The 243,793-nt window shown below is 44.4% G+C and overlaps 3 protein-coding genes across 11 annotated transcripts; 1 reads left to right on the plus strand and 2 right to left on the minus strand.

Annotated features, from left to right (window-relative positions):
- Positions 1-2,561: 2,561 nt before the first annotated feature.
- On the minus strand, positions 2,562-101,405 carry LOC137432268 (ras association domain-containing protein 8). Of its 6 annotated transcripts, none has more exons than XM_068124057.2 (6): positions 101,221-101,405; positions 77,555-77,674; positions 12,031-12,277; positions 8,874-9,802; positions 8,482-8,611; positions 2,562-3,204 (listed from the first exon to the last, which is right to left on the minus strand). In XM_068124057.2, exons 3-6 carry the CDS (start codon positions 12,131-12,133, stop codon positions 3,101-3,103), a joined length of 1,266 nt encoding a protein of 421 aa, XP_067980158.1. In that variant the 5' UTR covers positions 12,134-12,277; positions 77,555-77,674; positions 101,221-101,405; the 3' UTR covers positions 2,562-3,100. The 6 variants fall into 6 exon arrangements, with proteins under 6 accessions (XP_067980158.1, XP_067980155.1, XP_067980159.1 ...); XM_068124054.2 differs by having other exon boundaries at positions 77,536-77,674; XM_068124058.2 differs by lacking the exon at positions 77,555-77,674 and adding an exon at positions 95,933-95,993.
- Positions 101,406-110,061: 8,656 nt separating this feature from the next.
- On the minus strand, positions 110,062-185,897 carry LRRC56 (leucine rich repeat containing 56). 3 transcript variants are annotated; one of them, XM_068124051.2, is made up of 12 exons: positions 185,777-185,897; positions 179,105-179,270; positions 160,022-160,109; positions 146,589-146,649; positions 131,207-131,303; positions 128,536-128,736; positions 127,698-127,881; positions 121,502-121,705; positions 120,305-120,369; positions 111,926-112,053; positions 111,654-111,826; positions 110,062-111,550 (listed from the first exon to the last, which is right to left on the minus strand). In XM_068124051.2, exons 2-12 carry the CDS (start codon positions 179,258-179,260, stop codon positions 111,165-111,167), a joined length of 1,743 nt encoding a protein of 580 aa, XP_067980152.2. In that variant the 5' UTR covers positions 179,261-179,270; positions 185,777-185,897; the 3' UTR covers positions 110,062-111,164. The 3 variants fall into 3 exon arrangements, with proteins under 3 accessions (XP_067980152.2, XP_067980151.2, XP_067980153.2); XM_068124050.2 differs by having other exon boundaries at positions 185,633-185,880; XM_068124052.2 differs by lacking the exons at positions 146,589-146,649; positions 179,105-179,270; positions 185,777-185,897 and having other exon boundaries at positions 160,022-160,051.
- Positions 185,898-186,054: 157 nt separating this feature from the next.
- HRAS (HRas proto-oncogene, GTPase) lies at positions 186,055-237,270 on the plus strand. 2 transcript variants are annotated; one of them, XM_068124048.2, is made up of 7 exons: positions 186,072-186,414; positions 188,182-188,280; positions 198,399-198,511; positions 216,647-216,825; positions 230,168-230,327; positions 233,365-233,488; positions 235,490-237,270. In XM_068124048.2, the coding sequence occupies exons 3-6, from the start codon at positions 198,401-198,403 to the stop codon at positions 233,482-233,484; spliced, it is 570 nt and encodes a 189-aa protein (XP_067980149.1). In that variant the 5' UTR covers positions 186,072-186,414; positions 188,182-188,280; positions 198,399-198,400; the 3' UTR covers positions 233,485-233,488; positions 235,490-237,270. The 2 variants fall into 2 exon arrangements, with proteins under 2 accessions (XP_067980147.1, XP_067980149.1); XM_068124046.2 differs by lacking the exon at positions 188,182-188,280 and having other exon boundaries at positions 186,055-186,414.
- The last annotated feature ends 6,523 nt before the right edge of the window (positions 237,271-243,793 follow it).

The following is a 243,793-nucleotide window of genomic DNA, read 5'->3' on the forward strand; positions in this document are numbered from 1 at the left end:
TGGTGGTTATTATGAGTGGTGGTTATTAACGAGTGGTGGTTTTTAAAGGGTGCTGGTTATTAAAGAGTGGTGGTTATTCATGAGTGTTTGGTTATTCGTGATTGTTGGGTATTAACGTGTGGTGGTTATTCGTGATTGTTGGGTATTAACGTGTGGTGGTTATTCGTGATTGTTGGGTATTAACGTGTGGTGGTTATTCGTGATTGTTGGGTATTAACGTGTGGTGGTTATTCGTGATTGTTGGGTATTAACGTGTGGTAGTTATTCGTGATTGTTGGGTATTAACGTGTGGTGGTTATTCGTGATTGTTGGGTATTAACGTGTGGTGGTTATTCGTGATTGTTGGGTATAACGTGTGCTGGTTATTCGTGATTGTTGGGTATTAACGTGTGGTGGTTATTCGTGATTGTTGGGTATTAACGTGTGGTGGTTATTCGTGATTGTTGGGTATTAACGTGTGGTGGTTATTCGTGATTGTTGGGTATTAACGTGTGGTGGTTATTCGTGATTGTTGGGTATTAACGTGTGCTGGTTATTCGTGATTGTTGGGTATTAACGTGTGGTGGTTATTCGTGATTGTTGGGTATTAACGTGTGCTGGTTATTCGTGATTGTTGGGTATTAACGTGTGGTGGTTATTCGTGATTGTTGGGTATTAACGTGTGGTGGTTATTCGTGATTGTTGGGTATTAACGTGTGCTGGTTATTCGTGATTGTTGGGTATTAACGTGTGGTGGTTATTCGTGATTGTTGGGTATTAACGTGTGGTGGTTATTCGTGATTGTTGGGTATTAACGTGTGGTGGTTATTCGTGATTGTTGGGTATTAACGTGTGGTGGTTATTCGTGATTGTTGGGTATTAACGTGTGGTGGTTATTCGTGATTGTTGGGTATTAACGTGTGGTGGTTATTCGTGATTGTTGGGTATTAACGTGTGGTGGTTATTCGTGATTGTTGGGTATTAACGTGTGGTGGTTATTCGTGATTGTTGGGTATTAACGTGTGGTGGTTATTCGTGATTGTTGGGTATTAACGTGTGGTGGTTATTACCCTGCGCTCGCGAAGCGAAATGCGGGGTTAAGCATTCAAGTGCGTACGTGTACCATACGTGTCTGCGTTTTAAAAATTCATTTTCTTGGCAACCGTTGGTCCGATTGACACGAAATTTTACCATAGAAGCGCCTCCTCCTGGAGGTCACGTCATAGGTCACGTGGTACGGACGCCATCTGGGAAAAACTTTACACCTCTATCTCCCAAACCGCTCAATGGAAAAAATTGAAACATAGCTGTCAAGTACTCACCATGGGGAATAAGATATGTTGATGTTGATGGTGATGTCATCAGTGCCTTAATTATGACATCATAATTCGACAAGTACAACGCTTGATCTAATCGGTATGAATAAAACAAAAATTCCTCCAACTGTTAGACCGATGGACACGAAATTTTCAGAATATGTGCGGCTCCTGTGGATTTAAAAAAAAAACGATAATTATAACGTCATAGGTCACGTGGTACAGACGCCATCTTGGAAAAAATCGAAAAAAGTTGCACCTCTATCTCCGAAACCGCTCCATGGAAAAAATTGAAACATGGCTCAGTCAAGTACTCCCCTTGGGGAATAAGATGTGTTAATGATGTCATCAGTGCCTTTGTTATGACGTCATAATTCGACAAGTACAACACTTATCCGATCATTATGAATTTTTTTTCTCAGCAACTGTTGGTCTGATGGGCACGAAATTTTCACCATAGGAACGCCTCCTCATGTAGAATATTTTAATGATAATCATGATGTCATAGGTCATGTGGTACAGGCGCCATCTTGGAAAAAACAAAAAATCTGTGGTGGTTATTCATGAGTGAATAACCTCCAAAACCGCTGCATGGAAAAAAATTTAAACATGGCTCATTGTGAAGAACTCCATATAGGGAATAGGTGTTAACGATGACGTCATAATTCGACAGGGACAACGCTTGGTCTGATCAGTTTGAAATGTATTGAGTGTGATCTATGCAACACTTATATTAGAGAATATAAATTTATGATGTCATTGCTCACGTGGTCTGGCAACCATATTGGATCAAAGAAAAAAAATGTTCAAAAAATAGAAGAGTTGGCTCGCAACAAGTTGACTGCGCAGGGTAAGTATTCTATGAATACCATCTAGTTACTGGTTAGCGATTTGCTTCCAAATTGACCAAATGTGAAAGTTTTAGTTCTATAGTTTAGCGATTGTAGTTAAAGTTAAGAAGTTGGTGAATTAAAACTAATGGATGACATAGAATCAATGCACAAGATAATATTTGTTTGGTTGTTTTTATTGCCAAACCCCCAAAGGGTAGACCAAGACCCTGGGGTGGGGATGGGGGCGTGGCAGGGATGGGGGCGTGGTTTACACAAAATATTTACAGGAATGGAGGGGAAAAAAATTCATGACAATTGATAAGACGAATCACCATAAAGACGAAGTACTATTGAGGTAATTACATGAAGGATAAAGGAGGTGTACTTTGTACCGGGATGGGTGAAGGTTGTGGGGGGGGGGGGGGGAGGGGGGGGAGAGGCAAAAGGGGAATGAGAAAGGAATGTAGACATGATACACACAAAGGCACTGTCCATCTCAATATGAGTTGTACAAAACTAAATGCATCTCATTCATGCCCCCCTTCAGTCCCATCGCCCCCCCCCCCCCCCTCCCAAAGACTACACTAACTGAAGAGCAAAACATTTCACCATCTAGAATCAGAAAGACATCGTTGGTCAAAAACGTGCAGCCAAAGGTCGAGGTCACGTGCAGTGTTAAAAGAGGGTGTTTGGAGCCATGGTTACACCCGAACGTTTATTTGCGTAGAAAGGAGAAAATAAATGATGTGCGTTCAGCATTATGACGTCATGACCACCAAGATCATTATGCCCACCAAGATCGGAAGAGTTCACACGGAGCCGTCCAGTGGTGGACCATCCACAAAACACCGCACGGTGTGGCTCGATGGTCGGTGTTTCGTGGATCCACCGTCCCATTGCGGGTCGGCCATCGTGCGGTCCACGGAGAGAGAGACCGAGGGTGTGATTCGGGACGCGTTGGAACCGCGCGTTTCACACGAACACGCTCTCCTGGTTCAGGGCAGACAGCAGGGGCCGGTGCTGCACATGTGCAGAGATGGGTACACGAGTGGAGGTCGGAGAGGAGGCCGCTTCACCTTCAGGGGTAGTGCACAAGGTCACACTTTTCAAACACACCATTTGACTTTAACCACTGACGGACATAGATCATCATTTTTTTCGTCTACCAAAGGTGTTGTCCACCTTCAACAGACAATTTTTGTTTTGCACATTTCAATTAAACTCTATGTTCAAAAAGAGCAACATGTTGATTTTAAACTCTTCCACATTAACTTTTTTGTTTTGTTTTCTGTGGACAAAAATTTTGCTTGTTTTCTGTGGACAAACCCCATTCCTTATGATTCTCTCTTGCATTCATATTCTCTCTCTCATTCTCTCTCTCTCTCTCTCTCTCTCTCTCTCTCTCTTTCTCTTTCTCTTTCTTTCTCTCTCTCTCTTTCTCTCTTTCTCTCTCGCTCATTCTCTCTTCCTCATTCTCTGTCTCCCTCTTTCTCCCTCTTTCTCGCTCTCTCTTTCTCTCTTTCTCTCTTTCTCTCTCGCTCATTCTCTCTTCCTCATTCTCTGTCTCCCTCTTTCTCCCTCTTTCTCGCTCTCTCTCTCTCTCTCTTTCTCTCTTTCTCTCTCGCTCATTCTCTCTTCCTCATTCTCTGTCTCCCTCTTTCTCCCTCTTTCTCGCTCTCTCTTTCTCTCTTTCTCTCTTGCTCATTCTCTCTTCCTCATTCTCTGTCTCCCTCTTTCTCCCTCTTTCTCCCTCTTTCTCGCTCTCTCTCTCTCTCTCTCTCTCGCTCATTCTCTCTTCCTCATTCTCTGTCTCCCTCTTTCTCCCTCTTTCTCGCTCTCTCTTTCTCTCTTTCTCTCTCGCTCATTCTCTCTTCCTCATTCTCTGTCTCCCTCTTTCTCCCTCTTTCTCACTCTCTCTCTCTCTCTCTCTCTTTCTCTCTCGCTCATTCTCTCTTCCTCATTCTCTGTCTCCCTCTTTCTCCCTCTTTCTCGCGCTCTCTCTCTCTCTCTTTCTCTCTTTCTCTCTCGCTCATTCTCTCTGTCTCCCTCTTTCTCCCTCTTTCTCGCTCTCTCTTTCTCTCGTATTCCCTCTCTGTCTCTCCTTTGTTCCGATGAAGGTTTAAAGGCCAAAACGCACTTCCCTTGGCAGTTAGGTTAGCTTCTAAAAAGTCAGCTTCTCCTAAAAAGTTAGCTTCTCCGAAATGGTTTGCACAAATTCACCAAACCTGGTGGTTCACCACATGGCGAACTACCAAGGTTGGTTTTCACAACAAACATGATCACCACATGGCAAGAAGGTGCAAGAGCAAAATCCTCCCTATGGCAGGGTCAATAGGTCAAATACCGAAAAATGCAATTACTGGCACATTTTCAAACATTTAAAAAAAAATAAAGCTTTGTATATACAGTACTAGCTGAATGCACCTGGCGTTGCCCGGGTTCTTTTTGAATGAATTTAATCTTCTGTACATCGGTCTGACGCGAGCTCAGTATCAGTTAGTGCTCAACGATTCCTTGTTCTTTCTTCTGTCGGGCCCCGCGAGAGAGAATTTTGAAGGCATGTGTTGCAATCGGTCAGATATTCCTATTAAGTGCATAAGTTGTACTTCAAGAGAATTTTGAAAGAAGAAGAAGATTTATTTGCGAAATGGGCCCAGCCTGGCCGAGTTGGCCTCGACCGGCCTCGCCACCTAGCCTAGAACCTTCCCGGGGCCCGTCCCGACATTTTTTGTTTCAGAGGTTTCCTCCTATCTTTCACCGTTCAGGAGATTAGCACGTGCAGACAAACAAACAAACAAACAAAAACTTTATTTTATATATACGACCAACAGTACCCGCCCTGCGGGTGGGGCTTCAATTGGGAGGCCCAAATGAAAAGGTAAAATATCAGAAATTGAAGGCTTTTTTTATTTTAAACGATTCATATAAACATCCATTGAATCATATCACACGCAAATCATCAAAATCTAAACAGTGCATGGCTAAACAGTACATGGACGATCACGTACCACGTACGTCTCGCATCTCGCTCACTCTCATGTTGTCCTGATAATGATCCTTCCACAGGTTCACCTACAGAAACCTTGTTACGACTTTTACTTGCTCTAGACAGTCAAGTTCGCTCATCTTTTCGGCGCACCGGCACGACCCGAGAACGGCCCTTGCAGGGCTGATCCGAGGATCTCATCAAACCGTCCGATCGGTAGTAGCGACGGGCGGTGTGTACAAAGGGCAGGGACTTAATCAACGCGAGCTGATGACTCGCGCTTACTGGGAATTCCTCGTTCGTGGGACACTGTCTCAAGCCGTAGTCCCCATCACGGATGGGGCTCAGCGGTTTACCCGAGCATGACGGCGTAGGGCAAGGTACACGCTGGCCCGTCCAGTGTAGCGCGCGTGCGGCTCCGGACATCGAAGGGCATTAAACGTTCATTAAACATTAAACGTTCATTAAAGGATTACGAAACGAAAAACATTACGAAATTACGTTCACACCGTCACGTCAAACACTACCGTGAACACATACATCGTCACAACATCGTCACAATGAGAACATCGTCACAATGAGAACATCGTCACAATGAACATTATGCGAACGCGAATGTTATGCATGAGTCCAAACCTGAAAATGCTGGAGACCAAAGCTGAAATTGGGAAAACTAAATAGCCTATTTTACTCCTGGAGATCCCAGGATTACCCACCCAAAATATCTTTGCGATCGGTTCAGCAGTTTTTACGGTACCTTCGAACAGACAGACGGACATTTGGTGAATTATAGTAAGATAGTGTGTCCTTGCAGTGTCCATATGTTTTATACCTCTCCCACCTCCCCCCAAGCCCTCTCCCTCCCACAGTTCTCTCGATGTCCCTGCTCTCAAATGTTGTGTTTGTATCCTTCCCCCTCTCTCCCCATCTTGTCTACTGCTCTCCTTATTTTGTGTTTCATGTGTCGGTTTGACTTTTTGTGTGATTAATGTTAGCTCTTTCACAAGCCTCGATCTTGTATACAAAAAATAAATAAAATAAAAATAGAAGATAATCAACATGAGGGCACGCATTAAATATGTAATTATCTTTTTCCGGGGGTTAAAACGATAAAATGTTGGGTCAATCCCGATGGAATTTTTGCCCTTTAACCTTGCTTTAGATGGGAAGCGTAGGGATTTGTGATGGCGTGCCATCGACTTCGCTCTAGTTACCTGCCAAAGGTGCTTCAACTAAGTACTGAGTTAAGGGTCTGAATACTTACGTCAATGTGATACTTCAGTTTTTCCTTTTCAATAAATTATCAAAACTTTCTAAAATCCTGTTTTCTTTTTGTCATTATGGGGTATTTAGTGTAGATTGATGAGGGGAAAAAGGAATTTAAACGATTTCAGCACAAGGCTGCAACATAACAAAATGTGAAAAAAGTGAAGGGGTCTGAATACTTTCTGAATGCACTGTATAGCACGATATCTCAAGAAGTTGTGGATGGACGGATTTGGACGAAACTTGGGGGACAAGTTAAGTGTGTGACAAGGAAGAAATGATTTGATTTTCCAGAATAATCTGGATACGAGAATTTGACTGCTTTTAAAAGCTTTGTGAACCATTTTAGGTAGCAATCCTTACCTCGCACACACGATATACCTTATTTACGGTGACATCATCTACGTGAGTACCAGTTCACTGGTAATTCCCTGTTTGTCGTTAAAGGCGGCAAAAAGGGTTGGCGTCAGGAAGGGCATCCGGCCGTAAAACATTGCTTCAAAAAGGGGACCGAAAAACAACAACAACCATGGTCCCCGAAAAAGGCCAACCCCCGCTTGCGGGGAAAAATGGCCTCTAAAGGTGGTTTTTTTACGGTGCTATAACACCGCTGTTTCCAGGGGTTCCTGCACAGGCGCACTGAACATTCTGGAGTGGAATACGTCATTTTGAAAATCATGCATTGAGGATGGAGCCAAATACAATATATCGAATGATGTTTCAAAAAGTTGTGGACGGGTTATGACAAAACTTGGTGGATGGGTTGGGTATGTAAAGAGAACAAGCCGATTCGATTTTGGTTGAGATCCAGATGCAGATCTGAATGCAGAAAACTTTGAGATATCGTGCTACATATTGTATTTGGCCCCATCTCTCATTCATAAAGAATCACTTAAACAACACCAAAAGTCTAACAGTGGCGTAGCCGGGCTTGTAAAATATTATAAACCACAAACACACATGATTAGCTTTTTAAACAGTCGCTAATGCTGTTTATAACATTAAACAAAGAAATTTGGAGGAATCCCGACATCCATGAGGTACGTTTTACTTGCAGAACTGAGCGAAGATCTACTGTAATCGATATACCCCACAAGGGTTGGAGATGTGCTCATTTATCAAGCAGCTAGCTCGTGCCTGCTAAGCCAGGCATTCCTTGAGGGTTTTGAATAGATTGCTTGATCGAATGCTTAAACCAAATGGCGATCTCTCCACAAGAAACTTGGTAAATGAACACACACCCAATGTTCTTGTGACCCGACCATAGAGAGACTGTAATTATATATATACCCCAAAGAGGAATGACCTTTCCTGCCGCTGCCGTAGTGAGCGTGTGTTTATGCCGTAATGACATCATCTACGTGATGATGTAGCATAACAGCCGGACAAAAAACTGCCGCTACTTTAATATATATATAAAATATATATATATTTAACCTCCAGTAACGTTGCAGTCACTACAAAGCCATTAGTGTTACGATTAAATTTACTATAATAATAATAACGTTACGTTATTATTACGAAAATTATATTATTTTTTTTAAACCGAGGTGAATTCCTTACTTCCGCGGTTACACCGCTTCAATCCATCAACTTTCCATTCACGACATTGGGATTAAAGTGTTATTGTTATATCTACTATAATATTAGTATTACTACGAAAACGATACGACTGAAACGATACCACTGTATTAAGAAACCTGCGTTTAATTTGTCCGAAGCGGAAGGTGAGTCATAACGCCTAAGGCCTATACGTACCGTTTTGTTGGAAGCGCCGTAATGCTGATGCTTTCGATATTTGATGATCATTTTAAAAATTGGTTTGTTTGTGTTTCACACTGAATGAAAAACGTTGAGGTAGAGCATGGCGATTGTGATATATGACAGGTTCGACGATATGTTCGGCATGAACGGCATATAAATCAAAATGGTGGTGTGTGGAGAGTCAGCCATTGTACGCCGTAATGAGATCAGACGTAATCACATCACCCTGTCATGTGACCAGATTCTCAGCTCTGATTGGTATATGTTTGAAGGGACATACATACATATGGATGGACAAACAAAGGCTTTCCCAACGTTTTACGAAGAGATGACTTACTTGCGGATCTTGTGGTCTCATCCCCCGAGGGCAGCAGTGCTGTTACGCGGCTGCCCGTTTGCTCGATAAAGTGTTGGAGGTAGAGTTGTCGCAGATCTCTGTTAAGATTCTCAAGCTCTCCTTCCTTCACCTATGCCAACAAGATGAAGGTAGAAATGAAAGTTTAAAATGTGAATTCCAAGAGTTTGTCTGTCCTCCTGGTTGGGGGGGGGGGGGGGGGGGGTGGGGGGAGGGATAGGTTTTATGCTTCAGGACTGCAGCTGAAACGCTCGAGGTCAGGTAAAGGTAATTGTTCGGTGAAGCTTCCCCACAACATTGAAACACTGAAACATGTCTCAAAGTAATCGTGAGTGGAGGACGAGTTTATGAATGGGCAGTGGTGATAGGCTCACCTTGAGGTTGTGGCTCACATCATCAACACTTTTTTCAAGCTGCGCCAAACTTCCAGCCACCTGCTGCCCCTCTTCCTCTTGCTTGTTGAGATTGGCCCGAAGCTGCGCCAAAGTCATGTCGGGTTCCCTGGCGTCCCCGCGTCTCTGTCCATTGACCAAATCTCGAACTTTGACTTCTTGGGCTTTGGCGGCACTTTCACATTGTTCCTGCAAACGACGAGCAATTGCGTTTTGCTGTTCCAGCAACTCTTTCAGACTCTGCGTCTCATCAGAAAGCAGCGCAAGCGTCCGTCGCATCTCTTCCTCCTTCTGGAGACCTTCCTCAACCTCGGCCTGCAGCTCCGTGCCGCTCAATATCTCTTGCTCGTTTTGCGCAATTTGCGCTTCGAGCTGTGCCACAATGTCATGCTCACCGTCACCTTTCCCTCCCTCCTCCTGCTCCTCATCCGACTCTTCAGTAACCTCATCGAGGGTCTCGAGAGGTGTTGTTGACAAAGCCGTGAGTCTCGAGTCCAGGGCGTGCAGCCGCTGCTTCTGGAGCTTAATGATTCGTTTGAGTTCCTCAATATCCGTAACTCCCTTGCCCGTTCCTCCATGCACATTTCCAGTGCCATTGAAAAGGTCCGTAATGCCCCGGACGCCTCCTGTGAATGTAAGCGATTTGCGCTTGGGTTCTTTGCGTCGTAGCTGCTCCCTGCTCACAGTCCGTTGCTTCGCCAAGGAAGGCAAACTATGATGTGAGGAAGGCCGAATCGCGGGCTCCTCGGGCACGTTCTCGTCCCGGGTTGGTCCGGTGCACCGTAGGATGAAGCAGACGTCTCCAGAATGTTGGCCCCACTTTGCAAGCGCCAGCAAAGGTGCCTCCATTGGTGACAAATTGCGCTCTGTGTTGCGCCATTGCTCAATAAGGGTGTAGCGACCCGTCCGTCCTGGACATGGGAACAGAGATAAAAAGTTTGGGTTAACTTTTCCATACGACATTTGGTATTGCTAAGTTCGCCATAAAAAGACTGTTTGGGCCTTTTTTGTTCCCTCCATTGCCAAATTTGCATATCCAATCACATGATCTTTATTTCCCCCCAAATTCATGTTCCCTCCAAATTTGCATATCCAATAGTTTTACCGACGCGTTTTTTTGTTATCGGCATTTCTTTTAATAAACCCTTTTGTTATTTTTGTACATTTCTAAATCCGTGTTTGTTTGAGTTATTTTCTGCAGGTTCGGGGATTGCTGGCGGGACCACAGGTAAGCAGTTCAGCTTCCTCTTCTTCTTTTTTCCTCCCGTGTATATATATATAATCCGCTATTTGAACTGAACACCCAGGAGTAACGCTCGATTGCCATCCGTGTTACCCTACGGTATTCACCAAGGGTAGTCACACGACAATGACACATGATGCTCGTTTTGTATGAAAACTATTCCAAGTGGGATAAATAACGGTATTCAACAAAAGGTATTCTGCCATAGCTTGAATAAAACTTAAGTGATATTGCTTATATTTTGATATGCCCCAATTCTTTCTAGTCTTATTATGGTGCTCTGTTTGAAGGAAGACCCAAGTGCTTCTCACAACAAGGATTACACTGGGTGGTTTGCCGTTGCCTTCCTTGCGGTAGTTTGAAATTTATTCATTCAGGCAACTTATAGGTGAGTGTGCATACCTCTCGGGTCTATCTCTAGGCCATCCTGCCAGTCCTGATAGATGCCATACAGATGGTGACAAACAGTGACATGGCTGCAGACTTTTCTCCATCAGTGTCTCAAAAACTTCCACTAGGGGGCGGCCCATGCACAGAGGGAGTGTGTACTGAATAGCACTCAAAATGACTGTTGTTCATTTGGTAATGCTTTGTGTATAATTCCAACTATTAGTTCACTGTGCACAGCACTTCGCCTTCGATGGGTGAGAACTTCCATAACCAATGTATTCCGATTCTGATGTACCATACTCTGTCGCCGAAGCAGTTTATCGGCAAGGGTTACAATGGGTGGTTTGCCATTGCCTTCCCAGCAGTAGTTAGGGCAGGAATTTGTAATTTGTCCATGGTGCCGGCGATGGACACCGTGGGATCGTTAGCGTCCACCAACATCCGAGGGACGGCACACATATTGACCGCACACACCTTGAACCTATATGCATAAGAAGATCAAAAAAGAAAAAGTCTTTGCATAAACAGCTTGGAGAAATCCAACTGTAGACCTTTACAAGGCTAAAAGGTTTTTCACCAAGGTTAAGTTAACACTTCGAAGTTGTGTCCTTTGGCAAACACTGTAAATGCATCGAGAACTCTTTCACCTTCAAAATGAAACACCTTATTTGCAGCTGTGAGATTAGGAGCTAAAATAAGGTTTATTACTCATTTTGTTCGCACATTAGAGCAGGACTACAACCTGGGGGATGAACGTGGGAGATTCACCTGCCAGAGGCACCACAGTGCAAGTTCGTTTTGGAATTAAACCCAGAAATGTAATCGCTCACTTGGGAGGGATAGCAAAGACACCATAGACTATAAATCACAATGTGAGTTTGTGAGTTTGTCTGTCCCCCTCTCATAAGGGTAGGTTTTAAAGGCCAATCTTTTAACATGAATGTGTGTTCACTATGGTCTATTTTTGAGGATAAAACAAACTCGAAAAACATTTTCCATAACAGAGTAATTATGTTTCTTCTATTGGAATTGTAGATGGAGGCTTGCAAACCGAGCCTCAAGGGTGGCGTACAGAAACGTTTTTTTTAAACAACAATAAATACAAGGCGCGAGGAGGTGAAATTCGCTGCACATGATGTGCAACACGTAAAGGGTAAAACGAGTGTTTGTTTACATCTGTTTGATGTCTTAAAAATAAAGCGGATACAAGCACACCTGACGCTAGGCCGAGGCTTCAGAATTTGGCATGCTCACAAGGCTGCACTGTCGAATAAACTGTTCCAACCCGTCACTTTTTACAGGCTTTTTACTCGTCGTAGAATATGACCGGCTCAAGCTAAGTAGTCAGGGCTATCTATACATTAATTCATCATGAAAAAATTGCTGAAAACTCCCCTTCCCACAACTACTCTACCAACCCATAAACAATCGATGGTAAAATAAACAGTAAAGTTGTACAATAGTTTACAAAAGGACCAATATGTGAGTGATGCACGATGCACCCACCAAGAGCTTGGGCTAAAGCGATGACCACATCTTGGCACGTGGTGGTTTCCGTCACTCCGCACACCACCCTCTGCACGCCTTCGACCCACACTTTCAGCTCCATGGTCTACTCTTCCCCTTCTCGTTGCGGTCCTTCGAGGTCAGGCCCGACTCTGGGAGCCGACGGGTCCGGTGCGGAGGCCTAGCCGACACCGGGCAACCTCCGAGTTTCCGCTGCCAGCTGCTTCTATCGGACTTGCTCGAGGTCCTGTGAAATCAAATTGGATATTCAAAACTTCTTATGAACACCAACAATGGCAAAATGTACTTAACACGGTGAATGTATTGTTATTATTATGGTTGTCAGAACTGGCAATTCCATACTCTGGAACTTCTCCGATCTTATTCTTCATACTAAGTGGAAATTACAAAACACACCAATAAAGCCAGTGACCAATGTCAAAGGAAAATCTAAACAAGACAATGACACAAACTTGACAATTTCACCTTCATTCCTCTTTTCTCCCGCCTCTGGAACAAACTCCCTCACTCTCTTCAATCCCACTCCTTCCTCCAGGTCTTTAAAACAACTGTTCACCACCATCTCTTATCTTCCCCCATCCAAAACCTTGATCATTTCTACCCCTGTTAATTCACCCCAGATCCACTTTTTTGAAATACCGACTTCTTTCCTGGAAGTCCTCGCTGTGTCCACGTGTTTTTTTTTTTGTTTTTTTTTACCTCCTCCCCTTCCCATGCCAACTCCCCCCAAGCCCACTCACTCCCACAGATCTCCCAATGTCCCTGCTCTCCATCTTGTTCTCCCGCTCCCTTTATCATATGTTTTATGTTTGTCTTTTTTGTGACCAATGTTAGCTCTTCCACGAGCCTCGATCTTGCATACAAAAAAAAACAAAAAAAAAAAAACAAAGTTTGCATCACCTGACTTCCCCTAGGTTATTGATGCGAAAACGAGCATGAGCGTAGACCATTTTACCACCCCCAGTCTTTGATTACCCACGGTCTAGCTAAAAACTGCCTGTGTGGCCCTGCATTGTAGTCATTCCCATGGCTCTGCAGATTCCGAGGGTTGGTTCAGCAACTTTCCTGCTCTGCATTCCAACCTCATCAATGCCCCAACCCAACAAAGAGGCTATGACTCTTCTTTTTTCAAATCAAAAGTACAACTCGGCCTAGTCACACAAACCAGTTGGTCACACCCATCATCTATGAGAGTTCAGATCCGTCACAGTCTGTGACGCTGCGGGTTCTCACAGCATCGTCACTCCAAACAAGCCAACAATGGAATCTTCGAACAATGAATCCACGTGCACTGCCCAATCTTTCCAGACGTTAAGAGTTGACACCCAAGTGTTCCGACGTCAAACCACAATTTTTTCCCTAAAAGTGGAGTTCAAAGCACAGAATCTTTAAAACTTTGGGAAAGCCTGCACTCAGCTTTCCCCAGACTCCATTGGAATATCCAACGCTCTGGACACTGACAGCTCCTGGGAATGCCTCCTCGATCGCCTGCCCGGCTTTCACCAAGTCTATTCCACCTGCAGTATTCTGTCCCTTATGCCACACTTTGATGAATGAGTCTTATCGAAGCTTTTTCCTTTCACAGCCATGACAGTTCCCTCCTCCGGTCTCAGCTCTGCTAAGCTCTGAACAAACTTGTATCTGTCCTGAGACAAGGCATGCCTTACCGCAAAATAAGCTGAGCTTTTATTTATTAACTTAGTGGCAAATGATGAAGAATGTCTCATGTGGTTTCCCCCTCATCCTAACATGCTTACTCAGATGCAAATGCTCCATAACCACCGACCTCCCAGACTTGGAGGGTATGCGCCAACCATGACACCACACCGAGTCTGGTCTTAGTAATTAGCATTGTGATTATTAATTGTTTCTTTTTTTATTCGGTTTCTTTGTTTACCCACATGGCATCGTGTTGCACCAAACAAGGATCACATGTGCATTACAAAATTTGGAAATTGGGACCGGAATTGGGAAAGACAGCTGTTCGCCACCATCTCAGATCATCCCCCATCCAAAACCATGATACTTTATACCCTCATTAACTCCACCACCTCCTCTAGCGCACCTCCTTCCTCCAAATTACCACTTTTTACTTCCTGAGAGTTTCCTTCTGTATCCATCTTGTCCACCTCATGCATCCTACGCATGATGGGATTTTTTATTTTTGCAAAAACTTTTTTTAGTTCTTGGTTTTTCAACTTTTTTTTCTCTAAAAAGTTGAGGCTCATGGAGGAGTATTTGCTCAATAAATATGATTCACTCATCCTTTTATTTAGAATGTATATGTCCACCACTGTCAAAAAGCCTACACGTATGCAGCCATTGGGCCTCGGAGGCCCCACGAATGTATTCGTGTAAAGTTTTTAAATTTTCATATTTTTGTCACTGAATTATTTGTAACCAAGTTATAGGAGCATATAATGAGGCTCATATCAAGAAAATAATGATATAACATAGTAGTACAACAACATTTATGTGAGGCCTCGAAGCCCCAGGCCCGCATTCGTGTCAGATTTTCGGGTTATAAGTGAAGAATGAAGATTTTCCCACGAGGCTGAATGCATTTTTTTTTTATGTCACTGAATTTTGTGTAACAACATGAAAGTCTGTGAAAATGAGGCTCATTCCAAAAAAAAAAAAAATTGCACAGCATAGTTTTTGCAACAAAAAAAAACCTTGTGGGCCTCCGAGGCCCAACCACTGCATCCAAGGGTTAACTTCTCCAGCTGATCCTTCTTGGCTCCTTCACTAAATGTTCCTTTGTCAACCTCCATGTTTGACCATGGTGTTTGTTGAAACTTTTGTGAGCTTGACATGTCCATCTCGGCCATTTCCCATCATCAATGAAGATTACCAAAACTACCTTAGATGTGAGGGATCTCTCGGTCACTCCTAAGAGATTCGAGCAGAACTAACCGGGGCTAATAAACAACAACACCAACCAAAGTTACCCTGATACTGATAGAGACAACAAAGCAGAACCCATAAATACAGATCAGTAAGTTTCCTACTTGCCATACTCAGTCAAACTTAAAGGCACAACGTTTCCAACTCCCTCTCATCGTACGATTTTATTCCTGGCCATTTTCCAGTGGACCTACCCTTTTGACTTAACCAAGGAAGGATGACTGAACATCAAGTAAGAGATCTCTTGTCATTTTCCAAGTGTTCGACATGGTCTGCCACAAGTTTGTTCATCTTTCCCCTTCACTCATGGCTGACCTTTTTGAGTGCAGTCACCCTTGAGTGCGTGTACCTTTTCCCACGACTTGGCTTTTGGTAGCATTCTTGCGTCCATTTCTATTTCAGGATAAAATTGAATGACACTCCCCTGCTCTACTCTCTCCATCCATTTCATGACCGAACAGTTTTCACCAAGTCAGACGTAAGCGGTTGACCTCAAAAATAAACTAGAACGCCACTCAGTAGAGCGCATACTCCCGCCGTGGGTCAAGTTGGAATAGTACGATTTCACAAAAGTTTGAGGGAGTAGTTCAGTGACAACACAAGACAAGACAACACAAGACAAGACAACACAAGACAACACAAGACAAGACAAGCCAGACACTGCACAGATATATATTTAGAATATATAGAAGATAATGTTAAAAAAAACAAGGCAATTTCACTTACATTTTCGGATTCAGCGTTCAATTCTATATAAGTGAGTGTATTTTGAGGCATGTGTGACTTCAAATAAAATTGTAAGCCAGGAAAACGTTCGTTTCATTCCTTAGGGATACAACATGTAAAACTGGCCCAAACGTCAAAACAAAACTCGCTCATTTTAAGTCGTACAAGCTAATGCGACCACTCATTCTTCTGGGAAGAATCCCGTGCACATGCTTGTCACACTTATAACTCACCTAAGTCTTTATAAGTTCATCAAATACTGACACCGCGATTGACATTCGCTGAGGTAAATGTTGATATCTCTTCTGAGGTTTAAAAAAAAAAAAAAACAGTTTTAAAGCATTATACGTATCAAACGATACATTTTATAAAACGGCGAAACCGAATACACTCTTTGGTGGTTTTAAAATGACAGAATATGTCTTTATTAGAAAAGGGAAAAAAAAGAACCTTGAAGACGACGCTGCTAACAAAATACACCGCTCTAACGCATAACCACGAGTTTAAACTACATTTATAACAAATATGAAAACTATTTTCATATCACAATGTTAAATATAGAATATATAGAAGATAATGTAAAAAAAAAAAGAAAAAGAGCCCTATCTTCCAATGGTAAACAATCCTTCAAAAAATTCCTGGATCCGGAATAATATCCTGAGCTTCACCAAAAACTAATCAATTCTTCCTTATCCCAAGGACAATCATCCCAACAACTTTCATCCAAATTCGTTCAGAACTTTTCCAGATATCTTGTTCACAAACACACGAACGCACACACACACACACGGACACGATCGAATGCATTACTCCTTGGCGGGAGTAACTAGAACAGAATACCTCCACCTGGTGAACAGTTTACGTTTTGTATCCCACTGATAGGCCAGATATGGATTCGGACCTGAACCAAAATCTAATCGGCTCGTTATTGTCACCTCACCAACTCGTCCACCAAGTTTAGTCATAACTTGTCCATAACTTTTTTAAGTATCATGTTATGTATCACTTTTCGCCCGATCTTTTGATGGCGATAAATCACTTAAAAACTAAATAATTGTGGCATCCAAATCCATATTCAGATCTTCACCAAAATCGAATCGATTAGTCCTTGTCAGACACTCAGCCTGTCCACCAAGTTTCGTCCAAATCCGTCCATAACCTTTTGAGATATCCTGCTATGTATCGTTTTTTGGCCATATCATTCAATGGTGAAGAATCACTGAAAAAATTATACTAGCTGGACTCAGATCTTCACCAAAATCTAACCATTTCGTCCGTGTCACATACACTACCTCTATGCCAAATTTCGTTTGAATCCGTGCAAAACTTTTTGAGATACACTACATGACTCAAAGCATGTGGACGCCCGAACATCACGCATCTCATTCCAAAATCATGAGGAATCAATTTTTTTTGGCTTTTAAAATTATCAGCAATATGATAATATAATCTATGCATCTGAAAAATGGGAGCCAATTACGACTCGTTTTGAGGATTGGATTGGATCGATGTTATGAAATATACAAGTTTGAGATACGAGTGAGGCTGCCATATTCTGAACAAGTTGTAAGGGATTGAGAGACAAAAGGCAAATAAGCCTATTAACGGCAGGTTTCAGTAATCTGTGTGCGACCTTAAGAGAGGATGAACCGGAGTTGCACCTGTTCATCGACTTAAGCAGTTCTAAGGTGTATCGCTTGCTAACATATCGTTATTTTTTTTTGCCATTATCTCTTAATGGTGAAGAATCGGTTAAAAATTCTCAGATCAAGATCTGGATCTTCAACAAAATCCAATCATTTCGTCTGTGTCACACACCCAACCTTTCCACCAAATTTCGGACGAATCCGTTCATGACTTTTTGAGATATCCTGTTCACAAACAAACAACAAGGCATCAGGTGGCAGCCTGACAGGCAGGATGAAAATTGAGAAAATCAATAATTGGGTAATTATGTAATTAAAATAAATAAATAATGATGATAAAATAATTAATTTCTTAATCAATTGGCTAATAGCATACCAAAACCATCACTGTTTCATCCGAATATGTAATTTTTTGAAGATTAAGCAATATTGAATGATCGAAAAATTACATCATTAATCGATTAATTGATTAATCAATAAATCAAAAATACCCTTTACAGCCAAATAACTTGGTCATTGTCGTGTCCAAATATCAGCTTTCCAGCTCAAAAAGGTGCCTGAGATATTATGCAGATGAGAAAGAAAATAAATAAGTACTTAATAAATCGATAATAATTAAGTAATTAAGCAATTGATTGACATATATAGTCAGCCTCCCTTTTGTCGTTTGGAATCCTCTGGTAAAGTTTGACGAAGACAGCTGAAAGCGTTCGCGAGTTATTGCACTCACAGACAAACAAACGAGACAGACCGACATATGATTGAAAATAAATTGAAAATTTTCGTCATAAACAGAGATGTAAACATAACCTCCATCCACCTTCGGTGGTGGAGGTAAAGATAATCCCGCAGTAACATGATGATCAACTGTCAAAAGCAGCTGGTAGGTCCAGAAGTATTATGGCTGCAGCAGAATGTTGGTCTGCATTGTACAGAATATGTGTGAGCGACCTTCAGTGCTCTACAACTGCTTGAAACCACAGACGAGCGAAGTTCTAAAAGAATGCTCGTCTAAATATTCCAGAAGTAGATTGGCAAGAGCACGTTTGAAATGAGATATAAAAGACACTGGAGGTTAGATAAATCCAAACCCTTTCCAAAACATAAATCCAAATCTGTGTCTTTCTCTCCTGACAAGGTGGAGAAGTTTCTGTCAAACCTCGACTCTGATTCTGCAACTGGACAAGACGGCATAAGCCCATGGGTCCTAAAATCTTGCTCTGCCGCTCTATCTCACTCTCTCTCTCTCCTTTCTCTTCACCCTCTCTTTTGCTCAAGGTCATCTGCCAGCATCTTGGAAATCAGCAAACATTACCGCTTTACACAAAAAAGGTTCAAAATCAGATCCTTGCAACGACAGACCAATCAGCCTGCTCCCAATAATCAGCAAAGTCATGGAATCCATCATTGCTTCGGATATCAAATCCTTCCTCTTCTCCAATGGCTTGATCTCCGATCATCAATTTGGTTTCAGACCTGGTCAATCTACTCTGGACATGCTGCTGTCTCAACAATGGATGGAGGTCCTCAATGCCAAACAAGAAATCAGAGCCGTCTCCCTTGACCTATCATGTGCCTTCGATACGGTCTGGCACCCAGCTCTGCTCACCAAACTCTCCTCCCATGGTATCCATGGAAATCTCCACGCATGGTTTGCGGACTTCCTCTCTGGTCGTAGTCAACGTGTGGCCCTGAATGGATTTCTCTCACCTCCCCTTCCTGTTCAGGCTGGAGTTCCCCAAGGCAGTGTTCTGGGCCCTGTGCTTTTTCTGGTCTTCATCAATGATCTCTCCGACTCTCTGGAAAATCCTCTCTATCTCTATGCTGATGACTCCACTCTCTGCCGCTCCATTCCTCATCCCTCAGATCGGCAGTCTGCAGTCTCCTCACCCTCTGCAGACCTGGACAAAATCATAGACTGGTCAAACAAGTGGAACATGTCTTTCAATCCTGACAAATCTCACACTCTTACGATGTCTCCCCGAAAACGTTGACTGGACAACCCTCCCATCTACTTTCTCAACAATCCACTCCAATAAGGTCTGTCACTCAAGCTTTTGGGTCTCACTATCTGCCATGATCTTTCCTGGGAAAACCACATTTCCAAGTTGGCCTTCAAAGCCAGTCGCCGACTGGGCATCTTCCGTCGTGCGAATTCCTTCCTTGGCACACCTGAGCTCCTCACCACATACAAGGCTTTCATCCGCAGCTCAATGGAATACTGTTCTCCCCTCTGGGCTGGTGCACCTGCCTCACACCTAGCCCGTCTTCACGCTGTTGAAACCAAAGCTTTCAGAATCATTGGAATCTCCCGCGATGAAGCTATCTCTGAGGGCCTTTCACTCACTCACCACAGGCAGGTTCGTGGTCTTTTTGTCTTCGACTGACTCCTATCCAGTCTCGCTCCCCCAGCTCTATCTGTGCTCTGTCCCCCAAATATTCCTTCAGGTCGCACAAGATCTGCCAGCAACCCTCTTCTGGTGAAATTGCCAAAATCAAGACTCTCTATTCACCTTCACCCTTTCATTCCTCTTTACTCCCACCTCTCGAACAAATTCCCTCACTTTCTTTAATCCCACTCCTCCCTCCAGGTCTTTAAAACAGCTGTTCACCACCATCTCTTATCTTCCCCCATCCAAAACCTTGATCTTTTCTACCCCCGTTAATTCACCACAGATCCACTTTTTTGAAATACTGACTTCTTTCCTGGAAGTCCTAGCAGTGCCTATGTGTTTTATACCTCTTCCCCCTCCCCCTTCCCATGCCCACTACCCCCAAGCCCTCTCCCTCCCACAGATCTCCCGTTGTCCCTGTTCTCTACTGTTGTGTTTTTATGCTTCCCTCTCTCTCCCCATCTTGTCTCCCGCTCCCCTTATTGTATGTTTTGTGTGTCCGTTTTTTTTACTTTTATTTTTTGTGATTGATGTTCGCTCTTAAACGAGACTCGATCTTGTATACAAAAAACAAACAAACTCTGGACCTCCTGCTGAGAAACATCATCCATGACCAGTGCGGAGATGACCACGTCTCTTCAAAACCATAACAATTGACAGGGGAAGAATATTTTATACTCCTGCTTTGCATTTCCGAGCACGATACTTCCCACGAAATGCGATTTTATCTGAATCTCGATATTCCCAACACTGAGATAAGATTCCATTGGTCGAGATAAGATTCCAGTATATAATTGAACTGAAATAAAGGCCATGGAACAAACAAAAAACTTTTTTCAGGAAGTTTACCGCTGTTGACGCAGTGTCTTTTACACCACGTTGTTTTTACTACGTTGCATTAGTTATTCGTGCCTCTTGTTTGTGTCCTTTTCTGACGTCCTCAAAAGCAAGATTCCTGTTTGAAATGATTTTTTATTTTCTTTGACTGCCAGACAGACAGACAAGACAGAGTATAAAAATTATCTTACTCCTCTCTGCTCATGCGTGCTCAGCACAAGATTTTGTACAATTTGCCGAATTCAGAGCCAAAGTACTGCTAAACTGCAGTTTCGAGTTCCGATTTGTTACCTGCAGTGATCAAAAAAAATTCAATTGGAATCAAGTACTTCCCCAATCATAAACTGACATCCGGGAAGAAACGTCCCCCAAGGTCTTGTGTGTTTGTCGAGTTCTGTGTTGTCTGCAGTCTCTGACCGAACGCGAGTTTCTGATTTTTGTGCGGAACAGCCAATCCAAGAGTCTTATTACTATCTGTATAAAAAGTAAAGGATTCCCTTTTGTTGCATTTTGAATGGAGTTTCTTACTCGGCCTAGTCCTGTTTGACATCCCCCCCCTTCCTCCTTACATGTCCTCGGATCATGATGGAGATTGTATAGCCTAGTCAAAAAATCTGAAAATGTGCCTTTATAGAATGATTGAGGCATTTTTGAGTAAAAGCAAGCAAACCACTTTTTCTGGGGTAGTTTTTCATGCTGAATATGAATCTGTTGTTTGCCAAGCCCAAAAATGCGTAATTAGGTCACTAATCAAGGTCAAAGGTCAATGAGTGCAAAATTCAAAATTTTTGAAAAAATGCTTTATTTTACATCCCCTATCTGTACATTTCAATTATTTTACAATATTTTGTCTAGTAAGGTTGCTAAAGCTTTTCAAAATCTTATTTTTAAAGGAAAACGTGAGGACACATCTATGCTCATTTGCCTTTATCTCTGTAAGGGGCGACAATTAGTTTTTGCGTAATTTGCTTGCAGTTTAACCTCTAAATGCACAATGGGGCAGAGTTTTTATGCTCCTATTGATGGTCTAGAGATAGATTTTATAAAGACAGAATCTAAATGTCACCGGTAAACAACATAGGTCAAAGGTCAATGAGTGCGAAAGTCTTGCAATGACGTAACAGTTACTTGCACTTGAAACCATCCCTTTCACTCAACAGTGAAAGTGGCTTCATCTTTCTGACCCCAATGCATTTGCCATGTTTGTCAAATCATTTCCATTCAGACAGAGCAGGGTGTTCTTCAATAGACCCTTAATGATGAAGAATGAATCTAATAGCCTAGCATAAGCCATCTAGTTCGTACCCTAGGCATCAGGCATTAAACATTTCAGGAGTACAGGTAAGGGTCTTTTTAAGATTGTTAAAAAATGAAATATAAAATCAAATGAAAGTAAAGGAATGCATTCTTCTTTGGTGAGATACATGTACATACAAATGTGTAATGTATGCTTGACATCTCACATCATAGGCAGGCCTACATACATGTACATTTACCTAACAGTAGCAAAAAGACAGGCAGGGCATGGGCATTGACGATGAGTGCCTAATGCATCTACCACTAATGAATTAGTGATATCGGTTAGATGTTTTGTCTTGAAGAAGCTTTACTTTGTGTCTTTGAGAATAAGATTAAAACCCGGGCCAACACTGCCTGCGCTTATTCGATCATTTAAGGGCTGTTGCAGTATATCATACAACGTTGTAGTTTTCATGGTCAGAACATGCGTGCCTGGTGCTTAGTTTGGTTTCTGTTTCTCCCCTCAGGCCAACCATGGAACCTATTGCCAGCCTCAAGCGACAGCGTGAGGATGTGTCGTTTGAACTTTGTATCATTTGTCAGGGAACTAGCCAGGTCAAAGATACGATTTTCAACCAGACAAACCAGGGTATTGCTGCCATCAGAGAGGCGACCGAGCTCCGATGCAAACTTAGACACTATGAATTTCGATCAGCCGTGGACAGGCTTTCGACTCTCTTTGCAGAGCCTCCAGAAAGTCTCCCCAAACTTAAATGGCATAAGCTATGTTACTCTGCATACACACACAAGGGGAAAATAAATGCTAAGCTAGCCAAGGAACAATCGAAAAACGAAAAAGATCCTGAAAGAAAGAGTGTTTCGGCTGAAGCATGTCCGTTTTTACGCAGTAGTACTACTAAGATGAACTGGACATTGTGTATGTTCTGCCAGAACTTTGACAAGAAGCAGAAGACAAGTCGTGTCACAACCTTCAAAATGAGTAATTAAATTACGGAAAAAGCTAAATTTGTACATAACATCTTAGTCCGTACTGCAAATGAGAATGATTTAATCTCAGCTGAGGCATGTTACCATGTTAACTGTCTTAGTAAATTCTTTACGGATGTCAAAAGGGCGGAAACTGAAAGCAAATCAGCAGACATGGCGATATCATGGTTGTGTCAAGAGCTGCGTCACTCTGCTGAGAAAGGGCACGTATTTGAACTATCTGCAGTGTTCGAGAGGTACAAAGAGTTAGCCAGTGAGTGCGACGGCACAATTCCTACATCGTATCTTAGTAGACTGGGGACTTTTAAAGAAACTTTGTCGAATTGCATTGGGGACATTTATGAATTTCTTGTGCTAAGAAATTTGGCGCCTTCAGAGAAACAAACTTTGCTTCTTCCACGACATTTCAGTCACATACCTCTTTCAGAAATGGTGTGCGGTCAGAACAGTGCAGACTATATTCCCATATTTAGACAACAGGATGATCATTTTCTGTCTTTAGTGCACGTTGCTCTGCAACTCCGCAGTGATATCATGTCACATCCTGCATTCGAAGGTTGCGATGTAAGCGAAAAAGCAGAGTTGGCAAGTGTACCACAATCTGTACTCATGTTTGTGAATATCTTGCTTGGAGGCCAAAGTAGTGTCGATGCTGAGTTTGACGAAAGTGAGATGTCTGAAACTGGTTGGGTGAAGAAGACAAGGGTCCTTAGCATTGGACAAGACATGGTCTATGGTGTATGTGGAGACAAGAAGGCACCGCCTAAACACGTTGGAATGGGTATGACGCTGCACCAGTCAACTCGATCAAAGAAATTAGTTGAGCTATTCCATAATGCTGGGCACATAATCAGCTATAACCGGGTTCTTAGGTATGACACTGCCATGGCTGAAAACACTCTGAAAGCGTTTGATCAAGAAACTGGGGCAGTTGTTACCAGCAACCTGGTTTCAGGACGATTTGTGCATTTTTCTGGCGACAATATTGACATCAATGACTCTACCCTAGATGGCAAAAATACATTTCACGCTACTCAGTTAGCTGCCTGGCAGAGGGGGCCATCTGCTGAAAGCGGTCTTGGAGACATCAAACCATCCAATACGTCAACGTTGGATATACCAACAGCAGTTGAAAAGATCCATGAGGTATACATCAACAAGGATACCCTCATTCCCGAGTTTGGTGAGGTTGAAACAGGATGGTTTCTTAGGGAGAAAGATACTGGCAGTGCTCTTCAAGACAGTGAACATCGGGACATGGCATTCTTAGCATCTCGCCAAGGAGAAAGCGAAAGATATTCCTGGACCACGTTCAACCAGTTGCACAGCACTAAGGAGGAACCACCCAAAACTACCATTGGCTATATGCCAATCATACTAGCCCCAGCTCATGAACATTCCACTTTGAACACCATGGTGCGCAGGGCACTACATGTCGCAAGGGCCCTGAATAACCGCTACGCTGTGATAACAGTTGATCAGGGGTTGTATCCCCAACTGATGGAGCTGAAATGGTCAGTGCCCGACTTCAGAGATACCCTAATTCCAAGACTAGGTGGGTTACATATCACTATGAATTTTTTGAAAGTGCTAGGGCAACATACAGAAGATTCTGGTATACATGAGCTGTGGGTTGAAAGTGGTTTACTTGGGCCAAATTCGGCTGACAAGGTTAAAGACGGAAAATCTTACGCAAAAGCAATGAGGGCACACAAATTAACTTGGCAAGCGCTATGGCTAATCTTGATTCCGCAATTCAAAAACAATCTGCAGAGTCAAGATCCCAAAACATGCCAAACACTGGAGAATTCACTAGCTAACAAAGAGTTTGACACTTTACTGGACATAGTGGGTTCTGAGACCTTTCGGCAATATCTCGCAGTCTTCGTTGAAAATCGACAGACAGATCCAAACTTCAAGTTCTGGTGGGAATACCTAAGGATGGTGACTATACTGCTTGCATTCGTTCGGGCACAGAGAGAAGGGTTGTGGACGCTACACTTGGAATCGTTCCGAGAAATGTTGCCATTCTTCTTCCGATACGATCACGTGAATTACGCAAGATGGGGCTGTGTTTACCTGTCACAGATGCATCAGCTCCCACCAGAAGTGGAGGAGGAGTTCCTTCTTGGCAACTTTGTTGTGAAAGGGTCGGACCAAAGATTCAACCAAGTAGATCCAGATCATAGCCTGGAATGGCTTAATGGTGTAGGGAGCTTAATGGTGTTAACTAATTGGCATTCCCCTGGATGGCTCCTCCTTCCAGCCAATCAGTCTGACAGACTGCAATTGATTCAGGATTAATTAAGAATACATGTGATAATGATCAACTGCCTGCACTCCAAACATGTTTGCCATGAAGTGCATTTTGCGCCTTGTGCCATGTAAGTGCACTTTGCGCCTTGTGACCGTTAGCCTTAATTAAGTGGCTAATTAGTCAAATATTGACATTTAGTGTAGAAAACAATCTTGCTATTATATAGGACTCAGGTAAACCACTTCACTGATGGTATTTAAGGCAACAATTCAAGTGAATTAAAACAGTATGTCAAAAAACGAAAAGTTGCTTCATTACGGATATATTCACAAAAATCTGATTTTTTCCCTTCACAATTCCCTTTACTTTCATAATTGTGAAAAGCTGTAGTAACCTTACCAGACAAAATACTGTAAAATAATTGAAATGTACAGATATGTGATGTAAAATAAAACATTTTTTCAAAAATTTTGAATTTTGCACTCATTGACCTTTGACCTTGATTAGTGACCTAATTACGCATTTTTGGGCTTGGCAAACAACAGATTCGTATTCAGCACGAAAAACTACCCCAGAAAAAGTGGTTTGCTTGCTTTTACTCAAAAATGCCTCATGAATTCACGTTTCCCAGAAATTTGACTAGTCTAGTACATAAATCACATGTATGACATGAAATAATTGTACTTCAACATTAATTCCGGGGACATTTGAATATGGGAAACGGTTGACATGGGAACACCAAACAGGCCAACAGCCTACGTCATGCTTTCAAGGTGATGGTTCATCAACATCATGGCCTACCCTTTTTTGTATCGAAAGTCAAGGTTCGTGGAAGAGCTAGAACAAAGAACGGATAAGTAAGTAACAGAACAAAAGGACACACATGAACAGCATTGTTGAGGGACAAAATAGAGGGAGATCTGGACAAATAAGGAATGAGGGGTACGTTAGGACACATTGTGTGGAGAAGATGGATACAGAAGCAAACTCTAAGGAGGAAAAAAAATGTAAATTTTGAAGGATGTGGCCTTGGGGAGTTTACGGATGTAGAAAAGATCATGGTTTTGGATTGGGGAAGACCTGAGATGGTGGTGAACAGCTGTCTTGAAGACCTGGAGGGAAGAATGAGATTGAAGAGAATGTGGAAGTTGGTTCCACAATTTGGAAAAAGAGGAACAAATGAGTGGAGGTGAGCATTGATCCTGGATTTGGGTAGTTTCACCAGAATGGGGTTGATGATGGACCCTGCGGAAACCTGGGAGGGACAAATCACGGAAGGAGCAGCAGGAGCAAGACCACAAGGAAGTGGCAGAACACTTTCCAAACTGGTCGTCCTATTATTATGTCGCACAAGAGCCTCGCTCCAAATGGGAAAAATGATGCACCAGTTAATAGTGCAAGTTAACAACCCATTTTCATCGAGAGCTAAAGATAAAGGGTATCGTTCGTTGTTTTTCAGCAATAATCTGAAGAACCAATTTGACAGGACTCGTAAAATTCATAAATGCAGCGTTTTTATTTGCAAGTTAATTTCCGCAATGTACACACTAAAACCGCTTTATTCCGCACTATAGCTCCGATAAAATAGTGCTCCACTTACCAGAAAAAACAAACTCATCAAAACATCTAAAATCTAACGAATGCCTTTTGCATGATCGAGCTGTTTGTGTATTGCTCTCCATATTGTGGGCACGTTGGGAATGTTTTCGTTGGTATCACCTGATGCTTGTTGAACAAGTGAGTTGACAATAACTAATCATTTTTAAAACTTCCTTCACCACTCCTCCCTCATATTGCTCTCACTTTCCTGATCGGTATCGGTATCGGAACTCCAACATCTCAATGACTTCCAGGTTTGCACGATGACTTGTTCCGGTTCTCGAAAGTGAAACCCCTTTGCTGCCCTCTCCCCCATGTAGAATTTGACATTGGGTGTACACAGGTCTGCTACTCTCCCAGGGACTCCGACCCTCAGGTCAATATGGGGTCTTGATTGACTCCCCATGCAGAATTTGTCAACACTGGGTGTACACAGGTCTACTTCTCTCCCAGGGTCTCCCACACTCAGATAAATACGGTCTCTTTATCGTACGAGAAGTGCAGGACATCAACAGTTGGCCTTGTTGGAGTGGAAGCCTTAAGAGGTTTAGTTAATTGATATTTGTATAAAATATTTTCATTCACATGTTTGGCTTGATGATAAAATACGCTGCAAGGTAAAAGACCAAAAAAAAAGAAGCAATAGTGAATCAGGACCTGACAAGGTACCTTTACATCACCAAAAGTGATTCTTGAAGGTGTCTGCACCACCAAAACCACCAGATTAAAAGACGACCAGGCCCAGAGACCTTGCTTATTGTTCAATTTGCAACGTCATAATTAAAAATCATTAGAAAAAAACAAATAGTCACCCAGGAAAGCGTTTGGTATTCACCAGGATGCCCGCATTACCAAATGTGACAAGTGGCCGGAGGAAACTGTTCAGGAATGCGAAATCAAATTTTAATCAACCCATCTGCACAGTCCAGTACTGTGGTTTGACAAGTTCCAAAAGGCTCAGCTGCCTCTTCTCGGTTTTTGCCATTTCCGTCATGGTGTGCCAAGCACGCACAGCGATGGAGCCTCTCGGTGCATATTCGACCCATGATGCGGTTGTTCGCTTTCACAAAAGCACAGGCGTGTAACCCACAAAGCACTGAGTTCAGATCCTTGTCTGGGTCACGTCATGTGGTTCAACAAAAAACAAACCGAAATTAAAAAGAAACAATGAATAATCACTGTTATAACAAGACCAGACTCGGTGGTGCAATGGTTGGAGTGTGCGCTCCAAGTCTGGGAGGTCGGTGGTTCAAACCCTGATGAGGAACACCAAAGACAAAAATGGTGCGTGCTGGTTCTTTGCTTGAAACTCATCATGTAAGAGGACAGAGAATGGACAATCAACGTTGGGAAGGCAATGGCAATCCACCTAGTATAACTCTTGCCAAGAAACTGCTTTGGTAGCAGCAACGCTCTGTAAACGGTATAGTACGTCCTGATAATAAGAGTTTAATGCTCACCTACCTCACCTTAATCCTCTTCATCATCTCAATGGACCTGAGAAATGCTTCCGCCTTGGGTTTAGAAGTATGAGCGAAAAATAAATTGTCCATTTGTGTAAAGAGGACATCATCGTACCCTATAAAATAGGACAATGTCCATGTCTGTTCCTTATGGAATCCAAAATGGCTTGGCTCACATCCACCAGATTTGTCATTAGCTCTTGCAGTAGTCAAGGTCAGGTCATGCACATGAAATAAATCTGTCCACGCAACTTAAAAAAACTCTTTTCACCTGTACACGTGCAATTTGAACCACTGACCTCTGCCGGAGTAAAGGGATATTGTGGGTGAGGAAACGATGTCAATGATGTAAACAAATCTTCTTGCTCCTAGAGGACATCGAGGAGTCTCACAAAATATCGACATTATCTCATGATCGGAATAAAGACTACGACTGTACATTCATAAACAATGGTCCAGTGGTTGATGATGGTGCGAGTCGTCGCTTTCAACAAAACTCTTCCCTTCGTTGGCGTACTCATTTAGGTAGTTTCACCAGTAACCCCTTTCTGGTGAAACTACCTAAATCCAGAATCACTGCTCACCTCCAGCCTCAGCCTAAAGAGGCTTCCCCCACAAGGCAGTGGGGATCCGTTACCCTGGAAAAGGGACCCATACCAGGTACTGCCAGTCTGAGCCAGCTGAGCCCGGGACTCACAAAGAGCAAGGACGTTACTCCCTGAAGTAGCTGAAAAACAGCTACCCTGCTACCCTAACCACTAATGGCAAAGTTAACCACCATGGAACAGTACCCGGGATCAAAGGCCACCATGAACCAACATCCGAGACAACCACAGCAACACCTGTGTTTACATGGTTATGTACCTCAGCAGATAGAGGTCAGATTAGAAAATAGCACAAATACGCTCGTTTCATCAACTTTATCCTGATCAATATTAAATAAGGTAATTGTATGTGTGTGTATATGTTTGTATATCTGAAGATAATAGAAAAATAACACAGCTGGCCCGATCTCCCCCAAAGTTTTCACATGCCTTATTGGTACTTAGGGTAAACCATTCTCACCCCAACCCCTAGACGACTTGCCAGTGCTCCCAGAGGGAGCAGAAATTTCTGGCTAATTCCAAATTCTTGCTCAAACCTTTAAGGGACACAGTTACCACCTCCTTTATGATCTTGAACCCTCTTCTCTCTGCGTACCCTGTCCCCCAGGTTTCTGCACGGCGCACGCGGTCCGGCAGTAACCCCTTTCTGGTGAAACTACCTAAATCCAGAATCACTGCTCACCTCCAGTCATTCGTTCCTCTTTTTCCCATCTGTGGAACCAACTTCCACACTCTGTTCAATCTCACTCTTCCCTCCAGGTCTTCAAGAGAGCAGTTCACCACCATCTCAGGTCACCACCACATCCACAACAATTATCTTTTCTACCTCCGTTAAGCCTCTCCAAGCCCACCTATTTCCAAGTTTCCAGGTTATCCTCTCCGACATCCCTTATTTCTCCAAGTCTCCCTCTATTTTGTCTCGGTCAGTGTTCCCCCTCTCTTTCTACTGTTCCTTTTGTCCTGTTATGTTCTGGTCCATTCTATGTTCTCGTTCCTCCACTAGCCTCGACTTTGTTTAAAAAGGCCAAAAAAAAGAAAAGAAACACAGCAGCCATGAGCTACACGTCCTTGGACAGGGCCAGCCTGTACCAAGCACTCCAGGGATTCAAAAGCATCAAAAACACTGCTAAGACCAATAAATTGCCTTGCACCAAATTTGGAGAAACCTTTCTAAGCTCTGAGTCGACTTCCAATCCTGTTCCATCGGTTTCAGAGCAGGGCGTTTGAAAATGGCACTGCATTTTGCGGCAACAATTGCTGTTCAGATGTATAAACAAGGAGAGGAGTGCACATGGTGGGAAGGAATTCGGTTCAATAATGCTCATGCCTGGGGGGGTGGGGGGGCGGAAACAAAGCAAACAAGTTGCGAGGTCCTCATGCTGTGCCAGGAAGCGCAATCTCATTTTGCACAAGTCTTGTGACCCAGCAACAGTTCGCCAGCATTCAAGGTCACAGGTTCCATTGGGCGACACTAGGTGAGAAGTCTGTGGTGGACTCAAAGGACATTTTTGTAACTGTTTATCACAACCAAGGGAAGTGGGAAGTGCCAAAGGAAGAGAATTCAGTGCTCAATCTGTGGACGCACCATTGCCAGGCTCACGAATCAAAAAGTTTTCAAATCCACAAACACTGCCCATTGATGTGTCGTTATTACAAACACGTTTTCTGTGGCAATGGAGAAACCAAAATACCCTTAAACCACAAATTGTTACTTTATAGGAGAAAAAGAGGATGGAGTTTGTCCTCTCACAAATCAACATCAGAACCGCTTTCTCCAGAACTCGCTTCCTTTAGTTTTGTTTTTATTCCACTTTCATCAATTGACACGGATCATGCACCATGATCAGTTATCGTATGAAAACTGCAATATGACATACACAAACACACACACACACACACACACAAACACACATACACACAAACACACACAAACACAAACAAACAAACACAAACAAACACATACACACACACACACACACACACACACACACACAAACACACAAAAACAAACAAACACACACACACAAACACACACACACACAAACACACACACACAAACACACAAACACAAACAAACAAACACAAACAAACACATACACACACACACACACACACACACACACACACACACACACACACACACAAACACACAAAAACAAACAAACACACACACACAAACACACACACACAAACACACACACACAAACAAACAAACACAAACAAACAAACACACACACACACAAACACACACACACAAACAAACAAACACAAACAAACAAACACACACACAAACACACACACACAAACACACACACAAAAACATACTTACACACACACGCACACATAAATCTAACATCATGATCATGATATTTTCTTCCCCCGTTAACCCCTTCCACGTTTACAGTATTTACTCCGTGCACGCGAAGCGAAAAGTGGGGATAAGCAATTGGGTCACTTCAATTTTTCACGACCTGAGTAGGAGAATGATCTATTCATCCTCGTTTTCTCATTGGAGTTGCTTGACTTGTGACAACATATGGTTATAATGAAGACTACTTCAGTTTTGTGCTTATTTGCCTTCAATGCAACTTTGTCACTTTCTTGCTTTATTTAATTCAGGTGTTATTTCTTCCAATTAATTTGCATTTTCTGATATGACAATAATATTGATTCCAAATTTTAGGTGGTTTAGTCTTTCCCTATTTGTATTAACTAGCGGGTATTCCTGTCCAGGAAATAACGGCACTTCCCTCAAGCGGGCGGAAGTACCCTTCTCGGCCCACCTTTGTTGGGCAATGTGCTGCGGCACATTCTTGAAAATGCACTTCATAATTTTTGTCATTTAAATTATTTTTGTTATTGATCAAAACATCATAGGATAAGGGAGAAATATTTGTAATACCGGATACCACCAAAGATGGCGCTATTCCCACCACATGTCAATTTTGGAGTTTCTATGACATCCATGGTTGCTCCATTATTGTAAGATACCTTTGTTGTCCCAATCTAGTTTGTAAATAATTTCTTCCTGAGCCGTATTCAGCAGTTCAGAGCATCAACAATTTGTTTGTTTTTAACAGGATCTAAGACTCGTGGTGGAGCTGCCTCTCACACATGGACATAAACACGACTGTTGGATGAGACAAACATGGCCACTGAGCTTGGGGGAAGTGCCGTCACTTCCTGGTGCCCTCTGGGTACCAGCGACATCACAACAATGGCGGCGCCTTTCTCACCGCACTCAACGAGGCATTTCCTAAGGAGGAATTTCCTCTTCCACATGGACATATACACAACTGTTAGACGAGACAAACATGGCCGCTGAGCTTGGGGGAAGTGCCGTCACTTCCTGGTGCCCTCTGGGTACCAGCGACATCATAACAATGGCGGCGCCTTTCTCACCGCACTCAACGAGGCATTTCCTAAGGAGGAATTTCCTCTTCCACATGGACATATACACAACTGTTAGACGAGACAAACATGGCCGCTGAGCTTGGGGGAAGTGCCGTCACTTCCTGGTGCCCTCTGGGTACCAGCGACATCATAACAATGGCGGCGCCTTTCTCACCGCACTCAACAAGGCATTTCCTAAGGAGGAATTTCCTCTTCCACATGGACATATACACAACTGTTAGACGAGACAAACATGGCCGCTGAGCTTGGGGGAAGTGCCGTCACTTCCTAGTGCCCTCTGGGTACCAGCGACATCACAACAATGGCGGCGCCTTTCTCACCGCACTCAACGAGGCATTTCCTAAGGAGGAATTTCCTCTTCCACATGGACATATACACAACTGTTAGACGAGACAAACATGGCCGCTGAGCTTGGGGGAAGTGCCGTCACTTCCTGGTGCCCTCTGGGTACCAGCGACATCACAACAATGGCGGCGCCTTTCTCACCCACCGCACTCAACGAGGCATTTCCAAAGGAGGAATTTCCTCTTCCACATGGACATATACACAACTGTTAGACGAGACAAACATGGCCGCTGAGCTTGGGGGAAGTGCCGTCACTTCCTGGTGCCCTCTGGGTACCAGCGACATCACAACAATGGCGGCGCCTTTCTCACCGCACTCAACGAGGCATTTCCTAAGGAGGAATTTCCTCTTCCACATGGACATATACACAACTGTTAGACGAGACAAACATGGCCGCTGAGCTTGGGGGAAGTGCCGTCACTTCCTGGTGCCCTCTGGGTACCAGCGACATCACAACAATGGCGGCGCCTTTCTCACCGCACTCAACGAGGCATTTCCTAAGGAGGAATTTCCTCTTCCACATGGACATATACACAACTGTTAGACGAGACAAACATGGCCGCTGAGCTTGGGGGAAGTGCCGTCACTTCCTGGTGCCCTCTGGGTACCAGCGACATCACAACAATGGCGGCGCCTTTCTCACCGCACTCAACGAGGCATTTCCTAAGGAGGAATTTCCTCTTCCACATGGATGCCAACTGCTTCGTTGCTTGACGTTCAGCATTTTAAAAGGACAAGAGCACGGGTAATCACCACGACTCCCCTTCCATTTAAAATGAGATACCTTTCTTGTGGAGTCGAGATATATAGTTGTGCCCTTGTTATAGATGTTGTTTGTGGTGTTTACGGAGGTTTCCTTAATTTATTGTTGGACTTGAGCCTGTACTCCAGCTCAGGTATTTCGATCCTGTCAAAACATGTTTCAGTCTATGAAATGCCAAGTAAAGGGCACCGATATATTTTCCAAGCTTTCTCAATCAATTGCCCGATTGCATGGGGATCATTTGCGGTGGAACAGCCACTTCTGAATCCCGCTCGTTATGTAAGGTTGGTTGAGGTCTTGGGTTGCAGTCAGTCGGTGCATAAGTCCTTTGGTAAAGAGGTTCAAAATATTGGAAAGCAGACTAATTAGGCTAGGTAACTTCCAATATCAGGAATGCTTTCCCTTTTTGTGAATGAAAACAATGACTGCATTGCACCAATTATCTGGAATTCTTCTCTCCATGATGCATTCTGTGAAAAGTTCAGCCAGCTGTCTCCTCACAGCTTACCCTCCATCTTTGAGAACGTCAATTAAAGCTTCATCCTCTCCTGGGGATTTCATCCCTTTTCATCTTCGCAGCGATTTTTCCACTTCATTTATTTAACCCAACTGGAAGTTCTGAAAAATGTACGCTTGTTATCAAAGGTTGTGGCACCTTTGCTCTGCTGATGAATACACACACAGATGTATATTGTTACAGAAATTACTTGGGTGTCAATGAGGGGTTAATTATTCAAAAACGTTATATCCTAAGTCATGAGTGTCAGCATAAGTGTTTGTAAACCCCAATTAGCATCGACCAGAATCGGATGTCTGGTTAGATTCGCCGTCACCCTTTATCCTCGTGTCTGCCTCCATTTTCCCCATCTCCCATCAGGGTAGACAGCATCTCACAGGTCAGAGTACCAAGTCATTGGTCACGCTACTACCAGGGATCGAGCTACAGCACGGGATCATCAGAGAATGAGCAACAACAACAACAACATGCATTTTAAGGCCATTTTCCCTGCTAGAGTGGCCTTCCTTCCTCAATACATGACCAAACCATCTCAACCTGTTCCTCTTCACAGCATCAATCACAGGCAATATTCCCATCATCTTTCGCAATGCATCATTTGTCTTCCTCTCTCTCAACGATACTCCGCACATCCATCGAACCATTCGCATTTCCACCCTTTCCAGCCTTCGTTGCTGCTCTACATTCATTACCCATGTCTCGCTCCCATCATCAGAATCAGAATCAGAGAATGAGCGCAAATCAAAAATCAAGGGGTGAAGCATCCTGGGTGAAACAGCAAAGAACTAGAACGCCACTCAGTAGGGAGCATACCTCCGTCAGGTGAACAGTTCACGTTTTGTATCCGAGAGTAGACCAGAACATCGCAATACGGAATCACATTTAATCAAAATCATCCGTCCACAACCTTTTGAGATCTCCTGCTATGTATCGTTTTTGGCCCTATCTCCCGATGGTGAAGAATCACTTTAAAAATTCTACTAGCCGGATCCGGATCTGGATCTTCACCCAAATGGAATCCATTCTTCCTTGTCAGACACCCAACCTCTCCACCAAGTTTCAACCAAATCCATCTATAACTTTTTGAGATATCCTGCTATATGTTGGTTTTAGCCCCATCACTCAATGGTGAAGAATCATGTAAAAATTAAATAATTCTCATATCCGAATCCATATTCAGATCTTGACCAAAATCAAATCAATTCTTCCTCGTCAGACACCCAACATGTCCACCAAGTTTCAACCAAATCCATCTATAACCTTTTGAGATATCCTGCTATATGTTGGTTTTAGTCCGATCACTCAATGGTGAAGAATCACGTAAAAATTAAATAATTCTCATATCCGAATCCATATTCAGATCTTGACCAAAATCAAATGGATTCTTACTTGTCAGACACCCAACATGTCCACCAAGTTTCGTCCAAATCCGTCCATAACCTTTTCAGATATCCTGCCATGTATCGGATTTGGCCCTAGAATCACTTTAAAAATTCTAGTATCCGGATCCGGATCCGGATCTTCACCAAAATCTAATCATTTCGTCCTTGTCACATACGATACATCTCAGCCAAATTTCGTCCGAATCCGTCCACAACGTTTTGAGATATCTTGTTCAAAAACAGACGGACAAACAGATGGACAGACAGGGGTGAAAACATAACCTCCATCCACATTCGTTGGCGGAGGTGAAAATGTAGGATTGTGGTGCCACAGATGATTAGCAGACCGTTAAGTAAAAGAAGGGACAAGGGGCTTCAGGGGACCTTGCAGACAAACAAGGAGCATCCCAGATGCCACCAACAATGAAAAGGTGACCTTGGGAGGGCTTTCCGGAATCTCTTGCTCGGTGCGGCTCCAGTCATGAACTAGCAGGAAGGGGACCCACATTATGGCTCCGATGATGAGGCAGCCTCCTTCTGGGTTCTGTTTTCCCACCTTCTGGTGGCAAGCTTGTGGGAACACCGACTCCAACGGTACCCTCTAGTGGGCAATGCCGAACCAGAAACGCAAATACCAGGAAGGCAGAAAGAGCCGAACAACCAACAAGCCCCCATCTGGTAGCCGCCCCAAGAACTTTCAACAGAACCAATGTTCCACAGTAGGCTCCTAAGAGACAGGTGGTGGTACCTTGCGGAGCAGCTGAGAGCAGCCCACCACCTATAAACTATACAAATGATAATGCAACGGATAAGGTCATGCCGTTATTTTCAGAGGCAAACTCGTGTCAGGAGGCTGCAAGGCCTACGCGAGACAGCAAACCAGAAAACAATTTGACCATGATGGAATTCAGACAAATGCAATGAACATTTGGCCGGACAGAAAAGCACCATCCACGTCTCACTGCATTTGTAACCGTGAGGCGTTTTACGCACGAATGTTTCGTCACAATAGCACGCAAGTCGAAGCCTTTTGGCTGTGCCGTTTGTTCACTCAGGACCGATACTTTGTATGTGTCAGAGACAAAAATAACCAACCAAACACACAAAAGGCCACTGTAAACATTTCCACAGAACACGGCGGCCATTTATTGTATAACATTCCTCAATGCCATGGTCCTGTCAATCGAACTGAGGAAATGCAATCGCTAGTGCAGGGTCCTGACGGGCACTGTGAGTGCATGATGTCCACATCACGACTCCTCAATGTTCAACTTCTGGAGGTGCAGGCCATGTGAAGTGTGCCAATGAAATTGCAGCATTGCAATGAAATGATTCACTACAATTTCATCTCGGAGAGAGAAAGAGAGAGGCAGGGAGAGAGTGATAGAAATATATAAAGAGAGAGAGGGGGAGAGGGAGAGAGGCAGGGAGAGAGTGATAGAAATATATAAAGAGAGAGAGGGAGAGAGGGAGAGAGGCAGGGAGAGAGTGATATAAATATATAAAGAGAGAAAGAGAGAGGCAGGGAGAGAGTGATAGAAATATATAAAGAGAGAGAGGGGGAGAGAAAGAGAGAGGCAGGGAGAGAGTGATAGAAATATATAAAGAGAGAGAGGGGGAGAGAGGGAGAGGCAGGGAGAGAGTGACAGAAATATATAAAGAGAGAGAGGGGGAGAGAAAGAGAGAGGCAGGGAGAGAGTGACAGAAATATATAAAGAGAGAGAGGGGGAGAGAGGGAGAGAGTGATAGAAATATATAAAGAGAGAGAGGGGGAGAGAGGGAGAGAGTGATAGAAATATATAAAGAGAGAGAGGGGGAGAGAGAGAAAGAGGCAGGGAGAGAGTGACAGAAATATATAAAGAGAGAGAGGGGGAGAGAGGGAGAGAGTGATAGAAATATATAAAGAGAGAGAGGGGGAGAGAGGGAGAGAGTGATAGAAATATATAAAGAGAGAGAGGGGGAGAGAGGGAGAGAGGGGGAGAGAGTGATAGAAATATATAAAGAGAGAGAGGGGGAGAGAGGGAGAGAGTGATAGAAATATATAAAGAGAGAGAGGGGGAGAGAGGGAGAGAGGGGGAGAGAGTGATAGAAATATATAAAGAGAGAGAGGGGGAGAGAGGGAGAGAGGGGGAGAGAGTGATAGAAATATATAAAGAGAGAGAGGGGGAGAGAGGGAGAGAGTGATAGAAATATATAAAGAGAGAGAGGGGGAGAGAGGGAGAGAGGGGGAGAGAGTGATAGAAATATATAAAGAGAGAGAGGGGGAGAGAGGGAGAGAGGGGGAGAGAGTGATAGAAATATATAAAGAGAGAGAGGGGGAGAGAGGGAGAGAGTGATAGAAATATATAAAGAGAGAGAGGGGGAGAGAGGGAGAGAGTGATAGAAATATATAAAGAGAGAGAGGGGGAGAGAGGGAGAGAGGGGGAGAGAGTGATAGAAATATATAAAGAGAGAGAGGGGGAGAGAGGGAGAGAGTGATAGAAATATATAAAGAGAGAGAGGGGGAGAGAGGGAGAGAGGGGGAGAGAGTGATAGAAATATATAAAGAGAGAGAGGGGGAGAGAGGGAGAGAGGGGGAGAGAGTGATAGAAATATATAAAGAGAGAGAGGGGGAGAGAGGGAGAGAGTGATAGAAATATATAAAGAGAGAGAGGGGGAGAGAGGGAGAGAGGGGGAGAGAGTGATAGAAATATATAAAGAGAGAGAGGGGGAGAGAGGGAGAGAGGGGGAGAGAGTGATAGAAATATATAAAGAGAGAGAGGGGGAGAGAGGGAGAGAGGGGGAGAGAGTGATAGAAATATATAAAGAGAGAGAGGGGGAGAGAGGGAGAGAGTGATAGAAATATATAAAGAGAGAGAGGGGGAGAGAGGGAGAGAGGGGGAGAGAGTGATAGAAATATATAAAGAGAGAGAGGGGGAGAGAGGGAGAGAGTGATAGAAATATATAAAGAGAGAGAGGGGGAGAGAGGGAGAGAGTGACAGAAATATATAAAGAGAGAGAGGGGGAGAGAGGGAGAGAGTGATAGAAATATATAAAGAGAGAGAGGGGGAGAGAGGGAGAGAGTGATAGAAATATATAAAGAGAGAGAGGGGGAGAGAGGGAGAGAGGGGGAGAGAGTGACAGAAATATATAAAGAGAGAGAGGGGGAGAGAGGGAGAGAGGCAGGGAGAGAGTGATAGAAATATATACAGAGAGAGAGGGGAGAGAGGGAGAGAGGCAGGGAGAGAGTGATAGAAATATATACAGAGAGAGAGGGGAAGAGAGGGAGAGAGGCAGGGAGAGAGTGATAGAAATATATACAGAGAGAGAGGGGAAGAGAGGGAGAGAGGCAGGGAGAGAGTGATAGAAATATATACAGAGAGAGAGGGGAAGAGAGGGAGAGAGGCAGGGAGAGAGTGATAGAAATATATACAGAGAGAGAGGGGAAGAGAGGGAGAGAGTGATAGAAATATATAAAGAGAGAGAGGGGGAGAGAGGGAGAGAGGCAGGGAGAGAGTGATAGAAATATATACAGAGAGAGAGGGGAAGAGAGGGAGAGAGGCAGGGAGAGAGTGATAGAAATATATACAGAGAGAGAGGGGAAGAGAGGGAGAGAGGCAGGGAGAGAGTGATAGAAATATATACAGAGAGAGAGGGGAAGAGAGGGAGAGAGGCAGGGAGAGAGTGATAGAAATATATAAAGAGAGAGAGAGGGGGAGAGAGGGAGAGAGGGGGAGAGAGGGAGAGAGGGAGAGAGGGGGAGAGAGGGAGAGAGTGAAAGAAATATATAAAGAGAGAGAGAGGGGGAGAGAGGGAGAGAGGGGGAGAGAGGGAGAGAGGGAGAGAGGGGGAGAGGGGAGAGGGGGAGAGGGGGAGAGGGGGAGAGGGGAGAGAGGGAGAGAGGGAGAGAGTGATAGAAATATATAAAGAGAGAGAGGGGGGGAGAGGGGGAGAGGGGGAGAGGGGGAGAGGGGAGAGGGGGAGAGGGGGAGAGGAGAGAGGGGGAGAGAGGGAGAGAGTGAAAGAATATATAAAGAGAGAGAGAGGGGGAGAGAGGGAGAGAGTGATAGAAATATATAAAGAGAGAGAGAGGGGGAGAGGGGGAGAGGGGGAGAGGGGGAGAGGGGGAGAGGGGGAGAGAGGGAGAGAGGGAGAGAGTGAAAGAAATATATAAAGAGAGAGAGAGGGGGAGAGAGGGAGAGAGGGGGAGAGAGGGAGAGAGGGAGAGAGGGGGAGAGAGGGAGAGAGTGATAGAAATATATAAAGAGAGAGAGAGGGGGAGAGGGGGAGAGGGGGAGAGGGGGAGAGGGGGAGAGGGGGAGAGGGAGAGAGGGGGAGAGAGGGAGAGAGTGAAAGAAATATATAAAGAGAGAGAGAGAGAGACTGACTGTTTCTTCCTTTTATTACAAGAGTACAAAAAATCAGTTATGTTCAGTCACAAAGAAACAAAACACAATAAAATGGTCTCAAGGAAAGGTTATTTTCAAATCATCATCATCAAGTGTGCATATGACATCATTAAAAACCCACTTTTCTTTAAAACATGTTAAATTCTTGTTCATTTTAAAAAACCGGTACTCTAGCTTTAGTCTTGCATTTACAAGAGCCTTAAGGGTGAGCAGAGGGAGAGAGGGAGAGAGGCAGGGAGAGAGTGATAGAAATATATAAAGAGAGAGAGGGGGAGAGAGAGAGAGAGAGAGAGAGAGAGAGAGAGGGGAAGAGAGAGGGGGGGAGGGTTGATTTAGAGAGACTGGGAGAGAGCTAGAGAGACAGAGAGATAGAGAGAGAGGAAGAGAGAGGGGGGGGGGGGGGGTTGATTTAGAGAGACTGGGAGAGAGTGAGAGAGAGAGAGAGAGGAAGAGAGAGGGGGGGGGGTTGATTTAGAGAGACTGGGAGAGAGCTAGAGAGACAGAGAGATAGAGAGAGAGGAAGAGAGAGGGGGGGGGGGTTGATTTAGAGAGACTGGGAGAGAGCTAGAGAGGCAGAGAGATAGAGAGAGAGGAAGAGAGAGGGGGGGGGGTTGATTTAGAGAGACTGGGAGAGAGTGAGAGAGAGAGAGAGAGAGAGGAAGAGAGGAAGAGAGAGGGGGGGGGGGTTGATTTAGAGAGACTGGGAGAGAGCTAGAGAGAGAGAGAGATAGAGAGAGAGGAAGAGAGAGGGGGGGGTTGATTTAGAGAGACGGGGAGAGAGAGAGAGAGGAAGAGAGAGAGAGGGGGGGTTGATTTAGAGAGACGGGGAGAGAGAGTGAGAGAGAGAGAGAGAGGGGGGGGGGTTGATTTAGAGAGACGGGGAGAGAGAGAGAGAGGAAGAGAGAGAGAGGGGGGGTTGATTTAGAGAGACGGGGAGAGAGAGAGAGAGGAAGAGAGAGGGGGGGGGTTGATTTAGAGAGACGGGGAGAGTGAGAGAGAGAGAGAGAGAGAGAGAGAGAGGAAGAGAGAGGGGGGGGGGGGGTTGATTTAGAGAGACGGGGAGAGAGAGGCTGTTGATCCAAATTACTGTGTACAAATAAATCCTACAAGAACTGAGGCCGAAGGTCAAACAGTCACTCAATTGTCCTCATGTGGGAACTCGGATATTTTGTTTCTTCGCGCAACGATGACGATAATGGTGCGTGGTGCGGCTTTTGGTTCTCGGTGGTTTTACAGAAACCCCAGGAATTCAGAATTGGGCAAATTGCCTCAAAAGACCTTTCATTGGATAGGAAGAAGGTTCAGGTAAACAAAACATTAAATACAAATTGGTCTCCAACTTTATTGGCAGAACTCATAAATAAACAATAAAATGGTCGACAATCCCCTCTGAAACCGGTCTGCACCGATTCCCAATGTTTTTTTCCAAACCGATTCCCATAAAACTATCTGCACAGGCCAAGCATCAAACAGGTACTGAAAAACCTGTTTTACCTGTGATCCTTCGTCACACATTGATAAAAAAAATGTTTTATTGAAAACGCGCAGAACATCCTCTGATAAACAGTTGGCTTCATCCTGGGAGTGCAAATGTTCATGTCCATGTTCAAAATCCGCTTTTTATTGCGCCCATAATAAGAGAAACGTCGTTTTGCAATAAACTGAAGTGTAACCGGTGTTGGATATTACAAGGATACATCACATGGCTCACACACCTGAAAAGTAAAGGGGTGATCGATGTGGTGGTGCCGGAGATGGTGTGATGCTATAATGAGGAAATAAAAAAATGAGAAAGCGAAGACGAGTGAGGGTAAGCAAGAATGAAAGAAAGAAAGGGGTTAAGGAAGTAGGGAAAAAATGGGGAAGAAGGTGATAGCAGGAAAGGGAGATGTAAGGATCATGCTGCTAAATTTGCGTACGTAATAAAAAGATGGCCCCCATTGACAGGTGACAAACTGATTCTATGTGGGAACCACACAATTCACAAAACTGGCTGCAGTTGGGAAGATCCATGTTTAAAACTGAAGGCCCAACAAACATGAATAATTGCTCAGCAGGCAAGGCTTGGGTCTGACGTTTCGACCATCGAGTGGTCTTCATCTGGGACCAAATATAGAACAATGGTCCGAACATCAGCTTTACCAGGAGCTCAGTCTTGCCTGCTGGACAGCTATATACCAGGTGACGAGGCCTTCGGTTGAAAGTGTTCCAGAACGCAATGGACTAGTATCATAAATTATAAGTTGGATCGAAGCAAGGAATGTTGTACGGTCTGATTATTCATACAGGATGTGTAAATGTTGAGGGTAGAACAGGGGCCTCGAGGCATCGTTGTGGGAGAAACCCCCTCTAGCAAAAAAAATAAAAATAAAATGAAGGCCTCAACCCCACCACAAGCAAATGTCATATCAGTCAGCAAGTGGGTATGGCTCGCCATTGACGCCATCGTATGGAAGTTGCCATCAAATGACTCAGAAGCATGCGTAATGTGGCACGCCATGAAACGGGGAGGATGAAGGAAGGAGCACGAGATGTACAAAACTCAAATGGCGAAACCCTTTTTGGGAAGGAAGAGGGCATAACACATTGGCCAAAGCATTGGAGATAGACATCTCTTTGCACCGGCCTACACAGACCTCAAGCTCATCCAGGGAGGCTGGGAACTGCATCTCGCCCAAGTTCTGTGGTTGATGGTGCGATAACGCAGGGCGTGATGGTAACCCAGACAGATCCAGTCCAGGCTAAGAATTCCTCTGGGGTTGAAACAAAAACAAATCTGCAACGTCAAAGAAAACAGCTCGCTGCGCCCCGGAGCAAATCAGGACTTTGTCTCCATTCTACGTACGACTTGGATTCCTCTTTCCCCGCCATAAGAAAACAATGAAACAACATGTGCAGAGATCGCATCGACACACGAGGATCATTTAAAGTCGGACCAGATGTAACGTGCGAGCAGTTGTCAATTTCTATTTTTCAGAGAAGTGCAACCAGCCAGACCGGTTGGCAGGAAGAAAGCTTCAGGGTTCATTACCCACCACAACCGGTTCTCTCAAGCCACCCAGGCAAGGCACCAACAACGTGAAACCAATGTTGTCCAGTTTGGTGAGCAATTAGTTAATTCATGGCATTCCTACAACTAGATATCACAACACATCAAATCATCAATACGCAAGCTCTTGGATTGACTTTACACATCTCGCCATTAACAGCCTCGTGTACACCGCCTCCACCTCGGGGTCCCTCCATACCGACTCCATCCCCTTAATACATTAAATGTCACCATTGTCTTGATATCATCAGAACAGTCATTGTTGCCAAGAATATTTTTTCAAAGAACAGGGATCTAATTTGATTTTATATCCGGAATAAAAAGAGTCAATAGTCCAATAAAGGAGAAAACATCCAACAATGATCACGTCATCTCTGGGTAAAAAATATAACTAGCAAGTTTGGGTTTGTTTCGTGTCATGGTTACAAAGAAATGTCACTTTTAAAATTATTTGTGCGTCATATCACAGGAAAAACGAGAACGGCACACGGAGGAGAGCAAACCCCCACCATGGTGAACTGTTTACGTTTTGTATCCCACTGATAGGTCGGAACTGGATTCGGACCAAAACCAAAATCTAATCCGCTTGTTCTCGTCACCAAATCAGCTCACCAACCCAGTTTTGTCAAACTTTTCCTCGTCACCAAATCAGCTCATCAACCAAGTTCTGTCAAACTTTTCCTCGTCACCAAACCAACTCATCAACCAAGTTTTGTCAAACTTCTCCTCGTCACCAAATCAGCTCATCAACCAAGTCCTGTCAAACTCCTCCTCGTCACCAAACCAACTCATCAACCAAGTTTTGTCAAACTTCTCCTCGTCACCAAACCAACTCATCAACCAAGTTTTGTCAAACTTCTCCTCGTCACCAAATCAGCTCATCAACCAAGTTCTGTCAAACTCCTCCTCGTCACCAAACCAACTCATCCACCAAGTTTTGTCAAACTTCGCCTTGTCACCAAACCAACTCATCCACCAAGTTTTGTCAAACTCCTCCTCGTCACCAAACCAACTCATCCACCAAGTTTTATCAAACTTCTCCTCGTCACCAAACCAACTCATCCACCAAGTTTTGTCAAACTTCTTGTCACCAAACCAACTCATCCACCAAGTTTTGTCAAACTTCACCTTGTCAACAAACCAACTCATCAACCAAGTTCTGTCAAACTCCTCCTCGTCACCAGACCAACTCATCCACCAAGTTTTGTCAAACTTCGCCTTGTCACCAAACCAACTCATCCACCAAGTTTTGTCAAACTTCTCCTTGTCACCAAACCAACTCATCAACCAAGTTTTGTCAAACTTTTCCTCGTCACCAAACCAACTCATCAACCAACTTCTTCTGTCAAACTCCTCTTTGTCACCAAACCAACTCATCAACCAAGTTTTGTCAAACTTCTCCTTGTCACCAAACCAACTCATCCACCAAGTTTTGTCAAACTTTTCCTCGTCACCAAACCAACTCATCAACCAACTTCTGTCAAACTCCTCCTTGTCACCAAACCAACTCATCCACCAAGTTTTGTCAAACTTCTCCTTGTCACCAAACCAACTCATCCACCAAGTTTTGTCAAACTTCTCCTTGTCACCAAACCAACTCATCAACCAAGTTTTGTCAAACTTCTCCTCGTCACCAAACCAACTCATCAACCAGGTTTTGTCAAACTTCTCCTTGTCTCCAAACCAACTGATCCACCAAGTTTTATCAAACTTCTCCTCATCATCAAAAAACCAACTCATCAACCAAGTTTTGTCAAACTCCTCCTTGTCACCAAACCAACTCATCAACCAGGTTTTGTCAAACTTCTAGTCACCAAACCATATAATCAACCAAGTTTTGTCAAACTTTTCCTCGTCACCAAACCAACTCATCAACCAAGTTTTGTCAAACTTGTCCTCGTCACCAAACCAACTCATCAACCAAGTTTTGTCAAACTTGACCTCGTCACCAAACCAACTCATCAACCAAGTTTTGTCAAACTTTTCCTTGTCACCAAACCAACTCATCAACCAAGTTTTGTCAAACTTCTCCTTGTCACCAAACCAACTCATCAACCAAGTTTTGTCAAACTTCTCCTTGTCACCAAACCAACTCATCCACCAAGTTTTGTCAAACTTCTCCTTGTCACCAAACCAACTCATCCACCAAGTTTTATCAAACTTCTCCTTGTCACCAAACCAACTCATCCACCAAGTTTTGTCAAACTTTTCCTTGTCACCAAACCAACTCATCAACCAAGTTTTGTCAAACTTCTCCTTGTCACCAAACCAACTCATCCACCAAGTTTTGTCAAACTTCTCCTTGTCACCAAACCAACTCATCCACCAAGTTTTGTCAAACTTCTCCTTGTCACCAAACCAACTCATCCACCAAGTTTTATCAAACTTCTCCTTGTCACCAAACCAACTCATCCACCAAGTTTTGTCAAACTTTTCCTTGTCACCAAACCAACTCATCAACCAAGTTTTGTCAAACTTCTCCTTGTCACCAAACCAACTCATCAACCAAGTTTTGTCAAACTTCTCCTTGTCACCAAACCAACTCATCAACCAAGTTTTGTCAAACTTCTCCTTGTCACCAAACCAACTCATCCACCAAGTTTTGTCAAACTTCTCCTTGTCACCAAACCAACTCATCCACCAAGTTTTATCAAACTTCTCCTTGTCACCAAACCAACTCATCCACCAAGTTTTGTCAAACTTCTTGTCACCAAACCAACTCATCCACCAAGTTTTATCAAACTTCTCCTTGTCACCAAACCAACTCATCCACCAAGTTTTGTCAAACTTTTCCTTGTCACCAAACCAACTCATCAACCAAGTTTTGTCAAACTTCTCCTTGTCACCAAACCAACTCATCAACCAAGTTTTGTCAAACTTCTCCTTGTCACCAAACCAACTCATCCACCAACTTTTGTCAAACTTCTCCTTGTCTCCAAACCAACTCATCCACCAAGTTTTATCAAACTTCTCCTCATCACCAAACCAACTCATCAACCAAGTTTTGTCAAACTCCTCCTTGTCACCAAACCAACTCATCCACCAAGTTTTGTCAAACTTCTCCTTGTCACCAAACCAACTCATCAACCAAGTTTTGTCAAACTTTTCCTTGTCACCAAACCAACTCATCCACCAAGTTTTGTCAAACTTCTCCTTGTCACCAAACCAACTCATCCACCAAGTTTTGTCAAACTTCTCCTTGTCACCAAACCAACTCATCCACCAAGTTTTATCAAACTTCTCCTTGTCACCAAACCAACTCATCCACCAAGTTTTGTCAAACTTCTCCTTGTCACCAAACCAACTCATCCACCAAGTTTTGTCAAACTTCTCCCTGTCACCAAACCAACTCATCAACCAAATTTTGTCAAACCTCTCCTTGCCACCAAACCAACTCATCCACCAAGTTTTGTCAAACTTCTCCTCCTCACCAAACCAACTCATCCACCAAGTTTTGTCAAACTTCTCCTTGTCACCAAACCAACTCATCCACCAAGTTTTGTCAAACTTCTCCTTGTCACCAAACCAAGTCATCCACCAAGTTTTATCAAACTTCTCCTTGTCACCAAACCAACTCATCCACCAAGTTTTGTCAAACTTCTCCCTGTCACCAAACCAACTCATCAACCAAATTTTGTCAAACCTCTCCTTGTCACCAAACCAACTCATCCACCAAGTTTTGTCAAACTTCTCCTCCTCACCAAACCAACTCATCCACCAAGTTTTGTCAAACTCCTTGTCACCAAACCAACTCATCCACCAAGTTTTGTCAAACTTTTCCTTTTCACCAAACCAACTCATCAACCAAGTTTTGTCAAACTTTTCCTTGTCACCAAACCAACTCATCAACCAAGTTTTGTCAAACTTTTCCTTGTCACCAAACCAAATCATGAACCAAGTTTTGTCAAACTTGTTATTGTCACCAAACCAACTCATCCACCAAGTTCTGACAAACTTGTTCTTGTCACCAAACCAACTCATCCACCAAGTTCTGACAAATTTGTTATTGTCACCAAACCAACTCATCCACCAAGTTCTGACAAACTTGTTCTTGTCACCAAACCAACTCATCAACCAAGTTTTGTCAAACTTCTCGTCACCAAACCATATAATCAACAAAGTTTTGTCAAACTTTTCCTCGTCACCAAACCAACTCATCAACCAAGTTTTGTCAAACTTCTCCTCGTCACCAAACCAACTCATCAACCAAGTTTTGTCAAATATTTCCTTGTTACCAAACCAACTCATCAACCAAGTTTTGTCAAACTTCTCCTTATCACCAAACCAACTCATCAACCAAGTTTTGTCAAACTTTTCCTTGTCACCAAACCAACTCATCAACCAAGTTTTGTCAAACTTCTCCTCGTCACCAAACCAACTCAACCAAGTTTTGTCAAACTTTACCTTGTCACCAAACCAACTCATCAACCAAGTTTTGTCAAACTTCTCCTTGTCACCAAACCAACTCATCAACCAAGTTTTGTCAAACTTTTTCTTGTCACCAAACCAACTCATCAACCAAGTTTTGTCAAACTTTTCCTTGTCACCAAACCAACTTATCAACCAAGTTTTGTCAAACTTGTCCTCGTCACCAAACCAACTCATCAACCAAGTTTTGCCAACTTCTTGTCACCAAACCAACTCATCAACCAAGTTTTGTCAAACTTGTCCTCGTCACCAAACCAACTCATCAACCAAGTTTTGTCAAACTACACCTCGTCACCAAACCAAATCATCAACCAAGTTTTGTCAAACTTTTCCTTGTCACCAAACCAACTCATCCACCAAGTTTTGTCAAACTTGTCCTCGTCACCAAACCAACTCATCAACCAAGTTTTGTCAAACTACACCTCGTCACCAAACCAAATCATCAACCAAGTTTTGTCAAACTTCTCCTTGTCACCAAACCAAATCATCAACCAAGTTTTGTCAAACTTGTCCTCGTCACCAAACCAAATCATCAACCAAGTTTTGTCAAACTTCTCCTTGTCACCAAACCAACTCATCCACCAAGTTTTGTCAAACTTGTCCTCGTCACCAAACCAACTCATCAACCAAGTTTTGTCAAACTTCTCCTTGTCACCAAACCAACTCATCCACCAAGTTTTGTCAAACTTCTCCTTGTCACCAAACCAACTCATCAACCAAGTTTTGTCAAACTTTTCCTCGTCACCAAACCAACTCATCAACCAAGTTTTGTCAAACTTTTCCTTGTCACCAAACCAACTCATCAACCAAGTTTTGTCAAACTTCTCCTTATCACCAAACCAACTCATCAACCAAGTTTTGCCAACTTCTTGTCACCAAACCAACTCATCAACCAAGTTTTGTCAAACTTGTCCTCGTCACCAAACCAACTCATCAACCAAGTTTTGTCAAACTACACCTCGTCACCAAACCAAATCATCAACCAAGTTTTGTCAAACTTTTCCTTGTCACCAAACCAACTCATCCACCAAGTTTTGTCAAACTTGTCCTCGTCACCAAACCAACTCATCAACCAAGTTTTGTCAAACTACACCTCGTCACCAAACCAAATCATCAACCAAGTTTTGTCAAACTTCTCCTTGTCACCAAACCAAATCATCAACCAAGTTTTGTCAAACTTGTCCTCGTCACCAAACCAAATCATCAACCAAGTTTTGTCAAACTTCTCCTTGTCACCAAACCAACTCATCAACCAAGTTTTGTCAAACTTCTCCTTGTCACCAAACCAACTCATCCACCAACTTTTGTCAAACTTCTCCTTGTCTCCAAACCAACTCATCCACCAAGTTTTATCAAACTTCTCCTCATCACCAAACCAACTCATCAACCAAGTTTTGTCAAACTCCTCCTTGTCACCAAACCAACTCATCAACCAAGTTTTGTCAAACTTTTCCTTGTCACCAAACCAACTCATCCACCAAGTTTTGTCAAACTTCTCCTTGTCACCAAACCAACTCATCAACCAAGTTTTGTCAAACTTTTCCTTGTCACCAAACCAACTCATCCACCAAGTTTTGTCAAACTTCTCCTTGTCACCAAACCAACTCATCCACCAAGTTTTGTCAAACTTCTCCTTGTCACCAAACCAACTCATCCACCAAGTTTTATCAAACTTCTCCTTGTCACCAAACCAACTCATCCACCAAGTTTTGTCAAACTTCTCCTTGTCACCAAACCAACTCATCCACCAAGTTTTGTCAAACTTCTCCCTGTCACCAAACCAACTCATCAACCAAATTTTGTCAAACCTCTCCTTGCCACCAAACCAACTCATCCACCAAGTTTTGTCAAACTTCTCCTCCTCACCAAACCAACTCATCCACCAAGTTTTGTCAAACTTCTCCTTGTCACCAAACCAACTCATCCACCAAGTTTTGTCAAACTTCTCCTTGTCACCAAACCAAGTCATCCACCAAGTTTTATCAAACTTCTCCTTGTCACCAAACCAACTCATCCACCAAGTTTTGTCAAACTTCTCCCTGTCACCAAACCAACTCATCAACCAAATTTTGTCAAACCTCTCCTTGTCACCAAACCAACTCATCCACCAAGTTTTGTCAAACTTCTCCTCCTCACCAAACCAACTCATCCACCAAGTTTTGTCAAACTCCTTGTCACCAAACCAACTCATCCACCAAGTTTTGTCAAACTTTTCCTTTTCACCAAACCAACTCATCAACCAAGTTTTGTCAAACTTTTCCTTGTCACCAAACCAACTCATCAACCAAGTTTTGTCAAACTTTTCCTTGTCACCAAACCAAATCATGAACCAAGTTTTGTCAAACTTGTTATTGTCACCAAACCAACTCATCCACCAAGTTCTGACAAACTTGTTCTTGTCACCAAACCAACTCATCCACCAAGTTCTGACAAATTTGTTATTGTCACCAAACCAACTCATCCACCAAGTTCTGACAAACTTGTTCTTGTCACCAAACCAACTCATCAACCAAGTTTTGTCAAACTTCTCGTCACCAAACCATATAATCAACAAAGTTTTGTCAAACTTTTCCTCGTCACCAAACCAACTCATCAACCAAGTTTTGTCAAACTTCTCCTCGTCACCAAACCAACTCATCAACCAAGTTTTGTCAAATATTTCCTTGTTACCAAACCAACTCATCAACCAAGTTTTGTCAAACTTCTCCTTATCACCAAACCAACTCATCAACCAAGTTTTGTCAAACTTTTCCTTGTCACCAAACCAACTCATCAACCAAGTTTTGTCAAACTTCTCCTCGTCACCAAACCAACTCAACCAAGTTTTGTCAAACTTTACCTTGTCACCAAACCAACTCATCAACCAAGTTTTGTCAAACTTCTCCTTGTCACCAAACCAACTCATCAACCAAGTTTTGTCAAACTTTTTCTTGTCACCAAACCAACTCATCAACCAAGTTTTGTCAAACTTTTCCTTGTCACCAAACCAACTTATCAACCAAGTTTTGTCAAACTTGTCCTCGTCACCAAACCAACTCATCAACCAAGTTTTGCCAACTTCTTGTCACCAAACCAACTCATCAACCAAGTTTTGTCAAACTTGTCCTCGTCACCAAACCAACTCATCAACCAAGTTTTGTCAAACTACACCTCGTCACCAAACCAAATCATCAACCAAGTTTTGTCAAACTTTTCCTTGTCACCAAACCAACTCATCCACCAAGTTTTGTCAAACTTGTCCTCGTCACCAAACCAACTCATCAACCAAGTTTTGTCAAACTACACCTCGTCACCAAACCAAATCATCAACCAAGTTTTGTCAAACTTCTCCTTGTCACCAAACCAAATCATCAACCAAGTTTTGTCAAACTTGTCCTCGTCACCAAACCAAATCATCAACCAAGTTTTGTCAAACTTCTCCTTGTCACCAAACCAACTCATCCACCAAGTTTTGTCAAACTTGTCCTCGTCACCAAACCAACTCATCAACCAAGTTTTGTCAAACTTCTCCTTGTCACCAAACCAACTCATCCACCAAGTTTTGTCAAACTTCTCCTTGTCACCAAACCAACTCATCAACCAAGTTTTGTCAAACTTTTCCTCGTCACCAAACCAACTCATCAACCAAGTTTTGTCAAACTTTTCCTTGTCACCAAACCAACTCATCAACCAAGTTTTGTCAAACTTCTCCTTATCACCAAACCAACTCATCAACCAAGTTTTGTCAAACTTCTCCATGTCACCAAACCACCTCATCAACCAAGTTTTGTCAAATATTTCCTTGTCACCAAACCAACTCATCAACCAAGTTTTGTCAAACCTTTCCTTGTCACCAAACCAACTCATCAACCAAGTTTTGTGAAACTTCTCCTTGTCACCAAACCAACTCATCAACCAAGTTTTGTCAAAATTTTCCTCGTCACCAAACCAACTCATCAACCAAGTTTTGTCAAACTTCTCCTTGTCACCAAACCAACTCATCAACCAAGTTTTGTCAAACTTTTCCTTGTCACCAAACCAACTCATCAACCAAGTTTTGTCAAACTTCTCCTTGTCACCAAACCAAATCATCAACCATGTTTTGTCAAACTTTTCCTTGTCACCAAACCAACCCATCAACCAAATTTTGTCAAACTTTTCCTTGTCACCAAACCAACCCATCAACCAAGTTTTGTCAAACTTCTCCTTGTCACCAAACCAACTCATCAACCAAGTTTTGTCAAATATTTCCTTGTCACCAAACCAACTCATCAACCAAGTTTTGTCAAACTTCTCCTTATCACCAAACCAACTCATCAAACAAGTTTTGTCAAACTTTTTCTTGTCACCAAACCAACTCATCAACCAAGTTTTGTCAAACTTGTCCTCGTCACCAAACCAAATCATCAACCAAGTTTTGTCAAACTTGTCCTCGTCACCAAACCAACTCATCAACCAAGTTTTGTCAAACTTCTCCTCATCACCAAACCAAATCATCAACCAAGTTTTGTCAAACTTGTCCTCATCACCAAACCAAATCATCAACCAAGTTTTGTCAAACTTCTCCTCGTCACCAAACCAACTCATCAACCAAGTTTTGTCAAACTTCTCCTCATCACCAAACCAAATCATCAACCAAGTTTTGTCAAACTTGTCCTCGTCACCAAACCAACTCATCAACCAAGTTTTGTCAAACTTGTCCTCGTCACCAAACCAAATCATCAACCAAGTTTTGTCAAACTTGTCCTCATCACCAAACCAACTCATCAACCAAGTTTTGTCAAACTTCTCCTTGTCACCAAACCAACTCATCCACCAAGTTTTGTCAAACTTCTCCTTGTCACCAAACCAACTCATCAACCAAGTTTTGTCAAACTTCACCTTGTCACCAAACCAACTCATCCACCAAGTTTTGTCAAACTTCTCCTTGTCACCAAACCAACTCATCAACCAGGTTTTGTCAAACTTCTCCTTGTCACCAAACCAACTCATCAACCAAGTTTTGTCAAATATTTCCTCGTCACCAAACCAACTCATCAACCAAGTTTTGTCAAATATTTCCTTGTCACCAAACCAACTCATCAACCAAGTTTTGTCAAACTTTTTCTTGTCACCAAACCAACTCATCAACCAAGTTTTGTCAAACTTCTCCTCGTCACCAAACCAAATCATCAACCAAGTTTTGTCAAACTTGTCCTCGTCACCAAACCAACTCATCAACCAAGTTTTGTCAAACTTGTCCTCGTCACCAAACCAACTCATCAACCAAGTTTTGTCAAACTACACCTCGTCACCAAACCAACTCATCAACCAAGTTTTGTCAAACTACACCTCGTCACCAAACCAAATCATCAACCAAGTTTTGTCAAACTTGTCCTCGTCACCAAATCAAATCATCAACCAAGTTTTGTCAAACTTGTCCTCGTCACCAAACCAACTCATCAACCAAGTTTTGTCAAACTTCTCCTTGTCACCAAACCAACTCATCCAACAAGTTTTGTCAAACTTCTCCTTGTCACCAAACCAACTCATCCACCAAGTTTTGTCAAACTTCTCCTTGCAACCAAACCAATTCATCAACCAGGTTTTGTCAAACTTCTCCTTATCACCAAACCAACTCATCAACCAAGTTTTGTCAAATTTTTCTTGTCACCAAACCAATTCATCAACCAGGTTTTGTCAAACTTCTCCTTGTCGCCAAACCAACTCATCCACCAAGTTTTGTCAAACTTCTCCTCGTCACCAAACCAAATCATCAACCAAGTTTTGTCAAACTTGTCCTCGTCACCAAACCAACTCATCAACCAAGTTTTGTCAAACTTGTCCTTGTCACCAAACCAACTCATCAACCAAGTTTTGTCAAACTACACCTCGTCACCAAACCAAATCATCAACCAAGTTTTGTCAAACTTGTCCTCATCACCAAACCAAATCATCAACCAAGTTTTGTCAAACTTCTCCTTGTCACCAAACCAACTCATTCACCAAGTTTTGTCAAACTTCTCCTTGTCACCAAACCAACTCATCCACCAAGTTTTGTCAAACTTCTCCTTGTCACCAAACCAACTCATCAACCAAGTTTTGACAAACTTCTCCTCGTCACCAAACCAACTCATCCACCAAGTTTTGTCAAACTTCTCCTTGTCACCAAACCAACTCATCCACCAAGTTTTGTCAAACTTGTCCTCGTCACCAAACCAAATCATCAACCAAGTTTTGTCAAACTTGTCCTCGTCACCAAACCAACCCATCAACCAAGTTTTGTCAAACATTGTCCTCGTCACCAAACCAACCCATCAACCAAGTTTTGTCAAACTTTTCCTTGTCACCAAACCAACCCATCAACCAAGTTTTGTCAAACTTTTCCTTGTCACCAAACCAACTCATCAACCACGTTTTCTCAAACTTTTCCTTGTCACCAAACCAACTCATCAACCAAGTTTTGTCAAACTTCTCCTTGTCACCAAACCAACTCATCAACCAAGTTTTGTCAAACTTTTCCTTGTCACCAAACCAACTCATCAGCCAAGTTTTGTCAAACTTCTCCTCGTCACCAAACCAACTCATCAACCAAGTTTTGTCAAATATTTCCTTGTTACCAAACCAACTCATCAACCAAGTTTTGTCAAACTTCTCCTTATCACCAAACCAACTCATCAATCAAGTTTTGTCAAATATTTCCTTGTTACCAAACCAACTCATCAACCAAGTTTTGTCAAACTTGTCCTCGTCACCAAACCAACTCATCAACCAAGTTTTGTCAAACTTCTCCTTATCACCAAACCAACTCATCAATCAAGTTTTGTCAAATATTTCCTTGTTACCAAACCAACTCATCAACCAAGTTTTGTCAAACTTGTCCTTGTCACCAAACCAACTCATCAACCAAGTTTTGTTAAACTTCTCTTTGTCACCAAACCAACTCATCAACCAAGTTTTGTCAAACTTGTCCTTGTCACCAAACCAAATCATCAACCAAGTTTTGTCAAACTTATCCTCGTCACCAAACCAACTCATCAACCAAGTTTTGTCAAACTTCTCCTCGTCACCAAACCAACTCATCAACCAAGTTTTGTCAAACTTTTCCTTGTCACCAAACCAACTCATCAACCAAGTTTTGTCAAATATTTCCTTGTTACCAAACCAACTCATCAACCAAGTTTTGTCAAACTTCTCCTTGTCAACAAACCAAATCATCAACCAAGTTTTGTCAAACTTGTCCTTGTCACCAAACCAACTCATCAACCAAGTTTTGTCAAACTTCTCCTCGTCACCAAACCAACTCATCAACCAAGTTTTGTCAAATATTTCCTTGTTACCAAACCAACTCATCAACCAAGTTTTGTCAAACTTTTCCTCGTCACCAAACCAACCCATCAACCAAGTTTTGTCAAACTTTTCCTTGTCACCAAACCAAATCATCAACCAAGTTTTGTCAAACTTTTCCTTGTCACCAAACCAACTCATCAACCAAGTTTTGTCAAACTTGTCCTCGTCACCAAACCAACTCATCAACCAAGTTTTGTCAAACTTCTCCTTGTCACCAAACCAACTCATCCACCAAGTTTTGTCAAAACTTTCCCAGAACATTTTAAAATATGCTCACATACAACCAGACAGACAGACAGACAGTGGTGAAAACCTAACCTCCGTCCACCTTTGGTGACGGATGTAACAAACCAGGTAAATGACAAGATAGCACAGGCTTACAAGAGGTCACAATCGCATTGCATTACATGTTAATATGATCTTGCTGTGTTACATGTTCATATAAAGGTTTTTTAGAATCTAGGAAATTGTCAAGCTATAATGGAGGTGTGTTTGGAAAAGGGTGAGAGGAGAGAATGTGGTTAAATGGAATGAAACCGGTTTCGGTTTAGTCAGAGATGTACATAAATTCTGGAAATTAATAAATAATTCAGCATAAACAGCTCATCGCTTCCAAATGCACACATTGTGTCAAGAGTACGAGTTGAGCAATATTCTCTGCAAGGTTTGTACTGTACGTCATGTATGTCTGGGTTGTCACTATAATAACAAGTATAAGAGAACTACACCACATCGGGCTCACAGGAAGGCCTAGAGGTACTTGCATCAAGGCAGTCTTGCATCTAAGCAGTTTAGCCTGGGTTTGAATCCTGAACCAGCTATAAACTGTCATCCTGGTGTTTCACAGGCAGGGTGAATCATCAATGTGTGTGCCGTCCCTCGGATGGATGTTAAACGAGCGTCCATCTGCCAGTATTAGTTGGTGGCCGTTAAGGATCCCACGGTGTCCTTCGTGAAGAGCAGGCGAGCATATCTCCGGCAAACAGAACAAATTCCAAATTCCTGGTCTAACAAGCAGAGGGCACTGCGTCAGCAGCACAGCAACACCCTCGGCCAATGATGCTACCCTGCAGCTTTGTGCTGCTGCAAACGAAGAAGAAGAAGCACCATCTCCGATATATTAATGAGAACCGAATAATAATTAGTGATTTAAAAAGTACCGCAAAATGAACAACCATTAAACAAAAAAACAAAAAAACAAAATTAAGCAAGTGGTTCCAAAGAGCTGTAGCAGAGAAGTGAATGAGCAGTTATCGGATCAGTTCAAACCACGGAGGTAAAACAGGAGTGAGTCTGGATGGGGCAAGTGGGCCTTTGGACTTTAAAAAAGGGCATGAATGAGTGGAAAGAAAGACAGAGACATTAGAAGATAAGAGGCTGTCAGAAGGATGCCTGTGGCCCTGATTGTGCAAAAAGACAGGACATTTGTTGCGGCCGAGATGTGAGACCCAGAAAGGGTTGGTTTGGCATCTATAGGTCTCTGTGCATTATCACGGACGAACAAAAGCAGGGAAGGGTCCAAGGTCTTGCTCCATGACAGACAATGTGTGAGAAATGGCTCTACTTGCAGAACAAAAAAGATTTACTTTTCTAACGATACACTCCCCCTCTCTTCTGCTTCCCTCAACCCCATCCCACTCCATCCCAGACTCTCTCCTTATCGCATCAGGTCTTCCCTATCAGCAGGCCTATAAAACAGGAATGCAAAGCACAATGTTATTAAATTGATATGTGTGGGAAACTTACAGGCCCAGACCAGGAATCGAACCCAGGTTCTCTGGAAAACCGTACCAGTGCTCTGCCATCTGAGCTATTTGGGCGACCCTGGCCAAGCATGCAATTTTCCCACATATGATTGCCACTCTCTTTCCGTCAATGCTTCTGGGGCACTCACTGCCAACCATAGGAACACCAACGGCCTGAACACGAGAGGGTCCTCCTCCAATGGGGGGGACAAATCCAAGTCCTCTATTATAAACACCACCGGGGGCGTAGACGGGTAGTGAAGCAATTCGATTCATGAACAGGATTAAATAATTAAATATATATATGTGGGAAAACAATGTCACTATTGTATAAAAATTCGAGCAAAGTCATCCGCTCCAAACATTTTTGATCTCTTCCCCCATTATTTGTGCGTTGCTGCTGCTCAGTTGTCACATTGCTCTCAACGTACACATTATTTGCCTTCAACTCGACATAGTCAGGTGAAGGCGAGAGGGAGCGCAAACACATTACGGGAGATAAGATTGGCAAAGCCAGTGGATATATAGAACGACGGATTTGCCAAGGGAAGTCCTCACTCTCGAGGTGAATTCATCCGTTCTCAAGAAAGCAAACCCAACTCCAAAAATGCCGATGAACCGAGGAAAGCCTGAAGATGAAAACCTCTGGGTTCTGCACAAATCGCTGCGTTCCCTCAGCAGCAACGACTTGATAAACTCAGACATGTGGCTCATCTCAGACTTCAGCACAGACAGGCCTGACACCTGTCTGGAAAAGAAATTGGCAAAACCGAGATCACAGTGACTGGCAAACTACTAACACAGAGGGATGAAGAGGCGGGGGGAATAAAATCGATAGCAAATGGTTGGTCTGCACACAAGCGCAAAGATTTATGTGACACGTTGAGAAATCAGAGCATGACAAGCAAAGTGCGGTGGAGTTTTTCCAGTGCCGGCTTCAAACCGTTGACAAAATTGCCACAGGATTTTTGCAGGATATTGGTGGCACATTAAATAATATCAGTGGATTATATGAACAGCTTTTGTATTGTATTGTTGAGCTGAAAGTGGGTGTTGGATCAGCATGTCTTGTGTACGTGACGACGATTTCAGTGTTGAAGTCTAATGACTCAGGAAAACATTTGTCTTCTTCCCATTCAAGACTGTCAGTGGATTTTTTTTTTTGAATATGTAATATGTGAATCAACCTGGGAGAACTTGAGTGATTTATCTGTCTTCTGTATTTGGTACACTAGTGAAGTACCTGTGCTACGCACGGGTGGGAGGCCAGAAGCAAACAGACAATGCAGAAACAGCGGATGATAAAGCATGAAACCAATAAATTCCACATTCCTGTAGCACCTTCAGTCGCACGTCAGACATGGACAGCAAGTTCGTGAAGGACTTCCATTAAAAACGTACCCGTTCGCAAACAAACAGGTACATTTGTTCCATACCCAGTGAATAGCGAATCTGCATTTGGTGATCCGTGAATTCACGTTTAGAAAGTAGAAACCGTCACGGCATTTCGTCATTCACTTGAACTCGATATCTCTTTTTTCATTCCGAACAGCACAACACCAAATCACAAATTAAATAACATTAATATCAAAAATAAACTTTTAACAACATTCGTGACATAAACAAATATTTAAATCCTGATGTGAAGTTCCGTACGGTTGGGTGAATACAATTACGAATTCAAAATCGTAATTGTATTCACTCAATTCCAATCATCAATTGATACTTTAACAAAACGATTAACACGATTAACGTTTAACGATTTAACATTACGATTGAATGACGGTTGTATTGGGATATTATCAAACCCGCGCATTGCGTAATGTGTCCACTTCCGGATTCGCTGCAGGTTCGTAATTCTCATCAAAATCTAAACAGTATTTGTAGAATTTCAATGAAAGCCACATCACTGTTCATATCGGTAAATATTATTCCATCGTGTTTGGAAAAACTGGAAAATTGGAAAATTAGAAAACTTGGAAAAATTGGAAAAACAATATAGCCTATTTTACTCCCAGGGGTCCCAGGAATACCCACCCAAAATATCGTTGTGATCGGTTCAGCCGTTTTTGCGGTACCTTCGAACGGACAGACAGACGGACATTTGGTGAATTATAGTAAGATGAGAGGGCCAGGAGCATTTGGACTCTCAAAGGGAATATTCCGAGCAGCAGTAAAAGGCGCGTTATGGTGACCTTGTGTGAAGAGGAAGGTGAATTTGAAAGCTTCTTTTCAGGTGTAAGAGCAGGGATCCAAATGTAAGATGCAGGGACATTGTGCTCTTGCCGAGCAAATCTCCCCTGGAGATTGATCGCCGAGCTCGGAGTATGTTCCGCACCGGACCTGAGCATACAAGGTGGTCCTTCATCGTCCAGATCCCTATGGCACATACTACACCTTGGGCCTGAGATGCTGCTGAATTTGACGGATTTGAATGCGTCGACTTTTCCATTTTGCTGCATATGTGCTCATCTGGGCTCCGCACAAGCTACGAGACAAAATCCAGATCATCCATCCATCCATTTCTCTTTCTCTTTCTCTTTCTCTTTCTCTCTCTCTCTCTCTCTCTCTCTCTCTCTCTCTCTCTCTCTCTCTCTCTTGGATAAACCTATTGCATCAATTCCTATTGCATCAATTGACATTTCATTCCCTTAAGTTTCCTTGAAAGAAACAATCCTAATTCTATTGTTGGCTTCCCAAAAACCTCAAACCAGCCTATTTCAGTCCACCGCAGGACAAAGACCTCCCTCGACAAATGTTGACTTTTTGTCACATGAGTGAGGTCATGAGTTTTGTATTCATTGTCTGAATTTGTAGCTTTGTGGACGCATTACCACTCAGCCAACCTCGAGACGAGTTCTCAATGAAATGGTCCTCTGGATCGTTAACCTGGAGTGGCAGAAAGACTGAGCTTGCAACAGTATTGTGCGGATAGATTACTTTTTACAAAAGGTAAGAGGAACAGAGTATGGACGGGGGGTAAAGGGGTGAGGGGGGCAAAATTGAAGACAAATTAACCCCCCTCCACGAGGTATGAAACCCACCACGACCCCCCACCAACCACCTTTTCATGAAAGGTCAAGAAAAGTTCAAGCAGCCATTTATGGCATCGTAATGGGCCAAACTGTTCAAAAAAAGGAAAGAACCTTCAACAAATGCAAATAAACATTATTCTGGGAACAAAACAGGAGTAACTAGAATGTTTTCTAACATTGGGGTTTCCCACCCAATAACTACCAAACCTCCTTTACAATGAACTTTAAGATTCAAAATCCTGATGAATCATCATTACGCATCATCATATAATTTGACATGTGTGTGGGTTTGACTTCCATGCACTCCTAAACCGCTGGATGGAATGAGTTGAACTTTGGTGGTTGTACTTGGGGTGCACCTGGGAAGGTTTTAGGAGATAAACACAAATTCAAAGTCGTGGGGACTCGGGAGGGGGAGATGACACAAATTCTCTCTGTAAATGTGTATCGTGTGGCTGTGGCACCGCTCCTGGTGACAGAGTGTATTCCAAGTCCCAGAGGTTTACATACAGAATTACAATAGTATCTCCGTATGGAATTGAAAACTACTTCGCCAATTTACACATGTACTCCTAAACTACTGGACAAAATAAGTTGAAAAGTGGTGGTTGTAATCTGGGTGTGCTGGAAACGTTCTACTAAGTTAGGATGGCCACCTCCAACTTACATTTTTACTTTTCTGTTAAAGTTGGGAATTATCATAAGAAGTGGGTGAATTATCCTACCTGCGAAAAGCACTCCTGCAATGCAGAGCAGAATAACTTGAAAACTGGATGTTATGGTTAAAAAATAAACAAGAAGACGTCATGCGGAGCACGATACTTGCAAAATCCACCCCCACCCCCAAGAAAAAAAAATTCCATTGATACAGCAAATTGTCCATTTCATCAAGATTAAAATTGACAATCTTGATCAAAGCTCGGGTCAACAAGAAGAAAAGTGACGATTTTTCAGATGAAAAATGATAATTTTGGAAGGTTGACCTTGAGTTGACCTTTGACCTTTTGACCTCAAAAATAGTTAGTTTCCCTATTTAGTGACTCAATGTGCAAATGCTGTTCAATTTTCAAGTCAATCGGATGAAAATTGAGGATTTTAAAAACATGGCCTATGTTTACCTTTTGGCCTATGTTGACCTCAAAAATAGTTAGTGGTTGAATTCAGTGACCATATATGTAAATCCTCTTAGAATTTCAAGTCAATCAAATGAAAATTGGTGATTTTAGAAATTCGGCCTATGTTGACCTTTTGGCCTATGTTTACCTAAAATATAATTTCTGGTTGAATTCAGTGACCAGATATGCAAGTCCTCTTCAAATTTCAAGTCAATTGGATGAAAATTGAGGATTTTAGAAATTCGGCCTATGTTGACCTTTTGGCCTATGTTTACCTAAAATATAATTTCTGGTTGAATTCAGTGACCAGATATGCAAGTCCTCTTCAAATTTCAAGTCAATTGGATGAAAATTGAGGATTTTAGAAATTCGGCCTATGTTGACCTTTTGGCCTATGTTTACCTAAAATATAATTTCTGGTTGAATTCAGTGACCAGATATGCAAGTCCTCTTCAAATTTCAAGTCAATTGGATGAAAATTGAGGATTTTAGAAATTTGGCCTATGTTGACCTTTTGGCCTATGTTGACCTTTTGGCCTATGTTGACCTTTTGGCCTATGTTGACCTTTTGGCCTATGTTGACCTCAAAAATACTTGGTGGTTGAATTCAGTGACCAGATATGCAAGTCCTCTTCAAATTTCAAGTCAGATGAAAATTGAGGATTTTAGAAATTTGGCAAAGTTGGTGACCTTTGGCCTATTTTGACCTTTTGACCTTTTGACCCCAAAAACAATAGGTTTCTCAATTGGGACGACCTATACAGCTTGGTGAAGTTTCGTGACGTTCGGTTTAGAATTGTGACCTGTAGGCCGGTGACAAACAAACAGACAGAACCACAAACGCAACCGACCAATATACTTGAAAAATCTTCGTAATAATTTGCAAGTAATAATTAAAACTCCTGGAAGTTGTCCAAATAATTCACAAATATACCAAATTCTTGTGTTAAACTATGATGAAAACTATGATCATCATATATGTGGGGGCATGCGTTGACTCATACGTGTCTGTTTGTGGGACAAAATGCGTTGAAGCTTGGTGGTTGTACTCGTGGGGTGTGTGGGAACGTCATGCTAAGCTGGGATGGTCATCTCCAATTTATACAGAAATACAGAATCTATATATGGTGATGAAGCAGGAATGTCTGTCTGCTGTATATCTGTCTGTCCAGGAACTACTCCCACAGTTTTGGGCTAACCCCGCCAAACTTTCTGCGGAATATTTTGGGGTCCCAGCGGGTATCCAAAGGTGGTTAAGAGGTTTCATATATTTCCCAATACAATTATGATTTTGAGTTTCCACCCATACGAAGTCTCTGTCTCTCTCTCTGTCTCTCTGTCTCTCTCTCTCTCTCTGTCTCTCTCTGTCTCTGTCTCTGTCTCTGTCTGTCTGTCTGTCTGTCTCTGTCTCTCTCTTCTCTCTTCTCTCTTCTCTCTTCTCTCTCGCTCTCTCTCGCTCTCTCTCGCTCTCTCTCCCGGACCCGAATCACCCGGACCCGGACCCGGATCACGACACCTCACTTGCATCAATAGTTGAGCAAGTGCATGCCCAATCTCTTAGGCCCGTCTTGATATGGTAAATAGCCAATAGATGGTACAAGCTCAGCGGCTCCTCTCTGAACCCTTTTCAGTTTATCTGTGTTGGAAACAAATGCAGGAGCCAATGCCGGGCGGACATATTCAAGCACATGTCTCACAAGGGACTTGAATAACATGGGAAGGGTATCTGCACGAAAGTGTCTGAAAGCTCGTTTTATCATCCCCAAGCTTCTGTTGGCGTTGTTTACAGTTGCAGCAACATGCTGCGAAAAGTGAAGATCCTTGTCTATATGATCCCAAGATCAGTTTATTCCTGCACTGGGTCTAGCATTTGATACATCTACCCACTGATGCCGCTTCCAAGATGGAGTTCTCTGCATTTGTGAGCATTCGAAGGCCGATGCCAGACACACAAGCAATCTGCAGCTTGAAGCAAGTCTCGCTACAGAGAGTCCGTTTGGGATTTCTTCTGGGCAGGTCTATAGAATTGTATCATTTGCATGAATTAAGATGATGCTTTTACTTTTATGTTAAAATGGGGAAGTGTTATCATAATTTGACACCCGTCTGGTTCTTTGTTTTGTTTGACCTCAATGCACTCCTGCACCGCTGGTCGGAATGTCTTGAATAGTTGAGCTTACACACAAAGTAGAGTGGCCTTCCCCTACCCCTTGATACCCCCATGGGGAGCGGACGCGTTTCTAGTGTTTAGAATCTCCAAAGTATAAGCCGAGTGGGGATGGAGATTTTATCCCACCACCTCCTCCCCGGTACCCTACTGTTCGCCGAGTCTTTCATGTGGAACAAACAGCAAGGACGTGGTGAACTGCACCGAGGTACCCACAAGCATTTATCAATTTTTTATTCCATAACGTGGGGCAATTCAAGGCACAATGCGGGCAAGGGGGTTAACAAGGAGAGATTCAGAAAATAGGGCAAAATGGAGAAGATTGTCATGGGGACCGCAAGGCTAACCCCCGCTCTAGCAGGGAAAATGGCCTTAAAATGCCTGTTGTTGTTTTGTTGTATTCCATAAAGATCAGCCATTGGTCCCAAAAGTGGTGATTACACGTACTGTATGTACTGTATTAGGCAGAAATGCAAACACAGACTTACAAAAACAACGTGTAATCATATCCAGTAAAACACACCTCCCAAGATGTCACCTTCCATTCCCAAGTGTACTTAATCTCAACATCCGGTACCCTTAAGAGTTAAGGTTCATCACCGTTGTGGTTCTACCAATAGAGAATCATTGGAAACGAGTTCCCTCATCCATGGATGCTCCGAGAGTGATTATTTCCATTTGACTTCATCACTGTATGTATTTGGAAGTTGTTTTTTTCCTGCAAGACCGAAGCTCATGGAAGAGCAAGTTTAAGTTGACAGGAGAGTACCGAGGCAACACGTGTGCACATCCAGCAAGGGAATGAACGAACAGGAAAGGAAGATAAATAAGGGAAACACCGAAATCAACATACTGGAAGATGGCCTGCACACTGGAAAGGGTCTGAGGACTGAGAGGGCAGAGGGAGCAATGTTGGTGAATAGACGGTAGAAAACAGAGAGCCCGGCAACCTCCCTGGGATCCAAAAATGTCCACAAAATCCAGGAAAAACAGGCGTGATGCTATGATGTCAGACCATAGGGGAGAGCAGTACTCCATGAGCTATGGACAAAGGCCTTGTAGATTTGAGTAGCATGGAAAGAGTAGCTCCGATGTGAGTAGCAAGGAAAGACTTGGATCGATGAAGGATCCACAGTCTGCGGCTGTCTTTGGAAACCAGCTTTACCATGTGGTTGGCCCAGGAGAGGTCATGATTGATGATAAGGCCTAGAAATCAAGGAGACTGCACCTCTTCTATTGGCTGACCATGGAAATAGATAGGTGAGCCAGTTCGACGCTGCATCCAGAGAAAGGCTTGTTTTTTGAGCCTGCGCTTCATTTAACGGTCAAACTGCTGCTTCGTCGTAAAGTTTTTACAGTGACAACATGCGTCCGTTCTTTAAACACCAGAATGTATTTAGACCCCTTAGAACTGGTAGTTGTACTCAGGGTATGCACAAGAGGGTATTAGCTGGTAAAAAAGAAGAGAAAGATCATCGTCCCAAGGTGTCGGGGTGGGTAGAGGACCCCAATTCACCGCTATGTAAGACGTATCATTGCTCCTTGTGGTCGAGGGCATTATAAATCATCCTGAATCAGTAAATTCACCGATTTACAAGATTGTTTTGAATCGACGAAAGGCCTTGGCTGGCAGAATAGTTTATAGGTACATGCACGCACCTCTTATCTGTCTAGCCTGGGTTTGAATCTTGATCGAGCGGCAAACTGACATCCTGGTGTTTCGCGGGCAATGCCAGGCATCAATGTGTTTCCTTAGCTTTCCCCTCCCTCTCCATAGCTACAAGGAAAATAGACTCCTACTCTTGTACGCCCACACCGTCTACCTATCTATCCTCTTCAAAAATATACCTTCTCGAACTAACCCATGTCGACCACCGCCCTGACCGTCGATCACACCAAAGTCAGTGCATGTACCTTTTTATGTTTCCCCCGATCACCAAAAGCCAACAGTTGACATTTTCAAACCGCACAACCGCACAACACGAAACAGACCCAAACTGTTAAGCAACCACTGCGGGGCAGAGTCTACGGCATCTCAAGAGGCAAGCGCATGGCAGACATGGGGATCCTTCTCGGACAGCACTACACGCTACATTAGCAGGGGTTAGGTAAGGTGGAAGAGAAGAGAGAAAAAGCTTTTTATCTCCCCCCCCCCCCCCCCAAAGGAAAGCACGTAAGCAACAGGTGCCAGGAGGGATTCAAATAAATCCCCATTCTAAGGATGCAAACAATACAAATGACATAATCTTTTAAAGGTCTGTGCAAGCTTCAGGAGCAAACAATGCATAAATAATTCCAAAGAAGCTTACAGTGATAGGCCGTGTTGTCAGATCTGGAATCGCCAAATTACCTGGTCTTCTCGATCGGCTTGCTCTCGTGCACAATGCCAGTCCCGTGGGCAACCTCAGTCCCGGGCCTCGCGACGGAGAGGTTCACGCCCCACCCGTCCCTCGGGTGAAAATGAAATAAACGGAATAAAAAGTTCCTGGACTGCCCTTTGTCCTTTGGCTGGAGATTAGAAAAGCTCTCAAGCACAGGGCGTTGCAACGACGCTCCAATCAAAGCTCCCTGCGGGTCTCGGCTCCCAAGGAGACCGGCTGGAACGCAATCAGACACAGGCCACCAACACGACCCCCTCCTTTGGCATGCCACCTACCACCCCCAACCCACTCCGCCTCGCGGACCCCAGGCCATTCACTTGCCTCAAACACCACCCCTCTCCAGCAACCACCCAACCACCACCCTACCACCACGTCTTCACTACAATGGGCCTTCATTACATCTCCCATGCTCCTGTCTCAAAAGCCACTGCCCACACACAAACCGATCACAGCAATCAATCAAGATGGTGCCAATGTTGCCATACATGTCTCGGATCTTTGTTTTGCAATTGATGGAAATGGAAAAGACTTCACGAACAAGATCCAAAACACCATGAACACCTTCATCTCAGCTCAAAAGTGAAATGTTGGAACACAGGTACACAGGTGTCATGGTTACCTGGCTTCTTGGAGAGTGCTCACCGAGTGGCTGTCCTCCATTCGAAGAGACAGCTTGGCAACTGAACACACCCCATGGTACAGCAATATTAGTCTAATGATGGGCAACTTAGCACAACGACATTGCTTTCCGTACAATGGACGAGGACAAACAGGTTTCTCTCGCAGATAACACCAAAACGTATGTTTGTGAAAAGTTTGAAACTCTTCCTCGAGCTCGAGGCACAAGAAGAAGAAGCGTTCGGTTAATTCAAAATAAATAAATAAATAACTCGGACAATGCTGAAGGCTAACAGGTAGGGGGGTGGGGGGGCAAACGGCGGGAGCACAATAAGCAGGTGAAGGTTGAGGCCGTCGTTGGGCCAATCTCGGGTGCACAACACGTGGTGAAAGCCGATAACTGCGAGGCACAATGGCGCGAATCGGTTACCAGGCAACCAGGAGAAGCCCCGCCCCCATGCTAGCCCACGTGACCGTCCTCGAGAACACGGCGAAACTTCGCTGCGTCGAAAGTTTCATCGAGTGAACTCAGCGACCGTTTGTAAAGTGAGTGAAGCAGCAACAACACTCGTTCCAGAGTCCGAGTACGTTCCGTACAGTCGCCTTCTCGGTGTACGAGATTGCTTAAAAAATGACAATAAAAATACCGTGTATTCATTAATAATTACGAACTACAAAAGGACACTTTGCACCCATCGTCATGGCAATCCGAGCGAGGGTTTCGTCGGATGGAGTCGAATCCGAGTCTAATATAAACAGATCTCTTTGATCCATTCAAAAGCAAATCACTCACTCCTCGAGTTGGGAATTTTCATGTAAAGCAGCACGTCACGTGACTGACTGAAGGTGCTCCGATATGCAAATTTCCCAATTAGAGGTAACGTATTGAGAGAGAGACAAATCTTGCACTTTTATGACTCGCCTAACGAGAACGGCACTCAGGAAAGAGCATACCTCCACCTGGTTGGCCATATCACTCAATGGTGAGGAATCACTTTAAAAATTATACATGCTGAATCCGCATCTTCACCAAAATCGAATCGATTCGTCCTTGTCACACACACAACCTGTCCAACAAGTTTCGTCCAAATCCATCCATAACTTTTTGAGATATCCTACTATGAATCGTTTTTGGCACTATCCACCAATGGTTAAGGATCAATTAAAAAATTAAATAATTATCATATCCGAATCCATATTCAGATCTTCACCAAATTCGAATCGATTCTTCCTTGTCAGACACCCAACCTGTCCAACAAGTTTCGTCCAAATACGTCCACAACCTTTTGAGATATCCTGCTATGTATCGTTTTTGGCACCATCTCCCAATGGTGAAGAATCACTTTAAAAATTAAATAACTCTCGTATCCGAATCCATATTCAGATCTTCACCAAAATCGAATCGATTCTTCCTTGTCAGACACCCAACCTGTCCAACAAGTTTCGTCCAAATCCGTCCACAACCTTTTGAGATATCCTGCTATGTATCGTGTTTGGCCCCATCTCCCAATGGTGAAGAATCACTTAAAAAATTCTAGTAGTCGGATCCGAATCCGGATCTTCACCAAAATCTAATAGTTTCGTCCTCGTCACATACGCTACATCTCTGCAAAATTTCGTCCGAATCCGTCCACAACCGTTTGAGATATTTTGTTCACAAACGGACAAACGGACAGACAGACAGGGGTGAAAACATAACCTCCATCCACCTTTGGTGGCGGAGGTAATAAATAAATCAGCAGAGAGAAGGAAATGAGCAATCGAGTACAACAAACTGCACATTCACATCATTCAAACAATTTGAATGATGTATCAGCAGAATGAGACGAGGACGTGTCAAAAATTATATATATAATCTGAGTTTACGTTTTATAAGACCTGAGTGCGACAGGACGCCATTCTAGTGTGGAGGTGATGTGTATGACCATCATTTATGTGTATGACGTACGTCATGTCACATCTAGGGTCAGTGTGCTCCATTCGTTAAATGTATTATTTCTGACTGCAAACCTCCGAACTGGTGATCAGCAGGGCAAAGACAACGTGTTCGTGTGGCAGACAACACTTTGGGCTAGTAACAGGTCATGCAGCAGGTGCTGTGGTTGGACTCGATCGGTGCTGCCTCGTCAAGTTAGGGGGTTTGATTTGTATCCAATACATAAAGCTCGTTCTAACCACTGACTCGATGATATTAATATACGGTACCTTCTGGGTGGCATAAAAAGCTGAAATTCGGCGTGCCGACGGACATCGAAGCCGATACACCGGGAAAAAACAGAACCGTCGGAAAGCGTCTGTAAATGAAAATTTGCGTAAAAACCGTAAACACATAAGTAAAAAAGGGGGGAAAAAAACTCAATCAACATCTAGCATTTGCAAATTGTCATTTTTATAACTGTAAACTGAAATAAACATGACAATAATGTCCGTGAATGAAAAAAAAGGAAAAAGTGTCAGTAAATGAAAAGTTACGTAAAAAACCATAAATGCATCTGTATTAAAAACAAAACCAAAAAAAAACCTCAATCGATATCCAACATTTGCAAATTGTAATTTATATAACTGTAAACTGCGGGGGAAAATCTCAATGAAAATTTACGTAAAAACTAAATACATTTGTAAAATAAAAACACATAAATTGATATCTCCAAGCAGGTTGGTGATGCTTGCCTATAATCATAAAGCTTCTACAAGTATTTATATGTACCTACGCATGAAACACGGTTTGTTATTGCTTACACAATGTGTAAGCATACCCCACTGGTATTGTATACACACGCAGACTTCTTCTTCTTCTTCTTCTTCCTGTGTTTCTGCAGCTAGCTGCTCCAAGGGGGAGCAAAGTTAGAGCCCAATACAGAGGCACTCAGTGTGAACAGCCATACCATACATACTTCCTTGACTGGGGAACCATCTCAGGGAAGATACGCACTGGACCGCTCGCTCCATGTTGAACACCAACAGGTGTCTGTCTCTTCTCACTCTCTTATGAAGGTTCTATTACATCCATGGCATTTAACTCGTCTAGCTTGCTCTTGCTGGCTTGGCTGGCAGGCTTGGTGTTTCATGTACAGATTCATAAGAGGAGCCGAGCGCCATCTTCCAGTCGATGCAGATGCCACTTGGTCCCACTCATCTTCTGAGATCATTACCTCCTTCTTGAAATCACTTCTAGCCACATCCTTCCATCTCTTCCTTGGTCCTCCCCTGGACATGAACCACATTTCCAACTATATCCAGTAATGCTTTGCTCCAACAGTTGTCACACTTACCAAGGTCCCCCTTTTTGGGGATATGTATGAGGACAGCATCAGACTAGTCCTTTGGCATCCTCCTCTCCTCTCCACACTGCATGTGTAAGGCTCAATAACAGCTCTAGAAATTCACCTTCACAAGATGCTGCTTTGATCAACTCTGGCACAACACCCAAGGAGCTACCACACCTACCATTCTTCAGCTCGCTTATGGCTTCCTATAATTCCTACATTGTCGGTAACTCCATTAGTTGATGCCGTATGGGTCTCTGCTTCTCTGCTTCACCAATTTTATCAAGTAAACGAAAAAACATGTTTTAGGGCTACACACTTATATTTGTAAAAAGTTTTAAACCTTTTTTTTTTTTTTAAGTTGTTTTTTTTTAAATTAAATTTTGATAGATGAGAATGTACCAGCAAAGAGGGCCGAGGGCCAAATTTCAGCTCTCTAGGACATATGGAACCTCGAAAACGAACGGCTCAAAGATTTCAAACAGGACAAACAAACAAAATTCAGATGAAGTTAAATAAAAGTGTGTAAAAAGTGCTTTCTGTGTGTGTTCTTTCCGTTGTCATCTGCCCTTCTCCCATGCAGCTCAGAAACATCAAACCTGGTGACACTTCTGTACCTGGGTGTATGGCAGCACTTCCACCCCAACATCCTAAAGTTGATTCATAGCAGCTGGTGGGTCCATGATGCACAAAGCACCAGGCTTAACTGTGGCAATGAGGCACCTCCAATGGTTCTTCTGTCCAAAGTCAAGAACCCCACATCTTCCACATCTCTCCGACCGCCTTCCAAGCATCAATAACTAGGCCTATGAGAACAACAGCAACACTCTCTCCTCTGTCCATTTTGCCCTGCCTGGGGTGTTTCCTCTCCTGCTGCTAAGACGATACTCTTCCCAACATAAACGTTTACAACTATAATAATTTTTTTTAAATAAAAAGGGTCAAAAGTTATAACATAAAACTATTGTTTACATTATAATGGAGTTGCTTGGCAACACTAAGAAGCAGAGTTTATGATTCTAAGTTGAAGTCAGGTGCCAATGGGAAGAACTGGAACTTACAAATCGAAGTTCCACATTGTTAACAGAGCCAATTTGAGTTATCATGTTAAGTTAGCATCTTTCCTTTTTGATACGTTGATCAAATTGAGATTAGTAAGATTTTGTCGAGAAAAAATGATTCTATTTATGATCTGGGTTCAATTACCAACCCGATGATAAACACCGCTCCTTGGAACATGACGAGCGTGTTGCGTGTTGAAGCATGACTCGGTCAGGCTGAGTGTCTCTTTCCCTCTTCCTTGGGGGCATCCCTGGGCGGTGTATATATTACACCCATGATGCATCCATGGGCATATATACCTATACATAGGGTGTCCATAAAGTCCTTGTGCAACTTTGAACTTTTGATGAACACATTATAGAAAGAAACTATAAATCATGAATGAAAGCATAATTCACAAAGTTTTTTTACTCAATATAGTTCAAATATTTACACTTTACCATAACCGCCATCTTTTGTAATCCATTGTTCAATATGATTTTCCAACTTGGTGAAACCATTGGTGCTGCTGAGTAATTTCAGGAAATGCATTTGTGATCATAGCCCTGAGTTCATCCAAAGAATGTGGTTTTGATGCATAAACAACAGTTTTACATTGCCCCATAAAATGCAGTCCAATGAGGAAACTGGGAAAGGTCAGGCGAACGAGGTGGCCAAGCCATATGTGACTTTCAAAATTATATATTTTCACCCGCAATTGCTCGGCGAGCTTTCACAGAAACCCCAAGCTTTCACAGAAACCCGAGCTTTCACAGAAACCCTGAGCTTTCACAGAAACCACGAGCTTTCACAGAAACCCCAAGCTTTCACAAAAACCCCGAGCTTTAACAGAAATCTTGAGCTTTCACAGAAACTCCGAGCTTTCACAGAAACCCTGAGCTTTCACAGAAACCACGAGCTTTCACAGAAACCCCAAGCTTTCACAAAAACCCCAAGCTTTAACAGAAATCTCGAGCTTTCACAGAAACTCCGAGCTTTCACAGAAACCCCGAGCTTTAACAGAAACCCCGAGCTTTAACAGAAACCCCGAGCTTTAACAGAAACCCCGAGCTTTCACAGAAACACCGAGCTTTCACAGAAACACCGAGCTTTCTCAAAAACCCCAAGCTTTAACAGAAATCTCGAGCTTTAACAGAAACCCTGAGCTTTCACAGAAACTCCGAGCTTTCACAGAAACCCCGAGCTTTCACAGAAACCCTGAGCTTTAACAAAAACCCAGAGCTTTCACAGAAACCCCAAGCTGTCACAGAAACCCCGAGCTTTAACAGACACCCCGAGCTTTAACAGACACCCCGAGCTTTCACAGAAACCCCGAGCTTTCACAGAAACCCCGAGCTTTCACAGAAACCCCGAGCTTTAACAGAAACCCCGAGCTTTCACAGAAACCCCGAGCTTTAACAGAAACCCTGAGCTTTAACAGAAACCCCGAGCTTTCACAGAAACCACGAGCTTTCACAGAAACCCTGAGCTTTCACAGAAACCACGAGCTTTCACAGAAACCCTGAGCTTTCACAGAAACCCCGAGCTTTCACAGAAACCCCGAGCCTTCACAGAAACTCCGAGCTTTCACAAAAACCCCGAGCTTTCACAGAAACCCCGAGCAATTAAGTAAATCTGGGCCTGGGACATCTTTCATGCCTCCCAGATAAAGATTGCAGAATGAAATGACTTTAAAAAACGTTAAATAAGCTGGAAGTTCTTGGAAGCCTACCTGTGAGATAGGGGTGTTCCTCTGAACAACAAAACAGTTGGAGAACTTCCTGATCAAAAAGTTTATATATATTGCAGTCCATATTGCAAAAACTACTGATGATGTGCACCTGTGAAAGGCCGAAGAAGGTGCATCTATCTATAATTCCAGTAATCTCTGTCTGTCTGTCTGTACGTTTGTTTGTCTGTGACCGCTGTTTCTCGACAACCACGGGTCCGATATACTTTTAACTTGCCAGGTATATTGCTGGGGACCCGAGGATGTGCCTTTTCAAGGTTTCATATTAATCGGACAATTACTTACCGAGCTATGTCCAAAAAACGATTCAACCAATCAGAGAGCAGCGAACGATCGCGTGTGCCGGCGTTGCGAATGGACCAAACCATTCCATGTAAATAGAGGGGGGGGTTCTGTGGTCGTTGCGAATGGACGAAACCATTTCATGTAAATAGAGGGGGGGGGGGGATTGTCACTGTACTCGCAAGCCGTTCGCCGTTCGCTTTGGCGTTGCGAATGGACCAAACCATTTCATGTAAATAGAGGGGGGGGATATAATTTTAGATAGATATATAGTACGGGCATATATATAGTACGGGCATGCCCTAGTCTATCTATAATTCCAGTAATCTCTGTACGTCTGTACGTTTGTTTGTTTGTCTGTGACCGCTGTTTCTCGACAACTACCGGTCCGATATACTTGAAACTTGCCAGGTATATTGCTGGGGACCCGAGGATGTGCCTTTTCAAGGTTTCATATTAATCGGACAATTACTTACCGAGCTATGTCCAAAAAACGATTCAACCAATCAGAGAGCAGCGAACGATCGCGTGTGCCGAACGTGGAGGACACACTCTGCCTCGGATGGCACATTTGAGAGCGTATTCATTTATTTCACGTTTGCAAACTATGTTGGCGTTAAACTATGTTTTAAAACTAATAAAAACGAATTTGCGATTCATTCGCTTTCCTGCGCGTTTGTGCACGCGATGGCGATTTCTTTACCAAACTCCGGAAGCCGTTCGCTTTGGACCAAACCATTGCATGTAAATAGAGGGGGGGGATTGTCACCGTACTCGCAAGCCGTTCGCTTTGGACCAAACCATTTCATGTAAATAGAGGGGGGGGATATAATTTTAGATATAGATATAGTACGGGCAATGCCCTAGTTCTAACCAATCCTTCATGCTAACACCATGGGAAGGCCATATCTGGGGCTTGTCAATGCACAAGGTAAGTTTAAAATATTGTTACATTTGTGGGGGTAGGGATGAAATATTGTAGTGGAGTTAGGATCGTATAGGGTTCAGCATGGACCGTGGACACGAATAAGAAGAACCTCAATGTAATAAGTAGGGAACCTGCCTGGTTAAGAGTGTTTACATGTCTTCAAATGGGGGGTGGAGCTTGTATTATCTAGATGGAGGTTAAGATTAATTTCTCCAGTGTGTGATTGCCCCCCATGACTTTTCCTACATTATTGCCACAACCAGGCCGGCCATAGGAAAACCCTCCGTTACAATAACCGTTCCCTTACAAGCCAAGGAAGAGCCGCTCGGACTAAGCCCCACCTCCAAAGGGCCTAATAGGCATAAGCCCCACCCACGAGAGGCGGAGAAATGAGGGGGCGTTCAAGAAAAGCCATGAGGCCACGCCCCTGAAGGACATGATTGGACAAAGAACGTGGGCGGGGTGTACTGGGAGGAAAACGGCCCGATTGGCTGACCTGAAGAAAGAAGAAGTAGTCGTCATCTGGCTTAGGTTGAACAAGAAGGCAGGCTATTGTGTGCTTCTTTGGATTTTTGTGCGAGCTTTTGGAGAGCAAGGAGCTCTTGGCTGCATTGGTGGCTGTGGAAGGAGGGTTTGGACTGCAGGGCTCTTGGGAGCTGAAGGCCGCACTGTTGGTCATTGTGACAGAGGTGGAGAAGCGAGAGGGGCGTCTTCACAACTCACCTCACGTTTGTGGGCCGTTGAGCGTGGCGGCGCCGCCATCTTGTGCCGGGTTCCTGGCGGAGGGACATCGAGCACTGCGCCTCGTCCCCAGATACACACCTCACAGAGGAACTTGTGGGGCCAGAGCTATGTGCGAGCACTATAAGGAACATTAATTTTATTTTATCTTTTCCCCTGTCGTGTCGTGAGTCTGCGAGTGGAGGTACCTCGGTTAGAATTATAGGTTTACCTCAACATTTAACATTTATTTCACCCTGCATTTATTTATAATAAACCCATTATTGGTTGCATTTCTGTGTCGTTTTGTGTTTGTGGGGTTCGGATTAACCCTGTGTGCTGCTCATTCAGGTAAGGACCTTGTTACTTTCGGTCCCGCGTGCGAAATAAAAGGAACCGACAATAATTCGGCTTGTACGCCTCGGGAGTAACAACGTTTCGGTCATCCGTCACCCAAGGGTGTTAACCCCGGTGACATGACAATATTTACTATTAGTCATGTTTGAGGGGAGGGGAGTGGGAGTGGGAGGTGTTTGGACTGTGAGGGCCATAATAAATATATATATTTTTGTTTGGTACCAGGGCCACAAGATAAATGATACTAGATTTTTGCATCTATTGGTGAAAGGAGAAGCGTCCGTTCGTGTGTGTGCTGATGCATGTTATAAGCATGGCTGCTGCTCGCTAATTGCATTAACAGGAAATGATTGGAACACAACCCCCCTCTTCTATGGATAATTCTCATGCTCCTACATTTCTGAGAGTCCCACTTGCATTCAGGAACAGAACAGTTATGGTTATAACCATCCTGAAATGCCACTCGTTCGTCTAAATGCGGAAATTATGTTTAAAAGACCATTTGAGTTACACGTTTTGTGTTAGTAACCTCAAATTCAAAGTGCCCAGCGATCAGAACTGAGTCACTGCGCGCGCACACACACACACACACACACACACACACACACACACACACACACACACACACACACACACACACACACACACACACACACACACACACAACTTGATTTAGCATTCATACATCATTTTGACATTGGTCCACGTCGACCGACCCACTTCTGGGTCTTTCAAGATGTTTCATCATGTCTGTTTCTTCTCCTCCACTGACAAACTATATGGAACTCTTTACCTTCACATGTCTTTCCAAACACTTACGACCTTCCCCTTTTCAAAAACATATTTTTTTTACTTCCTTAATAACTTAAGACTATTCACTCTTTCTTCAATTTTCTATCAATACAGCTCTTTTATTTAAGGCTTAGCCTCGATGAGGACTATATAGTCCGTGACTGGATCCTTCAACATACAAAAAGAGTCGTCGCGCATTTGAAGCATATTAGGAGGAAGCCTAGTCTTGCTCGTCCAAGGTGATATGTGAAAGATTTAATAGTCTTAGTTCGGGAACCAAGTGTGGCAATTGTGGTGGTTGACTTTACCATTGGTGTAGAAATTGCCTCATCAGAAAAAGTCAACTCTTGAAGAGACCGAGGGGAATTGTGGATCAACAACAACAATAACATTAACAAAACTTGATGAATTCTGCTTTCATATGACATTTACAGTTTGTTTCTATCATGTGTACATTAAAGGTTATAAAAGTTCAAAGTTGTACAAGGAGATTATGGACAACCTCAAAATAATAAACAATCTCCATTGTCTAAGATACATTTTTACCCCTCAAGCTAAATCTGCCTCAAGCTAAATCTGCCTCAAGCGCCAGCTCACGCTCTTGGCTTTAAAGAAAATATAAGTAATCAAAGGAAGAAAATAAGGAAAATAAATATGATGAGTTAAAAGAAATTAAAAAAGATTAAAACCAACAATTAGTAAATAAATAAACTAATAAATAAATATAAATTAATTAAAATAACTAAAATGGTCCAGGGTATTACATGGTCCAGGGTATTATGACATGGTCCAGGGTATGACATGGTCCAGGGTATGACATGGTCCAGGGTATGACATGGTCCAGGGTATGACATGGTCCAGGGTATGGCATGGTCCAGGGTATGACATGGTCCAGGGTATGACATGGTCCAGGGTATGACATGGTCCAGGGTATGACATGGTCCAGGGTATTACATGGTCCAGGGTATGACATGGTCCAGGGTATGACATGGTCCAGGGTATGACATGGTCCAGGGTATGACATGGTCCAGGGTATGACATGGTCCAGGGTATGACATGGTCCAGGGTATGACATGGTCCAGGGTATGACATGGTCCAGGGTATGACATGGTCCAGGGTATGACATGGTCCAGGGTATGACGTGGTCCAGGATATGACATGGTCCAGGGTATGACATGGTCCAGGGTATGACATGGTCCAGGATATGACATGGTCCAGGGTATTACATGGTCCAGGGTATGACATGGTCCAGGGTATGACATGGTCCAGGGTATGACATGGTCCAGGGTATGACATGGTCCAGGGTATGACATGGTCCAGGGTATGACATGGTCCAGGGTATGACATGGTCCAGGGTATGACATGGTCCAGGGTATGACATGGTCCAGGGTATGACATGGTCCAGGGTATGACATGGTCCAGGGTATGACATGGTCCAGGGTATGACATGGTCCAGGGTATGACATGGTCCAGGGTATTACATGGTCCAGGATATGACATGGTCCAGGATATGACATGGTCCAGGGTATGACATGGTCCAGGGTATGACATGGTCCAGGGTATGACATGGTCCAGGGTATGACATGGTCCAGGGTATGACATGGTCCAGGGTATGACATGGTCCAGGGTATGACATGGTCCAGGGTATGACATGGTCCAGGGTATGACATGGTCCAGGGTATGACATGGTCCAGGGTATTACATGGTCCAGGATATGACATGGTCCAGGGTATGACATGGTCCAGGGTATGACATGGTCCAGGGTATGACATGGTCCAGGGTATGACATGGTCCAGGGTATGACATGGTCCAGGGTATGACATGGTCCAGGATATGACATGGTCCAGGCTATGACATGGTCCAGGGTATGACATGGTCCAGGGTATGACATGGTCCAGGGTATGACATGGTCCAGGGTATGACATGGTCCAGGGTATGACATGTCCAGGGTATGACATGGTCCAGGGTATTACATGGTCCAGGATATGACATGGTCCAGGGTATTACATGGTCCAGGGTATGACATGGTCCAGGGTATGACATGGTCCAGGGTATGACATGGTCCAGGGTATGACATGGTCCAGGGTATGACATGGTCCAGGGTATGACATGGTCCAGGGTATGACATGGTCCAGGGTATGACATGGTCCAGGGTATGACATGGTCCAGGGTATTACATGGTCCAGGATATGACATGGTCCAGGGTATGACATGGTCCAGGGTATGACATGGTCCAGGGTATGACATGGTCCAGGGTATGACATGGTCCAGGGTATGACATGGTCCAGGGTATCACATAGTCCAGGGTATCACATGGTCCAGGGTAGGACATGGTCCAGGGTAGGACATGGTCCAGGTATTGGATCTGTTTCCTCCTTTAAAGGTGTGATGGTTTGTTTGCACAATAATTTATCTTTTTATTTATTTCATTTCTAAATCTGCCGCATTCTGATGTCGAATCTGGGAAAGCAAAATATCTCGTCGCTGACGATCACTTCAATAACCCGATCACAATGACGTCATCTCGAGCTCGCCAAACCCACTAAGTCGACTCAGCAGGAACGTGGCTCGTTTTGCTCGACCCGATGCATCCAGCATTGAAGCTTCGGTTGCTAGGATACGGGGATGACCGGGCATACGTCAAACCACTCACAGCGGATCCTGTTTGGCAAGATTTGCGAATAATCAACAGCTCAGATTTAATCACAAGGACTTCACTGTACACAACAATGGCATAAAAACTGGGTATTAAAAACAACAACAACAACAACCTCCGAAGACTAATTTGAGCCTCCATGCAAGTTTATGGATTTAATTTGATTTCATAACAAGTCAATGGGAGAATGACGTCTGGAAAGTTTAATTTATACTTTAGTAACGATGCTTGGTGCAAAACAAGGCTCTTTATGAACCACTCAAAATGGTCTCCATTTGTTCCCTTCCACACTTTACAAAGGACTGGCAGGACGGCCTGGATGTCGAGGTACTCACACTCACCTCTGAGCTGTCTCACCTGCGTTTCAATAACTCACTGGTCTTCACACGTGACGAGTGAGACACGGTCTTCCTGATGTTTCGCACGCTGGGAGATTCGTCAATGTGTGTGCCACCCCTTCGGATGGACGTCGAGCCGGGGGTCCCGTCTGCCAGCACTGGTGGTTGGTGGACGGACAAAATATGGGCGACTTATCGCCGGAATCCTGAACAAATTACAAATTACTGACACCAATCAAACGGCAGAGGCCTGGCCAGAAGATTCGTGAAAGATCTGGGGCAAAAAGGTGACCCTTCCGGCACAAAAAGAGAACAAATGGGGCAGTCATAGGGGTAGTAGTAACGGTAGTTGAAGTAGTATTGGTAGTATTAATGGTAGTAGTAGTATTGGTAGTAGTAATGGTAGTAGTAGTAGTAGTATTGGTAGTAGTAATGGTAGTAGTAGTAGTAGTAGTAGTATTGGTAGTATTAATGGTAGTAGTAGTAATGGTAGTAGTAGTAGTAGTATTGGTAGTATTAATGGTAGTAGTAGTATTGGTAGTAGTAACAGTAGTAGTAGTAGTAGTAGTAGTAGTAATGGTAGTAGTAGTAGTAGTAGTATGGGTAGTATTAATGGTAGTAATAGTATTGGTAGTATTAATGGTAGTAGTAGTATTGGTAGTATTAATGGTAGTAGTAGTATTGGTAGTAGTAATGGTAGTAGTAGTAGTAGTATTGGTAGTAGTAATGGTAGTAGTAGTAGTAGTAGTAGTAGTAGTACTAGTAGTAGTAGTAGTACCAGTAGTATTAATGGTAGTAGTAGTCATGGTAGTAGTAGTAGTAGTAGTAGTAGTAGTAGTAGTAGTAGTATTGGTAGTATTAATGGTAGTAGTAGTATTGGTAGTATTAATGATAGTAGTAGTATTGGTAGTAGTAACAGTAGTAGTAGTAGTAGTATTGGTAGTAGTAATGGTAGTAGTAGTAGTATTGGTAGTATTAATGGTAGTAGTAGTATTGGTAGTAGTAATGGTAGTAGTAGTATTGGTGGTAGTAATGGTGGTAGTAGTCGTATTATTGGTAGTAGTAGTAGTAGTAGTATTGGTAGTAGTAATGGTCATAGTAGTATTGGTGGTAGTAATGGTAGTAGTAGTGGTATTGGTAGTAGTAATGGTAGTAGTAGTTATTTTTGTTATAGTAGCATTAGTAGTAGTAATGGTAGTGGTGGTGGTATTTTTTAATGTAGAAAAATATTTAAATTCACATTTTGAGTTGTTACATTTGACTCCAATTTCCAGCGGCGATAATCTACAATTCATCTCAAGTTTTAAAACTTTTAAAAGCTACAAGTGCTTCCTTCTCACGTCCTTTTTAATCGATTGCAAGAAAAGGCAAATTCCAATTCTTATTAATACCGACTGTGTTCTGACGAATGAGTAGAATGCGGGATTCATGGACAGGGAAGTAACTTGAATACAGAGCACACGGCCCATAATATAATACAATAATTGTATTATAATACAAAGAATACACCTGCGTTTACTCACCACCTGGATTTTAATACAAAGTCCTATAGATCACTGCACGCGTCTCTGACCAGAACGAATGCTTCACAATTCATCTCAAGGTCTTTGCAACCAACATGGTCATCTTAAACCGGGATACTGACAAGGCCGTCCAATCCCTTCCAATGAACGCACAGGTAACGAGATCTTAAAACGCTCACAGGTAGGAGACGTCTTGAAATTTGGCAGATTGGACCAAAGAGCATCCGTTAAAAAACGCTCACAGGTAGGAGACGTCTTCAAATTTGGAAGACTGGACCAAAGAGCATCCGTTAAAAAACGCTCACAGGTAGGAGACGTCTTGAAATTTGGCAGATTGGACCAAAGAGCATCCGTTAAAAAACGCTCACAGGTAGGAGACGTCTTGAAATTTGGCAGATTGGACCAAAGAGCATCCGTTATAAAAACGCTCACATGTAGGAGACGTCTTCAAATTTGGAAGACTTGGCCAAAGAGCATCCGTTAAAAAACGCTCACAGGTAGGAGACGTCTTCAAATTTGGAAGACTGGACCAAAGAGCATCCATTATAAGAACGCTCACAGGTAGGAGACGTCTTCAAATTTGGAAGACTGAACCAAAGAGCATCCGTTATAAAAACGCTCACAGGTAGGAGATGTCTTCAAATTTGGCAGATTGGACCAAAGAGCATCCGTTATAAAAACGCTCACATGTAGGAGACGTCTTCAAATTTGGAAGACTTGGCCAAAGAGCATCCGTTAAAAAACGCTCACAGGTAGGAGACGTCTTCAAATTTGGAAGACTGGACCAAAGAGCATCCATTATAAGAACGCTCACAGGTAGGAGACGTCTTCAAATTTGGAAGACTGAACCAAAGAGCATCCGTTATAAAAACGCTCACAGGTAGGAGATGTCTTCAAATTTGGCAGATTGGACCAAAGAGCATCCGTTAAAAAACGCTCACAGGTAGGAGACGTCTTCAAATTTGGAAGACTGAACCAAAGAGCATCCGTTATAAAAACGCTCACAGGTAGGAGATGTCTTCAAATTTGGCAGATTGGACCAAAGAGCATCCGTTAAAAAACGCTCACAGGTAGGAGACGTCTTCAAATTTGGAAGACTTGGCCAAAGAGCATCCGTTAAAAAACGCTCACAGGTAGGAGACGTCTTCAAATTTGGAAGACTGGACCAAAGAGCATCCGTTAAAAAACGCTCACAGGTAGGAGACGTCTTCAAATTTGGAAGACTGGACCAAAGAGCATCCATTATAAAAACGCTCACATGTAGGAGACGTCTTCAAATTTGGAAGACTTGGCCAAAGAGCATCCGTTAAAAAACGCTCACAGGTAGGAGACGTCTTCAAATTTGGAAGACTGGACCAAAGAGCATCCATTATAAGAACGCTCACAGGTAGGAGACGTCTTCAAATTTGGAAGACTGAACCAAAGAGCATCCGTTATAAAAATGCTCACAGGTAGGAGATGTCTTGAAATTTGGCAGATTGGACCAAAGAGCATCCGTTAAAAAACGCTCACAGGTAGGAGACGTCTTGAAATTTGGCAGATTGGACCAAAGAGCATCCATTATAAGAACGCTCACAGGTAGGAGACATCTTCAAATTTGGAAGACTGGACCAAAGAGCATCAATTATAAAAACGCTCACAGGTAGGAGACGTCTTGAAATTTGGAAGACTGGACCAAAGAGCATCCATTATAAGAACGCTCAAAGGTAGGAGACGTCTTCAAATTTGGAAGACTGAACCAAAGAGCATCCGTTATAAAAACGCTCACAGGTAGGAGATGTCTTCAAATTTGGCAGATTGGACCAAAGAGCATCCGTTAAAAAACGCTCACATGTAGGAGACGTCTTCAAATTTGGAAGACTTGGCCAAAGAGCATCCGTTAAAAAACGCTCACAGGTAGGAGACGTCTTCAAATTTGGAAGACTGGACCAAAGAGCATCCGTTAAAAAACGCTCACAGGTAGGAGACGTCTTCAAATTTGGAAGACTGGACCAAAGAGCATCCATTATAAAAACGCTCACATGTAGGAGACGTCTTCAAATTTGGAAGACTTGGCCAAAGAGCATCCGTTAAAAAACGCTCACAGGTAGGAGACGTCTTCAAATTTGGAAGACTGGACCAAAGAGCATCCATTATAAGAACGCTCACAGGTAGGAGACGTCTTCAAATTTGGAAGACTGAACCAAAGAGCATCCGTTATAAAAACGCTCACAGGTAGGAGATGTCTTCAAATTTGGCAGATTGGACCAAAGAGCATCCGTTAAAAAACGCTCACAGGTAGGAGACGTCTTCAAATTTGGAAGACTGGACCAAAGAGCATCAATTATAAAAACGCTCACAGGTAGGAGACGTCTTGAAATTTGGCAGATTGGACCAAAGAGCATCCGTTAAAAAACGCTCACAGGTAGGAGACGTCTTCAAATTTGGAAGACTGGACCAAAGAGCATCCATTATAAGAACGCTCACAGGTAGGAGACGTCTTCAAATTTGGAAGACTGGACCAAAGAGCATCAATTATAAAAACGCTCACAGGTAGCAGACATCTTCAAATTTGGAAGACTGGACCAAAGAGCACCCGTTATAAAAACGCTCACAGGTAGGAGACGTCTTGAAATTTGGCAGATTGGACCAAAGAGCATCTGTTAAAAAACGCTCACAGGTAGGAGATGTCTTCAAATTTGGCAGATTGGACCAAAGAGCATCCATAATAAAAACACTCACAGGTAGGAGATGTCTTGATATTTGGAAGACTGGACCAAAGAGCATCCATTATAAAAACGCTCACAGGTAGCAGACATCTTCAAATTTGGAAGACTGGACCAAAGAGCACCCGTTATAAAAACGCTCACAGGTAGGAGACGTCTTCAAATTTGGAAGACTGGACCAAAGAGCATCCATTATAAAAACGCTCACAGGTAGGAGATGTCTTGATATTTGGAAGACTGGACCAAAGAGCATCCGTTATAAAAACGCTCACAGGTAGGAGACGTATTTAAATTTGGAAGACTGAACCAAAGAGCATCCGTTATAAAAACGCTCACAGGTAGGAGATGTCTTCAAATTTGGAAGACTGGACCAAAGAGCATCCGTAATAAAAAACGCTCACAGGTAGGAGACGTATTTAAATTTGGAAGACTGAACCAAAGAGCATCCGTTATAAAAACGCTCACAGGTAGGAGATGTCTTCAAATTTGGAAGACTGAACCAAAGAGCATACGTTATAAAAACGCTCACAGGTAGGAGATGTCTTCAAATTTGGAAGACTGGACCAAAGAGCATCCGTAATAAAAACGCTCACAGGTAGGAGACGTATTTAAATTTGGAAGACTGAACCAAAGAGCATCCGTAATAAAAACGCTCACAGGTAGGAGATGTCTTCAAATTTGGAAGACTTGGCCAAAGATCATCCGTTATAAAACTCATACTGCTCTCGTTGTTCCAACCTTCATCTGGGGTCAGCAGGGAAATTTTTGCCTCAGGTCTTTCACAACCCGGCTGGCCAGGTCTGACCTTTGACTGGAGGTGATTTGGGCTGCAATTTATATTTCGTTCAGGTTGCTGGTGAGAGTTCCCCGACTCTTTGCGAAAGACTATGGGATCTCCAACGTGCACCAATAGTCAGTGCTGGCAGACAGGTCCTCCGGCTTAAGGTCCATCCAAGGGATGGCACACACACCAGGGTGATACATGTGAAACACCAGGGTGATACATGTGAAACACCAGGGTGATCGTTTATACCTGGGTCAAGATTCAAACCAAGGCGAGACAGCTCAAAGGTGAGCGCACATACCTCGAAGGCTACCTTTACCTATCCTACCAGCCATCATCCATTATATATTTACTATTTCTATTTATTCCTCCTCCAGAAACAAAACCAGGTCAAGAGTGAAGCTCGATGTGAAAAAAAAAAGAACAACAACAAATGAAAGTGCAGTGTGGACATGAGATATGTCCTTTCACGGACCACAAATCAACACCGGTGCCCTCAACGCATCGCCAAGACCAGGAAGCATGACCGACTGGATTTTCATTTGACCCCATTTGGTCTTCATTCACTGGGACCAAATGTGGTTCAGAAGTAGTGAAACTTGCACCTTTTAGATCTCGTCTGGGCCACGACACCAACTCACGACCAACTTGGTGTTGTACGGTACTCGGACAACTGCAGACACGAGTTGGTCATGACAAGACCGACTACAGCTCCAGATTTAAAGGCATCCCCTGCATTTCTTTCTGGCGTGCAAAGTCCATTGTGGATTCCAGTTGAAACGATTATTTTTTTGTATAAAAGATTATAAAAAAAAAAAAAAGAGAGGAACAAAATTGTGATAAAAACAAACCTTATTTTGAGTGTTCTTTTTGCCACGTTTCGAGTGCATTTGCTTCCAATGATAACGCACGCAACCTCCGTCACACTTCTCGTCTCCGTGCCCACCGAGGAAAGTGAGCCTCGTACAAAGAATAATTACACTGCACCAAAAGCGCGACACACGGGACATTATCAGTTATCCGCAGAGAAAGCACTCCGTCGTGTCCAGTGATCCGGGCACCACCTGCTTTACCCAAATTCTGCAATACGTTAATTTAGCTAAATTACTGTTAAATCTGCAAGACAGAGTCCTAATCTCAAAGCTTGAGCACACGGCACATCCAAAGGTTTCAAGGACCCGCAACCGCGGAGCCAATCAAATAAGATGCTATCAAGTGACACTGGAGAGCTATCTTGGGACTTACTGGTGCACGTTCAAGGTGACTACTGATGTGCTCGAGACGGACATGCTTTAAGAACAACACCAAAACCTTATACACCACCACCTCAAAATGGAAATTTTGAATGCATACGGGCAAACGTAGTGGGTGATAGAAGATTGAGGCTCATCGACAAGTGAAATGGCAGAGTGAACAAGAAAGAGCAATCAGAGGTTGCAGACCCTCAGCCAGGATGTGTTTTTCGTGGTTTTTAAGGCATTTGTGTTAAAACAAATATGGCGGCCGAACCACGTGACCGATAACAGCACCATTGCTTTTTTTCTCCACCTATTTATCCATAGATGACACCCTATAAATTTCATCTTGAACGGCTGAAGTTTTTAACTTGTCGAATTATGACGTCATAATGGAGGAACCTATGGCATCATCATTAACATATGTTATTCCCCATGGAGAGTTCTTTACAATGAGCCATGTCTCAATTTTTTCTATGCAGCGCTTTCGGAGATAAAGAGGTGCAAAATTGTTGGATTTCCCAAGATGGCGCCAGTTCCACGTGACCTATGACGTCACAATTATCATTTAAAAAATCTGCAGGTCGAGTTGCACCTAAGGTGAAAATTTCCTGTCAATTGCAGAGAAAACCAACAGTTGCAGAGAAAATCATATTTATTCTGTGCGGACAGACAGACAAAAGACAGACAAACAAACGGAGTCAAATGCAATATCCTTTCCTCTGGCGAGGGCAACTCAGGTTCAAAGAACATCATACCCCGTGTGGTCTTAAGAGACAATGACATGGGCGGGGCCAACGAGCGGCAAATTTGATTGGTTGTGATGATGTAAAATGTCGTAATATTTTGTCCGAGCACAAGGAAACGGAAGGGTTTTGAAAGTGACAATCAGGCGATTTGTGTTCGACAGTGTTCAAGTATATGATTCAAATGAAATAAAATAAAAGATTTTAAAGGTTGTAGAAATATAAATTTGGAAGTTTACCACCATTGATGCAGCGTCTTTTACACCACCTAATTAAACACGCTATTGAAGGAGCTGGGGCTCCCACGTCGATCAGAAGAATGGACGCGACAAAAAGCTGGAATTCATCTGAGTTGCTTTATTGAAATCAAACACTCAGGCACTCTGAAAACCCGTTTTCGGTCAGCAATATATATCTATTAACCCAGGGGGTTTGCCCAGGCCCGGCGCCAGGGGGCGTGGCCCAGCGTCCTGGCTGCGGCCTGGCAAGTTGAGCCGGGCGTCCCGACCGAGGCCTGGCAAGTTGAGCGCGGGCCTGCCCGGGCGTCCTGGACGAGCCCGGCATGGTGATCGCTCCGCGTCCTTGATAGGTGCAAGGCGATTGTGAAACCCCAGCGGCAGCCGCTACACACGTCCCCCCAGAATCGACTTGCACCGGCAGGGTCAACTTGAGGGGGGTCCTGATGACCCGGCCGAAGCGACCCCTGGCGGGTCGTGGGAGGGGGTCCGGTGAGGTGGTGGGCGGTCGAGTGGGGGGCCCCGTGGATGGGGGGCGGCCTCGCCGCGGCGGAAGGGCCACCCGTGGTGGGTGGTCGACGTCCACGTGCGCCGGCTTGAGGCGGTCCACTGCAATCCGGTCCGACCTGCCGCCGATGTCGATGACGAACGACTTGTCGTCCCGTCGCAGCACCCGGAAGGGCCCGTCGTACGGCGGCTGGAGTGGCCACCGATGTGCGTCGTGACGCACAAAAACATACTCCGCTGTGCGGAGTGCTGGGGGGACGTAGGACCGGGGGTCACCGTGGTGGGATGTCGGCACGGGGGCAAACCGTCGGGCGGCCTCCTGGAGGTCCGAGCGCTGGTGAGCTGCGGACCAGGGACTGGTAGCGTCGGGCACGAATTCGCCCGGGACGCGTAGCACCTGGCCATAGACCAGCTCGGCGGTGGATGCCTGGAGGTCCTCCTTGGGGGCCGTGCGAAGGCCCAAAAGGACCCACGGCAGCCGGTCGGCCCAACCGCCGTCTTGAAGGCCGGCCATGAGCGCGGCCTTCATGGAGCGGTGGAATCGCTCGCACAACCCGTTTGCTTGGGGGTGGTAGGCCGTAGTACGGTGGAGCTTGACCCCCAGGTTGCGGGCGACCGCGCCCCACAGCTCGGAGGTGAACTGTGGTCCGCGGTCTGACGAGATGTCCGCTGGTGCGCCGAAGCGGGCGACCCAGGTGGCGATGAAAGCCTGCGCCACGTCGGCGGTGGTGGTGGAGACGAGGGGAACGGCCTCCGGCCACCTGGTGGTCCTGTCCACCATGGTGAGCAGGTGTGTGAACCCCCGTGACGGGGGGAGGGGGCCCACCAGATCCACGTTGACGTGGTCGAAACGTCGTTCGGGCACGGTGAAAGGTGCCAGCGGGGCCTGGGTGTGTCGGTGGACCTTGGCCCGTTGGCAGGCCGTGCAGGCGCTGGTCCAATCGCGGACGTCCCGACGAAGGCCGTGCCAGACGAAACGCGCCGACACCAGCTTCTGGGAAGCTTTCCGGCCCGGGTGGGAAAGGCCGTGGAGGGAGGCGAAGATGCGGCGTTGCCAGGTGACGGGCACGATGGGGCGAGGCTGGCCTTGGGAGACGTCGCAGAGCAGGACAGTGTCCGCGCAGGGGATGTCGGCCAGGCGGAGGCCCGTGTCCGCCGCCCGGAGGGCTTGCACCGTGGTGTCGGTGGTTTGGTCCGCCGCCATAAGCGCAAAATCCACGCCCAGGTGGACCGCGTTCGCGCTGGCCCGGGAAAGACAGTCGGCCACGGCGTTGTTTTTGCCGGCGACGTGCCGGATGTCCGTGGTAAACTCCGACACGGCGGAGAGGTGGCGCTGTTGGCGGGCCGACCATGGCTCCGTGACCTTGGCCATGGCGTAAATCAACGGCTTGTGGTCGACGAACGCCGTGAAAGGTCGGCCCTCCAGGAGGTGGCGGAAATGGCGGACGGCCAGGTGTAGACCGAGGAGCTCCCGGTCAAACGTGCTGTATTTGAGCTCGTTCGGCCGGAGCTGCCGGCTGAAAAAAGCGAGTGGCTGCCAAACCCCGTTCACCCATTGCTCATGGACGGCGCCCACCGCGTAGTCGGAGGCATCCGTGGTGAGGGCGATGGGAGCGTTGAGCACCGGGTGAGCGAGCAGTGTTGCGTCGGCGAGGGCCCGCTTTGAGCTTTGGAAGGCCGCATCCATTGCTGCGGACCAGACGATGTCGTGCTTGGCCGGCTTGCCCCGGAGGGCTTCGTAGAGGGGCCGCATGAGGTGAGCAGCGCGGGGCACGAAGCGGTGATAAAAATTCACCATTCCCAGGAATTCCTGCAGGGCCTTTATGGTGCGGGGACGCGGGAACGTGGTGATGGCCTCGACCTTGGTTGGCAGCGGCACGGCCCCGTTCTTGGTGATGTGGTGGCCCAAAAAATCAACGGCCGTCGTGCCGAAGTGGCATTTGGCCGGGTTGACGATGAGGCCGTGCTCGCTGAGGCGCTCGAACAGTGTTCGGAGGTGGAGGAGGTGCTCGGCCCGGGACGTGCTGGCGACGAGGATGTCGTCCAGGTAAACGAAAAGGAACGGCAGGTCACGCAGCACGCCGTCCATCAAGCGCTGGAACGCCTGAGCCGCGTTCTTGAGACCAAACGGCATCCGCAAGAATTCGAATAAGCCGAACGGCGTGATGACTGCCGTTTTAGGGACGTCGGCCGCCCTGACAGGTACCTGGTGATATCCCCGTATGAGATCAATTTTCGAAAAAATGACCCGTCCCGCCAGACGGGCGGAGAAGTCTTGGATATGCGGGATCGGGTACCTGTCGGGGGTGGTAGCGTCATTCAGACGGCGGTAGTCGCCACACGGGCGCCATCCACCCCCCGGCTTTGGCACGATGTGCAGTGGCGAGGCCCACGCGCTATCGGAGCGCCGCACGATGCCGAGGTGCTCCAACGCGTCGAATTCGGCCTTCGCTACGGCGAGCTTGGCTGGGTCGAGGCGGCGGGCCCTGGCGTAGACCGGCGGGCCCGTGGTTGGTATGTGGTGCTCGATCCCATGCCGTACTGCGACGGCCGAAAACGTCGGCCGCGTGAGGGCCGGGAACTCCGTGAGCAGGCGAGCAAACTCGTTCGCCGCCGGGACGGTGCATGCCAGCTCGGTCGGCGCGGAGCTGCTCAATGTGCATACCAGGGAGCTGAAGGTTTCAGCGTTGATTAAACGACGCCGTTGGACGTCCACCAGCAGTCCGTGTGCGCAGAGGAAGTCGGCGCCTAGCAGAGCCACGGGCACGTTGGCGGTTACAAACGTCCAAGCAAAGCGTTGGCCGCCGAAGCAGAGGGTGACGTTGCGCGGGCCGAAGGTGCGGATAGTCGATCCGTTGGCCGCAACTAAGGAGGGGCCGCAAACCGCGGATTGCCTGTCCTGGTCAGAGGTGGGTATGATGCTCAGTTGGGCGCCGGTGTCGCACAGGAAGCGCCGTCCGGACGCTTTATCCGTGATGAACAGTAAGTTGCCCGTATGGCCGGCGCTCATGGCTGGTAATGAACGCCGGCCCGGCCGTTTCCCGGCCTGCCGAAGGTGCACGGGGGTCGGCATGTCCGGGCCTTTTGTCCGAACCTGGCATGATAGTAACACCACGCTTGGTCGGGTGGAGGTGGTCGGCACGGTAGAGCGGCCGCCAATTGCGTCGGCAGTTCGGCCGTCGACCGTGCCGGGTGCTCGGGCGCCATGGTTGTTGCGTCGGACGGCGGTGGGTCCCATGTCGCCGCTGCCATGCGCCGTCCTGCAGCGGAGATCTTGTCGGCTTCTCTGGCAAGGGCCCGGGGATCTGTGATCGTCGTGCTTGCCAGGGCGAGGCGTACCGGGTTAGGCAGCTGACGGAGGAACAGCTCCCGGAACAGGAATGCCGGAGAGTGCTCGCCGAGCAGTGAAAGCATGTAGTCCATTCGCTCGGAAGGGCGCGTGTCGCCGAGCTCAGGCAGTTCGAGCAGGCGCCGTGCGCGTTCCGCCGATGGGAGGGCGAAAGCATCGAGGAGAAGCTGCTTAATCGCGCCGTATTTGTCAGCGGCTGGCGGGCTTTCGAGGAGGCTCAGGGCGCGGGCTGCGGTAGCCGACTCGAGCGCAGCTACCACATGGTGGAAGCGGGTGTCGTCGGCCGTGATGCCTCGCAGGGCGAACAGGGACTCCGCCTGTGCGAACCAAACCGCAGCGTGAGCCTCCCAGAAGGTAGGCAGTTTAAGGGCGACTGCCGTGTCCATGTCGATAGGTCACCAATGAAGGAGCTGGGGCTCCCACGTCGATCAGAAGAATGGACGCGACAAAAAGCTGGAATTCATCTGAGTTGCTTTATTGAAATCAAACACTCAGGCACTCTGAAAACCCGTTTTCGGTCAGCAATATATATCTATTAACCCAGGGGGTTTGCCCAGGCCCGGCGCCAGGGGGCGTGGCCCAGCGTCCTGGCTGCGGCCTGGCAAGTTGAGGGCGAGCCTGCCCGGGCATGCCCGGGCATGCCCGGGCGTCCCGACCGAGGCCTGGCAAGTTGAGCGCGGGCCTGCCCGGGCGTCCTGGACGAGCCCGGCATGGTGATCGCTCCGCGTCCTTGATAGGTGCAAGGCGATTGTGAAACCCCAGCGGCAGCCGCTACACTATGTTAGTTTGTCGTGCCTGTTCTTTGTGTCCTTTGTGACCTCCTTAAAAACAGCAAATTTCCTGTTAGGAATCATTTTCAATTTTGTTTGACTGCCAGACAGACAGAGTAAATTTTTTATCTCACTTCTCTCTCTCCACATGCGTAATCGGGACGACTGGTTGCAGTGGTGTGAAGACTGACAATGGTGCAGTGGTGTGATAGTTTTCCAAAACTAGCAAGAGAGTGAATGAACAGACAAATAGGAGGGACAGAGAGGAGAGGAGGAAACAGCAACCGATAAGTAAGGGGGTTTTATTACATGTAGGGTTAGTGGGGGTATAAAAGATTGTGGGAAAAGATTGAGGGGAGGGGCGGAGCGACTAAGGATGGTGGTGTACGTGCACCGCCCTATCAGAATGGCTTTTACACCAGCAATGTCAAATGCCAAAACTGTTTCAGCAACGGCAGCAATCTTCGTACAAGATGATCCGTCCAAGCACCGTGAGCACACCCAACTCACACAAAATGTTGTGCAAGCTAAACAGACGCACATTTTCACAGCGTTCGACACCTGATTATTTTGAAAATTAATGACATCACAAGCCGAATGTGTGAAGATGCACAAGTCCACATCAAAACACCCCTTAAAGCTGTGCAAACGCTTAACCGCCACCTCCGAGTCTATTATTTTTGGTGAACCATTCCCTTTTACTCCTGTGTCTCCTTATTCTACTCCAATCGGTGAAATTAACCATTGTGTGTTCCTCTGTCAGTGTTACAAATATCACCTTCCATCATTCAAGTTCCACCACAAGCATCAAATTATGGATAAACTACAACAATGCGACTGTGTTGCTAATATGCCTCCGCATAGTCCCACAACGGGTAGATGCCATCGTTCACTGTCCTAAAAAATAAACAGGTTTGATGTAAATCCCTTCAGTTGTTCTCAAGTATCACATTTTTACCCGACATGACAGGTTTCACATCGATCGGTGAAGCAGTTTCAGAGAAGGGATTTTTTTAAAATATCGGCTTTCCAACTAATATGGCTGCCATACCACATGACATATGACCTTAAAATGTACACTCTGCATATGTATGGGTAGGAGATCACGTTTGTGAAGTTTCGTGTTGATTGGATAAGGTTCATTTTACTATCCAAGATGGCTGCCAAACCACGTGACCTATGACATCATCATTTTCATACTATATAAAACAGTGCTGTTAGATATTTGTAAAATTTCGCATTATTAGGGTGAGCGGTTTCAGAGATATAATTATTTAATATTTTACTTCAATCCAACATCGCTGCCAAACCATGTGACCAATGATGTCATAAATGTAATATTTCAATGCAAATGGGTCATAGATCATGTGCATGCAATTTCAGCTTTTTAGGATAAGGAATTCGATTAAAACATTTTTGGCTGGTATACCACTTCACCCATGATGTCATCATTATGAAGCTTTTGTTACCCATTGGGAGTACTTGAGAATGTGCCAAGTTTCAAATTTTTCCATTCAGGGGTTTCCGAGAAAGAATTTTTTAATTATTTGCCTTTAATCCAAGATGGCTGCCATACCACGTGAATTATGACGTCACAATTATCACAAAAACATTCTGCAAGGGTGTCACTCCTACCCTGAAAGTTTCATCTCAATCGGACATATGGTTGCTGAGAAAAACGAGGTTTAGCCCGTACGGGCGGACGGGACGGACGGACAAAACGAAAACATAATCGGCGGAGGCATAAAAAAAGGTCTAGGTTCTGTCCAATCAACAACTTTCACCTGAGTGGGTCATCAAATAAACGTCACTTCCACCTCGATTCCATTTGTCTGTCATGCCAAACGGTCTCGTCAGCACCCCTCCCCAAATCAACGCCCCAATCGATAGTCTCGTCCCTTCAGACCGACAAATCAGTGGTTGAGAGACAGCGCTTCGGACAGGTGGCAGTCCCATTGTGATGAAATCAGGGAAGCGTCCCTGGAGAGTGGAGGGAGTGAGCCACGTGGTTTGGCGTCCCCAAGCCACAACTCCCAAAGCGGCCATAGCTTACACACTGTGCTTCGCACCACAAAAAAAAACTCAGCTAATATCATGATCCAGAGAGCATCACCACGGGTTTTTACACGAGCAAAGCAGCATGGTATATTGGTATATTCCTACAGGATTCACTTTCAAAGGGAATTGGAAGTGGCACCCAATTTGCTCGAAAGATTCCATGCAGCTGTTGTGAGCAAAGACTCGGCCCGAACAAATCTAGGCCTCGTTAACATCTGCTTCGCATCCGATTTGCACACGTGTGCCGTTACATAGGTGGCTTTATGAACAAACTGGTAATCAGTAGAAACAAGCATTGGCAATAACTCTAAAAAGAGGGCTTTATGACCCTGAGGCCATTAGCCGCTACTGCAGGGAACAGTAAAAGCTCAATGGAGGAAAACTCACAAGGCAGCTGGTACAACAACGCCTCGGAGATAATAACAAACAATACCCGTTACAAGCTCTTGGAAAACACAACCGGCCGTCGAGCACGTGGAAGCAGTGGCATCCACAGTTCAGATCACGTGTGCCAAACAAGTCAAATGTTTTGTAAGCAGCATTTTTCAATATCACGAATGTTCGTTTTATAGACCAAAAAATTGTCCAGGATACATGATTTAAAACATTCTAAAGTTTGTTTGGGGACGTGGGTTTGGGGGCGTGGATTAGGGGGCGTGGATTAGGGGGCGTGGGTTTTCGGGCGTGGGTTTGGGGGCGTGGGTTTAGGGCGTGGGTTTAGGGCGTGGGTTTCGGGCATGGGTTTGGGGGCGTGGGTTTGGGGTCGTGGGTTTGGGGTCGTGGGTTTGGGGTCGTGGGTTAGGGGGCGTGGGTTAGGGGGCGTGGGTTTGGGGTCGTGGGTTTGGGGTCGTGGGTTTGGGGGCGTGGGTTTCGGGGCGTGGGTTCGGGGCGTGGGTTTGGGGTCGTGGGTTTCGGGGCGTGGGTTTGGGGTCGTGGGTTTGGGGGCGTGGGTTGGGGGGCGTGGGTTTGGGGGCGTCGGTTTGGGGGCGTGGGTTAGAGAAATATCAATGTATTGCTGTTTACCGCAAACTCGCAGCTATCCCAGTCTTAGCCAAATGCAATCCTTACACTGAGCGGAGTATGCACTTGATATATACCACTTGAAGCCCTCGTTAGGCCAATCTCAACAATGAGGAAACTACACCATGGTGACACCAAGCGGAGACATCATCAAATGAGAAAATCCTTCTGCTGGGAAGTTTATCCCCCATCCATAATCATCATGTCGACTACCCTAAATGACCCCATTCACACCCACATGTGTCCTCCCTGCTCTTAATCCTACTCTGCTGTTGGTGTTTCCCCCTTTCCATTTTGTTTCCGTCCGTTATGCTCTAGCTCTTCCATGAGCCTCGATCATGTATACAAAGTAAACCCATGCTTATGTCGCTATTGCCAAGCGTGAACACACTACACAGGTGAAGGGTTTCCGCATCATGTATCAGTCTGTGAACGAGTTGTGATCGGGTTGAGTTGATCATGATCGGCATTGCCCTCCTACGCTTACGGAGTGACCGCCGTTGTGCGATTTTAAAACACCATTTCCTTACTCCCAAGTTGGGCTTCTGATGGTCAACCTTCCCTTCTTCAAATGCAAACAATCCATATTTATAAAAAAAAAAAAAAAAACACTTTCTTTCTCTTTCTCTTTCTCTACAAAAATACTATTATTACATTGGACATACATTTTGATACCAAAATCTAAATGGGACTCTCCAACGTTATCTCGTTGAACCGGAGCGGACTCTGCCCTTTTGGCCTCTTTGTCACCTTCCTGCAAGCTGCGTTTTAAGCCTTTCCTAGTCGTCCCTCTCCCTGGATCAGCATCCAGTGAACTCGTTGTTCAAGCAGTAAAATCAGGACGTCTGGGAAAGCACTTAACCCCTGGGCTGCCCAAGCATGGGCCTGAACAGGCAGGGTGAAGGGAGTGGAAATGGATTCTCCATAAAATGGTTAAAACAATGGCAAAAGAAAACTATAAAAAGAAAAAAGCACCAGTCACACCAGAACAATCGCTATAACGATGGAATTATTGAACGATAATGATACGCCATCGTTATCACTTCCATAACTTTTTATTATTTACTTTTTTGCTGTGACGGGATGGCAGGATGGCCTAGACTCCAGAGGTATGCATATACTCACTCACCTCTAAACTGTGCACCTAGGTTCGAATCTCGGCCCACCTATAAACTGTCATCCCAGTGTTTCACAGATAGGGTCATTCATCAATGTGCGTGCCGTCCTTCGGACGGACGTTAAACTGGGTGTCTCGTCTGCGACATTAGTTGGTGGACCTTAAAGATCCCATGGTGTCGTTTGCGAAGAGTCGGCGAGCCATCACCTACACCCTGAAACAAAATCCAAATACCTGCCCTGGCTACTTAGTCGACAGTCAGGCCAGTTCACGAAAGACCTGGGCCAAAAACTTTCCCTGGCCAACCCCTCAAGATCCTGGGAATAGTTGTGGCTGTTAAGAAGAAGTGTTTATCGCTGCGATAACGAAACCGATACGGACTACCTGCCAATCGATGACTGTTTACGCGTCACGTGCATTATGGCGCCAAGATGGAGGAAGAGCAGCGTGAGAGCAACTGATCTTTACACCGCAACTCCTCCCTGCGGGTTGGAGAAACCCCACGCACCCGCAACTCGTCTCTCCCAATCTCATTCTACACAACAAAAGCAACGGGAACGTGTCCTCCTGTTCTCCACAGTCTGCCATCTTAGTGGGAAAATGAAGTGGGTGTTGGTTGACAGGTGCTATACAATTATTTATTATAGAGCCTGGTATGATGTAGAGTGAGGCCATTAGGATTTACCACCTTGTGTGACCGAGGCTCAAAGCAAAATTTGTCGTCAAATCTGCTCTGCGCTCTTGGATTAGACAACTATATAAATATACCTTGGATTAGATAACTGCAATCTTACACTGAGCGAGTATGTACTTAATATTAACTACTTAAAGTGCTCCATCACACCAATGAGGAAACTGCACCTTGGTGGCACCAAGTGGTGACGCCATTAAATCACAAAAACGTTCTGCGGTGAAGTTTACCCTTACCAAAATGTCCTCTCGGAAAGCAACTTCTTTAAGTCTCATAAGATGTCCTCTAAGATTCCTCGAGGACATCTTGAAAAATGATGTTTTTCCTAAACGATGTCAAAGAAGTACTTTTAAGCTTTGTAAATCAACAAACACCTTTTTCTTCATCATCATCATGTACCATGCTCTTTACAGAGCGTCGGTGTTCCTGAAGCAGGTACTAGGCAAAATCCTGGTCAAGTCGCCACTACGATTCGGGAAGTCAGGGCAGGAATTTGGAATTTGGTCAGGGTTCCGGCGACAACTCGCCGACTCTTCGCGAAGGACACCGTGGGATCTTTAAAGTCCACCAACTAATGCTGGCAGATGGGACGCCCCCATTTAACGTCCATCCGAGGGACACCTTGATGAATCGCCGTGTGCCTGTGAATCACCTGGATAATAGTTCATAGCTGGGTTGGGATTCAAACCCAGGTTAGATGGCTTCAAGGCCAGTCCAGTCCAGGCCATTCTGCCAGCCCCCAACAGCTTCTTATGGAGGAATACTAGACTATGTCAAGACTAGTGTCCCTCTGTGTTGGCAAACAATAGGTTATATAAAATGGAGGCTCGCTACGGTCTCTTCTCTCTCTTTCTCATTAAAGGTCGAGGGGGAAAAGTACACACAAGCACGAACCAATGTGTGCAGAGGCGTAGGACAACCTATCAGCACCTATCAATACAAACATATCATCACATTGGTATCACAAGGATATCCCCAATAATCAACCAAATATTACAATGACACTTGTTCAAATGCAACGGAGAGGACCAAATTGATGAAGGCGAAGTCAGAGGAGGGGAGCATATGCTGTAAAAACAATAAAACAGGTACTTACATCAGAAGCAAGAAAACTGTTCAACAAACATTCACAAATCGGAAAGGTGCTCCAGATTTTGGAAACCAGGTAACAGGACCCCAGAACGAAAACCGATTTGAATAAGTAATCGGAAGTTCGCAAAAAAACCCAAAATCCATGAGGAAGTAAAGAACGCCATGATGTTAAATATAATTTTTTTTATTTTTTAGATCCTAATTGGGTCTCATTCTGCCATCAAACATCCATTTTCAGAGAGAACGACCAAGAGCGATGTTCACAAATGTTCCATCACGGGTGTTTCACGATGAAGTCTTATTAATAGTGTGTACAGGTGTCAAGGCTCACGGAGGAGTCGAGAATAAGTTGGCCAAAGGGGTCAACGGACAAAATAGATTAGAACCAGGGGGCCAAGACCATGTGGATAGCTGTGCAATTAGTCAAAGGGTCGTGGGGGACGAAACAAAGACCCTTTGGTTATAAATCCAAAAGCGGCGCAATTTTTCGATTTGTAGATTTTTTTAAAAAACCCAACAAACCAGGGTCACCTTTGACTTTGTTGTGCCAAACATATAATAAATGATTACATAAACGATTTACCTTTTGTGACACACCATCCGAGTTATGTACGAGCTTTGCCTTTGACTTTCCCTCGCTGTGCCTGTTAAACATTAAAGCATTTCAACTTGAGAGGTCACCGCGAAATGACAGCAAAGAACGAGTGGCATGAGCAGGTGGATCAGGGATCCATGTGAACAGCACAGCAAATGTAGCGGATCATTACTTATTCATCATTCACCGAGGATCGTAATCAATGGAGCGACAAAGGGAAACACACCTGCCTTCCTTTTGATGATTACCTTCATACTGAGACCCTTCAAATCCAACAAACCCTCTTATCGTATAAACAACCCAATACTACAACACTGTTAATTTGCAAAAAAAAAAAAACATCCTCACAATCCCGCGGTAAGACAAACAACAAAGGGACAATGTTTTATTGATCATACTAGAGAAGAAAGCCTCCATTAAGGACATGTTAATTCCCCTAGAATTGGGCTATTTTATTATGGCTTGTAATACCCTCTCCCACGGGAGCGACACCACACGATACATATTAACATGGAGAGAATTGGGGTGCAACCCCCAAGCCTGAAACCCCAGGACAAAAATTTTTAACGCCACAAATCCAGCCAGTGCGCACCCCAACCCCAAGTATACCAACGAGCTTAAAACACATTCTGTCCAGCGGTTCACAGAAATTCAGAGATACACACACACACACACACACACACACACACACACACACACACACACACACACACACACACACACACACACACACACACACACACACACACGTGGCCAAAAATATTGGCACCTTTGCACATTTTTCAAGTAACTCACAATTTTCTCTAAAAATAAGTTGACATTGACAAAAGTATTTGGTCTCCACAATTCTTTTTTCACTGTTAATATTACAGAACCTTTGTTTTTGATTAACTTAATATATCCTTTTAAATCAGAAAACAAAAAGAAATGGCATTGACAAAATTATTGACCCCCAAGACTTAATATTTGGTCGCACGGACTTTGGACAAAATAACTGCAGTCAAGCGCTTGCTATAGCCATGAATGAGCTTCCTACACCTCTCTACTGACAGTTTGGCCCTCTCTAGTGTAAACTGCTCCAGTTCTCCCAGATTTGAAGGGTGCCTTCTCCCAACTCCTGTTTTCAGATCTCCCCACAAGTGTTCAATAGGATTTAGATCTGGACTCATTGCTGGCCACTTAAGAACAGTCCAGCGTTTTGTATTGAACCATTCCTGGGTGATTTTTTAAGTGTGTTTGGGGTCATTGTCCTGCTGCAAAATCCATGTCCTTCGACGGAGACCCAGCTTTCTGACACTGGGTTGAACATTGCGCTCCAAAATGCCTTGGTAATCTCTTGATTTCATGATGCCATGCACACATGCAAGGCACCCAGTGCCAGAGGCAGCACAGCAACACCAAAACATCACTGTAGGGAAGGTGTTCTTTTCTTTGAAGGCTTCATTTTGTTTACTGTAAACATAGAGATGATGTGTGCTTTACCAAAAGGCTCTAATTTGGTCTCATCTGTCCACAGGACATTCTCCCAGAAGGATTTTAGCTTGTTCATGTGTGCTTTGGAAAACTCCTGTCTGTCTGTGTGTCTCTGTCTGTGTGTGTCTCTGTCTCTATCTCTCCACACACACACACACACACACACACACACACACACACACACACACACACACACACACACACACACACACACTCTCTCTCTCTCTCACACACACACTCACACACTCTCTCTCTGTGTGTGTGTGTGTGTGTGTGTGTGTGTGTGCAGCAAACTCCAATCTCACCCACCTGGGTCGACTAGCATAGAACCCCCTTTCATTGAGTTGGTGATGGATGGTGCAAGTTGAAACTGTTGTACCTTGTGTCTGAAGGTCAGCTTGAATCTGTTTGGCAGTTGATCGAGGTGCTTTCTCCACCATTCGAACAATTCTTCGCTGCAATCTTCGATCAAGTTTTCTCTTGCGGCCAAATCCAAGGAGGTTGACTACAGTGCCATGGGCCTTAAACTTCCTGATAACATTGCGTACGGTGGATACAGGAACATCAAGGTCTCTGGAGATAGACATGTAGCCTTGAGATTGTCCATGCATGGTGTTACGGATTCGTCACTTCCGTTGTGGTGGTTTGCATCCACTGTAAATATTTCTGATTCCATGTACTATTATTGTTCTCAAAAGGTTTATTGTCCATGAACTGTTTTCAAAAGGTAAAAAAGTTAATGTTAAAAGAAACAGGAAACCGGATCGGGAACCGGACGACGAAGAGGAAGAAGAGGAGAAAAAAGGGCGGAGCGAGGGAGTCGGACAAGAAAGCCGAGTTGCTCCGAGTTCGGAATCGAACGTTGGCGAGCAAGAGTCACTACCGAACTTTCGGGTTTCCAGGAAAGGAATTCCTGCGACAGAGTTGTCATCGCTGTGACCGATCAACCTGCGTGTCAGGTTTTTTGGCGGTGGATTCCGAGGAGAATTATCGCCGGGCCGTTATGTCTCAAGAGTGGGTCGTCGGCCATTTTGACTCGCGCAGGACTTGTGCTTCGCTCGCGGTTTCGTCTCTTTTCGGCCATTTTCACCGCATTCAGACGTCGATCTGGGGCGTGTGTGTGACGTGGCTTTTTGAAGGTTACTTCGTCCATACCCGAGGGTGTGATCTCTCAGTCGCCTGTAGGGTGCCTTTGGATTTCCCAGTCGCCTTGAGGGCGCCTTTGTATAGCTTCGGTGGTGTGACTGTACTTGCCATCCGCACGGAATTCTGGTCTCGATTGGACATCGTTCTGGCGATCGCTGGAGCGAAGCAACTTCGTCTTGAATCTGGGAATAAGAGACATTGGGGATGTTCGTGTTTCACTCACTTGGAGCACAGTGAGTTATATATTACAAAACTGATGGTACCATCATAGGACATATTGATTGTACTTTTGAATACTATTGTTGTTGTACTGTTATTCTTGTGTGATCTTAATACAATATTTGTTTGCGAGTAACAATTGGGGTGGCTTCTCCATTGATCTTTGACACACAGAATAACACATTTTTCTGCCGTGACTCCTCTCGGGGCTCGGAAGTACACCGTGACCAGGGGTTAGGCGAGGAGCACGTAATATTGGCTACAATCTTGTGTCTGACTTCCTCAGACAATTCTCTGGTTTTCTTTCTTTTCTCCATGCTCATTATGGTACACAGTGACACAAAACAGCAGAATGACCCCTTTTCTCTCTTCAAACTGGTTGAATGAGTGATTTTTATATTTCAGGCATCTGCAACTCATCACAGGTGAGTTCAATTCCAAAGTAAAGGAGAATCACCTGCTTGAAATATAATTATTTCTAACAACTTCTAAAAGGTGCCAATAATATTGCCCGGGCCATTTTATAATTTCTGTGGAGAATAAGCTAAGATTTAATAATATTTTTCAGCTTTTTTTGTTTTGTTCCACTGTAAACCAAAGAAATACAAATGTGGATACCAAAAGATTTTATAATTTCAACAATTTTCTGGAGGTTGTCCAGAGACACACACACACACAAATACGTATACACACAAATACGTACACACACAGAAATACGTGTACACACACACACACACACAAATACGTGTACACACACACGCACACAAATACGTGTACACACACACACACACACACACACACACACACACACACACACACACACACACACACACACACACACACACACACACACACACACACACAAATACGTGTACACACACACACACAAATACGTGTACACACACACAAATACATGTACACACACACAAATACGTGTACACACACACAAATACGTGTACACATACACAAATACGTGTACACACACACACAAATACGTGTACACACACACACAAATACGTGTACACACACACACAAATACGTGCACACACACACAAGTACGTGTACACACACACACACACACACACACACAAATACGTGTACACACACAAATACGTGTACACACACACACACAAATACGTGTACACACACACACACACACACACACACACACAAATACGTGTACACACACAAATACGTGTACACACACACACACACACACACACACACACACAAATACGCACACACACAAAAATACGTACACACGCACACACACACAAATACGTGCACACGCACACACACACAAATACGTACACACACACACACACACACACACACACACACACACACACACAAATACACACACACACACACACACACACACACACACACACACACACACACACACACACACACACACACACACACACGACCTGGTAGGTTTCCATCCCACCTTCTGAAACCCACCCACGTGTACAGTGCAGATAATAATCAACGACATACTTCTCGAATTCTTGTATGATTAACAACGAATGCATGTCCGAGAGGTATTTGATTTGAGAAAAGTCTGTACAGGTGGATTGATATTGTACACGTGTCGTGGGGAAATAGATTGGAGGGAGTAAGGAAAGTGAGCATGGGTAACAGAGGGATGATGTTCAACTTGAGAAGAGGTGACATTCTTTCCTACCCTGCACTATGATGTTAAACCTCCTTTTGATTTCGTGGGGAGGACACCAGACTGGAATCGCTGAGGATCCCAAGCTTTGGGATCCCAAGCTTCGAGAATGTGTTTTAAGGATTTCGATTCCAAGTTCCTGGAATAATGACGAGATTCCCACCCGTAAACAATGAGATGACGGGCAGCACTACCTGGTGACGAAGGTGCAGACGAAAGAGCACCTTGATTTAAGTTTGTGACGCACGAAACTTTTAAACAATGGTAACCTGCACTAGCTGCGTGTCCGTCCGAAACCAAAGGGGACAAATTCGTGGCCGAGGCTGTAGACCCGCAATAAATAAATAATTCGCCTTCATTTTGTAAATTATTTAAATAAAACACACAAGCCGGATCTTTGGTCCAGCGGATGAAGACTTCCATGTTCATTGCCCTGGAATCCTGGATGATGCGAATTCGAATCCCACGACTACTCACTCTCGCCAAGCCGCACCTGGCAAGAGTGTCGTGTGCCTCCTCCTCACCCACCCTCACTACCACCAAAAACGAGTCGAGGGAGGTCTTCGTCGTCGCTGCACAAATCACGATCCCAGGCAAAATCCCACGGCTATGAAAAGATCCTTTGGTTGGACCTGGAAGTCATACTCGTGAATTGGTAGAACCTCAATGAGGGATATAATACAACGGTGCGAGGACAGATACCTGGAGCACGCGTGCGATCCCCACGGTTCCCCGACTACCTCTCGGACGCACCGGTACTCACCTTCCCCGCCGCGTCCTTCGCACCAACCGCGCTCAATGTCCTCACGGGTCTCTTTGCCTCTTTCGACGAGCTCGCCTCCTCCACCCACTCACTCACTCACTCACAATCAATGACCCACGCACAACGCGTGAACACACACACACAGTGAGCACCCGGACCCGAAGAAGCCGCAGAGATCTCCGCAGAAGGGGCGTTAAAGGGGCGTCCAGCAGCGCGCGCGTTTTTAAAGGGGGCCCGCATGCGCTCGCGAGGAAAAAAAATACTCTGTCTCGCTCGGCTCTGTGGCTCCAGGTGCCATGGCAGCGAGCGCGCCAACAGAAAGAAGAAGAAGAAACAACTTTCTAATGAACGTGCTTTGCTTGAACCTCATCACCTGTATTTACTGTGCATTTGTCAGAAAATTGAAAGGTAACATCATTGGTGTAAATGGAATAACAAAACGCAAAAAAGATCCGATTAACGAACTCGTCACCATGACACCGCCTAATGATACACAAACAACTTTGGTAAATAACAAACATATTACTGAACTCTTCTACTCCGAAATATGAATATAAATAATAAGGTTGTATTTATAAAATCGATAGTGGACCAAACCATACACTGTACAGGAGCGTTTAGCAATGTGTCTGATGGATTAAGAGTTAGGTTGTGGATTATGAAGGAGTCAGAAGATGGATTAGGAAGAGGTCAGATGATGGATTAGGAAGGGGTCAAGGGAAGGATTAGGAAGGGGTCAGGGGATGGATTAGGAAGGGGTCAAGGGGAGGATTAGGAAGGGGTCAGGGGATGGATTTGGAAGGGTCAGGTAATCGATTAGGAAGGGGTCAGGGAATGGATTAGGAAGGGTCAGGTGATGGATTAGGAAGGGGTCAGGGAATGGATTAGGAAGGGGTCAGGGGATGGATGAAGAAGGGGTCAAGTGATGGATTAGGAAGGGGAGAGGGGATGGATGAAGAAGGCATCAGGTGATGGATTAGTTAAGGAAGGGGTCAGGTGATGGATTAGGAAGGGGTCAGGGGATGGATTAGGAAGGGGTCAGGAGATGGATTAGGAAGGGGTCAGGTGATGGATTATTAAGGGGTCAGGAGATGGATTATGAAGGGGTCAGGTGATGGATGAAGAAGGGGTCAGGTGATGGATGAAGAAGGGGTCAGGTGATGGATGAAGAAGGGGTCAGGTGATGGATGAAGAAGGGGTCAGGTGATGGATTAGAAGGGGTCGGGGGATGGATTAGAAAGGGGTCAGGGAATGGATTAGGAAGGGTCAGGGGATGGGCTTGTCAGGACTCAGGTGATGGATTCGGAAGGAGTCAGATGATGGAATAGGAAGGGGTCTGGGAATGGATTAGAAAGCGGTTAGGGAATGGATTAGGAAGGGGTCAGGGGATGGATTTGGAAGGGGTCAGGTAATGGATTAGGAAGGGGTCAGGGGATGGATTAGGAAGGGTCAGGTGATGGATTTGGAAGAGGTCAGGAGATGGATTAGGAAGGGGTCAGGTGATGGATTATGAAGGGTCAGGGGATGGGCTTGGCAGGACCCAGGTGATGGATTCGGAATGAGTCAGATGATGGAATAGGAAGGGGTCTGGGAATGGATTAGAAAGCGGTCAGGGGATGCATTAGGAAGGGGTCAGGGGATGGATTAGGAAGGGTCAGGTCATGGATTAGGAAGGGTCAGGGGATGGGTTTGGCAGGACGCAGGTGATGGATTCGGAAGGAGTCAGGTGATGCATTAGGAAGGAGTCACGGGATGGATTAGGAAGGGTCAGGTAATGGATTAGGAAGGGTAAAGAGATGGGTTTGGCAGGACTCAGGTGATGGATTCGGAATGAGTCAGGTGATGGATTAGGAAGGGGTCAGGTGATGGATTAGGAAGGGGTCAGGTAATGGATTAGGAAGGGGTCAGGTGATGGATTAGGAAGGGGTCAGGTGATGGATTAGGAAGGGGTCAGGTGATGGATTAGGAAGGGGTCATGTGATGGATTAGGAAGGGGTCAGGTGATGGATTAGGAAGGGGTCAGGTGATGGATTAGGAAGGGGTGAGGTGATGGTTTAGGAAGGGGTCAGGTGATGGATTAGGAAGGAGTCAGGTGATGGATTATGAAGGGGTCAGGAGATGGATTAGGAAGAGGTCAGGTGATGGATTAGGAAGGGGTCAGGGGATGGATGAAGAAGGGGTCAAGTGATGGATTAGGAAGGGTCAGGGGATGGGCTTGGCAGGACTCAGGTGATGGATTCGGAAGGAGTCAGATGATGGAATAGGAAGGGGTCAGGGAATGGATTAGAAAGGGGTCAGGGGATGCATTAGGAAGGGGTCAGGGGATGGATTGGGAAGGGTCAGGTCATGGATTAGGAAGGGTCAGGGGATGGGTTTGGCAGGACTCAGGTGATGGATTCGGAAGGAGTCAGGTGATGCATTAGGAAGGGGTCAGGGGATGGATTAGGAAGGGTCAGGTAATGGATTAGGAAGGGTCAAGAGACGGGTTTGGCAGGACTCAGGTGATGGATTCGGAATGAGTCAGGTGATGGATTAGGAAGGGGTCAGGTGATGGATTAGGAAGGGGTCAGGTGATGGATTAGGAAGGGGTCAGGTGTTGGATTAGGAAGGGGTCAGGTGATGGATTCGGAAGGGGTCAGGTGATGGATTCGGAAGGGGTCAGGTGATGGATTAGGAAGGGGTCAGGTGATGGATTAGGAAGGGGTCAGGTGATGGATTAGGAAGGGGTCCGGTGATGGATTAGGAAGGGGTCAGGTGATGGATTAGGAAGGGGTCATTTGATGGATTAGGAAGGGGTCAGGAGATGGATTAGGAAGAGGTCAGGTGATGGATTAGGAAGGGGTCAGGGGATGGATGAAGAAGGGGTCAAGTGATGGATTAGGAAGGAAAGAGGGGATGGATGAAGAAGGGATCAGGTGATGGATTAGGTAAGGAAGGGGTCAGGTGATGGATTAGGAAGGGGTCAGGGGATGGATTAGGAATGGGTCAGGGGATGGATTAGGAAGGGGTCAGGGGATGGATGAAGAAAGGATCGGGTGATGAATTAGGTAAGGAAGGGGTCAGGCAATGGATTAGGAAGGGGTCAGTGGATGGATTAGGAAGCTGTCAGGGGATGGATTAGGAAGGGGTCAGGGGATGTATTAGCAAGGGGTCAGGGGATTGATTAGGAAGGGGTCAGGGGATGTATTAGGAAGGTATCGGGGGATAGATTAGGAAGGGGTCAGGGGATGGATTTGGAAGACTTAGGGGATGTGGTAGTTATTATGGGATGGATTATATGATGGGGGTATGGATCAGGGGTTATAGTCATCGGAGGTAAGGGGATGGGTTACGGGTTCGAAGAAGGATTATGCTTAAATGGATGGATTAGGGGTGAGAATTGGCACTTGGGGATAGATTATGGGTTTGGAGATGGATTAGGTGTTAGTGGATAAGTCATGGGTTAAATCAGGTGTGTTGTGCATGGGGTTAGGGAATATATGTATGTTTACGTATTATGGATACAGTGCCTTCAGAAAGTATTCACAACCCTCGACTTTATACCATTTTCGTTGTTTCAGCCTGAATTTAAAAATATTTTAATTTCTTGTCACCGATCTACACAAAATACCTCATAATAACAAAGTGGAAACAGGTTTTAAGAATTTTTTACAAATTCATCTAATTATCTAAGAATTATCTAATTACCTCTGCCACCAAAGGTGGATGGAGGTTATGTTTTTACCCCTGTCTGTTTGTCTGTCCATCCGTTTGTCCATTTGTTTGTGAACAAGATATCTCAAAAAGTTGTGGACGGATGATTTTGATTAAATGTGATTCTGTATTGTGATTTTCTGGTCTACTCTGGGATACAAAACGTAAACTGTTCACCTGGAGGAGGTATGCTCACTACTGAGTGTCATTCTAGTTTACATAAGTATTCAACCCCCTGAGTCAATTCTCGGTAGAAGCGCCTATGGCAGCGATTACAGCTTCGAGTCTTCTTGGGTATGTCTGTATCAGCTTTCACATCTGGATTTGGGGGTTTCTCCCATTCTTCTTTGCAGATTTGCTCAAGTTCTGTCAAGTTGGATGAACAGCATCAGTGAACAGCAATCTTCAAGTCTTTCCACAGATTATCAATTGGATTAAAGTCTGGGTGTTGCCTGGCCACTCAAGGACTTCTACCTTCTTGTTCTGAAGCCATTCCAGTGTTGCTTTGACTGTATGCTTGGGATCATTGTCCTGTTGGAACGCAAATCTTCGCCGCAGTCCAAGGTCTTTTGCACTCTGAAGCAGGCTCTCCTCAAGGATTTGCCTGTATTTGGCTCAATTCATTATCCCTCAATCCTTGCAAGTCTCCCAGTCCCTGCCGCTAAAAAGCATCACCCTAGTATGATGCTGCCACGACCATGCATCACGGGAGGGGTGGTGTTAGATGGGTGACGAGCTGTGTTCGGTTTTCGCCAGACTTAGCGCTTTGCATTCAGACCAAAGAGTTTATTTTTTTTGGTCTGATGAGACCACAGAATATTTTGCCTCATGGTCTCAGAGTATTTCTTGTGCTTTTTTGCAAACTCCATGTGTGCTGTCATGTGCATTTTTCTCAGGAGTGGTTTCCGTCTGGCCAATTCCCCGTAAATCCTAGATTTGTGAAGTGCTGCAGAGACTGTTGTCCTTCTGGCAGGTTCTCCCATCTCAGCCAAGGAACTCTGTGGTCCTGTCAGAGTGGTCATTGGGGTCTTGGTCACCTACCTGATCAAGGTCCTTCTTGTCCGGTTGCTCAGTTTGGTTGGTCGTCCAGCTCTAGGAAGAGTCTGGATCGTTCCATATTATTTCCATTACCTAATAATCGAGCTCGTTGTTCTCTTGGGAACTTTCAACACTCTAGAAATTGTTTTATACCCTTCCCCAGATCTATGCCTCCTCACAATTGTATCTCAAATTTCTACAGACAGTTCCTTGGACTTCATTGTAGAGTTTCTACTTTGACATTCACTGTCAACTGTGGAACCTTATATAGAAAGGTGTGTTTCTTTCTCAATCATGTCCAATCAAATGAATTAGGCACAGGTGAACTCCAATCAAGTTGTAGAGACATCTCAAGGGGGGTGATCAGAGGAAATTGGATGCACCTTTTAACTTTTTATATCAATTTGTAAAGAATTCTAAAAATTAATTCCACTTTGATATTATGGGGTATTATGTGTAGATCAGTGACAAAAACCTCGAAATAATCCATTTTAAATTCAGGCTGTAACACCAGAAAATGTGAAAAAGTCAAGGGGTGTGAATACTTTCTGAAGGCACTGTATACATGACTATACGCACTGAAAGGATTGAATGTGCGATTCTCATGCTGAATACGTGACACTTGACACACCTGGTCAAATATTTAATGGTCGTTTCTTCGATTTAAACCCACAACCTCGAAGCGCACACCTGGCTGTGACAGTACTGTTATATTATTTGTTTACAATGAATAGAGATAATCGATTTGAGGGGTAAAGCGATCAATATTATAATGATGAACACATAATAAAATTCAAAGGAAATACTTCGCAATAAAAAAATCTCTTGTAATTGGTAATTAAATTACAACTACACAAATAAATGGGGAACTAGCAATTGAGAAATAGAGAAAAATCGCGGGTTCTATGCAAATGTGACGTTTTTGGTTACTTTGGAAAAGCGTTTGTACTTCACACCCTCAACCCTCAGCTGTCTAGTCTTGGTTCGAATCCTGAACCAGGTATAAACTGTCACCGAGGTGTTTCACACGTCGGGTGAATCACCAATGCGCGTGCCGGCCCTTGGGTGGGCGTTAAACGGGCATATCCCGTCTGTCGGACTTGGTGTGCGTTAAAGATCCCAAGAGTCCTTCGTGAAGAGCAGGTGAGTTGTCGCCAGCATCCTGAAAAACTTCGAAACTCTAACCTGCACACTCGGTCGAGTATCCCGCATCGGAGAAGAGACCGTCTAGGATTGTAACCCTCGTCAAGAAATTGCTTCTGCAGAACCGACGCTTTGCATAGAGCATGGTACATCATTATGGTGATGATCGTGTTTCTCCATCCCAGACCCAAGGGCCGTGGAGGGAGCTGTGCCAAGTGTAGGGGAGCTGTGCCATGCAGGTAGATGGAGCCATGCCAAAGGGAGGGGAGCAGTGCCAGGTAATGGAGCCGTGCCAAGGAGACTTTGTGGGGGTGTTTTTTTAAATCTTCTTCCCTCCACGTGCCTCCCTGCAGACTTTGCATCCCACGCTAAGCAAAGATAAACAAGAGTTCGATACTTGGTTTCGTGCCGAGAGCGTTGGCAGCACGGAAAGCTTGTTTGCACAGCAATGGGAACTCTAGCAGGCGACAGAACCATCATCGACAACCCAGCAGCGCCACCTCCTGGAGTCATACCAACTGAACGAGCATTAAACGAATGGAGTGGCTTCACGGGCTATTTAATCATGACGTACACAAAAGGTGGAGACAAAACGCGGAAAAGGAAAATAATGCGATTTCAGTGTTGGAGGGGTATGGACCAAAGGGAAAGGTCGTCGAAGAGGATGGAGAGAGGAAACGACAGACCAGGGGACGGCCGTACTGGGTACAGTGATGGCCCATTGGTGAGGACACTAGGTTGGTAGCCCATAGGGTTGTAGATTCAAATCCAGCTGGATCAGCAGTGTTAAAGATGTGGATTCTCATCTTTAAGAAGTCAGGCTACCTTCGGAAGAATTGTCGTGTCACGAATGGATCGTCAGTAAAACAAACCCAGGTGGCTCATTAACGACATTCAGGGTGGGATAGAATAGTGTGCTTGCCCCCACCAGGTCTGTTCTACAGTCACGTGAAAAAGTAAGTACACCCCATGTAAAGTTTTGAATTTTTCAACATATTTCAACATACAGCTATTTGATCTTCATTTCAACAATATTGATAGATAAAGGTGATATAATATAACAAATATCATGAAACATTTACATTTTGTAGTCCATTGTATAATTTAAATAAACATAAATGCAAATTTCGCATGTGGAAAAAGTAAGTACACCCTTGGCTCTAATAGGTGGTATTGCCCCCTTTGGCAGAAACAACCTCAAGTAGGCGTTTCTTATAACTGTCTACCAGTCTCTGACATCGACTGGGAGAAATTTTTGCCCACTCCTCCATGCAGAATCCTTTCAGCTGTGCGATGTTTGAGGGGTTTCTTGCATGCACCGCTCGTTTCAAATCCCCCCACAACATCTGGATGGGATTTAGATCTGGGCTTTGACTTGGCCATTCCAGAACCCTCCATTTCTTTATTTTCAGCCATTCCTTGGTGGATTTACTGGTATGTTTAGGGTCATTGTCATGTTGCAAGGTCCACCTTCAGTTGAGCTTCAACTCTCTGACAGATGGCCTCACATTATCCTCAAGCACCCTCTGGTACAATGAAGAATTCATAGTGGATTCTATGATGGTGAGCTGCCCAGGCCCTGATGCAGCAAAGCTGCCCCAAACCATAATATTTCCACCACCATGCTTTACAGTTGGTATCAGGTTCTTGTGGTCAAATGCTGTCTTTGGTTTTCGCCAAACATGTCTTCTGGTACTGTGGCCAAATAGCTCTACCTTTGACTCATCTGTCCAGAGCACATTGTTCCAGAAGTGCTGGTTTTTGCCGAGGTGTTCATTGGCAAACTTTAGTCTTGCCCTGATGTTCTTTCTGGACAGCAAAGGTTTCCTCCTGGCACACCTCCCATGTAGATCAAATTTGTGCAGCCTCTTTCTAATGGTAGACTCGTGCACTTTGATATCAACAGTGGCAAGAGCTACCAGTAGGTCCCGTGATGACATTCTGGGGTTCTTCGAGACTTCTTTCAGCATCTTGCGGTCTGCTCTCTGGCTGAACTTCCTGGGGCGGCCTGGCCTGAACAAGTTGGCAGTTGTTTGGAATCTTCTCCACTTGTAGATGATCTTCCGGACAGTCGAATGATTGATTTCAAATTGTTTGGAGATCTTTTTAAATACATGCCCAGACTCGTCGGCATCTATAACCTTTTTTCTGAAGGCCTCAGAGAGCTCTTTTGATCTAGGCATGGTGACGCCGCACACTTCAACAACAAAGAGCAAACCAAACTAAATGTCTGAGGTTTAAATAAGACAGGTTCCTCCAAGATCCTCTCTAACAATGTTCTCATCATTTGCACCTGAGCTTGTGCACCTGATTCTAATTTTAGGTCTGTGCATTCTGATCTGTGCATTTCTGTGCATTCATTGTGCTGATCTGTGCATTTAAAGTAGTGATAAATGTAGGGGTGTACTTACTTTTTCCACATGCGAAATTTGCATTTATGTTTATTTAAATTATACAATGGACTACAAAATGTAAATGTTTCATGATATTTGCTATATTATATCACCTTTATCTGTCAATATTGTTGAAATGAAGATCAAATAGCTGTATGTTGAAATATGTTGAAAAAGTCAAAACTTTACATGGGGTGTACTTACTTTTTCACGTGACTGTACATGTGATGTGGGTCAACTCATTGTGGATGACTCTTCTTCATCCTTCCTTTCCCTTATTCTGAATTATTTTGGATTTGACACTTTTATGGATCATATCCTTTGGACTTCTCCTATACTTTCCATTGAATTTTTTTTTTTTTTAAACCAGATGAATCGGTGTCAGGCTGATGTGCACTTTCACAGCACACACAAACAGGTCCTCTCTCTGCAATAAGCAGAAATATGATTGAGCAAACAGCCAAATGAGCAAGTGTATCAGGTAACTGTCTGAGGGAGTGAGCTGGGTTCACTTACAATCACAGCAGCACATTCCAGTAAACGCTCGGGAAATAATGGAGAGCCGGCAGTGGGATTGAAACTTATTAAATATTTTTATTTATTATTTATTTCGGCAAATTGTGAAGTTAGAATCAAATGTTGATTAAAAAACAAAGATACATTTGTCCAAAAACCTGGAATTTCTTTGTGAAGCAGGAAAGTTTTGGAAGCGTGTTATCGGCAAATTCTTCCCGTCATTCACAGGGTCAGAAGGAAAACACGCGTGCCATTCACACAACTCATCACCAGTGCTGGCTTCACTACCAATTGCACCACACAATAGACGCCACTTCAAACTAAGTAACAAAGTGAGCGCGTGCACATAATCCATCCATTTGCTTGTGATCACACAGTGCTCTTGTGTATTACATACGAAGGATACATGGTGGCAGTGGGTCATTCGTTAAAATGGTTTTCTGAACTTCAAGGCTTTTATTTTGCAGTAAAACTGACACTTAAAATCATGGATTTCTCCACGTTGCCTTCCACTACAGCCCTTTGTGCAGCTGTTTTTGGTACAGGGTTGGAGCTCAGTGCACTGGTACAGAGATCTGAGATGGATGCACGTATACACAGAGATCCAAGCTGGCCCTGCTGATCCTGTGACTGTGATCCGATGTGGGTGTGCTGGTACTGTGATCTGATCTGGGCGTGCTGGTACTGTAATCCGATCTGGGCATGCTGATACTGTGATCCGATCTGGGCATGCTGGTACTGGGACTGTGATCCGATGTGACTGTGCTGGTACTGTGATCCTAGCTGTGTGTGCTGGTACTGTGATCTGATCTGGGTTTGCTGGTACTGTAATCAGATTTGGGCATGCTGGTACTGTAATCCGATCTGGGCGTGCTGGTACTGCGATCCAATCTGCGCGTGCTGGTACTGTGATCCGATCTGGGTATGCCTGTACTGTGATCCGATCTGGAAATACTGATACTGTGATCCAATCTAGACATGCTGGTACTGCGATCCAATCTAGACGTGCTGGTACTGCGATCCGATCTGTGCATGCTGGTACTGTGATCTGATCAGGGAGTGCTGATACTGTGATCCGATCTGGGCATGCTGGTACTTTGATCCGATCTGTGCATGCTGGTACTGTGATCCGATCTGTGCATGCTGGTACTGTGATCCGATCTAGGGCGTGCTGGTACTGTGATCCGATCTGGGCATGCTGATACTGTGATCCGATCTCGGAGTGCTGGTAGTGTGATCCGATCTCGGTGTGCTGGTACTGTGATCCGATCTGGGAGTGCTGGTACTGTGATGCGATCTGGGAGTGCTGGTACTATGATCCGATCTGGGAGTGCTGGTACTGTGATCCAAACTCGAGGTGCTGTTACTGAAATCCAGGCTCAGAGTGCCGGGTGCATGCAAGCTGACCTCTGGCGCCGGTATCCTGTATCGCCTTCTACGTGTGGTAAGTGAAGCGGAGGATCGAGCAGCCCCCTCTGGCGGCCTTAGCTCGAGTGGATATTCAGGAGGCAAAATTGTTTCCCCTGATCGTGGTGTGGTTTGTGAAGCTACAGGAGAACATGAGAACAGTTTTCCATGAGTATGTATAAGCACTGCACATGATTTTAATTGATCACAGCCATGAGGGGATCAACCCAAAAATGCACTCACATTCTCCAGAGGGACAGGCTTCAGAGATGCTTTCATCGTGTATTTTTGTCTGCAAGACAAAGGTCAAGCCATCCAGGTCTTCCGACTCCCCTCCCGAGTCCACCGAACGAGTAATCAGATCAGTAGACGAAAAAACATCGGATGGATTTGCCTCATCGCTGGCGCCATGGACCCTGGAGCGACAATACGTTAAGATTGAAAAACGAGGAACATGGAGTCGGTCTTTCTATCAATGGACGCGTGAGACAACTTACTCGAGCATCGAAACTCACTTGTGGAAATGCTTCCTCCAAAGACCGAGTTCATCCATTGCATCTTCAAACGAGGTTACCTGCTCATCCAAACAGCAGTCAGTTGGCACCGAAAAAGGCTCCTCTGGGTGCACCACGCCGAGATCAGCCTACGGAAAGGCAGTCACAGGCCAGGTGCCAAGTGAAAACGCAGATTTATGAAGGTCCTGTCGAGTTTCCTTAAAGGAAAAGTTGTTAAGGAAGTACACGCCCTTCTTACCAATGCCAAGCAGATGTTTTGCAGCTCTGGCTAGTGTTTACTGTCAGTGTATGTACAAGCGCCAAATTCCTGGGCACTTCAATGATATTCAAGCAAGTTATATTTAAAATGTTTTTGTGAAAGCTTTAGGAAGGGCAAAGCAAGTGGAAATGGAACCAAAATAAATTTGATATAAATACTTACGAACATCAATCCACTGCTGTTGTTGTTCTATATTCAATTAGATCAATTTTGCTATGCAGTATACTCTAATTGGCCATATATTTATTATGTGTGCAAGTTGGCGGAGCTACCTGCCCTTCCCTCCCCTAAATGCTCAATTCCATTCACTTCCATCCTATCCCGATCATCATACCTTCTCTTACTTAACCTCGTCTTTCCTATCTACCCTGCCTCCCTCACACTTCTCACCCTTTTCTCCATTTAGCCTCCATTTTTTGATTGCATTGTAGAATGTAGGAATCCAAAGCAGAATACCGTTGAGCATATAAAGTGGTGTTGGGCTAGCGGCTAGGGTGCCGGCTTAGGATCCAAGGATCCTGGGTTCGAATCCCGGTCGATTGCTGAATTAACGCCAGGGGGGTTGACTCAGCCTGTCATCCTTCCGAGGTCGGCAAATTGAGTACCAGTTCACTGGTAATTCCCTGCTTGTCGTTAAAGGCGGCAAAAAGGGTTGGCGTCAGGAAGGGCATCCGGCCGTAAAACATTGCTTCAAAAAGGGAACCGAAAAACAACAACAACCACGGTTCCCGAAAAAGGCCAACCCCCGCTTTGCGGGGAAAAATGGCCTCCAAAGGTGGTTATTTTTATTTTTTTTATATAAAGTGAGCCAATAATGATTTCAGAAATCACAAGTACAAGGTGTGCCTACCTGTCACTTCTCTGATGGGTTTAATCGAAAAACAACATGTACTTCAGAAACATATCACATGTATATTTGTGAATCCCAATAAAGATGGAAAATGAAGTTAAAAAGGATATTTTATAACATGTTATTACCTCTGCCACCAAAGGTGGATGGAGGTTTGTGATGAAGAAAATTGAAAATTCTCGTCATATGTCGGTCTGTCTCGTTTGAATGAATGAATGAATGAATGAATGATCGTTTTAAGGCCATTTATCCCCGCTAGAACGGTTAGCCTTGCAGGCCCCATGACAATTATGGCTCCCTTTTTGAGGCAATGTTTTTATGGCCGGATGCCCTGGTACTCAATTTCCCAGCAAGCTGGTACTCAATTTGCGACCTCGGAAGGATGACAGGCCGAGTCAACCCCCCCCCCCTTGTGTTAATTCAGCGATCGACCGGGATTCAAACTCAGGATCCGAGGATCCCAAGCCTGCGCCCAAACCGCTAAGCCAACACCAGGCTCATGGTGTCCAAATCGTTTGTTTGTTTGTTTTGTCTGTGAGTGCGATAACTCTGTGTGCTTTCAGCCATTACATTAATGAATTTAATGCTTTCAGCTATCTTCGACAAACTTCACCTGAGGATTCCGAAGGACAAAACGGAGGCTGTCAATGTTTTTAGACTATATAGGTCAAAGATCAAGGTTCTCTCCTTTGTCCGGGCGATATCTCAGCCATCCTTTGAACGAGGAAGTTGAAATTTGGTGAGCACGTGCTTTCCGTTTTGGTATTTTAAAAAATATATATATTTTTGTTTTCGTATTTTAAAAAACGGTATTTTTTGTTTTTTGATTAATCAATCAGTTGATTCATTATTTAATTATTATCAATTTATTAACTCCTTATTTATTTCCTTTCTCATCTGGGAAATATTTCAGGCACCTTTTGAGCTAGGAAGCTGATATTTAAACATGACAATGACCAAGTGATTTGGCTGTAAAGGGTATTTTTGATTTATTGATTGATCAATTAATTATTTAATTATTCGATTAATTACGTAATTTTCAAAAGGTTACAGATTCTGATGAAACAGTGGTGGTTTCGGTATGCTATTAGCCAATTTATTAAGAAACTAATTATTTCATGATTGTTATTTATTTTAATTCCACAATTAATGAATCAATTATTTATTCTCTCAATTTTCGTCATACCTGTCAGGCTACCTACCGCTAGATGCCTTCTTATTTGTTTGATTGTTACTTGCCGGAAAAGATTCCGGCAAGTATGTTGGTTGGTTGGTTTGTCTGTCTGTTTGTTTGTCTGTCTGTTTGTTTGTGCGCAGTACTACGTTTACACCGTTGCACATAGAATCGCCATACTTTACACACATATTTGTCTTGCCCTGGAATAGACTGTGCCCAATTTTTAACTCTCTAGGCCCAAGGCCTCCATTATGACATCATAATTCGATAATTCGACAAGTACAAAACTTCATCCAATCAAGATGCAATTTCTTGAGCGCCATGTCGGCATGAACTGGTGGAGGAAAAAAAAAAAAATGATGATGTCATCGGTCACGTGGTCCGGGCGCCATCTTGGAAAAACCGAAAAATTTTGCACCTCTATATCTCCGAAAGTGCTGAATAGAAAAAATTGAGACATGGCTCATTGTAAAGAACTCTCCATGGGGAATAAAATATGTTAATGATGATGTCATAGGTGCCTCCATTATGACGTCATGACTTGATAAGTACAAAACTTCATCCTATCAAGATGAAATTTCTTGAGCATAATCTAGGAATAAATTCGTTTAAAAAACAAATAATGATGACGTCATCGGTCACGTGGTTCGGCCGCCATATTTGTCCAAAATGGCCGATAAAAAAAAAGTACATTCCGGCAAGTTCTCGGTCTCTGACCGATTTTTCATTGTTTGTCTGTTTGTTTGTGAACAGGATATCTCAAAAAGTTGTGAACGGATTAGGATAAAATTTGGTGGATAGGTTGGATGTGTGACACTGACAAAGTGATTATATTTTGGTGAAGATCCGGATTCGGATCAGAGAAATTTTAAAGTGATTCTTCAAATTGAGAGATAAGGCAAAAAACAATATATAGCACGGTATCTCAAAAAGTTGTGGACGGACTCAGACGAAACTTGGTAGACAGGTTCGGTGTGTTAGAAGGAATTATTTATTCGATTTTGGTGAAGATTTGAATCCGGATCCAGATCAGAGAATTTTTTAAATGATTCTTCTCCATTGAGTGATAAGGGCTGAAACCAATATATAGCATGACATCTCAAAACGTTATGGATGGATTCGGACGAAACTTGGTGGAGAGATTGGGTGTGTGACAAGGACGAAGCAATTCGATTTTGGTGAAGATCCGAATCTAGATCCGGATATGAGAATTTTTTAATTTTCAAATGATTCTTCACCATTGAGTGATAGGACCGAAAACGATATACAGCATGATATTTCAAAAAAATTGTGGACAACTTATAACAAAACGTGGTGGATAGGCAACAAGAACAAGCCGATTATATATTGGTTAAGGTCTGAATCCAGATCCAGCCTATCAGTGGGATACAAACCATAAACAGTTCAGCCTGGCAGTGGTATGCTCTCTACCGAGTGGTGTTGTAGTTGTTGTTGTTGTGGTTGTAGTTGTTTGTGTGCTCCTTTAGTGAACTTATAATATATTTTTACATTGCTATTAGAGGTATTACAACCAAAATTTTGTGTACTCTTCCGGGTCCTTTTAAAGGGTTTCTGCTGCCGTAGAATAAATGTTACTGTTGGAACATGAAGCTCCCATTCCCGCTTCTTCTTCCTCCATCACGGAAAGAGGGCCTCTTTTAAACCCTGGTAGAAAATCCCATAGAAACTAATAAATAACAGTAGGACATCTCTATGGGTCTCTTTTGGAACCGTTGCTATTGGTTTCTACAGGAACCAGTATATTATCCAGTAGAAATCTAACCAGATTCGGTTAAAACAAATATAAACCATTAGAGTCAACTGGTCTGAAACCCCATAGACCAACCATAATATTTGAATTATATTTTGTTATAAATAAACACAAAACCTCAAACCTCGACTTATCAAAACCTCGACTTATCAAAACGGTTTATCAAACCTCGACTCTGATTCTGCAACTGGACCAGACGGCATCAGCCCACGGGTCCTAAAATCCTGCTCTGCCACTCTATCTCACCCTCTCTCTGTTCTTTTCACCCTCTCTTTTGCTCAAGGTCATCTGCCAGCATCTTGGAAATCAGCAAACATTACCGCTTTACACAAAGAAGGTGCAAAAACAGATCCTTGCAACTACAGACCAATCAGCCTGCTTCCAATTATCAGCAAAGTCATGGAATCCATCATTGCTTCCGATATCAAATCCTTCCTCTTCTCCAATGGCTTGATCTATGATCATCAATTTGGATTCAGACCAGGTCATTCTACTCTGGACATGTTGCTTCTGCTGTCTCAACAATGGATGGAGGTCCTCAATGCCAAACAGGAAATCAGATCTGTCTCACTTGACATATCACGTGCCTTCGATACGGTCTGGCACCCAGCTCTGCTCACCAAACTCTCCTCCTATGGTATCCATGGAAATCTCCACTCATGGCTTGCGGACTTCCTCTCTGGTCATAGGCAACAAGTGGCCCTGAATGGATTTCTCTCATCTCCCCTTCCTGTTCTGGCTGGAGTTCCCCAAGGTAGTGTTCTGGGCCCTGTGCTATTTCTGGTCTTCATCAATGATCTCTCCGACTCTCTGGAAAATCCTCTCTATCTCTTTGCTGATGACTCCACTATCTGCCGCCCTATTCCTCATCCCTCAGATCGGCAGTCTGCAGCCTCCTCACTCTCTGCAGACCTGGACAAAATCACAGACTGGTCAAACAAGTGGAACATGTCTTTCAATCCTGACAAATCTCACACTCTTACGATGTCTCTCCGAAAGGACCGACTGGAAAACCCTCCCATCTACTTTCTCAACAATCCTCTCCAAGAAGTTCTGTCGCTCAAGCTTTTGGGTCTCACTATCTGCCATGATCTTTCTTGGGAAAACCACATTTCCAAGCTGGCCTCCAAAGCCAGTCGCCGACTGGGCATCCTCCGTCATGCGAGGTCCTTCCTTGGCACACCTGAGCTCCTCAACACATACAAGGCTTTCATCCACAGCTCAATGGAATACTGTTCCCCCCTCTGGGCTGGTGCTCCTGCCTCACACCTAGCTCGGTTTCACGCTGTTGAGGCCAAAGCTTTCAGAATCATTGGAATCTCCTGCGATGAAGTTAACTCCGAGGGCCTTTCACTCACTCACCGCAGGCAGGTTGGTGGTCTTCTGTCTTCTACCGACTCCTCTCCGGCCTTGCTCCCCCAGCTCTCTCTGTGCTCTGTCCCCCCAATATTCCTTCAGGTCACACAAGATCTGCCTGCAACCCTCTTATGGTTAAACTGCCAAAATCTAGGCTCTCTGCTCACCTTCACTCTTTCATTCCCCTTTTCTCCCGCCTTTGGAACAAACTCCCCCACTCCCTTCAATCCCACTCCTCCCTCCAGGTCTTTAAAACAGCTGTTCACCACCATCTCTTATCTTCCCCCATCCAAAACCTTGATCTTTTCTATCCCCGCTAATTCACCCCAGAGTCCTTGCAGTGTTCATATGTTTTATACCTCTCCCACCTCCCCCCCAAGTCCTCCCGATGTCCCTGCTCTCAAATGTTGTGTTTGTGTCCTTCCCCCTCTCTCCCCATCGTGTCTGCCGCTCCCCTTGTTTTTTGTGTTTTGTGTGTCGGTTTGTGTGTCGGTTTGTGTGATTAATGTTAGCTCTTTCACGAGCCTCGATCTTGAATACAAAAAAAAAAAAAAAATGCAGTTCCACAAAGAATGAGTTGTGGCCATGTTCTTTATAACAGGGTTTCCCTGCAGAGTCTTTGTTGTATATGTGAATGCAAGTTGCAGTGCTCATGTTGTCCAAGTTATTGTAAAAGGGTAGGGCATTTATGGCAGTCGATTAACTGGTTGCATATCTGGAACTGATCTTATACTGGTCCAATTGACCTATTGGTATTTTCAATCAACATAGTTCTCTCAGACAGGTCAGATGGCAGAGCACTGGTTTGGTTCACCAGAGGACGTGGGTTCAATTCTTGGTCTGGGTTTTTAATTTTCTCACATATGTCGATTTATTATTTACAATCCTGTTCATTTACATATTGGTATTATATTGGTCTCCTTCTGGTCCCATTGACCTATGGGTATCCTACTCGTTCCAGTTTCCTCTACTGGTCCCATTGACGTACTGTTTTATTTTTGGTATTTTCTACTGGTCCAGTATTTCACTTTCCTTAATGAAACCAGTGGATCCTTTATGATTAAGCAGGCATAATTTTTGTTTCAAGTAACACACGGCCATACACAGCAGGACATTTAAAAGCAGGAACCGCTCATTAAAGCTCAAGTCCCGCTTCTTCTTCCTCAATCCCAGAAATGTGCTTTTATAAACAGGCATCTTTATAATTAAAAGGATACAATTAAACGGATCAAACAATATAATTAAAGTTTGCCTCTAAACTTGCAGAGCGGGGTTTATATATTCACACATTAACCATAATATTTAACCATAATATTTATCACTTGATCATAATATAATAGTTATTGTGTGTGTGTGTCAGCTCCATTACGAGCCTTAGACGATGTATAAAAAATAAATAAAAATAGAAGCTGCAGTATTATATTTTAACCGAGGAAATTAAACATCTCATACTATTGTATAGTTTATAGAAATGGATGATTGAGTGTTCATGCCCTAATCATACCCAAATCCTTCAAGCCTCCCCTCCTTCCTCAACCCTTCCCATTCTTTCTGAAACAAGACCCAATATAAAATTAATTCAGACTTTCGCTGCCTCGGAGAACCCACAAGAACTTGCAGATAATAAAATAAATCCGATTTCATGAATAAACTAGAGCTTCCAGGGAAGCAGAACTCAACTGAACTGACTGGACAACTTTAAAGTACGTCGGGTCTCACATGCCAAGTTTGATGAAAATTTGTCAATATATGTGGACACTAGATTGTTAACGTCGTTTCAGAGCTGAAAAAATATGCCGGCCTATTGCGACCATTTTGTGACAGATCGGGTTGACATGCGATAGCAACCTACCTTGTGTGGTAAGAGTCTCACACACCAAGTTTGATCAAAATCCATAAATATTTGTGGACGTTAAAGTCTTAACGTCGTTTCGGAGCTGAAAACAATATGGCGGCCTATGGCGGCCATTTTGTGACGGATCTGGTTGGAATGCAATAGCAACCTACCTTGTGTGGTATGGGTTAAACGTTCTAAGTTTGATTAAAACCTGTTAATATTTGTGGACGCTAGAGTGTTAACGTCGTTTCGGAGCTGAAAACAATATGGCGGCCTATGGCGGCCCTTTTGTGACAGATCGGGTTGACATGCGATAGCAACCTACCTTGTGTGGTAAGAGTCTCACACACCAAGTTTGATAAAAATGCATAAATATTTGTGGACGTTAAAGTCTTAACGTCGTTTTGGAGCTGAAAACAATATGGCGGCCTGTGGCGGCCATTTTGTGACGGATCGGGTTGGAATGCAATAGCAACCTACCTTGTGTGGTAACGGTTAAACATTCTAAGTTTGATTAAAACCTGTTAATATTTGTGGACGCTAGAGTGTTAACGTCGTTTTCATGACCAAAATCAAAATGGTCGCCTAAGTCCACCATTTTTCAACGGATCGGGCTGAAATGTAACACCAACCTGGTCCTTGGGGTATGGATGCTGCATGTCAAGTTTGATCAGAATCGGTTGATATTTGTGGACGCTGGAGTGTTAACGTCGAAAAGTTAACGGACGACAGACGATGACGACAGACGACGGACGCCGGAGGGTTCAGTATGTGAAGAACTGAACTGGACGGCAGTCCAGTTGAGTTAAAAATGAATTTATTAATTACCGAACAATAAACGACATTCAATGCGCTGACAGCTTTGTTCGGAAATATCGCATCCGAGCATAGCTCGATACGGTGGAATCCCAAGTTCAAATCCCATATACTCTATTGTGTTGATATATCCATTGTCTCCTTACAACATCATTGTTTATATCCATGTAACGCACTTTCAATTGTTCTAATGTTCCAATCATTTATGCAAAGCAAGAACGACCTCCTCCATGAGCCTTTCGCATGATAAAATGAATGTGAAAGGAAAGCATCGTTTATCTAGTGCGACAGTCAGTGTCAATGTGCGACTTACATTACGCTCCTGTCGGCGCGCACGAAGAGCACGTGATGGGTTTCCACAGATCACACCGACGCTGCCTGTGGAGCAAGTACAGTTCAACATAACATTGAGCTTGCAAAAGGCCGCAGAAATGGAGAAGTGGCATCAGCAACAACACCGGTGTGTTATAGTTACGAAACTATCAAAGCGAGAAGAGGCAACACCACAAATAAAAAAACACTACCACTTGCCAAAGTGAAGTCAAGTTCCCTGTAAGAGTCCTTCTTGCCATTTTAGCTCGCCTGGACTTTAGTCCGGTGCACATCTGAGCTAGGCAGCTTAGATGTGAGAAGCATAAATAAATACATCATGTATCGTCGAAAACAAACAAAACTAAACAAAACAAAAAACACCTCTGCAAAGTACCTTACTTTCCAGCCTCCTTGATTCCTCAATTTTGACAAAATACTTTCTAGAATATAATAATCTGACATAAAACCATCTGTTAACTCCACCTGAATCACTTTGTTGTGGAACTAGGAGTGCCCCACCCCTTCCCCCTTCCCCCCTCCTGTCAATTCGCTGACGGGTTTAATCAAAACACAGCATGTTTTACTTCACAAACATATTGCATGTTTATCTGTGTGTCAATGAGGATGTAAAATGAAGTAAAACATGCGAAAAAATATCTTTTATAACATGTAGTTGTTGTTGAAGCTGTGGTTGTTGTTGTTGTTGTTGTTGGTGGTGGTGGTGGTGGTGGTTACAGTAATTTTCTAATGCTTCAAGAAGTATTACTATATATAATTTTGTTTGCTCCTTCCATGTTCTTGTAAAGGGTTCCTGTTACTGTAGAATAATAAATGTTACCATTGGAACCACCACATGAAATATTTCCGCTTCTTCTTTCTCAATCATGAAAACACCAGCTTTGAAAATAGGTATCTTTATGATTAAATGGACATGATATTTTAGATCCACGTAAATCTATTAACTTTCCTGTGATACCATTTTTATCACTCTACGACAGCAGGAAGCCTTTATATTTTATAATGAAGCGTGACACACACAGACACACACGGGGGAGTGGGTCACACACACACACACACACACACACACACACACACACACACACACACACACACACACACACACACACACACACACACACACACACACACACACCATTTTTGTAATAGATGACTGAAACTGTGCAAAGCAAAGCCTTACCATGTGTCAGCGTACTGCACCCCTCTGCAGCAGCACCCATGCCAGAGCAGGAATGAGGGCTTAAGGAGGCGCACACTACGAGGTCTTGCATATCGTGGTTCAGCATCGGCCCTTGAGAGAGGTTGCCGGTATGTTTCGATGCTGAGGGATGCTTGGCACTGCCAGGATGAGAGCATGCTTTTTCCTGAGAGCATGTTTTCGAGTCTGTGATAATAAACAAAGTTGAAATTATAATTAAATTAGGAAGTACCAGATGCGTTTCATGATGCATTTTACATTGTTTGAGGGATTATTAGGAACAGAGTAAGCACAACGCATCCTCACTCTTTTCCTTATTAAATCGGCCAAACAAGGTTTGCGTTTGTAAGAAAGATAAGATAAAGATCACAACAAAACAGGAACACAAACCATGATCCAAGAAGAGCAGAATGTAAAAATAACAGGAATTTTACATCAATGCCTCGTCTCCACCAGCACGTTTCGTCCGGCTTCCAAAGTGGGATTTTTTTTTCGTCAGACATTGCAATAAACGTCCCACAATGGGTTTTTCTTGACTTTTATCTTCACACCATCACCTGGTGTGGGCCTAAATGGTTAGGGCGGCAGGCTTGGAATCCTCAGGTCCCGAGTTTGAATCCCGTTGAATTAACGCCAGGTGAGGTTGACTCAGCCTGTCATCCTTCCGAGGTCCGCAAAATGAGTACCAGATAATTGGTTATAGACAGACACAGAGAGGCATAGCGGCAAATGCGCCCACAGAAAAATGATGCAACCAGCAGCTGTGTGGCTGCACACGAATCACCCAGCATCTTCACACCATGTTGAATCTGAAACTCAAGGGTGCCAAACTGGCATACTTGAGCATTTTGCAGAAATGGCTAGTTTATATGGTAACTGTTCCCCTCCATGTGGAAGTAAATGAACAAAATCTGCATACATCAGCAACTATAAATGATGTCATATGTTACGGATTCGTCACTTCCGTTTGGGGTTTTCCTCCACTTGAAAGATTTCTGATTCTATGTACTATTATTGTCTTCTAAAGGTTTATTGTTTATGAACCGTTATCAAAAGTTAAAAAGGTTAACTTAAAATGATACAGGAAAACGAAGGGGAAAAAGACGGTGAAGAAGAAGGCGTGAGGACAGTGAAACGACGCGGTCTGAAAAAGCTCCGTACCTAGCGTGGTCGAGCATACATAGCGAGGGAACTTTGAGTCCTTGAAAGGAATCTTGTGCGATCGGTGTTATCGCCGGAGTTGTGGAAAAGCCTGCGAAGCCAGGTACAGGGGTGAGATTCCAGAGAATCTTCGCCTCAAGGCTGCGGCTCAAGTGAGAGCCGTCCACCATTTCGCCCCGCGCGCTGCCTTCATCGGAAAAGGTTTTTGTCGCGTCGGCTGGGCTTATCCTCCGGTGGTTTGTCGGAGACGGCTGTGCAATAAAGCGGCGTTTGAGGAGTACACGGCGATTTGCTGATTGAACGGCAAACGTGTACGTCGGCGCGCGTCTTTGGAGAGTGTCCATTCTACCGCAAGTTTGCTGGGTGTTGGACCACGTGACTTCTGTGTCGCTTCGACCGTCTACGCCTCGATTGCTCTTGATCGGACATTGTTTCAACGATCGCAGGAGCAAATCGACTTCGCCTTGAAGGTTATAGAGACATTGAAGAGGTTCTTTCCATGTACTGGGAACAGTGAGTTCAATTACTTTAACAGATGGTACCATCCTAAGATATTGATTGTATGGTGGCTGGCTTTCATGGTTGTATCATTATTCCTGTGTGATTTTTAATATATTCTTTTTGTTGGTCACCATTGGTGTGGTTTCGATCTTGATTTTGACACGGAGTAATATATATCTTTCTGCCGGGGTTCCTCTCGGGGTTCGGAGGTGTACCGAGACCAGAAGGTCGGGGAGGGGCACGTAACACATATTCAACTAGAACAGCACTTGGGAGAGCACATAGTCTGGCCTTGCATGCTCATTCCGAACAAAAGTACCATTGTTAACTGAATACGCTACTATTATGGCCCATATACCAGCATCATCCAGGCACCCTATTACATCACATACATTGTATCATCCGTAGCTTTACTGATTAATTATTAGGATATTTAATGACCACTTTTGTGCCCATTAAGGCTAAATTGGGTCAATGAAGGTGAACATGAAAAAAATTCACACGATATTCCCCATGGCTAGTTGATCATATGTATGAACTTTCGCATCAATCTGTTAAGTGGTTCTGGAGAAGAAGAGTTTTTACATTTTTATTTCAATCTAATATGGCCACCAGACCACGTGACCGATGACATCAAAATTTAATTCTTCACAAACGTCAGGTCAGGTATCTGAAGTTTTCAGATATTTTGGATAAGGATTTTGATTTAAACAATTATGGCTGGAATATCACTTCACTGATGACGTTATTGTTATCAACCTATATATACCCTATGCAGAGTATGACATCAGAGTTATCAATAAAATATTCTCCATGGGGAATCCTCCTGTGTTTAAAGTTTCACATCGACCGGACAAGCAGTTGCAGATACTTTTTTTTTTAAGTGAGGATATTGTTACGGTGCCGGAATTCAGGGGTTACCACGAGGAGGGGAGAGGGGAGGGGTGGGTTCCCCGGACTCTCTCGCTGACCTCTGGACCTGAGGCTGCCAGCCACAGATAACTCCACAATTAACTCCATGTTTCGGTGGATTGCTAGGCTTATATCGAGACTGGCTCGGGGTGTGGTAACGAATGCACAGAGGCTCCTCCCACCTGCTCGTGGTTGCTTCTGATTGCTTCTCCACTTGCCAAATTTTCCAGTCTCTTCCAGGAAGGTCTCTGGCGACTTTCTGGTAATTACCCTTTCAGAAGATTCCTCTGCCTTGGTTATAGCCACTTTTTGCTGGGATCCCTTTTCACTGTAAGAAATGTTTGTGTGGTGTTTGTGTTTTGAAGGGAAAATGCAGGGAAGAAAGGAAAGGGATTTATTTGAAGGTAAAGACCGAATGTGTGTTGACTCAAGAATGATTATCAAAATGGTACGAAGCTCGAGGGGTGGTAACTGTCAGGGAAATATCGAGGAGGAATTAATGAATGAAGAAGAAAGGCTTTTCAGGGGAGCGGGATTAAAAACCGAACTGATGGATTGAAAGTGGATTGATGGATTGATGGATTGAGAAGGTTGAACGTGGGTAAGGACGGGGAAACATTACACCAGGAATGAAACAGACCACCTCACAACGCATTTCCCCCCAAAATCCCAGACAAAGGGGCAGGGTTTCCCGACACACAAACTAAGGAAATAATTATCTTGGGGAATCCATAGATGCTCCATAGATGGAGATGTTCTCCATAGATGGAGATGCTCCATAGATGCTCCATAGATGGAGATGTTCTCCATAGATGCTCCATAGATGAATCCATAGATGTTCTCCCTGGGAAACCAATCACCATAACAGTAACAATATATAGACGTGGAAACACACAGCCAGACAGGCAGAGGTGCTGCAATAGTGTGAAACCCCTTTGGGGTGACTCTAATATGGTATCCTTTTCTATGTTTTCTATGGAATTCATTGGGCACTTTGCAGTGACGATTAAAGGACAATTTCATGCTCCAACACTGAGGTCAAACCAAAAATCAACATTTTATTGAAATTTTAAGAAAATTAAGATACAATCTCAATGTTTATACACACTAAATAGTACTTACACATAATATAATGCATATGTGCATGCTGTATGTAGGTGCACTGGTGCATGCATGTGTGTTCATGCACAGTACTCGTACATTGATTGTGTACTTTACTGACCGGAGAACCCATTGAGCACGTTGCCATTAATTCCAAGTTTTCGTTTTATTTTCAGGACCAAAATGCAAGGTTGGACTCGAGACCTCAATAAAACATTATAGTCGAGTATAGTTAAGGGTGTGCCAGCAAGTAACGCCCTTCACATTGTTAACTGTTGGACCTGCTGTTGGACCTGCTGTTGGACCTGCTGTTGGACCTGCTGTTGGACCTGCTGTTGGACCTGCTGTTGGACCTGCTGTTGGACCTGCTGTTAGACCTGCTGTTGGACTGTTGTTGGACTGTTGTTGGACTGTTGTTGGACCTGCTGTTGGACTGTTGTTGGACTGTTGTTGGACCTGCTGTTGGACTGTTGGACTGTTGGACCTGCTGTTGGACTGTTGGACCTGCTGTTGGACTGTTGGACCTGTTGGACCTGCAGGAAATTGGTACCTGCAGTAATCCCAGTCTGTGCATCTACGTACACTTCAAAGCCACACCTGAAGAGATTACAGAAATGTGAAGCTCGCTCCAATTCCCACTACCCCAAGGATTTCAAGAGACATTGCTTGTTTTGTGGAGATCCATGTGAACCAGATAAGAATAATCCAAATCTCCGGAAGTGAGTAGTCTTATGCACAACTGCTGACCATAACCCATTCAAAACAGCAATAATGGACATTTGTGATGCGCGTGGAGATCAATGGGCTAATGAAGTTTTGGTGAGAGTACAAGGAGCTGTCACTGACCTGCACAGAGCAGGTGCTAGGTACAACTATGATTGCAAGACCAAATGTATGGCACCTAAATCGCTACAGCTTGCAGCATCAAGTGCTGCTGAAGTTCATGCACCAGCAATGAAAGATCCAGCATGTGACGAACTGGTTTCTGTCGTAGGCGCTGATCGATCACAGATAAGAAATTCATCGGCAATAAACAAACTATACCAAAGTTATGGAGGCACCATCATGTGAAGAAGAATATTACTGACCGCAGTGTCAACGCATGTCACGGATTATCTCATTTTTATAGCAAAAGGGCATTGCAAGGATACTTGTGTTTTGTGACGAAACAAAATATGTGTTTGATATGTTTCTTAATGATGATTTGGAACAAGCTATGAAAAAAGTGGTGAAGCATGTGACTCCAAACTTAAACTAGAACGGCAGTCAGTAAAGAGCATACCTCCGGCTGGTTGGCCATATCACTCAACGGTGAAGAATCACTTAAAAAATTAAATAACTCTCATATCCGAATCCATATTCAGATCTTCACCAAAATCGAGTCGATTCTTCCTTGTCACACACACAACCGGTCCACCAAGTTTCGTCTAAATCCATCCATAACCTTTAGAGATATCCCGCAATGTATCGTTTTTGGCCCGATCTCCCAATGGTGAAGAATCACTTAAAAAATTAAATAACTCTCATATCCGAATCCATATTCAGATCTTCACCAAAATCGAGTCGATTCTTCCTTGTCACACACACAACCGGTCCACCAAGTTTCGTCCAAATCCACCCATAACTTTTTGAGATATCCCGCAATGTATCGTTTTTGGCCCGATCTCCCAATGGTGAAGAATCACTTTAAAAGTTAAATAACTCTCATATCCAAATCCATATTCGGATCTTCACCAAAATCGAGTCGATTCTACCTTGTCACACACACAGCCGGTCCATCAGGTTTTGTCCAAATCCATCCATAACGTTTAGAGATATCCCGCAATGTATCGTTTTTGGCCCGATCTCCCAATGGTGAAGAATCACTTAAAAAATTAAATAACTCTCATATCCGAATCCATATTCAGATCTTCACCAAAATCGTGTCGATTCTTCCTTGTCACACACACAACCTGTCCACCAAGTTTCGTCCAAATCCACCCATAACTTTTTGAGATATCCCGCTATGTATCGTTTTTGGCCCGATCTCCCAATGGTGACAAATCACTTTAAAAATTCTACTAGCCGGATCCGAATCCGGATCTTCACCAAATTCGAATCATTTCGTCCTTGTGACATACACTACATCTCTGCCAAATTTCGTCCGAATCCGTCCACAACTTTTTGAGATATTTTGTTCACAAACAAACAAACAAATAGACAGACAAACAGACAGTGGTGAAAACATAACCTCCATCCACCTTTGGTGGCGGAGGTAATAAACTTAGATTAAGCCCGAACCAACCACAGACGTACCTTTTCGTGAATACCACCTAAGTTTGACCCACCTCCTGATATCCTCATTCCTCTTCCTTCCCCTCAAAGAGGCCGGGCAGGTGAACCTTCCCGATTATAGCATTATCTTTGGTGTAATTTAATAAACTTTTATGAGTCAAATATCAGGGATATATTCCAGAAAAAGTACAGACAGCCATTTAAAGAGTACAGGACTTTGAGAACTGACCCCATTGAGTGTTTCCGACGTCTGCAGAGCGGGACTCGGCGACTATGGCATTGCGGACGAGCATCCAGTCGTGGTTGTCGTAGTTGTGCTGTGGCGTGCTAGTATCCCCTATAGGTCTATCATCCAGCATCCGCAAATGGGGCAGCAAAGCATGGATGGCCTTACGGTAACTGTAATCACCATCCTGCACAGGTAGAAAAAACCCATTAACCTGGTTGGGTAGGTCGTCATGGCAGGCGGCTAATCGAGAGTGAGGATGTCTCAGTTGTAAATGAATTGTTTCATCGTTTTCTATATCCTAGTTAACATTGTCTTCCAGATAACTTATGGCTCACCAAATCACGGAAATGTAAAAATACCCCAAAAATACCACAATCTGCTAAACTGTTTAACAAAAAAAATGTTTTGCCTTTGCTTTTTGCCTTTTTTGTGTTCCTTTAACAAGTTGTTGCCTTATCAGATTAAAGGGAAATAAATAAAAACTTGTTTTACATGAAAACTAAGTTGAGGGAGGTGGGGCATGCAAAGGGGGTGAGGATGGGTGGGTGGGGATGACATGTTGGTGAACTACTTTGTGCTACCTTCCCCACACACCTCAACCATCCTCAATTTCATTCAAATAGACGAGTAATCACATCAAACTAAAACTGCAACTTGGTGCAGTGTAACGGAGCGCACTGCTTCAACGTGGTGAACGATAAAAGTGCATATTCCTTGAGAGTCTGCCATTGGGCATGGACCCCAGCCAAATTCCATGTATTTTCTGCTTGGGTTGATTGCTGCGTTGCATAGCTCGCAGGTATGTGTGTGCAAGTGCAAGTAAGCAGATATCACTCACAGCAGCGCACGCGCTTGGGGGTGGCTGAAGACACACCGGATTTCCCTCCAGCGTGAAATTGGCCAAGCAAGAACAGAAGGCCAAGTGTTGTACTTGAACGAGGTCCTCCACACAATTCCCTTCAAGGTCCAGAATCTCCAGCATGTTGAGAAAACCCACCTGGCTGAGGTCTGCAATGTTGTTGAATGCCAGGTACAGTTCCTACTGCCAGGTGAGCAAAACAGTTAGGTTGCTCATCAAGATGGACCACAACAGCAAACAGAGATCACACAGATGATGTGAAGCAATGTGGGAAGACCCATTCACTCCCAACGTCCGTGCGGAATGTGAGATTTGAAGCATTTTGGGTCGGTAAGAGGAGTTTGTTTACAGTGTGTTGAAAAATAAATTTGGATTACATCATTTGTTCTTCATTCGTATGCAGCACAAGGCTGCGGAGTAGCATCATTGGGTGAGGGCATGGTTGTGCAGCTGATGCAATGCCCTCTACTGGTTAGGCCAGGAATTTGGAATTTGGTCATGGTGCCAGCTATCTTCGCGAAGGACACCATGAGATGTTTAACGTCCAGCAACAAATTCAGGCAGATGGGACACCCGTTTAACGTCTATCTGAGGGATGGCACACACATTGCTGAATCACCCTGCCTGTGAAACACCGGAATGACAGCATTTAGCTGGGTCGAGATTCAAACTCATGCTAGACTGCTTAGAGGTGAATGTGCATACTCTAGGCCATCCTTTCTCATTGGCTCATTTTGCTCATTTGGCTCATTTTGCCAACCTCGGAAGGCTGAAAGGCTGAGTAAACCCACCTGGTTTTATCTTAACAGCACAACAGGGGCTTGAACTCAGGACCCTAATATCTTAAGCCAGCCACCTTAACAGTTAAGCCAACACCAGGAGCCCATCAGATACCTCCAGTCTTACATCTACGCTTACGTGGACACAGTGGATGGTTTATAGAGTGTGGATTCGAATTGTTAAGAGAAACACAAACCGATTCAGTAGAGGAGTCTATCTATGGATTAAAGGCACAGCATAACAATTTGTCGCAGTAACAGCTGCATTGCATTTCCAAAAAAATGTGATAAACCAAAAACCTATTCTTGTGTCGGAAGGTCGCCGTACCTTCCCAGCCACACTACCTAAACTTAAAACAAGCCTCTAAAAGCAGCCATAAGCTTCATCAATTCACCTGTGAACAACATGTGGGACCACTAAAGGCAGGTAAACAAGCATTACGCCTAGGTCCCCGGTCGGTGAAGTGATGCGAGTTGAGTTGACAAAGTGGAAGATGCAGAAAACATGGAAGAGTCGATAATATTTGCGAATGGGTTGGAGATACACCCACACACCAGATTAGAAGTTAGTAGTTCGTTTATTTTTCAAGATATTCCGCTCACAAGGTTCAGACATACATGGCGGCGGCCATCTTGGATTTTGATGTGGCGACCCAATTTTGAATAGCGTTCTTCCTTATAATTAGATACACCCAGACACCAGATTAGAAGTTGGTACTTCGTTTATTTTTCAAGATATTTCGCTCACAAGGTTCAGACATATATATGGTGGCGGCCATCTTGGATTTTGACGTGGCGACCCAATTTTCAATAGCGATCTTCCTTATGCCTCGATACACCCACACACCCGATTAATAGAAGTTAGTAGTTCGTTTATTTTTCAAGATATTCCGCTCACAAGGTTCAGACATTTACTTTTCAAGATATCACGCTCACAAGGTTTAGATATGGTCGTCCTTCCGAGGTCGGCAAATTGAGTACCAGCTTGCTGGGATGAATGATCCCGGTGTGTACCCTGATTTAGAATAGGTACACCGTATCCCTGCGCATCGTAAGAGGCGACTAAGGGTTGGCGTCAGGAAGGGCATCCGGCCATAAAAACATTGCCTCAAACAGGGAACCATGATTGTCATGGGGCCCGCAAGGCTAACCCCTGCTCCAGCGGGGAAAATGGCCTTAAAACGATCATTCATTCAAGGTTTAGATATGGTGACAGCCATCTTGGATTTTGACGTGGCGACCTAATTTTCAATAGGGTTCTTCCATATGCCTAGTTGCACCCACACACCGAATTAGAATTCGGTCCTTCGCTTACTTTTATAAAGATATTGCAGTGCACGTACGCACGCACGCACGCACACATGGACGCACACACGGACGGAGGGTAAAACCATAGTCCCCCTTTCGCTCCGCGGTGCGACGGGGGACAACTATACCCATGATTGGCACAAAGCCAAACGTCCTTAACCACACAATATTTATCTTCCCAAAATTTGGCGGATTGAGGAAGAGCCAAGTATAGAATGGCCTGAGGCCTGGATCTCATTTACAATGACTCCAAAACAATGACCAGAATTAGTGTTTTTCATGGAAGATCAATCCTAAACGCATGAAGCCATCATCAGGTGGCGTGGCCCTTTTTGAGGATAAAAGTTCAACGCAAAACATAAACGGACTCGTGAATATCTTGTAAAAAGGCATCTGACCCATGCAGACCAAAACAAGCGAGGAGCACAGCGCACTTGGCTGTACCGGCGGAAATGGAGAGGTCACGTCACAAGCAGCATCACTCGGGCGCACCCACAGTCCCGTATCGTTTCAGTGCCGCGTGGAGTACGCGGCAGCTGGAAAAACAATGTCCAGATACTAGCCTTGAGGGAGTAAAGGGCAGAGAGGCCATCCAAATGCTGCAGGCCACAGCAGGCCATCCAGAGAACTTGCAGGTGTCTCAATGATGCCCCAAGATCTCTGCAATGATAAGAGCAACATTGTTTTTTTTGGGGTTTTTTTTTAAACATCTCAACTACGACATCTGTTAAAAATGTGTCTTACTTGCCTCAGAAAATGAAAAACCCCCAAAATGAATTTCCAGAGATTTAAATACAATGCATGGTCACAAAAATAACGCCCCAAGAGCTCCTTAATATATACGTAACCAGGAATGTGCTGCCATGTCCAATAGGAAGATGTAGAGGTAGTGCATTCACCTTTGAGCTTTCTAGACTGTAGTGCATTCACCTTTGAGCTTTCTAGACTGCAGTGCATTCACCTTTGAGCTTTCTAGACTGTACCACATTTAGCTTTGAGCTTTCTAGACTGTAGCACATTTACCTTTGAGCAGTCTAGACTGTAGCACATTTACCTTTGAGCTTTCTAGACTGTAGCACATTTACATTTGAGCAGTCTCGACTGTAGCACATTTACCTTTGAGCAGTCTAGACTGTAGCACATTTACCTTTGAGCAGTCTAGACTGTAGCACATTTACCTTTGAGCTTTCTAGACTGTAGCACCTTTACCTTTGAGCTTTCTAGACTGTAGCACATTTACCTTTGAGCAGTCTAGACTGTAGCACATTTACCTTTGCGCTGTCTAGTCTGTAGCACATTTACCTTTGAGCTGTCTAGTCTGCAGCACATTTAGCTTTGAGCTGTCTCGTCTGTAGCACATTTACCATTGAGCTGTCTAGTCTGTAGCACATTTACCATTGAGCTGTCTAGTCTGTAGCACATTTACCATTGAGCTGTCTAGTCTGTAGCACATTTACCATTGAGCTGTCTAGTCTGTAGCACATTTACCTTTGAGCTGTCTAGTCTGTAGCACATTTACCTTTGAGCTGTCTAGTCTGTAGCACATTTACCTTTGAGCTGTCTAGTCTGTAGCACATTTACCTTTGAGCTGTCTAGTCTGTAGCACATTTACCTTTGAGCTGTCTCGTCTGTAGCACATTTACCTTTTAGCTGTGTAGTCTGTAGCACATTTACCATTGAGCTGTCTAGTCTGTAGCACATTTACCTTTGAGCTGTCTAGTCTGTAGCACATTTACCTTTGAGCTGTCTAGTCTGTAGCACATTTACCTTTGAGCTGTCTAGTCTGTAGCACATTTACCTTTTAGCTGTGTAGTCTGTACCGGGCGGGGTCCACCAAGTTTCGTCCGAATCCATCCACAACTTTTTGAGATATCCTGCTTTGTATTATTTTTGGTCCCATCTCTGAACGGTGAAGAATCACATTAAAAATTCTAGTAGCCGGATCCGAATCCGGATCTTCACCAAAATCTAATAATTTCGTCGGTGCCAGATACGCTACATCTCTGCCAATTCTCTTCCGAATCCGTCCATAACTTTTTGATGTATTTTGTTCACAAATGAACAGACAGACAGGGGTGAAAACATAATCTCCATCCACCTTTGGTGGCGGAGGTAACAAGCCAAAGTCCTTCTGGGAGAATATCCTGTGGACAGATGAGACCAAATTAGAGCTTGTTGGTAAAGCACATCATCTCTATGTTTACAGAAAACAAAATAAAGCCTTCAAATAAAAGAACACCTTCCCTACAGTCAAACATGGAGGAGGTTCAGTGATGTTTTGGAGTTTCTGTGCTGCCGCTGGCACTGGGTGCCTTGATGTGTGCATGGCATTATGAAATCAGGAGATTACCAAGGCATTTTGGAGCACAATGTTGAACCCAGTGTCAGAAAGCTGGGTCTCCGTCGAAAGACATGGGTCTTGCAGCAGGACAATGACCCCAAACACACTTCAGAAAGCATCCAGGAATAGTTCAAGACTAAAACGCTAGACTGTTCTGAAGTGGCCAGCAATGAGTCCAAATCTAAATCCCATTTAACACTTGTGGGGAGATCTGAAAACAGCAGTTGGGAGACAGCACCCTTCAAATCTGGCAGAACTGAAGCAGTTTGCACAAGAAGAGTGGGACAAACTGCCAGTAGAGAGGTGTCAGATGCTTTAGGAAATGTATCCATTCATGGCTATAGGAAGTGCTTGACTGCAGTTATTTTGTCCAAAGGCCGTGCTACCAAATATTAAGTCTCGGGTGTCAATAATTTTGTCAATGCGATTTATTTATATTTTCTGATTTAAAAGGATATATGAAGTTCTGAATGAAAAACAAAGGTTCTGTAATATCAACAGTGAAATAAAGAATTGTGGGGACCAAATACTTTTGTCAATTTCAACTTACTAGCAACGGTACCTGCCCTACGGGTGGGGCTTCAATTGGGAGGCCCAAATGAAGCCCTACGGGTGGGGCTTCAATTGGGAGGCCCAAATGAAAAGGTAAAATATCAGAAATTGAAGGCTTTATTTATTTTAAACGATTCATATAAACATCCGTTAAATCATATCACATGCAAATCATCAAAATCTAAACAGTATCTTACTATAATTCACCAAATGTCCCACAGTGATCGATACACTATGATTGTTATGATCGTGATCGTGATTCGTGATCGATAATCGTTTTCACAATCGCTATGTCGTATGTACTCCCGATACGTGTTTCTTTCAGTTGAAATGGGTTAGAATTCTCTCAAGCAGGGATTCAACCCATGTCCTTATAAAAGGTCTTTGTCCGAGGTCACCGAGTTCGATCGGTGCAGCCGTGCAGCGATCGGTGCAGCCGTTTGTACGGCACCCGGGAAAACAACATCGTCACAATGAAAACATCGTCACAATGAACGTTATGCGTGAGTCAAAACCTGAGAATGCTGGAGACCAAAGCTGAAATTGGGAAAACTAAATAGCATATTTTACTCCTGGAGATCCCAGGATTACCCACCCAAAATATCGTTGCGATCGGTTCAGCAGTTTTTACGGTACCTTCGAACGGACAGACAGACAGACAGACGGACGGACATTTGGTGAATTCTAGTAAGATTTTTCGAGAAAATTGTGAGCTATTTGAAAAAAGTGCAAAGGTGTCAATATTTTGTGGCCATGACTGTACCTTCGAGCTGTCTAGTCTGTAGCGCATTTACCTTTGAGCTGTGTAGTCTGTAGCACATTTACCTTTGAGCTGTCTAGTCTGTAGCACATTTACCTTTGAGCTGTGTAATCTGTAGCGCATTTACCTTTGAGCTGTCTAGTCTGTAGCACATTTACCTTTGAGCTGTGTAGTCTGCAGCGCATTTACCTTTGAGCTGTGTAGTCTGTAGCACATTTACCTTTGAGCTGTCTAGTCTGTAGCACAATTACCTTTGAGCTGTCTAGTCTGTATCGCATTTACCTTTGAGCCGTCCAGTCTGGGTTTTATTCCCTACCCGACTATACACTGTCGGATTGGCACTTCACAGACCGGGTATTGTATCGCAAAGTGCGTAGCCTGGATGGACATTATAGCTGCGGACCCATCTGCTTGCATTGTTCCTGGTGGATATTAAAGAGTAGCTGGTAGGTGTTAAATATGGTGGACAATATATATATTTATTTTCTTCAAGAGAGGGGCTCATGGAAGGGCAAGGTTGAACTGACATTGGGGTAGTGGGATAGTAATTGGGCACAATCAGCAAGGGATTGAATGAACAGATTAAAAAAAAGAGAGAGAGAGAGAGAGGGAGCGAGTGTGAGAGTGTAAGAGTGTAAGAGTGTGAGAGTGTAAGAGTGTGAGAGTGTAAGAGTGTGAGAGAGAGAGTGTGAGAGAGAGTGTGAGAGAGAGTGTGAGAGAGAGTGTGAGAGAGAGTGTGAGAGAGAGTGTGAGAGAGAGTGTGAGAGAGAGTGTGAGAGAGAGTGTGAGAGAGAGAGTGAGAGTGAGAGTGAGAGTGAGAGTGAGAGAGAGTGTGAGAGAGAGTGTGAGAGAGAGTGTGAGAGAGAGTGTGAGAGAGAGTGTGAGAGAGAGTGTGAGAGAGAGAGTGAGAGTGAGAGTGAGAGTGAGAGAGAGAGAGAGAGAGAGTGTGAGAGAGAGTGTGAGAGAGAGTGTGAGAGAGAGAGTGAGAGTGAGAGTGAGAGTGTGAGAGAGAGAGAGAGAGAGAGAGAGAGAGAGAGACAGATAGAGGAAGAAACACTGAAATCAGCAAGACGGTCGAGTTAGGATGGATTAATGGGGGTAACGACGATCATGGGTCAGGATGGGGTCAATCTTTGCACCATTGCAATGACTATACAAGAATATACTGTGTCAGTTTGTGAAATGAGAAAATTAATGAAGTTATGACTCGTCTTGTCTTAGCTTCGCTTTTGCCATCATGACATTTCTGTAGTTGTTGCTCCAGGGAAGGTCCCAGCTTTGACAGTTTTGCAGCGACTTTGCTATTTGCCCAGAGTACCAACACCCTATATGTAGAATGCTCCTACTGAAAGATACTTTGGGATCATTAAAGTCTACAAGTGAGTGCAAGCATACCAAGAACCATCTTATCATCCCCTTCTCCACAATACTGCAACACTTTGACCCCTGCTGCTGTTATAATTTAATATTTACAATCTTTAAGCATTCATTCTGACAGTCGAGCCTTTATTATCTGCGTCACCGAAGGTGGATGGAGGTTATATTTTCATCCCTATCTGTTTGTCCACAGGATATCTCAAAACGTTGTGGATGGATTCGGACGAAACTTGGTGGACAGGTGTGTGACAAAAGTACGAGTTGATTCGATTTTGGTGAAAACCCGGATCCAGATCCGGATCTGAGAATTTTAATGTAATTCTTCACAATTGAGAGGTCGGGCCAAAAATGATATATAGCGCGATATTTCAAAACGTTGTGGACAGATTATGCCAAAACTTGGCGAATGAGTTGGTTAGGTGACAAGAACAAGCCGATTAGATTTTGGTTCAGGTCCGGCCACATATCTTGCCTATCAGTGGGATACGCAATGGAAACTGCTCAGCCTGGTGGAGGTTTGCACTTTTTGGCATGGCACATTTCATGTCATCTATTGTTACTCTCCAATATATAAACAAGAAGACGTCATGCGGAGCACAATACTTGCAAAATCCACCCCCCCCCCCTCCCCAAGAATTTTTTTTCCCATTGATACAGCAAATTGTCCATTTCATCAAGATTTAAATTGACAATCTTGATCAAAGCTCGGGTCAATAGGAAGAAAAGTGACGATTTTTCAGATGAAAAATGATTTTGGAAGGTTGACCTTGAGTTGACCTTTGACCTTTTGACCTCAAAAATAGTTGGTTTCCCTATTTAGTGACTCAATGTGCAAATGCTGTTCAATTTCCAAGTCAATCGGATGAAAATTGACGGTTTTTCAGATGAAAATTGATTTTTAAAATTTGACCTTGAGTTGACCTTTGACCTTTTGACCTCAAAAATAGTATGTTTCCCAATTCAATGACTCGATATGCAAATGCTGTTCATTTTCAAGTCAATCGGTTGAGAATTTACGGCTTCTTAGATGAAAATTGATTTTTAACATTTGACCATGAGTTGACCTTTGACCTCAAAAATAGTTCATTTCCCAATGTATTGACTCAATATACAAATGCTATTCAATTTTCAAGTCAATCGGATTTAAAATGGCAATTTTAGAATTTGACCTTCAGATGACCTTTGACCTCAAAATCAATAGGCTTCTCAATTGGGACGACCTATACTACTTGGTAAAGTTTCGTGACGATCGGTTTAGCATTGTGACCTGTAGGCCGGTGACAAACAGACAAACAGGAAGACGTCATGCGCAGCACGATACTTGCAAAATCCGCCCACCCCCACGCCCAAAAAAGATTTCCAATGATACAGCAAATTGTCCATTTCATCAATATTAAAATTTACAATCTTTATCAAAGCTCGGGTCAACAGGATGAAAAGTGACGATTTTCCAGATGAAAAATGATGATTTTGGAAGGTTGACCTTGAGTTGACCTTTGACCTTTTGACCTCAAAAATAGTTAGTTTCCCTATTTAGTGACTCAATGTGCAAATGCTGTTCAATTTTCAAGTCAATCGGATGAAAATTGAGGATATTAAAAATTTGGCCTATGTTGACCTCAAAAATAGATGGTGGTTGAATTCAGTGACCATATATATAAATCCTCTTAGAAGTTCAAGTCAATCAAATGAAAATTGGCGATTTTAGAAATTTGGCCTATGTTGACCTTTTGGCCAGTGTTTACCTAAAATATAATACGTGGTTGAATTCAGTGACCAGATATGCAAGTCCTCTTCAAATTTCAAGTCAATTGGATGAAAATTGAGGATTTTAGAAATTTGGCCTATGTTGACCTTTTGGCCTATGTTGACCTCAAGTATACTTGGTGGTTGAATTCAGTGACGAGATATGTAAGTCCTCTTCAAATTTCAAGTCAATCAGATGAAAATTGAGGATTTTAGAAATTTAGCAAAGTTGGTGACCTTTGGCCTATGTTGACCTTTTGACCTTGTGACATATTGATCCCCCAAAAAACAGGCTTTTTGCTTTTGACCAACTCTACCATTTGGTGAAGTTTCGTGAAGATCGGTTGAAAATTGTGACCTGTATACCGGTGACAAACAAACAGACAAACAGACAGACAGACAGACAGACAGACAGAACCACAAACACAACCGACCAATATACTTGAAAAATCTTCGATTTTGCAAGTAATAAATCCAACTGATGTGCACGTTTAAACAAAATGTGTGCGCTGTTTGCTTTTACGAATGAGGGTACGATGGATGTTCGGCCTCACAAGGGAGATGTACAAGATCCGGCACTGCAATGATGATAACGTCATTCCCTTTGGAACACGGATGGATACTTCAAAAAAAAACATCCCGATCCCATATCCCTCCGACAAGCCAGCAGCATGAAGCTGCTTCCCTCTCTGTGGACTTACAAAGTATCAGATTCAGCTCTAACACTTGAACACGTCTTGCAGTCCAAGCAAATCGCTCATTGTCATCCCCCCTCTCCGAAACGATGGTCAAACGAACCCACGGATCTATTTCTACAATAAACCACAAGAAGTTCAGTCTATCAAATTTCTGGGCCTCACCATCTGCTACGACCTCGCCAGGGTAGACCACATGTTAAAGCTGGCTTCCAAAAAGCTGTTACCACACCCACAAAGGAGAATTTGATTGGTATCTCCCACAAAGAAGCACAAGTCCAGGGCTTGCTACATTCTCATTGCAGACTTGTTGGTCGTCTCTCAATGACTCCCTCTGCACTTTCATCCCTCCTAAGACGCCCCAGATCATATGCGTTCTTCCGCCAACCCCCTCCTTGTGAATCCCCCCAAAATCCACTCATTGCTCACCTCCACTCCTTTGTTGCCCTTTTCTCCAACTTGTGGAGCCTTTATCCTCGGTCTGTTCAATCCCACTCTTCCCTCTAAGGCTTCAAGTTGGTAAAACAATGAGAGTAAAATGGGTTAGAGTTAAAATGCACCGCAAAGGATCTCTGGTGCTGACATTTCAGGCTTTACCTTTTGTCAAGGCAAATTGGGAGCTTTGCTCTTCCATGAGCCAGACATCTTTTGCTCCAATGCAAGGTAAAGCTCCAAACCTTTACAAAGTTTACGGCACCTAACTCAAAACCGTTTTAGTCTCATGTTTTTATTTTCTTGTGCCGCCAAAGCAGACCGCTATATCTGTACTGGAATTAGCAACTACAAGTTCAAGTTTGTAGTGCACCATCCCCAGGCATTCTCATTAACCAACTGTCCCAGCCGTCTATTTGAAAGTCGATACATTTCCTTCCCAGTACTCTCTCTTCTTGTTGTTCATTCACTCCCTTGCTGCGTCTCCACTGCCCCACTGTCAGTGCGTTGCCTTCTACCCTCTATCACTTTGCTCTTCGATGATTCAAGACATTGCATATTAGGTGGCGGATCTGGATGGTGAGCACAACCCCAAGAGACCTTACTGTTCTGATATATCTTACCAAATTTGGTTTATATCGGTCATGTAGTTTGTGAGGAAAATCCGTTTTAGAGAATATGAGGGATTAGGGGAGGAAGCCCGTGACGTTTGCCCAGGGCCACAGAATCACCAAGAGTGCCCCTGCTCATGGGGCAATAGGTGACGGGATTCCGTTACCACGTGTACACACCTGACTAGCTTTGCAGGCTTGTTCACAAGGAATGTATCAATGTTCTTGCAGTACCGGTTTGTTTTTGGCACTACCCTACTTTCACTATCGTCCTTCGATTGCTCCTCCGCTAATTTTGGCTTTCCCATTTCATCCCTTCACAAGCCCAGAGAAACATTGGATGTGCAGCGACAGAATAGCTGGTATACTAAGACTTGGTTCACGAAAGAGAAGGGATTCTATGAGGGTCATACGAATCCCATTTTGTACTTTTGAAAAGATGTTAAGTTTCCTATGTGGTGGAAATTGCTGCACCCTATATGAAACATTCCAACAGACAGTTATGTGCAGACTTTTGGGGTCAGGAATGTTGAGCTGGCATGGTTTTGCAGCTCTCATCCTGTTAAAAGGCTGGGTGATATCAAAGGGATTTCTAGAAATCATGGATAAATAGATTCATGCCTAGTCACGTGAAAAAGTAAGTACACCCCATGTAAAGTTTTGACTTTTTCAACACATTTCAACATACAGCTATTTGATATTCATTTCGACAATATTGATAGATAAAGGTGATATAATATAACAAATATCATGAAACATTTACATTTTGTAGTCCATTGTATAATTAAAATTAACATAAATACAAATTTCGCATGTGGAAAAAGTAAGTACACCCTTGGCTCCATTAGGTGGTATTGCCCCCTTTAGCAGAAACAACCTCAAGTAGGCGTTTCTTATAACTGTCTACCAGTCTCTGACATCGACTGGGAGAAATTTTTGCCCACTCCTCCATGCAGAATTCTTTCAGCTGTGCGATGTTTGAGGGGTTTCTTGCATGCACAGCTCGTTTCAAATCCCCCCACATCTCGATGGGATTTAGATCCGGGCTTTGACTTGGCCATTCCAGAACCCTCCGTTTCTTTCTTTTCAGCCATTCCTTGGTGGATTTACTGCTATGTTTAGCGTCATTGTCATGTTGCAAGGTCCATCTTCGGTTGACCTTCAACTTTCCGACAGATGGCCTCACATTATCCTCAAGCACCCTCTGGTGCAATGAACAATTCATAGTGGATTCTATGATGGTGAGCTGCCCAGGCCCTGATGCAGCAAAGCTGCCCCAAACCATAATATTTCCACCACCATGCTTTACAGTTGGTGTCAGGTTCTTGTGGTCAAATGCTGTCTTTGGTTTTCGCCAAACATGTCTTCTGGTACTGTGGCCAAATAGCTCTACCTTTGACTCATCTGCACAGAGCACATTGTTCCAGAAGTGCTGGTCTTTGCCTTGGTGTTCATTGGCAAACTTTAGTCTTGCACTGATGTTCTTTCTGGACAGCAAAGGTTTCCTCCTGGCGCACCGCCCATGTAGATCAAATTTGTGCAGCCTCTTTCTAATGGTAGACTCATGCACTTTGACATCAACAGTGGCAAGAGCTACCTGTAGGTCCCGTGATGACATTCTGGGGTTCTTAGAGACTTCTTTCAGCATCTTGCGGTCTACTCTCGGGCTGAACTTGCTGGGGCGGCCTGGCCTGAACAAGTTGGCAGTTGTTTGGAATCTTCTCCACTTGTAGATGATCTTCCGGACAGTCGAATGATTGATTTCAAATTGTTTGGAGATCTTTTTAAATCCCTTCCCAGACTCGTAGGCATCTACAACCTTCTTTCTGAAGGCCTCAGAGAGCTCTTTTAATCTAGGCATGGTGACGCCGCACACTTCAACAACAAAAAGCAAACCAAACTAAATGTCTGAGGTATAAATAAGACAGGTTCCTCCAAGATCCTCTCTAACGATGTTCTAATCATTTGCACCTGAGCTGGTGCACCTGATTCTAATTTTAGGTATTTGAAGTAGTGATAAATGTAGGGGTGCACTTACTTTTTCCACGTGCAAAATTTGCATTTATGTTTATTTAAATTATACAATGGACTACAAAATGTAAATGTTTCATGATATTTGTTATATTATATCACCTTTGTCTATCAATATTGTCGAAATGAAGATCAAATAGCTGTATGTTGGAATATGTTGAAAAAGTCAAAACTTTACATGGGGTGTACTTACTTTTCACGTGACTGTAAATATCCAGGAAATGGGATGCTCCAGCATGACATTATAGGCTGACAGGATGGCCCAGAGGTACGCACATTCGCCTCTGAGATGTCTTGCCTGGATTTGAATCCCAACCGAGTTATAAACTGTCATCCCGGTGTTTCACAGGCAGGGTGATTCATCAATGTGTGTGCTGTCCCTCGGATGGAAGTTAAACGAACACCCTGTCTACTAGCATTCGATGGTAGACGTTAAAGATCCCACGGTGTCCATCGCGAAGAGTCGGCGAGCTCTCCCTGGCACCATTAATTAATTAAAATGATTGTGCCCTAACCAGCAGAGGGCATTACATCAGCGGCACAGCTGCACCCTCAGCCAATGATGCTCCCCCGCAGCCTTGTGAATGAAGAAGAAGCATGACATCAGCACAATCTGTTGGGTACATGTGGCCCAGGACAGATTTATTGAACAAGACTAGCACTTAACTCTTCTGGCGTAGCCATCCAAAACAAATATTACTTTCCATCTTTGGGATGTGTTTGAACATCACGTGAGGACCTCTTGATAGCCAACAGCTTGTCAATGCAACCAACACTTAACCCCCTTAGTGGAAGAGGTACCAAATATAATCTGATGTTTTTTTTGTGTGTGTAGTAAAGAAGGCTCATGGAGGCGATAGACAACCGAGGACAGTAATTTCACAGACTGACAGTGGATAAAAGCAGAACAGGGAGACATCACACATGAATGGACGAGTGGCAGGAAGGGGAGGCATGGGAAGGGATCAGTGGGAGTAGAAGAGAGCAGGGCTGGGTATACGAGAAAGCATGAGGTGATGAAGACAAATTGGGGAATAACATCCACCATCAAGCGAGTTACAGAATCGATTTTATAGACTCCAATTCATCAGACCTTTAAATTCAACGGATATAGGCCTTGTCCCCTGAAGCCAATTTATATGTTTGCTTCATTTCATTGTCGAGAGTTCCATTTTTAAAATATTTTTTTCCATCTGGCCGGACGCCAACTCAATTGCAACTTGCCCTTTAGCTGTGCTGCATCGGAACAGAACAAGAGGGGAAGAGAGGGGTAATTAGTGGGTGGAACTTGATATCCAGGGATCGTATAAATCTCCATTTCAACAACACTGAATGGATCTCAGTGGACAGCAACCTGACCATGAGCCAGGAGTAGACCAAAGCTGAATTGATTCGGCACAGGATCGTTGGCTATTTGGCCCCGGAGGAGAGTGATGAGGACGATGACACCGCTCACCTCTTCCTCTCCAAAAAGAAAATCATGCACTCTAATGCAGCCACAAAGTTGATGTACTGGGTGAAGATGTAGGATCAGGTTGACGTGCTCATACCGATCCACCTCTGAAGGATCAGACAAGATGGCTGCCAGGAAAGCTTCCTCCCCTCACCAACAGATGACTGTTAGACGTTTTCACTGCGTATTAATCAATGACAATCGTTTTGACGTTCCTTCCAATTCTAACCCACACAATTACAATACAATTATATATAATTTATATTCTGTACAATTCCTATATACATCCTGTACAAAAACTATAGTTTTACATCCTATATACATTTTGATTCCAATGATAATGAGAGTTGCATCATTAGAAAGGGCAACTCAAAAATGTTATGAATATCTCCTTTTCTTTTTTTCAGGTCGATTTGTTGGTTCACGAGTTATCAGAGTGACCACTATATTCGTCATGGGTGTGTGTCTGCATGTCTGTCTGTCCGCAGCATAACTACCCGATGATATCATCCGATCTTGATGAAATTTGGGTGGGAGGTTGATATCATGATCTAGTTGTGTCCTGCCTGGAGTGGGCGTATTGCGCCCATTGTGGGCGGAGCCACGCCCGAAAAAGATGTCTTTTAGGGGGTAATCGAGTTCAAGCTACATCTTCTCCGAGGGGTTTGGTGGAATCTGACAGGGGTTTCGGTATTTGGTTAGGCCAATGCCATGTGTCTAGCCCCATGGAGCTCGATTTTTCATTTTCACCCCAAGGTCAAGGTCACAAGGTCATGAAATTTAGAAAAGTCAATTTTTGATGGTTTTATGACATTGTTCGCTTCCTGATAGGGTGAAATGTCGTACATGATCTTATATCATCACATACATCATGAAATACAAGTTTTCCAACAAATTTCAGAATCCTCGACCTTTGACCTTTGAAGGTCACAAAGGTCAAAGTTTCAAAGTTGTCAGAATCGAACCGAATTTTTGGTATTGTGTAGCTAACCTCATAACTGATTATACATTATTTTCTATCTCATTTCAAGGTCAGTAACCTTCGTTTTGACATTTCAAGGTCACAAAGGTCAAATTTTCAAAGTTGTCGGAATCGAACCGAATTTTCGGTATTGTGTAGCTAACTAGTCTCATAACAGATAATACATTCCTATTTATATATTTTCAATGTCGGTTTTGACTTTTGTCATTGAATACCGCTCGCTCGTGAACCATCGTCGTGTCCTGACTTGTTGATTTTAAAAAGTCTCAGCAAAGTGAAGAACGAGTGTTCTATAATAATGGAAGAATATCAGAAGACTAATTACACTGTTTTTGTTCTTGAGTTGTTGCTTCTTCTTTAATATGTAGCACAAGGCTGTGGGGTAGCATCATTTGCTGAGGGTGCCGCTGTGCATCTGATGCAATGCCCTCTTTTTTCCTTTTTTCTTTTTATGTAGAAGGCTCCAGGTACAGACTATGTCGTCCTCATCGAGGCCATGCCAAATAAAAGAGCTGCATTGATAGAGAAAAGTAAAGAAGGAGAGAATAGTCTAAGAGTTTTTGAGAAAGCAGAGAATCTTCTTTTTGAAAAGGGGAAGATCATAAGTGTTAGGAAAGACATGTGAAGGTAAAGAGTTCCAGAGTTTCACAGTGGAGGGGAAGAAACAAACATCATAACGGCCAACCCTTGAGTTGCCAATGGCCACACAATAATCATCTGGTAGGGCAGGAATTTGGAATTTGTTCAGGATGCCGGTGATGGCTTGCCTCCTCTTCGCGAAGGACACCATGGTGTCTTTAACGTCCACCAACGAATGTCGGCAGATCGGACGCTCATTTAACATCCATCACTGGACGGCACACACTGATGAATCACCCTGCCTGTGAAACACCGGGATGATAGTTTAGAGCTGGGCCAGGGTTCCCACTGAGGCTAGGCAGCTTAGAGGTGAGAGTGCGTACCACGAGCCCATCATCTCAGCCCTGAGTTGTGGTTATAAAGCCCTTTTCAACTGCTTTTTGAAATAGCCAGTCTCAAAAGCAGAGGACTAAAAAAAAATCCGTCATTTAAAAACATTTAAATAAAAATTGTTATAAATTTTTTATTATAAAAAAATTGTTACAAAAAATTGTAATAAAAACATTTTAAAACGGTGTAATCTATATAATAATAGCGTAAGGACTCGACTTTGTTATCCCTTTTACGCCGCACCCAGTGACCCGATGCCCACGGCACTAATGGATTTACGATCTACGAACCGCGCTCTTTGTTTATCACGTACAGACATACTCGAAAAATCTGAATTAGCCGACGTTGGGGCCCAAAAGCATCCGATTAACTGCCGATACGACGCCATCTTACGACGCCATCGTATTGGCATCTGCTGGGCGAAGGCGAAGCAAGCCGTCCGCTGATTGGACAGTCAAAGGCGACAGCAAGCCGTCCACTGAGTGGACAATCCCAGAGTGGTGCTATGTCGATTCCTATTACGAATCAATTCATTTTTCAAAAGTATATCGTAGCGTTGTCATTTAAGTAGATTGCAATAAATACGTTGTTCATATACGCACTCTTCATTCTCATCTTTCTTCCTAACTCTTACTCGGACAAGCAAATCCCCTATGCCATCCATAATGGTACACTCTATCCATACACCACATCCTCCCTTCCGTGGATGTTCCACGGGTTTCGGCTAGTATATAATATTTTACTAAAATATCTATATCTACACTTGTATGAAGTTTTTTTTCCACAAAGTAATGAAAGCATTTCATTGCATTCTGATAGATAATTTTCAAAATCGATTAAAAGCGCGAGGGGAGAATAAAGCGCAATGTCTGCTCCTCTCCTACAACAGACAGGTGGATGGCTGAATTATTATTCTGTCGCCTCATTTCTCGTATCGCACCACCTGTACTCTCAGGTAATTGTCCATCACGAACATGACATTTGTACCCTCAGCAGATCCAAGCTAACTCAGCAGCTCCAATCATTTGTCCCCCTTTTCTCTTGACCGTGGAAGCGCCTCGACAAATTTGTCCAATCATCTTTTTCTCTCCAGTCTCCAGTCCTATGAAATGGCGGGCCATCGTAATCTCATGTTCAACCCCATTCTCATTTCTGATCTGGGCTGACAGGATGGTCTCGAGGTACACACACTCGCATCTAAGCTGTCAAACCTGGGTTTGAATCTTAACCCAGCTATAAACTGTCATGCCGGTGTTTCACAGACAAGGTGCATCATCAATGTGTGCGCCATCCCTCGGATGGATGTTAAACGGTTGCTCCGCGTGCCGGCATACTTTGGTGGACGTTAAGGATCCCATGGTGTCCTTTGTGAACAGGAGGCGAGCTATCGCCGGCACCATGGTCAAATTACAAATCCCTACCTTAACCAGCATCTGCAACAGCAGCAAAGTCGCCACCCTCAGCCAATGATGCGACCCCGCAGCCTTGTGCTGCATATGAACGAACAACGAAGAAGAATTTCCGATCTTTTCTATTCTCACCGACTCTCTTCCCATCTTCCCATTTCCACATTTACCATGTTTGTCGACTTTTCCTGTGTGTGTTTCCTGTGTGTTCCATGTGTTATATGCCTACTTGTTCATTCCTTCCCCCATTCTCCACCCTCACTTGCATGCCAACTTTCGCCATGTCGATATTATCCTTCTGTCATTGAGCTCTCTCGTGAGTTTCCGTATTGTAAAAAAACAACAACTGCCGTAACATCTTATTGAAAGAAAATGGATAACATCAAGCTGTTTCTCCTAAAATAAAAAATAAAAACCGAGTTGATGGTCCGCTCCACTATCTTTCACACCTTGTCGAGTCAGAATATATTGCGCTTGTTCTCCACCATCTTAAGGGAATTGGTACCTCATTGGGTTTCTGCCAACAACTCACTGTCGTTTGTTCTGCAATTATTTTGGCTAGTGACTGCACATCTGTCATATTATTGTACCTGACAGAAGAAATGATGCTGTTGTTCAACTTCAACTGAAGAAGATTCGGTAGAAAAGCACCTGTAATGGGTACATTGTGTTATTAAAACCATAGCAACTGTAAAAGAACACTGTGTACATGCTAGGTTTGGAATGATCTAAAGCAATGAGTTTCACATCAAAAACAATCTGCTGATATTTTTTTTAAAAACTTTTATTTCAAGGTGTTTGTGTATTTGCAGGTTATTCTGTCACCGCCGAACTGCAGCACTTAAAAGCCCCAAATTTGGGGTCTAGGTACTTCAGAATCTGGGCAAACCACACGTTGGCCTTGACGTCCACTTTGAGAACACCAAAGGCCGCTATAAAGTGTATATTTGGATGAGAGGTCAGAAAGTGCTGCCGCTGAGCCGCAGGCAAAAGGTAATCACCATGGAGCCAATAACTCCATAAGTTTTCAATGTCCAACATGTCCCGAAACCTCCGCTGGGAAAAGGTCATCCAGCCGGACAGCACTGGGTATCCCCCTACTCCTCCCTCCCCCCCCGCCCCCTCCCCACCTACCCCCTCTCTGAGAAGCTGTTCTCAAGTATCACATTTTCACCTGACATGACCTCTGACCTTTGACGCCAAAAATCTAATCAGTTCATCTTTGCATCATAATATGTTCTTATACCAAGTTTGGTCAAAATCCCATCACTTTAGCACAGTAACAGAATTCTGACCTTTGACCGCTTGACCCCATAATTTAATCCGTTTATCTTTACATAAATACATATTTGTAGTGAGTTTGACTTAGTTCCCTTCAGCCATTCTTAGGTTATCGTTGCAATGAAAACCTATTACAGACTCTCATCTTTGACCTCTTGATGCTGAAATCTAATCAGTTCATCTTTGCATCACAATACATAATTATACAGCACCATATTTCGTCAAAATTCCAACACTAATTCACAAGTTAGCTTGGTAACAATATTTTTTACGTAATGGGATCTCTGACCTTTGACTTCTTCACCCCCATAATCTAATCAGTTCATCTTTGCATCATTATACATACTTGTACAAAGTTTGACTGAGATCACTTTAACCGTTCATAAGTTATCGTGGTAACGAAAACATATCACGGACAGATGGACAGCAGGATGGGAAACCCAAAAACATAATGCCTCAGGCGACTTCGTAGGCAGAGGCATAAAAAGCAGCTTACATTCTCAAAACCCAACTCATAGTAACCTTAAGTCCTTCCACGCAGGGAAAGGGGGCGGTGGGAGCGTCAAGAGATGGCCCAATACTATCCTTCCATATCATAAGCAATGTGATACAATCACTTATTAATTCTTCTCAATTCTCATCTCTGATCATCAGTTCAGTTTCTACTCTGATATTCTACCCCCATGCTCTCACTCTATCCTGACTCAACAATCAGCTTTCGAATGTTCCTGCTTAATCCCCCCTCCGACCCTACTCTAGTCTACTTCTCTGGCCAACCACTGAAAGAGGTTCTGTGCTTCTACACCTCTCAAAATGTAACAACCTATCTTAGATAGACCACATCACTAAACTGGCAAGTAGATGCTTTGGAGCTCTCCACAGAGCTAAGTCCATTCTGAACCATTCAGCGCTCTTTGAATTGCACAAGACGTTCATCTGAAGCATCATGCAATGTGGGTCCCCACCATGGGCTGATACAGATCCTGACCCATCTTGCTTAGGGTGGTCCAAAAAAAGCGAAGTTAGTCAAATCGTTTCTCCACCTTTGTTGTTTTTGTCCACTAGGGTCGATTTACTTGTGTGCGGAATTTGAGCTTGATTGGTGAATATTTAGAGGTCGCCCCATACTAAAAAAATTCAGCATCAATTAATTTTTGCACCTGTCTCTCTTATTCCTTGGTGGAGGAAGTGGAAACTATTCATTTCGAGCTCCGAGACCAACACCCCACCCTTGATGGATGGGGAAAGGGATTTATGCATTGAAGATAAACTTTTTCCAAGCTTAATTCAAGCTGACACCACGAGAAGCCAGGAGCATAACCGATTTGGCTCTGTGCGTGAGTCCTGATTTACATCAGGCAGTGGAACGAAGTGCCCCTTGGAATTCGAGCCCCCTAAGACAATCAACTTCTGTCTGTCCTCCAGACTTACCCCAACAAGATTGTGTCCAGCAAAGCGTCCATGGCCTTTTGCAGACATCTTTGGTTTCTCTCTGAGCACGTAGTTGCCCTAGCCTTTTTCAAGGACAGGGTGACCACAGAGACAAAAGAAAGGATGGTCTGGAACCTACAACATTCTTAGTTACCCGGGCTTCCTCAATGTCTAGAGATCACAAATGAAGTGGAAGACCTGAAGTTGGAAGACCTTGTGACAAAAAGGACCAGTTCCTTCTTTGATGTCTTGTTGGAAGGGGGCAAAGCAAAATCTCAATCTTTTCTAAAGAAACCCCTCACAGACAGTGGACCCACGATATTTTTTTCAACAAACTTCAGGATCCGTCCTCTTGGATGAAAGTAGTAAATGACATGGCGGAACGAGGTATCAACCTGATCCAAAAATACAACGAGACACTGACGAAAGACGAAGAACAGAAACAGTTCGTTCTTCGACTGGTGGAGAAATCACAGAAAAAAGCTCCCCACTCCATAAAAAGCAGCGTTGTCATAGTTTTTCAAGTGAATGGTTGTTTTATGCTACGTGGGACCTCTGATTTATGAGTGCAACAAGGGGCGACCCCATAATATTGTTTTTTTGTGAAAAAAAATTTGGGTGCTTTTCATTTACGTATAAAGGAATAAAATAACCTTGTGGAAAAAGGAAATTTGTTCCTTTGTTTTTTTGGACCACCCTAATCTTGCTCCCCTGGGAGTGATCGAGTTGAAGACTCTCTGTGTTAGGGACATATCTCTACAGGAGGCTGAATCCCAAGGTAGGTTCCTTATGTGTAAGGGATTTCATTTGAATCTCAGGCTAATTGGGGGGGGGGGGGGGCAATATGACCCATTTGGCTCCCCAGCGTCTGACTGTCTGGTTTTGGGAAGCTGTTGACAAAATCTTTGTTTGACCTTGCGTCAACATTCTTTCCTTATGAGCAGCACCCCGCATGCCGAGCCTTTCTCCTTGCTACAATCTGTGAAACTGGGGAAATGTTTTGAGTTCCTTGTCGTTTGAAGACAAGTATATGAACAACAAACAACAACAACAGGCATTTTAAAAGGCCATTTTCCCTGCAAGAGCGGGGGTTAGCCTTGCGGTCCCCATGACAATGTTCTCCATTTTGCCCTATTTTCTGCATCTCCCCTTGTTAACCCCTTGGCCCGCATTTCTTCTTCGACCATCTTTAGCCAAGTCTTTCTCGGTCTTCCCCGTCCTCTACTTCCTTCCACATTCATTTCCATCACTTTTCTCAACCAGTCACTTTCATCCTTCCTCAACACATGACCAAACCATCTCAAACTGTTTCTCTTCACAGCATCCATCACAGGCTCTATTCCCATCATCTTTCGCAATTCATAATTTGGCTTCCTCTCTCTCAATGATACTCCACACATCCACCGAACCATTCGCATTTCCACCCTTTCCAGCCTTCGTTGTTGCTCTACGTTCATTACCCATGTCTCGCTCCCATAAATCATAACACTTCTCACACATGCAGCATACCCCTTTCCCTTCAGCTTCAACGACACTCCCCTCCTCGTCAGCACGCCACTCAGTTCCCGAAACTTCTTCCATGCACATCTCACTCTGGCAACCGTTGCCGAGTCTGATCCACCTTCTCCATTCAGCATGTCTCCTAGGTAACAAAATGTTTTCACACCTGCTAGCTTCATGCCGTCTCCAAGATTCAACTCAACATTTCCTCCATCTGCAGCTCCCTCTGTGCACACCTTACACTTGAATGTAGCTGCCACACTGGTTAATGACCCTCTCAAACCACTACATTTTTGATGAACCCACTCAGCGCACATTGTACATTGAATTGAGTTCACTCCGACACCCTTCCTGCACATAGCACATGGCCACTTCCCAGTTCTTTCCACCTCACCACATGCTTTACCACTTGCCATCACCTTTGTTTTTCCGATATGAAGCAGAATACAAATTGTGATTCCTTGAGATGTTGTTGGTTGCTGGCTGTGTGAGGACCAAAAGGTGCTACTAGCTTCTGCGCCCATATCTACCATGCATGTTATCCTTGTCCCTCAATAAACCCCTTGTACAGTGTCCGGGTTGAGGTGCTTATTTCAGAAATGGAAGGGGTTAGGGAATCCACGACATATGCACTGCAAAGCAGGTTGGTGGACTCCGTTTTCCATTGTCTCATTGCTAGTTTCGCTCCTCCCGTTTCTCCATCCCTTTCCAGTTCACCCAAATCATACATGTTCTCCCACAATCGCCCACAAAGTTACTCTCCCAAATTCCAAACTGAATGCTCACTTTTATTCCTTCATTAATATATTCTCTCATCTGTGGAACCAACTCTCCAAGACTGTTGTCTCATTTCACTTCTTCCCTCCCTCCAGTCTTTCAAAATGGTATCCATTATCACCCCATGCTTTCTCCAATACCCATCCTTACTCTTTTGTACCTTCGATTACCCTCCCCTATTTATCCAACCCTTCTTTCTGCATTTAACCACTTATTTGTGGTGTTTTGTTCCTCCTTATTGTCCCCCGTCACACGGCAGAGCGAAAGGGGGACTATGGTTTTCCCTCCGTCCGTGTGTGCGTCTATCCGTGCGTCCATCCGTCCGTGCGTGAGTGCGTCCGTCCGTCCGACCGTCCGTGCGTCCGACCGTCCGTCCGTCCGTGCATGCATGTGTGCAGACATGCGTGCATAAGCGAAGGACCAAATTATAATTTGGTGTGTGGGTGCAACCCACGTCAAAATCCAAGATGGCCACCGCCATGTATGTCTGAACATTGTGAGCAGAATATCTTGAAAAATAAGCGAAGTACCAACTTATAATCTGGTGTGTGGGTGTATCTAGGCATAACGAAGAAGGCTATTGAGAATTGGGTCGCCACATCAAAATCCAAGATGGCCGCCACCATATATATGTCTGAACCTTGTGAGCAAAATATCTTGAAAAATAAACGAACTACTAACTTCTAATTTGGTGTGTGGGTGTATCTACGCATAAGGAAGAAGGCTATTGAAAATTGGGTCGCCACGTCAAAATCCAAGATGACCGCCGCCATGTATGTCTGAACCTTATGAGTGGAATATCTTGAAAAATAAGCGAAGTACCAACTTCTAATCAGGTGTGTGGGTGTATCTTGGCATAAGGAAGAACACTATTGAAAATTGGGTCGGCACGTCAAAATCCAAGGTGGCCGCCTTGCGTCTTCCACTTTGTCAACTCACATCACTTCACCGACGGGGGACCTAGGCGTAATGCTTGTTCCCCTTGCAACATCTGCCAGTCTTTGAACATGCAGTCCTCTGTTAGTTTCACAATTCCATGAGCCCATAATTCTGTATCCAAAAACAAAAAGAAACAACAGATGTCATAGTTTAGGAGTTGCGGAAGGTGAGAAAACGAGACCATTTCATAGGGTTCGAAGCTCGTTTATTCGTACAGAACTCTCCAGCAAACTCTAACGCGAATGGAAGTCGTACCGCTTTTATAAAGCCAAAACCCTCTTCGGAGGGCGTGGCTCCGACAACCGCGCGTGCGTCACGTCCAACAAACCAAAAGCCCCACAGGGCCGTGCATGTGGATTATGACCAAACATAAGGTAACCGTCACATGCGAATAAGTTAACCGCGACATGCGAATAAGGTAACCGCTAGATGCGAATAAGGTAACCGCTACATGGCCCCCCCCCCAGAATGCACTCCACGGGCGTGTACGTAGTTCGCAGGTGCGCTCGGCAGTGCCGAGAAGGCTCGAGCAGTGCTCGGCCTCGGTACGCGCAAAAAAACGCAGCCGTGGGGTTGAGCCGACCGAGGGGCTGGTCAAGTCCTTGGGGGAGGCTGCCGAGGTTCCTCGCAGGCCTCCCGAGGTTGCAGTTCACGGGTGCGCTCGGCAGTGCCGAGAAGGCTCGAGCAGTGCTCGGCCTCGGTGCACGCGAAAAGAGGTCGAGCCAACCGAGGGGCTGGTCAAGGCCTCAGGGTAGGCTGAGGATGTAGCCTTGCAGGCCTCCCGAGGATGCAGAGTCGGAGAAGTTCTTGCGCGAGTTGCAGCTTTCTTGTAGAGTGTAGTTGTGCGAAGGTGACGAGCAGCAGTGCGCGCGAAGGTAACGAAGCAGCCGTGCCGCCAACGTCAGTGGGCGTGCAAGAGATGAGCAGCAGCGCGCACGAAGGTAATGAAGCAGCCGTGCCGCCAACGTCAGTGCGCGCGCAAGAGATGAGCAGCAGTGCCACCCACATCTCGTAACTGCGTTCCTTTGGAGGGTCCTGGAGCGGGCTCGCCCCTCCGGTCGTAGAGGAGGAGCCGAGCGCGGTGCGCGAACCACATGGCCGCTCGTCGTTTCCAAAACTCCGGCAGTGCGATCGAAACTGCCGTGTTCGTTTGCAGCCCCCGAATCCGTTCGGGGGCAGCCGAGGTCACCAGTTTAGGAGTTGCGGAAGGTGAGAAAACGAGACCATTTCGTAGGGTTCGAAGCTCGCTTATTCGTACAGAACTCTCCAGCAAACTCTAACGCGAACGGAAGTCGTACCGCTTTTATAAAGCCAAAACCCTCTTCAGAGGGCGTGGCTCCGACAACCGCGCGTGCGTCACGTCCAACAAACCAAAAGCCCCACAGGGCTGTGCACGTGGATTATGACCAAACATAAGGTAACCGTCACATGCGAATAAGTTAACCGCGACATGCGGATAAGTTAACCGCGACATGCAAATAAGGTAACCGCTACAATAGAATACTTTATCCCAAGCATTGTTCAAGTATATAATTCAATTGAAATTAAATAATATTTTTAAAGGTCGTATTAAAAAAAATTCCAGAGGTTTATCATCGTTGATGCAGTGTCTCTTACACCAGCTTTTCTAACCATGTTACATTAGTTGTTCATGACTGGTGTTTGTGTCCTTTATGACGTCCTTGTTCGTGTAATATAATTGTTCATGACTGGTGTTTGTGTCCTTTATGACGTCCTTAAAAACAGTGAGTTTCCTATTTGCAATGATTTTCAATTTTGTTTTACTGCCAGCCAGACAGAGTAAAAAATAAATAAATATCTCGCACCTCTCTGCGCGTGTGAGATCGGAACAAATTCAGAGCCAAAATACTGATAAACTACATGTTCATGTTCCGATTCATGTTCCGATTCGTGTTCAAAATATAACATTCAATTGAAATCAAGTTGTTGTTCATCATAAACTGATGTTTATAGATGGACGGATGGACATAGACAGACAAACATGAACCAATTGCCTAACCCCACTCTTTGCTTCGCGTGCGCAGGATAGTAATAAAAACGCAGACTGAGTAGACGGGTCAATATACTGCCTGACCCCAAAAAAATTGCAAATTTTTGTTTTATGCTTATTTCTAGTAGTTTATGAAGTGGAAGACAACATATTAAAAGTTGGACAATTTTGACGCATGGGAAAGTCCCTCAGTGACGTCAGAAAACAAGATGGCTGCCGGCAGATAAAACGTAAAAAAATTGACTGATAATCATCAGACCACTAACAATTTAAAGTTAATTTTGCACCAATATTTGTATTATGATCGTTGCTGGTAGTTTATGCAGTGCTAATCCTGAGACCATTCGCAATTTAAAGTAAATATTTGCACAAATATATGTTCTTTGATTGTTTCTGCCAGTCTATGACATGGAAAGCAACATATAAAAAATTGGACAATTTTGACACATGTGGAAGTACCATATGCCTTCTAGTCTTAGATTCCAGTTTCATCGTCCTCCTCCTCCTCCTCTATGTCTGGTTCAACACTCATATTGTCACAGTTGCTGTCCTGGCAATGTCCACATGCACTGGTGCACTCTAATCCATGCTTCCTACATGAACACCTTAGTGTTTTGTACCCCCCTGAACAGTTGCAGTGAATCATCTGAAGTAGTATGTCTGGAGCAGGGCTTTTGTCTGTCATCACTGGAACAAGTTTTCCTCCTTCTACCTTCCATCCCCACTCCGTTGGCTCCATTCCACAACAAAGGCCCATCCATTCCATTACCTGGTAATAGGTCCGCAGAGAATGAAACTTGCAGGCAGCGGATGTGGGTGGCAGTCTTTCAGGAGTGACAAATGCCTTAGCCCTTGCAACCTTTTTGCAGAGAATGTTGTATCTGATCGATGCCAATGAGTCGTTCTGATTTGCTTCAAACAATGCCACCATTGCTCTGCAGCCTGCAGTTTCAATAACATCCTGACTCTGCTGTGGTTTACAGAACACCTTTGAGCTGTCTATCAGTTCCTTTTCTTTCTTGATGATTCTTTGAAACCCTGACTTCTTTCCAATCCCAAAGACACGAGACGTTGCGTCACAGCCAGTTAATGCATGAAGGAACAATATATCTCTGCAGGCTGCATTTCCAAGTATCTGCTGAAGGACTTTGATATTGTAGACATTTGATTTTGCCTTGTCAGAACGGAAATAGAGTTCAATGCAGTTTGTCTCCACCATATAGAAGAGCAGGAGGAGAAGGAGATCTGTATCTTCTCCAATGAGGGTTGTAGATCTGGAAGCCGCATTTGCGACGGCCGCTTTTGCAATCTCAACATCAGCATCTCCCTCTGCTTGGATCACCTCACAGCCTTCCTTGTGCAACACCTCTATAATCAACAGTATCATTGCCTGCTTGTTTGACTCATTCGACAGAAAGTCCTCCTTTTTCCCAACAAATTTTGTTGACTCCGTAATGTTAACCTTGGTGGCATTCTTGTTTCTATTCCGACGTTGATGAGAACAGTCCTTTGTGCTTGGCCCAGCCTCATAACCATCAAACACAACAGTAGCTTTGCCATAGTGTCGTACTGTAAATGAGGCATATTCATCTGCAATGGAACTGTAGGTGAATCCCTCTGTCCACTTTAAGCGGTGAATAAGTGATCCCCCGTCAAGAACATAGTGATCTGTTCCTGGAACTGTCTGGTTGACAGCATTGTCAGATTTGGTTGTAGCATAATTCCTTATTGCCTCCGCCAACTGTGGTTTATCTGGCTGGCGCAGGATGTTTTTTGCCTCAAAAAGAGACATTGGGTATGGGCAGAGTTCATATTTCATCACTTCACCTATCTGGAGATCTCCCGTCTGTGACACCACTAAGAACCTCTGGAATAGTAACGCTGGATCTATTGTGCGGTCCTCAGCAACTTTGACTGCCCTGCTGAATGCAAGTGTCTTGGCTTTAGAACTCCTTTTGTGTGAATAGGAGTAAGCTGGGTGATCATCCATCTTCTTGACAATGTCACTACCTACTTTGAATAGGTCATGAACATTGACATCCTCATTTGCAGTAACCCCTGTGATGATATTGCGCAATAACTTGTCATCAGAAAATGGTGTGAAGCTGTCCAGTTTTTCGGCAACTTTGCCACGATCAGCTTCATCTCGACTCACCCTGGATGTTGTCAACTCCTTATGTTGTTCACTTGTTGAGTAGCTACTCGAGGTCAGTTCTTGCATAGCAAGGTTGTAGGAGGACGATATGGTTGAAGACAGAGTCCAAACTGCTCTCTGGTGCTCTGACATCCCACTTCCTCGAGTCAGCCCCCCTTGGCTTTTCAGTGAGCGCATTAATGTCTGTTCTATCACAAGATCAGAGCCTAGGCCAGCCCAGTATTGGTCACTGCGCCGGATTACATGATAACCAGATTGGAACTTCTGATGAACCTCAGGGTTGTCATCCTCTAACGCAAGCATCTTCTCGAGATAGAGTCGAGCTGACTTCAGGTAATTGGGATGGCCAGCAGCTGCAAATATCGGCAAGCAAGCTGATATGGCTTGGAGATGCATCTCCCAGGACCCCGTCCGATCAGCTGCCACAAGTGCCCTTGCAATTCCCAACATACGCTGGTAGTTGATCCAAAGTGCACTGGTTTTCGAGTCCTTTGCAAGTTTATTCCTTTCCTGATTCAATCTATTGTCAATGAAATGAATGCACTCTGATTGCAACACAGACTCTATAGTGTCACTTTCGACAGTCTCCAGGGAAATGTACAGTCGCTCCAGTTCTGCCACTTGTTCTTGAAACCCAGGGTCAACTTCCACAATCTTGCCAACAACCTGACGTGTAAGACACTGATCCACAAGCAAATGGCCACGAAAAGCACGTTGCACCGCCTTCCCACTCAGCATGTGCACAACAGCATTTTGACCATACACTGTTTCCAGGATCTCTTTCAGTCCACTTCCATCCATCAAACTTCCAATGGCACCCAACAAATTCATTAATGTGTGGAAGCTCCCAAGCAGTAGCACTGCATTATGGATTGGGTTATCAGCAGGAAGAGCATTCACTATCTCAGAGGCCTTCCAAAACAGCGGTTGGTCAAATGTGATGATTGCTGGCATGTTGTGTTTTGATGCAAGTTTGCTCAGGTAATCAAGAGTTGACAAGATGCAGGTTTTGTCACCTGGGTTCATATCAATCATTGGGAGAAACTGTATTGAGGCTTTCCCTGGGTGATCACACTCCTCATGCAGAAAGTGCATCATGCCTTGCCAATTTGGTGCACTCTTTTCGAAGCAAAATGACATCTCCCATAATATGTCAATTGGGCGATCACAAATTGATAACAAAGGGAGGGGCTGAAATTTGAGGTTGCGGTTGACGTGCTCTGCATAGCGGTAATCTATTATATTGATCTTCGTCAGTTCGACGAGCTTCCTGTCAGACATTTTCTTTCTAGATATGATGTGGCTAGATTGACGCCCTGGTGTAATAGCTGCTATCATGCCCATCCCATGAAAGGTACCCTTTCCATCCAACGTTATGATGTTGTGGTCCACATTGTCTCCAGCAAATAACAAGGATGTATCAAGAATGTCGGTGTCACCTCCAAACACATCCGGAGCAAGAGAAGAGGCTGCATTTACTTCAAACCGTTGCACTTCGGAGTAAGATGAGGAAAAGCCAAAGGTTGATAGACTATCTATCAAGAAACGAGACCTATACAAGTGATGCATTTGCACTGCAAGACCAAGCTGCAATGGTGCAATTACAGCCCTTGGACGCACTGCTTGGATGACTGCTTGTCCAATACCAGCAACCTCCCTAGATGTATCTTTCCCGACCAAAAGATGCTGCAGCAAGAATCGCAGGCTAGTTGGGACATACCCCAATGCAGCAGTAAGGCTTAGGTCTGCAGTAGTTGGGTATGTATCCCCATGTGGTGCAACTGTTGTTTTTATGTCACTTTTTATTAGTTTTGCAGCAGTCTGAAGAATTGCACGTTTTTGTGCTTCTTCATCATCTTCTCGTGGTGCATTGTAGTGGTCACGGAGGATCTGGGACATTTTTTCTCTGAATGTCACAATGTCTTTTAAGCCTCTACCCTCTGCCATGAATATAGATTCACCATATCGTTTTTTAAGCTGTTCCTTCATGTATTGGTTCCCATATGCATTGGATTCACTATCGCCCAGGTATTGTTCCATTCTAGCCACGAGGTCTGTAATTGTTAACTGTTCCTCATCATTGTCTTCAAGAAAAGAGCACACCTTATCGAAAGCCTCATTCTGGTCACTGTCCTTAGGCCTTCCCATTTTTCGTCTCTTGTTTGACTCAGTCGGCTTGAACCGTTGTGGAATGTCTCGCATTGTGCGGAAATTAATGTTGCAGGACTTGTGGTACACACAGTCAGCTGCATGGAGATCACCCTCAAAATATTCAATGCGGCCTTGAACAGCAAGGGCCCATTCATCGCTCCTTGTTTTGCAATGAACTGATATAGTTTTAACAAATGCGTCAGTCTTCACGTAGCCAAAACTGGCTGTTTCTGCATGGCCTCGCTTTGGGCCCTCTTCCTTAACTTCAGTGCCGCAGAAAAGGCAATGTGTTTTACTGTCATATGGTCCCAGGGAAATGCGAGCACTCCTCTTGACTGATGGACCTGATTCCGCATGATCCTTCTTGGTTAAAGCAATGTCCTTTTTGTTTATGTGATTCACTCGGCATGATTTGTGAACACTGGTACCAGCTAGAATTCTGATGTCAACACCCCTTTCGGCACTTGCACGGTTGATGCCTTCTGCTCCTTTCTCACGAACTGATACTGTTTCCTCACAGTCCAATCCCCTTTGGCATAAAGGGCAGGTCTCTTTACCATATAAAGAGTTCATTTTCTATCTCTGAAAATACAAAAATGAGATCTTTTAGAAGCATGCAGTCAATTTACATTGGCCATATACATTGAATGCCATCAGAGCATTCTCCGCCCCTGAAACTGAGATATTTATGTAAGATATATATTAGGAGGAAACATAGTATGGAATAATCTGCATAGTGGTCATCCCATTGCTTTCTGCATCTGAAATGAATTATATACAAGGGCTCTGTTGCTTAGTCACAAGGTGCACCAGGAAAAGATATGTATAGTCCAGAAGAAAAACATACTGATAGAACCCCCCCCCCCCTTCCCCCAATCAACTGGTCCCATTCCTATTAAATAAATATGCATCCCCACAACTCTAGAACCTGGAAAATAAATACCATCATACACTACAGTTGTAGGAGTACAAAATACATGTAGAATATATGGGGCAATTGTATGCATAGGCCTACCTGTCTTTTTGCTACTGCCTTGGCCTTGGTTGTATTGTACTGTATCTCCTTGGTTGTATTGTATTGTATCTCCAATGTTTACCATACAACGTTGTCCAATTGAGTCCTAATTAGGTGTAATTAACTCATTCATGTGGAGTTGTTACTCAGTCAAGCTGCACAACTACCAGTGAGGAATTAGGTCATTAGCCTACATGCTGGGAGGTCATATTGTTAAAGACATGTGTCAGGTAGCAGATGTAAACATTGTTAAAGACACGAAACAAGTGTTATAAAATGTTGCCTTTGCAGCTGGTCTCAGTGGAACAAATTAATTTATATAAACAAAAAGAAACAAAAATAAAAAACCAAAGACGTTTTCGACGTAGTGAATCGTGCATGGTTTTGTGACATTTTTATCATGTCAAAAATTTTTACTTTCCCATGGTCCATTTATGTCCAACTTTTGATATGTTCCTAAGTAAGTCTTAAAATATAAGGAAATGCAATAAAACTAAAATTTGCAATTTTTTTGGGGTACGGCTGTTCTGGTTGTATATTGACCCGTCTAGAGCAAGAAGAAACACAGTTGTAATATACTTGGTGTAACAATATCAGGCTGGGAATCAGTCAGTAACTGATTATAAATAAAGGCATCTGTTACAAACATCAACGTGCTATCACTATTCATGACAGGGAGATTGGCATATTACCATTCGGAAGTTGCTGCCAAACAGAACAACAATTTGGAACGATTAGATAGGCAATGTGTTCAAACACTCACCAAATTTCCCAAGGCTGGTAGTGCTGGTGTTCACACGAGTCTCGAAAAATGTGACCTTTTGCAAATCATCGCAGGCAGTGAGTTTGCGCTGCACAGAGAGGAAAGCAGCATTGAGGGAGGATGATTGTGTTGCCATATTGTAAGGAAACATTAATCACGTTCATTATTTTAAGTGATTGTCGTAATTGATCATAGATCGGGCCTCAGTGTATTAAAGCCTTTTGCTAGTTATCGTGTTTTCAGGGTTCATCCAATCAGGAGGCATTCACTAAATGGAAAGAAACCACATGATCACCGCATGTTTACACGAACATAATTTTTTTGTTTATGCCTGCAGACAAATATGCCTGTGGACAACTTGATTAATGGATTCTGAGAACATGGTTTATTTATTATGACTCAAAGTAAAGCAAACAATTAATCAAGGCTTCGGAGTTATGACTGTCAAAAATCGTACATGGAGCAAAATAGCTAAATAGAGTACAATTTTGCACGCAAAGTGATAAATTATCTTTACAATGTTCACAACAAACGTTCACAATAGACGAATAATCAATAGATTATGCAGAAAGATGAATAAATAAATACCTAAACAAGTACAGATACATTCAAAGTACACCACCAACATGCCAAATGCAGCATGGGGCAGCACACAGCGATGGTATTGGGAGGGAGAGGCTTACAATAATTGATTAAACTAGGGCATGCCCGTACTATATATAAGCTAGGACGTGCCCGTACGTGGGTGCCCGTTCCTTGCCAAAAAAAAAAAAAAAAAAAAATTTGTGTAGGGGTGTGTGTGTGTAAACATCCTAGGGCGTGCCCGTACGTGGGTGCAAAAAAACATGCGTGCAAACAACAACAACAAAAAAAAACTTTGAAACCACGTGGCAGTAACGACCACAGAACCCCCCCCCCCCCCTCTATTTACATGAATGGTTTGGTCCATTCGCAACGACCACAGAACCCCCCCCTCTATTTACATGCAATGGTTTGGTCCAAAGCGAACGGCTTGCAGTGTTTGGTAAAGAAATCGCCATAGCTCGGTAACTACTTCTCCGATTAATATGAAACCTTGAAAAGGCACATCCTCGGGTCCCCAGCAATATACCTGGCAAGTTTAAAGTATATCGGACCGGTAGTTGTCGAGAAACAGCGGTCACAGACAAACATACACACATACACACATACATACACACAGAGATTAATGGAATTATAGATAGATGCATAAATAAAATCAATAAACTGTAATCATAAAATAATTTCTTAATCAATTGGCTAATAGCATACCTCAACCACCAGTGTTTCATCTGAAGCTGCAACTTTTTGAAAATTAATTAAATCAGTCATTAATTGAAAAAATAAATAATTAATTGATTGATCAATAAATCAAAAATATCCTTTATAGCCAATCACCTGGTCACTGTCATGTCCAAATATCAGCTTCCTAACTCAAAAGGTGCCTGAGATATTGCCAAGAAGAGAAAGGAAATAAAAAAGTACTTATTTAATTGATATAATAATTAAGTAACTAATCAATTAATTGATTAATCAAAAAAACTCCCCAAAAAACAGTGTTTTGCCAAAGCACTTGCTCACTATTGTGCTGAAATTTCAGCTTCCTTGCTCAAAGGATGGCCGAGATATTGCCCAGACAAACAAACAAGTAAGAAAGAAAACAAACAAGAAACCGGAGTGAAAACAGAGTACTCCTTTTCAGCACGCGTCATCGCCAGGCCCCCTTCGGTGCCCGGCGATGACGTAATGCAGCACCTGGAGATGGAATAGGAAAGAAGCGGTATACAATAACTAAATAATTACACAAACTAGAACGACACTCGGTAGAGCACATACCTCCACCAGGCTGAAGAGTTTATAGTTTGTATCCACTGAAAGGCCGGATCTGAATTCGGACCTGAACCAAAATCGAATCGGCTTCTTCTTGTCATCTAACCAACTCATCCACCAAGTTTTGTTATAATCCGTCCATAACTATGAGATATCGTGTTATATGGTATTTCATATTTGGCCTCATCTTTCAAGGTGAAGAAATGCTTTAAAAGTTTTTTAAAAACTTCTAGTATCCAGATCTTCACCAAAATCGAATCAATTCATCCTGTTGCATCCAGCCTGTACACAAATTTTCATCCGAATCCGTCCATAACTTTTTGTAGTATCCTGCTCACAGCCAGACAAGGCAAACAGACAAACAGGGGTGAAAACATAACCTCGGCCCACCTTTGGTGTCGGAGATAATGACTGTCAAAAATCGTAAATGGAGCAAAAAAGCTAAACAGAGTACAATTTTCCATGCAAAATGATAAATTATCTTTACAATGTTCACAAAAAAGTTCACAATTTCACATTCAAGTGCTAACAAGAAAAAGCAAACAGAGATTGCAGACCCTCACCAGGATGTGTTTTCAGTGGTTTTTAAGGCTTTTGTGTTAAAACAAATATGGCGGCCGAACCACTTGACCGATGACGTCATCATATTTTTTTTTTCCTCCACCAATTTATCCCTAGATTATGCTCAAGAAATTTCATCTTGATCGGATGAAGTTTTGTACTTGTTGAATTATGACGTCATAACGGAGGCACCTATGACATCATCATTAACATATTGTTATGTCAGGTGGGGTAGTGATATGTAGAGCCAGCTAGATCTGAATAGGTAACGTGCTTCGTCTGTCGCGGTAAGGAATCTGACTTGTAATAAGTTTCATGTGTAGGCGTTTTGTCGGTTAAGAGTATACCTGTGAGCATACCAGGATGTTCGTGTGATAAATAGAGCTAGGGATTAAAAGATAACGCCCCTATGTGTCCACACCTGGTAGTCAAATCTTTGTCCCTTTTGGCACTGCACACTTTTAGACAATTAGTTAGGATCTCCTTAGTGCAACACTAAATACCTCCCTTCCCTGACATGACATTGGAAGACGAATAGGCAATGAAACCAGGCCGGGGCACCGCCGCATGGCCGCTGCCAATTACACCTCTGACAGGCCTAAACACATCGGGTGCCACGCGCTATCACCAATTACACGCTACGGTCCTGTGATTGGTCGGCGTGCTGGGCGCGAACCTCCAGCCAACAAGAGCGAGAGGCACGAAGCTGGAAGGTTCGGTGGAGGTCGCTGGTTGGTAGCGCGCCAAGGCTGACGTCACCGGCAAGGTTATATCAGCGCGCGCTGAACGACATAGAGAGAGAGAGAGACGGAGGGAGAGAGGGAGCACATCCGGTTCTTGTTTTACGCAGCTCGCTATTGCAGCTCTTCTTCGTCTTCCGCAGCCCGAGTTGAGCTGAGATATAGCCCGAGTGGAGTTCGCTTGTTTTCTTGCACATTCACTTCGGGAGAGCTGACTGGACGTGGCAGGCCGATCGTGTGGAAAGATCGACCTCGCTTGGAGCCACTAGCCTGCGTTGGACGCGCGGTGCTTTTCCTGCTGTGGGACCTCGTGGTGCTTGGAGCGAGGCCTTGTGGTACTTGGAGCGAGGCCTGGTGGTGTTCGGAGGCGGTCGGAGAGGGCCGCGTGGGACGCCGAACGGAGCCGTGTTGGACGGCAAACAATACAAGACGACGGACAGATAAGCTCACACCACATTTCACAATTACATGACGTGTTATTTTCCTTAATTCACATTCCCTCGTCTCGTTTCTGAAATCTGTTGTGTGGGGACGTCCCGATTAGGATAGTTATTACCGGCGCGTGCTTTTCCCTGTCCCGATTTTCTTTGCAATAAACCCTTGTATTTTTTCCTTTCCCATTTAAACCTGTGCCTGGTTGAATTAATTTCCTTGCAGGATCGAAGCTGCAGCGCACAAGGCTTTTTGCGCAGCTTCCATTTTTCTTCTTCCTCCCGTGCGACACAGTAAAATCCGTGTTTGGTTGTTGCCTCCGAATAAATCGTTTAGGCCTATCGGCGATCTTCTGGTGTTAACCGGGAGTCGCGCGACAATATTTTATTCCCCATGGAGAGTTCTTTACAATGAGCCATGTCTCAATTTTTTCTATTCTGTACTTTCGGAGATATAGAGGTGCAAATTTTTTCGGCTTTTCCAAGATGGCGGGCAAACCACGTGACATATGATGTCATAATTATCATTAAAAAATTATACAGGTGGAGATGCACCTATGGTGAAAATTTCCTGTCAATCAGACTAACGGTTGCAGAGAAAATCATATTTATTCTGTGCGGACAAACAAACAAACAAACGGACTCAAATGCAATACACTCTCCTCTGGTGAGGGTAAAAATAAAGAGCAATCAGAGATTCCAGACCCTCACCAGGATGTGTTTTCAGCGGTTTTTAAGGCTTTTGTGTTAAAACAAATATGGGGGCCGAACCACGTGACCGATGACACCATTTCCTTTTTCTCCAACAATTTATCCCTAGATTATGGTCAATAAATTTCATCTTGATCGACTTAAGTTTTGTACTTGTCGAATTATGACGTCATAATGGAGGCACCTATGACATCATCATTAACAGTTGTTATTCCACATGGACAGTTCTTTACAATGAGCCATGTCTCAATTTTTTCGATGCAGCGCTTCCGGAGATATAGAGCAAATGTTTTTGGGTTTTTCCAAGATGGCGGCCGAACAACGTGACCTACAACGTCACTATTATCATTAAGAAATTCTACAGGTGGAGTTGCACCTATGGTGAAAATTTCCTGTCAATCGGACCAACGGTTGCAGAGAAAATCATATTTATTCTGTGCGGACAAACAAACAAATAAACAAACAGACAGGCAAACAAATTGACTCAAATGCAATAAATACCCTCTCCTCAGGTGAGGGTAACGAGGGCATCTCCTGAACATAAACACATAGGAGTCATAAATAAAAAATAATAAAAAAACTTACACATTAAAATGGTTAAGTGCATTTTGATGGTTTATGTGATGAAATATTGAAATATTGTTTTTGTGATGAAGTCACAAGAATGACTTGCCCATCATTATGAGGTACATTAGATGGTCAAGAGAGAAGACAATTTTGTTATTTGAGACCTTGTTCTTAAACATAACATTTAAATTATACTACCATCCAATGTCATCCTCCATCACTAACCGTGATCTTTTCTACCCCCATAAGACTTGCTGGCTACTGTGATCCCTCTCACCTCCCTTTCTTTCGGCAGCTGTGTCTTTTTGGTGTCATGATGTCGGTGTGCATGTTAGTGTGGTTATCGCATTTGTGGTACGTGTGTAAATCAGTTTAATGCTTTGACTTGTGGTCTGTTTGTTTATATATTTTTGTATTTCTTCTTCTGTGGTTGCTCAATCCTTCATTAATAATTATTGAGAGGGAGGGGGAAAGGCAGAGAGGGAGAGAGAAAGACAGCACAACTGGCTGGTGGAAACCCGTTAAAGTTGAAAAGTCTTTCCTGCCAGGAGTTTATGTTCATTTATTGTTGTTTTTTCACTAAGTACACATTTATTAGGTGTCCTCTACATTAAATAAATGTGTAAAATTAGGTGTCCTCTACATTAAACATAAACTCCTGGCAGGAAAGGGGTCCTAGAATTTTTCTATTTCATATTCTTCCGCCACAACCCCCCCCCCCCCAACCCCCCCCCCTCTCCCCACCCCTCTCCCATTTCAAGGTCCGAAAACATTAAAATCAATGTTCTCAGCAACCGTTGGTCCGATTGACACAAATTTTTCAGCAAGTGAGTGGCACGATATGTAGAAATTTTTATGCTAATGATGTCATAGGTGACGTGGTATGGGCGCTATCTTGGAAAACACCTTCAACTTTGCCCCTCTATATCGCCGAAACAGTTCAATGGAAAAAGTTGAGTCATGGCTCTTTCTAAAGAACTCCGCAATGGGACTAAAAACCATGATTATTTAGGATATTAAAAGTGCTAACGTCACAAAGTTAGAATTCGACAAATAGATACCCCTTGATGCCACAAATATGATAAATATGATATTTGTTTACATGACCTTAATGAAAAAAAATTCAGAATGAAAAAAATTTCGACATCATACGTCACATGGTTCGGCCGCCATATTGTTTTTTGTGAAACACAAACACTTCAAAGGGGCCAGACCGAAGCCTCTCCTCAGTGAAAGACACATGAAAGCCCGCTTGGAGTTTGCAAAAAAGCACCTGAAGGACTCTCAGACTGTGAGAAACAAGATTCTGTGGTCTGATGAAACCAAGAGTGAACTGTTTGGCTTCCGTCTGGCCACTCTGCCATAAAGCCCAGATCGGTGGAGTGTTGCAGTGATGGTTGTCCTTCTGGAAGTTTCTCCCATCTCCACACAGGATCCCTGGAGCTCATCCAGAGTGACCATCGGGTTCTTGGTCACCTCTCTTACCAAGGCCCTCCTCCCCCGATTGCTCAGTTTGGCCGGGCGGCCAGCTCTAGGAAGAGTCCTGGTTGTTCCAAACTTCTTCCATTTAAGAATTATGGAGGCCACTGTGCTCTTGGGAACCTTCAATGTAGCAGAAATTGTTTTGTAGGCTTCCCCAGATCTGTGCCTCGACACAATCCTGTCCCTGAGCTCTGCAGGCAGTTCCTTCGACCTCATGGCTTGGTTTTTGCTCTGATATGCATTGTCAGCTGTGAGACCTTATATAGACAGGTGTGTGCCTTTCCAAATCATGTCCAATAAATTGAATTTACCACAGGTGGACTCCAATCAAGGTGTAGAAACATCTCAAAGACGATGAAGAGAAATGGGAGCTAAATTTCAAGTGTCATAGCAAAGGGTCTGAATACTTATGTAAATGTGATATTTCAGTTTTCCCTTTTTAATAAATTTGCAAAACTTTCTAAAATCCTGTTTTCTATTTGTCATTATGGGGTATTGAGTGTAGATTGATGAGGGAAAAAATGAATTTAAACGATTTCAGCAAAAGGCTGCAACATAACAAAATGTGAAAAAAGTGAAGGGGTCTGAATACTTTCTGAATGCACTGTATACTTTATGTGATTCAATAACTAATACGTTAATTGCTTGTGTGCCTAGGACTTGTGTGAATCGATTTCAATAAAGCCTCACCTCTGTGAACGAGGTCTTGGATGAATTCCATTACAAATATCAAAGTGGAATTTTTATTTTTCAGAAATATTTACAAAATAATGAAAAATGAAATACAGAAATATCTAATTTACACAAGTATTCAACCCCCTGATTCTATACCTCATAGAAGTTCCTTTGGCAATTATTACAGCTTTGAGTCTTCTAGGGTTGTCTGTATTAGTTTTGTACATCTGGATTTGGGAAGTTTCTCCCATTCTTCTTTGCAGATTTGCTCAAGCTCAGTCAGGTTGGATGGGGTGCATCGGTGAGCAGCAATCTTCAAGTCTTTCCACAGATTCTCAATGGGATTCAAGTCTGGGCTTCGGCTGGTCTATCCAAGGACTTTCAGGTTGTTGCTGAGACTGTTATCCTTCCAGTAGGTTCGCCCATCTCAGCCAAGGAACTCTGTAGTTCTGTCAGAGTGGTCATTGGGTTCTTGGTCACTTCCCTGACCAAGGTCCTTCTTCCTCGGTTGCTCAGTTTGGTCGGACAGCCAGCTGTAGGAAGAGTCTGAGTAGTTCCATATTCTTCCCATTTCCTAATGATGGAGTTCACTGTGCTCTTGGGAACTTTCAAACTAAAATTGTTTTATCCCCTTCCCCAGATCTTTGCCTCCTCACAATTATATCTCGGGGTTACACGGACAGTTCCTTGGACTTCATAGTAGAGTTTCTGCTCTGACATGCACTGTCAACTGTGGTACCTTATATAGAAAGGTTTTTTTTAATTTTTTTTAAACATGTCCAATCAATTGAATTGGCCACAGGTGGACTCCAATCAAGTTGTAGAGACATCCTGAGGATGATGAAAGGAAATTAGATGCACCAAAACTCATTTGGAGTATCACAGCAAAGGAGTTGAATGCTTATTGACTCAAGACATTTCAGCAATTCATTTTTTTAATTCATTCATTATTTTGTAAAAAATTATAAATAAAAAAATTCTACTTTGATATTATGGGGTATTATGTGTAGATCAGTGACCCCCAAAAAATCGCTATTTAATCCATTTTAAATTCATGCTGTAACATCAAAATGTGAAAAAGTCAAGGGGTGTGAATACTTTCTGAAGGCACTGTAGCATGATATCTCTAAATGTTGTGGACAAATTATGACAAAACTTGGTGGATGAGTTGGTTATGTGACAAGAACAAGACAATTCCATTTTGGTTCAAGTTTGGATGCAGATCCAGCCGATCAGTGGTTACAAAACGTAAACTGTTCAGCTTGGAGGAGTTATGCATTGTACTGAGTGCCGTTCTAGTTTATACTGCCGTGGCCAAAAATATTGGCACCCTTGCACTTTTTTCAAATAATGCAGCATTTCTTTCAGAAAATTGTTGAAATTAAAAAATCTTTTGGTATCCACATAGGTATTTCTTTGGTTTGCAGTGGAACAAAACAAAACAAAAAGCTCAAAAAATTACTAAATCTTCTTATTCCACACGGAATCCTAAAATGACCTGGACAATATTATTGGCACCTATTAGAAGTTGTTAGAAATAATTAGATTTCAAGAAGGTGATTCTCCTTTATTTCGGAATTGAACTCACCTGTGGTGAGTTGCAGGTGCCTGTAATATAAAAATCACTCTTTCAACCAGTTTGAATGGAGAAAATGAGTCATTCTGCTGCTTTGTGTCACTGTGTGTACCACGATGAGCATGGAGAAAAGAAAGAAAACCAGAGAATTGTCTGAGGAGGTCAGACACAAGGTTGTAGCCAAGCAAGGACAATCTCATGGCTACAGGTCCATCTCCAGAGACATTGATGTTCCTGTGTCCACTGTACACAATGTTATCAGGATGTTTAAGGCCCATGGGCACTGTAGCCAACCTCCCCAGACGTGGCCGCAAGAGAAAACTTAATCGAAGATTGTAGCGAAGGATTGTGTGATTGGTGGAGAAAGCACCTTGATCAACTGCCAAACAGATTCAAGCTGACCTTCAGATACAAGGTACGACAGTTTCAACTTGCACCATCCGTCACCAACTCAATGAAAGGGGGTTCTATGGTTGGAGGAGAGAGAGGAGAGAGGAGAGAGAGAGAGAGAGGAGAGAGGAGAGAGGAGAGAGGAGAGAGGAGGAGAGAGGAGAGAGGGGGGAGAGAGGGGAGAGGGGGGAGAGAGGAGAGAGAGGAGAGAGGGGAGAGAGGAGAGAGAGGAGAGAGAGGAGAGAGGGGAGAGAGGAGAGAGGGGAGAGAGGAGAGAGGGGAGAGAGGAGAGAGGAGAGAGGGGAGAGGAGAGAGGAGAGAGGAGAGAGGAGAGAGGAGAGAGGAGAGAGAGAGACAGAGACAGAGACAGAGACAGAGACAGAGACAGAGACCGAGACCGAGACCGAGACAGAGACAGAGACAGAGACAGAGACAGAGACCGAGACCGAGACCGAGACCGAGACCGAGACAGAGACAGAGACAGAGACATAAGAAAGTCCGACTGGAGTTTTCCAAAACACACCTGAACAAGCCAAGATCCTTCTGGGATATCCTGTGGACAGATGAGCCCAAATTAGAGCTTTTTGGTAAAGCACATCATCTCAATGTTTCAGAAAACAAAATGAAGCCTTCAAAGAGAAGAACACCTTCCCTACAATCAAACATGGAGGAGGTTCAGTGATGTTTTGGGTTACTGTGTTGCCTCTGGCATTGGGTGCTTTGAATGTGTGCATGGCATCATGAAATCATGAGATTACCAAGGCATTTTGGAGCGCAATGTTCAACCCAGTGTCAGAAAGCTGGGTCTCCGTCGAAGGTCATGGGTCTTGCAGCAGGACAATGACCCCAAACACACTTCAAAAATCACCCAGGAATGGTGCAAGACAAAACGCTGGACTGTTCTGAAGTGGCCAGCAATGAGTGCGGATCTAAGTCCTATTGAACACCTGTGGGGAGATCTGAAAACAGCAGTTGGGAGACAGCACCCTTCAAATCTGGGAGAACTGGAGCAGTTTACACTAGAGAGGGCCAAACTACCTGTAGAGAGGTGTAGGAAGCTCATTCATGGCTATAGGAAGCGCTTGACTGCAGGTATTTTGTCCAAAGTCCGTGCTACCAAATATTAAGTCTAGGGTGTCAATAATTTTGTCAATGCCATTTCTTTTCATTTTCTGAATTAAAAGGATATATTATATTAAGTTCTGAATCAAAAACAAAGGTTCTCTAATAACAGTAAAATAAAGAATTGTGGAGACCAAATGCGTTTGTCAATTTCAATTTATGTTTAGAGAAAATTGTGAGTCATTTGAAAAAAGTGCAAGGATGTCAATATTTTTGGCCATGACTGTATATGCGACGTTTGCATGTGTATTTGTTTTGATGTGGATACATCCTGGGGGGATTGAGGGTATTGGCGTTGTTCATTCAATCTGGCCGTGCTGTGTGCATCAAAAGGACAGCAAGCTGTGAGGAAGATTACCCAAGATGATGTAGGAGGCTGCAATACTCCCTAAACTATCCAGGCAATAACATTTCCTCCAAAATGACTGAAGGCAAACAGATTCACCGTATCTTACAACTTCGTGCAAAAGGCAGCAATGACAGAGATGTAATTTATCGACACAATTATGAACTGTGCATGTTCAAACATGAGGCGGAAACAAAGTGCTCAATGGCCACACAAACAAGTCCACCGCACTCTTCCAGGAATCAATATTAACAGCACTCGTTTTCCAGGAATACCATTGGAAACCATTCCTGCGTTGAGGTGAGTGAGCTGCGGCAAATTGCACATCTTTATGCTCCGCTATCCATATGAATAATTTATGTCGAGAGCTGTCTTGGCATGATGTCATACACCTCAAAAGTGCACAATTCATGGCTCTCTATGATGTCATTAGTCGGCATACCAGGGTGAATGTGCTTGGCACCCAGAAACCCAAAGGCTCTATACTTGATGGGAATTCCATAACCTAGACGAGGGAAGAGTAGCCTCCAGTAAATAGAATCCCATACTTCAGCAGCTAATTGATTTTTTTTCAGTAAAAAAAACACCTCTTGCTCAGTATCAAGGTCGAAGGTCAGGCCAGGTCAGGCCAGCCGGTTCGAGAAAGACTTGGACCAAAACTTCCCCCAGCCAACCCCACAAAATCGTGGGAATAATTGTGAGCGTTAAGAAGAAATAGTATCATTATGAAGGCCAAAAATAAAATAAAAAGTACCATATTATCAGACAATTAAACTGCAATGCAGTTCCTGGGTTAGCCATTAAAAGGTCAAATAACTGACAAGAAGGAAACTTTAAAATGAAACTGTTAAATGTCACATGTAAGCAATGATAAAATTAAATTTGGAATTGCACTCCTTTCTTGTACATACACCCTCTGGGTTTGAATGGCTCGATTGCATAGTGCGGAGTCACCAAGAGTGTTCTTCTCGACGTCCAGGGGACTTTTTTGATATTATTTAATTGCATGGACAATCCTATACTGCCAGGTGTGGTGTGGTCTTACTTCCTGGGCAGTGCTATCTCTGGAAATGTTCAGGTTGCCTGATGTATGTAATTTTAAAGGGGACTTTTCAGAAATGAAGTCAGTTGATGAAAGTTCTTGTTTCATATGCAGCACATGGATGCGAGCCCCATCATTTACTGGAGACGAGGCTGTGCCGCTGATGCAAAGATGACCTGTAGATTAGAACAGGAATTTGGAATTTGTTCATAGTGCCAGCGACAGCTCACCGACTCTTTGCGAAGGACACCGTGGGATCTTTAACATTCATCCACTAACTCCAGGAGACAGGACATCCAGTTTAACGTCCATCTGAGGAACGGTATACACATTGATGCGTCATTCAGCCTGTGCAACAGCAGGATGAGAGTAAATGGCAAGGCCGATATTCAAACCCAGGCAAGACAGCAAAGAGGAGAATGTGCATACCTCTAGGGCCTAGGCTATCCTGCCAGCCCAATGGAAGGTCTGTGAAAGAATGTCAGAACTCTATTTGCTAGATGAACCGGGGCTAAGTGTGCTCTTTGCTAGGGATTTAATAAGAAAATGTTTGAGCTATGGATTAACGCCAGTAAAAAAAAACACCTTTAGAGGCCATTTTTCCCCGCAAGCGGGGGTTGGCCTTTTTCGGGAACTGTGGTTGTTGTTGTTTTTTGGTCCCCTTTTTGAAGCAATGTTTTACGGCCGGATGCCCTTCCTGACGCCAACCCTTTTTGCCGCCTTTAACGACAAGCAGGGAATTACCAGTGAACTGGTACTCAGTAACGCCAGTTTGACGCCAGTAAAGCCAGTAATTAATTAACGCCAGTAAAGGCCTGTAACTTGTCATTAAACTTTACTAGTGTGACTCGGCCCGCTCCGCGCGCCTCACCACACGTCGTTTCAGAGGGATAGGCATCTTTGATCATTTTCATCTTTGTCTTTTGGATCTTCATGGTGTTTTGGGTCTTCAGGGCCATTTGGGTCTTCAGAGTCTTTTGGATTCTCTGGACCTTTAAGGGTATTTTGGGTCTTTGGGGTGTTTTGGGTCTTCAGGGTCTTTTGGATCTTTGGTGTCTTCAGGGGCTTTTGTGTCTTAAGAGTATTTTGTTTCCTCTGGGTCTTTAAGAGTCTTTGGGGTATTTTGGTTCTTCGGGGTATTTAAGGGTATTTTGGGTCTAATGGGTGTTTAAGGGTCTTCAGGGTTTTTGGGGTCTTCAGGGGATTTGGGGTCTTAAGGGTGTTTTGGTTCATCTGGGTCTTTTGGGTCTTTGGGACATTTGGGTCTTCAGGGTATTTTGGGTCTTTGGGGTCTTCAGGGTCTACAGGGTGTTTTGGGTCTTCAGGGTGTTTTGGGTCTTCGGGGTCTTTTGGGTCTTCAGGGTCTTCTGTATCTTCAGGGTGTTTTGGGTCTTCAGGGTGTTTTGGGTCTTCAGGGTGTTTTGGGTCTTCAGGGTGTTTTGGGTCTTCAAGGTCTTTTGGGTCTTCAAGGTCTTCAAGGTCTTCGGGGTGTTTTGGGTCTTTGGGGTCTTTTTGAGCCTCAAGGCCTTCAAGGGTATTTTGGGTATTTGGGGTGTTTTGTGTCTTCGGGATCTTCAGGGTCTTTGAGGTCGTCTGAGTGTTTTGGTTCTTCAGGGTGTTTTGGGTCTTCATGGTCTTTTGGGTCTTCGGGGTGTTTTGGGTCTTCGGGGTGTTTTGGGACTTCAGGGTCTTTTGGGTATTTTAGGTCTTCGGGGCCATTTGGGTTTTGAGGGTCTTTTTGAGAGTCTGGGCCTTCAAGGGTATTTTGGGTCTTTGGGGTGTTTTGGGTCTTCGGGGTCTTCAGGATCTTTTGGGTCTTCAAGGGTATTTTGGGTCTTCAGGGGTCTTGGTGGTCTTAAGGGTCTTGTGGTAATTAAAGGATCATCAAAGGTCTGGGGGGTCTCAGCAGTCTAAACGTAATTAATAGGGTTAATTAAGAGGGTGTTAATTGTATTTGAAGAAGAAGAAGACGTTTGCGTCGCATATAAACAAACATACATAACGACATAACCATATACGTTTGCTCTATTATAATGAAAATATGATATGATATGAATAATGCTTACGATATAATGTCAATGTACCCAGAGGTAAAATGTCAAGTGTACCCCGAAGTGATGTGAACGGAGTCGACAAGCACGATATGTTACTGGGTGTCATGAGTTATCCACCGATTGCGTTTCACGTCACAACCAGTAAGGTCGAAAGAAAAAGAAGCGTATCCAGAGGTGTGGGAAAATAAAGTCAGGTGGGAGACAAAGCCTGAAAATGCTGAAGACCAAAGCTGAAATTGGAAAAACAAGACAGGCTATTTTACTCCATGGGGTCCCAGGATTACCCATCCAAAATTTCGTTGCGATCGTTTCAGCCGTTTTTACGGTACCTGGGAACGGACAGACAGACAGACAGACAGACACACAGACAGACGGACATTTGGTGAATTATAGTAAGATTAACGTAACAATACCATGGGTCATAGAGTGATATTCTCTAAGTATGTGAAAAGGCTGATGATTGAGTGCCTTTTATTAGCTCCGCCACCGGAAGATGGGTGGAGGTTATGTTTTCACTCCTATCTGTTTGTCTGTCTCTGCTTGTGAACAGGATATCTCAAAAAGTTGTAGACGGAATTGGACGGAATTTGGTGGAGAGGTTGGGTATGTGGCAAGGATGAAATTAATTAATTTTGGTAAAGATTCGAATTCGAATTCGGATCAGAGAATTTTATTAATGTTTTAAGTGATTCTTCACCATTCTTCTGCCCCAATCGGTTCATCTGACCATATGCTTGTTAAAGTAGACATCTCATTGGCCATCCTCAGAGAGCCTCCTCAGCGTCGACGAGCCTGGCATTTCTCTCAGGCCGACTGGCATGGTCTGCAAGCAGCCATCAATCATCTGGACTGGTCTCCCATCTCTACTGCCTCTGACATCAACTTATCCTGGGAATTCTTCCAAAGCAAACTGCTCTCTCTCATGCACAGATTTATCCCATCTCGTCTTCAGTTGTCATACCCTTCTTCAGTTGTCCATGGTACACAGAATCTTGTGGTGAGGCAGTCGCCCTGAAACAACCTGCCTTCGCCTCCTGGAAGGCAAACCAACTGAAGGCAATCTCATTTCCTTTCACAAAGCCCAGAACAAGTGTGTGTCTACCCTCAGGAGAGCCAGGAAACAATATCTATCAACTATCAAGACTGAACTCTCAAACCTATCTCTCTCTTCCAAATCCTGGTGGCGTCTGGTCAAATCTGTTTCTGGTGTTTGTTCCCCCTCCATGCCCTCCCTTACCTCAAATGGCTACACAGTTGACTTCGCACGTGACAAAGCTGAATGCCTCAACTCTGTGTTTGCCTCAAAATCTTGTGTCCCAACCCATCTCTCTCTGCACCCAGTCAAACCCAGCTGCTCCTGGACTCTGTGTCCTTCTCACCTGACAAGGTGGAGAAGTTTTTGTCAAACCTCGACTCTGATTCCGCAAATGGACCAGATGGCATCAGCCCACAGGTCCTAAAATCCTGCTCTGCCACTCTTTCACACCATTTCTTTTGCTCAAGGTCATCTGCCATTAGCTTGGAAATCAGCCAACATTACGACTTTACACAAAAAATGTGCAAAAACAGATCCTTGCAACTACAGACCAATCAGCCTGCTCCCAATTATCAGCAAAGTCATGGAATCCATCATTGCTTTGGATATCAAATCCTTCCTCTTCTCCAATGGCTTGATCTCAGATCATCAATTTGGATTCAGGCCAGGTCATTTTGCTCTGCCCATGCTGCTTCTGCTGTCTCAACAATGGATGGAGGTCCTCAATGCCAAACAGGAAATTAGAGCTGTCTCCCTTGACATATCACGTGCCTTCGATACGGTCTGGCACACCACTCTGCTCACCAAACTCTCCTCCTATGGTATCCATGGAAATCTCCACACATGGCTTGCGGACTTCCTCTCTGGTCGTCGTCAATGTGTGGCCCTGAATGGATTTCTCTCATCTCCCCTCCCTGTTTAGGCTGGAGTTCCCCAAGGCAGTGTTCTGGGCCCTGTGCTTTTTCTGGTCTTCATCAATGATCTCTCCGACTCTCTGGAAAACCCTCTCTATTTCTGCTGTCTCAACTTCACTCACTCACTCTGCCGCTCCATACCTCATCCCTCAGATTGGCAGTCTGCAGCCTCCTCACTCTCTGCAGACCTGGACAAAATCACAGACTGGTCAAACAAGTGGAACATGTCTTTCAATCCTGACAAATCTCACACTCTTTTTATATCTCCGAAAAGACCGACTGGACAACCCTCCCATCTACTTTCTCAACAACCCTCTCCAAGAAGTTCTGTCACTCAAGCTTTTTGGTCTCACTATCTGCCATAACCTTTCCTGGGAAAACCACATTCCCAAGATGGCCTCCAAAGCCAGTCGCCGACTAGGCATCCTCCGCCATGCAAAGTCCTTCCTTGGCACACCTGAGCTCCTCATCACATACAAGGCTTTCATCCGCAGCTCAATGGAATACTGCTCTACTCTGGGCTGGTGCTCCTGCCTCACACCTAGCTCGGCTTCACGCTGTTGAAACCAAAGCATTCAGAATCATTGGAATCTCCCACGATGAAGCTAACTCTGAGGGCCTTTCACTCACTCACCGCAGGCAGGTTGGTGGACTTTCTGTCTTCTACCGAATCCTCTCCGGCCTAGCTCACCCAGCTTTGTCTGTGCTCTGTCCCTCAAATATTCCTACAGGTCGCACAAGATCTGCCAGCAACCCTCTTCTGGTGAAACTGCCAAAATCAAGACTCTCTATTCACCTTCACTCTTTCATTCCTCTTTTCTCCCGCCTCTAGAACAAACTCCCTGACTCTCTTCAATCCCACTCCTCCCTCCAAGTCTTTAAAATAGCTGTTCACCACCATCTCTTGTCTTCCCCCATCCAAAACCTTGATCTTTTCTACCCCTGTTAATTTCACCCCAGATCCACGTTTTTGAAATACCGACTTCATTCCTTGAAGTCCTAGCAGTGTCCATGTGTTTTGTACCTCTCCCACTCCCCACCCCCTTCCCATGCCTCCTCCCCCCAAGCCCTCTGCCTCCCACAGATCTCCCGATGTCTCTGTTCTCTGCTGTTGTACTTGTGTGCTTCCCTCTCTCTCCCCATCTTCCCTCCCTCTCCCTTTATGTTTTTTTATGTATCCGTTTTTTTTTTCGTGATTAATGTTCGCTCTTGCATGAGCCTCGATCTTTTATACAAAAATATATATCTATATATATTTGAGTGATCGGGGACGAAAAGCGATATATAGCATGATATTTCAAAAAGTAGTGGTCAAGTTATGATAAAACTAGGTGGATGAGTTGATTATATGAGAAGAACAAACCGATTTTATTTTGGTTCAGGTCTGAATCCAGATCCGACCTATCAGTGGGATACAAAACAAACAGTTCAGTCTGGCGGAGGTATGCGCTCTACCGAGTGCCGTTCTAGTTCTTGGAGGGATACTCACGCTTACTTTGTCCGAAAAAGATGGTGGAGAAGTGGTACACTTGCCATGAGTTGTCCGTTCTAGGTTTGATTCACAACCCAGCTACTAACTGTCACAGTGGCGTTTGACAGACAGGGCATTGCATTAACAAGTGCACTGTCCTTCAGATGGACATTGAACCGTGTACCCATCTGTTAGTATTAACTGTTGTAGGTTAACGATACCACAGCCTTTTGCAAAGTGAGTTCACATGGGAAACCTTGTGAAATTCTAAATCCCTGCCCTAATGTGCATCTCCCAGATCAGATGAACGAGGCATCTGATCTGGGAGATCAATTCACATGACTAGCAAGTTTTCCATGCCCACGCTGTTGGTTATTCCAAACGGGGTAGGCATGGAAACAGCAAAAATTCAAATGGCGTCTTCTGTCATCGAGCTGAAAGCTGAGGGCAACAATTCACATTTATTGCCACATCTGATGCAATGGAAATGCTCTAATGGTGGTGAAGTGTTCCATTTGAAACTGTTTGTTAGATATATGTAGCTTAATGATGCTTCATAAAAATTTGTATTGCTGTCAAAGCCGGTGACCAATTGGAAATAGTAGGATGCGTACTTTTCAGAAAAAAAAACATTTAGTGCATTCTAGTGTACATAAGCAAGAGCTACTACATCTGTATGACACACCAAAATTGTACTTAAATTTACATCGATACATCAAGAAAATAACTGCTGAAATAACTCAATCATCAGCCAAGTTAGCCTGCTCAAAAGGACCAATAATCATTCATTCAATCCCTTCGTTATATAGGATTGAGGCTCATGGAAGAGTGAGGCTTTAAATTGGGGTAAAGAGCTAACAGACCTTCATTGGGGCCACATTTTGGACACACAAGTAAGGGAAAGGACAGGAGAAGAGGAGAAGACAGGACGAAACACACCACCATTTTTCTTCTAGAAGTAAGAGGGTTGGGTTAGGCCATGTTAATAGAGGTAGAAAAGATCATGGGTAAGGATGGCGGCTTTCTCAGAAAATAATCGTTAAAATCTCCTCTAGTTCATACTTATGCTCATTGAGGGGCATATGGGTTTGAGGAAATGCAGCAACTCATTATTTATTTATAAGCAGTCCTGAAACCATGTCAGGTGTGTCAACTAATGGCTCATGTAGGAGATTTGTTTCAAACTCCAACAGTAGGCCGGTTGCACTTGTAGTGGCACATCACCTTTCTGCAACGTTTTCATCTGTTGCAACAAAAGGCTTCCTCAACATGATTCAAACACTATTCGTATCTAGATAATCAGCTTATCACTTTGTTACCTCCGCCACCAAAGGTGGAACGGAGTTACATTTTCACCCCTGTCTGTTTGTCTGCGAGCAGGATATCTCAAAAAGTTTTGGATGGAATTGGACAAAATTTGGTGGACAGTTTGGGTGTGTGACAAGGATGAAAAGATTAGATCTTGGTGAAGATCCGAAACCGGATATGATAAAAAATTTTTTACATTTTACAAGTGATTCTTCACCATTGAGAGATGAGGCCAAAAACTATATGTAGCATATCTCAAAAAGCTGCGGATGGATTATGGCAAAACTTTGTGGATGAGTTACGTAGTTGACAAGAACAAGCCGATTGTGTAGATTTTGGTTAAGGTCTGGATGCAGATTTGTCCATTCAATAGAATACAAAATGTAAACTGTTCAGCCTGGCAGACGTATGCGCTCTACCAAAGCACCATTCTAGTGTTTACACTGTAATCTCAGTGTTTAAAGAAATCCTCACGTTACACAATCACACTTGTGGAGATAACTGCAAATGCCGGGGCCTTCTCGTGTTTCTACGAGTCAGGGCATCACCTTAGGTGAGTTATACCTTTGACACATCATTTCCAAACAACTCCAAAAGCCTTTCTGGGCATTTCCATGGAATACAATAACTGAAAGATAATACATCAGCCTTTCCAATTAACGAGGCAAAAGCTTGGCCTACCATATCATCTGTGGTATTTACACCGGCAAATAGGAACCTAGAGCACTTGACAGTGCTATTTGGGTACACCAGCACGTACTCCCGATTGCTTTGGTTCCTCCTGGGTAATGATTTCATAGAAAGCTCACCAGGCTGCTGGGTGTCAAGCAGGAGTCCACCGTTTGTTGTTCGCCAGTGGCAGCACTCGAAGCAGCCCCTAAACTCCCTGTGAAGCTTTTCTCCTGACAACAGAAGTCTACAGACTTATGCCAAGCATGTTTACTGTGTTTGCTGAAGTTCTCCATTATACCAATCCTGCAAACACAAGAGCGTTTAATCAGCAGATTTTCTCATACAATTGCAGCTTCAAATAAAGACACAGTTAAACTACTGAATTTTTTTTTTTTTTTAAAGAACGTCACATCAAATGAAATTGAACAGCTGAGCCAATCTAAGCCATGGACGCAAGTACAAAACTGGGACGGCACTTGATAGAGTGCATACCTCCTCCGAGCGGAACAGCTTAAGTTTTGAATCCCACCGACAGTCCTGATCTGGATCTGGACCTGAACTGAAATCGAATCGGCTTGTTGTTGTTGCCTAACCAACTCATCCACAACTTTTTGAAATATCGTGCTATATATCGTTTTTGGCTCCATCACTCAATGGTGAAGAATCACATGGACTTTAATATACAAGAAAGGAAACACGACATAATAACAATAACACTGAAGCTTCTCGTGCTGTACTCCTCAAGGCAATTCACAGCAAAAGACTGGAAGAGGAGAGAGCTAGTTATAGCATGTCTATGTAACAGCGACACTGATTGGTTAATCAGTCATGACGTCATTGGTATTCTGAACGCCCATTGGTTGACAGTAACCACTATCCCTGGCTACCGATTGACTGGAGTGGAGTCATTAGCGATGACGCATCATTTGCATCATAAGTCCCAATACCTTGGAGGGAAGGGTATGGGGTTCCCCCAAAGCTGGGGACTCCACATTTGCAGACATACCATGGACAACGGTCAGGGAAACACCTTTAATCTTTCCATGTTGAAAGAGAATGAGAGAATGCACAAATTCCTTTTGAAGACAAAATTTAGCGCCCGTGGAATGGATGAAGGCTGCTTCTAACATACGTAGATGTAACGTACTGCGACCACGGCTCAATATCTTAAACATATCTGCATTGTACTGGTCTGCACAACCGGGGTTGGCAGCCAAGTGCCGTGCAATGGCAGAAGAAGAAGCAATGGCGACGGTCCTTGAACGTTCCAACATGCTCGCACCGGTTGAGTCCTCACTCCCAAGTTCTTTCCTCGGATCGCCAGGGGGACATGCGGCTTGATACGATCAGCCAACCTTTGTGTTGTACGGCCCACATACTGAGCTTAAACTCATAGATGACATTGCTAATTTGTGAGGTGGGCAGCACATCCTTGTTGACAGATGTGAGCAGACAGTGAGAGGTGAAGATTACTCGAGATTGCACAGCCAGGTACGTGTTTGATACTGCACATTTGATTTGTTCTTCAAACCTTTGTGATGATTGTCCTTTCCATGGCATTCTGATATATACCACCTCACAAATTAACAGGGAAGGCTTGGCCAAATAAGTGATGTGGGGAAGAAAGAGTGGTAGAGGAGGATGTACGGGGCAGACAAGATGGATACAGTTCAAGCAAACTCTCAGAAACGAAAGACTGAAAATCTGGAAAGAGTTGGGTTTGGGGGCTGAAGGGGATTAACGGGGATATAGCAAATCATGGCGTTGAATGGGAAAATATCTGAGATGGTGGTGAACAACCTAACCGTCTTGAAGACCTGGAGGGAGGAATGTGATTGAAGAGAATGTGGAAGTTGGTTCCACAGGCAGGAAAAAAAGAGGAACGAATGAGTAGGGGTGAGTAGTGATTCTGGATTTTGCCGATGCCGATACTGAATTTTTATAGCTTCTATCAAGCCGCAACGCCAAGAGCTGCACTGCCACTTTCTGTTCACTGTCCTGAAATACAGTACCTATAGAAAGTCTACACCCCCCTTTCAAAATTTTCACCTTTTGTTGCCTTATAGCCTGGAATTAAATTAAATTAAATCAGACATTTCCCACCTTTATTTACACATCGTAACCCACAACTTTCAAGTGAAAAACAAATTCTACAAATTTCAGAAAATTAATTAAAAATACAAAACTAGATTATCTTGGTTGGATAAGTGTCCACTCTTGCAAAAGCCTAAATGCAAAATGTTACATTTGGCCCAAACCCAAAACAGCAATCACCCAAAGAACACCATCTGACAGGGATTGACTTTGGCCGCGATTCCGCGATATTCTCGCATAAAGTTGGAAAATATCGCATACAATTTTGGCCAGAGCGATAAAAAAAATCGCATAGAGCGTGTCAGTTGTTGCGGTATAGTTTTCAGGCGAAACAGTCTCAATTCGTGTACTTACTACTGCTTTTGTCAAGTCTAGAAGTTGTCAAAGACGAAGCTATTCTAAACTGTAAACTGACCGTAGCCATTTTAATTTTGCTTTCACGCTTTACGGTAGCCGTGACAATGTTTTGCGGCATTAAACGACGGCTTTTCGGCAACCACGTGTTCGCTGTCTGCAGTAGTTTCTGGATTACGCTTTTTCCGAAAATGCCGCCGAAAAAGAGACCTCCGCAACCACAGCCTGATGGACAAAGTATAAAACGATTCTTTATAGTTACCGGCAGTAGTTCTAACACTGAGGACAACCAGGATGATCCAGCTAGTGACCGTGTGCAGGGCGAAAGCGGGACAGTGGCCAGGGCCGCCACAGTGCAGACAGCTACTTCCGGCAAAACTTTAATAACGTTTCAAGACAGCTGAGTCCTTAAATTCAGAGACTGGCTGAGATATGATGCCGATCAGAACAAAATGTATTGTCACTGTGTAGATCGGAGAAGTTAGTCAACAGTCTAAGTCGAGTACAAATAATTTCAAATCGACTACAATAACCCGACATATATCGTCATCTGATCACCAGTGAGCGATTGCAGCACCACTGGTGAGAAGAAATCTTCAACTCAAAGTTGAGGGGGCTAAATCAAAAGAAGAGGAAAGTATTTTGACATGTCTGAAAGTGGTGTATTGGATGTCGAAGGAAGCAATTCCCCTGTCTAAGTATAACAGCTTGCTGACCTTGTTGTCAGAGCTTAATACCCCAAATCTGGAGAATTTAAAAGTGAACAAACATGTGACATATGCGAGTTATAAATCAGCCTGGGGTTTTCTGGATGCCATTTCCACAACAATTGACAAATCCGTCAGCGAGAAGCTCCACACGTCACCTGCCATTACAATTGTGCTACTCATTATTCTGCACTCATTACAATCAAATGTGCTAATTCATGGCAACTTATGTGTGTTACGGATTCGTCACTTCCGTCTTTATAGTTTTCATCCACTGGAAACATTTTTAGTTCCATGTACTATTCTTGGTATAGTTTAAGTGAAATGGAGATAACTGTTTTCAAAAGGAAAAATTAGTGTTTTAAAAGAAAAACGAAATGGATCGGGAGAAACCGGAAGAGAAGAAGAGGAAGCGAGAGCAGAGCAAGTGAGGTCGGGAGAGAACGGCCGATCGGCTTTGAGGTCTCGAGCAGACGCTGGCGAACGTGGGTCACGAGCGAACATTGGTTTTCCCGGGAAAGGGGTTCCTGTGACAGTCGTGATCAATGTGACAGATAAACCTGCGTGACGGGTTTTGCGGTTGATTCCGAAGAGAATCGTTGTTGGAGAGCAGGTACGCCTCCATTACGGGCCCGTCCGCCATTTCGCCTCGCTCCAGCCTTTTCACCTCGATCCAGCCTTTTCACCTCGCTCCAGCAATTTCACCGCGCCCAGCCGTTAGCCTGGTTTGTGTGTGTAACGTGGATTTAGATTGGGAATTTGCGGTTCTCCGTTTGGGAACCGCTGAACGTTCATACCAGCGTCATTGTCTGGTGAACCGAAAGTGTGATTTCCCAGTCGCCTTTTGGGTGCACCTTTGCGGCTCTTCGGCAGCGTCGACTGTCAGCCCACCTGGATTCTGGTCTCGATACGACCTGTTTCTTGTGATCACAGAAGCGTGGATCGACTTTGGCCTGGTGCCGGGATAGAGACTTTGGGGAATGTTACTTTTCGCTCACGTGGAGCACAGTGAGTTATCGAGTAAGAAACTGATGGTACCATCATAGGAATGATATGATATTTTGGTTGTGCAATTGACAGTATATTGTACTTGTGCTGTTATTCTTGTGTGACATTAATACAATACTTGGTTTTGGTATTGATTGGTTTGTGTGGTTTCACCATTGGTTATTGACACACATAATAATACATCTTTCTGCCGTGACTCCTTTCGGGGCTCGGAGGTACACTGTGACCGGGGTTTGGGGAGGAGCACGTAACATGTGTTAAACTTATCTGTGGCATGGTTCATCATTTACCCAATAAAAGCCACAGGGAGTGACATAGTCTATTTGAATACAGAAAGAAACACACAAGTCTTTGTTTTCTTGACCATATTTATTTTTAATTAATACCCCGAGAATAATAAGATTTGACGAGTGCCGAGTAAAATTTTATCTCAAAACTATTTTGTATAATCACATCGTGTTTGGAAAAAAATCTCATTGTTTTGTACACAGGGAGATTTTCTCCCATTGCTAAAATCCTCCAGGATAATCCCTGCATCACTACTGTAAAGCATGTTGGTGGCAGCATCATGCTATGGGGATGTTTCTCATCAGCAAGGACTGGGACACTTGTCAGGATAGAAAGGAAAATGGATGGAGCAAAATACAGAAAAATCCTAGAGGAAAACCTGCTGCCCTCTGCAAGAAAGCTGAAATTGGGATGAAAGTTCACCTTTCAGCATGACAACGACCTGAAGCACACAGCCAAATCTACACTGGAGTGACTAAGGAACAAAAATATAAATGTCCTTGAGTGGCTCAGTCAGAGCCCCAACCTAAATCCAATCAAAAATTGAAGATTGCTGTCCATCAAAGCTTCCCTCGCAACTTCAATGAGCTTAAACAGTTTTGCACAGAAGAATGGGCAAATATTGCCCAATCAAGGTGTGCAAAGTTGGTAGAGACCTGTCCCAACAAAATCACAGTTGTAATTGCTGTCAAAGGTGCTTCCACCAAGTATTAACTCAGGGGGGTCGACACTTATCCAACCAAGATATTCTCGTTTTGTGTTTTAAATTAATTTTCTGAAATTTGTAGAATTTGTTTTTCAATTGGAAGTTGTGGGTTACGATGTGTAAATAAAGGTGAAAAAAGTCTAATTTAATGCATTTTATTTCCAGGCTATAAGGCAACAAAAGGTGAACATTTTGAAAGAGCGTGTAGACTTTCTTTATGCACTGTATATATCATATGTGCGATATGCCAGCAATACTGATCTGTGTACATGTCTGTGTACACAAGTTCCATCGCAGCCGCTGCAGTAAAATTAAGTGCACACCTTCAATTAAAATGATGCAAAATACGACTGATTTTAAAACTAGCAAGTTATGCGATGAATGTAGTTTTTTGTATTTTGCCATACATCTACATTTGTTCGGAACTGTGGATTGTATTTTTAATAGGCCTGGTGAGTCTAGGTGATGTGTTGGGTACATTTGTTTGGGGGTGGAAAACGGATATGTCTGGTGCATGATTAATGTCATTTTCTTTTTTTGAGATGGGGAGTTAAAAAAAAAAAACTGGTGTGTTGGGTTCATGATTTCTTTCTTATTTGGGGGGTGGAGTGGGGGGCGGGGTGGAGCGGGGGTGGGGTGGGGGGAATGTGGAGAGGGTCATTAAAAAGGAAAAAAAAAATGGCATGCCATGTACATCGAAGCCATTTCGAAAAAAAAAAAAATGACCTCCATCATTTTGAAAAAAGAAATCCGGACAGGTATTTATTTATTTATTTGGCCTTAATGTGTATAATATATCACTATCTTCATGCATTTAAACTATCTAACATTCCCCTTTTGTGTTCAGGTTGTGGCTTGGACGTTCTTAGCTTTATTTACATTCTGAGAACTCGACTTGTATACAATGAATCTGAACTTTTTATTAGATTTTCACTTTCGTTACCGACACACACAAAAAAAACAACACACACGGTTACCATAGCGACGCATATCTTTCCATGACAACCACGGGCATTAACATAAAATGATGTATCTCTACATAAACAATAATAACATCTGTACCTTAAAATATTACAATAACTTCCGGAACATTAAATTTAACAGCACAAAATCAGTTTGAACGTAACAACCATTCAACGTTAAGGAGACGTAGGCAGCCAAAGTTCGCAGAAAACACAATCATTCGTCCACAATCACAGAATGGAAGTTTTGAATCATTTTTAGTACAAAATAAGCGTCGTCATTCCGGCTCCCCTCATAGTTTACTGCAGTATGCTTTACTACGACACGCATGCACATGGATGTTCTATACAAGCACTCTAACTGACGACATATTTCGCGTACATCGTCGCCTATGTGCATCGCACAAGTAATTAAATGCGAGACAAGGCAAAAGGCCCAACATAAGCATGACTGGCATGAAGCATCCTTCACAAAATAAAATAAAAACACAAACAATAATCGTTTAATATTGGCATTGTAACTAGACTGACATGTTGTAGTTGTACCTTTAATGCCGCCACATACGCTACATCCGAGGCAAAAAACACCGAGCGAAGATCAGCAGCTTTACGAAAACTAGGATATAAAAAGGAATTTAACCAAAATTAAAATGGTCTTGGTTTGTAAACGAAGCCATTAAATGAGTCAACCTTAATGTATCGGCTGCAAACTCCTCACGGTTCACAGGTTTAAAGCTCCAGTAAAATGGTCATTGGGTCCTTCAGGTCGGGCTGCTTCATGCGATGCCTGATTCAAAGGTCAGCAGGGTCCTTTAGTTCGAGCTGTTTCATGCGATGCCTGGTTTAAATGAAACCAACGTATGGAATTATGTTTAATATTTCCGTTAATATTATAGGTTAAGATAAATTTTTACGCGATTAGTATTTTTTTCCTGGGGAAGTTGTTGTTGTCGATCGAGTTCATCAGGCGCGCAGTGAACGAACAGTTGAGGTCCCTTGGCCGAAGAACCGCGCCCCGATTTCTTCCCATCTCTCCCATCCTTTCCTCATCTCTTGTTTCACCCTCTTTTCCATTCATTCATTGAGTCTCTCCTCAGAATTACTTCACTCTTACCTCATTCTTTTCCCCTCTCATTTTCTGGGAGATCTTTTTTTTTCTTTATTCGCCTTTTCTCCTCAACCCTAGTCCCTAGTCCCTACTCTGTCTCTCTAGTCTACGCACTTCATCCTCCTCCTCTTTCTGGTACCGGGTTCCTCTGTCGTCCTCATCGCCATGCGGCCCACACGTCTGTAGCCTCACCGAGGAGCTGGGGCTGCGGCCTCACCGGGTCTGTCTTTCTGTTTCTCTCCGTATCCTTCTGTCTCCATCCTCTGATTAGAACGTGGTTTATCACCATCATCAACCTCATCATCATCATCACCATCATCACCACCATCACCCATCATCATCATCATCATCACCGCCATCATCATCATCATCATCACCACCACCACCATCAGCATCATCACTATCACCACCATCAGCATCATCACTATCACCACCATCAGCATCATCACCATCATCATCATCGTCATCACCACCACCATCAGCATCACCACCATCATCACCATCATCACCATCATCATCATCATCACCATCATCTTCACAGTCACCATGACCATCATTAACATCATCGTCACAATCATCATAATCATCACCATCACAATCACCATCATCACAGTCACCATGACCATCATCATCATCATTGCAATCATTATCACCACCATCGTCACCATCAGCACCATCACCATCAGCATCATCACTAGAATCAGCATCACCATCGACACCACCATCATCACAATCATCATCACAGTCACCATGACCATCATTAACATCATCATCACAATCATCATCATCATCACAATCACAATCACAGTCACCACCACCATCGTCATCGTTATCAACACCATCATCATCATCACCATGAGCTGATAAATGTATTTATTTATTTATTTATATGCCTCGTCACTTCCTATTCCTGTACTATAAGCATTGGAATGTGAGATTTGATGTTCTGTACAATGTTTAATGTCTACAAGTTCGGAGCGGACAGAACAGCAGTGTTATTGAGAGAAAGGAGACAAAGTCGATGGTTCGTTGGTTCACGTGAACGTTTCGGCCTCGGTGTGGCCGTCATCGAGGAGCAGGTGGATGCTTCGTTGTGTAGGTACACGATGTGGTTGTAATATTCACCTTTAAATTGCCACCATGGTCGGAGGGTCGATGCACTCTCCTAATGTCCCTTGAGATGACTTGCAAAGCAGACAACATGGTTGAAGTTGGTGGGTGTACATGATGTATCGTGAGGCCATCGTTCATGTACAGATATATGGTATACCTGCCTAGTGTCGGTCTGAGCAAGAGGGAAGGAATAATACCTTGTTGCTCCGAAGATGGACTGACGCCCGAAACGTCAGCTTTACCTGCCCTCTCACGGCAGTTAGCACACCTTCGTCAACTGCCAGTTGATAAAACCTATGATTGTACATCCGGTCACCATTGAAACGTTCCGAAACCCACGTGACAACGTGTTGTGAAATCTGTGGATTGCATGATGGCAGCAACACGGCGTGGCATTTACTCCACAAACTGCTCAATGGTGTCCAGTGGCATTTGATGTTGTTCCTACAGAAGAGCTGAACCTAGTTTCACACTCTGGCACCTGTGGACAGGTACGCATGTGACGGTTGGACATCCAAAAGAAGCTCGATCTAAGTGACGTCCAGAAGCTGTGGTTGCCGGGGCGGATTGCTAAAATCCACTCCATGCTTCTCAAGGTAGTGCTGCAGCACACTGGGCCCATGTAAAGTGGCATCGGCATCTGAATACGTTCCGCCATTGTACAGGTGTGAGCAACGTGAAACCTGGGCCATGATCCCTCTATTCCTCGAATGCCACCAGGTATTGCGATCGGATGACCGGTCATAAGGCATGCCAGCTGAATGTTGCACAACCCCGATAGCCGGAGGGCCTCGCGCGTATGAGGTTCCATCTGATGAGGTTTCCTGATTCGTTACGTTTTGACCATTTTTCCATCTGTTTGAAATGCTGTCAGGTGGCGTTTGTTGGACCAGAGTGAACACGGCTTCCGAGGCTCGTGGCAGGGCAGGGTGACCCTTTGGTTCCGTCACTGGTCTTCACGGCGCTACTCTAGGTGGTGTATTTGGGTTATCCAAAGACACTCATTTGCAAAAGGGTACTACTCTTCGATGGTATTTGATACCCAGCACGTTGTTTGTTACCTCCGTCACTGAAGGAGTGCGGACGTCATGTTTTCATCCCTGTCTGTCTGTGAGCACGGTATCTCAAAAGGTTGCGGACGGATTCGGACGAAATTTGATGGACAAGTTGGGTGTGTGACAAGGAAGACCTAACTTAAAGCTAGGCCAGATCTGGATCCGGATCTGAACCGATCAGTGGGATACAAAACGTAAACTGTTCAGCTTTGGATATGTTATTGTCTTCCTCACCATTTAAAAATTTATCTCTATGCAGGGAAAAGACATCAGCAGACATAAATGTACTTTCACATGAATGACATTGGACAAATAGATATACTGTAATAGTCGTATGGGATTTGAAACCGGGCCCCAAGCATCATGAACGATGGGTTCAGATGGGAACACGAAACAGACCAACACTTTAAAATACCCAATTGGGTACAACGCATTTTGTGCCAAGGGTTCTGCTTACTTGTAGATGTTTTGAGGGTTTATGATCACAGGTACACTTGACGGACTCTCTTGATGGGCTTCTTGAACTCAGCCACTTCCTTGAGGCGACTAGCCAAGCCTCTTGGGATGTCACTTAGATCCTTCTGCTAAGCCATGCTGGGAAGCTCAATAGCTTTGGTAGTTTGGCTGCTGCTGCGAGCCATTTGCTATTCTCTTTCGTTATAATAATAATAATAATAATATAAATAAATAAATATATATAAATATCTATTTCTATCATTTATCTGTAGGCAGTGGCCTAATATGTGAAGCCCTGACATTGGTAATTGAAAAATTGAGGAAGATTTGTATGATGAGGCTTATGAACCCAGAATCGTGGTTGGAAGTTTTTACTTATCTTATTTAAATCGATATTATTTTTCTTTTCCTTTGTGTCTGCAATATTGCATGCGGCACCTTTTAGTTGTTTCTTTAGGCTTAATGTGAACTGTTGAGGCACGAGATTGCAAAATCAAAGGATGTGGTTTGCATTCCTCCTGGCCTTCACCGTTCACTCACCTATTTGCCAGCATTGTGCATGATGTGGCAGCTGCAGGCAGCACCATAGGAGTGTGAAGCAGCCTTTGCAAAGAAGCGTTGCAGTCAGAAGCCCTGGAGGGATTTTTCTTTCCGGTTGAATAGAAGAGCTGCGGGACGGAGAGGGATCTTTCCAAAGCTCGTAGTGGTTGCTCGCTGGGTGTGGCAGCCACCCGTGCCGCGTTCTCTCCTTCTGTCTGCGATCCCGGTAACACGTTGATGCCTTTCCCAGTTAAGTGGCTGATTTATGAGCAATGCCTGGTTTACTTGCCTATCTATTCGTCTTCATGTGCGAGCTTGGCTTGTCGCAATGCCAAGTCATCTGTGTTTAGTCGCAAAGTGTTGCAGTCGCTGAGAATATTGCACATCTCTCTCACTGGAGATGAAAACCTTTGAAATTCCTTTGTTTGTAATTGTAGAATTAATCCCACGTGGAATGAAAATTAATTTTTGTAATTGTTCAAGCTGAAACAAATGTCCTATTAATGAGAGAAGCCATTTGCAAATAGGTTTTAGTAGATGCCTGCAAAGAAACATTAAATAGTGCTTTTAGCATATGTGAGTAATAGCAATATTCAGCTTTGGGGTTCTGGGGGTAAAGAGGAGGGGGGGGGGAGGGGGAGGAGAAGGACAAGGGGGCAGGCAAAGACTTTTTGAGAAATTGTTTGCTATTTGTAGTGATCACTTGGCTTGTTTTTATGAGAGATATTCTGCATACTTTGTGCTGCCAATGCTGGTGTCTTCCATTGATTTTGTGAGAATATAAAATACTACGACTACTAAAACTACTTTAATGGCCCCAATTATTCCCACCTTTTTGTGGGGTTGACCAGAGAATGATTTGGTGGCCTGACGTTTCACTGAATATGAAGCTTAGTAGGCCTGGCTAGGCCGGACGACAGGAATTTTAAATTTAGCCAAGGTGCCGGTGGCAACTCCTCTACTCATCATGAAAGACACCATGGGATCTTTAAAATTCACCAACAACCAGCGCGAGAAGATGGGTCCTCCGGATTCACGTCTTCCTGGGGGACGGCAGAAAAGTTTTTCGGATTCTCTTTCCATAAGATATATATAATTTTAATATTTGGTGTTTGTGAAACAAATATACTCTCCACTATTAAAAAAAACCAAACATGTCAAATTTATGTAATTGTTGAAGGACTGTTTCAGCATTCATTCCAGTGGCTTTTTTGGCACGAGGGATGTGCAGAACACCTGATTGCAAGTTTCCATGTAACATTGCCTCGTGCAACTCATCCACCCTTGGATCCTAAAAGGTGACACAAGGCATTGTGCACAAACTCAAAACAGTTTTTCCAAGTCATGGGTGTGTGAATCATCCAAAAACACTCTGATTTCATTATTTAACCAGAGAGTTCATGGAACACCTTACCCCGCGCCTTATGTGCAGAACACCAAAGCTGTCTTGAAAAACAAGGACATGGGTGGGGCTTACGAGCGGCAAATTTGATTGGTCGTGATGATGTAAAATGCTGTCATTTAAAAAAAAAAAATTTGTATACAAGATTGAGGCTCGTGTAAGAGCTAACAATTACAAAAAAAACAAAAGGACACAAAAAAAACATATAATAAAGGGAGCGGGAGACAAATATGGGGAGAGAGGGGGAAGCACACAAGTACAACAGTAGAGAGCAGGGATATCGGGAGATCTGTGGGAGGGAGAGGGTTTGGGGGGAGGAGGCATGGGGAGGGGGGTGGGAGAGGTATAAAACACATGGACACTGCTAGGACTTCAAGGAAAGAAGTCGGTATTTCAGAAAAGTGGATCTCGGGTAAATTAACGGGGGTAGAAAAGATCAAGGTTTTGGATGAGGGAAGATAAGAGATGGTGGTGAACAGCTGTTTTAAAGACCTGGAGGGAGGAGTGGGATTGAAGAGAGTGAGGGAGTTTGTTCCAGAGGTGGGAGAAAAGAGGAATGGAAGAGTGAAGGTGAGCAGAGAGTCATGATTTTGGCAGTTTCACCAGAAGAGGGTTGCTGGCAGATCTTGTGCGACCTGTAGGAATATTTGGAAAACAGAGCACAGATAGAGCTGGGGAAGCTAGGCCGGATATGAGTCAGTAGAAGACAGAAAGCCCACCTACCTGCCTGCGGTGAGTGAGTGAAAGGCCCTCAGAATCAGCTTCATTGCGGGAGATTCCAATGATTCTGAAAGCTTTGGTTTCAACAGCGTGAAGCCGAGCTAGGTGTGAGGCAGGAGCACCGGCCCAGAGGGGAGAGCAGTATTCCATTGAGCTGCGGATGAAAGCCTTGTGTGTGGTGAGGAGCTCTGGTGTGCCAAGGAAGGACTTCACACGACGGAGGATGCCCAGTCGGCGACTGGCTTTGGAGTCCAGCTTGGAAATGTGGTTTTCCCAGGAAAGATCATGGCAGATAGTGAGACCCAAAAGCTTCAGTGACAGAATTTCTTGGAGAGGATTGTTGCGAAAGTGGATGGGAGGGTTCTCCAGTCGGTCTTTTCGGAGAGACATAGTAAGAGAGAGATTTGTCAGGATTGAAAGACACGTTCCACTTGTTTGACCAGTCTGTGATTTTGTCAAGGTCAAGAGTGAGTAGGCTGCAGACTGCCAATCTGAGGGATGAGGTATGGAGCGGCAGAGAGTGTAGTCATCAGCAAAGAGAGGGTTTTCCGGAGAGTCGGAGAAGTCGGAGAGATTTTATTTAAGTACTGCTAAACGGAAGGGTTTTTAAAGTGCCCAAAATGTGATTTGTGTTCTACAGTGTTCCTAGTGTAGACTTGGCATTTAATATGGATTTTTTTTTTTTCTTGACGGGTTTACTTTCTTAACTCAGTATATCAATCTGGTGAGTTTCTTTTACACTTTGGTGATTTATTTGTTAAAAGAACCATGTCACTGATTGTCTGTCGCAGCAAGAAGTCAACAACAACAACATGCATTTTAAAGGCCATTTTCCCTGCTAGAGCAGGGGTTAGCCTTGCGGTCCCCATGACAATCTTCTCCATTTTGCCCTATTTTCTGAATCTCTCCTTGTTAACCCCCTTGCCCGCATTTCTTCTTCCACCATCTTTAGCCAAGTCTTTCTCGGTCTTCCCCGTCCTCTGCTTCCTTCTACATTCATTTCCATCACTCTTCTCAACCAGTCACTTTCATCCTTCCTCAACACATGACCAAACCATCTCAACCTGTTCCTCTTCACAGCATCAATCACAGGCTCTATTCCCATCATCTTTCGCAAATGAAGACATCATTTGTCTTCCTCTCTCTCAACGATACTCCGCACATCCGTCGAACCATTCGCATATCTCAGCAATTCGTCGAACCTCAGCAAGAAGTGAACAACAGGATTATATCACAGGTGGCGTGGCAAAATGTACGGACAGGTGCATTTGATGATTAGCTTCACAGTCGGGTATACAAGGGTTGTTGCGTTCTGTATTAGTGGAAAACAACTGCTGCACGTCTCGAAAAATTATTGCCGCTTCCTCTGGAGATGGTCCGTCAACTCGACAATGCTGTTTGTCATGGAGTGGTGGCTTTACGAAATTACGGCATGAAATAGCGTGCTATTGCTCAGCAGTATGGCATCACTCAAGGTCAGGTGTCAAAGATCCTGAAACGAAATGCTCAGAGGGGTGTCCCTACTCCAATACCGAGGCCAGGACGTCCCCGCAGAACCACAAGGAGGGATGATCGCCAGCTGCACCGGTTAGTCCGCAATGGCCGTACCAAGTCAGCTAATCGGCTTAGGGCTGAGTGGCAGCAACTGACAAATGTGCCTGTATCCAGAAGGCTAGTCAACCAACGACTGGTTCAAGCAGGCTATCGTGCCAGGCGTCCCCTGAGAAAGCCACGCCTGACCAGACAACACCGCCAGCGCCGATTGCAGTGGGCCAGAGAGCACCGTCAATGGCAGCCAGGACACTGGAATCATGTGATCTTCAGTGACGAGTCTATGTTTCTGGTCTATCGTCAAGATGGCCGCGTCCGAGTACGCAGACAAGTGCATGAAGCCTACAACAAAGATTGTATAGTGCCAAGAGTCCAAGCTGGAGGTGGTGGGGTGACCGTTTGGGCTGCTTTTCATGCAGGGGGCAAAACTGACCTGGTTGTTCTGAATGGAAACCTGAACCAGTTCAAGTACAGGGCCATTCTGGAAGAAACATTGCTTCCATTTGCTCGTGCAGCCTTTCGAGGAAACTTTGTCTTCCAAGATGACAATGCATGGCCTCATCGTGCTCGCATGATTCAACACTTTCTTGCTGACTGTGGTGTAGAGCATATGGAGTGGCCTGCCATGTCCCTGGATATGAATCCGATAGAGAACTTGTGGGCAGAATTAACGCGTCAAATGGACCACTTGGACCAGCAGCCGAACTCTGTGCGTGAATTGCAGCAGGCTATTGTCACTGCATGGCAAGCGATTCCTGTCCAAACCTTGGCAAATCTCGTGAACAGCATGCCTCAACGTGTACGTGCTCTCCTGAATGCTCGTGGGGGTTACACGAAGTACTGGACTGTAATTTTACTGTCCGTAATCCCAGTCATAATTTAACTTTTGTTTTTGTTAAAAAAAAATTTGGCTAATGTGCAAAATAAAGAGATACTTCTGGAAAACGTACAGAAGTTTAACACAGTACTGTCCATGAATTAAGTTCGATATCAGTTTACATCACTTTCAAGGATCAATTTATTTGTTTCAAAATGTCAAATGTGGTTTTTGTTTCTTTTAAAGGTCACATTAACAAAATCTCGAATAATTTCAACATAATTCCAATGAACTTTTGGTTCTAAGACATCTTGAAAAGTAGGTTCACCCCCACAAAAAAAATATTCCATATTAAATGCCAAGTCTGTATATGATACAATGGAATACCTTGAGTGAAAGAAGTCACAAAAGTCACAAAATATCACCACCAAAAAAACAAACAGGAACTCCATCTAGAGTATGGTAACAATCCATGTCTGTAATAATTTTGCATCGTTTTATGTTGTCACTTAAGTACTTCTTCCACCCGGGTCTTCAATTCAAATAAAAATATGGATTTTCAAGGTCGTAGAAAAATTAATTTGGAGGTTTACTACCGTTGCTCGAGTGTCTTCTACACCACCTTATTTAACACGTCATATTAGTTACCCATGACTGTTGTTTGTTTCTTTCATGATGTACTTAAAAACAATACGTTTCCTGTTTGGAATGATTTTCAATGTAGACAGAGGCAGACAGAAGTGAACCAATTGCTTAACCCACATTTTGCTTTGTGTGCACGAGGTAAAAAAATCCGATACAATACCATGCCTGTCAGAAAATGAGAGGCATCAAATCATTTGACACCTTTCAGCAAGGTCTTCCATTAGCCAGGTTGCAAGGCTCTCTAATGTGAGAGAGGAACTGGTTTTGACCTCAGTTGGTCTTTGCCAGCCATTGGATAAACAAGAGATCTGGCAAGAAGTGGCCATCCCAGGATATTGATTCCTAATCAGGACCGATACATTCCTACGACCCATGTACGCAATCACATTAGAATAGCTTGGAGTACTGTAAACAGTCCCTGGGTCTCGATGCAGTGATCGCTGCCGGAGGTGAACATTCCCAGTATTGAGCTTGGTACTTCCACGTTGGATCGTCATGTGAAACGTTCGCCACAACGCAGCATTACATGATTAGGTCACAATTCCCCCCCCCCCCCCTTCCCACGCCTCCTCCCCCCAAAGCCCTCTCCCTTCCACACATCTCCCTGCTCTCAAATGTTGTGTTTGTGTGCTTCCCCTTCTCTCCCCATCTTGTTTTCCGCTCCCTCTTTTTATATATTTTGTTTGTCTGGTTGATTTGTTTGTGAAGTAAATGTTAGCTCTTTCACGAGCCTCGATTCAGTATACAAAAAAAAAAAAATAAAAAAAAATGAAATGAACATGCAATTATTCAACATTTATCTCTGTTGGAGGTTTGCACCTTATCTGTGTCTCATGACGTCACACAAATATATCACGTATATTGCCGATTAGGTCGATTCATTGTTAAATACTATTTATATGCAGAAGATGTATTATCATTTGGTTGTGTTGAAATACATGTATGTTAAAACTGCTGCTGGGCAATGTCAGTTGTTGCTTTGTGGAGGGTTGGGGTCGAGGGATGGAACAATTTGGGCAGACAAGTGATCATGGAAAAAGGGGAAGGCGTGAAACTGGACTCTGTTCGTGAAACTGCGATGTAATGCAATCTTTGATCTGCTATCCAGAGATTACATCACAACAAAACTTCAGGTTGTTTGGTGTTGCGACAGACTTGCAGAGAAAGCGGATAATAATAATAATAATAATAAACAAAGGGGCAATACCGTTGGCGCTCACCTGGTAGAATAAACAGTATACTGCACTGACTAAAGGTATTTTAAACTAATTTCAATGCTTGCTGGAAGACAGGGCAGCATGTAGAATCATACTGACATAATCATAAGATTTTAAACAAACAAACAAAGAAAATACATATTTTGGAGGGCAAACCCCACCCCTCCCACCCCGTGTACTTCCTCAGACTGCAATTTTTCCAATGCCTTGAACAAACATTGGTACACGCGGATGATGAAGGTTGTGGTGAAGTTACATCGAAATTGTGTGTGTAGGTTCTGAGAAAAAAGCAAATACCTATTTTTGGGGGAAAGCTCCCCCTCATCCCCCTCCAGAGGCCACCTTAGAGCCCGATTATTTTTGTTTTTGAATGCCTGGAACAAACTTTGGTACAACACCGGTGATTAAGGTTGTGATCAAGTTTCATCAGTATTGAATGTGTAGTTTCTGAGAAGAAAGCAAACACCTATTTTGGGGGGAAACCCCCCCCCCCCCGGTAGATCCCCAAAGGGGCAGATTTTTTTTAATGTCGTGAAAAATCTTCGGTACATCACGGTTGGTGAAGGTTGTGGTAAAGTTTCATCGAAATAGTGTGTGTAGTTTCAGAGGAAAAAGCAAATTCCTATTTTGGGGGGTCAAACCTGGACCCACTTTGACTCCCCATAAACCCCCTTAAACTCCAATATTTTTAATGCCGTGAAGAAACTTTAGTCACAACATAACAAATATCATTTGTGCCAAATTTGGTCGCAATCCCTTCAGCGATTTCAGAGAAGTTTCAAGTGTTTACTGACTGACGGACTGACTGACGGACGGACAACGTGCCATTGCACTCGCTCCCCTGAATTTCGTTCCAGGTGAGCTAATAATATTAATAATAATAATAATAATAATAGTAATAGTAATAATTAATGAATGGCTTTTAACAACATCTGAATGTACCAATCGGGAGAATTTGTAATTTTATTTGTAAAATGGTTTAATCTGTTGTATGGTTGCAATTTTATTTTATTTTAAACAAAACAATAGCTCTTATAGACCTGGACCTCTGAATTTCCAAATCCGTACCTGTTTATTTTCCACACTTTGGATTGCTTATTTTTTGATTTCGTGTTTCCAACTGATAAGGATTCTGAGATCCCACCTTTAAATCTCATCATGTACCACGGGTTCACTTTTTGTCGGTGCTCATGTCTTGTTCCGGATTAATGCCATGAGTGATTCTTGGTGTGTAACAATGTGTTGAGGGATTTGCCGCGGTGCGAAATCAGACAGATTCGGACGAAACTTGGTGGATAGATTGGGTGTGTCGCAAGGAAGAGTTTATTCAATTTTGGTGAAGATCTGGATTTGAGAATTTAATAATTTATTAAGTGATTCTTCACCATTGAGAGGTGGGGCCAAAAACACTTTACATTATACAGCATGATATTTCAAAAATTTGTGGACATGTTATGACAAAACAAGATGGATGAGGTGCTTGGGTGACAAGAACGAATCGATTCAATTTTAGTTCAGGTGCCGATCCAGATCCTCCCTGTCGGTGGGATTCGAAACGTAAGCTGTTCAGCTTGGCAGAGGTACGCACTCTACTGAGTGCCATTCTAGTTGTGTATGTATACCTATCGTTGTGAGCTCCTGGAAGTTCCAAGTACAGAAAAACTGATGCAAGTAAAGTGCATTTGGCATTTGCTTTTTGATACCAAGTTTAAAAATAAATAAATAAATAACTGGAGATTCCGATCATGTGGGGCGGACACAAGTGAACCGCCTTTGTAGGCCATTTTTCCCCGCAGAGCGGGGGTTGGCCTTTCTTGGGCACCGTTGTCCCCTTTTTTTGAAGCAATGTTTTACGGCCGGATGCCCTTCCTGCCGCCAACCCTGTTAGTCGCCTCTTGCGACACACACGGAATTACCAGTGAACTGATACTCAATTTGCCGACCTCAGAAGGATGACAGGCTGAGTCAACCCCCCTGGCGTTAATTCAGCGATCGACCGGGATTCGCACCCAGGATCCTAGGATCCCAAGCCGGCAACCTAACCGCTAAGCCAACACCAGGCTTACGGGCAGACACAAGTAATGCCATAAAAATTTTCTTCATCCCATATTTTCAAGATGTCAGTGTCATGCAGCCAACAGGGGTGTTAGACGGTGCTCCCTTATTATAGGTAACGTTTTTTCCATCTCAAGTGGATCTTAGATGGACTAGCTAAACCATATCAGTATGGCAGGTAGAGCACCCCTTCCTTGTTGGTCAAAAACTATCCATTTCAGTTTTCAACCAATAATCTGATCATGACGTCAGAATTATTCTGCAACTTGCTTGGTTTTCAAGAGTATAATCCAAATCTTTACTATTGCTGCCTGTGGCTGGATTTCAACACACAACCTCTGGGATGCCAGTCCATTATCATCACCACTTCACCACTACTGTATGTATGTTTTGGTTCAGTAAGACCAGTTAATCTGGAACTTTCCTTGTATGTCCAAGTCTGTACCAAGCCTAACATATCTGTAGACAAGGATGAGAGGCACAAACATAAAAATCCAGGAAGTACAATTTAAAAATGTAAATTCTATAAATGTACAAATGGCATGGATCATGGTATCAGGATTGTGACTCACATCGGACTGTTTACTCGATTGGCTCATCTTTATTTCCTCGTTGCTGCCATCACGTTTACAGCCATGACGGAGTACAAGCTGGTGGTGGTGGGTGCGGGTGGTGTTGGCAAAAGCGCACTGACTATCCAGCTCATCCAGAACCACTTTGTGGATGAATACGACCCCACGATAGAGGTGAGACCGTCAAGTTCATCGCTGGCATGCTCCTTTTTCTCGAAGCCATTGCCTGAATGTATCACGGTGGCCCATCCATGTCGTGTGCCATTCAGATATCTGGAGAATGCAGAGAACAAATTGCATATTGAACCAAATTTTTTTTTACCACCATAGGCCATCACCATTATAAAGTAAAACATGTATTAGACATTCCCTTATTACTTGAAACGCCTTACGGGGCTATTTTTATTCTTGGTCTTATGCACTGCCAGTGATTAGCATTGTCTCAATGCCAAATGTATAATTGAGAGGCAGAATTAAGTTATGCAGAATTTAAAGCAACGTGTTTTATTTATTTTATTTCTTTCAGGTAAGAAGAATGAACTCTTTGCTATCATGCCCTCCATTGTTTTTTTTTTTTTTTTTTATGTTCCATACTCTTTACAGAGCATCGGTGCTGCCAAAGCAGTTTCTTGGCAAGGGTTATACTGGGTGGTTTGTCGCTTTTTTAATGCTGAACGTCAAGCAAGGAAGCACCACGTACCATTTTAAAGTCTTCTGTACGACTCATCCGAGATTTGAACCGCCGACCTCCCAGAGTCGGAGCTGACGCCCTAACGGGTCTAACCATTACGTCAGTCTGTCCAGGCCATAACTTTTTTTTTTACCATTTGAGCTTTTGTCATCAAATTTGTAACAAAGCTTTATTTGATTAATAATTGGGTCAAAATGTCAAAGGGCAAAATCACAGTCACAGTAAATAGAAAGATCCATTATTAGCGTGTTCGCTGGACGTCAGCATGAGACGGCTGGGTTTTGTAATCGCTTCCGTGTTTATTTATTTATTTACCATTTGAGTAACTTTTTACCATTTGAGTTTTTGTCATCAAATTTGCAGCAAACCCTTATTATGAGAATATGGAGAACACTAATCAATAAAATGTACTTTTTTTTTTTTAGCTGTTGTTTTCGTCAAGTTTAGTTTGAGTACAAAGTGGACGTGGACGGGCTTTGCATTTTGGGATGTTTTTCGTTCTGCATGTAATTATTGTTCAAGCTCTCTGCACACCATAGGAAAAAAAAGCTGCACCTTATTGCTTGGGTCAAAGTGATGGTTGCATATCTCTAAAAGGCCCATTATAATCATTTTTTTAAAGTACAGTATTTCAAAAAGTGCAGGCATATCGACTTTCTCAGCAGGATCACAAGGATTTTGTGAAAATATCTCATCTATTTTCCATCTTTCACTCCTGTTTTTGTACGGTTTTAGTAAGGAGTTTACCACCACCTTTGGGAAACCCCATTGAGTTCAGCAAGGTATATTGGTTTGGTATGAAATTCATAAAATCTCACCGGCTCCTGACACCAACAGTTCCTGAAATTTCTGCCTTGGCAAATTGTTTCCTCTATTTCACCAGTTCATCCCAACACACACCTCCATTTGCCCTGTTCAACATCCGGACCATGGTACACTGAGGCATGTGGTGAAGCAGAAGCAGCTTGTGCTCTCCACCTGGAAGACAAACCCAAGTGATGGGAACCTAAACTCCCTTCACCTAACCCGCAATCGGTGTATCAGTCCTTTGATGAGTCAGAGCCCAGTATCAAGCTCACCTATGGTCAACCCTCTCAAATCACTCACCTTCCTCCAACGCCTTGTATCAGCTGGTCTAGTCTGTTTCTGGTACACATTCCCGTTCCGTACCTTCACTTCCATACTCTCAAAAGGATGGAGTCATATCTGCCCAGCTCAGCAAAACACTGTCTGCACTGAAAATGCCCATCTCCAATCCCTCCCTTCCCAAACCCATCCTTTTCCCCATTGCAGACCACAGGAAAGGGTGAAAATGCGAATGGTTCGGTGGATGTGTGGAGTATCGTTGAGAGAGAGGGGAAGACAAATGATGAATTGCGAAAGATTATGGGAATAGAGCCTGTGATGGATGCTGTGAAGAGAAACATGTTGAGATGGTTTGGTCATGTGTTGAGGAAGGATGAAAGTGACTGGTTGAGAAGAGTGATGGAAATGAATGTAGAAGGAAGTAGAGGACGGGGAAGACCGAGAAAGACTTGGCTAAAGATGGTCGAAGAAGAAATGCGGGCAAGGGCGTTAATAAGGAGAGATGCAGAAAATAGGGCAAAATGGAGAAGATTGTCATGGGGACTGCAAGGCTAACCCCCACTCTTGCAGGGAAAATGGCCTTAAAATGCCTGTTGTTGTTGTTGTTGTTGTTGTAGACTGCTCTCTGCAGCACCTATATTTCTCTCTCACTAAGCTTGAGAAGTTGGGAGTCAATATTTACACCTCTGCAACTGGACCCAACTGCATAAGCACAATACTATTGAACTGTGCTTCAGCTTTATCTTCTCCTCTCTCTGTCCTTGCTTTTCTCCTCATGTGGGTCGGGGACCATGTGTCCCCGACCCACATGACGCTTACTGAAACGCCATCACGATGCTTACTGAAACCATCCTCCACCACCTTTCTACTGCAGCTGTTGGATTGAATGTGCACACTACCGTATTTGACTTGGTGCTCGCAGTTCACAATCTCGGACGCCAATTTCATCACATATTGCGATGTGTCCACCGCTTCAATCGAGGAAAAACCTAAACTTGGCTCAAAGGTGGTTTGTGTTACTAAGGCTGGAAGTCTTGACAGATTTTTGTACACAACCTCGCCCCCCACACTCGTCTGAAATCTTGATCTACTTTGCCTTCAAACATTATCGCAACATAAACGCATGCAGTTAACTCTGCACCATCGATGTAGCGTGTTTATTACAAAAGTGGTATATGTACATGTACAGCAAGCTGCAGTGCATACTGGTACCCAATGTTAACGCAGTGCACGCTCACAACCAATGTAACCTGAAACGTAACCTCACATTTTCCAAGCTGTGTAACCTCACAGCTTGGAAAAAAGGTAGAAGCACTAAACAAGAATGTCCTTGTACAGCGCAATTTTTAAAAAAAGAAAAAAAATTGCTCAGCGTCTTGCTTTCACGATTAACACTTTTATGTGACAGGAAAAAGGAAAGAGGGCATCGTGCACAGGAATTGCAGAAAGCATGGCCAAAGTGTCCATAAGCAAGGTAATTTTTGTGACCGCATTGCGGCCAAACAGGAAGGCACCGTGGCAGTAGCCGCCATGGCCATCGTGAATTATATGCGCTGCTTTGAAAGTGGAAACGATGGTTGCTATTGATACTTGATAGCATACTGTCTCAAAAACTGCGGAACTGCGACGCAGTGCTTTTGGACTGATCTTGTTCTTGGTCTACATCAAGAATCTTAGCTCTTTCCCTGGTCAATCCTCTGTACAATTTTGTGGATGACTCAATCCTGTGCAGAACAGTTCTTCACACTTTTGAGAGACGGATTGCTGCAGATCTGGAAAAATAACAAGTCATTGTCAGCGACTTGGAACACGACTTTCAACGCAGGAAAATGGCAGGCTTTCAATCTCTCTTTCTCTCTTTCTCTCTTTCTCTCTTTCTCTCTTTCTCTCTCTCTCTCTCTCTCTCTCTCTCTCTCTCTCTCTCTCTCTCTCTCTCTCTCTCTCCTCTCTCGTCTCTCGTCTCTCGTCTCTCGTCTCTCTGTCGCCACCTGCTGGCCGTTTGTATGCTGGTTGTACTGTCATGGCGTCTGCTTGTGGAGGCCTGTGAGTGCTCTGTGTTGTTGCTCCATTCCCCCCCCAGACCCCCGTTTTCCCCCCTCTGTGTCCTTGTGCCTGTTCGTGGAGTCTTCCTGGTGATTCCCATATACGTTGAGACGGGAGAGAGAGCCGGAGAGCACAGGGTGATCGCTGGTAAGGGTTCGCCGTTTTTGGGCGTCGCCCGATCGGTGTTTGCTCCTTCATCTTAAACCTCTATTTCCTTTTTTTCCTTTCATTTATCTTTCCTTCAGTTTGTTTTGTTGCCTCCCTTTTCTGAAGTTAGGGAAATCGGAGAGGTCTGATTGCTTCCCATTCCCGGAGTTCGGGTAGGGAAGATTGTATTATATATTCACCCTCCCCGAGTTGGGGAGGGGTTGTAAGTGCAGCTGTTCCAGCATGGCAGCTGCACTATCTCGATTTACGGCCTTTCAGAGCCTGACCCGTAAGCACGGGTTCTTTTGTGTACCTCCGGAACGTGAGGTTAGTGTCGAGGACGTTGTCCTCGCAACCGGTCGTGTTGTCGGGATCGACAAGGTTGTTGCCGCTTCGCGGATGAACAAGCGGATCGTTATTTTTTTGTCCGACGTGGATTGTGTCCCACAAATTGTCGAACAGGGTTTGACAATCGATCCAGATTTATTTGTAATGATTTCCCCACTAGATAGCCCAGCGATAAAAGTCGTGATATCAAATTGCCCCCCATTTGTATCCGACGATGTACTAATTAAAGAATTGTCCCGATACGGTACCATCGTGTCTCGTATCTCCATGATTCCCTTCGGGTCACGAAACAACGATTTAAGGCACGTGGTTTCATTCCGGCGGCAAGTGTTTATGATTTTAAAAAATTCCCAGAAGGATTTAAACCTTATAATAAAATTAAAACATCAACAGAACGAATATACAGTGTACGTGTCCACCAACGTTCTAAAATGTTTTGGCTGCGGACAATTTGGGCATGTTAAGCATGACTGCCCCCGAAAAGAGAATTCTCCACAAGTGCAACCTCCCCTCCGAACCGGGAATAAGCAACCCCCCCACCTTCCCACCACCGATCCAAACCCTTCCACCACCGACCCAAGCCTTCCCACCACCGACCCAAGCCTTCCCACCACCGAACCAAACCTTCCCACCACCAAACCAAGCCTTCCCGCCGCCGAACCAAGCCCTCCCACCACCGACCCGAACCTTCCCACCATCGACCCAAGCCTTACCACCACTGATCCCAATCTGTCCATCACCGACCCAAGCCCTCTTACCACCAATCCAAACCCCCCCGCCGTACCCCCTTCCCCTCCCCTTGAAACAGGGGCCCCTCCCTCTACTGAAGGATCTAATTGCAGCCATCTCCTGTTAACGATAGATCTCACCCCCTAGGCGACATCGTCCAATCACAGCTTGTTGCCTGCTATAACTGATCCTACCTCTCTCGCCGTGGTAGCCGATGGGAATCCCCTCCCGATGATCACGTCCTCCCTCCCCCCCCCCTCCCCCCAAACCCTTGCAATCTCTTCCCACTAACCAGGACGAGTTTCAGTTAGTCTGCCCAAAAGGAAAAAGACATCTGCAAACAACAGATGAAAACGGTCATCTCTTTAAAAAACCTACAACTGAAAACCGACAGCCTCTCCTCTCTGGCCTAGATTTGTCCCTCGTCACAGAAAATCGTTTCTCGGTATTGGAGGACATAGATGTGGATGAATCCTCGCCCTTGTCTACTGACCTAGAAACTGATATGGTTGAACCGCAAAAATTAGTACCCCCCTCTCCCCCCCCCCCCTCTCCTGAAGATGGCTCATTTCTCTCCCTCCCCGTCCCCTCCCTCTATGGACTATGCCCCATCCGATAACGTGGAGGGATGTGATGACGGTGAGGAGATAAATGATGAAAACCAGTGTGACACACCATCTGAGCCATCTGATATAGATGACTCTGTTAGTGAATGTGGTAGCCTTAAGGAAGAAGAAATCCCTCCAATCCCTCCCTCCAAGATAAAAAGGTTTCTTAAGGACACATTCCGAAAAAGGAATGTTGTTATAGAAACCTTTTTTCCGGAGCTACCTGATTTTATACATTCCGCTAGACTGATGGTAAAACGGCCCCACGTTTTTAATTTCAATTCCTCCCAACGTCACCGTTTAAAGAAGTGGTTGCAAAAAGCTAAGAATGAACTGCTATCAAAAAATTGAGTGGTGGTCACTCCTCCTTGTAGCTGTAATGAGTTTTTCCATTTGTAGCTTGAATATTAACGGAGGATGTAGCTCTGTCCGTAAAGTTCAAGTAAGGGATTTTTTATTACAGAAGAAAGTTGACATTGCCCTCTTACAAGAGACCCATGCCAACGACTGCTGTGTCGCAGAGTGGTGTAGGCTCTTCCCCAGCCTGTCCTTCTTTAGTAACGGTGACTCCCGCAAAGGCGGTGTCGCAATAATTCTTAGCCCCTCCTTTTCGCCTTCATCGCTTAAATTCGACGAAATACACAAGGGATCCCTAGCATCCCTAGAATTCCACTACTGTGGAAAATTCTATACTATTTTTAATATCTATGCCCCAAGTACGCCTGTAGCTCGGCGAGTTTTTTTTAATGACCTTGGGACACACCTAACGTCCCTCGACAGCCAAAACGCCCTAAAAAACCAAGACAATCATGTTTGTATTGGTGGAGATTTTAACTGCACCCTCCAACCCCAACTAGACAGGAACAGTGCAGAGCCCCATCCTGCCTCCACAATCCCTCTCACCAAATTTTTAAAACAAATGAATTTGACAGATATATGGCAGGTACAGCACCCATCAATCAGGCAATACACATGGTGTCGATGCATTCAGGGTAATATTGTACTTGCTCGCTTGGACAAGTTTTATATTAATCCTCCACTTGAACGCCTCGTTCTGTCATCCAAAATTTGCCCATCAGGATTCTCGGACCACAGCGCAACATTTCTCAAAATTTCTGCCCCCTGCCCGAAACACAAGAGTGCTTTTTGGAAATTTAATAACAACTTACTTGATGATAGTACCTTTAAGGACATTTTTCCGGAAATTTGGAATATTCTGGTTGCCTCCCAAGGGAATTTCTCAAACCTCAGACAATGGTGGGATAATGCCAAAACGCACATCAGACTGTTCTGCCAACAATATCGTGCGTATGGTGTTCAAGAGGAAAGAAAAACCACAACCTTACTTGAAGATGAAATCCTGGAATTGCAGGAACAGCTTCAGGGAACTGCAAGTGTGAGCTACCAGGGAATGAGGCAACAAATCCATGGAAAAACGGCCTTACTGAATTCCATATCCGAAAGGCGAGCACAAAATGCTTTATTGCGCCTGAAGATGAGGTACATACACGACCTTGATGCTCCAACCAAATTCTTCTTCAGCCTTAAAAGGGGGGCCTCTTCGTCAATGATTACACGCTTGCTCCATGATGGGGAACTCCTTTATGAAGATGGCAGAATCAGGGAATGTGCCCGGAAACATTTTAAACAACGGTTTATGCGGCATGACATTAACCAGGATGCAATATCGGAACTTGTTTCTAACCTTCCAACATTGGCGGAGGATCAGAAGCAGCAGTTGGAGGATCCTCTTAGGTTACCTGAGCTCACCGCTGCCTTGAAGGCCTTGGAACCTGATAAAGCCCCTGGACTGGATGGGCTGACTAGTGAATTTTTCCAGTTTTTTTGGGACGCCATTGGACCTCACCTACTGCGGGTATTGAATGAATGTTTAGAGGATGGACAACTGCCGTGGAGTTGCCGGAGAGCAGTCACCACCTTAATTCCCAAGAAAGCGGACACTCAACTTATAGAGAACTGGCGTCCTATTTCTGTTTTATGTACGGATTATAAAATTTTAGCCAAAGCCTTGTCTAATCGAATGAAACCTTTTATGAATGTACTAATAGGAGAACATCAATCCTTTTGTATTCCTGGACGTACTATTTTTAATAATATCTTTCTTATCCGTGATACCATTCGGTTTTGTAACAATTTTAATATGAATGTTGGTCTGTTTTTTATTGACCAAGGAAAAGCCTTTGACTGTATTGACCACATGTACCTTTTTAGAGTTTTAGAGAATTTTGGGTTTGGACCTATTTTTATCTCGTACGTTAAACTTTTGTATTGTAATATATCCAGTGTTCTTAAAATTAATCAAGTATTGTGTAGCCCCATTGCTGTACAACGGGGAGTACGGCAAGGTTGCCCGCTATCTGGACTTTTATACTCTCTTGCCATCGAACCTCTTCTGCTCCAATTACGTACGCACATTTCTGGCTTCACTGGATCAATTCTTACCACACTGCTAAAAGTCTCTGCCTATGCAGATGATGTCTGTATTTATATAAAAAATAGTGCTGACGTCACTGCGGTGGCTCAGGCACTAAAAACATATTGTCAGGCTTGTTCAGGCCAGGTAAACTGGAAGAAGAGTGAAGCCCTTTGGATAGGACCTGGATATTGCCCGCCAATTGTCCTACCAGGAGGAGTGAACTGGCAGAAAAGTGGCATTAAATACCTCGGTATTTTCCTCGGAGACAACACCTTTGAGCAGCAGAACTGGGTGGGATTACCGGACAAGGTAATGGCAAAACTGGCCCGCTGGAAAGGACTTCTTTTTCAACTTTCGTACCGCGGAAGAACTCTCGTCATTAACAATCTTGTCGCCTCTATGCTATGGCATAAGATGATATGCCTACAACCGCCCGGGAGCCTTCTTATTACACTGCAAAAGAGCATTGTCGACTTTTTCTGGAGCGGGAAACACTGGCTCCAACCCCCCGTGGCATACTTACCACTCACTGAAGGTGGCCAAGGTCTTATTGATATCCGCAGCCGGATTATGGTCTTCCGGCTTCATATCGTGCGCCAACTTGTATATGGAGATGAAGCCCTACTCTGGAGGCCTCTGGCTAACTGCATATTGCAGCTTACATGCAAGCTGGGTTACGACCGAGAACTTTTCTTGATGAACCCTCATCACATCGATTCATCCTTGCTGCCCACCTTTTACCAAGGGGTGATGAACGCCTGGCAAGCCCTGTCCTTTTCCCGTGAAATGGTAACATACAACATGGAAATGTTGTTGAATGAGCCCCTATGCTACAACCCCTTCCTGGAAAACAGCTTGAATAATAGGGGACTCGTTCAACGTTTTGTTGATGCCAAGCTGCTGCGAGTGAAAGACCTCATGACAGAGTCTGGGAGCTGCCGGCTGAGTGCTGCCGCTGTGGCACAAAAAACCGGAATAAAATCTGTCAGGATCATCTCTCGGTTCCTTCAAGGGATATCCACAACGTATCGTAATACCTGCGAGGAACTTGGCCCTTCCCCCGAGGAAACAGCGGGTGACTTCCCCAAACTCCTAGTCTTCAGCCCGCCACTTAATCTGTCCCCTGGCCTGAACAGCCCTGATGATACTGCATTATCCCTTCCCGCCTTTCCAAAGAAAACTTTGTACAACGCGTACGTTAAAATTTTATACGCAAAAACATTTTCTGAGCACCCGAGGCTTCGATGGCGGGATGTTTTACCCCCAATACCACCCAATTGCCCCAATTGGCGAAGTTTTTTATCTCTTGCCTACTCCAAAGTATGTTGGAGATATTCAATGGAAACTTGTACACTGGATTTTACCTTATAATGTTTTACTGAACCGGTTTTCTACTGCTAACTCTAATCTATGCCCTTTCTGTGCATCCCTTGAAACCCTACCGCATATATACCTTGAGTGTGAACGATTGCAACCTCTTTTTACATTCCTTCAGGAACGCTTTGTGAAGCTTGGTTCCCTCTTCAATCACAATGTTTTTATTTATGGTGTTTTAGGACCGTCTTCCTGGTTTTAATGAATTTTTTAATTGGCCAGGCCAAGTTTGCAATTTATAAATCCAGGAAGAAAAAAATGGGAAACGCTTCTGACTCGTCATATGATGTACTGCTCACCCTTAAGGCTCTTGTAAATGCAAGACTAAAGCTAGAATACCGGTTTTAAAAAATGAACAAGAATTTAACATGTTTTAAAGAAAAGTGGGTTTTTAATGATGTCATATGCACACTTGATGATGATGATTTGATAATAACTTTTCCTTGAGACCATTTTTATTGTGTTTTGTTTCTTTATGACTGAACATAACTGATTTTCTGTACTCTTGTAATAAAAGGAAGAAACAGTCAGTCTCTCTCTCTCTTTCTCTCTCTTTTTCTCTCTTTCTCTCTCTTTCTCTCTCTTTCTCTCTCTTTCTCTCTCTTTCTCTCTCTTTCTCTCTCTCTCTCTTTCTCTCTCTCTTTCTCTCTCTTTCTCTCTCTTTCTCTCTCTTTCTCTCTCTTTCTCTCTCTTTCTCTCTCTTTCTCTCTTTCTCTCTTTCTCTCTTTCTCTCTTTCTCTCTCTCTCTCTCTCTCTCTCTCTTTCTCTCTCTCTTTCTCTCTCTTTCTCTCTCTTTCTCTCTTTCTCTCTTTTTCCTCTTTCTCTCTTTCTCTCTTTTTCTTTTTCTCTCTTTCTCTCTTTCTCTCTTTCTCTCTTTTTCTCTTTCTCCACAAGATCAGCCTTCAAAACCCTCTGGTCTACTTTGCTAGCCAACCCCTGGAGAAGGTGCATTCCCTGGAGCTCTTAGGCCTCACATTCTGTCACAACTTGTCTTGGGGAAAACCACATCACAACACTGGCTTCTATGGCTTGACAATGCCTTGATATTCCCTGCAGAGCCAAACCCGTTCTGTGCTACTCAGAGCTTATTCCATTGTATAAGGCCTTCTTTCCAAGTGTCATGGAGTATGCATTCCCATTCAAGGCTGGTGTAGCTACTTCCCATGTTGTACCTCTGGAGACAATGGAGTCCGTGGTTCTCCATGCTATTGGCATATATTGACTGGAGGTCGAGTCCCAAAATTTGCTCTTACCCACTGCTGGCTGGTTGGTCGTTTTCTATCATCTCACTTCTGGGTTGCACTTCTCCCACCCTCATGCATCTCCATCCTTCCTCAGCCACGCAATATTCCAGTTGGCATGCTTTCTTCCAGAATCCCATATCTGGATAGCCTCCCCAATTCTACGCTGAGACATTTCCACTCATGCATTCCTCTATTCTCACTTGTGGAACTGACTCTTTATCTGTTGTGACGGACTGAAGGAAGGGGCACAAGACGACTGCTCCCCCATTGTCACTTCCTGCTTTCTCCCATACCAATCCCTTATCCTTTCTAACCTGGCTGACCCCCTCCATCTCCTGCACCTTTCATTTCTACTACTCATCCACTCTTTTGCGATATTAGTCTCCCATTTGCCTTCTGATGCTCTTGTCAGCCTGTGAACCTGCTGCCCTCTGTGGTTTAGCTCCTCCGTGAGCCTGGATCCCAAAAAAACCCTCTGGTGTGCCTTTTTGGGGATTACAAAGATATTACTAGACAATTAACAACTTGACACATCACTTTGGTTAGAACCTGGGGTCTTCACCTAATAGCTGTGCTCAGATGGGAGCACCAAGTGACCAAACAGGCCAACACATGTTTGAAAATAAATGTTTTATTCCATGGATGTGAAAGATGCATCTCTAAGAAAAATTGCTGCTTTTACCAATTTATTAATTTAATTATATCTTATTGTAGGCTGAAGAGAAAGAGAGTGTGTGCTGTAGGTTGGAACCCCCCCCCCCCCCTTCCCTCCCCACCATTCTTGCATTTGCTTGTTGGCACTGACCTTTACAAAGGCATTATAATGAGCATTTTATAATGTAAAAGTGTTACAAAGTGAAGAGGCTCATGATGGAAGTGATGATTTGTTAATGCTGGCTTTTTGTCTGGAATTATGAAGTGTGAAGGATTAACTGCTACCTGCAAAATGTCAGATTTGCTGAATTTCACACAATCGGACATTCATTTACATTCACGGATGTCTGTTTGGAAAATTCTGCACATCGTATATTGTTGTTATCTATCTATATATATAAAAGAAAGTTTTTGTTTGTTTGTTTGTTTGTCTGCGCAAGCTAATCTCCTGAACGGTGAAAGATAGGAGGAAACCTCTAATAGAAAAAGTGTCGGGACGGGTCCCGGGAAGGTTTTGGCTAGGTGGCGAGACCGGTCGAGGCCCACCTCGGCCGGGCCGGGCCCATTTCGCAATTAAAAGCTGAGCTGAATTACAGTAGTCAATCTTCTACGGCCGCGAGTAAAAGCTGAATTATAGTAGTAAATGCATTCAAAAAGCACCAAAAATGTCGGGACGGGCCCCAGGAAGGTTATTGGCTAGATGGCGAGGCAGGTTGAGGCCGCATCGGCCGGGCTGGGCCCATTTCGCAATTAAAAGCTGAGCTGAATTATAGTCGTCAATCTTCTACGGCCGCGAGTAAAAGCTGAATTATAGTAGTAAATTCATTCAAAAAGAACCCAAAATGTCGGGATGGGCCCCGGAAAGGTTATAGGCTAGGTGGCAAGGCAGGTCGAGGCCGCATCGGCCGGGCTGGGCCCATTTCACAATTAAAAGCTGAGCTGAATTATAGTAGTCAATCTTCTACGGCCGCGAGTAAAAGCTGAATTATAGTTGTAAATTTATTCAAAAAGAATCCGGGCAATGCCGGGTGCTTTCGGCTAGTTATATATACGAGTATATAGGCTAACCCCCGCTCTTGCAGGGAAAATGGCCTTAAAATGCCTGTTGTTGTTGTTGTTGTTGTTGTTGTTGTTGTTGTGTGTGTGTGTGTGTGTGTGTGTGTGTGTGTGTGTGTGTGTGTGTGTGTGTGTGTGTGTGTGTGTGTGTGTGTGTGTGTGTGTGTGTGTGTGTGTGTGTGTGTGTACGTATATATATATATATATATATATATATATATTGTGGCGTACACGAAAGCGCACTGGTGTGGTGACATCATTCCGCGCACCAAGTGGGCGGCGGCCACGCCCGAGGGGTAGGCGTGGCCTCAGGATATACACCGGGCGCGCAGCCCGGAGCACGCGAGTGCTACAATGACCTCTTTGGAATAAAGAACTATAAACTTACCGCGTTGTCCGCTTCCTCCTTGGTAGCAAGTCACGCGCGTAGCACCGCGTGCTTCAATGGTGACCTCCGACATTCGAGTCAGCCGTCGCTGACTACCCGAAACCGCCGCAACAATGGCTACCAACGCGGTCTCCATCAAGCTCCCCGAATTCTGGGAGTCACAAGCCGAAGTTTGGTTCCTGCAGGCGGAAGCCCAGTTCCGACTTCGAGGCATCACGGTGGACGAGACCATGTACTGCCACGTGGTCGCCGCCCTCGGGCCCGGCATGGCCACCCGCGTCGTATCGGTCCTAAGGGATCCACCTGCCGACGGCAAGTACGAGGCGGTCAAGCGTCTCCTCCTCGCCACGTTCGGCCTTACGGTGGACGCACGGGCCGATCGCCTCTTGGACCTCCCCGAGATCGGGGACATGCCACCGTCGGTCCGTATGGACCATATGCTGGCGCTCATGGGCGACGAAACCCCGAACGCTCTATTCCGGGCGTTGTTTCGACGCCAGCTGCCAGCACGAGTCCGCCTCGCTTTGGCTGGTTCCGCGTTAACGGAACCCCGTGCACTCGCTGCTGAGGCCGACAAATACTACGCGGCTTTGGACACGCAGGCGAGTCTTGGCGCGGTTGCCGATCCCGAGGCTCCCGAGGCTTTCCCCGATGCACCGCACCTCGTGTCCGCCGTCACGCCCCGCCCACCACCACCGCCGCCGCCGCGAAGAAAACCGCGGCCTCCGACGCCGCAGCTGCCCGCCTGGTGTTTCTTCCACTCCAAGTTCGGCCACGAGGCTCGGCAGTGTCGCCCGCCGTGCTCATTCGGCGGGTCGGGAAACGGGCGAGCCGGCGCTCGGTGGAAACGGTGAGCGTCGGCAATTCAAACAGCCTTCTGTATATAACGGACACCTTGTCCGGGCGCCGTTACCTGTGCGACACGGGGGCGCAGATGAGTGTCGTTCCTGCCGGTACGTCCGACAAGCACATTGCGGGCCGAGGTCCCGCGCTGCTTGCGGCCAATGGTACGTCTAAACGCACGTACGGAAAACGCTGTCTCTCCCTGCGGTTCGGAGGTCAGGTTTTCCGTTGGTCGTTCGTAACGGCCGACGTGCCCATGGCACTGCTCGGCACGGACTTCTTATGTGCTAATGGCTTACTGGTCGATGTAAAGCGCAGAAGGCTTGTCCAGGCCGAGACGTTCAGCTCGCTCACGTGTGCGCTGCCCGCCTCGTTGAGCAGCTCGCCTAGCGGCTTGCTGAGCGGTTCCGTTCCGGCCAGGTTCATCTGTACGCTTCCGGCAGCAGACGAATTCGCCCGCCTCCTCGCGGGTTTCCCGGCCCTCACGCGGCCCACCTTCTCGGCGGGGACCGTCAAGCACGGGGTGGAACATCACATCCCCACCGCCGGGCCACCGGTCTACGCCCGGGCACGCCGCCTCGAGCCGACGAAGCTCGCCGTAGCTAAAGCGGAGTTCGCTACGCTGGAGTGGCTCGGCATCGTGCGGCGCTCCGAGAGCGCGTGGGCGTCCCCGCTCCACATCGTGCCCAAGCCCGGCGGGGGATGGCGACCGTGCGGGGACTACCGGCGCCTCAACGACGCCACCACCCCCGACCGCTACCCCGTCCCCCACATCCAGGACTTCTACGCCCGGTTGGCGGGGATGTCCTTCTTTTCAAAGGTGGACCTCGTACGCGGCTACCATCAGGTCCCTGTCAGGCCGGAGGACATCCCGAAGACGGCTGTCATCACGCCATTCGGGCTTTTCGAATTTCTTCGGATGCCCTTCGGTCTGAAAAATGCGGCTCAGGCGTTCCAGCGCCTCATGGACAGCGTCTTGCGCGGCTTGGACATCCTCGTCACCTCCGCACGCTCTTCGAATGTCTGGGCCAGCACGGCCTGATCGTGAACCCCGCCAAGTGCCGGTTCGGCGTCGCCGAAATCGACTTTTTGGGGCAACGCGTCACCAGGCACGGGGCCGTCCCCCTACCGGCCAAGGTGGAGGCGGTGAAGGGGTTTCCGCACCCCCGCACGATCAGGGGGCTCCAGGAGTTCCTGGGCATGGTAAACTTTTACCATCGGTTCCTACCCCGCATCGCCCAGCTCCTGCGCCCCTTACACGAGGCCCTTCAAGGGAAGCCGGGCAACGGTGATGTTACCTGGACCGAGCAGATGGACGCGGCGTTCTCGGGGGCGAAGCTCGCCTTTGCCAACGACGCCACCATGCTCGCCCACCCGGCGCCCGATGCACCGATCGCCCTCACCACCGACGCCTCGGACTATGCGGTGGGCGCGGTGCATGAGCAATGGGTGCGTGGTGCTTGGCAACCGCTGGCGTTCTTCAGCCGGCAGCTTCGCCCACCCGAACGCCGGTACAGTACCTTCGACCGCGAGTTGCTCGGGCTCCACCTGGCGGTCAGGCACTTCCGCCATCTGCTCGAGGGCCGTGCGTTCACGGCCTTCGTCGACCACAAGCCGCTGGTTTTCGCGATGGGCAAGATCGCCGAGCCGTGGTCGGCCCGGCAACAGCGTCACCTTGCGGCCGTGCCCGAGTACATGACGGACATCCGACACGACGCGGGAAAGGACAACCCGGTGGCCGACTGCCTTTCCCGGGCCGTCGCCCACGCAGTCCACCTTGGCATCGACTATGCCCGGATGGCGGCGGACCAGGCCGCCGACCCCGGGGTCCAGGCCTTGCGGACCGCCGTCACGGGCCTCTGCGTCACCGAGGTGCCCTTCGACGGCACGGGCACGGCCCTCGTTTGCGACGTCTCCCTCGGGCGGCCTCGCCCCATCGTGCCCGCAGGCTGGCAGCGCCAGGTTTTTGACGCCATCCACGGCCTGTCCCACCCGGGCACGAAGGCCTCCCAGAGGTTGGTCGCCGACGAGTTTGTCTGGCATGGCCTCCGGAAGGCCGTCCGCGACTGGACCAGGACGTGCCTCGCGTGCCAGCGCGCGAAGGTGCACCGGCACACCCAGGCCCCCTTGGCCCCGTTTACGGTGCCGGAACGTCGGTTCGACCACGTGCACGTGGACCTGGTGGGACCTCTGCCCCCTCGCGGGGTTTCACCCATGTCCTTACCATGGTGGACCGCACCACCCGGTGGCCGGAGGCCGTGCCTTTGGCGGCGACGACGGCGGCAGACGTCGCGCAGGCGTTCATCGCCACCTGGGTCGCCCGGTTCGGCGCCCCCTCGGACATCTCGTCCGACCGCGGCCCCCAGTTCACCTCGGAGCTCTGGGCCGCAGTCGCGCGGGGGCTCGGGGTCCAGCTGCACCGAACCACGGCCTACCACCCCCAGGCCAACGGCCTGTGCGAGCGATTCCACCGCTCGTTGAAGGCCGCGCTCCGGGCCACCCTCCGCGACGGCGGCTGGGTCGACAGGCTCCCCTGGGTCCTGCTGGGCCTCCGGACGGCGCCCAAGGAGGACCTGCGTGCATCCGCGGCGGAGTTGGTCTTTGGACAACCGCTGCGGGTGCTGGGCGAGTTCCTCCCTGACCCCACGGCACCTTGGTCTGCGGCGCAGGAGTGTTCTGCGCTGCAGGAGACCGCCCGGAGGTTCGCCCTGGTGCCGACGGCGCACCACGGGCACCCTCCTACACACGTCGCCCCGGAGCTCCGCACCGCGGAGTACGTCTTCGTCCGGCACGACGCCCACCGGACACCACTGCGGCCCCCGTACGACGGGCCTTTCCGCGTGCTGGAGACCGGGGTGAAACATTTCACCCTGGACATCGGCGGCACTCCTGACCAGGTCTCCATAGACCGCCTCAAGCCGGCCCACCTCGACGTGGACCACCCACCGCCGGCGGCTCGGCCCCCTCGTTGGGGCCGCCCCCCTGCGGGCGGACCCCCGGCACCGCCCAGCACCGCAGGCACGCCGCCCCCCGGTCCGGGTACAGCCGGGGGCATCCCACATGGCATCCTTGCACCCCTGACGCCGCCGGTCACCAGAGGGCGCTTCGGCCGGGTCATCCGTTTGCCCCGCAAACTGGCCCTCCAGGTGCGCGGGAATTCTGGGGAGGCACGTGTGGCATACACGAAAGCGCACTGACGTGGTGACATCATTTCGCGCACCAAGTGGGCGGCGGCCACGCCCGAGGGGTAGGCGTGGCCTCAGGATATACACCGGGCGTGAAGCCCGGAGCGCGTGAGTGCTACAGTGACCTCTTTGGAATAAAGAACTATAAACTTACCACGTTGTCCGCTTCCTCCTTGGTAGCAAGTCACGCGCGTAGCACCGCGTGCTTCAATATCACCTTTAAAATGAGAGCTTTTAGATAATCCTATTTCATCCCACTTTCCTGTTCCTCTTTTCTTCCTGTGATTCATTCGGCTTTGTGCAGCTTGTTCATCTCTGTGTGTCCTTCTCCCCCTCGCGTGATTTCACTCTCATTATCACTTCTACTCTGCTGTTGGTGTTTTGCCTTCTATTCTGTTCTGGGTCTTCCATGGGTAGGTTGAGGTGGTTTGGACACGTGGAAATGATGGAGAGGGCAGCTGTGTGAAGTGGTGTATAAATATGAATGTAAATGGAAAGAGAGCTAGAGGCCGTCCAAGGAAAACATGGGATGAGTTGCTGAGAGATGATCTCAGAGTTAAAGGACTAACAAGAGGGGTAGCAACGGATTGTGCAGCCTGGAAAGCAAGCAGCCATTAGGTGAATCGCGGCTTACACATGCAAGCATGGAAAAGGCTGTAAAACGATGATGGTAACGAAAAGGTTCCACAAGTCCTGGAATAAATTTACAATTTTTCGGAGAGTTGATAAAGTTTTATAAAGCTCTTCAACTGTAATAAAAGGGGACGACACAAAGAAACTTGAAGTACAGAAGTCAGGGCCTGATGCTAACGTGCAGGTGATGAGCAGCATCCCTGAATCTGAGCAAAAAGGAAGGAACCCCTCGTTAGACCTTGCAGGTTCTCTGATGACTTGGCAAGAGATGTCTGGTTTTGCTCAAAATAAGAATACAGCAGTAGTTGTAATGTCTGCAATGTTGTTGAAACAGGAAGTGTCTTAGCCCAAATGCTCTTCTGCTGGATCTATAGGCCAGCTGCAAACCTAATGACGATATTGGTGTTTGGCTGACAGCAGTCAATGACTCGGCACCACGTGATCAGCAGGTGGTGGGATTGTAACATCTGTTTCAGCATTGCAGTAAGGTTTCAAACTTTAGAAATTTAAGATGATTTGGAACCAACAAATCGGCATCGGCATTTCTCAACAATCTGGAATGGAGGGTTTCATACCAATCGTTAATTTCTGATGTGTGGTTTTGAGCATCGAGTGACTGGTGTATTCAGGGTTTTAATGATTATGTGAAACTCCAAGCAAATACGGGAGACGATGCTTGTCCTCTGTGTTTAACCATCCAATGAGAACTTCTGTTTTTCTTATTAGTTTCCATATGAACAATAAATTGCAGAAGATGCTATTTTGGGAATGTTTCCTGGTGCTGTACAGCGGTTCTTCTTATTGAAACGTGTGTGCTTGGTTGCTGTGTCTGCCCCGTCGTAGGACTCGTATAGGAAGCAGGTGGTCATAGACAGCGAAACATGCCTGCTGGATATCCTGGACACAGCTGGTCAGGAAGAGTACAGTGCCATGCGCGACCAATACATGCGCACTGGCGAAGGCTTCCTTTGCGTCTTTGCCATTAACAACACCAAGTCTTTTGAGGATATTCACCAGTACAGGTGAATGGATGGATACCTTGAGGTTTTGAACTATAGCACTATCAATTCTGCTCGATTTATGTGAGCACTAGTAGGGGTACCCGGGGTTGCCCAGTGCTATTATCCTGTCGGCATTGTGAAGAAATGAAATTTTCTATATTGCACACCGCACCTTTCCAATGCCATCTCCAGTCGCTGCATGACGTCATCGCCGGGCACTGTTTGGGGCCCGGCAATGATGCGCGCTGAAAGGGAGTACTCGGTTTTCACTCCGGTTTCTTTCTTGTTACTTGCAAAATCAAAGATTTTTCAAGTATATTGGTCGGTTGTGTTTGTGACTCTGTTAGTTTGTCACCGGCCTACAGGTCACAATTTTCAACCGATATTCACCAAACTTCACCAAGTGGTAGAGTTGGTCAAATGCCAGAAGCCTATTGTTTTTGGGGTCAATAGGTCAAAAGGTCAACATAGGCCAAAGGTTACCAACTTTGCTAAATTTCTAAAATCCTCAATTTTCATCCGATTGACTTGAAATTTGAAGACCACTTGCATATCTGGTCATTGAATTCAACCACCAATAATTTTTGAGGTCAACATAGGCCAAATGGTCAACATAGGCCAAATTTCTAAAATCCTCAATTTTCATCCAATTGACTTGAAATTTGGAGAGGACTTGCACATCTGGTCACTGAATTCAACCACCAAGTATTCTTGAGGTCAACATAGGCCAAATGGTCAACATAGGCCAAATTTCTAAAATCCTCAAATTTCATCCAATTGACTTGAAATTTGAAAAGGACTTGCATATCTCGTCACTGAATTCAACCACAAATTATATTTTAGGTGAACATAGGCCAAAAGGTCAACATAGGCCAAATTTCTAAAATCCTCAATTTTCATCCAATTGACTTGAAATTTGAAGAGGACTTGCATATCTGGTCACTGAATTCAACCACCAAGTGTTCTTGAATTCAACTTAGGCCAAAAGGTCAACATAGGCCAAATTTCTAAAATCCTAAATTTTCATCCAATTGACTTGAAATTTGAAGACCACTTGCATATCTGGTCACTGAATTCAACCACCAAGTATTTTTGAGGTCAACATAGGCCAAATGGTCAACATAGGCCAAATTTCTAAAATCCTCAATTTTCATCCAATTGACTTGAAATTTGAAGAGGACTTGCATATCTGGTCACTGACTTCAACCACCAAGTGTTCTTGAGGTCAACATAGGCCAAAAGGTCAACATGGGCCAAATTTCTAAAATCGTCACTTTTCATCCTGTTGACCCGAGCTTTGATCAAGATTGTAAATTTAAATCTTCATGAAATGGCCAATTTGCTGTATCAATGGTAAACTTTTGGGGGAGGGCGTATTTTGCAAGTATCGTGCTACGCATGACGTTTTCTTGTTACTTGCAAAATCGAAGATTTTTCAAGTATATTGGTCGGTGCGTTTGTCGTTTGTCTGTTTGTCCGTTTGTCAACGGCCTACAGGTCACAATTCTAAACCGATCGTCACGAAACTTCACCAAGTTGTAGAGGTAGTCACAATTGAGAAGCCTATTGATTTCGAGGTCAAAGGTCACCTGGAGGTCAAATTTCTAAAATCACCATTTTAAATCCCATTTACTTGCAAATTGAACAGCATTTGCACATTGTCACTAAATTGGAAAAACAACTATTTTTGAGGCCAAAAGGTCAAAGGTCAACTCAAGGTGAATCTTCTAAAATCATCAATTTTCATTTGAAAAATCGTCACTTTTCATCCGATGAAATCCGAGCTTTGATCGAGATCGTCAATTTAAATCTGGATGAAATGGACAATTTGATGGATCAATGGCATACTTTTGAATGGGGGGGGGGGGGGGGGAGGAGTGAGGGGTGGATTTTGCAATTATCGTGCTCTGCATGACGTCTTCTTCTTTGTTTGTTTGTTTGTTTTCTTGGTTGGCCGGGTGATATCTCAGCCATCCTTTGAGCTAGTAAGCTGAAATTTCGGCACAATAGGAAACAAGTGCTTTGGCAAAAACTCTATTTTTTGTTTTGTGATCAATTAATTGATTAGTTATTTATTACCTATTAATTAAGGACTTATTTATTTCCTTTCTCTTCTGGGCATTATCTCAGGCACCTTTTGAGCTAGGAAGCTGATGTTTGGACATGACAATATGAATGATCGTTTTAAGGCCATTTTCCCCGCTGGAGCAGGGGTTAGCCTTGCGGGCTCCACGCTCCATGACAATCATTGTTCCCTGTTTGAGGCAATGTTTTTATGGCCGGATGCCCTTCCTTACGCCAACCCTTGGTCGCCTCTTATGATGTGCAGGGATACGGTGTACCTATTCTAAATCGGGGTACACACCGTGATCATTCATCCCAGCAAGCTGGTACTCAATTTGCCGACCTCGGAAGGATGACAGGCTGAGTCAACCCCCCTGGCGTTAATTCAGCGATCGATCGGGATTCGAACCCAGGATCCTAGGATCCAAAGCCGGCACCCTAACCGCTAAGCCAACACCAGGCTTTGGGATACGACAATTGGACACGACAATGACCAAGTGATTTGGCTATAAAGGCTATTTTTGATATTTCAATCCTGATAAATCTCACACTCTTACGATGTCTCTCCGAAAAGACCGACTGGAAAACCCTCCCATCCACTTTCTGAATAATCCTCTCCAAGAAGTTCTGTCACTCAAGCTTTTGGGTCTCACTATTTGCCATGATCTTTCCTGGGAAAACCACATTTCAAATCTGGCCTCCAAAGCCAGTCGCCGACTGGGCATCCTCCGTCGTGTGAAGTCCTTCCTTGACACACCTGAGCTCCTCACCACATACAAGGCTTTCATCCGCAGCTCTATGGAATACTGCTCTCCCCTCTGGTCTGGTGCTCCTGCCTCACACCTAGCCCGTCTTCACGCTGTTGAAACCAAAGCGTTCAGAATCATTGGAATCTCCCGCGATGAAGCTAACTCCAAGGGCCTTTCACTCACTCACCGCAGGCAGGTTGGTGGTCTTTCCGTCTTCTACCGACTCCTCTCTGGCCTTGCCCCCCCAGCCCTCTCTGGGCTCTGTCCCCCAAATATTCCTACAGGTCGCACAAGATCTGCCTGCAACCCTCTTATGGTTAAACTGCCAAAATCAAGACTTTCTGCTCACCTTCACTCCTTCATTCCTCTTTTCTCCCGCCTCTGGAACAAACTCCCTCACTCTCTTCAATCCCACTCTACCCTCCAGGTCTTTAAAACAGCTGTTCACCACCATCTCTTATCCTCCCCCATCCAAAACCTTGATCTTTTCTACCCCCGCTAATTTCGGTCCCCATGTGTTTTATACCTCTTCCCGCCCCCCCCCCCCTCCCCTTCCCACGCCTCCTGCCCCCAAGCCCTCTCCCTCCCACACTTCTCCCTGCTCTCAAATGTTGTGGTTGTGTGCTTCCCCTTCTCTCCCCATCTTGGCTTCCGCTCCCTCTTTTGTATATTTTGTTTGTCTGGTTGATTTGTTTGTGAAATAAATGTTAGCTCTTTCACGAGCCTCGATTCAGTATACAAAACAAAAAAAAAAAAAAAAAATTGATTATTCAATTAATCGATTAATTATGTAATTATTTAATTAATGACTTGAGTAATAAAAAAATAAAAATTAGGTTACAGATTTGGATGAAACAGTGGTGGTTTAGGTATTCTATTAGGCAATTGATTAATTATTTAATTAAAGGTTTATTTTTTTATTTTTTTTCATAATCATTTATTTATTTTCTTTCTCATCTGGGCAATATCTCAGGCACCTTTTGAGCTAGGAAGCTGATATTTGGACACGACAGTGACCAAGTGATGTGGCTATAAAGGATATTTTTGATTCATTGATTAATCAGTTAATCGATTAATTATTTATTGATTAATTAATTATTTAATTTTTCCCCGATTAATGCCTTATTTAATTAATTTTCAAAAAGTTACAGCTTTGGATGAAGCACTGGTGGTTTAGGTATGCTATTTGTATTAGCCAATTTATTAAGAAAATATTTTATGATCATTATTTATTTATTTTAATTATGCAATTAATCAATTATTGTACACCTCTCCCTCCCAATACAGTCTCTATGAGCTGCATGGTGGTATCGCCGGGCACCATAGGCGCCCTGGCAATGCCGCGCTGGAGGATATTTATTTATTTGGCATGGGGGCGGTGTACTTTGAATGCATGTACTTGTTTGTTATTTTTCCACTTTTTTGTGGGGTTGTAAAACAAAAGCTTTGGCACTATACAGCGATTTAAAAATAATAATAATAATAAATAAATAAATAATCCAGGTTTTTTTTCTTTTTGTCTTTTTTGGTTTAAAAACACTCCCCTGACACTCACTGATGAACCTCTGAAAGTTTGCCAAAGATCCATTCAGCCATCTGAGAAAAAATGGTGATACAGACAGACAACTCTCTTATTGGATAGACTTTTTAAGATATTCACAAAATTGCAAATTTATTTAACTCTGTCTCTACTGTATGTACATAACATGCAGATGGCCCAAACTCAAAATGAAATTGCTGAAAATATAAAAAATACATCTCTAAGTTATGTTCGAACAGACAAGTAGGGGGCGCTTCAAACGCACAATCAGACTTGTGTTCTTGTAGCTTTGCCATCGGAGGACGTGAAGAACGCAGCCAGGACTCCCTGCCCAGAGTTTTGCACTCACGCTTTCATCATTTTTCATTCACCCCCATTCTCCCCTTGTGAGTTGTTATTGCTGTTTGAAATATTTGTGAGAAATGAGAGATGTAAGGTGCACGGGCAAAGACCATTATGGGTCCATCTTACTTAAGGTTTTTAGCCACAATCATGGCATTCAAGAATCGCAGTTATTTCGGTCAATCGGGAAATACCCACATCCAAGCCTGCCAACCTACAGTGGGTAATGTTAATTACACAGCTGAGGTAAGCAGTTATTAATTCGTTAATGGTACCAGCACAGAGTGGCCGACTCATTTTGAATGACACAGATCTTTCAAGTCCACATTCTAAATGCAAACAAAGACCGCTGACTTTACATCCCCACGTAAAAAAGAGTACTTGTGCTCTGCTCCAAGATGCAGCATCTCCAGCTGGGATTTAAACAGAGACTTTTATTTATGTTAAATTTAAAAAAACATTGAGTCAGACCCCACCGTTGATCAAATCCAAATTGAAGCTCTTACAGCAGCTGAACTACATCCTGCCTTCTTTCTTTCATTTTGTACGTACATCGATTGAGATGTCAATTGCAAGATAATTTTCGGAGCGGAAAAGAAGAAGATGTACCAATTGATTGATTGTTATTATCTCGTGCAGATTCTTGACCTGCATGTGTGTTTAAGTGCCGCTCTTTTCATCGTTAAACAGCAGAGGCACCCATGCTTCATGATGGGCGTCATTAGTGTTTGGACATGATTCTTGCCATAACCATTTTGATATTGAACTCTTCGGACGAGCCCCACGATTCATTCTTTGGTATGGCAGTTTGATATCCAAGACACGTTTGGGTTTGGGAAACGAGACATTTATTCCTATAAATCCTTAGTAAGTTTGGCGATACATTTTACGCAATTCAAACGACCTTTACAAGTCTCAGTTTCCTTGCATCCACTTTTTATTTTCTTTAAAAAGAGGAATTCTATCGTCTATCATGATTCCAAAAAAATATTGCTTTTCATCCACAATGGACCATTAAAAGTTTGTGTCTTTCATTCAGTGAAAGTGTGAAACACAAACAAACCGATTGTTAAAATGACCATCAAGTATCAAAAGCATCGGCGTTATGGTTCTTCCATTTACACAGTACATATAGGCCTTAGGCTTCATGCCTCATCTTCAGGCCGCTTCGGACAAATTAGTCCAGGTTTCTTAATACAGTATTATCGTTTTTGTAATAATAATAATAATAATGATAATAATAATAATAATGTTATGTCTGGGGGTAAAGCAATATCTAGAGCCAGGTAGATCTGTGTAGGTAGGTATTCGACTGTCGCGATAGGGAATCTACCTTGTAATTTCTGTTAGGCGGTTTTCGGTTAAGACGTATACCTGTGGACATACCAGGATGTTCGAGTGTTAGATAGAGTAGGGATTTAAAGGTAACGCCCCTGTGTGTCAAACCTGGTCATCAAACCTTTGTCCCTTATGGCAATGCACACCTGTAGACACTTAGTTAGGTCCCTAGCGCAACATTAAATAATTCCCTTCCCTGACAAGGACTTCGGAAGAGAACGGGCAAAAGGAAACCGGGTCAGGACACCGCCGATGATGGCCGCCGCCAGTTACACCTCCGACAGGCCTAGCCACATCGAGTGCCATGCGCTATGACCACGCTACAGAGAACGAGTGATGGGCAGCGCGGTAGGCGCGGACCTCCAGCCAACGAGCACGAGAGGCGCGACGCTGGAAGGTCCGGTGGAAGGTGCTGATTGGGTGGCGCGCCAAGGCTGACGTCACCGCGGCAAGGTTGTAAAAAGGACGCGCTTGGCTCGGAGGGAGAGCGAACTTGGGCTTGGCTTTGAGCGGTGCTCGGCACTTGGACTTGGCTCATAGCGTGCAGTCGCACTTGCGCCCTCTCCCCTTTTTGCCGTTCTTCTTGGTTCTGAGTTCGTGCTCGTGTTGGAGATCGACCTCGTGTGGAGCTCGCTGGCCTGCGTTGGACGCGTGGTGCTTTTGGTGCATTGGACGCGTGGTGCTTGGTGCACGGACCTCGTGAGCGGCAAGAGGCTTGGAGCGGGGCCTGGTGGCACGCGAGCGGGGCCGAGCGGGGCCGTGTTACACTGCAAGAATACGGACAGATAAGACTGCACACTACATTGCATTTACATTACATAACGAACGTTTTTCTTTTGGTTATTCATCTTCCTGTGTGGCGTATTTGAAGTCTGGTGTGTGGGATCCAAATTTAGGACTTTGATTTCGTATCGTGCTTTCCTGTCCCTACCTTCCATTACAGTAAACCATTGTATTATTTTCCATTCCCCACAAATCTTGTGTCCGGTTGAGTTCGTTCGCCTTCCACATTTATGCGCTCCCGCTTCTTCCTCTTCACTTCTTCCTCTCCACGTTTCATAGCAAAATCCGCGTTTGGTCGTCGCCTCCATTAAAGCTGTTCTGGTCTTCCACGGTCCCTAGTGTTAACCGGAGGGATTCGCACGACAATAATAATAATAATATTGTCATCATAACACTGCAATCCCTTTTCCGTGACTGCAAAGTTACTGGATTGAAGCGGTGTATGGTTGGTTCATTGTTGACTCGAAACATATTGAACTAGAACACCACTCAGTAGAGCGCATACTCCCGCCGTGGGTCAAGTTGGAATAGTATGATTTCACAAAAGTTTGAGGGAGTAGTTCAGTGACAACACAAGGCAAGACAATTTTTTTTTTTTTTTTTTTTTTTTTTTTTTTTTTGGATACAAAGTCAAGGCTTGTGTAAGAGCTAACACATTAAACACAAAAAACATTAAACACAAATAAATAAAAAAGTAAAGAAATAAAGAAGTGGAAATAAAGGGAGCAGGAGACAAGAGCAGGAGAGAGAGGGAAGCACAACAACAGTGGAGAAAAGGGACATTGGGAGATCTGTGGGAGAGAGAGGGCTTGTAGGAGGAGGTGTGGGAAAGGGGGTGGGGGGTGGGAGAGGTAAAAAAAAAACCACATGGACACAGCTAGGACTTCCAGGAAAGACGTCGGTATTTCAGAAAAGTGGATCTGGGGTGAATTGATGGGGGTAGAAAAGATCAAGGTTTTGGATGGGGGAAGGGAAGAGATGGTGGTGAACAGCTGTTTTGAAGACCTGGAGGGAGGAGTGGGATTGAAGAGAGTGTGGGAGTTTGTTCCAGAGGTGGGAGAAAAGAGGAATGAAAGAGTGAAGGTGAGCAGAGAGTCTTGATTTTGGTAGTTCCGCCAGAAAAGGGTTGCTGGCAGATCTTGTGTGTCCTGCAGGAATATTAGGGGGGACAGAGCACAGATCTTTTCTACCCCCGTTAGATTCAGGGGGAGCTAGGCCGGAGAGGAGTCAGTAGAAGACAGAAAGACCACCAACCTGTCTGCAGTGAGCGAGTGAAAGGTCCTCAGAATCAGCTTCATCACAGGAGATTCCAATGATTCTAAAAGCTTTTGATTCTACAGCGTGACGCTGAGCTAGGTGTGAGCCAGGACGACCAGCCCAGAGGGGAATGCAGTACTCCATTAAGCTGCGGATGAAAGCTTTGGATGTGGTGAGAAGCTCAGTAGTGCCAAGAAAGGACTTCGCACAACAGAGGATGCCCAGTCGGCGACTGGCTTTGGAGGCCAGCTTGGAAATGTGGTTTTCCAAGGAAAGATCATGGCAGATAATGAGACCCATGGCAGATGATGAGAGTGACAGAACTTACTCGAGAGGTTTTGTTAAGAAAGTAGATGGGAGGGTTTTCCAGAAAGTCTTTTCAGAGAGACATAGTGAGTGTGTGAGATTTGTCAGGATTGAAAGACATGTTCTACTTGTTTGACCAGTTTGTGATTTTGTCCAGGTCTGCAGGGAGTGAAGTAGCTGCAGGCTACCGATCTGAGGGTTGAGATGTAGAATGGCAGAGAGTGGAGTCATCAGCAAAGAGATGGAGAGGATTCTCCAGAGTCGGAGAGATCATTAATGATGACCAGAAAAAGCACAAGGCCCAGAACACTGCCTTGAGGAACGCTGGCCTGGGCAGGAAGACAAGATGAGAGAATTCTATTTAGAGCCACACATTGATTATGACAGGAGAGTAACTCGCCAGCCAAGCATGGAGATTTCCATGGATACCATGAGGAGTTTGGAGAGTAGGGCAGGATGCCAGACTATCAAGGTCACAATATATGTTTAGGGAGATGGCTCTGACTTCCTGTTTAGCATTGAGGACTTCCATCCATTGTTGAGACAGCAGAAGCAGCATGTCCAGAGTAGAATGACCTGGTCTGAAACCTAATTGATGATCATAGATCAAGCCATTGGAGAAGAGGAAGGATATAACATCAGAAGCAATGATGGATTCCAAGACCTTGCTGATGATTGGTCGCAGGCTGATTGGTCTGTAGTTGCAAGGATCTGTTTTTGCACCTTTTTTGTGTAAAGTCGTAATGTTGGCTGATTTCCAAGCTGATGGCAGATGACCTTGAGCAAAAAAGAGGGTGAAGAGAACAGAGAGAGAGTGTGATAGAGTGGCAGAGCAGGATTTACTAGTACCCATGGGCTGATGCTGTCTGGTTCAGTTGCAGAATCAGAGTCGAGGTTTGACAGAAACTTCTCTGCCTTGTCAGGAGAGAAGGACACAGAGTCCAGGAGCAGCTGGGTTCGACTGGTAAGGTGGGTACAGAGCAAGATGGGTTTGGGACACAAGATTTTGAGGCAAACACAGAGTTTAGGCATTCAGCTTTTTCACGTGCGGTGTCAGCTGTGCAGCCGTTTGCGGTAAGGGAGGGGATGCAAGGGGAACAAACACCAGAAACATATTTGACTAGATGCCACCAGGATTTGGAGGAGGGAGACAGGTTTGAGTTCAGTCTTGAGAGTAGAGAGATATTGTTTCCTGGCACTCCTGGGGGTAAACACACACTTGTTCCGAGCTTTGTGAAAGGAACTGAGATTACCTTCAGGTGGATTTGCCTTCCAGGTGGCGAAGGCAAATTGGGTCAGGACAAATACCTCACCACAATATTCAGTGTACCATGGACATGAGGAAGGGTATGATAACTGAAGATGAGATGGGGTAAAACTGTGCATGAGAGAGAGCTAATTTCTTTGGAAGAATTCGCAGGATGAGTTGATGTCAGAGGCAGTAGAGATGGTAGACCAGTCCAGATGTTTGAGGGCTGCTTGAAGATCATGCCAGTCGGTCTGAATGAAATGCCAGGCTCGTGGGTTCTGAGGAGGCTCCCTGAGATTTACCAGAGAGATGTCAACTTTAACAAGCAAATTATCAGATGAACCGATTGGAGCAGAAGAAGAACAGCTGACATTTTCAGGGAAGTTAGTCATAACCAAGTCGAGAAGAGATGATGCTCCTTTGACTGAGAACCGGGTCGGGAAATTGACAGATTGTGTTAGTTCCAATTAATCGCAGAATGCCTTTGCAGATGCGCCATAGCTGGTGCAAGAAGTACCCACACCCATCCAGCTGGCATGATGACAGTTGAAATCGCCACAAATGAGGCAGAGAGAGTTGGGATGAGCGGATAGAAGTTGGTCCATGTTGTGGAACAGTGAGGTGTAAATGAAGTCATTAGTGTATGGTGGGTACAACACATATATAAAGAAAAGGTGGGAGCGGAGGGGGAAGCCGTAGCCAGAGGTACTCGTGGGGTTTGGGAGGTGGAAGAGCAGTACATGGAGAGCGAGGAAGAGTTTTTGATAAAGAAAGCAACTCCGCCACCAGGACGAGGCTCAGGTCTATCATACCGGAGGAGGGAGTAGCCAGGGAGGAATACCAAGGAGTCAGAGACGTCTTGAAGGAGGAAGGTTTATGTTAAGCAGATTAAGTCTGGTTTGTGAGAAGCAACCTGTATAGAGAGATCGGAAACAGGAGAGGGGAGGGGTAGGGTAAAATTAGGCAGAGGAGGAGGTAGGAAGAGCAGTTGACAGTGTGTCGGAGATTGTAGAAGAGCAAGGAGAGAGCGCAGGATGAGGAGGACAAAAGGCTAGTTGGTAACGGGGTGAGGCAGAGTGAGGAGAATTATGAGGGGGTGGGGGGGCAGAAGGGAGTAGAAGATTGGAGGAGATGGAGGAAATTGAAAGAGATGGGAGGAGCGAAGGGGGAGATTTGAAGGGGAGAGGTGAGGGGGGAGAATTGGGAGTTTTGAAAGTTTTGATCAATTAATGAAAATCAAACATTTGTTACAAACTGGGCTTCTTGAGATTTTCAAGTCAAATAGTCTGGGTATTCAAAGAAATGAGGGTGGGGAGTCTAATGGGGATTATGAAATGCAGAACAGGTTCAGGAGGAACAGAAGAATAGGAGATTAACAAGCCAGGTGGTGAGGGAGGTGTATAAGCACTTTGTTCGGACGGGGGGAAGGGCGTCTTTTTATTTTCTTTATTAATATTGTTTTATTTTTTTGAAGGTTAGATGAAAACAGATTTGAGTAAAAAAAAAAAAGGAGAAAGGTTGAAAGATCGTGAAGGGGTATGAAGGAAGGTATGGTGAATTACTTCATGAACAGGATGGGGAAAAATGCGGAATCGGCTGGGAAATATGGAGACACGGAGGAAAGACAATGGGAGGGGCGACACATGGTCACAGGTGGGGGAGGTGAGAAGGAAATTGTTGTTTTTTGTATTTAAGACATTAAACAAAGGGTAAGAGTTCGGAGGAAGTAAGGGGTAAGAATAAGAGGTAGTACAGAGAAAGGACGCTCGTGGACAAACTACGACTAATGAGGGAAGAGGATTGCGGTTCAGGCCACAAAAAACACATTACGAAAAATCCGACGAATACAAAATACAAAAATGGACGAACTTTAAAACAAAATCGAAATAGAAGCACACACACAGTAAACACATACACAGCTAAATAAGCAGTAGAATTTCAACAAAAACGATCAGGAGAAACTCATCTTTGATGATAGCACAGCAGCCACAGGATATACAAGTTACAACCGAACCCAAGGAACCGGAAAATGACAGACAGATATGAATGAATATATAGATACAAGACAGACACTGCACAGATATGAATGAATGAATATATAGAAGATAATGTTTAAAAAAAAACAAGGCAACTTCACTTACATTTTCGGATTCAGCGTTCAATTCCATATAAGTGAGTGTATTTTGAGGCATGTGTGACTTCAAATAAAATTGTAAGCCAGGAAAACGTTCGTTTCATTCCTTAGGGATACAACATGTAAAACTGGCCCAAACGTCAAAACAAAACTCGCTCATTTTAAGTCGTGCAAGCTAATGCGACCACTCATTCTTCTGGGAAGAATCCCGTGCATATGCTGGTCACACCTATAAGTCACCTAAGTCTTTATAAGTTCATCAAATACTGACACCGCGATTGACATTTGCTGAGGTAAATCAAATGTTGATATCTCTTCTGAGGTAAAAACAAAACAAAAACAAAAAACAGTTTTAAAGCATTATACGTATCAAACGATACATTTTATGAAACGGGGAAACATAATACACACTTTGGTGGTTTTAAAATGACAGAGTATGTCTTTATTAGAAAAAAAAAAATGAACATTGAAGCCGACGCTGCTAAAAAAAATACACCGCTCTAACGCATAACCACGAGTTTAAACTACATTTACAACAAATATGAAAACGATTTTCATATCACAATGTTAAATATAGAATATATAGAAGATAATGTAAAAAAAAATGAGCCCTATCTTCCAAAGGTAAACAATCCTTCAAAAAATTCCTGGATCCGGAATAATATCCTGAGCTTCACCAAAAACGAATCAATTCTTCCTTATCCCAAGGGCAATCATCCCAAAAACTTTCATCCAAATCCGTTCAGAACTTTTCCAGATATCTTGTTCACAAACACACACACACACACACACACACGGACAGACACGATCGAATGCATTACTCCCTAGCGGGAGTAATAAACCAGTGTCTCAATGTAATCTCTTTGTTTCCATGGTGACAGACAGATTAGAGACTTAGAGTACTTCAAAATAATTTAATACTTACATTATTTGCGAAATAGTATCTCCACCCAGGTCATACTATCATCTTCAACGAAAATATTAAACAGGACCGGCTACGCCGCTGTTAGACTTTCGGTCTTGTTCTTAAGTTGACTACGTGGATCCAAGTTTAGACAACTTGTTATCTCCGCCACTGAAGGTGTACGGAAGTTGTGTTTTCATCCCTGTTTGTCTGTGAACAGGATATCTCAAAAATTATGAACGGATTCAGACTAAACTTGATGGACAGGTTGTGTGGGTGATAAGATTTTGTTGAATCTTATGATTTGATTAGATTTTGTTGAAGATCCGGTTCCGAATACTATATTTTAAGTGATTCTTCACAATTGAGAGATGGGGCCAAAAACTATACATAGCAAGATATTGCAAAACATTATCAACGGATTATGACAAAACTTGGTGGATGAGTTGGGTAAGTGACGAGCACAAGCGATTAGATTTTGGTACAAGTCCGGATCCAGATCTGGCCTATCGGTGGATACAAAATGTAAACTGTTCAGCCTGGAGGTACGTGCTCTAGTCTAATGAGTGCCGTTCGAATTCTTATTGGCACACGTTGGTTGTAATTTCTATGTTTTCCCCTTTTAAAATTGGTATATTGTGAGTTTTTAACATTTCTTAGCTGTCAATGTGTGCACCTGTGTGTATGTTTTGCACAGGGAGCAAATAAAGCGTGTGAAGGACTCCGATGATGTACCAATGGTACTAGTTGGGAACAAGTGTGATCTCCCAGCACGCACCGTGGATAGCAGGCAAGCGCAGGACCTAGCACGCTCGTACAACATCCCGTATGTTGAGACGTCTGCAAAGACCCGTCAGGTATGACTGACTCTGCCATGACCGATCAACCAATTTATTTGAATGTCTGTCCTTTTACATCGTGCTTCCAGATAAATGTGCCCGTCCACACTTGTTTGTATTTATTTATCCCTCTCCTTGTGTTTGTGGATGACTTATTTGAAACATACAGTTGAATCACCAATTCAAAGCCTATGTTGATCTCTGCAAAGCGTTCGGCTCCATCTCTGACTTATTTCCAGTTGTTACTGGAGTTCGGCAGGGGTGTGTACTGGCTCCCACACTCTTCAGCGCTTGTATGGACTGGATTCTGGGGAGGATGTTGGAGAGGTCAGACTGCGGTGCATCGTTTGGGAGGGTCAAGATCTCTGACCTTGATTTCGCAGATGATGCAGTCATCTTTGCGGAGACACTGGATATTCTTACGGGGGTCCTCCAGGCGCTGAATGAGGAGGTGGAGCCACTGTGATTACGGATTTCCTGGGTCAATACCAAGATCCAGGCTTTCATTGACATCTTGGATGCTGCTGTCTTGTCTGTGTTTGTTTGTGGTGAAGATGTTGAGGTCACGAAGAGATCCAGTATGGTCCATGAGCGTGAGCTGCGGCTGTAAGGACATATGGCTCGTTTTCCGGATGCTGATACAGCTCACAAGATACTCTAGGCAAGGGAGCCTTGTGAGTGGAGGAGGCCAACGGGAAGACCGCGTGCCTCGTGGTTGCAGCAGGTTGATCGGTATCTCAAGGAGATAGGGATGGGCTAGGCATTAGCCTGGGGGATGGCCAGACGGGGGCCCCTGGAGCACCGCCGGAAAGTGGATGTGGCGACGTGCTGCTCCGCGCATGCTCCCATATTTGACCTTACTTGACGTGACCAATTCAAATGGATACATTCTGGTGTTGAGCCTTATTGAAAACTAATCACCAACGTGCTCTTTCGCTGCCTTAGCCAATAAAGCATGGCCATCCAGGCTTTGCACTCGAGTTGTAATTGCTTTCGTAAAAGTGAGAACCCGCCCTGGTCACATTCACCAACCTTCTTAAATAATGCTTCTGGCTGTACAGTAAAATGCCACACCACTCTATTGTAGGTCAACCACTCAAGCCTTCTTTACTTATTTACTTTATTCCTTAAGCATATTCCACAAGACGATTGTAAGTCGTAAGTATCTCAAGGAGATAGGGATGGGCCAGGCATGTTTTCTTTTGAAGATCTGCCCTGTGGAGATGCCTTTTTATGGAAACAGTCGAGACTTATGGAGGTGAGGGAATACAGAACGGACTAGGATGTAACAAAAAAAACAGTAGAAAGGGGGGGGGGGGGCACAAACAGCAGGATTGAGTTCCAGATTAGAGGGAGACTTAGAGAAATAAGGGACATTGAGACTAATTTAAGTAAGGAGGGGTACTTGGGATGAGCAAGATCGATACAGCCATAAGCAATCAATCACAGAAGTGTAAGGAAAAACTGGATACCCAGAAAGAGGTGGGCTTGGAGAAGGATTATCATTTTGTATGCAGCCTATGGCTGCTGGTTGCATCATTGCTGGGAGTGTGGCTGTGCCGCTGATGCAGTACCCCCTGTTTCTAGGAAGCTGGTACTCATTTTGCCGAACCTCCGAAAAATACCAGGCTGAGTGAACCCACCTCGTGTTATTTAACGGCACCTCAGGGGCTCAAACTGAAGATTCTAAGACACCAAGATCATAAGCCAACCACCTTAACCATTAAACCAACACCAGGCGTTAATGGAAGTAGAAAAATAATTGTTGTGGTTGGGGCATGACTTGATATAGTGGTAAACAGCTGTCTTGAAGCCCTAGAGGGAACAATGAAATTGAAGAGACCGAGGAAGTTGATACAGGTGAGAAAAAATGAGGAACCAATGAGTAGAGGTGAGCATTGAGACTGCATTTTTGGAGATTCACCAGAAGGGGGTTACTGGCGGACCGCGTGCGCCCTGCAGAAACCTGGGAGGGAAAGAGCACGAAAAAGTCAGAGGGTGCAAGACAAGAAAGGAAGCGGTAGAAGACAGAGACCACCGACCTGTAGTGAGATGTGAAAGCGATAATAGGCTCAGAGACTCAGTTTACTTGTGGGATGTTCCAATGATCTTGAAGGCCTTAGTTTTCATGGTGACACGCCAAGCGAGGTGTGAGGCAGGGGAGAGCAGCATGTACAAGATATTGTAGATAGCTAAAACTTTGCCAAGGAAAGTCTTTGCACGATGGAGGATATCTTTGGACGCAACCTTAGATATGTGGTTTGCCCAAGAAAGAACATGGTTGATGGTGAGGCCCAAAAGCTTGAGTGACTGAACTTCTTCAAGAGGATTGTTAGGGAAGCAGATGGTAGGGTTTGCCAGACGGTCCTTAGTGAGAGAGGGATAGATAGATTGATAAGATAGATATGTTAGGATTGAAAGACATATTCCAAATGTTTGACCATCTTTTGATTTTGTCAAGGTCTAAAGGGGGAAGAGGATACAGCCTTCCTGGCTGAGGATGTCACAGCAGTGGGTGGAGTCGTCAGTAAATCGATAAAGGGGATTTGCCAGAGGGTCAGAGATCATTGATGAAGATCAGGAATAGGACTGGACCCAGAACACTGCCTTGGGGTACTGCGGCCTTGACCGGGAGATGAGATGAGAGGATACACATTGGCTACGAGAGTTGAGGAAGTCAGTAAACCATGTGTGGAGTTTTATTTTTTTTTGGATGTTTAGTCGAGGCTCGTATTTGAGTTAAAACCTTGGATGCCATAGGCAGACAGTTTGGAGAGCAAGGTGGGATGCCAGGGTGTATCAAAGGCACAGGAAATGTCCAAAGAGATGGCCCTGATCTTGTGTCTGACATTGAGGGCCTCCATTCATTGTTGGGTGAGTAGAAGCAGCATGTCCAAGGTGGAGTGATAGTCCATTTAAAAGGTTCTTCATAAGCCTTTACAGGTGGGTGATGAAGCTGTTGTTTTTCAGAAATTAATTCTGTTCACACGCTGACCGACATTAGCATGAAATATTGTTTAAGGGTTACCATGAAGCTCCGTGGTGTGTGCGACAGGGTGTGGAGGACGCATTTTACACGTTGGTGCGAGAGATCCGGGACCACAAAGCCCGAAAGCTGCACAACATGGAGGACAACGGTGGTGGCTGTAACATGTGCAGCTGTGTAATTTCTTGACCTGGTGAGCAAAACGCGTTGGAAAATATCTTCAGTTCCATTGAATGCACAATATTTGTCTTGTTGGTTTTGTTTCCCCCCTTGTGGCCTGGCCAGTGTCATTTTTCAATCAAGTAGCACAGCCCTTCGCGAGGTCTGGCACTGAGCAGGTGTTGAAAGCGAGTGTCCAATATTATAGCCACTGCGATCACCTCGGCTTGAAATGAAAACCTGATGTCGAATTTGGAAGCTGAGCATTTGGTATTTTGGTAACTTGAGAGTGAAAGAGCAAAGGTCTTGGTTATATCTTTGACACCATTATTTGCAACATTCTTTAGCACAGCAGCCCTTGGTCTATCCAATCAGCTTTAAAGATTTTTATTTTATTGTTAACTAGAATGGCACTCGGTAGAGCGCATACCTCCGCCAGGCTGAACAGTTTACGCAGGCTGAACTTGTAACACACCCAACCTCTCCACCAAGTTTCGTCCAAATCCATCCATAACCTTTTGAGATACCCTGCCTGCTATGTATCCTTTTCGCCTGATCTCCCAATGGTGAAGAATCACTTAAAAATTAAATAATTCTCGTATCCGAATCCATATTCAGATCTTCACCAAAATTGAATCGATTTTTCTTTGTCACACACACAACTGGTCCACCAAGTTTCGTCCCGTCCAAATCCATCCATCCATAACTTTTTGAGATATCCTGCTATGTATCCTTTTCGCCTGATCTCCCAATGGTGAAGAATCACTTAAAACTTAAATAATTCTTGTATCTCGTAAGCCTGGTGTTGGCTTAGCGGTTCGGGTGCCTGCTTGGGATCCTAGGATCCTGGGTTCGAATCCCAGTCAATCGCTGAATTAACGCCAGGGGAGTTGACTCAGCCTGTCATCCTTCCGAGGTCGACAAATTGAGTACCAGCTTGCTGGGATGAATGATCACGGTGTGTACCCCGATTTAGAATAGGTACACCTTATCCCTGCGCATCGTAAGAGCGTGACCAAGGGTTGACGTCAGGAAGGGCATCCGGCCATAAAAACATTGCCTCAAACAGGGAACCATGATTGTCATGGGGCCCGCAAGGCTAACCCCCACTCGAGCGGGGAAAATGGCCTTAAAACGATCATTCATTCATTCATATATATCCGAATCCATATTCAGATCTTCACCAAAATCGAGGCGATTTTCCTTGTCACACACACAACCTGTCCAACAAGTTTCGTCCAAATCCATCCATCCATAACTTTTTGAGATATCCCGCAATGTATAGTTTTTCGCCCTATCTCCCAATGGGGACGAATCACTTAAAAATTAAATAATTCTCGTATCCGAATCCATATTCAGATCTTCACCAAAATCGAGGCGATTTTTCCTTGTCACACACACAACCTGTCGAGCAAGTTTCGTCCAAATCCATCCATCCATAACTTTTTGAGATATCCCGCAATGTATAGTTTTTGGCCCTATCCTCCCAATGGGGAAGAATCACTTAAAATTCTACTAGCTGGTCTAGTCCGGATCTTCACCAAAGTCAAATAATTTCGTCCGTGTCACATACACTACCTCTCTGCCAAATTTATCCATCCATCCACAACTCCATCATCCATCCACATGCACATCCACATCCACATACAATCCACATTCAACCACATCCATTCACAATCCATCCACAACTTTTTGAGATATCTTGTTCACAGACAGACAGACAGACAGACAAACAGACGGGGGTGAAAACATAACATCCATGCACCTTTGGTGGTGGAGGGAATAATAGCACACACAACCCATGTTGTCACCAATGGTTGGGCCATGTAAACAAGGCAGCTTAATGGTAAAACTGTTAACTAAACGCAAACCTTGTGTGGGGAAAAAAAACAGGAACGTCATCGGTTTTGTGTTTTTTAAAATTTATTCCTGCTTCTCCGTTACCTGACACCTGACAATACACGCATGACTTGTGAATTTCCAAAATCGGCAGCGTCCCACTGATCGATGGTGCTTCTTGCCTCCTCCCTCGCAGGACCAGCGCGGCTGCGTCGCAGGCTTCATCTGAAATTACCAAATGAAGAGGAAGTCTCATGCTGTGACATGTTGCAATTGTAAATACTTTGGGAGAAATCTGCACCTCCTCGCGATCGGGCATTCACAGGCGGTTTGTGTGTACGTGCGTGTCGATTTATCCGTGGCTTACGGGGTGTTTAAAAGAGCGAGAAAAAATTGCTTTGAAGGCGATGCCGCAAGTTTGCATTCAACGGCGTGACATTCCCTTTGCATACTCGCAGAAGGGTTTTTGTAATGGACTAAGTGGGTATTCCAAGGTTAGGCCTCGAGGTTGTTCGAACGAGGAGCGTGCTGGTAATGCTCTGAGCGTAAGACGTGCTGGGATTCTGTTTTTTTTTTTTAAATCTGGTCTTTGCGAAGCGTACGGAGTGGAGGGAAAGCATGACTCCCACACTTCTTGTTTGGTGCTGTGATGTTGTTTTCTTTTCTCGGGCGAAAGTGCTCTGCTCTTCCATGAGCCTCGATACCTGTATATAAATTTATAGGTGTTTTATTTTCCAATGCAATCCTCTATTCCTTGGTACAAGCGCCTCTCCGTCCTCAGTTTTGCACGGTTGAACTGATAACAAAATGTTTACTGCCCCGACACTTATGGTGATTGTGTTTCTGTGTGTAGCAATCTTCCCTTGCTCGTTTCCTGGGTTTGGGTGCCGCTCGTCTCATTGGCCATCTGATCTTCGGTTCGGTTCCCTCGTCTTGATGCAAAGGGGTTTCTGGATCGACATTTTTTTCTTTTTTTCCACAGATCCGGTTGGGTTTCCATGAAACCCGAGGTGTGCGCACGCGCGTGTGCAGTCTTGTTGGGTGGCTGGGTTTTATTTTTTCCACAGATCCGGTTGGGTTTCCATGAAACCCGAGGTGTGCGCACGCGCGTGTGCAGTCTTGTTGGGTGGCTGGGTTTTATTTTTTCCACAGATCCGGTTGGGTTTCCATGAAACCCGAGGTGTGCGCACGCGCGTGTGCAGTCTTGTTGGGTGGCTGGGTTTTATTTTTTTCCCTTTTTTTTTTTCTGGGGTTTTTGTGTGGTGAGACGAGCTGTTTGTTTGCTTTGGTGTGTTTGGTGAGAAGTTCTCATAGAGGGTTGATCCACTATGAAGCATTTGCATTGATGCCGAATTCCTAATTTTACTCGTCATTTTGTCCAAAGATTGTAAATTTTAAACCTCTTTCCGTGCAACTTTTAATCGTGAAAACGACGGTGGTGTCGTCACCGTTTTACCTGACGAGCACACCTTTGCGATGCGCATTGCATTTACATCTGATAGAATTTAGCTGTATAAACTGCAATGGAAGGGCAGCCGTTTTCAAAACCACAGTGGTGACATTCAGGGATAATCGCTGCCCTTTTCTGTCTCCTGTGGATTTGTCCACTGCGGCTGTGGTGCAGCCTCACCCGACGCGCACGCATCTCAAACGCAATCTGTGCTGTCGCTGGGCACACCCTGCCTGCTGCCCCCATCGGGGCCTAATGATCACATTTGGCAATGGTAGTTTCAAGAAGTAACTGCCAGATCATGTATGTATTATGTATGCAATGCGCTTTTGCTTGTATAAGTCTTGTAATTCATGGCCTAGTGCAAGCTGTACAAAGCTCGTGCCTCTACCGTTCCCCCATCCACTCCCTTTTCACCGGCGTCCGTGCCAGTGACCTGGAACACGCTGTGAATTAGGTCTCGAGGTACGGCATTTTGGGAAAGAAGTGAACCGTCTGAACAATAAACTGCCTACTGCCGTCATTCATACTGCTTTTGTGGTGTTTGTTTTCCTCGTAGGCCCACGTCAGATTACCAACAAAAACTGTTGATTCACGACAGACCGTGTGTTCTCCACTCTATTAAGTGGACATTTTCAACAACGAAAGGTAAAGGTTTGTGCCGGTGTTGCAGGGGGACGTGACCTACTTTTTCAAACATTGACCTACTTTCCGAGTGGTAGGAGTAAACAGGCTGTTTAACCAAATACTAGGAAAAGTAATAATTGCCACAATGTTGGTCATATAAACTATTTACCATGAATTAAACATATCCTTAACTAAGCAAATTGAGTACGCAGAAGCGCAGTTCACAGAAATGTTTTTGCACAATCTCCAGATCCTAAAGCCAAGGCAGCGGTCAATGTGAGGGCACGTTGAGATGTATTGAACACGTCATGGTCGACTTGACGGTGCAATGAGCAGCTGAGGCAGGTGTAACCAATTAATGAGGCACTGCAGGTCGACTCGATGGTTGAGCGTGCAGTAAAGGCCATTTTACTATGCAGACAATTGTAAAGCAGAGGTTGATGAAGGTATTTGTAAAGCAGGTGAATTATTTTGAAGGGAGAAGGGAGAACAAGCACAACACGATGTGATTCCAGAAAATGGACTTCACCACCAACGTTTTTCTCCTAGATCTTACACTTTTTGACGTCTTCTTTCCGCAGGGAGAATCATTCCGAGCAGCACACACCAGGAGGACACACCGACGTCTCTTTTCTGACCTAAGGTCACCAACGTTTCGAGCTGGGTGCCTCGTCTTTCAAGGGCCAATCACAGGCCAGCCTTCACTTGTCTGGAAAAATCCTTGCTCTTTGAAGACTGTTGCCACTCTTATTTTTACTCTTATAAACCGAGCTCGCACTTCTCTACACTTTACTTAACTAACATTGCAATTACTAAATGATTCTCTGACAAAACTGATAATTAATCGTACAACATATTGTATAATAAATCCATCTTGTCCGTCTGTGAGTTAGCTTACAGACAAAACAGCTGGACCGATCTCCACCAAATTCTCTATATGTGCTAGGGGTACCTAGAGTCTGGTCCTGGTCCCAAAATAATCTGTCTCCCCCAAGCGAGGGTGGGTTTTTGATACGATTTTCACCTCTGCACATGTTTTACTGCCGGAGGGAGGGGTTGCCATGGGCACAAAATGAATTTGCCACACACCACCCCTCCCAAGACGCTCCGGGTAGGAGCGGGTGTTTCTAGTGTACTAAATTTTAAGTGCCATCTCAACAATAATTGCATTATTCTATTTGACAAAGGAAAACCTCAACAAAACGCACAGATTATCATTTTCACAGCAATATTGTGTGACATGTGACCCCTTCCTACGCTCACCCATCGCCCCTGCTTCTCTACACCTATGTAATTACAATTTAAGCTTATCTACTGTTTCTGTTGCCACTACCTTTCCAGAGAGACCATTCCATGCATTAACTACTGTCTGAGTGAAAGACCCCTGCCTAACTACCACCTTAACTCTCCTCTTCTTTACTCCCAGGCTACCGCCACTGGTCCTATCACTGTCTATTCAATTGAATAATTTTTCTGCACTTATTTTCTCGATACCTTACATTATCTTAAACATCTCCATCATGTCCCCTCGTTATCACCTCCTTTCTAATGTATACAGTCCTGTCTCCTTCATCCGCTCCTCATAGCCGAGTCTAGCTAGGCCTGGAATCGGTCTAGTAGCTCTGTGCTGAACCCTCTCTATGGCAGCTATGTCCTTCCTGCCATGTTTTTTTTGTTGTTGAAGGCTCCATTCACAGACTATATCACCCTCATCGAGGCCAGGCCTTGAATAAAAGAGAATAAAAGTGTATGATGAAAGGTGTATTATGTTTGTTTGCGAGAAAGAGATTGAAGCTAGGCCCGGGAGCTGTAGTTTGAGTGAGACAGAAAGTAAGATCAGCATTCCTGACACGGAGAGTGTAACACTGTAACATGGTTCCGGGCACCACTTTAACGCCACCGGGCACCACACCACATAAGTCAGAACGGTAGTACTACCCTGAGCAGTTGCTGTCTGCAATCTACTACCTAAAAAACCGGTCCAACCTGATTTGCGTTTTTTAAGGAGACACTATCTCCTTACTGGATGGCCGTTGGCTCCCGAAGAGAGCTCATCCGCCTTTTGACAGGTGTTGTTTTTAGTCCTGCAGGGTGTCACGGTTACCCTCCCCACTGGCGAGCCAGTGAGGGTAGCCAGTTTAGTCGCCGACTACCCGACCATGCGGCAGGTAGCACTGGGTTACATGTTACCAGTGGCATTCAAGAGACTGACCTGACCTGGAACCAAAACGGAACTGGAACTCACCTGACCTGGATGTGGTGACCAAAGCGGCACAGAATATTCTCAATGAGGTATTACTATATTCCTATACTGCGTTAAAACCACGTCTTTGGATTTATATAATTGATCTCCCTACAAATGCAACCTAAAACCGTATTAGCTTTATCTATAGCTACCTGGCACTGTGATGTCTGCTTATCCCCGGCCGCTCAAACCCCCCACACCTATTGCTACCCCCCAGATCCTTCTCCTGTGTGACACGCTCCAAGACTGCCCTATATTACATTATTCCTTCCATTCCCAGAAACCTACATTGTTTGTGTTAAACTACATCTGCAAATCTATTAAACTATAATCTAGACCTTCCTGAATCTGATCGCCGCCCCCTCTGCTATCTACCTTACCTCCAAGCTTTGTGTCATCTGCAAATTTGGAAAGCCTCCTCTTCATCCCACAACCCAAACCATTGATGTAAATTATGAATAAAAATGGTCCTGGTACCCACTACTTGCATCCTCCACTCACAGCCATTCTTTACTTCCTATCACTAATAGACTAGACGGATTTATGGAAAAAGGCCATGTACGAGCTTCTAGGTGCATTGTTGGGTAAAAGTTGGGAACCTCACTTTGTAACATAACGAGGGTATGCTGAATTCGATTAACCCGGTTCCCAAGCCGAATTTAATTTTTGAATTTTGAGGGTTCCTCTGTTGATTCAGCACGACATACAGTCACGTGAAAAAGTAAGTACACCCCATGTAAAGTTTTGACCTTTTCAACATATTTCAACATACAGCTATTTGATCTTCATTTCAACAATATTGATAGATAAAGGTGATACAATATAACAAATATCATGAAACATTTACATTTTGTAGTCCATTGTATAATTTATATAAACATAAATACAAATTTCGCATGTGGAAAAAGTAAGTACACCCTTGGCTCTAATAGGTGGTATTGCCCCCTTTGGCCGAAACAACCTCAAGTAGGCGTTTGTTATAACTGTCTACCAGTCTCTGACATCGTCTGGGAGAAATTTTTGCAGACTCCTCCATGCAGAATTCTTTCAGCTGTGCGATGTTTGAGGGGTTTCTTGCATGCACAGCTCGTTTCAAATCCCCCCACAACATCTCGATGGGATTTAGATCCGGGCTTTGACTTGGCCATACCAGACCCTCCATTTCTTTCTTTTCAGCCATTCCTTGGTGGATTTACTGGTATGTTTAGGGTCATTGTCATGTTGCAAGGTCCACCTTCGGTTGAGCTTCAACTTTCTGACAGATGGCCTCACATTATCCTCAAGCACCCTCTGGTGCAATGAACAATTCATAGTGGATTCTAAGATGGTGAGCTGCCCAGGCCCTGATGCAGCAAAGCTGCCCCAAACCATAATATTTCCACCACCATGCTTTACAGTTGGTATCAGGTTCTTGTGGTCAAATGCTGTCTTTGGTTTTCGCCAAACATGTCTTCTGGTACTGTGGCCAAATAGCTCTACCTTTGACTCATCTGTCCAGAGCACATTGTTCCAGAAGTGCTGGTCTTTGCCTAGGTGGTCATTGGCAAACTTTAGTCTTGCCCTGATGTTCTTTCTGGACAGCAAAGGTTTCCTCCTGGCACACCTCCCATGTAGATCAAATTTGTGCAGCCTCTTTCTAATGGTAGACTCGTGCACTTTGACATCAACAGTGGCAAGAGCTACCTGTAGGTCCCGTGATGACATTCTGGGGTTCTTAGAGACTTCTTTCAGCATCTTGCGGTCTGCCCTCGGCCTGAACTTGCTGGGGCGGCCTGGCCTGAACAAGTTGGCAGTTGTTTTGAATCTTCCCCACTTGTAGATGATGTTCCGGACAGTCGAATGATCGATTTCAAATTGTTTGGAGATCTTTTAAAATCCCTTCCAAGACTCGTAGGCATCCATAACCTTCTTTCTGAAGGCCTCAGAGAGCTCTTTTGATCTAGGCATGGTGATGCCGCACACTTCAACAACAAAGAGCAAACCAAACGAAATGTCTGAGGTTTAAATAAGACAGGTTCCTCCAAGATCCTCTCTAACGATGTTCTGATCATTTGCACCTGAGCTGGTGCACCTGATTCTAATTTATGTATTTGAAGTAGTGATAAATGTAGGGGTGTACTTACTTTTTCCACATGCAAAATTTGCATTGATGTTTATTTAAATTATACAATGGACTACAAAATGTAAATGTTTCATGATATTTGTTATATTATATCACCTTTATCTGTCCATATTGTTGAAATGAAGATCAAATAGCTGTATGTTGAAATATGTTGAAAAAGTCAAAACTTTACATGGGGTGTACTTACTTTTTCACGTGACTGTATGTTGTTCTCCACGACTGGTAAACCAGAATGAATGTCACCGACAAGTGATGCCCTTCATTTCCATTTGATGCGAGTACACTATCAAGCCATGGTATGGAGAAATGCTCATTGTGCCATACCTGACCTTCCTGCACCTGTGGAAATGGGATGGAAACGTGGCGATTCAGGACTAGAGCCTATTCTGATGTCACCAAGTCCAATCCCAGAAAGTTGCCTCGAGATAATTTGTTGTGCATGCCAGAAGCAATGCAAGACTCGACGCTGCAAATGTCGCTATTCAGAGTTGAGGTGCACATCAATGTGTGCCTGTCAGCAATAGAGTGATGATCAGACCCCTAGTATGAATTTGATGTAGTTTGGCAAAACAACATGTGTGATATTCCTGAATGTTTGTGCTTCATGGCCATGTATACTTAATTTTAGAATAAATGGTTGTATAAAACATTGTCTGATTCAAACCATTTCCCATTTTATAATGTCCAATTTCAATATCAGTTTGAATGTCTCTTTCAATATGTCGCCAACCATAATATAGACTAGACGGATTTATGAAAAAAGGCCATGTATAAGCTTCTCGGTGCATTCTGGGGTAAAAGTTGTAAAGTTAAAGTAAAAGAGCTGCATGCATATACATGATATAAATGCTTGTTCAAAGAAATTGTCCAAAAATGGCAATTTGGCGGTCATTTTGTTTATGCTAATTAGAAGGTCAAAAACTTAAAAATTCGGCTTGGGAACCGGGTTAATCGAATTCAGCATACCCTAATTATGTTAAAAAGTGAGGTTCCCAACTTTTACCCAAAAATGCACCTAACATTCACATTTCTCAGCAATCCGTCTAGTCCATAATCCAGTTATCTACCTGATCAGCCAGCCACTCCACAAGGCCTCACCTTGGCGAACAACCTCCTATGTGGTATCTTATCAAATACCGTCTTGAAGTCTGCATGTACTATGTCCACTGCACATCCCTTTTCCATCCAATCAGAAACGACTTCATAAAACTCCAATCAATTTGGGAAACATGACCTCCATTTTGTAAATCCATCCTGACTGCCTTGAATGTTTTCCTTTCCGTTCCATCATTAACATCTTCAACACCTTCCCTCCAAGTGAAGTTAAACTAACAGGTGTATACGTACATCCCCAATTCTTCTCTGTATCCTTAAATAAAACGGTGTTACATTTGTTACTCTCCAATCAGGTACCTGTCCTGACTCCAACGAGCTGTTGTGTTTTCATTACTCCAGGTATGACTTTTCAGGGTGGACATTCCCATGGTCTGTCCATGATTGGTTCTCAGCGAATGGAAACTGTTGACTCGGCGCTTGGTGGTCTGACGAGCAAAGAGTATCGGCCTGCACCACGACCCACGCTCCCAACCAGTGATACCTTTGCTTAAAATACACCAATTTGGTATGATACTTAATTACTTGTTTGCTTTAGGCGAGATATAATAGTTGCTGAGATGACAAGTGCATGAAGGTGAGAGTTTTCATGAGACATGTGACAAAAATTCATCCTTGCTATCAAATTGTGTTTTTAAGGCAACTTGGGCCACAGAGCCGATACGAACACATCTAGAAGGGATACCTGGGTAGGATGACCCTGCAATGCATCTGGAGTGAATATCCAGTAAGGAAGACTGGAATAGATGGTATTTAAAGGGACAACCATGCAGATAGGCCAGGGAAATCCACAAATGGATCTGGAGTGAATATCCAGTAAGGAAGACTGGAATAGAAGACTGGAACCTCTGGCTATGGCTTCCTCTCCGCTCCCACCTTTTGTTCATATGTGTTCTGCACTGTACCGTCCTCCAAACAGTGATGACTCCATTTACATTTCGCT

This window comes from Myxine glutinosa, chromosome 8 (genome assembly GCF_964187855.1).
Source record: "Myxine glutinosa chromosome 8, kmMyxGlut1.1, whole genome shotgun sequence".
In the NCBI taxonomy this organism is placed as follows: Eukaryota; Metazoa; Chordata; class Myxini; order Myxiniformes; family Myxinidae; genus Myxine; species Myxine glutinosa.

Excerpts from the sequence above, each read along its gene's own strand:
- LOC137432268 (XM_068124053.2), bottom strand. The coding sequence starts at position 12,133 with ATGGAGCTGAAAGTGTGGGTCGAAGGCGTGCAGAGGGTGGTGTGCGGA. Across the intron at positions 9,803-12,030 it reads CGCTTTAGCCCAAGCTCTTG|GACGGACGGGTCGCTACACC; the intron begins GTGGGTGCATCG and ends TCCCATGTCCAG. Across the intron at positions 3,205-8,481 it reads TGAGACCACAAGATCCGCAA|GTGAAGCGGCCTCCTCTCCG; the intron begins GTAAGTCATCTC and ends CTACCCCTGAAG.
- HRAS (XM_068124046.2), top strand. The coding sequence starts at position 198,401 with ATGACGGAGTACAAGCTGGTGGTGGTGGGTGCGGGTGGTGTTGGCAAA. Across the intron at positions 198,512-216,646 it reads AATACGACCCCACGATAGAG|GACTCGTATAGGAAGCAGGT; the intron begins GTGAGACCGTCA and ends GCCCCGTCGTAG. Across the intron at positions 216,826-230,167 it reads GAGGATATTCACCAGTACAG|GGAGCAAATAAAGCGTGTGA; the intron begins GTGAATGGATGG and ends TGTTTTGCACAG.
- LRRC56 (XM_068124051.2), bottom strand. The coding sequence starts at position 179,260 with ATGGAGAACTTCAGCAAACACAGTAAACATGCTTGGCATAAGTCTGTA. Across the intron at positions 160,110-179,104 it reads GCTTGACACCCAGCAGCCTG|CGCAAACTCACTGCCTGCGA; the intron begins GTGAGCTTTCTA and ends CTCTCTGTGCAG. Across the intron at positions 120,370-121,501 it reads GTGCAGTACGCTGACACATG|GCAGCGTCGGTGTGATCTGT; the intron begins GTAAGGCTTTGC and ends CTTGCTCCACAG.